This window comes from Typopeltis vanoorti, chromosome 2 (assembly GCF_054136105.1).
Source record: "Typopeltis vanoorti isolate ZY-2024b chromosome 2, IOZ_Tvanoo_1.0, whole genome shotgun sequence".
In the NCBI taxonomy this organism is placed as follows: domain Eukaryota; kingdom Metazoa; phylum Arthropoda; class Arachnida; order Uropygi; family Thelyphonidae; genus Typopeltis; species Typopeltis vanoorti.
Genome location: NC_143550.1, coordinates 122,013,432 through 122,301,789, shown reverse-complemented (window position 1 = coordinate 122,301,789; position 288,358 = coordinate 122,013,432). Strand labels below are relative to the sequence as shown.

Sequence of the window (288,358 nt, the reverse complement as noted above, 5' to 3'; positions counted from 1 at the left end):
ATACAGTAATCATCTTTATAACAACAATTCCTTAAGAGAACAAATTAATCAGAACAGTCACATTTTAAAGAAAAATTTTTCAATTTCGCAAGAAAATAAGTAAAGAAATTAAACTCCAACTTTACCGATTAATTTCTATGTGCTCCTCTGTTCATAATAAGTTAATTAATTCGCTTAGGCACGGACTCGACCAACGTAGAACACATTTTTCTTATTTCTGCAGCTCGAAATATACTTTTGTAATTAACTGCATTAAGTTACTCTTTGTATCACAATTTCATTTACCAAGTCTAGTCTCTTTTTCACTATGGTCCACATTTTGTTTTCTTCTTTATTATGGATCCATCGATATTTTATAGGCAAATATAGAAAGAAACTTGAAATATACTTTGCTATTTCGCTTTAGGCCTAAATCCGCTGATCCACCATTACTGCATATCAGTATTCTTTTGAATTTTTCTTACAGCTTTACTAATAAAACTCTCGATTACTCGGATATTGAGCGTTCCTTCTGTTTACTGCTAATAATGAAACCCGAAAAATGAATCTGCGAGAAAAATGCTGTTTCATCAGGAGAGTAGTCTAAATTTGAAAATAAATCCCATCGACCCAACACGATGATTTTGCACACACTAATTTAATGGCAACTGCAATTTGCAATACGATGGAATGAGAGGCACTTGGCCATTGAAATGCACACAGACTGAAAATATAAAACTCAGTTTTAGTTGTATTTTAAAATCAGAACGTAAAAGGAATGATTGGATTCTATTTCTATTCAGTTTTAAGAGTTTGAATGTTTTTTTAAATATTAAGGTGCTTTTTTTCTAATATGCAAATTGTAATTTTGTATTTATTTTATTTTTATTTATTTATTTTTAAGAAAACGGGTTCGACTTCTTTGTGGATGACGCGATTTTTGTGTTGCATTTTCCCAAACTTCCATTCCTTTAAAAGTGACGTCATCAAATGACCAAAAGGCAATACAAAAAAATTATAAAATAACAGAATGAGTGAAACTGTCTTCTTAATAAAAAATAAATTAATTAAAAATCATCTCGTGGAATTTCGTTTACTCTATATTCGGAAAAACATGGCAGAGCGAAATATAATAAAACGCAAATCATCATAAATAAAGTAAAAAAAAATACTCTGCAATTTAAAAAAAATACTCGTACTTGTAAAGCACTCATAAAAGTTACACGAAGTTTTGACTTCATTCCTGGGTCTTAGTAATGGTGCAAGCATGGAGTCCTATGAGCCCGAGTGCTCTTTGGTACTGTGATGTTCGCCTATCAAAGTATGCAAAATATGTATATTCTTTGGAAAGTTTATATAACAGAGAGCGGCGAGTTCTATTTACAGAAAAACGAACGATGAACTAAACCATCATTAAGGTTTCATGACGTCATCTACTTAGTTCCAGACACAGTAGCAAATTTTCAATCGCTTGTGCAATATATATAAATATTTAAAAATAAATAAAGCAGAAATGTATACTTGATTTTGTATTGGTGCTATATAGTCTGTGTATAATACTTGTTGAAAGCTATGTAAGAATTCTGAGCATAAATAAAATCTTAAAGATCGTTAATACAAACCGCATGTTTCTTTACTCTAACACTGAAAAAAACGACAAATTATTAACAATATTAAAATGTTCGGAATTTAATCTTACTATCGAACGATGAATTGGATTATCTGAAGTTCCCTGTAATCAAATATAAATCATCATTATTTGAAGTGAACACAAGAACTCGAATTATTAAATATTGCCAGAGGGGCACCTCTCGATGAGTTTTACTATGTATCCTTTATTTTGCTATGTATCCATTCACAAATGCATTTACTTGTAGTGTCAAATAAACATAAATGTATAATAAATAAATACAAATAAAAAAGGCCTGTGTAGCTCAGTGGAAATGACGTTTGCATCCTCAGCGCTAGGCTCCACGAAGATAGACTTAAGTTCAAATTTCGTCGCCGAGTGGAGGAACTTTTTCTAAGTCTTTCTTCGACCGGCTTCCGAGTTAGTCGATCTCTAACTGGAACGAGCAAGAGGGATTTAAACCCAAGAAAATACCGAAGAACCCATATTATTTCAGACAGTGACATAATCCTGTTAGGGTTTGGTACCATGAGATGGCAGCACTTGTTTGCTTCTCTTCATCAATTCCCTCATATAATTAGCGATTCATAGACCAGCTAATTCTGATTGGCCACAGGTGGAGATTGAACTGTTCACTCAGTCTTCAAAAGCTAGATAGGATTAATGGTCTCGTTTACTCCCTATAAGGTAATTAAAAGGGATTAGCTGATTATTATTATTATTATTATTATTATTATTATTATTATTATTATTATTATTATTATTATTATTATTACTGTATTTATAAAAATAAATTCGAGAACGTCTTTTATTCCCCAAGGGAAGTAAACGAGTCTGTTTAGTATTACTCAGTTTTGGAAACAGGGTAGCTAGCTCTACCCTTAACCAGACAAATAGCTGGCATGAGAATATCGGTGATTTAAATTACTTTTGAGGAAGAGAGAGTACGGTAGACAACTGTCGCCATCTTTTTGTCCCTAATCCTAACACTATTATAATCCGAAACTGTGAATGCTATCGATTTGTTTTGAGTTGTGAGATTAAAACCCAAAATTTTGGGGTGAAGAAACCCCTAACTGCTCATCCGATCAACTAACTCGGGAACCAGCCAAAGAAAGGCATAGAAAAAGTTATAGTCGCCGACTAGAATCGAACGTAGAACGAAATTAATAATTCATAGTAATGGATCCATTGGCATCTTGTTCTTTCTTAGCTAATCTGGTGTCAGAATAAAAGGCATAAATAACTTCAGAATTTTAACACCAGTTGAATTGGCCTTTCTTTACATATCAAGTTTACAATATGGAAGAGTGTTTTGACCACACACTGTACTTAGTAGCTACACCCTATCGCTATTCTTATCGCTAAATTTGAAATGCTTGGCAAATTTTCTTTTATGACTTTCATTTAATTAAAATGATGCTTCTTGGATATCACAATTAACCAAATTATTGATAAACAGTCGTTTTCATTTTTATCAAACATTTAACTAAATACTGAAGAAATTCAAGGAAGATGTCTTTCTCTTCATGTTGAACACTTTATGAGTGTTCCAATACTAGAGAAATACCAATAATAAAAGCGTATTGATATTTCCGTGAAACTTCAGAAGTCTCGACACTCTGGGACATCAATTCAGCAAAGTTCCAGGAACAACGCTCCACATTGTTTCTGTAATCATTCCTGTACGTTATATGTCTTGTCACACGATGTGTCATCCATTTGGAAAGAACTCATCACCTATAGGGTAAGTGGTCAACGTAAACAGGCATACTTAGTCAGCAATGATATTTAAAGGGTCTAAGAAGCGCAGAAAACATGTCCAAGACCATCAACTGCCAGTGCCTTGCATTTTTATGACCAAGCTTATTTTCGATTTGTTGGTTCGTGTTGTTGTCGTCTCTTGTTCTTCCCATTCCAGTCTTTTGGGATTCAATGCTAATTCTTCTTAGATCACCTTAGCGGTGCTTTCTTGTTTTTGATGGATTGGCGTGGCGACCTCAGCGGTTGTCTGATGTTATGTCCGGAATTTATTGCTACTTTATTCGGGAAAGAGACATTGGTTATATGCCACGCACTCATTCGATTAAATATATTACATCCGTTGGACTTTTATTATCCTTTCAATTCTTCGTCCGTCTCTTGCAGTGATCCATTGTTTCCTGGTATATGGCCATTTTTATCACACTTGCTTGATATATCTGAGACACAGTTGCGAGGGGATATCGTAGCAGGGTAAGTTTTCCACGATATTCGTATCAGCCTGTCACATTCGTTCTGACGTTTTCAATCATGATCGTTGCTCAGTTTCACATAAATCCCCGGAATGTAAACATTTTCTCTCGGAAGCAAGTTATTGTCTATGAATAGCCAGCGTTTGCTATGTATTATTATTATTAAGAGACCTCCAGGGAGTCAGAGACTCATCGAGGGAGGCCACATACTACACACAGCAACTATCATACTTATTCTTGAATTCATTCACGCTGCTTGCACTCACAACATCCAATGGCAATCCATTCCAATCACGCACCACCCTCTGAGAGAAAAATCTAGCTCTCACACCCTTTTTGGCAGCATTCATTCTCAGCTTCTAAGAATGTCCTCTCGTCCTTTCGCCCTCCATAAATTGAAAATTTCCATCAACTGAAATCCTAATTGACCGTTTTAGAAGTTTGTAAGTCTCAATCATATCACCCCTCTTTCTTCTGTTTGCTAGTGTCTGCAGTCTACAAATTCTCAATCTGTCTTCATAATGAATATCCCACAATCCTGATATCATTTTTAACACTCTCCTTTGAACCCTCTCCGATATATCAGAATCACAACGGAAACCAGGACACCAGACCTGTGCACAATAGTCCAAGTGAGAGCTTATCAAGGCCTTGTAAAGAGGCAAAATAAGATGCTTATCTTTAATTGTGAAAGTTCGTTTCATCGTTGCAATTATCTTTTGAGTGGTATTTGCAATCTTGGCCACATGGCCACTAAACTACAACTTCCTATCTACTAACACTCCAAGATCCTTGGCCTGATCCGTTTCTTCTAGCATAATTTCATAAATATAATACGACATTGGATATCTAGTCATGCCGAAGTGAATGACTTTACATTTACTGACTTTGAACTCACACCCATTTTTCATGCCCACAATTGCAGCTTATTCAAATCATTCTGCAAGGACTGCATATCAGCAGCATTCCTGATTACCCTACATATCTTTGCATCATCAACCAATAACTGCATGTCGCTTGCCAAATTCTTCCCAATATTGTTCCCAGTATTGTTAGTAGCATGTCGCTGGATTCCATTTAATAGAAGAGTGCCTTTAATATTTTCACCACTTAGTGTAGCATTCAATTTACTTACTATGTAATTCTCACAGTTCATTTTTCTCGTTCTTTTTATATTATCACATTGGTCTAAGTTGACCAAATTTTGACAGAACGTTCCTCATTGTGTTTATGCTTAATCACGCACTTTTAGAATCTCTTATTTAAACCGATTGTAATTGAAATTATAACACTAAATGACACTGAGCGCATTTTACTCAGTGAATTTTTGTTCTTAATGGCTGACATTGCACAGAACGGCTTGTGAAATGACAACCTGTCTGGTATCTGTTACGATTAGTCCATTTTTGTTGTTGCTTCATTGCAGTTCTTTAACATATCAAAATTGACGATTTACTTTATTAATGAAGTCATCAATAAAGCTAGCGTAGCGTGTTGTGTTGTTAATCCCCGGACTAAACTTTATGGCTCCTAAGTAGTTCATTAACCTTTTTTGTAATTATCATAAAAAAATTCGCGCAGTTATCGTTTGGACAATGCTTCATCAAATTGATTTGAGAATTTCATAAATATTTGCAAAGCATTCTGGATTCTGTCAGTTTTCTACTTTAACTGTGCATTTCATTCTCATAAAGCTTGATGCGTTGCTTGCGAGCTAAATTAATATTCGCAACAACTTCCCAAAGAATTATTGCTATAATAAACATACTCTCGTTCCTGTGTGCTTAAAAAGCTGATAGCTTGCAGTTCATTTGCAATGAATTAAAGCAGCTTGCAGATTAAAAAAAAAAAGGACATTTTAATTTGTTCTGAACAATAAACGACACCGTCAGACAATATTAGTGCTTTTATTACTAAGAATTGCCCTTTTTCTCGGTCGTAAAACTTAAAAATAATTGAATTTCTTCATGGACTGCATTCAAAATAGTGTGGGATAACAGAAAACAATATTCAGTTATCGTTTCAGAGCTGGTATGGAAAAAAGGCTTTGCAGAAGTAATGGTTTTCGACTTAAAAAAAACATTTGCATCATACTGAAAGAAAAAGAAAAGAATAGGCACTGATGCAAGGAAATCGTTCCTTAAATGCGGAGTTGAATAGCCCATTAATCCTTGAACTATCTTATAGAAGTACATTTCGCTGAAAGATCTCTGCAATTTATGAATACAACAGGATATTGTGTTGCAGTTTTTTTTTTCTGAGTTGTCAAAATGGTTATAAGACAAAATGTCTATTAATCGTAACCATACGTATTGTCTTATCATGTATATATATTACAGTTGATAGAATAATTGGTTAATAAGGTAAAGTTACATCTTATTGTCCGTAAGCGCTAGCTATGTTAGTGTAGGAATACCTAGAATTCTGCTTTAGCGGAGAAAGAGAAAGGACCTTAGAATCATGATGAGAGCATGATATAATTTATGTAGAAATTTGTGTTTCAATGTAAGGATATATTCCTATATCCTAGCTTGGTCCATGGGGAAAAAAATGCTGGTCCCAAAAAAATATAAAAGATCAAATATGGCACGTGAGCTGTATTGGAGAAAATCAAGGTATAAATGATTTTATAAAATAACATTAGACAACAGAAAATTCAGCAAACTACATACATAAATACGTATTATATGTTATCTCATGGGGAAAAACCGGTCTCATCTACGCAAAATTTAAGAAACCCTGCTTTGGACCAAGACTTAACGTTTTTCAATGACCTAAGATTCTGTTGGGCTGAGTGGTTAACGCATCCGTTCTCCTAAAAGCTACGGGTTCGAATCCCGCCGTGGGCATGGATGTTTGTGATTGTCTGTGAAAATACTGGTGGTTGGCGATAGATGGCGTTGGTGTAGATGATGATGGCAGTTGCGGTTCGTTGTGATTGAGTGGTGGAGAGGGAGTGTTGTAGAGTAGGTGTCCTTCCTCGATGAGTCTTTGGACTCCCTGGAGGTGTCACGTAATAATAATAATAATAATTAGAGGGTGCTAAAATTATTCCCCTACTGATGCGAGACCCTTCGACAGTTGCGTATGTCAGAAGAAGGAGAATCCATTCCGATAATAGGGTAATCAATGCGTTTTGTGGTATGAGGGTTATTATTACATGTTGGAAAATCAACTTCTCTTTTATGATCATTGCAGTTTTTAAAGTGATAATTATTTTGCTTGTATAACAGTTGGAAATTCTTACATATAAAGCACGTGATTTCGCGTGTTGGTGACCAATTCGTACATCAGCTTATTTCTTTCTCCCCTTCAGCATGAATTGACTCTTCTTGGAACGTTCCCAGACTAGGATCTAGGATCTGTGGTCGGACAGTACTTCATCATTTGTGCGTGTGTACCGTAAAATAAGTTGTTATAAATATCATATTTATTTTGTCCATGTGGTGTCGTGTGTAATACCGCCAAACCTAACATGAATAGTAATTTGCATTGTTTCCGACTGATGCGCGTGTCAGTTATCTATCCTGTGTTTTCATGCTGAATTTACGTAATTATGATTATTCTTTTTGAAGAGCAAACGGAGTTGTAATGCAATTTCGGAAAATCCTATTTAAAATTCATTCCATTTCGTTGCTTTAACACACACACACACACACACACACACACACACACACACACACACACACACACACACACACACACACACACACACACACACACACACACACACACACACACACACACACACACACACACAGAGAGAGAGAGAGAGAGAGGTTTGCTGTATAGCTCAACGCCTATTATTCACAATTAGACAAAGCAATCCAATTAGGTAGCTTAGGTGTTAGTTATTATTCACATCGTAATGAAACTAATCGATATTAATTTAAAATATCATATAAGAACAAAATAAATTATCTAATTTATTACGCTACTGATATTTCAATAATCCTAATTTTAGCAAGTATCTACACTGGAATCATCTTTTAGTCCAACAGCTTACCTAATCTAGTTCTCTCCTCATTTCCGTTGCAATTTACAACTGCTTCCATTAATCATTTGATTGTAGTACCTTGTTCTGAAGTTGTTTCGTTCCCCAAAGACGTTAGTTTGAATTCTAGAGAAATATCAGCAGCTTCATCAATTACATAATTTATGTTGATCTAATGCGGTGTTGTAAGTTAATACCATTAATGGAAACGAGTATTATACTTAATTCTAGTTATAATAGAACTTGACTTCTTGACAACTCTGCTCTGCTCTGTGCATTGCAACTCGTTTGTCTGTATAAAGAAGAAGAAACAAAACAACTTTAGTTTTTAAGTGATTAACGAACTCAGAACGGTAACTTTTATCCAGAATACAATAACAACGAAGTGAAATTCGCCTTGTCAATCCCGCACATCTTGTCGATTTATTTATTTATTCGTGTGGGGTTCCTCCGTTTCTCGACCGTCCCTTAGGACTGGTTGAGCCCTCCTAGTGAGGGATTAAGTATGTATTTCATGACTGTAGATCCGTGTGTGTGTGTGTTCATGGGTCGGTTTGCCTGTTCTGAGGAAAGAAAAACCCGGGTTTCCGGAGAAAAAATCCTCCGCCGCCGTATGAGACCGGCTAACTCACCTTTAGTCGAAAGAGACCAGATAAAGGTTCCTCACGTCATGGACAGGAATCGAGCCAGGTCTTTCTTACCAGAGGACTTCGTCAATACCGACTGAGCTACGGAGGCTCATCTTGTCGATCACACACTGGTATACGATAGTAGCAGGGATGGAGAGAATAGCGAGGAGAAAGGGTAAAACAAATCATTCGATTGTTCCTTGAAATTCCGATAATAATAATAATAATAATAATAATAATAATAATAATATTTTTAATTTCATTTTATTTATTTTTTATTACATATGATACAACATTACATGCATTTGATTACATATGATATATACCTGATTACATATTTTTCTTTTAAAAAAATTCAATCTTTTTTTTAATTAAAATTATGATTAATATTGTGATTACATATTTACAATATAAGATTAATTCTGTTTTGTTTTGTTTTTGTTTTTTTGTAACAATTAAATTCGTACAGTTTTTTTCTTTCTTTTCTTTTTTTCCCCTGTATAAAGTAATAATAATGATAATAATTTTTTTTTCACATTTAAACGTTTTATTATGTCTCAGATAAATTACATACATAGATACATAGTTTTGCGATTGGGGAAATATTTCTGTGCAGTTCTTGGATGAAGACTGCAAAGTATTGGTTAAAGTCATTTGCTAGTTGTTGGAAAGGTCTTGCGTCTTTCACGAAGCTGTGTTTTATGGTTTCGGAGGAGGTGGTGTTGGGAGCACAATCTAGCATCTCGTTGATCAGGTGCCAGGTTTGTTTCATGTTGTTTTGTGCAAAGGTTATTTTGTCTCTGTAGTTTTTTCTTCTTGCATTTCTTATTTTTGTTGTAAGGCGATTCCTTGTTATCTTATATTCAGTTTTTAAAGCTGTGTTATTTGGATATCGCTTTAATTCTTTCCATAAAGCGTCCTTTCTGTGTATTTCTAGGATTAAGTTTTGTGTTATCCAAGGATTTTGGGTTGTTCTTGAACGAATTCTGACTTTCGTTGCGGCTTTCTTATATATTTCCTTCAGTGTGAGTTTAATGTTGTTGTTGTATAAGATATCTGCTGAATCTGATGCGATGTGTTCCCAGTCGGTTTTTCTTATTTCGTAGTTGACTATTTCTTCGTCTATTATTGTTTTGTGTTGCTTTTCTTCTGTGGGGCATTGCATGGATATTGTCTTAGTATGCAGGTTTAGAGCGGTGAAGTAATGGTCTGCTACTTTGAACTTTATGACTGATGCAGTGTAACTGTTTGGTGGTGCTCGGATGTTTATATGATCTAGGCAGGAAGCAGGGACAGTATTTCCGAATATTTCTTCTCTAGTACATGATGTTATTGTTGATATTAGGTTATACATGGGTAGTGTGTCTAGGTATTGTACAGTGTTGTTCTGGTTTGCGTTTGCAATATTTATGTTTATGTCGAAGATTATCATTAGGTATTTGGTTGAGCATATTTCTTGACATGAAAGCCAGCAATTGAATTCGTGCAAAAATTTTATCATGTTTAAGTTTGGTGGCCTGTAAATAGCATTTAGTATTACGGGATGCTGTCTATTGGTGCTATTAGTGATTTCCATGCAAAGGGTTTCAGCGTGCTCAAACTGATAGGCAGTTTCTTTTGCTATTAATTTATGTTCGATAAATATTAATATTCCACACCCTCTTTTTGTTTGGCGGCATGATCTGTGTTTTTGTTCGAAGCCTGGAATTTGGAAAGCAGTCGCTTCGTCATTAGTTATGGATACTTCTGTTAGTACCAATATATCAATAACCGGTGTAATTCCTCAGACAAGCCTGTAACAATAACCAATGTTTTCGGATGCTTCTGATGTTAATATGCAACATTGAGAGTTCTCTCGCTTGTACTGTGTGTTGTTTCCATGCATCAAGCGAGTCGAAAGTACAATTGCTGTTGTATTCTGGTGTAATTACATCTATCTGATGGTTCACAGTCATTTTTGTTGTGTTGAGATCTTCTTTTTGAACAAATTTGTAGTCTTTTGTTTCACTCTGGCAGCCTATCTATGTCTTCTGAGCTTTTTATTTGTATCGACTTTGAAGTTTGTGACTTTCCCAAGAATATCTTGCCGTCTTTGATTCACAAAAATGGATATTTTTTTCTGTTTTTGTTTTTCTTGCTTGGTATACCAGATTCTGATTGAATGGTGTTAAATACTGAGATAAAAAGATTGGCGTGTTGTCTCGCGATGCATTTAAATCCTTGACTACTAGTTTTTTCAGTCTGCTAGCTTTTATGAGATTGTCTCTTGTAACCTTGCTTGTCAGACGAACTCTGACTGGTACGGGTTGTGGCAAGCCTTGTTTTTTGTTTTTTCTGGGAATCCGATTTATGGTCTGAATATCATTATGCTGTAGGTAGTGCCGGTGCGAGGGTATCGGACGCCAATTGGCAAAGAAAATTTAGGCGACCCTATACAATGTCTCTATGCAGTAATTAGTGCGTCATTTTTTTCGATACCCAAATTCGATTAGTGCGCCTATAAACATCTTAAATATAAATGTTACAGATTTTAAAAATTTTCTATCTATAGATTTTTATGGCTAACTATTTTAAAAAATCACTCACCAGAATGAAATAATTTAGTTACCGATTTAAAACATTTTACGAAGTTATTTTTAATGGCATACTACACTACTTCCATGTACACTATGCATACCAGGGTTTTCCAAACTGTATCCCGCGAGAAATTCCTGAAATTTGTCATTTTAGTTTTCTAAGCATTTTTTTATGAATAAATATTTTATAGTGGAAATATTCTGAGGAGAATAATATTCGAGAATATGTCGAAAAACTCGGACCCAGAACATTTATAAATAATAATAAACATTGATATATAAATGTTCATAATGATATTAAAAACATTACATGTGTATACATATATGATTACTCCTAATATCTGTATAAGAAGAAAATTATTACATCTTAAATACAAAAATTATGAAAAATTAATCTTTCGGGCTTTTGCTTTGGCAAAGTTTTGAATTAATTCATCTATTAAATAGATGCAATTTTATGCTCTATAGATATTATTGCTAGGCCAGTGAGTCGTTCCTGAGCCATCGTAGAGCGAGTGTAAGTTTTTCTAAGTTTTAATTTCGAGAAACTCCTTTCTGAACTTGATACAAATGCTGGCAATGTCGAAGAAATTCTCAGAGCAATAAACACATTTGGAACACTATTTTCTAAATTATTTTTGCATATGCATGAGAGGCCATCTAATGAGGAAGTTTTTTCTGAAATCCGCCTTGTTATTATTTGTAATTCACTACATAAATCTGTTCCATCAATATCTCTAGAATTATCATGTGTTAAATAATTTTCCAATATCAAACATTTTTTAAGCAGTTCTGCTGAAGTAATTTTTTGAAATTCATATATATTTAAAGGAAAACCAAACTTTTCGTTAATTGTAGACATGTGCTTGAATTTTTCATCAACAGATGCAATTGCGGTATCAATAATTGAAAAATAAAAATCTACCTTAAATTTTTGTTTAAAGTCTGTTATGAATTCATCCTCTGCTTCATACGCAAATTGTTTTTTTTTTCTAAGTCTAACTGTTTCTTGTTCAAAATTAGGGGTTACACCTAAGACCTCAGTGATTTTTTCCGCATCTGTTAACATCTTTTCAAATTCATCCTCATTTCGGATTTTCATTAAGAAATTCTTTGTATCATTAATACAATTCTTGGCACCATTTATATCAAGGCTTGTATTCTGAAGTTGTTTACTTGTAAAGTTTCTTTCAAAAAGTATATTATACCACATTACTAAGGATGAGATAAATTTGAACTTCCTTAAAGTTTTAAGAAGAATACTTGCGTCTAATTTCATGGTATTTCCACTTAATCCAAATAAACTATCATCTTGAGATATTTCTTGCAAACATCGGACAAATTATATCTTAGGGGCTTTAATGAGTCAATTCGACTCTCCCCATCTTTGTTCAGCGTTTCTTGCAAACATCGGACAAATTATATCTTATGGGTTTTAATGAGTCAATTCGACTCTCCCATCGTGTATCACAGACTGGTTTGAGTGTAAAATTACTTACGTGTCTTTTGAGGTATTCCCATCGACGAGTCGAACCGGGAAAAAATACATATAGACGATGTACCGCGTCAAAAAACTGTGGCACCTAAAGTATTAGCAGTGCAATTCACTACTAAATTTAATGGAGTTTTGAAATTTCGGGTTAATATTTGAAATTTGTCGCTGCACACCTTTTACATCACCTTTCATATTACTGGCGTTATCGTATCCTTGATCTCGTAAATCTTGTATTGGTAATGAAAATTTGCCTAGAGTTCCTAGTATTTCATTTGATAAAAATTCTCCAGTGGTATTTTTTATTTCTATAAATCCCAAAAAGTGTTATTTTATAGAAACCGTGCTATTTCTAGTATCTAAATCGAAGTACTATGCTCATTTGTTCCGTGTGACCAATGTCGGACGTACAGTCAATAATTATGGAAAAATATTTTGCGGCAACAACAGATTCTAAAATTTTCTTTTTTATCGCATTGGCGAAGAAATGTTTATTATTTCATTTTGAATATCTTTTCCAAGATAATGCCCATATGTATCTTTATCTTTTATTCTTCGAAGATGTTCATTCATTATTGGATCAAGCCTGGCTAGAAATTCGACAAATTTCAAAAAAATTCCGTTTCCATGCAAAAAATAATGTCACATTTGTTCCTCGAAATGATAAATTTTGAATAGCTAACGTCTTAACTAAAGCAAAGAGTCGTTCTAATACTTGCACCCAATGCTTCTCCTCTCTTCTCATAACTAGCAAGTTCTCTTCATCAATGGTTTTCTTTTCTTTTATTCGAATTTCTAATTCTTTCCACTTATGGTAATTTTCAACGTGTCTTTGACTTTTTTCATGCGCAGCTAAAATAGAAGCATTTTTCTAGTCCCTCAATCCAGAATCAGCAAGGTTAATTTCGCCATTGATCAAATAATAAACCGCAGAAGCAAAATGCAGAATCCGTGGATTTTGAATACAATAACCACAAACGCTGCACATTGTCTTGCGGTTAAATAGTCTTTGAGTATAATGAGTCATTGAAAATCTTCTATTATTGTTATCTTTCGGAAAATCAAAATTATGAATCTGTTCGGGTCCATGTTCAACTAATAGTTGACATAATTGATTGATATTGGAAAATTTTACAGGACACCAAGTTGCTGGATCATTATAATTTAAATTTGTAAAATCGAATCCTTTTATGATTGGATCTGTAGAACGACCAGCTTCAGAATCAACAATACTCATATGATCTGTAGATTTCTCCTTCGATGTTTTAATCGAATTTTTGGTATCTGTAGAATTCTCTTCCAATTCATTAATCGAAACTATAGACGAATTATCCAACGAATAATCTTGAAGATTTTCTTCTTGTATGCGATTACGATCTTCTCGGTAAAGATATTTTAAAAATGCACCTTCTTGTTTTTTCAATCTTTCTTCTTTTTCCGCTTTACGTTTGCGATATTGAAAACCCGATTTCTTTTTTTTTTTCATTTTTAAAATCCAGTAACTGAAATATTTATAAATAAAAATAAACTTAATTATAAAAAATATGGACTTTAAACTATTCAGTAATTCACAAATAAATTTTTATTCATTTACTTCATGAAGTATTTATCAATTATATATATACCTTATAAGTTATAACTATATAACTTATCTATCATACATTTATAAACTAATAATTCACAATATCGTTTTCTCTGAACATAATTGACAAATTTCTCAAATGCATCTGACTTAACGAATTGTGTAAATATTTTTAATGCGTGTAAGTACAGAAAATGAGCGTTCACCGCTAGCATTACAAACAGGCAGTGTCCAGGGCCGCATTTATACTTTTGGAGACCCGAGGCACAACATCATTATGAGGCCTCAAAAATAAGCACTTTATTTTAGTTTATTGAAAATAAAAGTCAACATTTCCATGATAACTAATTTTAATAACACAATACAACATCGGTATACATATATTTGCATTTTAAAAAAGTATTAAAATAAATCAGTTCAAGTTTAAATGAAAAAAATCAATAACTAATTTTTTTTTCTTTCTGGCTTTGGTTTTATCAAATATATCTATAATGTCATCATAATTGATCGAGTCCATTACATCTGATTCAATGCATAATAACGACAGGTAACTTGTTTTATTTTGGTGCAAGTTGCTTCTTAAATAATTGTATAAGGATAAAAGTATTTTTTTTAAAAAAAAAAGAAAAGAAAAGAATTTAAATGCAATCAAATTAAGCTTGCTAATCAAGGTAAAAATAGGAGCTTCATCAACTGTAAAGTTCAGATATTCTCACTAAAAATAAAAATTTTGAATTTACGATAATAAAAATTGTTGCAAAAATCATTATATTTATGGAATTACAACATGGATCTAAATATAAATATAAAACGTTTCAGGTTGCAGTAACATGCACAGTATGCCTCCATGGTTGACAGAATGGTTAACGTATCTGTTTTCCAACCACCCAACTTTAGGTGAAAGGTAAATTTTATCGCCTAGTGCGAGACCATCTTACTTACTGAAGGCCTGGGATTCACATAAATAAAAAGCATATAATATTTATTTATTTATTAACTCAACATTTTACCCTAAAATAACTAGCATCTTGATGCACAAAAAATGAACTGAAAAATCAATTTAATTTATTCAGCGGGAAGGATTATTGCCCCTTCTAATGGACATGACTGTCAAACTACACTTCTTATCCATGTTCTTTCAGCAGGTGGACAGAATATTATCCAGGTTTGTTGGACGTGTATATACGTCCAGCAAAGAAATGGTACGCTTACATACATGAATTTTATGGAATACAGGAGTTCCTGATAGTTTTATATGTAGCAAAATCTGGCGCCCCAAAGTCTTGGCGCCCATAGGCGATTGCCCAGGTTCGCCTAATGATAAAATCGGCCCTGGCTGTAGGGGGATGTCGATTTCATGGCATAACTTTAAAACTACATCTCTGAGGTTTTCTGTGGATGCAGTTTCTGGAAGGTCGCTTATGACAAGATCTTCTTTATGTTGTTGTTGATTTAAAAGTTCGTATTGTAGTTTTAGGAAATTAAGGTCTTGACGAAGTTCGAATGTGTCTTTCATCAATTTGGTTGCCTGCCAGTTAGTACGTTAATGCTGATTTTAATGTCTTTTGTAAGACTTCTTCGACTGTTGAATTATTATATTTAACTAACTCTTCATATTCGCTAATATTTTTTATTATTTGTTTATCTTGTTCATCAAAGAGTTGTTGGACAAGATCTAATAAGCTGGCTTTTATATTCTCTAAACCTTTTTCTAGTAATAAATTTACGGAACTCAAATTATAAGACTCATCGGTTTTTTTTTTTTTTTTGTCTGTTCAGTTCATCGTCCGATTCTGCCTCTGGCGTAATCGGTTGCGCCGTGGATGGCAGCGTTTCGTTGTTCTCTCTGCAGTATGTGCCCTTCCATTCCTCTCGTTTGGCATTGGATTTGCGTTGCCATGTTGTTTCTGAGACTCCGGAACATGTAAAAATGAAGATGCCTAAGGCATTTCATGCAGGTTTATTATGCGGACGGTAATTCCTTCAGGCACTTGTTGCACTTCATGACTTACCTTTTTTCCCTCGAGCAACTGTAAAGATGGCGACGTCCTTTGTTCCATGTTCGTTAGTGACCGCGGTGAACTCTGTTAAATTTTCAGCACACTCAAAATTTGGATTCCAGTTGGCCGATTTCGATGAATTATATATCACTGTCTTCAGCGTGGCATGCAGAATTACTTTACGACAATTTTAAATTAAAAACAGGAGTTATAACCAAAAATTTAGAACTATAAAAAACGGGAGCGACGATACCACCATGCAACCGTTCATATGCCTACACAGCGCCCCAGAGGACGTACTGTAGGCATAATAAACCGACATCGCAGTACCCAGTGATAAGAACATTAACAACAAAGAACTGGAAAAAATTACTAAATATCGAGATCTGGCAATCGAAGTTGGCCGACTGTGACTTAAACACACCAAAGTCATCCCAATAGTTATCGGTGCACCTGGTGCAACTACAAAGAAGCTATCCAACTATTTATAAGAATTGAACATCAAAAAAGTAACCACATATGATGTACAAAAAACGACATTAATTGGAACAGTCCATGTTTTACGACGCTACCTGACGGGCCGTTCTAAGACTCTTGGGTAGAATCTGAATTGTTCTAAATCACCAGTCAAATTGTTGTTTGTAAAATATCTTGTTTTGACTGTGTATCAGGTGTGCGTGAATAAAGCAACAACAACAACAACAACAACAACAATAATAATAATAATAATAATAATAATATTTATTATTATTATGTATTTTATTTGTTTATTTTTGGTAAACATCTAATTTAGTAGGTAATTGTGAAAGATATAATATTTGTACAAAAATATAAAAACTCATTCAAGAATATTATTATTTTATAACAGCAGTGTAATTTGAAAGTGCATAGCAGAAACATCCCTTATAAATCATACAACTTTAGAATTAAGCTGTTAAATAATAATTGACAAATTATTATTTATTGTTCAAGAATCTCAAGTGACAAATAACAGACCTGAAATTCATTAAAGGGGTTTAAAAGTCCATCATAAATTTGAATTATATTGCTACTAACTCACCTGTTTCTGTACAGTAAGCTTACAAAATCCCCTCTCCGCTATAGAGAGCACAGACTTGATTATTTTGTACAAAATCCTTTTTTATACAAGTGCACGGCACACTTTCTCAATACAACCAATGATAACCTAGTATTTCTTTAGTGCCATTTAAGCACACTCTTCCTTGAACATTTTCTTGATAGCAGAGTTCAATAAGTCATCTTCATCATGATTTATATCAAGTGAAACATTGCCATCATCATCTTTGCTTTTTGAATCTTTTGAAGACACTTTAATCAAGGAATCAAAAAGCAATTAAATGGAGGAAGCTCCGGAATTTATGTCAGAAGCTTTGATCTTTTCCAGAAACCTGTTCTATGGCAGATTGAGGATTATTTTCCAATATTTCCAATACAGATTTTAGCTCAGAATTGACAGAAACCCAAAAATCAGTCATATCTCCATTGTGTTTGTAAGTAATGTACTTAGACTGATGTGAGGGAGTAAGTAAAATCTAAAGAATAAATTCTCGACATATTTTGTGCTTTTTTTTAATATTTCTCCAGGTTACTGGAATTCTAATCTTTGACGTTCTTTCCAGTTTGCTCATAAAATCCGCATTTTCTCATGGAAAGAATTTGTATAATTTCTCAAATATACTCTCTCTATTCTGTTCTTCTGATATCAAAGTAAGCGGCTACATCAGTTTTAGTTTAACATTCAAGCTAGAAAACAACTTCACAGGGGCACAGTTGTATCATGCTTGTAAAGCTCTCCTGTTAATTATGCAAGAATACCCAAAAATTCTGCATTTAAAAACACATTCACGGGCATGTTTTGTATTCTAGAGCAATCTGAATGTCCAAACTTCATATTCAGAGTCCGGGAAATTCTTTTATTAAAGGTATGAAGAGGAAAGTTGGGTTCACATGGTAACTTAACTCAACTGAAGCAGGGAAAGTTTAATTAACAGTAGCTTTGTATAGGGAGAATCTTTATCTACTAATAAGATTTTTCCATATAATATATTTGCAGACATGTTCTAAAACCCAAAGTTTTATTTGCAAATTTGAATCGTTTTCTTCAATTTGGCACATTTAGCATTTCAATCCGAAATTTTGAGTTATCAACCACTTTTAGCTACAGTCCTTATGAAATCATGACAATTCATGAAAAGAATAAATATCAATCGACATATATCCAACAACACACGATCAAAAATGAAAAAGAATTCCAAAATTTCTATTTTTACAACATACAGATGACACGTTAAAAATAACGATTATTATTATTATTTATATTTGTTGTTGTTGTGATGTTGATATGCACGTTCTATGGAAGTTGTCAAAAGCGTAGTCTGGTCGCATTCTGCATATTCTTATCCTGTTTTGAGAATATTAACATATCTTCTTTGGTCTTTTCAGGGCTTTTAAGGCCCTTGATCTGCGAAGTATCCTTGGTTTTGGTAATCTTAAAATGATTTAGTTCCATGCTTTAGATTATGTTGTCTGTAAACTGCATTTTTTGGCCGCTTTCTTCGTTTGCGGGGATGAAAAATTCAATTTTTAGAGAGCAAAAATCCAGCATAGGAGGCTAGTAACTCACCTCTAGTTCAAAGGTTAGAAGAGATTCGAACCTATATCTTTCTAAACAAAGGACAGTGTCTTTATTAACTGAGCTGTGAAAGCTCATATACAAGTAATAGTTTTATTCATACAGGGAATATTTGGAGACTCGTCGACGATCATTTTATTGGTCCTTTTTTAGTTTTATTGACTTGCAGAGATGAAATCAATAAAACTTGGGGTCTCTCATAAAATTGGGTTGAAACATTTCAATTTAGGTTTATCGAACTTTTTAGTGGTGAAAGTAGCTAAACACCATTCGAAACGATAAAATATACACTGTGTCGGAATAGGTCACCAATCCAGGACACACCTCCTGTTTTAAAATGAAAGATACCGATATAAACATTGCAGTCAACACACGTTGCCTCCAATGCTATATAAGATAAGCAGATACACACACTTAGCGTCGACACGTACTGTATATATTTTGAAAATGGCAGGCAGAGACGAACTTACAGACGCGAAAGAGGTATTATTATTATTATTATTATTATTATTATTATTATTATTATTATTATTATTATTATTAAACGATGTCAAATTGGGTCTGTTTATTCCTGACATTGAAAAAAAGACGAAATCGTCCAAAATTTATTGGTCCATTGGCAAGATTATCAGCCAATGGAAATACGAACGAGGTGATCACTGTGGCAAAGAAATGCAAGGAAAATCTCCCAGAAACTAACATCAAGGGAGCAAAGAATGCTCAGCAGAATAAGGAAATTTCAATAGTCCATTGTAAAAATGATCAACCAAGAGTTAAGGAATATACTTTAGTTTAGTAGTAAGATACTATACAAACGATTGGACAGTCGAAGTTTGTACGAAGAGGCATCTGCACATAAGTCAAACACTGAACATACAACCAACAGGGCATATTTGCAATGATGTAAAGAACCTCGTGATTGGTCCTCAGAATGTTGAAAATCCGGATATGGAACGAATAATCATGTTAATCCTTTTCCTTTCACGATCTTTACAGAATCTGATCTGAACTTAATCATTTGGGATGAAGTGGTAGCCAAGTTGACGGACGATTGATCCACCATACTTGACTTTATCACAAACTCGCAGTGAGTTTTCATTGCAAGGGCGGCAATATGATTAGGGTTAAAGAGGGCCTTGCACGTTAAATTAAGTTTCTTTTAGTGCTGCGCAATGTTTATTTTAGGCCAGTGTAATATTATTAATAACAATAAATAAATCACACACGCGTGCTAAAAACGGCTGTGTTCAATTGCTGTGTTAATGAAGTACATCGAAAATGCAATGTTATTGCTAACGTTATTAACGCCAATGTTAATTTTAAGAATGCCTGGTCATGTCTATGCTTGTTTTATTTCTGAAGTTTTGCCCGAAATGTCTTATAATTAATATCGTCCTTGTACAGTTACTTGACTGATGCGCTAATAGCTTAATCTGAATCTGTTTCTAAACCCTGGATCTTGGACATGTGCCAATTCTTCACCTCCCTACACACACACACGCTGGTATGCGTTTCCATTGAATTTCAGCTGAATAACTGTCTTCCATCCTTTATCTTATGGACGGACAGTTATTATCATTTGAACGTCTCGTCCGTGCTTCACAGTCGTGAATTTCGTTCCTGTTCTCACTTTACGCGGCATTGGTATCTCGTGACCGCGGTAAGTCACTTGCAGTAAGGAATACAATGGGAGAAATTTCGTGTGATGTTTCAAGCCATTCACGCTGTGTCCATTAAGCAGTGACAGATAGAATACAGAGAAGCTTGTCAGCTGTCAAGAAGCTGCAAGTGCCAGATAATGTGAGACAAACTGAAAGGATGGGGGGGGGCAGGAAAATGTTTCCTACAAACTGAATGGAAAGAATTTATTCACTACATACGCTTTCCTTGACACTTTCACGCAAACGGTTGCCAAGTGAAGTTTTCATTGTCGCGCAGTGTTGCTAACACAAAGACAAAATTTATCGTCTGCTGCTCAAATCAACATCTTTTCCCAAATGACCTTCAGATGTCATGTAGAGTGAGTGTATCAAAAAATACACTTTTTTGATGCACTCAAAAATACACGTTTTTGATACTTCTACGAAGTATAAAAAAAGTTCGTAGACGGTTTTTTTTCTTGCAAGAACCATTAAACTAATAACGCATTTGTTTGCATTTATTATGGCAGTTAATTAAATTTCAGTAAAACAATTACGTGACGTTAAACACTACTTTGTGCCCATTTTATACTTTCCTTTACTTTTTTTTTAATTGTTTCGACCAACTTTTCAGACAAACAATCCTTAAAATCACGTGATCTGCCCATAGTAATCGCTTATTTATTTAATACAGGCTTAAAGAGAGATCCTTATTTCTAGTAACTATTTTTATTTAATATAAGAAGGTAAATTAACGGGAGAGTCTTTTCTCATAATAGATGTTTTCTAAAGGCCTGTGCTGTGGCAATGGGGGGAGGAAACGAAGAAAGACCTTGCTAAGTTCGATTCTAATCGCCGACTAAAGAAACTTATTGTAAGCCTTTCATAGACCAGTCCCGAGTAATTCAATCTCTTTAGAAAAGTAAGGTTTATCTCCCGACTCGAGGTTTTTAATCTCGCAAGTGAAGAAGATATTTGACCGTAGAACTCGTACTATTTCAGACGATAATATACAGTCTTAGGAACCAAGAGTAGCAGCAGTTTAGCACCCTTTTCCCCTAATACCAATTAAAATAAATGAAAGTCTTGAACCCGCTGTCTATGACTGGCTAAGGGTGGAACTTGCCTGTTCCCCCCTCCTCCAGTTTCCAAAAGCTATTTAGGACTAAACGGCATCGGATTTATTTTATTTAATACTTTCTAATAGACTGGAGAGAGAGAGAGAGAGAGAGAGAGAGAGAGAGAGAGAGAGAGAGAGAGAGAGAGAGAGAGAGAGAGAGAGATGACACTCAAAACTGACTACGATATTAACAGAAAACTTAAAATACTCGCCTTGTCGTGAACATATTGTATTGTAATAATTTACTGATGAAGAACCACTGCTGGCTAAGAAATAACGTTATGACGATCATCAGAACTGCCAGATGGTCCTAAATTAAATATCACAGATGTTTATTCTCTCAAGTCAAATATGACGTCAAACGATCACGAAAACGAATGAAATAACAAACGAATGAAATAACAGAACAGAAAACTGATTCTCTTGGAATTTTTTTTTCTTAAAATCTATTCCTATATAACACTTCTCGTGTCTCAGAGAATTGGATATGCATGTTAGGTCATTCTACGTTTATTCTAAGCAGACACAGTTTTTATGAAGTTTGAATATTTTAGAAGGAAAAACTATTCCAGTCCTGGTAGAAGTTATTTTCGTATTCACAATAAAAAAACAATAGTATAATGCATCAAGATATAATTATCTCCTAATCGCTTATCATTCTATATGAGAAATAAGATAGTAGTGATAATATATGTAGGTGTAGCTGTTATAGAGTCGCCAAGCTACCTGCTAAACTGATATTTTGGAGTGCCCAGTAAGTAATTTGTAACACAAACGTCTGAATAAAAAGAAGGATTTAAAAGTGTGTCTCACTAGCGTTGTATTTCTTTATTCATGAAGGTTCAAATAATAAAAAATCGTAATTACAGCACTGCATATGTTGAGGTTTCAGAGTTACACGTACGATCTTCCAAATGGTGTATCAATAATACGTTTGACTGATTCTGAAAATTATCATGGAGATAAATTATTTTGAAAGAAAAATGTGGTACCAAGAAGATGTATAAATTAATGAATTACATAGTTTTGAATCAAGAGAGAGAGAGAGAGAGAGAGAGAGAATATCCGTTTTCAGAACGCCCTTCACAACAATTTAAAAAGATACAAAAATAGTATTTGGGAGGACAGGTAGAAATAACGCACAAAGTGCTTGAGGAAATATTTCATTACCATTTCTTCTTTTAATTTACTTATCCGAATGAATATATCTGGTAAAAACGTACAAACACAAGTACTTCTGGTTGAAAAAAAAATTATCATTTACAGCCTGAATCTGAACTATCTCACTGTTACAATATTGATTTTTAAGAACGCCATTTAAAAAAATAATAATTTTTTTAATCTCTTGAAGCTTCTAAGTGCATTATAAGGTTTATGAATTGACGAAGAAGAATGGAGTTTACTCTCATCTGCCAAACTGTGTATATATACTTACTTATATATCGATATATATATATATCGATATATATATATTTCTAGACTCATATATTACAGAGAAAGAAAGATTTTCCTTTCAGGAATACAATAGAGAATGCAATAAATGAATTCAAAATTTATAGTTTAGTTTCAGTCTGAATTATTTTTCAGACGAAGCGTATTGTCGTCGTCAATCCAGAAGAGGGTACCAGTTGGATTCCACTCCTCTATGAATTTCGCGACAGTTCTTGTTTCTTTGAAGTATTCAAGTTCCAATAAAAGCCTGCTTTTTAGTTTCCGACGGAGGATATACATGAGGGTTTGTGCAGTTTCAGTGATGGAAGGGTGCTGATTATTTCTTGTCTGTTTTAGGTAGAAGCTGTAGATGACGGCCTTAGCGCAGATGAAGAGGAAATTGCATGTTCTGTGTCTGTTTTCTTCTGTGTGAATTAAATTCCAGTAGTCTTCTTGGCTGTGTGCGTAGTTACAGGTGTTAGAAGCAGTATTCAGGGAGTAGGTGATCATCGCTTTGTTTGTGGGACAGGTTAGATATGTGTGTTCCAAGGTACCTGAAACGTCACAGAATAGACACATAATCGTTCCTCTAAGTTGAAATTGGTAGAACGTAGAAGTGGGTTGGCAAGATGATATGACATAGTCTCCACTGTATGTCGGAATCTGGTTTGGCACACTTCGATTCATATGGCAGATCCCACTGAAAACTGAGTGGCATATGAAGCCTTGTAGATGAGAGGGTTAAGGATGAATATAAGAAGGGCGAGGTTGGAGACACTGACATGAGAAAGTGTTATATTTTCTTGTAGTTGGAGGGAAGAATTGGAAGTGAGACTTCAGAATGTACAAGATGAAATATCGGCCCCGAGCAGTTTCTAGAAGGAATACGGATTTCCTGAGGTGTAGCGATATCTGGATAGGCTTTTGTAATAGAGGCTTGCTGGTAGGCTTGTGAATACTTTCCACTTTAGGGTCTGGGTTAGGAGGTCCCCTATGACTCTTATTCCTGCCCAGTTCCATGTAGGGAAAAGAAAGGGCTTCCCAGTTGTGAGACTTGTTATGTTCCTGTTCGAAAATAGTGGTTCTGTAAGTACTGCTGACTTGATCCTGTAAGTGTGTGATGAAGTCCTGTGTTTTTCCACCGCTGTAGAGCATCTTTGTAAAAATGAAGTAGTTTAGGAGGAGATGGTGCAGGACTGGCCATTCGGAGGATTGTGGAAAGTGTAAATCCTGTGGTGGATAATTGCGTGATGTAATCGAAGGTGGTTACATAAGTGTGATTGCATTGAAGTGTCTTTAGGAGGAGAATTATCCTGAAGGATCTAATCTTGTTTTCAAGGGAAATCAGGCCTTGACCTCCCTTGCTGAGTGGCTTGCAGAGTTGAGGGTATGTTGTCCAGTGAATTTTGTTCCAGAGGAAACGTTTGATTTCCTTTTGAATATGGTAGAGAAATTCTTCAGGAGGTGGGAGTACTTTGAGGGTATGCCATAAGACACTCGCAGCCATCTGGTTAACTATTAGTACTCTTCCTCTAAGTGAAGACATGGAACGAAAGCTGTTCCGTTTACCTAGCACCTGTTTAAAATGGTTGTGCAGCTGTGTCCAGTTCAGTGTGTTATATATTTTGGTGTTCCCAAGGTGCACACCTAAGTATCTATGTCCTTCGCTTGACCAGGTACATTTGATCGGAGAATCATTTCTAGACTTCCATCTGCCTGACCACAAGCCCGTGGTTTTTGCAGAATTTAATTTGGCCCCTGAGCCTTGTGCATATAGTCCATATGCTTCCTCGGTTACTGTCATTTCCTCTTCATTTCGGACTATTACAGTGACGTCATCGGCATATGCTGATAGGGTAATCAGCATATGAAAAATAGAGATGTGGCTCTATTATGCTGATTTGCTTAGAGATGATGCTGTCGTGTACTTTTTTTAAGAAGGGTTCTATGGCCAGTGTGTATAATTGTCCGGAGAGGGGACATCACTGCTTGATCCCTCGAGAGTATGACAAGGTGCGAGTGAGCCTGTTGTTGATTTTTAAACAGACTTGTGCATCTCTGTAAATCAATTGCACTGTTTCAATGATGAGAGGACCATAGTCAAATGCCTTTAGAACTTCATAAAGGTACTCGTGCTCTACCCTGTCGAAAGCCTTCTCCTGATCAAGGCTGACGAGTGCTAGGTTTTCATGTTGGCTGTTTGCGATGTGGATGAGATCTCTTATTAAATGGAGGTTATCCTGTATTGATCTTCCTGCGACAGAGTACGTTTGATGTTGGCCAATAACTTCAGGCAGTGTTGGCTTTATTCGGTTTGCTATAAATTTTGAAATGATTTTGCAATCGGTATTAATTAGGGAGATTGGGCGCCAGTTTCGGATATCCATGTGGTCTCCCTTCTTTGGTATCAATCGTGCTACTGAGGTCGTGACGGATTGTGGGAGGCCATTGATGTAGGCTTCTTGCAGTGTTTTGAGGAGAAGTGGTCCGAGTTGATTTCAGAAGACTTGGAAAAACTCTGACGTGAGACCATCGAGGCCAGGAGATTTGTTCTTTGGCAAAGATGTGTATGCGGTTTTCAGTTCATCTAACGTGATTTTGTTTTCTAAGTGGTTCCGATCTGTTGCAGAGATTTTTTTTTGTTTCTTTCAGTATTTCGTGAATGGCATGATGGGATGTTCCTGCATTGCTGTATGCATTCTTGTAGTATTGTAGGATTTCAGAGGTGATTTTACTTGGATCTTCTGTGATGCTGTCATCTTGAAGTCTGATAGCAGAGATGGAGTTTGTTGCCTGGCATTTTGGTTCCAAAGAGAAAAAAAAAATTGTGGGGGCATCTGAAAGATTTATTTGTGTATGGTGCGATCTAAGTAGGGCACCTTTTGCCGGTAATTCTGCCTGTGTATTCTTTTTGGTTAGAGAGAGAAAGAGAGAGAGAGAGAGAGAGAGAGACAGGAGGAGGAGGAGGAGGAGGTTTCATAAACGTGTGTTGTGTGTAAAAGTACAGAGCCCTAGGATACTCCAGCATTGATGGAGAAATCTGAAGAGTGAAGACTGTCTACCATGACACTTAGCGAGTGACCAGCAGGAAACTGGCGCTCCATCTGCAAGAGGCGTAGGATGGTACCTTTTTGAGTAGGCCTTTATGTCAGACCAATCAAATGCCCTGGAAATGTTAAGAGCAACCACACGAGTTTCTTCAAATCTTATGGCAATTAAAACCTTTATCAATGCCTTGAACTTTTAAACAGTTCATATTTATTTTATCTTCAGTCTATTAATGAAAGACTTGGGAAAAAAATGAAAACAATTGCAAAATGGGATTTTAGGAGCATATCAATTACGTCTACTTTTGTGAGTTGTTCGCCTTCGATTTTCTATAATAAACAGATTCAAAGCAGAGGAAACACAACACAGATGCGGGCTCTACATCATCGGGATCGTCATACATTCTTCATCCTTAAACCAGATGAGATGAGAAACGAGGTCATACACGAAAATATTAATTGGATTAAAATAAATCTATACACACTTTTTTCATTGTCTCACTTTATCCTTGACGTTTGGCAAAACTATAAAATTTGAAATAAAAGAATACTTTGAATAAATTAACAAAGTATACAAAATACACCTGCGAGAATGGAAGTAATACTTTCCTTCTGCCGATATGTATATATATATATATATATAAGATTAAAATATTTTTCCCTTCTAAGAAGTGTGATAAACGTAGTATCATTGACGATAACTGACCTTCTTTTCAAATCCTGTCCTGATTTTTTCACAGTGATTTACTGTATACTATTAACGCGTAACTAAAAGCATGTACAGCTCGCGAGTCCCTAGAAAGACAAGACTGTATTTCCTATTCTTTCCCGGTAAATAGGATTCTTGTCACTAACTTAGATGCCTGAAAGACAGAAATCTCTATGAACGAAAGAAGCGCTCTTAAATTTGTGAAATATACTGAAGATATTTGGACGTTTGGCTAGACAACCTCTCTTGCCTCTGTCTCGCATACTATTGTTTATGTTCGGTCATTACGTCCGAAATGTAATGTTTTCACATAAATTATACATTCGATTTTCGAGTGCATTTCATAAAAATGTGCTGGTTATAAATATGGATGTTTTTAATGGCATAGTAAAGAGCTTTGCACATCTTATCGGGAATACAACTGAGAGCAGAAAACATGGAAACAGTTTGGGACACAAGCCGTATAATTTATACAGTACCTAAGAAAGAACAGTACTAATTAATTGTCGTAAAAAATAGCTCAATTACTTAATGATGAGCCAGCATAACCGCAACAGATCTTTCTCTCACAGTGCATAATTAAAATGTTCAAACTCGCTGGTGAGTTTAATCTATGTCGGAACTTAATCAGCACATGCATCAGAGATATTCACTTGTTTCAAATGTGATATCAGTCTGGGAAAAGTAAAACAAGGAAACATATCCAATTCACTAGCAATAACGGGGGGATGAGCATGAGTGTGGTCTAAGAACATCGACAAAACCAGAGCTTAAGAGCACATAAACTGTAATGAAAGTCACCGTCATCATCATCATCAGCTGTGACATTTAATTTTAAACAATTAATTTATGGCTATTGTCAACCCAAAGTAAATTATAAAAATTTCCATTGACTTAAAGGACTTCCTAATATTAGAGGAATGTCGTGTGACTTGATAAATCTTCGGACTCGAAATTCACTACTCGTGGACAAGATGGTCTCTTTATATTCCGTAATAGATTTCATACAATCTTTTGTATTTTTAAGGAAGTACTTATTTATTTAAAATTTTCATATACGAAACAACAACATTGATATGTTTAAAACTAGCAGCAGTAGCATGATGAAAAAACATACTAGGTGGACACAATTCATGTTAATGAGATGAAGATTAAAACAGAAAAAAAATTTATATGGAGAGAAGACACAAGATAAAAAGAAGAGTCTTAGTGACTATATTACATTGTTGATAGCGATATCTTTACACTGGTTAAGAAACAATATTATACACGGGGGATTTGAAACGGGAAGTGATCATCATTGAGTTTTAAGCAAGATAAAAATGAATATCATACTGAACATAGAAAATATAAGAAAGGTTTGAAGATAATTGAAGTCCAGCAGATTTTAAAGACTCGACTGTATATCAAAAACAAGAATCAAACCGTGGAATCTCTGTGGCAAACGCTAAAGAAACCATTGATTGATTTAGCTTGGAGGCATGTGATGAAGTCGTTTGCAAGGAGAGAAAAATCTGGAATTCATGCTGGACACGAAGTTAAAGAGGCAGTCACGGAAAAAGAAGAAAATATGGCGAAAGTTCCTAGCAAGCAAACGAGCATAAACGTAGGTAAATATTCGTGATAGGTAGAAAAATGGTCTCAAAGCTATTGAAAGAATGTTCGAAATGGGGTAAAAAGCGCAGTTAGAAATTACAACGATGTTATAAAAACTGAAGTTTATTCTGGTTGTCCAGAATAATTACCTTGAAAGATTATTTAATGAGATAAGCAGCGACAGAACTACGGTTGGAAATATTCGAGAGTGGAATCAAGAGTGCAAATCAAATATTTGAAATAAAAAAATCCATCAAAAATGTGGAAAGGCAGCTAAAGTAGAATACATTCGACGAGAAATTCTTAAATGCGGGGTATAAAAATTTTACAGTAGCTTCATTGCATAATTCAGAAGGCCTTTTTTTTGGGGGGGGGGGGAATTGAATTGCAGATTATTGGAAAAGAGCTCTCGTGGTACCCACCTATAAAAGGGAAATAAAACTAAATGTGAGAATTACAGAGGAATTTTTCTACTAAGTGTTCCAAGTAAGATTTATGCAAGCATACTTGAAAAATTATGAAAAGAAACTTAGTAAAGAAAAAGCCAATCTTGGGCTAAATACGGGTTGTCAGAATCGGATTTTCACTTTAAGACAAACAATTAAGAAATCATGGGAATATAACAAGAATCTGTTTAAATTTTATAGATTTTGAAAGAAAAAAAAATAGAAAGAAAATGATAGAGCGGTGTAAATAAACAGCAATATATCGCCATATTTAAGAAGTACGTAAACAGAATTGTAGGAAGTAACGAAAGATGGTTCGATGTAAAACCAAGGTGTAAGAGAGTGCAAACGAACTCTCTTATAGTGATGAGCCAATTGAAATATATATGTATACTAGGCGGGGCTCCTCCCCCCTGACACCTGCGGCGCCCCCCCGAGTTCCGGACTGGTAGGCCGGTTCTCCTTGAATTCTGATGTCTCCTCGAATTTTGAAGACTCGAAAGGGGCCTGCAGCGCCAAACTCCCCCATTTCCGGACTGGTAGGCCAGTTCTCCTTGAATTTTGACGACTCGAATTTTGAAGAATCGAAAGGGGGGGGTTCCACCCTCCTGGCGCCTACACACCCCCTCCCCCGAGTTCCAGACTGGTAGGCCGGTTCTCCTTGAATTCTGATAACTCGACACTCAGGGTAGCTCCCTGAGATTCAAAACGTTTCAAATAACTTGACAAAAAACGTGACACAAAAACGTTACATAAAAAGGCTTATCATTTTATATCTATAGGATATATATATATATATGTAATAAGAAAGAAATTATCCAGAACGCTAAACTAGCAGAGTATACAAGACAGTTTACAAACCAGTTTTAAGTTATGGATCTGAGAGTTGGGTTGGAAATAAAACAGCCAATCAAAGGGTCATAGACATAAGAGCTTTGACAAAATTATGGAATGATCGGAGGGCATCAGTGGAAGAATAAATATATTAAGTACGAATCTGATGGTGTTAGCATTTTAGATGATTGCGTAAGCATAGTTCATCTGCCATAATGGGAAAGGAAAGACTAACAAAACAGATGTTTGGTGCTAAGATGGCAGGAAAAAGATATCAGAAGTCTTGAGAAGTGCTCTAGAAGACAAATATTGAAATATAAGGTGTGATAACATTGATATGCTGACAAGTGGCAGAATCATTTGGAGGCAAATTATTGACTTGTTTATAATTGTTTACATATTTTCGTTATTTATTTAAGGAACTGTGTACATTTTTTGTTTAAGAAATCTGTATTTTGTTTAAGAAATCAATAATAATATAAACTTAATTTTATGTACTGCCATCCTCTTCCTTCCTGAAAAATCATTTGCATCCACATTAATCGAACCGGTTTGTTTCAAGAGGCCAGTATATTCTTTATAACATAAAGACTAACTTGATCACATGTTTATGGCTATCTCAATCGATAGATCTCTATCCGCATTATGGTATCGACTAACAAGGTCAGCGACAGTGATTTCGCATGGGTGCACCGACGTTCAAGTCTTCAAGGCACTGCCAATTCATGAAGAATCAACAATTCAATACGTGCCATTACACTGGGTTATTTATTGATTGATTTATGTCTAGCACTGGGCAAAAAGAAACTATTTAAAAAGACAGCGTAACTCAGATAGTTCGAAAAAAGATAAACAATTGTGTTTGCATATCCGCATTACATATTTTGAGAGTAGCTACAACCTAGACACAATCACGCAAAATTTCTTTAATTAAAATCTTTTATATATACCGTTTCTCGTGTTTTTTTGTGAAATACACAGACAGAGAGATGTATAGATACAAAATCTCTCTATTTTATATTTTCATAGTAGTGTTATCCTCAGTTGGCTAACCTCTACCGACGGCATCGCTAATAAACCTCAACAGGGACATTCGTGTTAAAGTAAACCAAAGTATAACTAGTCTAACAACCATATTTCAGCATACACTTGAAACCAAATATTTATCGGAAATAAAAGTGAACTTAATAATCCCATGTATTTACAGTTTATATGGGTTACTTTACTGCGTTGAATGAATGGAGAGGAGGGGATAGTAGTTATTTGAATGAAGATGAATGCCGTAAAAGACAACAAAACTGGAGAAAAAAAAGAAGAAATGTCTTGATAAAGTTTCTGCGAAAATAGCAACTAAACCTATTGTAGCTGGTATAACAAATATACCAGCTACAGTAGATTTGTGAATGTTCGAGACACGCCACCCACTAGAGAATTAAAGATTGATGAGGAACAGCGAGACGAAATGGAGCCGTCTTACTTCTATATAATTATAATTGCATTTGATGTTTAGTATTTCCTGTATAACATCGAATAGAGTGAGTACTGGTGTTAGACAGTTGAATAGCCATTGTGGTACTAATACTATTCAACAGAGGAAAATTAACACTCGAAAAAAGAACTGAAATAATGCAAAGAAACAAAAGTGATCATATTTAGAATAAAAGTTGGAGCAATTTAAATTAGAATCAAGACAACGAATTGCCAGTGTGTTTGAAATAATAAACCTCACAACACCACCACCAATGCTGGATTTGACGTGACAGATCCGGATGCTTCTCCGACTATTTGTTTTATAACCAGTTCTGCACGCTACATCTAATCTTCCCCCTTCACCCTCCCTCCCTAGCCTGTAGAGTTTGAACGGTTTAAGGATCGCAAATGTCTGGTGTGGCGAAATGGATTGCAGAATGGAATGTTTTGAAACCTGCTCTTGAGTCTGGAGATCGGAAATTTTGGCCGTCTGAGAAGGAAAACTCGACAAACTTATGAATAAGAAGAATTTATAAGTTATATTTCATTTCTTATTAAAAGTGTGGCTTTGAATTTAGCATTTCAGGTGATATCGATCCTAACTAGAAATAAGTGAAAGAATTACCATTACGAGAGACTTGTTCTAAACTGAAGGATGCATTTTTTTTTCTCCGTCTTTTGGAACTTTACAACTATCGAGAAGCAGTCACTCGACATCGCCTTCTGTTTCTAGTATTGATTTCGGAATTCCTTTACAACAAAGGAGACGTTACCAAGTGATGCTCATCTTGTCAAGATGTTGAACTTCTAGAGAAGTTCACTTTTGAAGTGTCTCAAGAAACTTGAGAGATCTGACAACCCATGTCGAGAGCGTATTCTGTTTCAGTAGATATGTTAAGATTCTCCAATCAATTTTATGAGACTAAAGAAGAAGAAGAAGAGAAAAAAAAAGAAAGTTATTCTTCCCGATTTTTTTTCTCAGCTTGATAGGCCACTTACAAGATGTGGTTGCATGTCATGATATATTTTTCTTCATTCTTGTCAATAAAAAAGAGCTGTGCTATTGGTTATTATCCTTTGTCCATGCAAGTGATGAATGACACCTTTGGGAATATCTGTTTTCAGAAAAGCTGCGAATTCTGATTATAAAAAGAAAGCCTAAATAGGTTCGACCTGGCGAATAAGCTGATTAGAGCATGACTGAATAAAATCCTTTGGTTTTACACGTACTTCAAGGCAAATAAATATTTGTATTTTGACAGCGACAGGTTAATCTGAATTAATTTTCTTGTATATTCATAAGTGTATACAAGTCAGGAAATTCCCTGAAGAGTTAATCTCACGTTGTTTGTACATCAAAAGTTCCAGACCTAATTGACCTAAAAAAAAAAAAAAAAAGGAAATAAGAGTGTGAACAGACAGGTGTTCACTGAATAAACGATACGAAATATCATGTTACATATCGTTTGTGAAGATTACGAAAGAAAAATTAGGACCTTAAAAGGACCTTTTAAATATTTATTTTAAATTGCAATAATTTGATTAAGAACAAATCCAATTGTTGATTTTTTCGTAATTGTTGATTCTAAAATGTGGTTGTGTGAATATCCACAAAATCATACGTGTATGATTTGCAATTCCAATAATTACGATTACTGAGATTGCACAAAAAAATTAATAAATAATAAATACAATTATTTCGAAATGTTAAAAGCAAAATCTATTAAAAGTAAAGAAATTTCTTTCTTTCTTCGTTTATTTTTTTTAATTTGTGATTGTCACGTGGATCTCTGTATAACTAATGAAAACGGGGAGACTCAAATCTTAAAAACGGGGCACTCTTGAGGGTCAATGTTAACTGCATTGAATCGATCGTCGATCTCCTAGTAATGAAATAATTTAACTCAAGGTTAATACCTTTTTTAATAATTAAGAAAACAGAATTAATTTAATAATTAAGAAAACAGATTGCTGAATTATTAAATAATTCTGCAGTCTATCGTATCCTCCTTAATTCTTTCTTAATATCCGCGGCTGTTGAGCACAATAAGTGATTTCATGTTGTTTAGTCTAAAAGGTTACTTAAGGAGTTTGATGTTAGGCAATACTCGTTCATTGTCAGTGTACTATCAAGTGCGTAGAAAGACAAGTCTGGCCTCTAGAAAAACAGTTTTTTTTTTTTTTGGGGGGGGGGAGGTGTATCTACCTTAATTTCCATGTTTGTGAAAAACAAAGCATGTTCGAACACATGTCAAAACATGTGCTTGAACCCTTTGGAAACCCAGAGATGTTCCCTCCTCACTCAAACTCTCTTTACTCAAAACTTTCTTTATTTTTGATCAGGATGCCTTTACTGTGTAGATCACGAGACATAATTGACATTCATTACTATTCAAATTCAGTACTATAAAACTATTCTAAACATTTCGAACCTCGAATCGAGTTTTTTTTTTTTTTTCAATAGTGGAATGTTGGATAAGTTGAAACTCTTAATTCAAACGATACCTCTTTGCACAAACATCATTTTCATTTTTCCTCTTACTTATTTAGACCTGAAGGCCTGTTACAACCAAGCAACTTGAATTCATTTAGACAGAATTTTTCAATGGTAGAGTTAATATTATCCGCACTTTTTTGCTTTTTCTGTCCATGGAATGTTTTCCTGGGGCAGTTTATCTATTTTTCAGGAATCGGAAAGGGACAAAACTCAAGTTTACAAAGGGAGACAGAATCTACTACTTTCATATGAGAGGGGTCAAATCGTTAGTTGAAAGACCTATAAATGTTTCGCTTCCTACATAAGCACTATATTCTTAAATTACTTGTTAATTTAAATTAGTGCAGAATGAATATAATTTTGCTAACTTCTGGTGCGAATATGCACTGTAAACCTGGCAGACTGCATATTTTCTTACTGACGGTGACAAGAGTTGTAGGCTGCAGTTATTGTAGTAGCTTAGTAAAAGACTCGATAAAAGCCAGTAAATGATAGATACTATATTCGTTTTCCTTTTTCGTTATTAAAAAATTCAAAAATAAAAATAAACAAAAATCAAATAAAATAAAAACCGTAAGCAGATCATACCGTTTCGTCACAAACTGAGTCTTGAGATAAATCAGAATGCTGAGAATGTGTCGCGAATTTTACGACATGCTTTATTAAAATGTCTTAGGTATATAATTGAGCAGATTCATTTTTTTATTGATCTGAATGCACTTACAATAACCGAACTGACATGTAGTCTTTGAATAGTTTATGATCGTGTTTCCTTATGTACTCATGAAAGTTTAAATTAAAATACGCAGACGACGCAAATATATTTTCAACAAATAATTCTAAATAAATAAATAAGCACGCGTTGAAAACATAAAGCGTAAGAGGGCGCTGTTCAAATGCGGCAGAAATATTATTTCTTTGTATGTTTTAATATAATTTGAATATATTTGAAAACGTCAGAAAAACAGGACAGTAACACTAAAATATGCGTTTAAAAGCAGAAAAAGTATTATATTACAGCACCAGTGAAGTTTGGTTTTGTTAGAATAGTATTACGGCTAAAACAACCAAGACTATATGCAGCAGTGCTGAAAGCCTGATTTGCTTTTTCCCAACGTAAAAAAAAAAATAATAAATAATTAAATAAATAAATAAAAATAAATAAATGAAAAACTAAGTAAACCAGAGTGAAAATCGACAGTGGAGACTTCTTTGTAAATTGAGAAATTATGTAATTTCTTTAAAATATTTTATACTTCAGTAATGTACATATTTTAAATTTAAGTAGTGTTGGTTTCATATTCTACTATGCTCGTGCTTAAATGCTATCCGCTGTTTGGACTCCACACGAAGTAAAGCACGCAGGATTGCAAAGAAGTGAGTTCATCTCATAAGATAATTTATATTTCTAAGAGCTGGACTGATGGAATTATCTCCAAAGCTTATCAAAAGTCATAAGACGAGTGTGATGTTTTTCGATTCATCTCCAGATTTGTGTGTTCACGAGGGAAAAAAACTTTGCATCTGCAACAATAAATAACTTTAGCCGAAAACGACCTAAAAATATTATGTTCTGGATAGGGTTCGAACCTGTGTACATTTACAAGAGCTCGGAACTTGGTCTATATTTCTCTGTACACGATGTACCTTTAAGCATTCTAAGTTCATTCTTGTTTGCCAAGAAAAAGTATAGAAATTATCCGAGATAATCGTAATCTGGTATGTTTCTTATCTAGCGATGTCATTCAGCAATATGTTTATGGGAATCCCGACGAATGAAAGCTGTAAACTTATAGTACACTTAGTTCAAACGTAATCCATTTGGAGACTCCAAAAAAATAATTCATTCGCTAGAACTTTGCCGCTAAAAGATTGTCCAAATATGTAGAAATTTCGGGTAATACGAAATACCGTTTTGTTTTTGCAAGATCAAATGAAAACTGCTAAAAGAGAACTAAATCTCTCTCTGCTAAGATTTAAACCCCAAAGGTTTTTACCTGAACTGCTGTTTACAAATTTCCTTTATCTCTTTTATGAGGGGGATACTACGAGATTTTTTCCCCATCCAAAACAATGGGCAATACGCGTTTTTATGAATTAAAACTGACAAAAAAGTAATCCTAGAAAGAAAAAAAAAACTAAAGCCTGTAGCCTGTATGACTTTTGCAAGCCATACACATAAGGTTTTGAACACCACTTCAAATCTACCAACTGTTCTATATTAAATATTCTATATAATATGCCAATTATTCCATAACACCCGATATACTTCCTTTTTGAATTACTCGTGACGTGGCCATGAAATGAGAGACAAAAGGAACGTGAAAACTAGGCTGAAATGAAGTTCGGTCTTTGTTGTATAGATAGCCAAGACGATAAGGATATGTGGAATATACTAGTGGATATCAAAGTTGAAAAACTTACCAGTAAAATGTTTCAAAATACGGATGACGAGGAAAAGAATGTCTATTCAAAGCGGGAGTTCGAATAAAAGTAATTCCTTGGAAGCAAGAGAAGGCGAAAGGAGTTACTATTTCCACTCTAGTCCAGTAAGCTTCGGTACTTTATATGCAAGACACCTTCCTTATCACCCGAAGTTCCTATAACCAAAATTGCGACAGTTCCACTCATTTTAACAGAAATATTTAATAATACCAGATTTCATTAAATGTGCAGTCAAAGTGTCGATATTATTTTTGTGCAAACTTTTTTGAATAAAACTGATTCACTAGATACGGAGAGCTGTTCTTCCGCTTACGATAACTAATAATGATTGAAAGAGTGTTGAATACATTATTCTCTCTATAGTTTTAGCGAAAAGACAAATGTTTAGCAACATTGTTTTATTATTTCATTGCATTGTTTTATTCATTTGTTAATTACAAGAGCTCCTTCATGTAACGTACCCTTAGCGGGTGTTTCTTGTGTTATTTATTGGTAAATGTGACATAATTTTACTTCCTTATATGCGGAAATATTTCAACTAAAAAATGCAGGCTCAGATGACAAGTAAATGACAAATAAATGAAATATTGCACAACACTGATATCGTCCAGCAACTGGAACAAAGCCTTGAAAAGTAGCCCACAAATGCAAAGACGATCATCCCTGGACTTGACCGTGTACTTTTTTATTTTCATTACTAGTCTGCATCGATGCTTTTCCATTCCTGGCGCTTCCACTGAGTTACCAGATTCGAAACAACTGTGAGTTAACCATAAAATTAATGAGGCATCCTTACTATGGATGCCTCATTAATCTCTAGTCTGGTAATGAATAAATAATTGTGGTTATCACAGCAATTTTAGCACAACTATAATTACACCCCTCTTTTTCTCCTATTTTTGAGATGATCACGACTTCCAAAAAACATTCGGCAATTAATAGCGTTGATAACTGCTCTCTAAAGTTTCCAAACACACTTATTGTATTGAATAATAATTAATTTCTATATTCAGTAATGTAATTATTAGGTAAATGATTTTTCGATTGCAACATCAGGTGATGTTAAATAGCTAATCTCACTAGGGACAATAGAAAAGTTACCTTTGTGAATAGGAAACGAGTTGCCGTCAGAACTCTCTCTCTCTCTCTCTCTCTCTATCTCTATCTCTTAGCAACCATATGTCAGAGTGAAATGGAGGTTGTGTGCGAGATGGATTTAAAGAGACTGAACACCGATCGGGATCACCTTTCCTTTTCTTTTTTTACTTTTTCTTTTCGTATATCTCTTTAGTACTTATCAATATATGCAGTAAGCTGATCTCAGAAAAAGATGGGAGTGATTTTCTCTAGAAAACTACGGTTTCTTGGAATAAGAAAACAAAACACTAGCAAATTTGATGGTTTGTGATTGCAATTGAAAAAAATAATTTACCTAATAATTGAGAAACAAATGCTCTTAATATAAACTAGTATTTATTTGCATGTACTTTGTGTATGTATGGTCGTTTTTTTTTTTTTTTTTTTTTTTTTTTGCGGGATAAGAAATCCAAGTTTCTTCCTCAAAAGATTATTATTATCAAAGATCTGCCCCCTTAAAAAGACGTGAAACACTTAACTCTATTGAGTTAAAGAACACAACGAAAAACAGCGTGAAATATTAAAATTTCATCTTCATCCGTATTCGGGTAGATAAACTTTTCTAATGATCTCTGATATCCACAAAGTTCAAAAGCATTTTATAAGTCTGTTTGTGTAATAAATCCACTCAACAGGTATTTTAAACCAAAATCTTGACAACGACTCACTTCGTACGATTCTTGTGCACAAATGCAAAGAAATTTCACTCTGAAACAGGATTAGAATGGAACTTGTAATAATAAGGTTAGTTTGTCAGGTCAACAAACTAAACTAAACAAACTAAAAATTCAACGAGATTCAATTTCGGGATCTCTTTTCTGAACAGATGACGAGCATACTAATTATTTAATAATAATTAGTTAACATGACCTTCATCTGTTCAGAAAGGTCAGTCCGAAAATCGATTGTCTACACCAACTTTTTTCTGTGCGGGGTTTAGTTTGTTGATCTCATTAGAAAACTGAAAAACCAACCTTCGATTCCCATTTAGTTTCCACACACAAATGCATTGTTAGTCTTAAGGGCATTTTTAATATCACATTTAACCGCACTTGACAAACAATAAATTACCCAAGTTAGGAGATGTACGGGTATGTTGTACTGTATTTGTATTTAATGTATTTGCGGATATTCTAATCAAAACATATCTAATCCGTAAACAACAATTACATCCTTAATTTTGTTTGGTAAACGCAGTTTTCTTATAATTAGCACCTCGATTTTATAAGATTGCCATTATTGATGTGTATTTAATCTTACTGTCTGTTTTATTTCTTCATTTAACTTTGGTTAAATCAGGCTTTAGTCGTCGTAGCTCAGGCATAAATGAAACTATTTAATCGCAGTTTGTTAAAATAATAATGTTTTGAAGAATAACAATACTTTCAGTCTTCGCAAATATGTGCACGTGTTAATACGATCCCTCCAAAATTAATGGTCATCAGAAGAAACTGAGAATATATTTTAGTAAACTTTGTTTACTAAACAATATCAATGAATAATTTATATGAATAATACGAAAAAATATTTATATGAATAATACGAAAAAATATTTATATGAATAATACGAAATAAAAATGAATAACCACTTAAAAAAGGACTTTGGACTGGAAAATATTGCAGGTAAGTTTAGTCAGATCAGATAAATTATATTATGTTATGCAAGCAAAACATAATTTGATTGTATCGACTCATTCATTTGGTTTATTGTACACCAAACTGCAATTAGTATATTCAGGCTTTATTCCTATCATTAATGACATCATATTTAAATGTGAGACCATTTATTTACAGAATGCAATTTACATAGTCCTCCAATGATTGACATGAGTTACGCATAAACTAGAGCACGCCAATTAAAAAAGGATGTTATTATCCTTTTGTCCACCTGAGGGGCTCACTTTAGTGAGTACGGGCATGGCAAACCCGAGGTATCTGATGCTGGACCATACCTTACTTCATGTAATATACATCTGTTATATTATCTGTAGACTGGTCCCTCCTCTTCTTTCCTTGCTTCTTTCTTCTCTTCTTACTCCTTACCCCCAAAATGCTATTAGAGTATTCGAGGGCTAGGGGTGAATCTTTCCTATTTTGCTGTGTCATTTTATCTTATGCACTATTGTGAGGCACCAACCCGTCTGGCCAGCGTGGTGCTATAAGGCCAAATACCTCCCCATAAAGATAATGGGAATGATGAATAAAATAGGAAAATTACATACTGGCTCGTCCGTCGCCCAGCATAAAAAGGGACGCGTCCTGGACTTAGGCAGAGGGTCTAGGTCGAAAAATATGCTACAGTCTCCACTAGCTACAATGAGTCCACCTAGAGTGCACAATGATAAAAGGATATTAGTAGGAATATATAATTGCAGATCTCTACGGGATGATGATAGATTGGAAGAACTGTTGAAGGAATTGGACCATATAGAATGGGACATTGTGGGCCTTTCAGAGATAAGAAGGAAAGAAGAAACTCTCATTCGATTAAAAGAGGGACATCTACTTTACCACTGTGAATGTGACAGAAACTCAATTGGTGGTGTAGGATTCCTAATAAATAAAACAACCAAGGACAATGTCCTGTTTGTTAATAAAATAACATCAAGATTAGCTGAACTAAGTCTCTTCATAAATAAAAGATACCAACTGAAAATTATACAAGTATATGCCCCAACTACGGACCATCCAGATGAAGAGATAGAAGATTTCTGTGAAACATTAGAATCCACATTAAATAATTCTAAAGAATTCTACATAATTATAATGGGTGACTTTAATGCCAAGATTGGAAGCAAAGATGACCATCTGAACTTCAACGGTAAATTTGTATTTGGACAGAGGGATGAAAGAGGAGAATGACTTATTGAATTCACGGAAGAAAATAACCTCTTTATTATGAACAGCTTTTTAAAGAAGAAAATCAACCGAAAATGGACTTGGAGAAGCCCAAATGGACAAACCACAATGAAATAGACTTCATCCTCTCCAACAGAAGATATATAATAAATAATACCGAAGTGCTTAATAGATTTAATACACGAAGTGACCACAGACTAGTAAGGGCAAAAGTATGGATCAACAAAAAATGGGAACGGAATAAGCTCGTAAGTGAAAAGTTCAATTTAGTGAATCTACAAAACCTCTATCACAATAAAAGCTATAAAGATAATAAAAGCTGTTATAGAGAATCACTCAAAAATTAACTAAAAAAGTTGAACACACCTACCACCATCGATGATGTTAATATTTCATTAGCATCATAGAAACAGGAGGTGTAAAAGGCACCAAAGAGAGGAAAAACTAAGACAGGAAACCTTAAATCTGATGAAGCAAAGAAGAGATATGAAAAGAGATTTGAATGACACTTTTGAATGAATAAAACTATATGTAAAAGGATGAAACATGAACTTAAATCATATTTAGATCATATAATACTAGGAAAATTAAAGAAACAATAGAAAACAATAGTAATATGACGGTCCTAAGACGAACATTATCAGTTGGAACAAAGAAATAGCTGCTGCAAGAGGAAAAAATGGCGAACTTATAAAAAAATAGAGATGCAATAATCAAAAGAATTCAGGAATTTTATACTGAACTCTATGAAGACAAAGACCGTGAATCATCTATGGATAACTCAAGTGAGGAACATGATGCCCCTGAGATCTTACAAGGCGAAGTGGAAATGGCACTGCGAGAAATGAAGAATGGAAAGGCTCCACGAGAAGATGGAATTATGGTAGACTTCTTAAAACTGGGAGGAAGCCCTGTCATCAAACAGCTGACTCTTTAATAAATGCCTAAAACAGAGAAAAATTCCAAAAAATTGGAAGAATTCACTTTTAATATTAATTTTTTAAAAAGGCAATAAGGAAGAAATTAAAAACTATAGACCTATAAGCCTACTCCCCACCATATATAAAGTTTTCAAAAATTATAAATAATAAAATAAAATCTAAACTAGAGGGAATGCAATCCTGTGAACAAGCTGGATTTAGAAAGAATTACAATACTTTGGACCATATTCACACATTAAGACAGCTCACTGAAAAATCAATTGAATACAATAAATCCTTATGTTTCTGGCCTATATAGACCACGAAAAAGCATTTGATTCAGTTAAAACATCTGCAACACTAAAAGTATTTGAAACCCAGAGAACTGAGAAACCAAATATTGAAACACTAAAACATATTTACAATAATGCAATTTCTGTAATTAAATTATATAAAAACAGTGAAAGTTCCTAATACAAAAAGGCATCCGGCAAGGCGACACCATATCTCCCAAATTATTTACAGCTGCACTAGAGGAAGTCTTTAGAAGCCTTGATTGGGAAACAAAAGGAATAAACATAAATGGAGAAGGGCTGCACATCTGAAATTCGCAGATGATATTGTCCTAATAGCAGATAATCTTGAAGATCTGGAAGAAGGGCTAAATCAGCTAAATGAAGCCTCCAGATTAATTGGATTAAAAATAAATAGAGAAAAAACAAGAATAATGATGAATAAATATATCAACTATAGAACTGTCAAAGTTGAAAACCATGAAATAGAAACAAGTTACTTCATATGTGTATTTGGGTCAATTATTATTCTTTGAGGAGTGCCAAAGAAAAGAGATTGAACGAAGAATTCACCTTGGATGGATGGCTTATGAAAAAATGAGAGACATATTCAGAAGTGACATCCCTATGAGTCTAAAACGGAAAGCTTTTGACCAGTGCATACTTCTTGTCCTAACATATGGAGGAGAAACATGGACTTTAACAGAAGCCCTAAACAAAAAGCTGAGAACAACACAACATCACATGGAAAGAAGTATGCTAAAAATAACATTAAGAGATAGGAAGACAAATACCTGGATAAAATCTCAAACAGGTGTCATGGATATTATAAAATACATTAAACAGGCTAAGTGGAGATGAGCTGGCCATATTACCAGATGTAATGATGGGAGATGGACTAGAAAAACAACAGAGTGGAGATCAATGGATGGAGGAAGACAAAGAGGAAGACCGAGAAGAAGGTAGAGAGATGAACTGGAACAAATTGCAGGAGTAAAATGGATGGGAGAGGCAGAAAACCGAGTGATCTGGAAAATCATGGGGGGGGGGGAGACCTTCGTCCAGCAGTGGACAGAACCAAAAGGTTGAAGAAGAAGAAGAGAAGATCCTTTTGTCAGTCTTTGATCCTAGAAGAAGACTAAAATTATACGATATAACATACAAACGAATATGACAGAACTAGTTTAAGAAACTCATTTGGTCCATTATGCATCGATATCATATAGAGCCTTTATTAAGTGTTCTACACCAACAAAGCTGAGAGAAAACGTCTTATTTTGTAACAGAAATTGATAGATGTAATAGAAGGATTGTCATTGATACGTTTCAGTTAGCAAGTACAAATGGAACAGCAGCATGGGAATCGCACAGTACTGCGATAAGTAGCAGATTACTCACAGATGTATATTTATTACAATTGGATGTTGCGCTAGTTAGAAGCCAATTTACGTTTAGTTTCGATTTCAGTTTAGATAACAACTATTTATGCGAGCTACGAGTAGACAATACTGGCTTCGGATGGATTAGGTTCAATCAGTTGGAATCATGACCGAAACAACTAAAGCTATGAGATTAGTGTATTGAGTTTAGGTTTCTCAAGTCAATCGAATTGCTGGCAGCAACTTTCATCATCTTTCTCCAAGTAGTTCTATAAGCTACCAAGTTTGATCTCTGAAAAGTTTCCATTGTGTCTTTCTTTTTCAATTCTGGATAAATGTTCTTTTTGAGTGTCCTTTTAGTCTTCCTTTAGTTTTCCACAGAGTATCACCACGAGCAGACAATCATATCTTAGGTTATCATCATCATACGTATCAAGGATTTAGGCCTAGTATGGCCAGTTCCGGCCTTAGAAGTCATCGTTGAATCGTTTAAGAGGACGTCGTGGTTTTCTTTTTCCTAATGGCTTGTACTTTAAGGCTATTAATCTTAGGTTATGTCTCAACTATTTCAGTCCTCACCTGAATGATGCTGAGAATTTTGCTCTTCGGGCCTACATTTTTCTAAAACTTCTCTATTTTTTTTTTCCTCAAAATAACCTTTTTGATTCAACATCTCGAAAGCTTCAAATTTGTCTTTCTCATGTTTTGTGAGTGTCCAAATACCAGACGTATAGAACAGTATTATATAGAATACAACAGAACAGAATAGTATTCATTTTGAAATACTGGTATATTTTTTATCAGTTTGATGCTCTTAATATCATATCGAAACGTACTGAAAAGATAAATATCGTAATTAATGTTCTATTTAATGACGTGTCGTTTTTTGGTATTTCACAAGCGATGACTGAAAAAGCTTCTTAAAAAATCAAAACAGAAATATATTGGGTTCAAATATCGGATTAAAAGGAAATTATGGGTCAGGGAGAGTCTCCGTAGCTCAATCGGTATAGACGAAGCCTTTTGGTCGAAAAGATCTGGGTTCGATTCTCGTCCGTGACGCGAGGAACCTTTATGTGGTCTCTTTCAACTAAAGGTGAGTTTAGCCGGTCTCACACGGAGGTAGGGTTTTTTTTCACCCGGAAACTCGAGTTTTTCGTTCCCTAGAACAGGGAAACCGGCCCCGTGAACACGCATGGATTACATGTCCCAGCAATATGCCGGTCCTGAGCTAGGAAAAATTGGCGGGGGGGGGGGTCGATAATGAACTATCTTGTAAAAATCTCACCAGGAATACTTTGTGGGCAATGCCCATAGAGTCACCTACGGTCGGAAACGACTGAAAGGGAAAATCAGATCAGAATCGGTCAGAGAAAGCCTGGCATGAGCGGTATTGTACACTGATGCGCAACATGTGGATAATATCAGTGCACGAATAGAGGGAAGAGAAGTCAGTGTATTCGATAAGTAGAATGTATTTTTCACTGGCATGTCAAAAGACATTTTGAATAATGTGTAAACCCTGCTCTAGAATTTAGAGATTATTTAATTATCATCACAAATATATGACATGTTCAAACCGTTTCAGATCTCCAATGAGACAAGTGGTGAAATTCATCTACCACCTAACGGCTTCACAAACAACAAAGTTTCAGTGGGATTTGATCTCAAAGCTTACTAGCGGAGAGAGAAAATGTTATCTACTGATTGGGAAATTGAAAACAAAAGTGGTCTTTACTATAACGTAATCATTTATTTTTCCAAATATCGATATCCACTTGCATACTTAATGCAACTAGAAAAATCCCAAATTCAATAAACAAATTATGCAGTTTTAAGCATACAGAAATTACCACTTGATGTTTAGAACGTAATTTGTGAATCTAGCCTTGAATATTTCACTCTAGGTTTAATACCACCAGAAAGAATAATAATACAGGTTATGTAGTAAACTGATTATTTCGCATAAAGTAGCTATGTAGAATGTCATTCCAACAGTTGTAGTTTATATAAGTGCAGATAAAATGTTTTCTGTGTTAATTCACAGAAATTAATAATCTGTTGTCCCGCCTATGGCTGTAACTGAGTGGTGGAAGACTTTCCCAATTTATGTAAGAATGATGATTATTAAGTTTTGCTAGGAAGAGGACCATCTTGTCAGCGTCCTTTTCGACTGCACTCTGGTTCGGGTTAGATTTTGTGCTGGCTGTTGGTTCATTCTGAGGTTATTCTTTTCAAACCATATGTTCCCAAGGACTACATTGTGAAATTGACAGTCATCATGTTGAAAGGGTAAGACGGTGTACATTGTGTCATAAGAATTTTTATGTTAGAATGTAAGACACTGTTCAGAACATCAATGTAGGATCTAGGTCTGTCGTCAATCTAAGAGTACTATAACCAGCGGACCTAATCCATATCACGTGAATCAAACTCACATCATTAAATTACTATCGTCTCCAGACTTTGTCGATAGGGCAACACACTCAGGTGAAAAACTTCTCCAGACACATTTATCCATCAGACTCGAGGAGCATCTATAGCGGCTTATCGCTCCAGAGTACTGATTTCCTTTTCTCACGTTCCAAGGTCTATGTGTCTTGGTCCATGCAAATCGACGATGTGTACTCATTGGTGTTAACAGAGGCTCAATGACTGCAAATTATCCCGTGAAAGTTCATGACATCAGTCAGATCTTAATATAGGTTCTACTTCGACTAATCCCTTAAATATAAGTCTATGCTCCTCCTACTGAATACATGCCATTTTTACAGATCCCCTGCTACCCGATATTTATGACTTTTTCTACTGCTTATTTCCAAGCTGGATTGTCGGCAACATGAACATCCGAATTCCTGATAGGAAAACTAATGAACTCTCCATATGAGACCACCAACTGATACTTTCCGTTGAAAAAATCATTTTCTATACAATTATTTTTCTTTTCTTAACTTACTGAGATGGATGCGACATTGTGCTTCAGTATTGACAAGATGAGAACAACATATTCTGGTTGCTTTTACTGCTGATAGCTGAGCTTTGCACTGTCAAGAATGCAAATGACGACAATCCGTGGCGGAATGGTAAGATGTTCGCCACTACTCTGCATGTCAGTCTAAGTGAGATAATTCGGGAAGTTAGCCAGCTCTAGAAACTAAACATAGAACTCTTTCAAGCTACTTAGCCTCCAGTAAGCAGAGTGGTGGTCTATCACCGTGTAATGAAACTCATCCACCGCTTACAAACTTCATGAACGTTCATGCCACAGTCGAAGAATTCACAACGTTATGTCAGAAAGCGGAGACCCCATCTATTCGGCTAAATCACTCCTCTGAAAAACCCAGGCATGTGTTTTTTTCTCCCATCCCCCAGGCTATTGATACAGGTCTTTTCCATCGAAAGGGGACAAGCATGCTGGCATTTCATAGGAAAAAAGGTTAATAATTAATTATTTTTATTACAGGTGTGATAAATCCAGTGGCAGTTCAATTTTTGTTGAATTGTAATAATTTTTAAAATATTAAAGTAAGTTAGATAATTCTGAAAAGAAAGTTAAATTCTTTTATAGCAATGTTTCCCAACGTTTTTTGGATCATGCCCCGCCTCAACGCTTCAAAGATTTTGATGCCTCCTCTAGCATAAGAGTCAACCAAGTTCTGAAAAAGTATAATATAAATATGTACTTTAAATAAAAAAAGAAACATACGTAAAACTGTTTTTAATTTGACTTTCTTCATGAATATAAATTTTATATTACACTTTGTATAATATAAAACATAAATCGAACTCAACTCGGGAAAATAAAATCCAAGTTAATGTGATCCTTGAGCTTGATGTTTGCTGCAAAGACTTTTTGAGATACTAATTTAGTCAATTTCAATCTCAAATCCACACGATTTGTGATATCTAGACGATTTCTTTTTTTTCAGTAGCAAGTCATTTACAGCACGAAAGCCACATTCAACTAAATATGACGACGGGAAGGGCAACAGTAATTTTTTTATTTTTTTTCAAAACTAATTGAATTTCGGTATTTCGTTTCTGCCTCGTCAGAAAGTCATGCCGTTGTTCCTTTTATGTTGAATAAAGTTCTAATAGACTCATCATTTTGCTTTTCTGAGAGTTCTTCTTGATACTATATTTATGTTGACTGATGTACTAGTTATGTCAGTTTTTTTCCCTCGAAAAGTCAGGATTGCAACATCGACAATTTATCGCCGACAATGGGGATTTTTTTTGAGTATATCGGTGATGAGGTGACAAATGCAACATCACTTCTAATCCCCCCCCCCAAATATTCAAATTGGCCCCCTGTGGGGGGGTACGCCCCACGTCGGGAAACACTGTTTTATAGGGAAAAAATATATATTTGGTCTAATATAAATATATAAGATTCTCCGTAGCTCAGTTAGTAACGAAGATAATCTTTGGTTGGAAAGAGCTGTGTTCGAATCCTATATAGGATGTAAGAAAGTTTTATACGCTCTTTTCAGCAGAAGATGTATAAGCTGTCACACGGATGAAGCAGGGTTTTACATGCTAGAAAACATAAACTATTGGCCAAAGAATAGCAACCGAAAGACACAGATGACTATGCAAATAGGATTAACCTATCTGATTCGTATTAATTAGGTTTCTGTGAAGCGAAGTTACTCGCCATGATGGATTATTGAACCTAGCATGTAAGGAGAAGATGGTTACAATATATATTAAAGTATTGAAAAAGAACTCATGATTTTTATTATGGTTCTGTATATAACACCGGAGCTGTAAAATGGAATTTTAGCGGTAGGGAAAAACTCTAAAATCAGTACTTCATCTCATCCTCCCCAATACAAAAACATAAGAAAAATCATTTATTGAATTTAATTAAGATAAATTCGAATTACAATTGTTCATTAATATTTTATCCAATGAAATGTGCAACTTCCAGTCAACTTATCAAAAGTGAAAGCAACAAAAAATTCAGTAATTAATGAGTAATTAGTAAAGGAACAAGAATAATTACAACTAATCTAGTATGGCAAGAGATGCGTGCTTTAATCTTCGTCAGCATGTCAAACAATCGCAAGTGTTCTGTTTCGGTGTGCTTTTAAAACTTGTACGAAATATTTAATTAAGCGGGAAATTAAATGTAAAGAAAAACAGCGTCATTAATTGCTAACGTTATGGTTAAAAAATGTGAAGAGCTGTGTTCACTTGGCCGTGGACTTGGAAATTTAATTCTGAAAAATTGCCAAATGAGAATTTTCGATGTTTTGACAGCAACTTTGGTTGAATTAGAATCGTTAATGTCTCTCCAGTAAACTGCATTTTTAATGAGGATTAAGTATCTTAATACACGTTCATTATTTATAGAGGAAAATGATATGCCAATCCCTCACCTCTTTGAATATGATTTTAAAGTTTTTATGTGGTGCTCAAGAATCAGGTCGGCTAAAATCGACATGATTTCCCTTGACCATCCTGTCAAACTGTCGAACTTTATTTTTTGTTTTCGGGCAGTGCATTATACTCGTCAGCCTCATGTGTTTTTCGGTTTGTCGAATGACACTAAAAAGTCCTTATAAACGTTCCTTACTAAGATGAGATCCTAACATTTTATCAAGCAAATGTTTTTACCAGCTAATATTACAGAGGATATAAGTAAGGCATGCATTAAACCTGCACACACACACGCGCGCGCGCGCGCCAACTGGCGGCCCGCGGGCCAGATACGGCCCACGAAGGCTTTGTATCCGGCCCTCGACATCAATGATTTCTTTTCTGAAAATCAATGTTTCTAACATCCTGCGGGGATTAAAACAGAAAAAAAAAATTCAAACGTCTAAATGTTTTTGACAGCTTTAAACAAAAGTAAAACATATTACTATAATTCTTTGTACCATGTTTCTATCATCATATGTTGGCAACACTCTATGGAAGTTACTTGTCACGCACCCATTTTTAATCCACTTGATACAATGTCAATAACTTACAGGTTACCACTTAATATGATAGTGTGTTAATTAAAAGTGACCTCAATAACTTATATGTTTTTTTGCCCGTAACAATGTCTGAATTTAAAGTAAAACATACATCTTTAAGGCCCACCTTTCCTAATTGGGTTGTGGGGGCAATAGCTGCAAGAGGAACTTCCAATGGTCACGATCCTCTGCCACCAAGCTCAGGTGTTCTGATGGGATTCCTAAACGTGTCCACCCAAGGTTTTGGATATAATCTATCCAGCGAGTCCTTGGCCTTCCACGTGGCCTCCCTTGGCTTGGCAAAGAGGGCCTGCTGAGGAAGCCTCACTTGTGGCATTCTGACCAGGTGCCCGTACCAACGTGACTGTGATCTCTCAACACGGAGAAGCAGCGGTTGAGTATTGATGGTTTCCCGAATTGGGACTCACAACACTCGACAGAGCTTCTGACTCTGTCGAGTGTTGTGAGCCCCGCAATCCCTCGAAGGAACCTTATTTCAGCGCTTAGATTCGTGTCCGCATTCTTTCGGTCATCACCCAACTCTCATGACCATAGGTGAGGATGGGGACATGGACTGTATTGAAGACAGACAGCTTTGCCTTCTGGCTCCCGCTTCAATACTACCGAACGGCCAAGCTCCCGCAATATTGAGCTTGCTAAGCCAATTCGAGTATCCAGCTCTACATCCCATTTTCCATCATTCATGAATACGGACCCAAGGTATTTAAACTTCTCCACCTGCCTCATTGGGACTCCACTTACATGTACACTGCACTGGGATGGTTGTCTTGAGACCACAAATGTTTCAGTTTTGGCCACACTGATCTTCATTCCAGCGTCTGCACAAACAGCTACAAACCTATCCAAGGTCCGCTGGAGGTCATCTGTGGAAGAGCTAAGCAGAACTAAGTCATCTGCAAAAAGCAGATGTCCAATGCTACATCTTCCAATTCTGACACACTCACTGCCTCGGCTGTGCCTATCAACCCAGTCCATAAATATTATGAAAAGGAGGGGTGACAGAACACACCCTTGGCAGAGGCCAACGGAGACTGTGAAAGGGTTCAGACTTTGTGCTGTTTACCTTGACACAAAACTCTGGGTATTCATACAGGGACTTGATGGCAGCTAATAGTTGGCCATCCACTCCATACTCCTGTACTACTTGCCAAAGCTTATCCCGAGGAACCCGGTCATATGCCTTCTCCAAGTCCACAAAACATGTGTAGACATTCTTGGCATATTCCCAAGATTTCTCAAAGACTTGCCTTAAAGTGAAGATTTGGTCAGTTGTGATTCTACCAGGACGAAAGCCACATTGTTCTTCCTGAAACTTTGACTCAACCATGCTCCTGCACCGTCTTTCCAAACACTTAGCATACACTTTCCCAGGCCGGCTGAGCAGAGAGATACCACGATAGTTACTGCAATCTTTCTGGTCTCCCTTCTTTAAGACTGGTATTATTATGCCTGTCTGCCATTGCTTTGGTGCTCGTCCAGATATCCAAGCAGCCTAACACATTGGAGTCAGCCAGAGAACACCGTCTCGATTTAAAGCTTTCAGCATTTCGGGCCGAATTTCATCATTGCCAGCAGCCTTGCCTGATTTTAGCGATTTTATTGCTAGATGGAACTATTCTGCTGTGAGACTAGTCATTGCCCCGATCTGCACCTCTCGGATGTCCACCACTGCTGGGCCACCCGGGTTAAGAAGGCTCTCAAAGTATTCCTTCCATCTGTGGAGGATATCCTTCTCGGTTGTTAAAAGTGCGCCTTAATTGCCCTTGCACGATTTCCTCCCTCGAAAAAGGAAGGAAGATCAAAAAAAGCAGAACTTTTCAAGAAAAATGGGAGAAGGCATATTTCTTTGCGGAAGTAAAAAAATATTCCAACATGTTTGATATGTAGACAAAGTTTCGCCGTGGTGAAAGAATATAACCTAAAACGCTATTATGAAACAAACCATAAGAACTGTGATAAATGTACAGAAAAGATGCGTGATGACAAACTTAAAGATTCAAAGAACCAACTGAAGTTTCAACAGAGGATATTTTCGAATGTCATCACAACAAGTGATGCTGCTGTTAAATGTAGTTACGTCATAAGTGAAAAAATTGCGCTGGCTTCGAAACCTTTTACTGATGGAGAATTTATTAAAAATTGTATTTTAAGTGCAGTCGAAATCATATGTCTGGAAAAAAAGCGAGCATTTCAAAGTATAAGCCTATCAGGAAATACAGTTTCGGAGCGCGTTAAAGATATAGCAGAGAACTTCCAAGATATATTGCGTGCAAAAATAAAAGTTTTGTAGCGTTTTCCATTGCAGTTGACGAATGTATAGGCATTATTAATACTTCCCAGTTAAGTTAGCAATATTTATTCATGGCGTTGGTGACGATATGAATGTGACTGAAGAACTATTGGATGTGCCTATTGAAGAACTATTGGATATAGTGTCAGGAACAACGACAGGAAATGACTTATTTTCGTGTATTGAGAAAAGTCTTGAAAATGTGCTCACGCGGACTGGTCAAAATTAGTAACTGTGACTACAGATGGAGCTCTTGTTATAGTTGGTGTTAACGTCGGACTTGTTACAAAACTTCAAATGAAAAAGGAAATGTTGTGCAAGGACAAACCGAAATCGTTTCATTGCATAATACACCAGTAGTCACTTTGTGCTAAACAAAAAATTAAAGATGGAACACGTCATGAGTGTAGTAATTAAAACAGTAAACTGGATACGCTCTCACGCCTTGAATCATCGACAATTCAATGCTTTGTTGGATGAATTGGATTCACAATACAGCAGTTTGCTATATTATACGGAAGTTAGGTGGCTTAGTCGTGGCGTCGTTTTAAAAAGAAATTCACATGTTTACTTCATCCAAAGGAAAATTGATTCCTCAACTCACCGATGAAGATTGGTGCAAAGACTTGGCCTTTTTAGTTGACATAACAAGCCACTTAAACACGTTGAATGCTGCTCTGCAAGGACGTGAACAATTGATAAGTCGTTTCTGGCAAAACTCTATCTTTGGCGAACCCAGTTGGCAAAGAATAATTTAGCCCACTTTTCTACACTTAAATCGATTTCTCGAAATAATAATGATGCTGAAAAGTACATTCCTCAAATTGAAGAATTGAAAATTGAAATTGAAAAAAGATTTTATGATTTCAACCAGTTTGAAAATGAATTATTATTATTCAGTTCACCTTTTTTAATTAATATTGAAAATGTTGACGAAGAATTACAAATGGAAGTAATTGAACTCCAGTGCAATACTGAAATAAAAAATAAATATAACGAAGTTGGCATACCAAATTTTTATAAATACCTCGGCAGTAAATATCCCAAATATAAAATTTATTGTGCAAAAATGTTGTCAATCTTTGGAAGCATCTATGTATGTGAGCAATTATTTTCAATTATGAAACTTAAAAAGTTAACTTAATAAGTCAACGCTCACGGAAAAAAGATTCTAGATTAAATGTAATACTTCATATTGCAATGCGAAACGTAAAAGCAGATATTGACATGTTAGTACAGAGGAAAAGATGTCAGGTTTCAGGATCAAAATCAAATTAAAAAAAAAAGACTCGTAGATAAAAATCTTTATTTTTTTAAGTCAAAATTATGTATTTAAATAATTTTCTTAAAGTATGAATAAAATGTAATTGAACTTATATTTTCTAAACTTGTTATATTTTTAAAATTAAAAAATAAAAATGGTTATAAATTTAAATGGTGATGTAACTGTTTACGTAAGTCGTAAGGACGACAACAAAAAGGCCTCTGTTAGAGCCTTTCTTTTTTTTAAGTTTTTCTTTTGGTTCACAGAATAATATTGAATACGGCCAGCGTCTGATATACATCTAATTGACTGGCTCTTTGCTGCGTTTGAGTTTGAGACCCCGCACTAAGAAAATAGGTATGCAACCTTTAGCGTCCTTATAGCGAATAATGTTAATAAAACTACGCGTTTAACAAGAAATTATTTCCAAATGCAGCACCAGTAACCATTCAAATCATTTCCCACGGTGCTATTATCATTAACTGAAGTCGTGTAATTAATAAAAGCTTTTTATCGACTTCAGATAGAGACAACTGGATAGCCAAATTCGCTACTCAAGCGGTCGTAATTGACTTCTGTGTACAGTGCTTTGAGTAGGATCGATGGAATATCAGCAAGTGATTTATGGAAAAGTTTCAAGCCACTAATGTCCGGCTGAGTGATTTTAATCGCAAAGTAGGACACGGAAACTATTTCACAGGCCATTTAGTCAACACAGCATCAGAGGAAAAACAGATTAACTGCCGAAGTCCGGTGAACTGCATTCATGAGGAGTATTTTTAGAATCGACACACACACACACACACACACACACACACACACACACAAGCAAAATCAGTAAAAGAAATGAGTTTTTTTCTTACACGATTTTTATTAATTTTATATCGCCATTTGTTTCTTGTTCAGTACTACATTAAGCTGTAGTTCATTCGGATCTCTCTCTTCCATTAACTTTTATTTTAAATTTCGTAATCAGTTGCAGCTTAGATTAAACTAAGCTGCATAAAAATTCGCATGAGTAAAGTCTGAAATTTGTTTTTCACTCCGAAGAGTTCCTCTTATTATGAAAAGTGTTTTTTATTTTTTTTTAATCGCCGCTGAACTCATAACACATTCAATCAGTAAAAAAACGAAACTAATACGGTCTTTTTACGTTTAATTATATAAGATTAGTGGTTAATTTAAGAGCGTAAGATATTTTAAAGTGGGATTATACATACCATTTATAAATATGAATAAAAATGATAAAATGACAGTTTTTTTTTACTTAGTCACTGAAAAAAATAGTAGGTATTCATCTATTCTATGATTGTCCTTGGATCATCAAAATTTATGATTGCAGTGCTAAAATACTCTAATGAACCATTTTGGCTATTTTTGAATGAATGGCACTTCTGTTCCATTGATGATAATTCCTTCTGACAAGTGTAAAACGAAACACAGCTGCTGGCACATTTTAGGATAACGTTAAAATGTAATAAAATAAAATATTTAGAAAATAATGCATAAATAACTTATTTCAGCGGCGACGTGTTATTTTGTATTGAGAAAATAATAATAATAATAATAAATTAAAAAGACAAATAATACCAAAAACTTTTAGATTCTAGCATTTATTGATTTTGAAAAGGCATTTTACTCAATCTCAACATTAGCAATTTTAGAAGCTCTTGAAAATCAAGGAATTAAAAAAAAAAAGAACTTATATCGATATACTTAGTCACATATAAATTTAATTCAACTGCATCTTTAAAATCAGGAACAGATATGATATTTCCTGGAGTTAGGGAGATGATATTTCACCTAAATTATTTACAACAGCCCTAGAAGAAATTTTTAATACCTGGATTTAAAAAATGAAGAAATTATGGTAAATGGAAAAGAACTAAATCATCTACGATTTGCTGATGACATTGTTCTTTTAGGAAACTCTACAGAAGAACTTCGGCAAATGATCACTGAATTGAATGGATAAAGTTAGAAAAAAAGGGATTAAACATAAACAAGGACAAAACAAAAATAATGCATAATAAATACATTACCAAAAAGCCAGTACAAGTAGAACACCAGGAAAATGATATAGTGACCTTCTATATTTGTCTAGGGCAAAAGATCACAGTAGAGGGGTAACTGTAAAAAAGAAATTATATGTAGAATTCAACTTTGTTGGAGAACACCATAAAAATACTAAAAGGAAACATCCCAATCTGCCTTAAAAGAAAACTATTCGACAGTTATATACTTCTGGTCATGACATATGATAGTGAAACATGGACTTTGACTAAAAAATTGGTCAACAAATTGAGGATTAATCAGAGGAAAATGGAAAGATTCTCGCTGTATTACCATTCTAGACAAAACAAATCTCAGTCATCAGTATATCATTCCTTCCCCAAAAGAAAGCACAATACTTGAATCAGAGCTCAGACTAGGGTGGGAGACATAACAGCCATTAAAAGATCCAAATGGCAATGGGCAGGTCATATTACAAGAAGTAACACTCAAAAATGGACAAAGATGATATCAGAATGGTATTCTAGAGATGGAAAGAGAGCGATAGGAAGACCAAAGTTATGGTGGGAGGATGAGATTCAACAGATAGTAGGAACCCAGTGGCATAGAAAAGATTAAGACAGGAATGAATTGAAGACTTGTGGGGAATCAACCATTTTCTGTCCATTGCTGTACAATATCTGTCAAGTTTTGCCTTGAAATCATTCACTGACAAATACACACAACTGATTCTGGCAATCTGTTCCACTCATTCACCATTCTCAAAGCAAAAAAATCTAGTCATCACTCCCTTACTAACCACACTCAGACTCAATTTCTATGGATGACCTCTAGTTTTCCTCACATTATTCATTTACTAAAATATTTGCAAAGGTGTCCACATCAATTCTTTAACCCCCCCCCATCCCAACTTATATATTTCTATCTTATTACCCCCTTATCTGCTGATCAACCGTCTTCTGCAACACAAATCTTCAATCTCTCCTGGTCATATACTCCTGCCACCATCTTAGTTACTCACCTCTGAATCCGCTCCACCTCATTTACATCTCCAAGAAACCCAGGGGACCAGATCTGTGCATAAGAATCCAGATACCTTATCAAAGCTTTATAAAGTGGTATAATAGCCTTATCTCTGCATGCAAGGGTGTTCTTCAATAACCAGAAACCCTATGAGCTGTTTTACTTTTGCAATGTGCCCTCTGAATTTCAACTCCTACCAATATCCCCAATCCTTTGCGTCATCAAGTTTCTGGAGTACAGTCCAATCAATATGGTACACAGATGGTAATCCTTTTACTACAAAATACATAAACTTACTGTATACTTTTCCACATTAAATTGGCAACTCTTCTTCTTTGCCCATACTGCCAGTCTATTTAAATCATCTAGTAAGATAACATCATCCTTATTAACTATTGCTTTACCTCTTTTTGAATCATTTGAAGCAACTAAATATTTCCCCTCAGTCATTTCCTATATATTTTTAATAAACAAATTATATACACTGAGCATAGAGCCCTGTGGCACGTCACTAGTCACAGGCCTTCTATAGGAATGTGCACCTGGTATTTCTCCATCAATTATCCACATCACCTATCCACACTGATTACTTATCCACATCACCAGCTTCACGTTCATACCTACTGGATGTAATTTATGTATTAGGATTCCAAGTGGTTTCCTAGCAAATGCCTTTACAAAGTCCAACAGTATGACTGTGTAGCCGTTATCTTTATCCAACACAACTGTAACCCTATTATAGAAAGTAAGTTACTGAAGCATGACCTACCCTTCAGAAATCCATGCTGCTCATCCCATAGAATATTTCATTCCTATCAACCCATTCTGGGATTTTGTCTTTATCCAACTTCTTCAATACTTTGACCACCACTACTGAAAATGCTAATGGTCTATAATTAGTTACATTGGAATCACCTTTATGCAATGGAACTCTTTTCACCTCCTTCCATTCCCTTTGGACTCTACCAGAGCTGAGATTCAGATTAAACAAATTAGTCATAGGGACTACCAGTTTCCTAGTAAGTTCTCGTAATACACGAGTTGATATGCCATCCAAACCCATAGCTGTATTGACATCCAGAGTTTGTAATATGCTATGTACCTCGAATTCCTCTATTATTACTTCCACATTAATCCCTGTTGCAAATTGGTGTCCAAAACCTAAGACGAACACTGTCTGATGATTAGAACCACAAATTCAGAAAAATCAGTTGGTGGCAATTTGTATAACTGACGATCTCGAGTAGAAAGCGGGTACTCAGTGAAATTTTCGCACACAAAGGGGTCACGTGGTAGCACTTAACAGGATAGAAGGCAAAAGGCTGCATTAAGTGAATTGTCTTTGAAGGAAGCTCTTTTTGCGAAGGAATCAATTTGCCAACTTGGATGTCCTATCACTAATGTCTCAAACACATCATCTAGACAGGGAAGAATTATTGGAAAGCTTGAGGCCACAGAATTACTGATATTGCCAGAGAGTTTAGAATGTCACATAGCGTTGCATCCAGGCTCTGGGCAGCGTTTCTAACCAATGGAATGTGTTCTGTTCCAGACGTTTGCTGAGGTCATACTCACTCTACCATGAATCATGAAGACATATTTTTGGTTATAACAGTAAAACGTAATCAACGCACCACAGCAGATCACCTTGCAAGTCGGCTCCATTAAAACACAGGTATGCCGATATCTCAACAAATTGTGGCAAGATGTCTGCAACAAGTAGGACAAGTAGGGTTTTTCATCCCGCAAACAGACAAACCGGCCCCATGCACATACGCTTCTACAGTAAAAAAAAAAAAAAAAAAAAATATATATATATATATATATATATATATATATATATATTCCCCCCACACCAGTGGCAGACTAGGCGACAGGTCAGTTGAGAGTATTACTAACAAGTAGTCGCATCTAAGTAACACGCGGACCCTGCATAGGAAGCGGGAATAACGCATAGTGAAAGAAGAAAGAAAGAAGAAGAATTTAACGATTATAAAAGTACGTTTAAATTAGTTATCAATTGCTGGACAAATGAAATCTTGTAGCATGTTGTAGTTTCCTGAGGCCAACATCATTAAATTAATTTGTGCTAATTTTCATCTGATCACCAAAAATTTACAAGATTATTCATTGTAAAATTGATTACTATATTACTGATTGATTTTAATAATGTTGGTTTGAAAAAATAAAAAAACGGTAGAGAGAAAAATATTTATGCATTGTAACTCAACATACAAGTCAGCTGAGCAGGAGGAGCAGCAGAAGGATGTCAACTTGTCAGCAAAACGCTTACCATATTTACTCGAATATAACTTGCTCTCGCGTATAACTCGCACTCGCGATTTTACTTTAAGAAAAAAGACATTAAAAAGTTTTGCATATACCTTGCACACCAAAAATGTTTAAACATGTTCACGCGAGGCGATAGTAACTCGTTCCCCATGGTTAACAACATGCCTTCCCCAACAGCCACTATCCTGTTGATGCAAGAAAAACAAGTAGTTTTATTGTATCCCTGAACAAAGTACAGAGGCATTTGCAGTCTGTGTAATATATTTCTCAAGAAATAGTGCATTAGAGACAGCTGGAATAAAAACGGCGCTAACTAATGAATCACATGTCCCCTCTCACATATTCTGTAGACTCATACAAAACCATATGTTGCACCAGAAACACAGTATCTAACTAAAAACTATTGTTCAATTACATTAAGTGTTTATTTTATTGCATTTGAAATTCTCAATGTCATTATGACAGATCACAAAAGCTAACTTCAAATATGTTGAAAGTTTATTTTTCACTTGGTCAGACTATAATAAATTTAGTTTAATCCTTTATCCAAGTGGACCTTGCTAATGCTTCTGCCTTGGTATCTCCACTTGGGCCTGGCTCCCACTGAAGAGACCTCAATAAAGGTCGAAACTAGTCTGGGTAGTGGCCCTTCCCTTAATGCATAACATTATACATATCTGCAAGATGTGTTTTGCATTATGGGAGATACTGAGATAGGAGTGTTGGGAGCTTGCTCCACCTTTGTAAGGAGTTGCCTGGTGTTGTACCACTTTACCCCAGTCCTGAAGTTACTAACTTCAAATAAAATTCTACCACGAATTAAAACACGCCATACATATGAGTGTGTGAGTTCGCCTGCCAGCTTGAACGCAAACAAGCAGCAATAAAATTCAACCAATAATTGAAACTTTGTGTGAGTTGAGCCTGCCAGTAATGAAAAGTTATGTTGGAACAATAAATGACATCCCGTCGTGAATGTGTTAAAACTAAGAAATATATAGTGAATGTTGTTATGACGGTTTCAGATGTTATGGAATTCGGTAGAAGAGAATTAGCATTTCAATTCAAAAATTGTCGGTTGTCCTTGTCTTTGGGTTGCACGATCTTTTGTTAATACTGCACTAATGATATGCACACGTCTTCATAGCTGCTCTCTCGTGTAAAACAAAATTTAACTTGTACGTATTGTAACAATTAAAAAAAGTTGAATAATTTATAAGTGTATAAAAGGATATCACCTGTAAATCGTTGACGTGTCATCTCTGGCATGCATGCCATAAGTTCACCATCTAGGCTCTAAGGCATGTAGTCTGCATCTCTTTATCCACAGCTCATCATAGAGTAAGTTTTCAGTGATGATGCATCCATAAAAACTGGACAAGACAAATTGGCTAATATACTCCTTACAGAGTCGTTTTCATTTTTCCTCCGATTCTAGATGACACTTGATCTGGCGTAAAAGTGGTACTGCTTACCATCGCAAGAATGTTCTCGAAAGGGATCATAGTGGGATGGGAAGGTATTATGCTTAATGGACGCACCAAGCTACAAGTGCCGGAAAAAGGAACTATGAATGCCGAACAATACTGCAACGAATTAATCGTTAATTTCGATTGTTCCGTGATGCTTTAGGTGAAAGACTCATTTCTATGGATGACAATGCCACACCACATTGTACAAGAGCAGTGGAGATATTAATCGAATCGAGTAGCCAGAACACTCCCTAGATCTCAACCCCATGAAACACATTTCGGACACAATAGGAGACAGATTGCTGCTTGAAATTCCCCTGCAGAAAATAAACAAGGTCTTATCCTTGTTTGAGGAGTGGGCCAGTTTCCATCAAGAACTCCTGAATCTCTTGGTGCTAAGCATGGTACGACGTCGTGAGAGCTGCATCGCAGTTCGGGAGTGGACATATTACATACTAAAATGTCTCTCCGCATACTTTTCTTAAGCATTATACATTAATTACTTAACTACGTCCTTAGAAAATGTGTAACTTTGGCCCAAAACAAATTGCAATTTAATTTGTACAAAATTTATAAAATTTTTATACATACATCTTCAAGGCCCACCTTTCCTAATGGGTTGTGGGGGCAACAGTTGCAAGAGGAACTTCCAATGGTCACGATCCTCTGCCACCAAGCTCAGGTGTTCTGGTGGGATTCCCAAACGTGTCCACCCAAGGTTTTAGATATAATCTATCCAGCGAGTCCTTGGCCTTCCACCCTATTACACAAAAAATAAAATTTTTTGTGTAATATAATTTATTAGTATGCTGGCAATAAATTTATGAAATCTCCACATTTGGCTGTAGTAATGAAATTTATTTACAGGTAAAAATGTAGTTCGTCCTTAACTTTCAGACACCAGTATATCTATTGATGCACTCTTGCAAACTGGTTACTCAATAATTAAACTTCAATTTAATTCTTAGTTTATTAATTTTTGGTATTTAATTAGTTATTTAGTTAGCTATTTGATCCTTCAAACATCCCTTTACTACCTCCCATGTACTCTTTTCCCTGAAGTATATCCTCCCATGATACTGCGCCAAGCAATTTTCCAAGTTTCTAGTTGTTTTCAGCTTTGTAATTCCACATGAAACTATTCTTTATTGAAAATTCCACATTTTTAAGCCACCTCCCAAGATCAAAACTGAATGATTGCTTTCACCGATCATTGACGAAGATGAAGTCATATTCTTTTGTGGGCATAAGAGTTTTGGATTTATGTAGCATTACTGGAATTGGAAGGAAACGGGCTCTTTAATATGAACCAAAACTCTGAATTGTGTCAGTGTTATATATCAGTGACGTAAATGTTTTTCCCCCTCCCAAACATAAGATTTCACTGCGTATTCTTATCATTATCATTTAGCAATATGGTAGTTTACGCCATTGATTAAAAACTTCGATTCAATATGACTTTTTTTCTATGCATTTTTCAAGCGAGACCCTTAACTTTTAGTCTCCAATTTTAATTCTCACAAAGTATTCTGTGAACACATTTCAATTCAATGCCTTTTTTTTTTTACTTTTGTTCAACCAGCTTCTTATCGGTAGCATTTTTCTGCAGCGCATAACACCGAGCACGCACGCGTGTTTTTAATGGAGAATTATGCACGTTATTAGTCAGAAATTTTTCATTTTTGTGTTATTTCTTGCATATCACTTTAATTTTCAACTTTGAATTATTTTATGCACTGTCATACGAAGCTCAAAAAAACAACCACAATTAAGTCGATGATGGTACAAACTTCAACGTGTTAATTAAAACTTATAATTGTTTCGAGATTGTTAACAGTTAAACAAACAGTACTGAAGTCCACATTCAGTATGCATGTTTCAGATACTTTGCTAACGCGCTCATGGAAAAGATAAGATTGCTCAACAGTGTTTCACACATGAAAATTAGAAATTTAGGTTTATGATTTATGTGGCAAACGAAAATGTTTCTAAAGTGTGAATAAACAACTCATTAGCAGAAAGATGCCCTCTGTGAAAGTTAAGATATTATATTTGAATTTTTTCAATAGTAAATTTATAATATAATCTGCTTCATAAAGAATATTTATTGCGTTTTCAGTAACAAGACTCATACACATGCATATAAGGACATTTATACTTGATTACTATTTTCATAAATGTATATTTGGATTGCCAAAATAAACGCAATCTGCCGAACATTTCGTTCGCATATCTTATCGTTCTCAGTATATACATATATGTGTGTGTGTGTGTGTGAAGTTCCAGAAGACGAAACCTTGTCTCCGTTCAGTATCTAAATTGTACGTCGATGTATCATACAAGTCAAGCTAAAACCTGTCATGTGGTGGAGTTACGTAGATTTTTAATATGGCTTCAAGAATATAAGAGCACATCAAATGCTTGATATACTCCAGCCGAATATCATGAAGACAGAAATAACTTTCAGTTCCTCAATATGCTCATAAAAGACCGCCGATAAGTGATTATCATTTAAACACATACAGGAAGTATACACATTCTGGTACTTAGCAATAAATCCAACCACTACCATAATCAGAAAAAATCGAAATCGAGGAGGTGAGATATCAAATAAGGCTTAATTGAAATGTCGAGCAAACTACATACAGGCGGTCGCCAGGTTAGAGGACCCGACCTACGCCGTTCCGTACTTACGGACTCACCATAAGGAAATAATTAAATATAATTAAATTCATAATTCGGGAACTAGTTTCTTTCGCTCATGTAAATAAACCCGCACTTTGCCACATTATTAAAGCAGCTCTTCCCATTATTTAGAAGTCAAATTTAAGGGCCTGGGTCATATTTGCCGTGCTTGAAGATTGGTTCTTGAACTATAATAAATTGTTTAACCCTTTATTCAAGTGTAAATGTGCCTGAAGTATCTTCAGGACTGGGGAAACTCATGGTAAAGGTGGTGTAAGTTCTCATCACTTACCTTAATATCTCCCATAATGCAAAGCACTTCTCCTTGCGGACATGTATAATGCTATGCATTAAGGGAAAGGCCCCTACCATGTCTACAAGATGTGCTTGGATAAAGGATTAAACTAAATTTATTATAGTCTAATCAAGTGGGGAAAAAAAACTTCCAACAAGTTCTTGAACTGTTTTATCCTGCTGTGGAATGTTATTGTTCAGAAACGAAAATTCAACTTAAAACTCTACTTGTGCTGGACAATGCTCCTGAACATCCAACATCTTTAAATGACCTTCACCTTAATGTAAAGGTATTTTTACCACCCAACACTACACTGTTACTACAGTCAATGGATCAGGGAGTCATTTCTGCATTCAAGGCTTATTACTTATGGCATACATTCCCGCAAGCAGTCGGGGCTACAGAAGACAATGTGATGTCCTTGAGAGAGTTCTGAAAGAATTATAACATCCATGATTCCATCAAAAACATTATGATTCTTGGAAGTGAAGCAATCAACAACTGTGTCCTCAATTCTGTGATGATTTATGTCACTTCACAGAAGAAGACATTGCCGAAGCCAGAAAAGCTGTGGTGGATAGTGGCAATGCATTGCAACTGAACATCAATGAAAATGATGTCATTGACTTACTAGTCCCATTCAAAAGAATTAACCAATGAAGACCTTATGGAGATAGAGAAGCAGCTGATAGAAACAAGAACACAAAGAATCAGATCCGGAGCCAAGAAAGTTTACAACAAAAGAATTAGCTGAAGCCTTTCGTCTCATTGAAGTAGTATTTGCTAAGCTTGAGAGCAATATCCTAACAGTTATCAGCTTACAAAGGTTTACCATGCAGTTAGTGCATTAACAGCTACAAGGCCATTTATGATTAAAAAAAAAAAAAGAAAGAAAAAGGCTGTGCAAACACCTCTAGATACCTTTTTCAAGAAATCGACTTCAGTGGTAAGCTCTCCTCCTCCAGCAACAGAATCAAATTCTGATTCGCCAGCACCATCTCCATCATCTTCTGATCAATGTGAGCCTACCTTCTTGCCTCAAAAATGTCCCATGCAGTAAGCAAGACACTGATGCAACATTAGGTGAGTGTTAACCTTTAATATTCATTTCTGAAATTTCTCCTATTTAAACTTTTTGTATGAGTTTGTTTTTATGTTGTTTGTGTGAATTAAAAAAAGAGCACAATAGTTTCTGTAACTTATTACAATTATTATTACCGTATACGCACTGTTCATCAGGGATCCGAGTTACACACAAATCCGACTTAAAGACGTTCTCAGGAACGTATCTCATTCGTAACCCGCCTGCCTGTATTTAGAAATCAATGACTTGTCAATGTCAATGACAAATGTTCGAAAGACAATGTTAGAGATCTATGCTCGATATTTGTTATTCGTCATGAAATTATATTTATTTAATGCTAAATAGAATTATTCGTGCCTCTGTAGCTCAGGGTGCAAACAATTGTTCTAATCCTAACGATGTACGCAATTTGGGCTCACAGGTGCGACCAAGCATATGGAAGGGAAGACAGTCCCGGATCCATATCAAAATTACATCACTACATCCAGGAGGAGATTACCAATTCAGTCCAGTCTAGAAGAATGACTACAGAAGAATGGACACACTTAACCTCCACCCTTACATCAGATGAATCCTCCAACCAACAACAGAACGACACCTTCATCACTCCTAGTGGAAATGGGGCAAATCGGAAATAAATTCGGAAGGATACTAACTCTCCACCTCCATCAGAGGAAACAGCACCTGAGTCACTTGGAACAGATCTCCTACTGCAGGAAAAAAGAGTGCTCTCCTACTTCATTGCATGTGAATGTTATTTCGCTGTACAGATGTATATATGATTTATCTTGTAGAATATATAGATTGTTAAATATATAATGTGTGATATATAATTATATATGTGGTATGTAAATATAATTAACTGTATATTCTTTAAAAAAGCTAACAAAGCTGAATTATACCTTAATTGATGTAAGAGAAAGTAATGTGTATGTAACTACTAGTTATGAGATTCCCTGTTTATAAGTAAAGGAAGTCAAAGCATTTTAAGAGAACAGAAATGTAACAACTACATTATAACATGATGATATGATATAAAATGAAACTTCGATTGAAATAATAGTATAACAATTGTATGTATTGTATATATAATTCATTATGATGTAAATAATTGCAGAAGTTGATAATAAAGTTGTTAATAAAAAAAAAAAAGCTCAGTCAGTATAGACTAAGCCCCCTGGGTTCGATTCCCATCAGTGATGTGAGGAACCTTTTTCTGGTCTCTTTCGAAGTGAGTTAGCCAGTCTCATACAGAATTAGGTTTTTTTTATCCACCAGAACAGGAAAACTGGCCTGTGAACATACACATCTACAGACAGGGCACACCGGGAGGTATAGGACTAACCACCTTATCCTCAAGATACAGTAGCGGTTAAATGTAGAAAATCCTCGACACTGCAAGGTAAAAGAGAAGGGAAGGAATAAGAATTATTCCATTTACAATTTTTATGGGGTAAATAATAATTCATTTACACGTAGTCAGATTGAAGACAAAGCTATTGTTTCAGTGAAATAACCTAATACTGTCAACTGACCCACCTCCTAGAATAAGGTTGTTTGCTCTATGATTCTGCAATGGAATAACCAAATTCGATTATTCCAACGTCAGTTTGAAGGTAGGAGCATTCGCTTCACTTATTAGTTTTCTGTTGGTTCATACATTTGTCACTCCTAGAGCTGTTCTTGTATTATTCAGGTGACATGGCAATAAATGTTATCTGAAAACTTTCACCAGTGTGATGGAAGTGAAATGCTTTGGAATTTTAGTAAGCATAATATCTTATTTTCACATTATAGAAATTGAATATATAATAAAAAATTTATCTTTGATTATATTTGTCATAACTTATTTTTGTTTTGAGGTAATTTGGCTAGTGATTTTCCCCAGCTGAAGTTACATCATTTAAATAGGTTTCGACTTCATGAAAAATTTCTTCAAGTTCCTCTGATGATGATCCTGATGAAGTGCCATTAGAATCCAATAAGTCAGTCAAACTTTTCTTACTTAGAATTCAACAAATGCAAATAATCCTGCCAGTTTATAAAAGTTTAACCCAGAGGAATATGCAGTCAGTGATTTTGTGATTGTTATATTTAATAGAGAGACAAAATTATAAGAAGTCACCAAGGAGAATCACTTAATCTTGGAATGTTACACATGATAGTGTCCAATTTAGCATAGAATTATTTTGAGCCATCATCAGCAACAAAGGTTTGGATATAGGCAGTGATAATTGCAGCTTGGCAATTCCTGGTCAGACATAATCATGTAAGTGCTCGATGATTCCAAATGGTACTTGAAGATAGTTGCAAGTTCATTTCTAAATTAGCAAAATCAATCCAATATTTTTCTTTCAGTTCTACCTTTCCAAAAAAAAAAAAGAAGTACATAGTAAGAAGCATGGTCAGATGATCATACTTCTTACTGACCCAAAAGATGGACTGCTTTTGTCACCTATTAACTGAAGAGACTGAACATTAATATAGTCAGTATAGCTGCCTTCCATAAACAGCCTGAACATTCCAGATTATAAATCAAACACATTTGGAATGCTGAATGGTGATCTCACCAAACGTAGTCATCCAGTAAGGAGTAAATGAGGTAGACTATTTTTAGGAAACGTTTTCTAGTCGCACAACCCCCCCCCACCCCCATTTGGAGATCCAGAAAGGAGTGTTTAGTCACAGTGAACCTTTTGAAACACTTGACTTAATCCTCAAACAGCTGAATCAAATGCACATTGGATATATGTGCCGATTTGTAAAAACTCCAAACTTCTAAATAGATAATCTTGGTCTCACTGCTACTTATCAACTGCCAGAGCACTTGGTAGATATTATGTGAACATGACAGTGGTCCCTATAATAACTATAATAACGAAATCGAGTGACAACACTTTTCTTTTGTGTGTTCCACAATCTAAGCATATTTTTATGTTAAAACATGGAATTAATAATGATTAGTTCCATGTCCTTAGAAATCTAGCAGGTAGCTGTCATTACATTATACTGGTCAACAAATGAAAATCTTTCTTTATTTTTGTAAGTGAAACATAGTTCTAATGTATATTGAAATGTGAACCCAAATGAGCCATCCAGAAAATTCAACACAGATTTTTTTCCCCTCTTTTCATAGGTTTTAGAATGGTTTATCATAAATTAAAGAATAATTATATAAAAATTTTAAATTGTCACTTAATCTCTCCTCTTGAAGCTGTTATGACTCTCAATACATGTAATTGTAATAGCAGTAATTTGAAAATGAAGGGATGCAGAGTTTAAACGTGTATGACCTAACTGAACACACCATCTTAAATCAAGGAAATTGCAATACAAACTTGGTCAGTCAAATTTCTCAACTGTGCTCATGTCTTTGAACTCTTGATTCTGAGTATCTCTTGCATCTAAGAACAGAGTGGAGCTCTTTGCTATCCAACAACCTAGAAATGCCTTGCCTTGTAATGCAGAAACATAATGAGAAAAGGTGCTGTTCCATCTAACAGAAAAACCGTTTCTTCAGGGGATATGGCATAAAGCAGCATTTTCCATTAATAGAAATGTGCCAATAATTCCCACAGATTCTTAAAAAATAATACTAATAACTGTTTTTCATCAAAGCATCCCATACATTGACTTTCAGTGAAGCATGCTAATATTCAATGACATCATGAGGATTTTCACTTTCCAATGTAGCAGATGGTGGCTAACTTACTGACCATTCCAAGAGAGTTTGTCCTTATTACTGCAAGAAAGACTTCCTAAAGATATCTCTCTCAAATCTCATGCTATTATTTTAATGTGTTATTTTTTGGACTACTTCCCAAGTAGAAAGTTTTCCTCCACACACACAGCTGAAAGTTGGAGAGTAGAGATGCTTTTCCCTCAAGGCAGTTAAACAGAACTTTGAGAGTTGCAATATCTTTATTTTATGAATTCTGTCACCTTCAGTCATTAAGGTAAACATTTATATAAATACAGCAATGATGCCAACTATTTCATCATCAGTATCAATTTTATAAATATGAAGTATTATGGATATAGTCAATGGAAAAGCACTGAAAATATAACTTTTTGAGAAAGTAGTTTTTAAATTTGACCCTCACAAAATACATCCAGATATGCAAAAAAAAAAAAAAAAAAAGTATGTATCCTCCTGCTATGAAAACAATAATCATGATGTGGTAGATTTCAGCTGTCAAACCCACATGCATATAGTTTGATTCAATATGCTCAGAGAAGAACTAGGCATTGGTTGGTTGGCTGGTCTATTACTGTATTGGGAAGGAAGGGAGAGAGAGAGGTTGGTCTCCTGAAGTTGTCCTCAGGTGGCTCCCAAATCACATATTTAAAAGTCATTCTTTCTTAAGCTCCTATTTACAGTCTTTAATCCAAGTATTCAATTTTTCTCTCTCTTAATCAGACTTATGTTGTTCTGTGAAAATGCATTGGCAGGCTCTGCAGCTGTTTCATCAAACAATGAAGGCACTTATTTTTTTTGGTAAAACATTATTTTATTTTACATGAATCCCCCCACAAAACATGGTGAACCAAGAAGATCTTAGCACCATGGATAGCTAAATAGCAGATAATCTGAAAAACATTGCTCTGGAGATCAAGCAGGAAATTCTTTGAAACCACTTCAGAGTCTCCAATAAGCAAGAATTCATCTACTATCAAAAATTCATATTCAGGTATTTTCCATTAGGCAAATTCAACAGAGATTTATATCTCTAATCCCTTAGACCAATGGGCCACGGCTGGTACAGGTTCCTGGCATCAATTATACCGGGCTGCGAGAAGTTCTCCTAGAATTTAGCATTTTAGTTTTCTAAGCATTTTTCACGAATAAATATTTTATAGTGGAAATATTCTGGGGACAATAATATTCATGAGTGTGTCGAAAAGCTCAGACCCAGAACATCTAAATAGTATCTGTGTAGCAAATGTCAGTGACCAAGCCGCATATTTTTAAACATGGGAGTATTCATGAATTATCATTAATTTTCACATATCGAAATCTTTCAACATGTGGGAAAGGGAATAATGCTGTTTATGGCCGGTCATAAAAATTGCTTGCAAGCTAATTATTACAACAATGGGCAGTGTATCCTCTGTTCTCAAAACTGAACGAAATACCATCTGTGTAGCAAATGTCGGTGACCAAGCCGTGTATTTTTAAACATGGAAGTATTCATGAATTATTGTTAATTTTCAGACATAGAAATCTTTTAACATTCGGGAAAAGGAATACCGCTGTTTATGAACGGTCATAAAAATTTCCTGCAAGCCAATTACAACAATGGGCAGCATATCCTCTTTCTCAAAACTGAATTAAATAACATCTGTGTTGCAAATGTTGGTGACCAATCAGCAAGGAAGTATAAAGAAAACTTTTCCACTAAAATTGTAGATCAAGGTAGTCTTATATCCAGTTCTCAAATCTAATAATGCTGAATACTTTCTTCGAAGTTTGTATTGCAGTGTGTAAGTGCTTGTTTCAAAACCAGAGTGCCGTGATTTTTTTTAAAAAAGTAATAGGCCTAAAGATTTAAATTTTAATATGAATAAGAGACAAGGGACTTTGTTTAATTTTGGTATTAAGAAATCTTGTACTGAAGGTGTTTGTGACACAACAAATAGTGATTCATCTGCCTCAAGCCTACAGAGTGATCTCCAGAATGTACAAAAGGAGGGGAAAACTACCAACACACAGGAGAAAAAGTCTGCATTCACTCGTAAGTACTTATAATAATATTATAAATTTTTAGTGATCAGAATGGGATGTCAATGAAAATCAGCACAAATTAATTTAATGATGCTGGCCTAAGGAAACAACATGTTACAAGATTTCATTAGTCCAGTGAATGATAACTAATTTAAATGTAATTTTATATTTGTCAACATGCCACACCGCATACATAAGTGTACTAATACTCTTTATGATTATGCAATAATTAATTACTCCTCAGGGGCTCACTTTAGTGAGTACAGGTGTGGCAAACCCGAGGTACCTGATGCTGGACCATGCCTTACTTCATGTAATATACATCTGTTATATTATCTGTAGACTGGTCCCTCCTCTTCCTCCCTTGCTTCTTTCTTTCTTCTCTCTTCTTGCTCCCCCCCCCCGAGTGCTATTAGAGTATTCGAGGGGAATCTTTCCTATCTTTCTATGTCATTTTGTCTTGTGCTAACAGGACATTATCAAACACTGTAACATGATCAGGCCATCAAAAAATGTTCATACCGCATCGTCAGTCGTGCGGGTTACCAAGGGACGTGTTCAGGTTTTAGGCAGAGGAGACCCGTTTGAAAAATGTTACAGTCTCCCTTAGACACCACTCCTCAGCACTCTGCTAGAGTAAACTTCATTAATGGGCCCGCTACCTGTTTGGGGAGGTGTTTAGGGGGAACGCAAAGAAATGGTTCTGCAAAAGGACGGAAATGGCAAAGATAATGGCACCAGACTATGGCTTTAGGCAACTGGAACGTCTTCTCTCTGACAGGGAAGGAGTTGGAACTAGTTGAGGAAGCCAAGCGCTACCGGCTAGACTTAGTCGAGCTTTCTTCAACCAAGAGGAGAGGCGATGGAACTGTCGACCTGGATAAGAGGTGGAAGCTCTACTACTCTGGTGTGAGCACGACAATGTCTGCTCATGCGGGTGTGGGGATACTCACAAGCCCCCAGCAGTCAGACTGTGTTGCTGAGTGGATCCCATTGGAGGGACGGGTATGTGTGTTAAGGCTTGAGATGAAAAACTGTGATTTGGCTGTGGTGCAAGCCTATGCACCTAATCTGGAGTCAGAATACTCTGCCTTCCTAGAGGAAGTGGATGCTGCTTTTGACAGGGTGGCAGACATGGAATCAGTCCTGCTAATGGGTGACTTCAATACACATGTTGGAACAGATAACCAGACATGGAGGGGTGTGGTTGGGAGGAACAGTGCCCCTGACCTTAACACGAATGGGTTGAAATTATTGGACTTCTGCTGTACTAACAGCTTGTCCATAATGAATACCTTCTTCCAACACTGAGAAGTCCATAAGTATACCTGGTACAGGGATACACTAGAACAAAGGTCTCTGATTGACTTCTTTATAGTCTCAGCAAACCTATTTTCCTCAGTGTTGGACATTCATGTGAGAAGAGGGGCAGAACTGTCAACTGACCACCACCTTGTTGTGTGCACTCTACGGCTTCAGACAGATGCTACCATCAACGCTGGTAGGCCTAAGCAGCTATACTGCGTGAAATGGGAGACATTGGAAATTGAGGCTGTGAGGAAGAATTTTGCAGATGACATTTCCTCCAGGTTCAGAGAGATTCCCAAGCATACTGCAGATGTTGAACAGGAATGGAAGCTGTTCAGAACAGCTGTCACTGCCTCTGCACTCTCATGGTGTGGCAGAAAGCAGCTCGGCGTGGCAACGAGCAGTGAGAAAAGGACACCTTGGTGGAACCAAGAAGTCTAAAAAATTGTCCGGGCAAAAAAGGAGTCCTACCTAACATGGCTTAGAGTCAGGTCACCTGAGATGCGTTTGCGGTATGCTGAGGCACAAAAAAGCTGTTGCTGCTAAGGCAGTAAAGACAGCAAAGCAGAAGGCTTGGGAATCCTTTGGAGAAAGATTAGACTCATCCTAAGCAAATGCAAACAAAGTATTCTGGCAGACCATCCGCCGCCTTCGAGGGAGGAAATTGTGCACAGCAAGGGCAATTAAGGCCTCTGATGGTGCACTTTTAACAACCGAGAAGGATATCCTCTACAGATGGAAGGAATACTTTGAGAACCTTCTTAACCCGGGTGGCCCAGCAGTTGTGGACATCCAAGAGGTGCAGATCGGGGCAATGACTAGTCTCACAGCAGAAGAGGTCCATTTAGCAATAAAATCGCTAAAATCGGACAAGGCTGCTGGCGATGATGAAATTCAGCGCGAAATGCTAAAAGCGTTAAATCGAGACAGTGTTCTTTGGCTGACTCGAGTGTGTCAGGCTGCTTGGTTATCTGGGCGAGCACCAAAGCAATGGCAGAGAGGAATAATACCCGTCTTTAAGAGGGGAGACCAGAAGGATTGCAGTAACTATCGTGGCATCTCTCTGCTTAGCCGGCCTGGGAAAGTGTATGCTAAGTGTTTGGAAAGACGGTGCAGGAGCATAGTTGAGTCAAAGTTTCAGGAAGAACAATGTGGCTTTCATCCTGGTAGAAGCACGACTGACCAAATCTTCACTTTGAAAAATCTTCACCTGGGAAAGTGTATACTAAGTGCTTTGAGGTGCAGGAGCATAGTTGAGTCAAAGTTTCAGGAAGAACAATGTGGCTTTCATCCTGGTAGAAGCACGACTGACCAAATCTTCACTTTAAGGCAAGTCTTTGAGAAATCTTGGGAATATGCCAAGAATGCCGACACATGTTTTGTGGACTTGAAGAAGGCATATGACCGGGTTCCTCGGGATACGCTTTGGCAAATAGTACAGGAGTATGGAGTGGATGGTCAACTATTAGCTGCCATCAAGTCCCTGTATGAATGCCCAGAGTTTTGTGTCAGGGTAAACAGCACAAAGTCTGAACCTTTCACAGTCTCCGCTGGCCTCCGCCAAGGGTGTGTTCTGTCACTCCTCCTTTTCATAATATTTATGGACTGGATTGATAGGCACAGCTGAGGCAGTGAGTGTGTCAGAATTGGAAAATGTAGCATTGGACGTCTGCTTTTTGCAGATGACCTAGTTCTGCTTAGCTCTTCCACAGATGACCTCCAGCAGACCTTGGATAAGTTTGTAGCTGTTTGTGCAGATGCCGGAATGAAGATCAGTGTGGCCAAAACTGAAACATTTGTGGTTTCAAGACAACCATCCCAGTGCACTCTAAATGTAAGTGGAGTCCCAATGAGGCAGGTGGAGAAGTTTAAATACCTTGGGTCCGTATTCATGAATGATGGAAAATGGGATGTAGAGCTGGATACTCGAATTGGCTTAGCAAGCTCAATATTGCGGGAGCTTGGCCATTCGGTAGTATTGAAGCGAGAGTTAAGCCAGAAGGCAAAGCTGTCTGTCTTCAATACAGTCTATGTCCCCATCCTCACCTATGGTCATGAGAGTTGGGTAATGACCGAAGGAATGCAGACACGAATCCAAGCAGCTGAAATGAGGTTCCTTTGAGGGATTGCGGGGCTGACAAAACTCGACAGAGTCGGAAGCTCTGCAATTCGGGAAACCCTCAATATTCAACCGCTGCTTCTCCATGTTGAGAGATCACAGTCACGTTGGTACGGGCACCTGGTCAGAATGCCACAACAGAGGCTCCCTCAGCAGGCCCTCTTTGCCAAGCCAGAGGGTGGGAGGCCACGTGGAAGGCCAAGGACTCTCTGGATAGATTATATCCAAAACCTTGGGTGGACACATTTGGGAATCCCACCAGAACACACCTGAGCTTGTTGGCAGAGGATCGTGACCACTGGAAGTTCCTCTTGCAGCTGTTGCCCCCCACAACCCAATTAGGAAGAGTGGGCCTTGAAGATATATGTATGTATGTATGTAATTATTAATACTTATGTTAATTTAATGTATGAACTTTAAAAAAAAATTGGAAAGGGTATTTATTATAGAAGTATTATGAGTAAATTTGTTGGGACCAGACCCTCGTCTTATAAAAAAAGAATTTACGGGGCCACTGCCTTGGACTACTCCTAACCAAATTCTTGTGGATCATCTGCAAAGGACCAACTATGTCTTGATATTCATGTTTGATTTCACTATATGCTCTTAGGCTGATTATTAGGTTTAACTTTTTATCCACTGATTGTTTTGAGCGTTTTTGTGTGTGCTTTTACAATTTTAAAATCGTATCCCTGATGATGTCTCTGTGATAGAGATGAAATACAGGATCCATTAAACATGTGTTTAATTGTTTCTCTGTGCTATGGCCCATTTCTAACTATTCATAAAATTCTATACTCATCACCTTCTAGTGAAAAAAGTGCATTGATTCAATATGGTAAGAGCTACAAATATCAAATTTTTTTTTTGTTCATGTTGTTTACACAGTTAAAAAGGCAGAATACTTCAATATAAAGAAATTACATATCTGATTCTCTGCACATCTATATTAAAAAAGTATTTCAGCTTTATTTACTTAACTACTCATATAAATGCAGATAATTTTAAAACGCAACATTTACAAAGCATTCTGAAATATCTTTGCTCTAGTATGCATTAACAGACTTTACACCCACATGATCAGTTGACAAACTAGACAATATTAGGTGGATAGTAAAAAAGTTACTGCCCATCTCAAACTTGAAATTTAGGATGTAAGAATGCAAAAACACATATTATCCTTGCCTATCAAAGCCAACAAATCTTGATATGGATGCCACTTTAGGGTTTGAATTTGAAAAGGCTCTGAAATCGAAAGAAAATAATCATTAGGTCTTTTTATTAACTTTTATGCTGTTTAAACATTTATTTATTTCTATTGTCAATCTGCATTAAACCAACTTAACTCCATAATATAGCTAAACTGTTAACAAATTTTTATAAACTTTGGAAGCACCTGTTTGAGGAAGGAGGAAAGAGCAGTTGAATTTTTAAAAAAAGTTGGTTTGTTTGGTCTGGTTTATTTAAATTACTTTATCTTGATTCTAAGCAGATACAGATTGTCTTAAAAAGGGAACCAGGGTGAACAGCAAAAAGTCAGCTACTGGAACAAATCTGAAAACAAATCCCAACTCAACATCACCAGAGTTAAAGATCAGTACTATCAACATAAGAATCTTGAATGGCAAAGAAATGGAGCTAGCTGAGAAATTAGATAAGTACCAGATCGACATAATTGGGGTGACTGAAACAAAACAGACAAAAACTGGTGAGATCTTTCTGAGCAATAAATACAAAATATTATATTCAGGCAATGACAATCAAGGAAAAGAAGGAGTAGCCATAGTATTCAACACAAAATACGAGGCTAATCTTCTTGAATAGCAGTCAGTCTCAAGTAGAGTAATGTGGGCAAATATGAGAATGGGGAACTGGACAATGAGACTTATTTGTGCCTATGGTCCCACAGAAGGTCTAGGGTAGAAGTGGAGGAATTTTTTGATGCTTTAGTAAAAGCAACTGACACAATGAAAAAGGAAAAGTTGGTCCTTGTTGGGGATCTAAATAGCAGAGTAGGAAATGATTGTGAGACATACTAAAATATTTTGGGAAAATTTGGAGAAAAGAGCAAAGCTAATAATAATGGCAAATATCTTTGGATTTCTGCTCAGGACATGGACTGGTTATTACTAACACCATGTTCCAACATAAAAATGTGCACAAATTCACATGGAGAGAAGAGGCTAGGAATAAGAAAAGTCTCATTGACTATGTTATTGTTTATAGAGATGTTTTCTCCCTAGTGCAGGACACCAGAGTGTACAGAGGATTTGAAATTGGAAGTGATTACTATTTAGTCTTGAGCAGGTTAAAATTGAATTTCATATTGAAAAGAATAACATGTAAGAAAGTTTTAAAGCGAATAAAAGTTGAGCAGCTCTCAGATGTGAACTGTAGACTAAAATACATAAAAATTATTGAAGAAAAAATGAAAGAGTTTCAGAACAGGAATCAAACCTTGGAGATTCAGTGGCAAACTCTGAAGAAAACATTGATTGATTCTGCCAGAGAGGCATGTGGTGAGGTTGTGTGCAAGGATAAAAAAATCAGAACTCCCTGGTGGACACAGGAAGTTAAAGAGGCAGTGAAGGAAAAGAAGAAAGCATATCAAAAGTTCCTGGCAAATAAGTTTTTACTCTTACAGAATACAGAGACAAATGTAAGAAAGCAAAACAGTGTGTAAAACTAGCTAAACAAAAGTCATGGGAGGACTTCGGCAAGAATATAGAAAATAAATATCGAGAAGGTGGCAAAATATTCTGGAGGTTGTTGAAGAAGCTTAAGAATGGAGAAGAGAGTGCTATAAAAGGAATTAGAGATGATAAAGGTGACATGAAAACAGGAGAAAAAGATATCCTTGAAGTATGGAGTAATTACTTTGAAAAACTGCTAAATGAAACAAACAGTGATGACAGCACAGTGGTAAAAAACACTGACCAGGCATGTAGTCAGGAACACATATCCATACTTGAAGTAGAAAAAGCCATCAAAGGCTTGAAATGTGGAAAGGCAGCAAGAGTACTGCCTTTCCACATTTCAAGATGATATTCGATTTGAAATGCTGAAGTATGGTGGTATAAGAGTCTTACAGTGGCTGCACTGCATAGTTCAGAAAGCCTGGACAGAGGGACAAATTCCCGAACAATGTGAGAATTACAGAGGTATTTCCCTACTGAGTGTTCCTGGCAAGATCTATGCGAGTATACTTGAGAAACGGTTGAGAAGAATTGTGGAAGAAAAGCTTGGTGAAGAACAAGCTGGATTCAGGCCAAATAGAGGCTGTCAGGATCAGATCTTCACTTTATGACAAATAGTCAAGAAAGCATGGGAATATAACAGAGATCTGTATTTAAGTTTTGTCAATTTGGAAAAGGCATACGACACAAGGTGACAAGAGAGAAGCTATTCAATACGCTGCAGTTATATGGTGTCAATGGGGCATTATATCAAGCAATACTTAGTCTTTATTTGAGTTGTAAGTCAGCAGTTAGAATTGAAGGAAGTACAGGAAGATGGTTTAATGTTAAATCTGGTGTGAGACAAGGATGTACATTATTCCCTCTGTTATTCATTATCTATATAGATCACATTATGAAGGAAAGTGGTAAACATGATATCAAAATTGGAGATGTTAATGTCAGCTCTTTGCTTTATGCAGATGATGTTATACTTCTAAATAAATCCGCTACAAGTCTGCAAGATTCTCTGACTAAATTGAATAGCTGTTGTAATAAATATGGTATGAAGGTCAGCAATAAAAAGACAAAGACAATGAAAATAGACAGAATCATTGAAAATGTCAACTGTGTTGTGAATGGAGAACCTGTGGAACAAGTGAAACATTTCAGCTACTTAGGCACGATTTTTACTGAAGATGGTAAATTAAATATAGAAATAGGCAACAGAATCAGCAAAGCTGGTATGGCAGGAAGTCAATTGAATAAATTCATATGGAATAAGAGAGAAATTAGTCGGAACACTAAATTAGCTGTATACAAGACAGTATTCAAACCAGTTTTAACTTATTGATCTGAGAGCTGGGTCAGAAGTAAAACACTTGACCAAAGACTAGAGACTGCAGATATGAGAGTCCTGAGAAAGATTATAGGCGTGAACAGATGGCATCAATGGCAATATCATATTAAAAACGAGGATATTAGGAAAGACCTTCACATTGTCAACATCCAGGAATGCGTTAGCAGAGCTAATCTCAGGTGGTATGGTCACTTAAACAGAATGGGCGAAGAGAGATTAGCAAACCAAGTGTTCTCTGCCACGTTGGCAGCAAAACGACCCAGAGGAAGACCAAGATATAGGTGGATTGATACGGTACAAAGTGCCTTAGACGATAGAAATATAAGATCTGATAATGTTGGAGTCTTGACAATTAACAGACTGATTTGGAGAAAAATTATAGATAGGAAGTTAGTAATGATGTAATTTTTTTCATGTAGTACTATCATATCCTGTACACCCCTTGAGGGTACATGGCAGGAATTTGATGATGACGATGATGAGAAATTATATTTCTGGTTTCATCCTTTATCTAAGTGTAAGCAAACAAAGTGTAACCTTCATGCACAAACTTTGTTTGCTTACACTTGGATAAAGGATGAAACCAAGAATATAATTTCTTGGTATCTTCGATGTACAAAATAATCAATCAGAGATTTTTATTTTTTTGAGAGGGAGTGATGGGGAGGAAGTATATATGTCTGGTTTGTGAAATTAATAAAGTCCAGTGAAATGGCCCAAAAAAATAAAACCTTTATTTTAACTGAAAATGCATCAACACATTAACTGGAAAAAAAAATCTACTCCAGGAAAGTATATTTACATTAGTTAATATGAGTTTGTATTCTAATTATAATTTCTACAACAGGAAATTAACTTAATTTTCAAGAAAAGTGTACAATCTAAAAGATGATACCTGGAAAAGGCGTTTTAACAGAAAGGCAACCAGCTGGAGACCAAAGAAATACTTTATTTGTTCCAGTACATATTGCTAACCTGGTCTGATGACGATCCCATTCAATATCTAAAGCAAGAATTATATACAGTATAAATATCATATGACACAGTATAATATAATATAAAGCTATAGAATTCTCAATTATTAATATATAGTTCAGATATACATGACTAAAAGTCTTAAACATTTAACCAATTTTTTAAGTATGAAATTGACTTTTTTTTAAAATATACCTAAACCTCTTTTTACGCGATAGATACGTTCCTAAAAATTACGCATAAATAGAATGCGCGTAAAAAGAACTACTGACTTAATAGAAAAAGTGAAGATTGGTTCCAAACCTGAAATATAAGCAAAATAATGAAAAAACAAACAAACATTAAATTCGTTAGGATCATAAGATTTTTATTTACATTTCATGGAGAACACACATACATATAATGAATTTAATAACTTAAAAAAAACATATTCATTTCAATTGTTTGCTAAGGATTCTATAAAAAAATTATGTTATTCGCTATGAGTTTCTGACAATAAATGCGAAAGCTTTTGTTTTCGTGAGACTGTAATATCACTAGAACTACTGGATATGGTATTATCGTCATCGACTTCTGCCTCAACTTGTGGAATTCTTCTTGTCATGTCTTGAACAAAAGTACCACTGGTTGTTTCAGTAGTTTTAAGCATGAACTCAGTTATTAATCGCTGTGTTGATGCTTTAGATAAGTCGCGATATAATTCTCTGTATGAAGACATTATTAACAACTTAAACTCACGTGAAAACTTCCCAGCACGTTCTTCATTTGGATAATGTCAGGCAAAATAATTGCCTAAATTACTGGCCAGTTTAAGACCTTCTTTAATTATATCAGCAATGAAAGTAGGATTATCTTGATCATTATCATTAACTTCTTCACTTTCAGGAGTCTCAGAAACAATCTCCACTATTTCGTCTTCGCTAAGAGGTTTATCAATTAACAATTCTTCGATATCTGCCGACATAAAATCATCGAATCCTTTTCTGCCAATTTCACATGCCAAACTTATTATATTGAGGAATTCTGCAGTATGGTTGAGGGGAACATAAGCATTCTCTTTAACACATGTGGGCCAAATAGCAGCATGCATTCATAATTTCTGGTCTCAATTCAGATAATGATAACTGAACCTGATCAATACAATCCATCCATAACTGACAGTGTTTCATCATCATTTAGCTTGTTCAAAATGTACTGAAACGTTCATCTGACATAATATGTTTTAAAAGTCGCAATTATACCCTGATCTAGAGGTTGTAGCAATTATGTGGTATTGGGCAGCAGAAAAAAAAATTGCACATTTGGGTGTTCTATGGCAAGATGACCGGGTGCATTATCAAGAATCAAAAGCACTTTAAATGGGAGATCCTTATCATTCGAATAGCGTCTAACTTCTGGCACAAAATGTTTATGGAACCACTCAGTGAAAATATCAATGGTCATCACCCAAGCTTTTTTGTTGGCCATCCAATGAGCTGGCAATTTTTGAAAATCTATGCCTTTCATTGGTCGTGGTCTTAATGATCGATTTATGAGCAGTGGTTTTAACATCCAATCTCCTAAAGTGTTCGAACAAAATAGGAGTGTTATGCAATCTTTTTCTGCTTTGAACCCACCATCAGTTTTTTACATTTTTGATAAATAAGTTATGTTTGGCATTTTTTTTTTTTTTTTTTTTTTAGAAAAGGCCGGTTTCATCCATATTCCAAACTTCTTCATGAGTGTAACTCCATCTTTAATTGTTTTAGCAAGTTTTTGTGGAAATGATTTAGCAGCTGTTTCATCAGCAGAAACTGTTTCACCTTTAATTTTTATATTATGAAGAGCATGTCCTTTAATAAACTTAGCCAGCCAACCATTGCTTGCATGAAATTCATATTTTTTCCTCGATTGAGATGAAGTATCTGGCTGCAGTTTTTTAATCTGTTTGTAAAATGAATAGATTAAAAAAGATAATGTATAAAATTCTTTTTTTGTACATTATCTTCTATTCACATCACTAAAGCCTTTTATGACCTTTTCTAGAACATCTCTTGTTGATAATTTCGCACTCGATTTTGTACCAGAACAAACCGCTTTTCTAATAGTCTCTTCATTTTTCTTTATAGATCTGACAGTTGATTCACTCTAAAATGCTTACCCACAGCCGTCGCACCTTTCCCAGTTTGAAGACGATCTAAAATTTGAATTTTTATATCCAAGGAAACGGCTTTCCATTTTTTTTTTATTGGCAACATCATGTGAGGGCTGGATTAAAATCTTCGGTTAAAGAAATGAAAGTTTGAAAATTACATGTAGCTTACCATTTATTATTTCTTAATTTTATAATGCGATTTTTAATTTGATTTCACTTAAAAAATGCAAATACAAAAAAAAGCGGTAACTGTGTTGTCTACTCAAACACCAAATTCAAACTGCTAAGAACTGCTTTTTTATGCGCAGTCAGTTATCTATTGTAATTCGGGGAATTCCCAATAAATGAAATTCGCAAGAATTTAGAATTTTCTTAATTGAAACGAGAATGCAATTCTACAAAATTCTCAGAATTTTCTTGAATTACAGATTTTTTCCTAACTTAGACTTTAGGTTGGTCACGTAAAAGTGAATAAAAATCGCGTAAAAAAAATTATTTTTGATATCCCAATTCGCATTAACTTCAAATAGTGTAAAAAAATTCACGTAAAAAGAGGTTTAGGTGTACATATATTATTCTTCAGTTTACTTTTATAAAGTTGAACTAATATAGTTAAATCTAAGTTTCTGATAAATTCTTTGACAGCAGGTTTGTTTCCTGTAGTTGAATTGTACAATATGCTTGGCAATTTTTCATTGCATGTAGAAATGATTTAAATCACAAAACTATATATGCAAAAGAATTACACTGTGTTCTTGTCAGCTACAAAGAACTTAAATATATACATCAGAACTTTATGAAAAATATTTTAACAAGAACTCAAAAAAGTAAAAATGTTAAGCAAGCAATATAAACAAGGAGGATCATAATTTCCATATTGTGAATATTTATTGCATTACTTCCAATACATATTGTAATAGAAGTTGCTTAAGGGTCAAATCTGCAAAAATAGAGAAATATCCAATAGCTTATAATGAATATAGAGAACCAAATGGCACTTTCTGTCCCAATGCCCAATCCTTACTTTCCTGTGGATTGCTGCAGTATTAGATATTCACTTGGATGTAAAATAAATGATGATGTCACCAAACTGAACTCTGTATTGGCTTAAACCGCATATGGTACAACAATCAGATAGCATGCTTCACATAACAGTTATACAACAATCCATCATTGCTGTTGTATAACAAGGGCTGAAAAGTCAAACCTCAACAGAAATGAAGATATGCATTATCAGTGTAAAAAGTATTACTGAGAAAGAATTAAAAATAAGCAAAAATTTAAATAATATGTATAAGACAATTTATTTCAGTAAACAGGAATCAGGGAAAGGAGGAAGTAGCTACAGAGTTCAATACTATACTCAAACTCCATTTGAATTCAACTAGTGATGAGGGTAAATTTTCAAACTGAAAACTGAGCAATGGGACTTGAATTGTGCCTATGGTTTGATTGAAACTTTTAGGTTCCTAAAGAATTATGCTATTTTATAAGTGATATCTTCAAACTATTCCAATCACAAAAGTGTATAAACAATCTGAAACAGGAATTGAGAGTGGCAACTAATGCTTAGTTGCCACTCTCAAATTAGGCAAATAACACATTGAAAACAAAAATGTATATTAACCTCCCAAACGGTTAGGACGTCTATAGACGTCCAACTAAATCTGGATATGTTTCAGCCCACCTGTTTAAAGAACCTGGATAAGAAGTGCAATTTGACTGTCATGTCCATTAGAAAGTGTGATAAACCCTCACGCTGAAGAGAACGGTTAATCGGATTATCTCGCGTTCGTAGATGTCTCTCAGTTGCCTATAACAAGAAATGCACGTCCTTGTTCAATGCTGGTCAACTGGATTTTAGTTATATACGATAGACTAAAAATAGAGAAATTATTTATATTTTTGTTTTCTCTTTTTATTGTACAATACAATTTTAATGTCTGGACAAAATAAAGATCTTGTATAATTTGTTCACTTAAAAATATTTAAGTGAACAAAGCCTTACCTTGGAGAACCAATTTAATTTTTTATTTTTTTGCACTAATTTTTTTCTAATCGCTTACTAGACAAAAGATTTTTCTTTGTTCTCGAAGAAATTAATTCACGATAATTATTTGAAATATTCTTTTACCAGCTGCCGACGTTCCAGTTTATATTATTTTTATTTTTGTACAAAACCTTCGAAATCGAATAATACTTCACAGATTTCCATTAGGACACGTTTGAGCAACCTTGCTTTATAGAGAATAACATGAAATTCTTTAATCTTATTACTAAATTTTTTCTTCATGTTGTATAGTGATCTACTGTTCTTTGTACTTTTCACTTTCTTGGTTTCCTTGTATAATTGGTCATTACAAAATGAAATTAACAGTTATGATTTAAATTTATATTTTCTGCATAATTCAGATATTTTATTCTCCAATTTTTAAAGTAAGCGATACATTTGCTTATTTTTATCATTCAAAATATGTATATCAAAATTTCATTTCCTTTCACAATAGAATTGAACTTTATTTCACCTCTGATAGTTTAACCCCCCCCCCCCCCATGGCATTACTATCACACACCCGTAAACTGTTATGAAACATAGGTACAGTTTTTATTTAATTCATTATTTTTCTCTAGTAATTGTTCCACATAACTTTAATTTTTCGATACTGAAACTATGTGATGATTATTGTAAATTAGCAAATTATAAATCAGACAATATACATATTATTTATGTATATTGTCTGATATTGAGAGACCCTTTACTGGGGAAAGGTTACTGCATTACAATGGATAATTACTATATGTGTCCTGAACTCGCTGATTTGCTTTTACAGCATTGTACAGATAGTTATGGTACTGTAAATGCAAAAAGGCGAGATATGCCTCCAGATCTGGCTTCAGGAAAGCTATCGAAGGGGGAAATCTGAGCTTATCAGTGAGGGAAAGTCTTTGCACTACGTTTGAAAGCAAAAAAAGATGTTTTTCTGCTGTCTTCCCTGCACAATCCATCAATGGAATCCGTGGAGAAGTATGGTTTGAAGAAAGAAAAACCCATTGCTGTATGTGCATAGAACGACACTATGGATGGAGTCGACAGGTGCGATCAGCAGTTATCATTCTACTCTGTAATGAGGAAACAGCATAAAAAATATTACAAAAAAGTGTTTGGACATGTATTAGATTTTGTTATTTGGAACAGTTTCCTCCTGCACAAGAAAAAATGTTTGTCTACCATAACATATCTAGAATACAGAATAGAAATTGCGAAAGCATTGCTGCATGCACATGTGCCTTCTTCAGCAAGCAGAAAAACGGGAAATCCTGCCAGACATCTGAGGTTGAACGCTGCTAACTCCAACCATTTTTCCGAAAATCTACCACCAACGGCTAATAAAAAAAAAACCTGCACGCAAATGTTATGTATGTAATAAAAAAATATCAGAAAGGAAACAAAAATCTGGTGCCCTGAGTGTAAAACTGCTTTGTGCGTTTACCCTTGCTTCAAGGTGTTCCACACTGTTCAAGAATTTTAAATTCTGAACAGTATGAAATAAAAAATGTTTGTTTTCAAGGCCATCAAAACAGTCCTTTTCAGGACTACAAATATTGATAGAGGGATACCTGAATGAACCGTTTCCTTTTCATCTTGAAGGCGAATTTTTAAGTTCTTTTTATGACACAGAATGATATTTTCGAAGGAATAAAATATAAGAGGAACTGGAATACTCTTTCCAGTTCCTCTGGAACTGGAAAGAGTATTCCAGGTAAAGTATTTCACCAAAACAATAAAAAAATAATAAAATAAAATCTACCCTATATACATATAAAATGATAAGCCTTTTTATGTCATGTTTTTCGAAACGTTTTGAAACTCAGGGGCTACCCTGAGTGTCGAGTCTTCAAAATTAGAGTCATCAGAATTCAGGGGCGGAACCCCCTTTCGAGTTATCACAGTTGAAGGAGAACTGGCCTACCAGACCGGAACACGGGGGGGGGGGGGGGGGGGGGCATATCCCCCCTAGTTAATAAATGAAATATATAAATAATAACGGGAACATTTTCACCTTGCCAACACTCAACACTGATGTGATATGGGTTCCAAATTTCTTGTTTCGGAGATATATATTACAAAGTTTTGTAATAAAAAGTTCTGCTACAATGAAATTTGACATAATCAACAATATTATTGTTGTATACCTTATTTCTGTTTCTTGTGTGGAAGAAAATACGGTAAAATGTCACTCTTATAATTATATGAGATGTTATAATGGCAAAAATAGTAAGAAAAAAGTCATTTGCACTTTCTCTTTAAAACACAAAGAAAGAACATTGTAAATTCAGCCAGTGGAAAAGAAAATACCAGATTTTTCTTCTGTTATCTGATTTTTTTTTCTTGTAGTACAAAGAAGAAATCACTGCATATAACATGGAGTCTCTGCATGAGGGAAAAAATCTGGAAATTGGTAACATTATAACGAATAGAGAAATCATGTCAGAAAAATTATTCACGTAAGATTCTAATATCAGCAGACATAACATTTTCTTCTAGATTACATAGCTAAAGTAACTAAACCTTTGCTACTATTTTACACTAAAATGAATGGGTATGTTCCCCAAGTGATTTACGTTTGTAACAGCTGTCTTGCGAACGATTTATGAAATAAATTATCTGAAATATCCGCAGATTGATTAGGTCTATACCCTCCCTCCCCCAAAAAAAGATTATGAAACGCATATGCACCTTTTCTTTGAAAATAATTCAAATCCTCTTTTTCAAGATAATTGTATGATTTAATTTCTAATTTTTCGATAATAAAACTGAAACTGATTATTATAAATTAAGCAATTATTTTGGCATAAATAATGTATAAGCATGTAAACGAAATGTCAGTATTTCTGTTAGGATATAGGTAATCAACAATCGAAAAGGAAACAAGACATTCTTGACATATTCTGCACTACAGCCTGAGGCACTTTAGTATTCTCCCCTTTCTTTTCAATAGCACTGAGAGTAATAAGCCTTCAACTTTTCCTCCAGCTAAGAGGATATTACTAAGTATTTATAAGACGTAGATTATTTCAGAAATAGCTTCCAGCAGCAGAAGTAATATTTAGATTTTTTTTAAAGAAAAACAAACAAAAATAATACTACTGAACTTTCTTTTGTGTAGTATGCATATAAACAATTTTGCATGGTGAAAATATAGCATATTATTTCTAAAATTTCACATAATTTCAGCAGACAGTAGAACAGCTGGTTTTAGATTGCAAATAAATAGAACAGAATTAGAAGCTTCACGGTACAATCTGATTGCCGTATATCTTTTGTCAAAATGGTAAAATGAAGTAATTGATTTTGAATACTGTCTAGAAAAGCTTTCAAACCTGTATAGAAATTTAGAGTAGTTATGCAATTGAGTTCCAGGAGAGAATAAGGAGGTGTGTGTGGGGGGGGGGGGGAGCATTAGAAAATCTTCAAAATGAGCAAAAATTTTGAATCATTCCGTATATGATATTTTTCACATATTTTCAACATATCTACGAGGATATGCATAATACAAATAAATAAATAAATAAAAGACCAAGGCGAAGAATCACTGCTAAAATATCATTGGATATAAATTTTTGATACCAAAAAGACACAATCGGAAACCGAGTAATGCAATTTAGCATTTTAACATTTTTTTTTTTATTTTGTCTTTATGAATAACAAAAAATTGTTTCTAAAATTGAAATGTGATGATCCATATAATGCTATTTGGCTAGAAACGAAAGCAAAAGGACATATTTATTTCAATAAATATTATTTAAAAATATAAATATTTGACATAATATTTTCAAAGCAAACATTTGAAAATTCTGAAATTCGAAAAAAAATTATTCAATTATTATATGTAAAGTGAAAGAACAATCAGTGCAACTCTTCCGGTGCACTGATTTCTAGAATAAAATACACAAAATTTACTATCACTAAATAGATTCATTGCAAAAGCTGATCAGTGGTCATTTCAGGATCGATTTTTTTTCACATATGTGAAATTCGTTTCAGTTTTTGGGAAGAGACACAATAAATCATTTTAGAGGCAAGAAAGGTCAAATAACTTAGGACAGTAAATGAAATTCTAAGCAACACAATAGACGTAAAGACAGGGGGACACAAAGGTCACTCAGCAACAGTTAATCCACTAATGGCTATAGAATAGCCGTAACGAGATTACCGGCGGAGGAAGGTAATGGCATGATAAAGGCAGAATGCCGACAAAGTTTTGATCCATGAAAAAAGCTAGGGAGAGCTGACTGTATCATCCACACCAGCCGGTTGGGAGGTTAAAGTTAAGAAGAGAATTGCAGTCAAACAACTTTTAGATGTGTAACCTTGAATATACAATTATTGGGACAGAAAGTATGAAACAGTTTGAAAACAAGGGAAAATATATTGGAAAACAAGTGCAAAGCAAAATAAGAACTTAGCAATATGGTTGCGGTCACTGAAAAGAAGAAATCATACAGAAAGTTCCTCAACTAGTAAGTCAACATGTATATTATTCTTATCAACTATAGAGAAAAATGTTGGAAACTAAGTTATGTGAAATAGTTGTTTTACAATGGAAATGTGAGAAGACACTGAGCTAAGAATATAAATACCTTACATAGCCAATTAAGGATTTAATAGCATAAAATTTTTCCTGTTTCATAGGCATCCTCAGTGTGAAATAAATAGAACAGAATCACGAGCACACAGTGGAAAAATTCAACAATGTAAGATAATTGTTTCAGTAAAACAACAAAACATAAATAATAACAAGCAGAGTTTCTTTCTTTCTTTCTTAATCTTTCTCTCTTTTACCTTTACGCTGTTGAGGGTTTCTATTTCTTACAACCGCAACCATTATACGAGGATAAGGTGATTGGCCCTATGCCTCCCAGAGTATCCCATGTTTGGATAAGCGTTATGTTCTCAAGGCTAGTTTGCCTGCTTGCAGGAAGAAAAACCCCAGATAAACTGGCAGAAAAACCCTGCATTACACACCCAAGACCGGCTAACTTGGCCATGTTTGAGAAAGATCCTAAGCTCCTCATGTCAGTGATGGGAATTGAACCCAGGACACTCCTTTTCAGGCATATGGTTGCAAAAATACATAGCCACTTGACTAACTGTGCAGACGACAAGCAGAGTTAAGGAGCAATATTTCCCATAGTGGTGATAATGTAAACCATCAAATATGTTGAGGTTAGGTGATTTAATAATGTCTCACACTAGTTTTTGTAAAGCCTTTTCATCAGAAATCTGCTCTTGTGTTGGACTCTACTTTCTTTTTGTTTAAAAAAAAAAAAGATTTTGACTTTAGAGGAGATGGTATGTTCTGCAAGGCCAGACTGCTTAGGTTTATGATACTGGATGTAATTTTATGTTCTCTGCAATGAACAGCAGCAGATCTTCCAGACCAAAATTAGATACACCACAAGAGCATGGAATATCTGTGTGTTTGGGATTTGGCTTACGTACGTTAGAGAATGTGTTAGATACATTTGGATATTTCTTGACATAAGGACAGAAATATGGTTGATTTCTTCTTCAGAGGAAGAAGATGGAGGTAACTGCTGATTTCTTTGTTGATAAAAGTCTCATTGAAACCATTAGCTAAGAATGTTACCATTTATCTGACTTCCCGCTGTAGTCAGATAAATGGTAACAGAAGTGTGTTGCGTTTCCCAATGTAACGAAACCTCACTAAAATACAGGACATGTATGCAAGCTTTTTAATAGTATTTATTTATTTATTTATTTTTTGATGATGATAGTGAACTGTACATGGATGTAGAGCCCTTAGTGCATGTTCTGAAAAAAAGAAAAAGAAAATTGATATCCACAATTAGATTGACAAAGAATCAGATGAAGAGCATTAATCTGTTTAACAAAAGTATGGAGCTCTGAAATAAAAATAGTCCAAATAGTGAAGATATCATTAACATACTTATATCTCATGGTAAGTCTGAGAAAAATATCATTGAGGAAAGACTATTCGTAATGTTCAATAAAAAAATAATTAACAAGCATGTGGGAAAGGGGACTTTTCATAGCTGTGCCTTCTGTTTGTTAGTATAACTTATCTTGAACAGAAAAATATCCAACAAAATTGCATTTGGCTGATTAAGAGATTACCAGAACTAGGAAAATACAGCTGATTTCTTCTTAAGAGAGGAAGCAAATGGAGAAGCCTTATTTCAGAAGAGAGGAAGCTTTATTTCAAAGGAATATCTGAACATATCTCTAAAATTCTGAGGCCCCCTTAATATCTGAGTAGCATTCTATCCTGCTTGCAAAATTTCCTCATTTCTTTCATCAGCCAAAGAATTATTCCCCACCCCCCAGTTTTCTTCCAAACAGCTTTGTTTCAAGATATTCTCCCTGTCTCCATCAATTCTATGAAAATCTTATCCATGTTCCATGCTAATCTTTCAATAATCATTAACCAAATTATATGTTTCGATCATGTCCTTCCCTTCTCCTATTCATCAGACTCTGCATTTCTTCATACTCAACATTCCAAAAACCATTTTAATGAATCATCTCTAAATCCTTTCCAGCATCTCTTCATCCTTTTGAAAACTAGGTGATTAGACCATCCATTGATTAACATGCACAATAATCCATATGCAGTCTGATAAAAGCCTCATACAGTGGAATTGTAATATCCTTACCACTACATGTCAATGTTCTCTGCATAATCTGCTGTGCTCCCCCCTACAATTTTAGCAAAATGTCTCCAAAATTTCAGGTCCCTATCCACCATTACCTTGCTTCCTGAATTTTAAAACCTTACCTCTTTGTAACTCCATTTATTCACCCAGTCTGTTCAAGTCCTCTATCAAGGCTACAACATCCATTCTACTTCTCACAGTTCCTCCCAACTTCACATCATCTGGAAATAACTACATGCCACCATGAAAGACTTTTTCAATATTATTTATAAACAAATTAAACAGTAATGGCCCCAAACCAGACTCTTGAGGGCACACCACTAGTGATTTCCCTCTTCTAGGATACTGCTACAACATACACATATGTTGTCATTGGCTGTCTGATACATCAGACAGCTAATCTCCAATCCAGCACACTATTCTTCTTTCCAACTCCATCTGTTCCAGTTTAATTACCAACTTGTCATGTGACATGTTATCAAAGGCCTTTGCAAAATCTAAATATACCACTGTATATGTGTCCTCCCCCCCTTGTTATAATAATAATCATCAACCTAATCCTGAATCTCGGTCTTCATTAACCCCCTCTAACACTATGACCACAATCCAAACAAATAGATTGCCCTGTAATTCAAAGCTTTATTCTCATCACCTCCCTTTTGAAGGAAGAATTTTGTCCTCTTTCGAGCTTTGCACAATCAAAGATAGATGTTAAAAAGGTATGTTAAAGCTGTTGTTAATTCCCTGGAACATTCTCTTGAGACAGGTGGTGATATACTATGAAGTCCTACAATTTTATTGACATCAAGTTTATGCAATTTTTCATATACCTCCTGCTCACTCACAATCTGTGGCTCCTCCTCTCCTATTCCCATTGCTATCAAGTTCTGCATGATATTATATTAATGAAGATGAAACACCTTAGTGAATTGCTCATTTAGCATCTCAACTATACCCTCCACAGTGGTTATCACTTTCCATATGGATTATCATTTTTGCTAACAAATATTATCTTTCCAAAATCATCTTTGTTCTACTAGCCACATATCAAATAAACTCGGTAGGATTTTTTTTTTTTTTTTTTTTGCTTGATCTGACTGCTGCTCATACTGTGCTTTTACTACACTTACCAAGCAAGTTATCTCTCATCTTTTGCTTCCTTCATAATGCCTTCATTCAAAGTGCATGCTCTTCATACATTTCATACCTACCTTATTTGACCTCCTGACCTTTGAAATAAATTCAGACATTGCCTCTGCAAGGCTCCTATATTATTTCCTAAAAGGAATGATTTCCTGTAATATTTCCTAAAAGAAATGATTAACATAAACTGATAGCCTATGTTTGTTATCATTTGAGTAATCACTCTAATGATTTAATAATGTCTCACAACTTTCCTTGTAGAGCCTTTTCATCAGAAATTTGCTATTATGCAGGATTAAGTTTTCTTCCAAAGGGGTTTGTATTTAGAAGAGATGTTCTCCCCATCATCCTAGAAGCTGTAGTGAGCAAGGTAGTGAGAAGTAGGTTTTTGTGTGGAGAGTGGCAGGTGACTGGAATGTACTGCCCGAAAGTTAATGCAGAGACAGTGAATGCATTTAAAACTCATGTTATGATAACCTGTGTGTGCAGGAGTGGGATCCACTATGATGAGCCTCTTGATTTCATGGATATCTGATGATAATAATAACTGCAACACTGAATTTTCAATCGTAAAAAAAAAAAATAATAATAAAAAAAAATTTTTTAAAAATCCATTATGTCCTAATAATGCACATAGGTCCATTCAGGAAGTATTTCTGCTTCAATGTTTCTGTTCATTTTCATGGTCTGTCTTTTTATTGGTGATTTTCATCCTAAATTTATAACAGCAGTTATTCAATTTACTTAGAACTCTTGCACACTTGTAATGGATTTATTTAATCTGCATAAAGCAAAGAGCTGAGATCAACATCTCCTATGCCAAATAACAGCTATACTATTAAATTATAAGATGGAATACATTAGATTTATTTGGCCATATTAATGCAAATACAATTAATACAAATAAAAATATAAATACAAATTATACAAAGAATTTGATTTTACTGGTCAAAAATCTGCATATTCATCACAGCTATAGTATTACTAACATTGTATTACTATTCATATTAATAATAGTGTACAATAGTTACAGTAAAATGTTGACAGTACTTATAATATATTGTTGACAGTACTTATAGTATATTGTTGACAGTAGCTATAGTATTAAGTTAGTATTAAAGCTATAGCTATAATACTAACTAGAAAGCTGATCTTCTTGAATGGCAGGTAATATAAAGCAGAGTGATGTGGGCAAATACCAGAATGGAAAATTGGGGAAATTTATTTGTGTCTATGGTGCCACAGAAGGTTCTACTAAGGAAGAAGTGGAGGGATTTTTTGAGGCATCAGAGAAAGCAACTGACACAAAGAAAAATGAAAAGTTGGTCCTTGATGGAGATGTAAATAGAGTAGCAGAAAATGATTACCAGAGATTTAGAAAGATTTGGAGAACATTTGGAGAAAAGAGCAAAGCTAATCATAATGGTAACCTCTGGTGGATTTCTGAATGGAAATCCAGCAGAAGAAAGAACTCAGGCCTCATAGCTTGAGTTGCTTTGTCAACTCAGGCTATGACACTAATATATAATGTCTGTTAATTGCAGGTGTTCCACTGGCCAGTTTGCCTGCTCTGCCAGATGAAAAACCAGAGTTTCTGGGAGGGAAATCATATCGCCACCTTCATATGAGACTGGCTAACTCACCTTCTGTTGAGAAGCTCTGATAAAGGTTCTTCATACCTAGATGGGATTTGAACCCAGGTTTTTCAAACCAAAGGGTATCACTGAAACTGACAGATATGGAAGCTCCCTAGAGAAATGCAGAACAGTTTCAAAAAATAATTAAAGTTGATCAGCTTTTACATATGAACTATAGATTCAACTATACAAATTTATTCAGACAAAATGAAATGGTTCAAAAACAAGAAGCAAAATTAAGAGTCTCAGTGGTAAACTATGAAGAAAACATTGATTATTTCAGCTAGGGATGCATGTAGTGAGGTTGCCTGTAAGGATAGAAAAATAATAATCCCATAATGGACAAATTAAGTTAAAAAAATAGTCCTGGAAAAGATGAAAGCAAGACTTATTTGCCACAAAATTTTGTAGCAAATAAGTCAGTAGATGCCCTAAAAGAATACAGAGAAAAATGTAGGACAGCAAAGCTCATCAAGAATACAGAAGATAAATAATTCAGGTCATCCAGCTACAGATCACCTTATTAATTGTGAACATATCCAGGTGACTTATATGACAGATCCCTATATCTTAAGACAGAGCATTATAGTTCCATATGAGTCTCCCCACAGTACGTAATGGAAAATAAGTTTTCTAATATATATATATATATACACACACACTCACTTATATCAAAATTTGGCATTTCTAAGTCTCTTAACAATTTAGCAATTATATTTGCTTTTATTTTACTTAATGTTAAACTTGTGTTATGCAATGAATGTAGGTTATAGTTCTTGAGGATATTTGCTTTTATGTCCCATGTACTGACTGTTAAAACTCAACTAAAATCTAAATATATATCTGTGACATTCTGTTCAGCCACATTATTTAGTTGTACATATCTAATAACAGGATTTGATTAACATTTGTATTAGTTTTCAAAGTGGAACACTTCACCTAAGTTCAAATTAAAATAAGTTTCGTGGCTTACACATGTAACAAAAATTATATAGAACTGATTCAAAATCTCCAGTATATTTCATCCAATATTACATGGACATCATCAAAGAGATAGACCATTAACTACATCCAAAAGATTAATCAAAATAATGAGACATAAATCAAGGATAGAAAAATCAGAACTCCATGGTGGACAGTGAAAAAAAAGAAGAAAACATATTGAAAGTTCCTGGCAAATAAGTCAGCTTGTGCTCTTAGAGAATACAGAGACAAATATAAGAAAGCTAAACACTGTGTAAACACAAAGACTAAAGAACACAGATATGAGTCCTGAGAAAGATCAGGAGTATGAATAGGTGGCATCAATGTCAATATCATATTAAAAACTATATTGAGAAATCAGGAATTTCTTAATATCGTTTAGGATATTAGGAAAGAACTTGACATTGTTTGCATCCAGGAATGTGTTAGCAGAGCTAATCTCAGGTGGTATGGTCACTTAAACAGATTGTGAGAGGAAACATTAGCTTCCAGGTTGGCAGGAAAAAGATCCAGAGAAAGATCAAGCTATAAGTTGATTGATACAGTAAAAATTGCCTTAGAAGACAGAAATATAAGATCTGATAATTTTGGAGTCTTGACAGAGAACAGATTGATTTGGAGGAAAATTGTTGATAGGAAGTTAGTAATGACGTAAGTTCTACATGTAGTACTATCATAATATCCTATACATCCCTTGAGGGTACATTCAGGAATTTGATGATAATATCAGAAAAATAGTAAAATATTCTAGAGACTATTGAAAAAAAAAGATTAGAAATGGTTTACATGCAGTGGTGCGTTGGTAAATTTTTAACAACCGGCTCGCTTTATGAAAAATTTGATTCTTCACAAAGTTCTATTGTATCTTCAGATGTCTTTGTTTCTGCTTCTTCAAATTTTGTCCTTTTAATGTTTAAGAAGTTTTGTTCTATTTCATTTTTTCAACTAACGGCTATCCGCTTTTTCGACCGCAAAACTCTAACCCTGATTAAGATTATTTTAATTATTAAAAAAAAAAGAAAAAATCAGAATAAAAACATATATTAAAGAAAATTTTCCTATATTACCTACAACTTATCTATTATCAAATGAAATCCTGAACAAAAAAAATGTAACACTAACATTACCACTTGTAGTTGATCAAATGACCAGAGACTGTAGCCATCGTGACAAATTTTTGTATTTATCAATAGCGCAACAATGTTGCATTTCCAAGAACTTAATGTTGCAAGTTCAATGATATTCGCCAAAAAATAAGGCATTGTTTATTCAAATACCCAGTTCTGGAGTTTTGATAATGTGATTGTGTTTTAATTATTACAGACATTGTTTAGTAAATAAAATCGTTTCCAAATTCTCATTCGTAAATTGAGTTTGTGTTTTGTGAATTCTCCTTTATGCATTTATTTTTGATAATAATAATAATATATGTAAGTGTTTATTATACCATTTCAAAATATTTACGAGAAAAAGTATATACCAACATTCATCATCTATCCTTTCATAAAGAATTTTAATAACTGGCTCGCCCGACTTAAAAACATTAACAACCAGCTCGCACGAGCCGGTGCGAGTTGGTCCCAATACACCACTGTTTACATGTCACCTTTATCATCTTTGAAAAAAGAATCAAAGATGATAAAGGTGAAATTAGCCAAAACACAACACAAACATGTAAACTGAAGTAAAGATATTTTAGATGTTTGTAATAATTACTTTGAAACACTGTTAAATGTATTCTCTACTACTGTTCTGTAGTGACAGAACAGTAGTAGAGAATACATATCAATACTTGAGACAGAAAAAAAGTTACCATAAATCTGAAATGTGGAAAGGCAGCTGGAGTAATGATATTGGATGAGAAATGCACAAATATGGAATTACAGAAGTTTAATAGTGGCTACACTGCATAATTCAGAAGGGTGAATTTGAGATGATTAGAATAGAGCTCTCATAGTTCCCCATCTATAAAAAGAGGAATAAAACAAATGTGAGAATTACAGAGAATTTTTCTATTAATCACCTATCAACAATTTTCCTCCAAATCAATCTATTACTTGCGAGCACTCTAACATTGTAATATCTAGCATTTTGTGCTTCTACCAAATCAATCCACTTAATCTTCCTCTGGGTCTCTTGCTTACCATCCTAGCATCGAACACCTTTCTTCACCTATTCTATTTAAATGGCCATACCACCTTAGATTAGCTCTGCTGATGCATTCTTGAATGCTAATAATATTAAGTTCCTTTCTAATATCTTCATTTTTAATATGATTCTGCAATTGATGCCATCAGTTCACTCCCCAATTTTTCTCAGAACCCTCATATATGTGGTCTGTAGTCTTTGATCAAGTGCTTTATTTCTAACCCACCTCTCAGATCCATAACTTAAAACTTGTTTAAACACTGTCTTGCATGCTGCTAGTTTGGTGTTTTGGCTAATTTCTCTCTTATTCCATATAAATTTATTCAGCTGGCTACCCACCGTACCAGCTTTGCTTATTCTGTTGTCTATTTCCAGATTTAATCTGCTATCTTCACTAAAGTGTCATCTACTTCAAGTAATGATATATATTTCTGATTACATTCCTGTTGTGTGTACTCCTCTACCATCACGATGTCATCACTGCTTGTCTCATTCAGCAGTGTTTCAAAGTAACTACTCTGACCATCTGGAATATTTTTATCTTCAGTTTTCAGGCCACCTCTATCATCTCAGATTCCTTTTACAATGCTCTTTCCTCCATTTCTAAGCTTTTTTAATAGCTTCCAGAATATTTTGCCATCTTTCTGATATTTATTTTCTATGTTCTTACCAAAGTCTTCCTGTGACTTTTGTTTAGCTAGTTTAACTAAAAGTGTAAAAGTTGACTTACATATCAGGAACTTTTCATATGCTTTTTTCTTGTCCTTGACTGCCTCATTAATTTCCTGAGTCTATCATGGAGTTCTGATTTTTCTATCCTTGCAGACAACCTCAACACATTGCTCTGGCTGAATCGATCAATTCTTCAGGGTTTGCACAGAATCTTCAAAGTTTGGTTATTGCTTTCAATATCTTTCATTTTTTCTTAAATAACAGTTTGTATCTGAGTTACAGTTCACCTCTGAATACTGCTCCACTTTTAATTGGTTTTAAAACTTTCTTACATGCTGTTCTTTTCAATATGAAATTCAATTTTATCTGTTTTTTAATCCAATTTTAAATCCTGTCAACAAAAATAGTTAATGAGACTTTTCTTATATCTTCTCTCCATGTGAATGTATACGCATTTTTATGGAGGAACACAGCATTAGTAATAACAAGTCTATGTCCTAACAGAAATCCAGCAAGTACTTATCATTATTATTAATTTTGCTCTTGTCTCCAAATTTTTCCAAAACAATTCTTGTCTGGCAATCATTTCCTACTCTGCAGTTTATATCTCCAACATGGATCAACTTTTCCTTTTTTGTTGTATCAGCTGCCTTCTATAATGCCTCCAAAAATTCCTCCACTTCTTCTTTAGATCACCTGTTATGGGATCACAGGCACAAATAAAGTCATTGTCCTGTTCCCCATTCTAATATTTGCCACATAATTCTACATGATATTGCCTAACCATTCAAGAAGATTATCCTCATATTTAGCGCTGAATACTATAGCTATTACTACATTTTCTTGATTGTTATTGCCTGAATATTGATACTGACTGAAACACCTTGTTGCTTAGAAAGATCTTACCTGTTTTTTTTTTTTTTTTTTTTTTTTTTTTTTTTTTTTGTGTTCTTTGTTTTGGTAACACCTATTATGTCAATCAGGTACTTATCCAGTTCTTCTGCTAGTTGCATTTTTTTTCTCCCATTGAGAAACATCAATGAAATTCTTGTGTTAATAGTGACTATGTTGAACTCTGCAAAAGTTTAGTTGGGATGGGTTTCATAGATGACTTTTTTGCTGTTCACCCTGGTTCCCTGACAAAAACAACTGGGACCTTGGTTTAACTGGGCAACACCCCGGCTGGCATGAAATTCTATCATGTTGGTAGGCTAAATCACAAATTGTCAGTCGATCCTCATTCATTCAGTATTCAGGAAGATAACTAACAGGGTGTAGTGTATCATGAGAAGGTGAGGACTGGATATTAGGTCAGAAGTTCTGGTTGGTTCTCTGCATTCCTTAAAAGGCAACAAGGAGGTCTTCTCCTAGTTATCAAGCTTTGACCCTTAAGAACCACATACTAGAATACTAATATTAAAAACTATTTTTGTTTTGTAAATTTGTAACTAATGAAAATACCGATTTAAATAATGAATATTCAACTCATACTACAAACCAGTCATTGGATGCCAACTGATCAGATTGGTGAGTAACCAGTAGCTGAACCAACTAGCTCATCATCAGTGTTAAGTTGCAAATGACCAGGTTGTAGTGCATGATAAATTTTAAGTAGCTAATGAGCAAATGGATTCTATTTTTTCTGTAACATAGTCAACAAGATGGCTATAGCTATAATTTCTCATTCAAAGACACCAACAGCTAAAAATGTTTCCAATTTGAAAAATATAAAATTAATCACTCCCTCTGAATGTACTATCTGTAAAATAGTTCAGAGCTAATAGGCATCAAAAAATCTCTAATGGAACCTGTGAAATTTATACCATTGGATACGATTGAAAGCTTGTAGAGAAAATCTATTCCTATGTTTTAAGAAAACTGATATTCTGGTAAATGTTAAGGAAGAACTCGCCAAATATGAAAAATGTAGTGAACATGAACCCGATTTGCATGGTTGTGTCAATATGAACCATAAATTATACACTAAGGATGGAAACAATGGAGAGTTTGATTTTCATTGAAATTATTCATTAGAAAAATAAAAGAAGTATAAATACAAAATACAGCATTATTTTATTCATTAATGCTTATTACATATGTATATATTTCCATAATTTTAGCATTGCATTACATGAGGCAAGTTATGTAAATTTATATTTCTACAGCACTACCTAAGGTATGTCAAACAATTTTTTTAAAGATGACAACACTTCTTTTGTTCTGTGGATTCTGCTTCAGATTTCATTAATTCCCTGCCCCTTTCAGAAAACAACTGGAATGTGCATGCATTTAGTTATAAATAATTATATATATATATATATATATATATATATATATATAATTAACAACTCACATTTCACTGGCTGCAAATGTATCAGCACATCTGACAAGGCCAGTTTCTTGAGATCCCATATCCACACAGTTGTTGGCATGTTATCTGAATACAAGCAAGCAAAAATTACTTTACTTTTAATGACAACAGAATTTACAACAATATATTTTTGATATGGTTTTAAATTAGGAGTAAAATGTAATAAGATTTTGAAGAAAATTATCTATGCTATAATAATTAACTTTTAATTAAACCCACAAGTAACAACACAAATCCATTTCAATACTCTTAACATACAGTTGATTTGCTGAATATATTTTAATTTTGAAATTTTATCACCTATTTTATCACCATGACATTTGTCTCCATCATACCTTAACACTTGAGGATATGATGTATCTCTCAAAAAGAATGATAACATTGTTGATATTTTAAGTGGAAAGTGTAAGCTAATCATTTTCATCAGCAGGTGTGAAACATCTAGTGCACTTAAATGAATAACTCATAATCAAAGTAATTCCTTGATGAGTAATTAAAGTAAGCAATTTAAACTTACACAGAATTGCCTGTTATTTCTAGTTAAACAAAACTAGAGGAACACAGCCAAATTTTATTATATCATATATATAAATGATATTTTAACATTGTCAGCATCCAGGAATGCGTTAGCAGAGCTAATATCAGGTGGTATGGTCACTTAAATAGATAGGGGTGTTTAAGGGTCAAAGCTGTATAACTGAGAGGAGACCTCCATATAGCCCTTAAAGGAATGCGGAGAACCAACCAGGGCTTCTGACCTAATGTCCAATCCTCACCTTCTCGTGGTGCACCCTGTTGGGTATCTACTTTGATACTGAAGGAACGAGGATGGGTTGGCAATTTGGGATTTAGCCGATCAAATTGTATTCTTATTCATTAAACCAAAATAAAAAATGATGGTACAACATGAAAAAATTTCATGCCAGCTGGGGCGTCGCCTGGTTAAACAAGGCCCCCGTTGTTTTCGCCAGGGAACCAGGGTGAACAGTGAAAAGTCAGCTACTGGAACAAATCTGAAAACACACCCCAACTCAACATCACCAGAGTTAAAGATCGGTACTATCAACTTAAGAAACCTGAATGGCAAAGAAATGGAGCTAGCTGAGGAATTAGATAAGTACCAGATCGACATAATAGGGGTGACTGAAACAAAAAAGACAAAAACTGGTGAGATCTTTCTGAGCAATAAATACAAAATGTTATATTCAGGCAATGACAATCAAGGAAAAGAAGGAGTAGCCATAGTATTCAACACAAAATATGAGGCTAATCTTCTTGAATGGCAGTCAGTCTCAAGTAGAGTAATGTGGGCAAATATGAGAATGGGGAACTGGACAATGAGACTTATTTGTGCCTATGGTCCCACAGAAGGTTCTACTAAGATAGAAGTGGAGGAATTTTTTGAGGCTTTAGAAAAAGCAACTGACACAATGAAATAGGAAAAGTTGGTCCTTGTTGGGGATCTAAATAGCAGAGTAGGAAATGATTGTGAGACATACTAAAATATTTTGGGAAAATTTGGAGAAAAGAGCAAAGCTAATAATAATGGCAAATATCTGTTGGATTTCTGCTCAGGACATGGACTGGTTATTACTAACACCATGTTCCAACATAAAAATGTGCACAAATTCACATGGAGAGAAGAGGCTAGGAATAAGAAAAGTCTCATTGACTATGTTATTGTTGATAGCGATGTTTTCTCCCTGGTGCAGGACACCAGAGTGTATAGAGGATTTGAAATTGGAAGTGATCACTATTTAGTCTTGAGCAGGATAAAATTGAATTTCATATTGAAAAGAAGAACATGTAAGAAAGTTTTAAAGCGAATAAAAGTTGAGCAGCTCTCAGATGTGAACTGTAGACTAAAATACAGAAAGATTATTGAAAAGAAAATGAAAGAGTTTGAGAACAGGAATCAAACCTTGGAGATTCAGTGGTGAGCCTTGAAGAAAGCCCTGATTGATTCAGCTAGAGAGGCATGTGGTGAGGTTGTGTGCAAGGATAAAAAAATCAGAACTCCCTGGTGGACACAGGAAGTTAAAGAGACAGTGAAGGAAAAGAAGAAAGCATATCAAAAGTTCCTGGCAAATAAGTCAGCTTTTATTCTTACAGAATACAGAGACAAATGTAAGAAAGCTAAACAGTGTGTAAAACTAGCTAAACAAAAGTCATGGGAGGACTTTGGCAAGAATATAGAAAATAAATATCAAGAAGGTGGCAAAATATTCTGGAGGTTGTTGAAGAAGCTTAGGAATGGAGGAAAGAGTGCTGTAAAAGGAGTTAGAGATGATAAAGGTGACATGAAAACAGGAGAAAAAGATATCCTTGAGGTATGGAGTAATTACTTTGAAAAACTGCTAAATGAAACAAGCAGTGATGACAGCACAGTGATAAAAAACACTTACCAGGCATGCAGTCAGGAATACATATCCATACTAGAAGTAGAAAAAGCCATCAAAGGCTTGAAATGTGGAAAGGCAGCAGGAGTAGATGATATTCGACCAGAAATGCTGAAGTATGGTGGTATAAAAGTCTTAGAGTGGCTGCACTGCGTAGTTCAGAAAGCCTGGACAGAGGGACGAATTCCCGATGATTGGAGTAGAGCTCTCATAGTACCGATATATAAAAAGGGAAATGAAACTGAATGTGAGAATTACAGAGATATTTCCCTACTGAGTGTTTTCCTGGCAAGATCTATGCAAGTATACTTGAGAAACGGTTGAGAAGAATTGTGGAAGAAAAGCTTGGTGAAGAACAAGCTGGATTCAGGCCAAATAGAGGCTGTCAGGATCAGATCTTCACTTTAAGACAAATAGTCGAGAAAGCATGGGAATATAACAAAGATCTTATTTAAGTTTTGTCGATTTGGAAAAGGCATATGACAAGGTGCCAAGAGAGAAGCTATTCAATACGCTGCAGTTATATGGTGTCAATGGGGCATTATATCAAGCAATACTTAGTCTTTATTTGAGTTGTAAGTCAGCAGTTAGAATTGAAGGAAGTACAGGAAGATGGTTTAATGTTAAATCTGGTGTGAGACAAGGATGTACATTATCCCCTCTGTTATTCATTATCTATATGGATCACATTATGAAGGAATGTGGTATTAAACCTGATATCAAAATTGCAGATGATAATGTCAGCTCTTTGCTTTATGCGGATGATGTTATACTTCTAAATAAATCCGCTACAAGTCTGCAAAATTCTCTGACTAAATTGAATAGCTGTTGTAATAGATATGGTATGAAGGTCAGCAATAAAAAGACAAAGACAATGAAAATAGGCAGAATCATTGAAAATGTCAACTGTGTCGTGAATGGAGAACCTGTGGAACAAGTAAAACATTTCAGCTACTTAGGCACAATTTTTACTGAAGATGGTAAATTAAATATAGAAATAGACAACAGAATCAGCAAAGCTGGTATGGTGGGAAGTCAATTGAATAAATTCATATGGAATAAGAAAGAAATTAGTCGAAACACTAAATTAGCTGTATACAAGACAGTGTTCAAACCAGTTTTAACTTATGGATCTGAGAGCTGGGTCAGAAGTACAACACTTGACCAAAGACTAGAGACTGCAGATATGAGAGTCCTGAGAAACATTAGAGGCATGAACAGATGGCATCAATGGCAATATCATATTAAAAATGAGGATATTAGGAAAGAACTTGACATTGTCAGCATCCAGGAATGCGTTAGCAGAGCTAATCTCAGGTGGTATGGTCACTTAAATAGAATGGGAGAGGAAAGATTAGCAAAACAAGTGTTCTCTGCCAGGTTGGCAGCAAAACAACCTAGAGGAAGACCAAGATATAGGTGGATTGATACGGTACAAAGTGCCTTAGACGATAAAAATATAAGATCTGATAATGTTGGAGTCTTGACAAGTAACAGACTGATTTGGAGGAAAATTGTAGATAGGAAGTTAGTAATGATGTAATTTTTTCATGTAGTAGTGTCATATCCTGTACACCCCTTGAGGGTACATGGCAGGAATTTGATGATGATGATGATATAAATGATAATATCACATGCAGGAAAAATGAAAATGCACATCAATATATGAATATTTTTTTAGCAATAATAATAATAAAAAAAAATTGAAAACTGATGGAAAAGTCTAAGGCCCATGAGTTAACTGTAGATAACATATAAGGAACAGGAAAAGTTTTGAGATGTAGTAATGATAGGAACAGCAGAAAAGGAGCATGCTGGTGGAATAAGAGAGTTAAAAAAAAAAGCAGTTAAGTCAGAAAAAAAAAATTTCAGAAGTTCATAAGACTAGATCAAATGATGACAAGCATATATAATCAGAGTAAAAGCCATGCAAAAAATGTAAATAAAAATAATAATAATTATTAAAGAAGAGATAAAAAGCTAGGTTGAATTTACACATAAGTTGAAATTATGGGAACAAGAAAAAATTATATGGATTAATGAAGAATTTAATAAGAACAGAGCAACCAGGTTTTTTAATAAAATGGAAATTTCTTGACTACTGGGGAGGGGATGAGATTACAATGATGTGGAAACTATTTCAGAGGCCTGTTAAGCAAAGATGAAAGCCATACTGAAATAAACTGGAATGAATATATAGGGAGGCCTCAGTTTACGAAGAGATTAGGTTCCCAGCCTGCTGTTCATAAAGTGAATCTGTTGTAAATTGAGGTAAAATTATGGTGATGTATTTAAAAAACTTACCATCTTACAGCAAGAACTAAAACATTAAATGGGACATCATAGGTTTAAGTGAAGTTCGCAGGCAAGATGAACATTTAATAAAATTAAAAAATGGAGACTACTTATACGATTATGGGAAAACTAAAGGACAATACAGAGTTGGATTTCTAATTAAGAAAACAACTGCAGACCTTATAGAAGAATTTAATTATACAGACGAAAGAATAATAGAAATCACACTTAAAATCAGGATCATCCAAATATATGCTCCCACCTCATCCCACACTGATGAAAAAATAGAAGCATTTTATGACTCACTGCAGCACATGCTAGACAAACAAAGAAATAGCAATCAAAACTTTACTATAGTAATGGGCGATTTTAACGCCAAAGTAGGTCATCCCATTCATCAAAGACACAATAGGACTACATGTATATGGTACAAGCAGAAACTCAGGAATGGTTCTTACAGAATTCTCTATTAATAACAAGCTTTACATTATGAATACATTTTTTAAGAAAGCCCTCAAAAGAGAATGGACATGGAAAAGTTCAAATGGAGAAATAAAAAATGAAATAGATTATATACTGTGTAATAATAAAGAAATAAGAAGTGACAACTGACTGTGAGAGCCAAAATTAAAATAATCCTCAAATTGGAAAGAATAAAATGTCTAAACAACAAAAAATCAAGAAGTTTTGACTTAAAACCTATTGAAAACAAGGATTACGAAGAAAAACTCAATCAAAAACTAGACTTAATAATTTGAAGAAGACATAAATAAAATAAGCAGAAACCTAATGGAAGTAATAATCTCAGCAGCCAATGAATTCAAAAGTAACAAACAACAAAAAGACCATAAACTTTCAGAGGAAACCTTACAACTCCTAAAAAAGAGATGCAATATGAAACAAGACAAAAACTTAATTTCTAAAACAGAATATGCATAACTATGCAAAACAATAAGGAAAAAGATAAGAAACGAAATAAGATCTTATAACACTAAAAAAATAAAAGAAACAATTGAAAACAATAAAAATATGAAAATACTAAGAAAACATTTATCAGTTGGCAAAAGTCAAATAACTGCAATAAAAGATAAGAATGGAACTACCATAAGGAACCAAGAACAAATCCTAAGCAGGCTAGAAGAATTTTATAAAGAACTCTATAATGATCCTTCAATAGATAAATCAAATATAAATAACTGTTCTCTATCGCATATAGAATTCATCCCCCCATTCACTTCAGATGAAATAAAACAAGCATTAAAACAAATGAAAAATGTCCTGGTGAAGACCTAATTCACGTAGAATTAATTAAATGGGAAGGAAACAATATAATTCACCATTTCACAAACTTACTAAATCATGCCTAAAAGAGGGGAAGATACCAGAAAAATGCTACTCTGATACTGTCATTTAAAAAAGGGGACAAAAGTCAAATAACTGCAATAAGAAGTTGAAATAGAAAAAAATGAAATAGATTATTTTATTTTATAGAACATATAAAGAATATGTTCTATATATAGAACATATAGAACATTTTATTAAATAGAACATATAAAGGACTATAGACCAATTAGTATTCTCTCCAATCTGTACAAAATTCTCACAAAAGTAATAACAAACAGGTTAACCCCTCTTCTAGACTCAAATCAACCAGTAGAACAAGCAGGAGGATTCCGTAGTGGCTTTAACACAATTGATCATATTTATGCAGTAAAACAAATAATAGAAAAAGCAGAAGAAAACCAATTGCCTCTCTGTTTAGCCTTTATTGATTATGAAAAAGCATTTGATTCCATGAAAACTAATGTAATAATCAAAGCACTCCAGAATCAGGGAGTTCCTGGAGAATATATGGACCTCCTCCAGGAAATATACCACACTGTAACGGCAACAATCCAACTTCACACAAGTAGCAATAAAATATCAATTGAAAAAGGTGTCTGACAATGAGACTCTCTATCACCCTAAATCTTTACAGCTGTCCTTCAAAAAATATTTAATAATATAAACTGGACAAACCTTGGTATAAAAATTAATAACAGAAACTTAACACACCTAAGATATACAGATGGTATCATAATTTTTGCAAACACTCCAGAATACTAATATAATGATAGAAGACTATATCATGAAAACAGAAAAGTCGGTCTAAAAATAAAAAGAAAAAACTAAAATCATGTTTAATCATTTTGTAACACTAAAAAACATAATAATAGAAAACGATTTCTTGTTTTCTATTATTATGTTTTTTGAAAAATGTCTTCATATGCATACTTAGGTCATCTCATTGATCTAAACTGTGAACTCTCCAAAAGGAAATAAATAGGAGAATTCAACTTGCCTAGGGTGTATTCAGAAAATTGAAAAGCATTTTTCAAAACAATGATGTCCCACTCTGTTTAAAAAGGAAGACATTTAACCAGTGTATACTTCCAGTCATCACATATGGTTGTGAAACTTGGTTGCTAACAAAAGTACTGGCAAATAAACTAACAACAACTCAAAGAAAAATGGAGAGGTTGATGCTAGACATCACATTAAAAGATAAGAAGCAAAATGGCTGGATAAGAAGCCAGACTCACATCGCTGACATCATTCTTCACCATAAGCGACTAAAATGAAAATGGGCCAGACATCTATTCAGAAGAGAAGATGAGCGATGGACCACCATACTAACGAACTGGATTCCAAAAGAAGGGAAACGAGGCCTAGGACGTCCTAAAAGAAGGTGGAGTGATGAACTGTCAAATTTTGTTGGGAAAAATTGGTCAACCATTGCCAAGAACAGAGAACACTAGAAAGAATTGGAGGAGGCCTTTGTCCAGCAGTGGACAGAAAGTGGCTGAAAAAGAAGAAGATTTAAATGATATTAGTTCCTTCAATACAGAAACTGACGTCTACAAATTAATAATTTTGCAATTTTTTATAAAGAATTGTGATTGTTTTATAATTATTCTATATAAATAATGTATAATGGCATGATGGAGAAGCCTTAATGTGATAGACCTAGTTATGGATCATCTGGATTAACCAGCTTCTTCATTTCATTAAACAAAGACTTTGCCTTGTCCATGACTGTTTTGATTCATATTGTTAACTCACATCACCAATAATTTTTCCATTTTTTCTATTACTTCACACCTTGAATATATGTTTTGACACTTATGCATTAACAATTCCTGAATAATTGCACTGGTTACAACTGTTGAAACTAGAATGTTACCTTCAATGCTTTACAAACATCAGAACGATGCTCGCCTAATTCAATGCAATGAATCATTTCCATTTTTTCTCCTCAATGTTAAGTGATTTTCTGCTTTATTTAGCTGAGGAAGATGTTGAATTGACTATGTTTAGCTGACATTTTTAATTTGTTTAAATACTAATATTAGTAAAATTTCCACATTTTAAGCATTCTTTACAATGTGGTTCAGTGTGGACCAAAATACAAATAAACTGTTTTGTAATCTCTACCCACAATGTCATAGAATATAAAACAAACAATTGTGAATGCTGCCAACATGATGTGTTTAAGATTTTGTTTGGCAATTCAATTTCTGGCAGTTCAGGACTAAATTGGTTGCACATCTTTAGACTAATATAGAAAAGAAGGTAATATCTGTGGAAAGATATTACCTTCTGTGGAAAGAATGTATGATGAATGTAATCTTCCCTGTTCTGAAACTCAAATTATATAGCCTAGTAGGAAACAGCCAGTTCAGCTGAACAAGTCTTTTAGCATCCATGCTGATATCCCATAAGTTTCCATTGCTGAATTCTTATTCAGTCTGTGCAACAGCTCTAATACCTCCTCCTCATACACTTGAGTTTCTTAATTCAATAAAGAGGTAGCAGTGAGTGAGCAATGTTGAATACACCAGGTTGATAGCTTTTAGCAAAATGGGCACTTGTTTGTTGAACAACCTCTTCTGCATCTGTGACCCTTGCACCATCTGCATTTAGTAGTTATTCTTTCATATTCATTCTTTCTTTTACTTACAGCATAATGATAGAGCTCTTTGGAACTGTCCCTTTAACTTGCAGAGCAAGTTTCTTTTCATACTCAGATTTAGCTTTCCATACAACAATTTCAACTCTTCTGGCATGATGCTTATAATTTTCATAATGGGCATCCTTATGCACATGGTATTATTCCTTCCACCTCATCCTTTTCTTACAAATTTCTTGCTTGATAAGATTACAAATCCATTTCATTCCCAATCTATTTATTCTTCTAACTCTAGAGACACATTCTGATATTGCATCATTTAAATAATTTTTAAACACTTTTCATGCACTGTCAATATCCTTCTGATTCAACAACTGATACCATGGTGCAGAATCAAACATACTCCTGAGGTGGTTACAATTTGTAGCCAGCTCAGCAAATATCCTTTTCTGAGTGGAACATTCATTCACCTCCCAAGTGAGTACTGCATGTTCACTGTCACCAACCAGAGGCAGAATAGTCACACTTTAAATGAAATTCCCTCTGACACTATAATCAAATTTAACACTCTTTGACATAGAGTTCCTTCTGTTACATGCTGATTGAGAAAGTTGTCTCACAACAGCTCAATAAATTCAGTTTCATTCTTCTCTAAGACTTTACTGTTACCCAATCAATATTTAGATAATTCAAATCTCCCATTATGATTACTTTTTATATCCATCATCTTTATTTGGTGATGCATTTCTTCTTCACTAGTAACCAATCGACCACCAGGTCTGTAACAACAACAACCTACTATGTATTTGATCTTGTTAATTTCCATCTCACACCAGATTGGCTTCAAACTCGCTACCAGATGAAAAAATGTTACTAGTATTGCAGTCATAGGTCTCAACACTAACTGGATTCAAGTCATCCTATATCATTAGTGGCATATCCCACCCTCCTCTCCTGTCTGTCCTTCCTAAAAATACTGTACCTTTACACTCAATACCAGTTAGTACTTCTACTTCTATCACTCCTGGCATCCGTGTACATACATAAGCTACCCAAATTTTTTTTGTATTCTTTTATCTGTAGTTTGTGTGACACAGTTGGACAACTTGTAGATGTCTGTTTTTATCTATTTTGTCTGCATATTTATGCGGATAAAAACGGACATCTTTGTACATGCTTGATGGATACCAACCAAATGAACAAAAAATCGAAATTGTTCTCTCCTCATAATCATTTCCATGATAATGCCCATTCTCATTATTAACTTGGAAAAACTAATAATACCAAATATTAGTTTCTAGGCTGTCCCGCTTGTACAAATCTATTCTTCCCTCAAACTCACTTCCACACATCCAAAAACTCCAATATGCAATGCAGCTTTTATAGACTTGTTCAACTTTCAACTATTTAGTCCGTTTAAGAACTTATATAAGGGACAAATTCCAGAAGCATGCTCAATCACCGTCATCATGGCAGAAAGCGCTGACAAACAAATTACATGACATTAAGTGACATTAAGAATTGGCATTCCAGTCAAAGTACAAAGAGAAGAGAAGTTGTTGCCGCTAAGCTCCACAAGTTTGTAGTCATCTTACACATTCTTATTTACTGAGGGCTGATGATCCACCTAGGTGTGAAAAATGCAACATGTGTCTTAATAATTGTCATCTTTTGGTGGAGTACCACCACTTTACACGAGAAAGGAATGAACTTTTTACCTATCTCTAGCCAAGCTGTGTACCCTCAGGCAATGTTATCAGACTCAGATAGGTTGCATGATGTTTTTAGCCTTTTACATAGAATTAATTTGTACAAACACATTTGACTCTAATTTTATTTATATGTAGATACTGCATTGCTTAACTTAATTTTTGTACATACATATTATTTACTAATTTCTCTTTGACTGTTTATGTTATGCTGTAGCTTGTGACCTAATGTACTGCTGTGACCTTTGCTATACTTTTTTTTATATGTAGAAACTGCACTGCTTGTCTTGGTTTTTGTACATGCATATTGTTTACTAGTTTGTCTTTTTGACTATTTATGAATTGCTGTAACCTTTTGACCTTGTGTACTGGTAACCTTTGCTATTCCTATAAACCAACCTGATTAAAACAGCAGGGGCCTTGATTAACTGGGTGATGTCCCAACCAGCATGAGATATCATTTATGTTGTACCATCATATGCATTTGTCGTTTAAGCTAATAGAGTACAATTTGGTAGGCTAAGTTTCAAATTGCCAGCCAATCATTGTTCATTCAGTACCTAGTAGATACTAACTAACAGGGTGCACCACGAGAAGGTGAGGACATTAGGTCAGAAGCCCCCACTCAGTTCTCCACATTCCTGAAAGGTGATGTGGCAGTCTCCTCCCAGTTATTTGGCTTTGACCCTTAAGTGACTTCTTAAGTATGCAAGTCAATGGCAAAACAATATTTATTTTTTGCTGTATATACACACAACAAAAATTAAATATCATTTGAACTATACATATGTAGTTTACTAAATATTTGTAAAACAGAAAATTAATCTTCAAATAAGCAAGGAGAAAAACTATCATTTGTAGTTCATTCTTCTACAGAAATCTGCAAATTTAGTTTGTTCCTTTATTTGTAAAGAAGAACATATTTTCATCTTTGCACAACAATTTAAAAGCTAAAAGTTGCCTTAAAAGTGAGGGGAAAAAAAAAAAACTGCAGCTTTACTTTAAACATTTTAAAATTACTTATTTCCAATACTTTTAATGTTTCAGTTTCAGACAATTTAGGGTGGTCTGAAAAGTTCTCAGCCAAACAATGAAAAAACGAATTTAGAATTTCAAAATTATTTTTATTTTTCAACATAATCTCCCTTAAGACTAATACATTTATTCCAGCGGAGCTCTAGCACTATTATCCCATCTCTGTAGCTCTACAGCTGCAATCACCTCTTGATTCGAAGAAAAACGTTGACCAACGAGGAAGAGGTTTAGTTTTGGGAAGAGATAGAAGTCAGAGGGAGCCAAATCTGGGGAATAGGGTGAAAGTTCCAACAATTCATAGTGCCGATCCCTTAATTTTCATATAGCCAAAATACCCTTTGTGGGCAGGTGCATTGTCCTAATGAAAAATAATTTTTTTCTTCTGCAAATTGGATTTTTTCTCACAATTTTTTTTGTCTAGTCTGGTTAAAAGATTGGAATAATATTCCCCACTTATTGTTTTACCCTTTTCAAGATAATTAATAAAAAAAATGCTTTTAGCATCCTAAAACACCAATACCATGACCTTTCCTGCTGATGGAACTGACTTTGTCTTCTTTGGTGCTGAACAACCGGCTTCTGTCCACTGTTTTGACTGCTGTTTGGATTCTGATGTGCAATTGTGAATCCGAGTCTCATCCATACTAATAAATCGATGCACAAAATCACTTCTATTCTTGTTAAAATGCTCCAAGCACTGTTCAGAGATTTTCATGCAAGTGCGTCTTTGATCTGCTGTGAGCAAGTGTGGCACCCATCTTGTGTAAAGCTTTTTCATATGCAATTCTTCTTGCAAAATATATCCTACATGTTCTTTTGAAATGCCTCTAGTCTCAGCAATTTCACACACTTGGATTCGCCCATCATCCAATACCATATCGTGCAACTGATCAATGATTTCTGGTGTTGTTATACTTTTTGGACATCCTTCACATGGATCATCTTCAAAGCTGGTAGGTACAGCCACGTTTAAACTTGGCAGCCCATTTCTTAATTGTCAAAAACGAAGGAGAAGAGTGCCCATAAACTTTTATGAACTTCGAATGAATTTCTTTTGGCATTAAACCTTCTTTTACAAAGAATTTTATAACTGCACGATACTCAATTTTATCAATTTCAAGGGATACAAGACAATACTTTTACTTCAGACAGCTGCATAAAACAAACTGCTTGATAGAATGATTTGCAATTTCACATGGATGCTTATGATAGATGTACCAACTTAGGGAAAAAAAAAAAAATCTTGCCAATAGTGTTGCCATGTATGGTCAAGGCCGAGAACTTTACAGACCACCCTCATATATATATATATATTAAATTAAAGTACAAATACTAATTACATGTTTTGTATATTAATTTCTTTCAGAAACATTATAGATATAACAATACATATACTAAAAGTGAACTAGAAATAAAATACATCACTCACCATTGACTGAAGCTAAATACCTGGCATCAGAGCTAAATACTAAAATGCCAACACCATGTCTAGGAAATGGTTTGGAAGGATCCAGAGAAATAGAAGGCACCGATACAGGTCTACTTCCTATCACTTCATCTATTTAAATTCAAAATAATTAATAATAAACTAAATATCGTGAATATACTAACATATAATACAACAAACACACACATACAACTGGCTATTTTACCCTACCAGGTGGCACTCATATCATCATAAAATATTCTTTCCTTGTAGCATCAGATAATAATCAGACATTATCAGATAATTCTGATAATAACATCAGAAGATGTATCCATAACCTTGGTTATGGATACATAAACTTTGCCTCCAACTGGGGAAAGTGACAATGCAGTCTATGCTCTGAGAAGTTGGCAAACATGTAGAGCTCTCTGTCAAAATGGGGTTTATGTTCAACTATTAAGGCTGGTGATTATGAGAGACTCAGGTATCATCTTGGAACAGTGCATGGCTTGAGAAGCTACAAGGAAAGAATGTCAGTAGTGCATGGCAAGTGGTCAGGGATTGCTTGAGAGTAGTAGTATTGTACCACATACCCAAGGTTAGGAGGTTAAACCAAGTTGGAATTCAGTGGATGAGTAGGGATCTAAAGCAAGAGTTGCAAAAAAAGAAAACATTGTAGAGGAAATATAAAGAAAAGTGATCACCATACACATGAGCAGTACAAAGTGTCACAAAATCAGACTATGGGAGAGAATTAGCCAAACAGGCCAAAGTAAACCCAAAAGAGTTTTTTTGTTATGTAGCAAAGAAGAGGAAATATGACTATGATAGAATAACTTTAACAATGCCCATGGTAGGAAGGTGACTGAACCAAAATAAATAGTTGAGTTGCTGAGTGACCATTACAGTTGTTGATGTTAGAAAAATATATATTGACAATGAGGAAGATGAACGGGAGGTGTTCAGCATATTAAAAAATATGAATGTGAACATCTGTAGGAGTGGATGGCATATCAACCTATGGACTATGTGAATGTTCAAGAGAATTGGCATTGCCACTGATGAAGTTATTCAATCTAAAACTCAGCTCTGGCAGGGTTCCGAGGGAGCGGAAAGAAGGCAAGATAGTACCACTGCGTAAAGTGGCTCCAAGACAGAGGTATCAAACTACAGACCAATTAATATATCAAGAAATACTGTTAAAGTATTGGAAAGGTTGGTGAAAGGTAAAACAACAGTGGGTGAAGATAGGGATGCAATACACTATAAGGGGCAGCATGGCTTTGTAAAGGATAGGTCCTGTCTTAGTAACTTATTCACATTTTATAATGAAGTGACAGCAGAAATGGATAAAGGTAATAGATACACCATGATACTACTCAATTCTGTCAAGGCATTTGACAGAATACCACATGGAAAATTATTATAAAAACTGGAGAGGGTGGAAATGGATATGAGGCTAGTAGCATGGATAGGGGGTAGCTGATAGACACTGGACAGTAGCATATGGTGGAGTCTATGAGAATAATAGTGACTAGTAGAGTACCTGAAGATTTGGTACTAGGGCCACAACTCTTAAATTTGTATATCAACGACATAGGGAAAGATTTAAAAAGGGATATTCAGTTGTTTGCTGATGATGCAAAACTGGGGAGAGCAATACTTGATAAAGATCATATCGATATCCTGCAGGATGATTTAGATAAATGGGTGTTGTGGGAAAGGATAATGATTAATGATTGCACATTGGGTTGAAAAGGTGCATATGGCATATCATAATGATGGCATTGGTTTGCAGGAAATTGATGAGGCTAGAGACTTGAGGATAATGGTGGATAAAGAGTTGAAACTCAGAAGGCATATTGCAAAAGTTGGTAAAATAGCTCAACGAACTAATTGGATGTTGAAAAACAGCTAACAAGTAAAGATAAGAACATTATTATTTCCCTCTTTATAAGGCTATGATTCAGCCACATCTTGACTACTGCACACAGATTTGGTCATCTGGGTTAATTGGGGACCATGAGGTGGTAGAAAGAATTCAGAGAAGAGTGACCAAGATGGTAAGAAGTCTATGGAATACTCCTTAGAAGGATAGGTTGAAGGTTTGTTGGTTTGAAAAGTTTAGTTGATAGGCGGAAAAGAGGGGACATTATAGAAACTTTTAAGATATTCAAGGAGGTTTTATAAAATTGATACAAGTGAAATTTTTCAAAACATGACAAACAGAGAACTAGGGGCCATCCGTGGAAGTTGTGTAAGAGAGTAGTTAGTAGGGGTGTGCAGACCAGATTTTTTGAGTGGAATGGATTAAAGGAGAGATATGACAGGATTTGTGCGTATGATAGTTGATTTGGGTCTCCCACAATGAGTCTCCGAGACTAAATGGAGATGCCGTAAAATAATCATCATCATCAAATTCCTGCCATGTACCCTCAAGGGGTGTACAGAATATGATAGTACTACACGAAAAAATTACATCATTACTAACTTCCTATCTACAATTTTCCTCCAAATCAGTCTGTTACTTGTCAAGACACCAACATTATCAGATCTTATATTTCTATTGTCTAAGGCACTTTGTACTGTATCAATCCACCTATATCTTGGTCTTCCTCTAGGTCGTTTTCCTACCAACCTGGCAGAGAACACTAGTTTTGCTAATCTTTCCTCTCCCATTCTATTTAAGTGACCATACCACCTTAGATTAGTTCTGCTAACGCATTCCTGGATGCTGACAATGTCAATTTCTTTCCTAATATCCTCGTTTTTAATATCGTATTGCCATTGATGCCATCTGTTCACGCCTCTAACTGCAGATATCAGAGTCCTGAGTTCTTTCTCAGGACTCATATCTGCAGTCTCTAGTCTTTGGTCAAGTGTTTTACTTCTGACCCAGCTCTCAGATCCATAAGTTAAAACTGGTTTGAACACTGTCTTATATACAGCTAATTTAGTGTTCCGACTAATTTCTCTCTTATAACATATGAATTTATTCAATTGACTTCCCACCATACCAGCTTTGCTGATTCTGTTGTCTATTTCTATATTGAATTTACAATCTTCACTAAAAATCATGCCTAAGTAGCTGAAATGTTTTACTTGTTCCACAGGTTCTCCATTGACAATACAGCTGACATTTTCAACGATTCTGCCTATTTTCATTGTCTTTTTATTGCTGACCTTCATACCATATCTATTACACCATTATTCAATTTAGTCACAGAATCTTGCAGATTGTAGTGGATTTAGAAGTAATAACATCATCTGCATAAAGCAAAGAGCTGACATTAACATCTCCAATTTTGATAACATGTTTAATACCACTTTCCTTCATAATGTGATACATATAGATAATGAATAACAGAGGGGATAATGTACATCCTTGTCTCACACCAGATTTAACATTAAACCATCTTCCTGTACTTCCTTCAATTCTAACTGCTGACTTGCAACTCAAATAAAGACTAAGTATTGCTTGATATAATGCCCCATTGACACCATACAACTGTAGTGTATTGTATAACTTCTCTCTTGGCACCTTGTCATATGCCTTTTCCAAATTGACAAAACTTAAATACAGATCTTTGTTATATTCCCATGATTTCTCGACTATTTGTCGTAAAGTGAAGATCTGATTCTGACAGCCTCTATTTGGCCTGAATCCAGCTTGTTCTTCACCCAGTTTTTCTTCCACAATTCTTCTCAATCATTTCTCAAGTATACTTGCATAGATCGTGCCGGGAACACTTAGTAGGGAAATACCTCTGTAATTCTCACATTCAGTTTTATTTCCCTTTTTATATATGGGTACTATTACAGCTCTGCTCCAATCATCGGGAATTCGTCCCTCTGTCCAGTCTTTCTGAACTAAGCAGTGCAGCCACTGTAAGACTCTTATACCACCATACTTCAGCATTTCTGGTCGAATATCATCTACTCCAGCTGCTTTTCCACATTTCAAGCCTTTGATGGCTTTTTCTACTTCAAGTATGGATATGTATTCCTGACTGCATGCCTGGTCAGTGTTTTTTACCACTGTGCTGTCATCACTGCTTGTTTCATTTAGCAGTTTTTCAAAGTAATTACTCCCTACTTCAAGGATATCTTTTTCTTCTATTTTCATGTCACTTTATCATCTCTAACTCCTTTTACAGCACTCTTTCCTCCATTCCTAAGCTTCTTCAACAACCTCCAGAATATTTTCCCACCTTCTTGATATGTATTTTCTATATTCTTGCCAAAGTCCTCCCATGACTTTTGTTTAGCAAGTTTCACACAGTGTTTAGCATTCTTGCATTTGTCTCGGTATTCTCTAAGAGCACAAGCTGACTTATTTGCCAGGAACTTTTGATATGCTTTCTTCTTTTCCTTCACTGCCTCTTTAACTTCCTGTGTCCACCATGGAGTTCTAATTTTTCTATCCTTGCAGACAACTTCACCACATGCCTCTCTAGCTGAATCAATCAGGGCTTTCTTCAAGGCTCACCACTGAATCTCCAAGGTTTGATTCCTGTTCTCAAACTCTTTCATTTTCTTTTCAATAATCTTTCTGTATTTTAGTCTACAGTTCACATCTGAGAGCTGCTCAACTTTTATTCGCTTTAAAACTTTCTTACATGTTCTTCTTTTCAATATGAAATTCAATTTTATCCTGCTCAAGACTAAATAGTGATCACTTCCAATTTCAAATCCTCTATACACTCTGGTGTCCTGCACCAGGGAGAAAACATCGCTATCAACAATAACATAGTCAATGAGACTTTTCTTATTCCTAGCCTCTTCTCTCCATGTGAATTTGTGCACATTTTTATGTTGGAACATGGTGTTAGTAATAACCAGTCCATGTCCTGAGCAGAAATCCAACAGATATTTGCCATTATTATTAGCTTTGCTCTTTTCTCCAAATTTTCCCAAAATATTTTAGTATGTCTCACAATCATTTCCTACTCTGCTATTTAGATCCCCAACAAGGACCAACTTTTCCTTTTTCATTGTGTCAGTTGCTTTTTCTAAAGCATCAAAAAATTCCTCCACTTCTACCATAGTAGAACCTTCTGTGGGACTATAGGCACAAATAAGTCTCATTGTCCAGTTCGCCATTCTCATATTTGCCCACATTACTCTACTTGAGACTGACTGCCATTCAAGAAGATTAGCCTCGTATTTTGTGTTGAATACTATGGCTACTCCTTCCTTTCCTTGATTGTCATTGCCTGAATATAACATTTTGTATTTACTGCTCAGAAAGATCTCACCAGTTTTTGTCTTTTTTGTTTCAGTCACCCCTATTATGTCGATCTGGTACTTTTCTAATTCCTCAGCTAGCTCCATTTCTTTGCCATTTGGGCTTCTTATGTTGACAGTACCGATCTTTAACTCTGGTGATGTTGAGTTGGGGTGTGTTTTCAGATTTGTTCCAGTAGCTGACTTTTTGCTGTTCGCCCTGGTTTCCTGGCGAAAACAACGGGGGGTCTTGTTTAACCTGGCGACGCCCCAGCTGGCATGAAATTTTGTCATGTTGTACCATCATTTTTTATTTTGGTTTAACCAATAAGAATACAATTTGGTCGGCTAAATCCCAAATTGCCAGCCCATCCTCATTCGTTCAGTATCCAAGTAGATACCCAACAGGGTGTACCACGAGAAGGTGAGGATTGGACATTAGGTCAGTTCTCCGCATACCTTTAAAGGCTATGTGGAGGTCTCCTCTCAGTTGTACAGCTTTGATCCTTAAGCATCCCACCGTAAAATAATAACACTATATATAATAAAGTGTGTAATGTACCATTCATTGAAACTGCTGTCAACATGGTCACAGGACATGATCTGAACTTTGAAAAGGCACAACTGCAGGGATTCCAGATGAAGGGTGACGGTATCCAGCAGTGTTCTTGTAATCAAGGTGCTCCAAGAGTGGAAGAATACTGGGAAGAATAGCAGTCACCAAGCCAATGGTGAGTGCCCATATTGCAGGATGTCCCACTAGACAAAAATAGGAATGGCCAATCATGGAATTCAATTGGTGAACAAATGACGCTGTTTCTCAGACTACAATCCAATTTACCTTCCTCTGTATGGGCCTCTGAAATAGGTGCTCAAACCACCTAAGCTTACATGTAAAAGTGATGACTTAGATGACTACATCTCTAGTTTGCATCTGAGAGACATCACTGGACCAATGAAGACTGAATAAAAGGTTACCTTTTTTGGATGAATCTCATATCAGCTATATACGATTCTTTTGAAATGAATCTTGTATAGCTTGAATCTGAAATAAATCTGATATAATTGAGATTTATTTCAGATTTCTGCAAGAGGTTCATCTTGATGTCAATGTCCTACAGAAACAGGCAGAAGGTGGCAGCATTATGGTTAGGGTATGTTTTCCTTGGAATCTTTTAGCATCCTAATACCCACAGACTAATATGAATGCTGCAAATTACCTATCCATTGCCGTTGATCAAATACATCCATTCATAGTGACTGTCTCCCCAGATGATTGATGTATTCTAGCAGGATAATGCAAAATGCCATGCTCCTGCTGTCATATTCGGCTAAGCACACTTAAATGAAAGTGATCTGCCAAAAATGACAACTTTCAAGTGTTCCCATGGCAGCCAAATTTGCTGGATCTGAATCTAGCAAACTGGTCATAATATTTTGACTGGACTGTGTATATATATGCATGCATCTATAAATATATGTTAATTTCAACCACAAAAAAGTTGTAAACCTATAGTACATTCATACAGTGGGTGGTACTTTTCAAGTTATTTAAAGTTTAAGAAGTGAGGAAGGTCTCAAACTTGGTGATGAAAATCACTCTTCTGCTACCTATAGTTATTCACAAAATACATGCCACATGGGGAGGGGTTGAACTCACAGCATCTTTATCCCTCTGGTGGACAGAGAGAGAGAGAGAAAAAGATGTTATATGCTCAGCCAAGCAGTAATGCAATATATAATAATCAGTATTTACTAAAATAAAGAGCCCAAAGGCTTCAGTTCAGCAATGCAAAATTTATAAAAATCAAGTGGATATTAAATCCAGCATTATTTCAAAGCCAAATACAGAAACTATAAAAGTTTCTTATTAAATTTGACCAGAGAGCTCATGGGAATACACTTGCCGGCATTTATGAGTTGCCCTAGTTTATGAGACCTTAGAGGTGACACGAGCCTTTAGCTCACACTAGCCCAAGCCTCTGTATATTCATCTCCTATTGGTCCATTTTGATAAGGTTTCACTGGCCTAAAGCTGTTTCCAACTGGTTGGTTTTCGTCAGAGACCACACAGAAACCTTAAGAGAGCAAAAACTCTCTTTCAATACTAAGGAACTTGAAACATCGGAGAGTTATATTTTTCGTAAGCAAACTCTCAGTCGGTGATTAAAAGTATTTACTAAAATAAAGAGCCTTTTAGTAAAATTTAAAAAAAAATCAAGTGGAGACGAATATAGGCATGCCTATGCTAGTGATCTTGTATCGTGTCACCTAATAAGATCTGGCTAGGGCAACTCGTAAATGCCAGCGAGTGTATTCCTGTAAGCTCTTTGGTCATATTTCATATGAAACGTTTATAATTTTCTGTATTTGGCTTTGAAATAATGCTGGATTTAATATCCACTTGATTTTTATAAATTTTGCATCACCAAACTGAAGCCTTTTGGCTCTTTTTTTTTTTTTTTATATAATAATTAGTAATATGTACAATGCAATAAAAATAAATAATAATAATGGTGACACTTGAAAGGAATTTTTTTTTTTTTTAAATCAAATACACCAATAATTAAGTGAAATAGTTTCAGGAACATAAAAATAAAATTATAGTGAGATGTAGTCAGGACTAGTATACAAAGTTCAAAAAATGATATTTAATAATTTAGATGGCCAAAACATAAAACACTTGTAATGCTTGTGTTTACTATAAAAACTCTTGCTTGAGAGATACCTGTATCATAATGGTAAATATCACTAGATTGGACATATACACAAGAAACATACAAAATAATTATTGTGTGCATTTAATACTTGGACTATATCTGTCAAGCAAATGAAGATTATTCCATCTGTCAAAACAAATTTGACAAATAGAACAGATTTGATGGGAAGCCAACTCTTTCTCCTGCTCTTGCAATTTTTTATCTGAAACATTTAGAAGAAATCCTTTTCTCCTCTATACAGCCTCAGCCCTTAATGCTGCATGCCTTTTGGGTGTGCTACAGCACAGGAAAGTGAAAATAATTGAATTATGTAAACTCTACTGCATTCTGCTCACAATGTATGCTCTAATCCACAAGTCAATCAAGAAATTTCAACATCCAACATATTATGCAATTGAATGGCTTCTCGAAATGGACTTTACAACGCATTTTTCATTCTTACAATCCTCCTCCCCTCCAACAACCTGAAAACAGTTTGGTACAAAAAAAATGCCATATATTTCTGGCACTTTCAAACTAATTTCAAGAATCCTCAAGGCACCTAGTGCCTACATTTATTCCATCAGTTTCCTTCTTCTAAAGATAACAGTCTTCACTCCCTCTGTTTGGCATTTACCAAGTTCATTGTGACTGCCATCTTTCCTATTTCAGGCAAACTGGATGTTCTGTGGAAAAAATAATTACAACACTAATCTTACATCATTGATAAGAAATCTGACCTAGTGCAGCATGGAAATGACACCAACAACAGAATCATCTGGTCTAAAACATGCTTACACAATTGATGTTGCTTCAAGTTCAAATGTTTAAGGAGAGCACCAAAACTCTTCTTCATTGTCCTAATCTGTATTAGAATGACTGCCTCTCATTAAAAATCTGGGAAATTCTCATTCTTATTTTATATATAATTATATATAAAATATATATTATATATTTTTTATAATTTTATAAAAAATTATAAAAAATATATAATTATATAATTATATATCAATACTATACATCACAACACACACACACACACACACACACACAGTGTGTGTGTGGTAATTACTACAGCTCACACTCACTGTGTTTGTTCCTTTTATACCCCCACCACATTGCTCATACTGTTTTTAAATAATCCATTGTTAATGTTCTACCTTGTACTTACTACTAGCTTTCCTGCCACTGATTACCTGTAAATTTCAGGTTAAAAATATTTGGCAATTAGAGTTATCACTTTAATCATTTCTTGTGTGTATGTAAAATCTAGTCTTATAAAGGCCTCTTACAGTTAACAAAGAAGCACCTGGAGCATATATGTTCCCAAATCCTTATATCATCCTAACCTAAGTTTTATACTGAAAGTAATTTGTAAAACTGAATTAACCTACATTTACTGGTATACAGCAAAACTCTGGCTTCACTCTCAGAAAATAATTCAGTCATTTGTTCTTCTATTTCTTTATAGACAACCTTGAAAGCATAAAATAACATTAATATAATCTCATATCTTCAAATAAGAAACAATATATAGCTGGGCTTTAAATTATATAGTTTCTTATTTTTACATAATCTATTATTTGTGTTCGTTTTTATATAAAAAAATAGTTTTAAATGGCTACTATTGTTTTGTTTTTTTGAAAAGAGAAAAAAATTATTCTCTAAATTCTGACATTTGAATTTATAAAAAAATATACATTATTAAGAGAATATAATGAAGCAATATTTAATTTCAAAAGCTCAAATACAGCAAATGTTATTATGCATATATTGTAAAATCTTGTATAGAAGAATTTCAGACAAAAAATCCTTACATACCGATTTTAGTGGAAAACAAAAATCCATACAAAATACTTGTGCTTAATTAGCAATTTTTTCGTGTTTATGTAATATGGAAATATTTTAGGGTGAACTGTTAAATCATGTAACTGCCAAATTATTGTATAATAACAAAGAACAAAGAAAGTTAAATAAAAATTAAATTGTAACAAAGGATTTTTAAAACAAGGACATATCCTAGACAGATTATTAAGATATGACCTAAGGCAATCAATATCGCGAAGGTCAAGTATGTACGGGGCTTCCCGCCTAAACGCAGCGACCAAAAAGGGTGCCGTGTGAAGACCCATGAAACACCCAAGGGAATAAAATGGTAGCAAGACCCAAGGTCGATGGAGAGATATAAAAGGGGAAGATTTCGAAGGCAAAAGGAGTTTTGATATTCTTTGTCAGAAGGTGGTTCTTTGGCGTCGTTGGATTTTTGTAAGCCGGAGTAGAGGTCAGTCATTTTCTGGTAGATGGCCACATAGAAAGAGAGGTCTTATCCAGGTTCGAGAATGTTGCGCCAATTCAAGGTCGGTGATCTACGTTCCAGAAAACAGACACCAGAAGTGTGAGATAACTCATTTGAGTTTTGAAGAAAGTCCTGGATTTACAGCCGCCAAGTTTCCTGACGTTCTCGAAAATAAGAAGTGACCTCATCGATCTCAGGGAAAAGGTGCTCGTATGTGTAGCCAAGATTGAAATGTAATGGAGGATAGTGATTTCAAGAATCTATTAGTGAGGACCAGACGACTATATACAAAGTAAGGTCTAATATATTGTATTTTACTAGAGGTGGAAATTGTGACAGAGATAATTCTAAGGTTTTTATGCTAATATTGTTCGAGGACTGAAGACATTTAGCTAATCATTGAATTAACTTGTTCAGTTGTAGAGACAGGATAGAATTAATGTAAGGTGAAAATTTAATATGCTAAGTGTAGTTTATTAGCTAAGCCTGTCTATTGTTTAGCATGTGTAAGTTTGCTCTGTGTAAATTAGTACCTTAGACACGTTGTGTAAGAGAGAATTGTTAAACTAGAAGGATTAATTTTAATTCCAAGCATATTTTGCTGTAGAAGTATAGAGTCTGAAATAATTGTGTGTTTAGTCTTAACTTTCAATTAGCATGAATAAATTGCTTTGTTTGTCAAATAATTTGCCTAATTCCTGAATATCAATGCACTGCTTATAAAATTTGAATCTGTGTGACCTAGAGAGTTAAGTAGCCATGACTGAAAATTAGTAAATTTTCATTTACACTCCATTCTTTCTTTTCGTTTGACAAACCCGTTAGTGCTCAAGTATTGGAACCCTCAAAGATCTACCACGACCAGGGACCTGAGCTCACATCTCCTAGCTATATCCCAGTGAGACAAGGACAACCTTGTAAACTTCAAATCCACCAAAACTCTCTCGCATCCCTCCCCTTACCTTCAGTAATACTGAGACATCCAAACATCAGATTTCTCTTCTTGGACTGACTTGCATCTTTGATCTTTTCTGGCACAAACATATTTTAACTATAGCTTCTGCAGCTGCCAAAAAACTTGGTGTACTTTTTCACACAAGACACACTACACCTTCACAGCTGCTAACTCTATACAATGCTCAAATCTGCCAGCCCAGGAATATTGCTCCCATATTTGGGGTGGTGCACCAAAATCCTCTCTAAGATTGCTCGATTCTATCCAGAAGAGGGCAAGCCAGCTAATTAATGATCCCTCTCTCATTATCAGGCCCACTTCAATCCCTCTCTCACAAACGTTCAGTTTCTGCCTTGTGTCTCTTCTACAGATACTTTCATGGACAGTGCTCTGCTGAATTGGCACTATTATTCCTTCACTCTCCTCCAAAATCATTAAAACAAGAGCCGTTGCTAACCAACATCCCTTTTACAGTCCATATTAAAACTCGTCAAATCAACTTCATTGCCTCCTCTTTTATTTCATCTACTTATGTCCTTTGGAACAGACTCCCCCAACTCTGCCTTCCCCCAAAGATTACAACCCTCAGCTGTTCAAGCAAAATGTGAACAGACTCCTCCTCCTCCTTTCTTCTATTCCTCTTGCCCACACATGGCACTAGTGTACTATAGGTCTTGTGGCCTTTCATGTATGAACCAGGACTGAAAATATTTCAGCCTGAAATTAACTAGCTATGAACAGTGCATCAGCATAATAAGATGAAGCAAGAACAAAGAATGCACAGGTTAGAAGCTTAATGAAGTGAAACAGCACTGAGTGAGAAAGAATTAAGAATAATATTTAATTCCTCCAATAATTCATTTCAGTCACAGAACATCTTCAAGGAGTACAATATGAGATCTGTAACACACATGGAAACACAAAACTAAATGAAATATGTGGATGAAAGACTAGAGTCCTAACTAGGTGGGGTGCCCTCTGTGGGTACCTGTTTGTAGTACCTACTTGTAAACTGGGATCTCAAAATATTAGTGTTTCCCATATTTTGGGAAGTTTTATGAAATCATATTTATTTAAATTAGGCTGATTTTTGAGAGCAGCTGCAGATTCTACAGGGTATCCCAAAATTCATGCAAGAAGTAATTTTGATAGAAAACACAGGTTTTTAATTAAAAATTGTAATTTCTTATTGATTCATAAAGTATACAGTATAGGGTTATGCATGGAATAGCATATCGGGTAAATGGCCTCCATGGCTTTGGAGGCACATACGCATTCTTTTGTCGAAATTTTCCATGACCGTTTTACATAAATGTGGCTGAATTTCGTTGATACAGCGCCTCAATTTCCTCCTTCAAGGCGTGGGTGGTCGTGGGCTTGTTGGCATAAACCTTAGACTTCAAAAAACCCCAAAGAAAAAAGTCCAATGGCATTAAGTCACATGATCTGGGCGGCCAATTCTGATCACCAAAACGGGAAATTACACGACCAGAAAATGACTCATGCAGTAATTGAATTGTTTCTCGGGCTGTATGGCATGTGGCACTGTCTTGTTGAAACCACATGTCGTCCACATCCATATCCTGCAATTTAGGCACAAAAAACTGGATTATCATGTCGCGATAGCGAGCACCATTAACTGTTATTGGCTTACCAGCCGCATTTTCAAAGAAGAATGGACCGATGATGCCTCCAGCCCAAAATCCGCACCAAACAGTGACACGTTGTGGACGCATTTGTTTCTCAACAATCACTCGTGGATTTTCTGAATCCCAAATGCGACAATTTTATCGATTAACGAAGCCATCAAGATGAAAATGAGCCTCATCACTGAAGATGATTTTGTTCGAAAAATAAGCATCCACTTGTTGTTCTTCCATAATTCATTCAACGAACTCTCTTCGCTGTGTGTGGTCATTTTTAATAACCCTGAACTGTCAGCTGTCATGCTGTCTTTTTTTTCTCGTTGGCAACACTTTACCGCACAAATGGCGCTAAATTTAAATCTTGTGTGAATTTTGGGACACCCTGTAAAAGCAGTCATTCTCCTTCTGAATTTACTGCAATGGAACATGATTGTCTTTTTCCAACTGATTTTATGCTGTGTCCAAAGCATGGGCTGAGGCCCAACCGACTATAGTCATGACTGCATATCATATTTGGACCATGGTTTGGACAGTGCTCAGTTTTGCGTTACCTTTGTATGTTAAGTTTCATATTGTACTTCATGAAGATGTCTCTGCGACTGAGAAGAAATATTTGAAGAATTAAATATTAATCCTTTCTCAGTGCTGTTTAACTCCATTAAACCTCTAACAGTTTCTCCCAGCACCTAAGTCTTAACACACAAGCAAAGAACATTCTTTGTTCTAGCTGTACCTTGAAGGCATTTGATGGTTGATGGTGCAACAGAGTTAATATTTAACTCTGTTACACAAACTGAAACAAATATGGATGGATATGCAGTTGGCGATAATGGATATTATGTACATGGAGGGGCATAATCCAGGTGATGACTAGTAGTGCCAATTTCTCTGCGTGGACCACTGTTGTTTAATTTGTACATAAATAATATAAATAACATGGTTTGCTGATGATGCAAAATTGGGTAGTGTAATAGTTAATCAATGTGGTAAGACTTGCAGGATTTAAATAGGATGACAGTATAGGCAAAAGATAATAGGTCTCAGTTTTAGGTAAAAAAAAGTGTACAGATATTTTAAAATGCAAACCCTACAAGCTATGTATGCAATGTACAACACTGATGGGACTGTACTTCACAAAGCATATGAAGCTAGGATTTTGGGGTATTGGTGTATAGGGAGTTGAAGTTTAGATGGCATACTGCAGAGATGAGATGAGATGGCCAAGGTAGTTCATAGAAGTGCTTCATTACTAAAGAACACATTAACAAAAAGAGATAAGGAAGTTATCAAAATTTTAGAAGTTATCTTCTAAATTTATAATACCTTGATATGGCAACATCTGGATTATTGTGCTCAGGGTTACCTGAGTTTCTTGAGGTTGAGGAAGTGGTGGCAAGGATCAAGAAGTGGACCAAGATGGTGAATGGTCCATGGAATGCTAAAATTGGTTTTATAGGTAGAAAAGAGGGGATATGATAAAAAATATTTAGGTTACTAAAAGGATTGGTGTAGAGGAAATATTTCATATTTCCTCTACACCAATTCATAGAAAGTGAATAAGAGCATGGTTAGCAATGGTATGAAGCTGCATTTTTTGCTTGGAAAGTGGTGAATGTGAATGAGTAGAATGGGCTGTCAAGGTCTATGAGTGCTTTGTTGGTCAATGCATTCTAGGAGCAGTATAATAGATACTGTGTTGATAATGTGAGCCTCCAACAATAGGTCTTCAGCCTCCATGGAAGTTCCCATGGATTAATAAAATACTATTTATATTTTCATTACAAGAATGCCAAGAGGGTTAATCTTCATGATTCTGTACCTTGTTTACTTGGCAGATTAATATTTTTAGTTTTCTGATCTAAACATTTGCACGAATGCATCATTGAAATAATTCTTATTAGTATATAAACATTCAATCCCATTCCACTTTAAACTGCTGTCTCTTATAAGCCAGTTTTTTTAAGAAACATGCCAAGATTGTACAAGAGAAGAATCAAGCATATCACAATTGGCTCTTATTTTTCCTTTATGGATTAACCTAAAATTTGATTTTGACTCCCACACACACACAAAATGTTATAAACATTATAATACATTAGTACCATGGGGTGGGAGAGTTTCTTTCAAACCCATAGATTGTTGTTCAAGAGCAGATACACTAACCATTCCTAACCATTCAGCCAACCAGGCTGGCAAATGATTGACACATCCAAAGCTGATTTTAATAGGGATTTATTAAATCAGGAAACATAACATCAAGTCCAAATGGCAGTCATACTTTGTTTCTTCTCAAAACTATTGGCTGTAACTTTTGACCACCCTGCTTTCAACACCAACTGTTCCACTGCATCAGAGAGAGAGAGAGAAAGCTAATCTTTTGTCTTCTTACTTTTCTTCTGATTCTGCACTGATGATTTTGGTAAATTATGAATTTCTGCCCATTCCAAAAATGTAATAATCAATGTCCCCCACTTCCTTCAATTTTTTGCCTGAAAGAGATCAGAAGAATCTTGTTCAAACTGGAAACCAAAAACAAAGTCACCAGGTATTAATGACATTTTTCTGAAGGTCCTGAAAACATGTTCCAGAGGTGACTCCTGCTATATGTTGCCTTTCTTTCCTTCCTGTTCTGTTGGTCTCTGTCCTGCAGCTTGGAAATTAGCAAATATTTGCCCATTCCTGAGAAAGATGACAAATCTTTACCATCAAAATTTCTCTCACCTCAATTATTTCTAAAGTAATTATTAACTTTTGCACTATCTAAAACATTCCAACTACTAAAGGATGACTGCCATGAATTCAACATGGACCAACAGAGTATCATGAAATTTATGGCTCCAACATGGAAAATCTTTAGGAATCTGAAATGGTTGCATTTGAAATCCCTATAGTATTTTATCATGTTGCATAAAGGCCTATAACACATTCAATCTGAGCAGCAACAAATCATCTCATGCTACACTTGCCTTGGTACAAGGCTATAAATTTGTCTTGTAATTCCTGTTCGTATATCACGTGGACACGTCACAAATCATGGGTGCTTCAACTGAAACAAAATTACTTATACAGGGAGGGGAAAGAATGTGTTTGCTTAGATTGTTAGAAAGCAATCACTAGTGGGAATCTCATATTTAGTTGGTATATTTAAGTAAATGAAAGGTATACATATGTGATATGGCATAAATGAGAATTAATGAGACATGAACCATGTCAGAATGAATGGGACAAGCAGTGATGACAGCACAGTGGCAAAAAACACTGATCAAGCATGCAGTCAGGAATACATATCCATACTTGAAGTAGAAAAAGCCATCAAAAGTCTGAAATGTGGAAAGGTAGCAGGAGCAGATGATATTCGACCAGAAATGCTTAAGTATGGAGGTATACAGTGGCCGCACTGAATAGTTCAGAAGGCCTGGACAGAGGGGGGCGAATTCCACATGATTGGAGTATAGCTCTCATAGTACCCATATAAAAAAGGGAAATAAAACTGAATGTGAAAATTACAGAAGTATTTCTCTACTGAGTGTTCCTGGTAAGATATATGCAAGTAAACTTGAGAAACAGTTGAGAAGGATTGTGGAAGAGAAGCTTGGTGAAGAACAAGCTGGATTAAGGCCAAATAGAGGCTGTCAAGATCAGATTTTCACTTTACGACAAATAGTTGAGAAATCATCGGAAAGGCATATGACAAGGTGCCAAGAGAGAAACCATTCAAAACACTACAGTCATATAGTGTCAATGGGGCATTATATCAAGCAATACCTTAGTCTTTATTTGAGTTGTAAGTCAGCAGTCAGTATTGAAGGAAGTACAGGAAGATGGTTTAATGTTAAATCTTGTGTCAGACAAGGATGTACATTATCCCCTCCGTTATTCATTATCTATATGGATCACATTATGAAGGAAAGTGGTATTAAACCTGATATCAAAATTGGAGAAGTTATACTTCTAAATAAATCTGCTACAAGTCAGCAAGATTCCCTGATTAAACTGAATAACTGTTGTAATAGATTTGGTATGAAGGTCAGCAGTAACAAGACAAAGAATGAAAATAAAAAGAATCATTGAAAATATCAACTGCATTCTGCATGGACAACTATAGAACAAATAAAACACTTCCACTACTTAGGCACGGTTTTTAGTGAATAGACAACAGAATCAACAAATCTGGTATGGTAGGAAGTCAACTGAATAAATTCATATGGAATAAGAAGCAAATTAGTCAAAACACTAAATTAGCTGTATACAAGACAGTGTGTTCAAACCAGTTTTAAATTATGGATCTAAGAGCTGGGTTAGAAATAAAACACTTCACCAAAGACTACAGACTGCAGATATGAGTCCTGAGAAAGATTAGGGGCATGAACAAATGGCAATATCATATTAAAAATGAGGATATTAGGAAAGAACTGGACATTGCCAGCATCCAGGAAAGCATTAGCAGAGCTAATCTCAGGTGGTATGGTCACTTAAACAGAATGGGAGAGGAAAGATTAGCAAAATAAGCGTTCTTTGCCAGGTTGGCAGGAAAATGCCGAGGAAGACCAAGATATAGTGGATCAATACAGTAAAAAGTGCCTTAGAAGATATAAGATCTGATAATGTTGGAGTCTTGATAGGTAACAGACAAAAGGAAATTCCAAAGACTTTTTTTTTTATGTGACAAGTAGAAAAAAGAATGGCTATGGAAAGATAACTTTAATGTGTGCAGATGATAGAGACAAAATTGTTGAGCTATTGTGGGATCATTTTGCAAGGATATATCATCCAAATAAAGATAGTGTTATGGAAGAGGTGACAAGGACTGATGTGTGAACAGAAGTTAATGAACTGGAGCTACTTAAGATATTGCAGAATCTGAATGCAAATACAGTTGTGGGATTGGATGGGATATTGGCTTGCGTTTTAAGAGAATGTGCAAGCTAAATAAGATGCCTTTGACTTTTTTTCTTTTTCTTTTATATCTAATCTACACACGAAAGGCCACAAGACCTATAAGCACATTAGTGCCATGTGTGGACAAGAGGAATAGAAGAAATGAACAGTACAAGGATCAGGCAAGAAAAGCAAAATTAGTTTATGAGAAGAAATTAGCTGAGTAGGCAAAAGGAAATTCCAAAGACTTTTTTCTTTATGTGGCAAATAAGAAGAAGAATGCCTATGTAAACAAAACAGCTAGACTGTTTAAGTCTCAGCTCTGGCAAAGTCCCAAGAGAGTGGAAGGAGGGCAAAATAATTCCTTTACATAAACAGGAGGATCTATGTCTGTGGTAGGAAATTATACACCAATCAGTATCTCAGGAATGGTGGTAAAAGTGCTGGAAATATGCTATGAGGGGCAGCATGGCTTTGTGAAGAGTCAGACATGCGTTAGTAATCTACTAAATTTTTATAAGAGAGTAACAGAAGAGTTGGATCAAGGGAATGGCTACATGATCATACTGCTAGATTTTGCAGAAGCACGTTCGACAGGATACCACATGGAACTGTTTTACAAACTGCAATGAATGGGGATGGATATGAAATGGTGATAACGGATAAAATGGTGGCTGATGGACAGATATCATAAATTAGTATATGGTGGGGGGGGGCACAATCCAGAAAAAGGCAGGTGACTAGTGGTGTGCTGCAGGACTATATGTTGGTACTACAGCTGTTTAATTTATAGGTAAATGATATAGGAAATAATTTGAAGAGTGATATTCAGTTGTTCACTGATGATGCAAAGTCAGGAAGGGTAACAGTTAATCAAGGTGATCGAGAGAGCTTGTAGAATGATTCAAATAGGCTGACAGTACAGACAAAACACAATAGATGTCAATTGGACGTGGAAAAGTGTAAAATTATGCATTTTGGGATACACAGTTGAAGTTCAGAGTGATAACTCCCTTATCTCTAACAAGAAGAGATAAGGGAGTTATCACTCTCTTTATAAAGCCTTAATACAATTGCATCTGGATTACTGTGCTCAAGTCTGGTCAATTGGGTTTATTGGGTATGAGGAAGTGGTGGAGAGGACTTAGAAGCAAGTGACCAAGAATATATATATATATATTCTTGGTCACTTGTAACTTTTAATGTAACTTTTTCATGTAGTACTATCATAACCTGTAGCCCCCCCCCCCCCAGCATACATGTCAGGAATTTGATGATGAAACCAGAACTGAACTTTGTGTACGTTCTAAATCCCATCATGCCAGACTATGTTATTGAAATATACATGTATATATATAATTTAAACATGTTTTACTTCTTTATGCCTCTGCAAATGGCACAGATATATACAAATCAAATTTGGATGAAATGATGAATTTTATTACAAAAATTGGGTTGCATTGATTACCTAGTTTCAAATTTTCACCGACCAGAGATGATCGCTTGCTCTGCCTGCACTAGTAAAGTGCAGAAACATTTCCCCTGCATCAATTCTATAAAATACTTTATTTTTTTTGCAGAGACAAAGAAGTAAAACATGTTTAAATTATATATATACATGTATATTACAATAACACATTCTGGCATGATGGAATTTAAAAAAATTTGGGATTTAGAACATACACAAAATTCAGTTCTGGTTTCATCATCAATTTCCTGACATGTATGCCGGGGGGGGGGGGGGGTATAGGATTTTATGATAGCACTACATGAAAAAGTTACATTATTACAAACTTCCTATTGACAATGTTTCTCTGAATTAATCTGTTATTTGTCATGGCTCCAATATTACCAGATCTTATATTTCTGTTATGTAAAAGGCACCTAACAGCATAAATCCACTTGGATCCTGATCCTCCTCTGAGTCTTTTTCCTGCCATCCTGCCAAATATTACCTGGTTTTGCTAATCTTCCTTCTCCCATTCCATTTGAGTGACCATATGGCCTAAGATTAGCTCTGTTAATACATTCCTGAATGCTAATAATTTCAAATTCTTTCCTAATATACTCATTTTTAATACGATACTGCCATTGAAATCATCTGTTCACCTTTAATCTTTCTCAGAACTCTCATATCAGAGGTTATCAGTCTTCAATCAAGTGTTTTATTTCTAACCCAGCTCTCAGATCCATAAATTTAAACTGCTTTGAATACTAATTTCTCTCTTATTCAATACAATTCATTCATTTGACTTTCTAGAATACCAACTTTGCTAATTCTGTTGTTTATTTCCATATTCAATTTGCCATCTTCACTAAAACTTGTGCCTAAATAGATCATCATCATCATCAAATTCCTGCCATGTACCCTCAAGGGGTGTACAGGATATGATAGTACTACATAAAAAAAATTACATCATTACTAACTTCCTATCTACAATTTTCCTCCAAATCAGTCTGTTACTTGTCAAAACTCCAACATTATCAGATCTTATATTTCTATCGTCTAAGGCACTTTGTACCTTATCAATCCACCTATATCTTGGTCTTCCTCTGGGTCGTTTTGCTGCCAACCTGGCGGAGAACACTTGGTTTGCTAATCTCTCTTCGCCCATTCTGTTTAAGTGACCGTATCACCTGAGATTAGCTCTGCTAACGCATTCCTGGATATTGACAATGTCAAGTTCTTTCCTAATATCCTCGTTTTTAATAATGATATTGCCATTGATGCCATCTGTTCATGCCTCTAATCTTTCTCAGGACTCTCATATCTGCAGTCTCTAGTCTTTGGTCAAGTGTTTTACCTCCAGAATATTTTGTCACCTTCTTGAAATTTATTTTCTATAGCCTAAATAGATTAAAAGTTTTTTTTTTTTTTTTAGTTTTTTTACTTGTTGTACAGGTTTTCCATTCAGGATGCAATTGATGTTTTCAACATTTTTTGAATATACCAACTGTCTTTTTATTGCAGAGCATCATTCCAAATTTATTACAACAGTTATTCAATTTATTCAGGAATCTTGCAGACTCCTACTGGATTTATTTAAGAGTATAATAACATCTGCAAAAAGTAAAGCGCTTATAATAAATTTAGTTTAATCCTTTATCCAAGTGTGAGCAAACAAAGTTTGTGCCTGAAAATATCTTCAGGACATAGGCAAGGTGGTGCATCTGTTGGCAACTTGGAGCAAAGGCAGACAGTAAAGAGCTTAGCTCAACATCTCCAAATATGATGTCAGTGAAGAAAATTTAGTTATTAAATCCTTGTCAAAAACTGCACCAATTTTAAAAATTTGGCTGCAAGTGGTGTCAGATTTCTATACTGAAATCCAATTATAGATATATGTAAACTGCTGATGATTCTCCTATTCTTAAAATTTAATCATCTTAACTTCAATAATAATTAAGTGAATTGAGCCTTGACACTTCTATATATAAAAACAAAAACTGAACAATGATAATTAAACAACAATCCTAACTGGGCACCAAAATATGCCAGCTAAAAATAACATTATCTTTTAAGAAAGATCTTAATTGTATCTGAATTTCTTATGAAAGAAACGGTTTCTTTATCTCTTAAGAAAAAAAAAATCCCTTATCCTGCAAACCACTTCCCTCTTATGAAAGCATTGACAAGAACTGTAGAATAACTATTCATAGTAAGAGATAAAAAAATTCGGACTTGGATGTTAAAATCCTCAATTTCAAAAAACATTCCTTTCCACTTTCTTCTTCTTCAAGATTCATAATCATTTCCCAAATAAAAATGATCAAACACTTAAAAATCAACTTGCTGCATCCATTCTGCTAAACAACCATTAAACCAATACTAAACATTCTGACGGAACTTTTAATATCTGATAAATATTTCTTCTTCTAATGAGAAACTTCATTTATCAACTTCCAAAGTGCCTTTAATTTCTTTCACAACTGTTATTTAGTAATCAAAATAACAGTTATTGTTATCTCCAAACTCCTACAACAACATATCCATAACTCAGATAGTTACATCAGAAACTCGGAACATTTTGTGGAAAAATTAAAAACATTACCATATCAGAAAATGATCTTCTTAGCTAGCTTAGATGTCACCTCTCTTGTTACAAACCGTGGTGGAGGTCATCAGCATCCTAGGTATCTTGTTCCCACAAGATATAACCTCACTATACGATCATTGCCTAAATTCAAACTATTTTTCTTGGAAGAATATGATTTACCAACAATTAACTGGCTTGGCAATGGGCAGTCCACTTTCACCTTCTTGTTTTGACCTATTTATGGAACACCTCAAAAATAAAATCCTATCTCAAATAATTCCCAAACCAACAATTTGGTGGAGATATGTGGATGACATCTTCATTGTATGGAACCACAACGAGGATGACCTACTTGACTTCCTCAATAAGATCAACTCCTTTCATCATTCTATTAAATTCACTCTGGAACTTGAAAGAGACAAACAACTGCCGTTCTTAGACATCTTAATTAAGAAGAAAATTAATGACCATATAAACCTATTAGTTTACAGGAAACCTACGAATACAGGTCGCTATCTACATTTCAGCTCCTCTCACCATTATTTCTCACAAATTCAGCATAATACACATATTAAAGAAAAGAGCTGTCCGCATCACAACAGATAACAAGGACCTTCAAGATGAGTTAACATTGACATCTAATAATCTGTACTTGAACGGCTACCTACGAAGACTTGTCAACAAAATCCTTTTCTCTGAACCACCACAAAGAGAGTGAGAGGATACTCAATATATCAAAACTATCGCAATTCCGTATGTGAGTGGCATCTCCAACAAGCTCACTAGTCTCCTCAAACCACACAAAATAAGAGTGACATTCAAACCTATAGAAACAATTCGTAAACTACTAAGATCTCCAAAAGATAACCATCCTTTCTATAAATATGCTGGAGTTTACAATATTCCATGCTCATGTGGTTCAAGTTACATCAGGCAGACATCAAGAAGCCTCGAAATTAGAAGGAGCACATTGGTTATGTCAAAAACAACAGACAAAACATATCAGGCCTGTCATCTCATTTTTCTATAACTAACCATGTCATTGAGTGGGATAAAGGCTGTTCCCCTTACATAGAACAAGACTACCACTCCCAAATGTTTAAAGAAGCAGCTACAGTTGCTCGCTCTGTTGATAACCTCAACAGGAACCAGGGTTTAATACTCCCAGAGAAATGGAAAACCCTAATTAGATCTCAGGAAATGAACTCCAATGCAAATTACAGAACGTTCCTTAGCAACAACTAGTTAATCATGTACACACGATACGTGTATCACTCACGTTCAATGCCATTTCAGTTTGTAACTATAATCGTTAGAATTTTACAGTTATTCATATTTGTGTAATGTTTTTTAACTTAAGTGTTTGTACCCTGAAGATGCCAACAGCTAAAGTTTGGTGAAACTAGTAGGTTTTAGTTAACACTTGATCAATTGTCCAAATAATTACTCTACAACAGTTATTTAAGTAAGACTGTTACTAGTGGAACTTTAATTTCTTCCAAAAATTCCTCTATATCTCTACATATCTGTATAGAGATATGGAGGAAAGACCTGTACATATTCTACATGTACAGCTCCTCAGATGTTTACTAGTTATCATATTCTTTTCACTTGTGCATGCTCCAGTTCACATAACATTTCTGGTTCAACTTCAGTCATGAAGTGAGGAAAGTCACCATTACATGTTATTTTCAATGTGCTTTCTTGAAAGCAGTAAAATCTCACACTTTCAGTGAACAAAGTTAAGTCTTTTTGACTTATGCATTTTAAACATAAACCAATATTAAATCGTAATTCTTATATTAGATATAGGAACTTACAATCACAACTTGTCTTCATTAAAATTTAATGCTACACATTAACATGATAACAATGCATATCTAAACAAAACAAACCATTCATTTTGTGCTTTTATCTCATAACATAAATTCACTAACAACAAAAACTAGTCATCTGAAACAGAAAACTCAAAAATACTGTGGAACATCTATGAACATATTCTGATGGTCTACGTCAGGAATAATGCCATTTTCTGTCATAATGCAATCCATATAGCTGATTAATAACAGTGCAGATAACATGCATTGTTATTCATATGCCTTTTCCAGATCTACAAAACTAAATACAGATCCTTGTTATATTCCCATGATTTCTGAACTATTTGTCTTAAAAGTGAAAATCTGATCCTGACAACCTCCATTTGGCCTGAACCTAGCTTCTTCATCTCCAAGTTTCCTCTCTAAAATTTTCTTAGTCTTTTTTTTTTTTCAAGTATGCTTGTATGTACCTTACCTGAAACATTCAGTAGGGCCATTCTCTGCAATTCTCACATTCAGTTTCATTTCTTTTTTTTATATATAAAGGAGTTACTATAACAGCTCTACTAGGCATTTTGAATTATGCAATGTTCCCACTGTTAAATTTTATATTCATATTTTATAATCTTCATATTTGAGCACTTATGGTCAAATAGCACCTTTTCAGGCTTCTTTTTTTTTTACATTTAAGACTTTCAATATGCTTTTTTCTTTTCCTTCACTGACTCTAACTTTCTGAGTTCACCATGGAATTCTGATATTCTATCCTTGTAGAACACTTCAAACATGCCTTTCTAGCTGAATGTTTTCTTTATGGTTTGCCACTGAATCTCCAAGGTCTGGTTCTTGTTTTCAAAATCTTTCATTTTTTCTTAAATAAGCATGGTTTTTTCCTCCCAGAAACTCGGGCTTTTCATCCTGAATACAGACAAAAAGGCCTTCAGAACACACACACACAATTTACAGACAAAAATAAAATACTGTTGTTGGTGATGATTAGGTAGCAGATAGTAAAGTGTTGTAGTAGGAGAATTAAGTAGTAGTGGAGAGGGTGATGTGTACTGAGTGAAGTAGAGTTAAGTGCACTCCCATGATGAGTCCTTGAATTCTCTGGAGGTGTCACGTAATAATGGTAATTGTAATAATAATGTTTGTGTATTTGAGTCTACAGTTCACCTCTGAAAACTGCTTGACTTTGATTCATTTTAAAATTTTCTTATACAACACTTCTTTTCAATGAGAAATGCACTTTTATCCTATTCAAAACTAAATGGTGATCACTTCCAATTTCAAATCCTCTGTATGTTCTTGTGTGCTGAACCAGTGTGAAAACATTGCTATCAAACAACAGCATCGTCTTATTTCTTGCATCTTCTCTCCATGTGAATTTGTGCATGTTTTTATGTTGAAACATGGTGTTAGTAATAACTAGTCCATGTGCTAGACAGAAATATAGCAGGTTCTTACCATTATTATAAGCCTTGCACTTTTTTCTCCAAAATTTCTCAAAATTTCTATGTCTGGTAATCATTTCCTACTCTGCTATTTAGATCTCCAAGGACTAACTTTTTATTTTTCTTCTGTCAATTGCCTCTCTAATTAACAAAAAAATTCCTCCACTTCTGTGGGACCACAGGGACAAATAAGTCTCATTGTCAAGATCCCCATTTTGGTATTTGTCCACATCACTAAAATTGAAGTTGCTTGCCATTCAAAGAGATTACCCTCATATTTAGTGTTGTATTTTTTTACTTAGAAAGCTTTTGCCTGTTTTTGTGTTCTTTGTTTCTGCAATGCCCATTATGTCAATCTGGTACTTATCCAATTCTTCTGCTAATTCCATTTCTTTTCCATTGATGTTGATGGCACCTATATTGAACTCTGTTGATGTTGAGTTGGGATTTGTTCCAGTAACTGACTTTTCACTGTTTGCATTGGTTTCCTAATATCTGCACGTGATTAGATCTCAACTACGTTAATTTCAACTCAGTTAATAGTGATAGATAAGGGTGAAACTGATGTACTGAAGTAAACAAACGAAAAAAAATAAAGGCATTCCTTGAGTGTTTCTAAAATTTTGTAATATTGTAAAAAGTATGTACATATTTAACTTTTTGTTAATTCATGGGATAAAAATATTTAATATTATTTACTTATTCGACAGGCAAAGCCTAACCGATAATGTCCATGCCAAGAAAGTATCCCTCTTGGTGTCAAAAAAGGAAATCAGCAGAAAAGAAAAGTAAAATCTCAAAAAGTCACAGTAGATTTGTTTTTCATGGCTACAAAATAAATCTGACAACGAAATTGCTACGACTTCAGCAGTTGCGATTCAAATTTCAACTGAAGAAGAAAACTCCAAACAAGCTACACAACTTTTCAACAAAAATGTAGAAACTGTGGGATTCATCAAAAAAGACTCATCTGATTATACAAATGTTTTGGATACAGCAAATAACGATGAAAACAATAATAATGATGGTGATCAAGTGAATATAAATGATCCAGGTTTGTGGCCAAATATTATAACTGATAAATTTAGATTATTTTGTGTTAAAACCGGACCTAAACAACATCATCAAGATGCATTCGTTAAGAATGTTGAAGGTAGATCATTTTCTACATCGTACTATTTAAAAAAATGCCAAACGGTGAAACTCAGCTTCGCAGCTGGTTAGTTTACTCAAAAGCTCAAGATTCGGTATTTTGTTTTTGTTGTGTATTATTTTCCAAAAGAAGAGGAAAAGATCAATCAACACGATTTATATATAGTTTTAATAAATGGAGAAAACTGTCATCTGTAATTCGAGATCATGAGCTTTCTGTTGGTCACTTTAATTCTTTTATTGCTTGGCAAGAATTATTAAAACGGTTTAATTCATTAATAAATTAAAGACTTAATTCTGTATGTTAGTCAAGTAAATAATTGTTTAATATCCGACATGTTTCACTGACTAATATCTGTCAGCATTTTCAGGGATACACTGATAAGCAATGGAAAGTAACAAAAACTAGGAAACTAACCGACAATTCTAAAAATTATATAAAGTTATCACTGTGCATGATACAATAAGCATGTCGCAAGTACAACGTTTTATTTGTTGAGATATTTAATGTAATTTTCATGAAAGTTCATTTCCTTTTGGTTAAATGATCTGATTAGAGTTTTCCATATATCTGGTAGGATTAGGCCTTGATTCTTATTTAAGTTACCTGTTGAACAGGTGACTGTAGCAGCTTCTTTGAACGTTCTGGAATGGTAGTTCTCTTCTATGTAGGGCATATGACTCATATCCCATTCAATATTATGGTTGGTATAGGCGAAGTGGGAAGAAAGGCATGACATATCTTGTCTGTTATTCCTTACATAGTCTATGTGTTCTTTCTTTCTTGTTTCAAAACTTCTTGATGTCTGTCCGATGTAATTGATACTGCATGAACAGGGTATCGTGTAAACAGAATTAAAAATATGAAAAAAAGAATTGTGCATCATTTGGCGCATAGATTTAAAGAGGAAATTATTGCTGCATTAGATAATGAAGTCCTTAATAAAATTAAAGACGATATAAAAGCAGCCATATATTACAGTATCCAAATGGATTGTACTCCTGATATTTCTCACAAGGAACAAGCTTCAATAATTATTAATTTTGTACACAAAAATTTAATTATAAATGAGTCATTTATAGGATTTATTTAAGTAAGCAATGTGACTGGTGAAGGACTAGCAAATTCGCTTTTAAAAAGAATAGATGAGCTTGATTTAGATATTATGAATTGTAGAGGGCAAGCATACGATAACGGTAGTAATATGAAGGGAATATATAAAGGTGTACAATCTAGAATAATTAGTTTAAACCAGGGGTCGCCAAACTTCTTTGACCGTCGACCCCCTTCAAGAGTTTCTTGATGATTTATCGACCCCCCCCTTATTTTACTATTACGTAATTATAATAGGACAAGCGAAAAAGGCGCTAATGCGAGTTTTTAGATTGTTTATTTTATAGTTAGAGTGTTTATTGTATGTATAATATAGTATATATTATTATATTACTATCACTAGTAATATCACTGGTATTACTACCAGCCCTTCTCAATTCTTCAACATAGAGAAGTTTAGTTCGTGAATGAATAACAATTGAATTATAACATGTATGTTGATGAATTTTAGAACATTAACGCTCACTTGTATGTCTATGGCAAAAATGAGACTGGGATCGAATATGTGTAAGTATAAGTAAATAAGCAACCGTGCACGTGTTGCCATCACGCTCCTGCCACGCGGGAACCACAGACATCCATTTACTGGTAAATATGTCATTTTGGCCTACTTGATTGGCCTCCGTAACTATTTTCATGACCTTGCTCCATCTTACAGGTCTTATTCATGTCAGTGTTCCTACGATTCACTCTTAATTGCTTTGTCATTCAGGATGGAGGTAATCCAAGTTAACCGAATTAAAAATTACCCATACAATAATGTCTTATATTTTTCTATCGACCCCCAATCAACCTCAAACAATGTTATATTGACCACTTTGGCGACCACTGGTTTAAATCCTCATGCAATTTATGTACCTTGTTTATCACATTCTTTTAATTTGATAATTTGTGATGCTGCTTCAGTAGTATATATTGTAAAAAATTTTTCGGAATATTGCAACGTTTATACTGCATATTTTCTGCGTCTACTAAAAGGTGGGAAATTATACAAAAGTATTTAAATATTATGCTTAAACCATTATGTGATTCATGATGGGAAGCCAAAATAGACGCAGTCAAAGCAGTGTATACACAGTTTGAACAAACTTATAATACCTTAGAAGAATTTATTGGTGCAATTAACGATAACACAGCAGTATCTGAAGCTAAAAGTCTACTAGATTCATTACAAGAAATGCCATTTATTTTAAGCTTATTGGTGTGGTTTACAATATTGTCAAAAATTAATAGTATCAACAAACTATTTCAAGCAAAAACAATTGTTCTCGACTCTGCTTTTAATTTAGTGAATAAAATTAAAAATGAAATCCAAAATTTAAAATCAAAATTTAACACATTTTTAGATGAAGCAAAAATGATAGCACAAAACTTGAATATTTCCGAAGACTTTCCTGAAAAAAGAATTCGAAAAAGAAAATGATTATTTTCCGAACTAGCAGAAGATGAAGTTTTACTAAACCTGGTAGAGGAATTGAAATGTCACTTTTTCAATGTTGAGATGGATACTGTTATTGTACAAATAGATGAGAGATTTAAAAATATACCCAATGTTATTTTTTATTTTAAATTAATCACTGATATAAAAACATTAGAAAAAAATGAACTAGAAAACCGCTCAAAGGATTTTGTAAAATATTATAGTAAAGATGCAAACGAAGACTTAATCCAGGAAATTGATTTGTTACGAGAATTGATCTTGGACCAAAAAAATGTAAATAACGCGCAAGACATATTGCAATATATATTAAATAATAGTTATAATGAACTATTTCCAAATGTGCTAACTGTATTGAAAATTTTCTTTACGTTACCAGTTAACTACTATAGCAAGTGCAGAGCGTTTTTAGCAAATTGAAATTGATAAAGAATTATCTTCGGTCAAGTATGTGGGAAGAACGCTTAAATGCACTTGCTATATTAAGCATCGAAAAGGAAATTGCCAAAAATTGTAATTTTTAGAAATGATTAATGACATAGCAAAAAAAAAAAAAAAAAAAAAAAATCGCATATTTAAATAAATATATATTAAGCAATATATGTGTTAGTAAAACTAGGCCCCTAAATAGTAAACCTATTTATTTTTTTATGTCAATCAATCAGCTAACGTCTTTTTATTCCTGTATATATAGGGAGTAAGCTAAGGAGCCTGTGTAGCTCAGTGGATGTGGTGTTTGTAACCACAGTGCTTGACTGCACGAAGGAAGACCTTGGTTTCGAATCTAGTCGACGACTAGAGGAAATTTTTCTATGCTTTTTTCGACCGGTTCTTGAGTTGGTCTCTGGCACGGGCAAGCAGGTTTTTTCTCCCGGAAACTCAGGTTATTTGTCCCATAAACTCAAGAAAATCGACCGTAGAACCCACGTTATTTCAGACATTAATTCACATTATTTCAGACAGATATGTTAGTAGAGAACTGAGGAGATGATCAATGCTCTTCTCCTCAGTTCTCTACTAACATATCTTGGCAAGACAATCAAAATTCTTTCTCTCACACTCTTCTGCTCCACTGTCTTTGCGATTCTTGTGGTACACCACTTGTAAATCCCGTGCTACCTCATTCACACTTCCTTACAAATCATTTGTTCTAACTAGCACAGTCAACTCCCATACATTTCTTCTCCTCTCCACAGTCTCAGTCACTCACCTATCATTGCTTCAGCACAAAACAGGATTATGGGCTTATTTAACACGTCCTATTTACAACATCAACTGTGTTACATAGGTTTCCAATGCTTTTGTAGTTTTATTATTATATTAATACCTCCAATAAGTAAAAGACTCATCACAGGAGACCCCCCCCCACACACACACACACTAACTTTATACACACAATACCAATCATACCTCTCTTTAACTCATTCACAACTACTTCTCACAATCCTTTCCAAGCATTCACCACTCTCCAAGAAAAAAATCTAGTCAGCATACCTTTACTTAACCTCACCTTTAGACAACTTCCAGGAGTGATCCTAGTTCTCTCCTTTCTCCCTATTTGTCCTTTGAACTATTTTACCACCTCTTGCAATATCATTATTATTATTATTAAGAGAGACCCTCAGGAACTCACTGATGGAACCCATACTATCTGTACCAGCTGTCATACCTGTTCTTGAATTCATTCACACTACTTGTGCGCACGCGCACACACACACACACCACATCCAATGGCAATCCATTCCAATCACACACCACTCTGAGATAAAAAAACAGCCCTCACACCCTTCTTGACAGCATTCATTCTCAACTTCCAAGGATGCCCTTGCATTCTTTCCCTACCCTCCATAAAATGAAAATTTTCTATCCTGTAATTTCCACCATATCATCCCTTCTTTCTCCTGTTTGCAAGTGTCTATAGTTAACGGATTGGTTTCCCACGATCCAGATATCATTTTTAACACTCTCCTTTATACTTTCTCCACTGTATCAGATTCAACACAGAAACCACAGGAGCAAACCTGTGCACAATAGTCCAAGTGAGGTCTTATCAAGGCCTTGTAAACAGGCAAAATGAGATCCTTATCTCCTTGTCGAGGATCATTTCGAGCATTGCAATTATCCTCTGAGTTATACTGCAATCTTTGCTTTATATGGCCCTTGAACTTTATTAAGTTCAAGGGCCATAGAGCTACTAAAAGTTTAAGATCTCTAGTCTAATCATTTTCTTCTAGCATAATTCCACCAATATCATACGATACTGGATATCTAATCACACCAAAGTGCATGGCTTTACATTTGCTAACATTGAACTGAGAGCCATTTTCATATGCCAATTCCAGCCTATTCAAATCGTTCTGCAAGTACTACATATCAGCAGCAATCTTGATGCCCCACCTATCTTTGCATTATCAGAAAATAACTGTATGTTGCATATCAAATCCTTCCCAATGTCGTTAATGTACAGACTGAATAACAATGGACTAAGGGATTAATTCTTGTGGTACATCACTGGTTACCTTAAATCTTGCAGACTTGCATCCCCACATATCACTTTTTGATATCTGCCAATCAGCCATCCTCTTATCCATGCCAATAATTTGCAATCCAATCCCATATTCTCTAATTTATACAAGTCTCTCATGCTGTATATTGTCTAAAGCCTCAGCAAAATTCAAAAGTATCATGGTGTATACTGCACCATCCCTCTTGTCTAACTCAACAGTATCATTATTATAGAATGTGAACAAGTTGCTCAAACATGAACTTTCCTTAGCAACCATACAGTTCATTGCAAAGTATAGTTTTTCTGTCAATTCATTTCCGAATGAGAGCCCTAATCAAGTTTTCCAAAATCTTCATCATTCCAGAGACTAATAGTTCGATAGCTGGATACATCAGTATTTGCACCATCACCACTCCCTCTTATATAATGGGGTAATCATGCATTCCCTGTTCTGAGACACAAATTATATAGTGTGGTCAAAGTAATAGTCACTTCAGCTGAACACTCTTAACATCCATGCTGATATCCCATCAATCAATACTGCAGAATTTTTATTCAGTTTGTGCAACTGCTCTAGTACTGTCTCCTCATACAGTGAGCTCAATGTTGCATACACCAGGTTGACAACTTTTAGCAAAATGACCTCTGATAAGTTCAACAATATCTACTACATACCATCTGCATTCAATAGAGTTATTCATTCATATTCATTCTTTCTTTTACTTACGACATAATAGAATTCTTTTGAATTGTCTTTAGCTTGTAGAGGCAGTTCCTTTTCATACTCAGATTTAGCTTGCTGTAAAAAGTTGTGACTCTTCTGGCCTGCTGCTTATCATTTTCATAACTGACATCATCATCATTGCACACAGAGTATTCCTTCCACATCATCTTTTCTTATGAATTTCTCACTTAATTAGATTACACATCCATTTCATACCTACCCTACTTATTCTTCTAACTCTACGGACACATTCTGATATTGCATCATTTAAGTATTTTTTAAACACTTTTCATGCAATGTCGACATCCTTGCCATCCAACAACAGATACTCTGGTGCAGAAGCCATGTCCCTGAAATTTTAACTCTGTCCACCATTACCCTCAAATTCTTAAACTTCAATTTCCTGCAATCCACTACCATCCTTGTGATACACAGTAAGTAATCTTTTCATCCATTAAGTGCATCTTTTGCCCATAAGGCCAATTTATTTAAATCATCATGCAGGATATCAACTATTGTCCTTTCTAGTTTTGCATCATCAGCAAACAACTGAATATCCATCTCCCCTCCCCCTTAAACCATTTCCTATATCATTACTATACAAATTAAAGAAACTAAATGATTAAAAATTTTATTAGAGGCAATGCTAATTTTCTTGTGCATTCTTGTAGCCCACAGAAGAACATGGCATCCAGTCCTAATGCAGTATTCACACTGATATTTTTCAATATGGTGAACACCTCCAGTTCATCTACCTTAATTCTCACATCAACAAATGCAAGATCTGTAATTACTTCTATTATTTTTCTCCCACTAAGCATTGATTAAAATTATCCTTCCATAATCATTCTTCCTCTTACTAAATAGTGAAAAACTCTTTTGGATTTACTTTGGCAGTTCTTGGCTAATTTTTGATTATTATTTTCTTCAAGATAGAGATCACCCTACTGTTCAAAAGAGATCTGAAGTGGCTTGAAAAATGTCCATTTTTGTTCTCAACAGGACTTCAGATTATCTAAATCTGAAGTCCAGTCCGTTCATGCACTAATTGGCTATAAATTTACAACCATTGTGGGTGGGTTGGAATGTCAAAAAAAGAAAGACCAGAAAATAAATATTTAAAGTTAGTATTACTTCCAAAAATACTTCTCTGATATATCAAAATGATGTGGAACCATCATCACATTTTTCTTTATGAAATTTCTGCTACAATAAGCTAAGGAAAACCCAAATTCAAATTCCACATATGATTGTGAGTTAATCAATTTCATATGGAGATAACAGGGTTTTTTCCCCCTCCAAGAACTGTTTCCTCACCTCCCCCAAGAAACAGACAAAGCAAACCACACACACAAACACAACTGGCAGATATAATGGAATACATACTGCTGCGGCACTTTTGGAAATTCTTATTTGCTGTGAAAAAAAAAAAAAAAATGAAAAAAAAAAAAAAAGAGAACACTGCATTATACATAAGAAAAGTACCTTTAAGAAAACTGAAATACAATCACAATATGAAAAAGAAAATAAAAAATATATGCATGCCATTACATACCATATCATTAGTGGTTATACTGACAGGATGGCCATATTCTATAACAGCTTTCCAGGTAATATGATTTAAAATTCGTACCTGTAAATATGACTATATCAAACACAACACATCACAGAGCCAAAAGATTCAGCTTTTAAAAAAGTGAATAGTAATAATAACGGGGGGGGGGGGGGGGGAGTAATAATAAGAAATGACACACACACAGAGAGAGACAAAAGTCAAACCATTTATTGTCCTTTGAATGAATACTATCATTAACTTCTTAAAGGAATACTCTATAACTCAAAGTATCAGAGTTAAAATTAGCTTTGCATATTTTCTTTGTCATTTTTCAGGTTCTATACTACTGTTTCATGATTTGTTTATATATATCCTTCTTTATAACAAAAGATATAGTAACCAATGGGTGGCCACTGTGGATTTATGAACATCGTGTTTGTAATGACATTGATAGTCGTTTAGTTTCAAAAATAAATAAATAAATAATATATATATATATATATATATATACACATATATATATATATATAACTTCTCACATATAGTGTATATATAAGCAAAACAATGCATTAAGGCAATGGCAAAAACCTTGAAGATATCAGATTTCCATGGTGTTAAAACACTCACTGTGGGAGGTCTTACTGTAAAATACATAGCTCAAGAAACTATGCTTTAAGGGCATAGTTTGATAGTTTAAACTCATCTACTATTTCTACAATATTTCACTATTAACTGTTTCACTCTTTATACAAAAAAAAAAAAAAAAAAAAACTCTTTCTTGCTCACACCTTTCTTATAGCTTCTTGTTCTATCTGTTTTCTGTCCACCACCACCTCTGTTCTATGAAAAAATAAATAAATAAATAAAAATAATAATAATAATAATAATCCTTACCAACTTATGTCTTAATCATATCTTCCCCTTCCTCTTTCTAATACATATAGGCTCTGCACATTTTCTCCTTTTATTTTTCATACCTAACATTCCAGAGACTGGGAAAACTTACTTAGTAAACTGTCCATGACCCATTCCAATGCATTCTCATCTTGAAAAACCAAGCAAGTAAATTTGCACACAGTAATCCACGTATAGCTTCATCAAGGCCTTAGCCTCCATAACAAGGGAACCATAACTCCTGTGGTTCAGGTATATGCTTTATAATGGAATAACACTGGTACATGGTGATGAATACCTCCATATTTTAACATTTCTGGTCAACTACTCCAGCTGCCTTTCTACATTTAAAGTTTCTGATGGCGTTTTCTAAATCAACTATTGATATGTGCTCATGTTTGCATTCCTCTTGAAAATTTTCTACCACTATAACTCCAAACATGGAATATCCCATCTTTAACGCCATCTTAAACTTTGATTCCTTTTACAACATACAATTAAAGATGCCAAGAAATTATATTCTTTATTCAAGGCAAACAAAGTTTGTGCATGAAGTATCTTCACAAGTAGGCTACTTATAAAAAGAAGCTAATAACCACATTAATTGCCTTAAATTCCTTTCAATAATGGACTGATGCCTAAGAGCATGCAAGCAAAAATTTTACAATTAAGTTTTATTAAGTTTTTATATGAGTTTTCACCCATTTTTTTATAGTTCTTATTATAACTACTTTAGAATCCCACAATGAAAAGCATACATCCTTTCAGGTGTGTATAATGCTGTTCATTATGGCTATAAGCCAGAACCAGAAGAGTTACCAAGGTTGAAGTAATGTAAAATTCATATTTCTCATATACAAGTAATGAAAATGTGAAAATTAAAATTAACATCTTATTGTTAAAATACTCTGGATTAGATATGGTTTTTATAAATTTTTTCACTTGGTTATAAATTAAATTAAAGATGTCAAGAAATCATATTCTTAGTTTATCCTTTAACCAAAGGAGAAAAATGGGAATGACGAGAGAACAGCAAATGTAAATACCAGAGGCAGTTTCACTCGAAGTTTTTCTTTTTGTCGCGGAGATCAACCGAAGCCAGTAGCCGCAGAGTTTGCACGTGAATGCTTTTAATGTTGACCCCACACACATGAAAGGTCGCAAGACTTAAAAAACTACAGTTTCGTGTGGGGGAAAGTGACTGAGGAGAAAAATGTTACCTGTTGATATGTTTCATGAAGAGTGGGAGGTTGTACTCAGTGAGAAAAATAGTATGGAGAAGATTGTTACAAAGAATACAGGTGGATAGAATGATGGAAGATAGAATGGTGAGATCATGTTCCTCCATGGCTGAATCAATAATGAGAAGTTAGGTATGTGTGTGTTTGAAGTATCTTCACAAATAGATATCTCAGTGAGTGACCCTAAAGGATCACTGCTAAACTCATCACTCCTGACCTGAATCACTCCAGGACAGGAAACTCAGTGGTGGCTCCACTCAGTGACAGGCAAAAACCAGCCATGATGCAGAAGCTCTCTACTTCCCTGGAAGCAAGCTACCATCAGTGGGAGCCAGAACAGGAAGAGATAACAAGGTTGAAGTAAATATGTATAAATGTAAAGATGTAAAAATGCATAGAAGTAAAGATGTTGAAGTTAAAGATGTATAGAAATTATATTCTTGTTTAATCCTTTATCCAAGTGTAAGCAAAAAGTTTGCATGTGAAGTATGTTCATAACTTTCTTTTACAGCACTCTTTCCCCTATTTGCAAGCTTTTTCAACAGGCCGCAAAACATTTTGCCACTTCTTCATATTATCTTCCATAGTCTTGCCATGACTTTTATTTAGCTACTTTTACACATAATTTAGCTTTCTTATATTTTTTCTGTATTCTTTTCGAGCACTTGCTGACTTATTTCTAGTAACTTTCAGTGTGCTTTCTTCTTTACCATGGTGGTCTTATTTTTCTATCCTTTCAGATGACTTAATCATGTGCCTCCATGGCTGAATCAATAATCTTTCTTCCAAGTTCACTGCAAGGACTCCAAAGTTTAGTTCTTGTTTTTGAAATGTTTAATTATTTCCTAAAAAATGTTTGTAGAGTAGATTCTTCTAATTTTATAGGAAATGACAATGTAAACTAAATTATTAATTATAAAAACTTTAATTAATAACTACCTATATTTTGGCAATGCCAACTTCAGAGATCACAAAATAATGATATGTGCATGCAGACATTCACATTAAGCAAATGAGGCTGAAGAAAGGCAACTGAAATCAGTCCTAGAATCCTAAAAGGTGTCCCATTGCAGGCTAAATTGGGTTGTCTTGGCAGTTGGGCTGACAATCTTAGAATGCATACTTCCCAAATTTGGGGAGTCTCATGAATAGTCAATAAGGCTGTTTCTCTCAATAAGAAGAGAAGCCACAGGAAATGTGTCTTCTCTCCACGTGAAGTTGACATCTTTATGTTGGAACATTGTGTTAGTAATGACCAGTCCATATTTTGAGCAGATACTTATCTTTATTATTAGACTTACCTTTTTCTCAAAATTTTTCTAGAACAATTCTATATACCTGGTAGGATTAATTTCCTACTCTGCTTAATTTAAAGATACCAAAAGCTTTACACTTGTTTAATTCTTTACTGAAGTGTAAGCAAACAAAGTTTGCGAGTGAAGTATCTTCATGACAAGGCACTTGGATATAGACTCTAATGACGCCTCAATATCCCATAATGCAAGGCACACATCCTTTTGGGTGTGTGTGTATGTGCAATGGTATGCATCATGGGAAGGGCCACTACCTAGAAGAGATACCAAAGGTGAGATAACGCAGTAGTCATATTTCCCATATACAAGTGATGGTTACCCAATTTCAAATCTTCTGCATGCTCTTGCATCTTTGTGCACTCTTGTGAAAAGGTATAACACCTTATTACTAAAATATTCTGGATTAGAGCAAGCTGTTGAAAGTTTTTTCACTTGGTTATAAATTAAATTAAAGATATCAAAAAATTATATTCTTGTTTAATCCTTTATCCAGGTGTAAGCAAATAAAGTTTGAGTGTGAAATATCTTCACCACTAGGCTACTTGTATACAAAGGCTAATGACTTCTTATAAATTGCCTTAGTATTCCATAATGCAAAGCACACATCCTTTAGGGTGTATATAATATTATGCATTATGGGAAGGGCTGCTACACAGACCAGTTTCAACCTTTGTGGACTCATCAGCAGGAGCTAGATCCAGAATAGAACTTCCCATATTGCAAAGCATTATACACACCCAAAAGGATGTGTGCTTTGAATCATATAAGGAACTAAGACAATTAATGAGAAGTCATTAGCCTCTATATACAACCAACCTAGTTGTGAAGATATTTCATGCACAAACTTTGCTTACTTGTGCTTGGATAAAGGATTAAACAATAATGTAATTTTTTGGCATCTTTAATTTAATGTATAACCAAGTGAAAAAACTTTCAATTCCTACTCTGTTGTTTAGGTCTACAACAAGGATTTTTTTTTTTTCATTTTCTTTATGTCAGCTTCAAGCTCTAATGACTCAAAACATTCTACTTCTTTCTCCTTAGGAAAACAATTGTGAGACAATAGACATAAATAAGTTTAAATGTCCACTTTGAAATTTGTACACATAATGCTACCTGAAATTGCCTTGCAATCAGGGATTTATTTTGATGTTTGGCTTTGAGGCTATTGCTACCTTTCCTTGGTTGTTACAATCCAAATATAACATCCTGTACTTATTATTTAATAAAATCTCACCTGCTTATGCATTTTCTGTTTCAATAATGCCAATTATGTCCACATTGTACTTTTCTATTTCTTCTGCAAGTTTGATTTCCTTTTCATTAATACTCTTTATGTTGATGGTTCCTGTCTTTAATTCCCATGACATTGAGTCGGTTCTTCTCTTAGATGTTGAGTTGGAGTTTGTTCTAGTAGCTGACTTTTGGCTGTTCACCCTGGTTCCCTGACGAAGACAGTGTGTGTGTATGTGGGGGGGGGGGGGGTTAACTGGGCTATGATCTAGCCAGCATGAAATCTATGTTGTACCATCATATGTCTTTGATGTGTGTTCATACCCAGTGGATACCTAATAAGTGCACCATGTGAAGATGGAAACTAGACATTAGGTCAGAAGCCCCAGTGAGTTCTCTGCATTCCTTAAAGGAGGTCTCCTCCCAGTTATTTGGGTTTGATCCTTAAGCAACCCTGTTTTAACAATCAAGAAATGTAAATGAAGTTTTGGAGAATATCATCATAACTTAACATCAGTATTCTAATTGTAGATTAAATCTGAAATTTTGACAAGATGCTCAAAGGATAAAATTAGCACTCAGTGGCTGAGTAATGCTATCAGTTATCATCTAGAGCAGTGGTTCTCAATCTTTTTTTCACTTACATACCCCTCGGCTGTCCATTTCCATAAATTGTATCCTTCATATTAGCAAAATGTTTATAATTAACATAGCTGATGTTATTTCAAATTTATATGTTGTAACTGTAAATAAATAACCCAAACTTTAAATATATTATTTCAAAACTATGTTTTGAAATAATATTTATGAAACACACAACAAATGTTCAATGTGATCCTTGAGCTTGTTTTGAGACACATAGTTTTTTGAAATCAGGTTCAACTGATGTAAGATACAGTCTTAAATCTGGAATTGCATTCAGCTTACTAGTTTTTTTTTAAACAAAGGTATAAGAAGAAAAAGCCCTCTCCACCAGCTCCATATTTGTAAATGGCAACAGAAACTTAAGAACCTTGTCAGAAAGCTGTTCATATTCTCTGCTTATGTCTGTCCAAAAGTTAATAAGGGATTTTTCTTCGAATTCAGCATTTAAAGTAGTATCAGTTAAAAGTTCGATCAACTTCTCTTTTTTCCTTGATTAATCTGGCAGCTCGGAAATATTCTTCTTCAAAGGAATATTTCCGAGTTGCAATCCAGTTGTTCTCTTCTACAGGTTTTAAGAAATACTCCTCAAGAGATAATTTTAGCCATTTCAAGTATTCAGTTATTTTCTTGCTCATTTCCTGGGAGAGTTGTAGCCTGTTCTCAGATAGGAAATTGTGTAAAGTTGCAAATACCTCAGGTTAGCCTTTATCAATACATGATTTTAGATTTCCAAAAATCTAATTTTTTACTCAATGATTCAATTTGTCTGAAACTTAGAAAATCATTATTGAACTATTCTGAAGTGCGAATTTTAGACTGTTTATTTGTAGAAAAATATCGAATAAGTATGGAAGAGCCTAAAGCCAATCAGTCATATAATTTGGAAGCAAGTTGGAAAGGATAGTCTTTAAAAAAAAAAACCTGGACTTCATGTCTACATTTGAACAGCTGGGTAAGGACTTTACCATGAGAGAGAGCCACCTTACTTCTGTATAAAAGAGCAGGGTAAGATGATGACTGATCTCTTCACAGTGCTTTAAAAATCCAAGAGTTTATGGACTTTGACTATATAAAATTAACCAGTTTAACAGCTTCATCAAGAATGACTTGGGGAGCTACCTTCATGACATGACTGTAAAGGACAGAGTAAAAGCCTGACATAGACTTGCCCCATCAGTGCATAGCCCGCAACAATTACGCCAATTAATGTCTTTTTTTTTGAAATAATAATCAATATCATTAAACATATCCTCACCTCTTGTACGCTCTGACAGAGGGATGACAAAGCAAAAGGTTTTCTTCAATTTCATTGCCTTTCAAATACCTTGCAATAACAAGCAAAACAGTGAAATAAGCAACACCTGTGCTTTCATCAACTTGAATAGCAAAGAATTTACTATTTTTAATTCTAATACTGTCGCCTCAACATCGTCAACATATTGAATTCTTCGAGATGTTGTATTGTTCGAAAGAAGGATAGTGTTCATTTTCTTCACTTGTTCTACTCCAAGCATACACGGAATGGCATCTTAACACAAGTAGAAATTAAATTCTTAGCTACGGATGATTCTTACCACATCTAGCAATACAATAACTAATATGATATGTGCCTAATATGTGCCTTCTCACTGTTTTGCACTAAAGTGTTAGATGTGTCCTGAGAAATTCTTGGTGATTGGTCACTATTTACATTATGTTTCACTTTTTTCAATGTGCCAGTTTTCAACCACTGATCCATATCTGATAATAAATGAAATGAAAAATTAATTTAAAACTTAAAACAATGACAAAGAGAAGAGACATAGAGAAGACCCAGAAGAACTCACCCATTTAACACTGAAGTGCCCACTTATATATATATATATATATATATATATATATATATATATACACACACCTGCTCCACCACTCGTCATAACACTCAATTAATTTCACAACTTTTGTGAAATTAATTGAGTGTTATGGGCACAAACAACTGTTGATGTTTGTGCCTTTTTCCAGGACCATTATTCAATTTTTTTTTATTTATTTATTTTTTTTCCATGTATCCCTAAATGTCCTGGTTCATGCTCCTGGGGGTATGTGTACCCCAGGTTGGGAATTGCTGATCTAGAGGATGCAATAGCATAGGTATTTGTAAAGCTTTTTCAGCTTTGGAAATTTATCAGCATCCAAAAGACAATTAGGTATATAATTCCATGCTTACTAGAGGCCTGAAGTAGCATAAAAATTATATATTACATAAAAATTACAGTTGCTGGCATCTGGGTTCATCTAATTCTTGCTTGCCTGAAGTGCTGCTGTTGTACTAGATATATTTAAATTTCCATGCACAGAACACACAAATAAAAATAAAGTACATTTTTTTTTAATTCAACAACTGTTAGAAATATTCAAGAATAAGAGAGAAACAATTTCAAGATAAAAAAAAAATGTTGTAATCTACAAAATTGAGTTATTATTATTATGTGACACCTCCAAGGAGTCCAAAGACTCATTGAGGGAGAGTGTGCCAACAGTATCAAATCCCTTCCAACTACTAACCACGCTCAAACTTGCTTAACTTTTTGCATGAGCCATTAGTAGCAGAGGCTCTACCAATCGACCAACCTTTGCTGGCGTTACAGCATTATCAAAGACAAACATATCTGAAAATATTTTCAGCATCTATTTACTTGATTTTCCTCTTTGTGCTCATGACACATAAGACTGTTGTTTCTTCCAGATACCTCTATGTTGTGCCACTAATTCAGCTTCTCTACAGCTCTTTCTTTCACTTTCTGTCATTCTCTGCCAAGTTAATTTACATTTCCCTTCTCCTTTTCCTTCTAGAGCAATGTCAAAGCTACTCTTGGGATTTCTCTGCTGTCCAATCCACTTCCATCTTTTTATTTCACTGGTGATATTTTTTTTTGCTCAGTCAGTATTACACATATATTTTTAATATATGTGTAATACTGTATGCAGAAATTTTGTTTGAAACTTTAATTTAGCCTCTGGTTTTTAAGTCAGTTTTCATGTCTCTGATACATATAATAATACAGCCTTAGCATTGCTATTGAAGATCTTTAATTTTGGTTTTATTATGTCCTAAGAAACAGTTGAGGAATGGGGGGACCCCACATGAATAAATAAATTTTGGTTTTATTATGATATTTGGATGATTTCCATGTATTAATACATTTTCTGAAAGCAGTATTTGCTTTTGTCAATCTTTGCATCATATCCCTGTCAGTTCCACCTTAATTATCTACATTTGCACCCAAGTACATAAAATTGTTAACTTTTTCTACTGCATGTTGATCAATTTTAATTTCTTTGTGACATCTGCTGTTCAATTTAAGAACTTTTGTTTCAATCATTTATTTTAAGACCAACCTTTTCAGCTGTTTTATACAATGCTTTCAATTTTGCTTGTATATCAGTGTATTTTGATAATATGAAGACTATCATTTGCATAATTTAGATCTTCCACCTGTGACATATGATTCAATTCAATTCCTCTTCTTATACATGTAACTTTTATTACCAGCCAATCAATGACTATGTTAAACAGTAAATCCAGACATAACACAACTATCTCACACACCAGTCCTTATCTCAAATCATTCTGATATTGCATGCTGCACAATAACATAACTTTTACTTCTTTTATACATTTCTTTAATTATTCTCACATATTTGTCTGAGATTCTATAGCTTCTAATAATTAATCATAATGCTTCACTATCAATACTGTGAAATCCTAAATCTTATAGCAAAATCTATACTATTTAGGTATGCTTTGACATTTTCATGCCTTAATATCTTTTCTATTTCACTTTAATTTTATTTATCACTATTTTACTGAAAATTTTTGCAAATACTGACAGACTAATTCCTCTCCAATTTTCACATGTAGTCCATTTCAAACTTCTTTATATTTGCATGTGAAACTTTAAATACAGCCAACTTCCAGTAGAGTAAACACTACTATGGTGAACCATAACAAATTACCAAAACTCCTGTTCAAAACCTCAGAGCATCAATATTATTCTAAAAGGAATTCATCATGACCAACTGTTTCTTTTTCCCTATAAGCACACTATACACTAAGAGCTAAATGTATATGAAAGTTAATTAAGTCCTTTTATATGTGAATATAATGAGTGAGAATATTTTAAATACACCTGGTAATCAACGAGCCTGTGTAGCTCAGTTGATGTGGCATTTGCACACCACGACGCTTGGCCGCACGAAGGAAGACTTGGTTTCGAGTCTAGTCGGTGACTAGAGGAAATTTTTCTAAGCCTTTTTTCGACCAGTTCCCGAGTTAGTCGATCTCTGGCACGGGCAAGCAGGTTTTTCCTCCCGGAAACTCGGGTTTTTCGTCCTGTAAACTCAAGAAAATCGACCGTAGAACCCACATTATTTTTCAGACATTAAATATATTGTGTTAGGGTAAGGGACCACGAGATGGCAGCTCATTTGAGCCATCTCTCTCTTCACTGTGTACCGCTTAATTAGTGATAGCCTTGGGCCATCTATCTCTGATTGGTACCAGTGGAGAATGAACTGCCCACTCAGTCTCCAAAGGTTAGATAGGGCTAAATGGCCTCGCCTACTCCCCGTATACGGGAATAAAAAGGCGTTAGCTGATTTTTTTTTTCTGGTAATCGACTTACGACCTATGCGACTTATGACCATAAAAAAATAAAATTAATGAATAAATTAATAATAAATCAGGCAGCTGCACGTATGATAACTATGGGATACGATAGTTATCGTATAATAACCTGCGTACGATAACTATCTCTCACATACACTCAGTCGCTTTCAAGCATTTGTTGTGTGTGGTGTATTAATTAAAATTCTACTGAAATACTACCCATAAAATGTCTAGTAAAAGGAAAATGCCTTCATCTACAGATACGCCAGCTAAGAAGTCAAGGAAAACTATTGATTTAGAGTGTAAAATGAAAGTTATCCAGAAGTATGAAGGCGGAAAGAAAGTGAATATGATAGCACGTGACTTCAAGTTACCACATTCCATGGTATTGATGATACTTAAGGACAAAGAAAGAATTCGGGAAGCTGTGAAAGGTTCCACACCTATGAAGTCTACAATTTTAACCAAACAATGACAGGAAACCATCCCTGAAATGGAGAAATTGTTGTTTGTGTGGACCTCAACCCAAGAGCATGACCCTGACGATCCACAACCCAGCACAAGCAAAGATTAAAAATTGATTTTGTAAATTTCATTTGTATTAATTTTTACATTAATTTTAGATTGTATTTTGCGTTTACAGTACAGTATGTACAGTATTATTTTTCACAATATGTACAATATACATAATTATAAATTTAAAAGATAAAAATAAATTATAAAGATGATAAAAAGATTAGAAAGATTAAAGAATACTGTTAATAAATATATGGCTGACATATGACCAGATCGACTTACGACCTGTCAGCCAGAACGGAAGTCAGTTGTAAGTCGACAACCAAGTGTACTGCTGCTGCTATAAGAATAGTATAACTTGAATAACTTTATTATCTTTTACCTTTTGATCATAACTCCCAATAGCAAGAAACTGTCCTGTTGAAGACCAAGAAACTGATTTTATTCCTAAAGATCCCAAATAAGCAGAATATGATCCTAAACATCTCTCATCCACTGAATAGATTACAATCCTATACTAAGAAAGAAAAAAACACACGATTATAATAATATTAGAACAAAAAAGAAATAACTTTGGCACAAACTATAAAATTGTAATATCTCAATTTATGTGAGTGATGTGTTTGTGGGAGATTTTTTCTCATCTGCAAAATTACTGTAATTTTGAAGTAAAGAGTGGTGTAGAAATGCAGAGTAGAGGCATGCAGTGTGGAAATGAAAGCTTGTGAACATCCAACCCAGTCTAATGTTCATGAGGTCTTGACAATGCTCTTGCCACAAAACTGTACTCTGAGGACAAGATTATTTGCAAGCTAACTGGAAAACCTTCTGATCTGTTATCATTAGGATGGATACCACTTATTATCTAGCAGAAAATCAACCTGCCAAACCACTTCTGTATTCTCAAACTTGAGCTGTTTTAGGTCCTTACCATGTTTGGGCATGCAAGAAGGGTGTCACTTGCACTGCACGAGAGAGAGAATTGCTATTTTAATGCCATCAACTATTCTGAACAAATTTCCTTTTTAAATTTATTTTCTTTAAATCTTTTATCTAATTTAACTTTCATAAAAGTCAAGCCACCCACTCAGAGATTTCAACATTTACACTCCAACTGGCATTCTTTTTCCAACTGCACAGATCCTGCACCCCTGCAACATTTGTGATCATAAGTTGCCTGGATAATTCCAGACAACTTATCTGGACAAATTATCCAGATTATCTAGATAATTTTTCTTGCCATCTTGGTATCAAACACTTGTTTTGCTAACCACATCTCTCTCATTCCTGCTTTTAAGTGACCACCTCCTCAAATTATATGTGCTCACAATTCCTAAAACTAACAAAGTCCATTTCCTTTATAAAATTTTCATTTCTAATATGATTCTGCCATTGATACCATCTATTCTCTCCTCCAAAAATTACACAGAAACTTACATATCTCATAATCCTTTGATCAGCTGCTTTATTTCTAACCCAATGCTCAGATCCATAAATTAAAATTGGTTTGAACACTATCTGGTATGCTGCTTTAGTGTTTTGGCTAATTCCTTTCTTATTCCAGATAAATTTATTCGACTGGCTAACTAATGTACCAGCTTTATTTATGTTATATACAGCTGGTTGAAACTAATGCAAGTTCAAATAATGTGATCTTCAATTTAGTGCAAATTGTACAATGATGCCAGGTCACGTTTAATGCGAACCAAAATTCAGTTAATGTGAGGTTATTGCATACGCAGTTCAGGTTACTGAGTTACCATTTGGGTTTTGCAGGTTAGTTTTCATGATTTGTTTTATTCATTTTTAAAAAGGACCCTTAACAACATGGAAAAAAGGAAGATTCCTTCAGCTAAAAACAGGATGTGCACAAAAAAAGAAGCTCATTATTACATTATCATCAAATTCCTGACATACCCACAAGGGGTGTACAGGATATTATGATAGTACTACATGAAAAACTTACGTTATTACTAACTTCCTATCAACAATTTTAAACCAAATCAATCTGTTATCTGTGAAGACTCCAACATTATCAGATCTTATAGTTCTGTCTTCTAAGGCACTTTTTACTGTATCAATCTACCAATCTTCCTCTGGATCTTTTTGCTGCCAACCTGGCAGAGAACACTTGTTTTGCTAATCTTTCCCCACCCTCCCATTCTGTTTAAGTGACCATACCACCTGAGATTAACTCTGCTAACACATTCCTGGATGCTAACAATGTCAAGTTCTTTCGTAATATCCTTGTTTTAAATATGATATTACCACTGATGCCACCTGTTCATGCACACAATATAAAATGATGATACAACATGATAGAATCTCATTATTACATTACAGAAAAAATTTGATATGACTGAAAGTGAACATGGTCAGAGCAACTCGAAAATAGGACGAGATATAAGAATGCCTGAATCTATAATACAAAATATTTTAATACACGCAGGAGAAATAAAAAGAAAAGGTAAAACTGCATCAGCCTATTGTGGTTTACAAACATCTACAAGGAATAGCAGTGTTGCAATGATAGAAAGTGTCTGTTAACTGTATGAATTGAGTATCGCAATAGAAACGCATTCCACTTTGCAAAACAGCCGTTCAGATAAAAGCTTTAAATTTGTTTAAGAGAGTGAAAGAAAAAAAAAAATAATGAAGCAGAAGAAACATTTAATGCAAGTATTGGTTGGTTTGATGAGTATAAAAATCAAGTTCAACTGCATAATGTTAAAACTACTATGAGGCAGTCAAAGCAAATGAGGACATAACACCTAAATATCTTGATGTTTTTAAAAGAAAAATAATCAAAGATGATTAAATAGACTGATCAAACCAGTCTCTACAACTACTCTATAACTTTGTTGACAATACATTTGAATTATAAGCATATTTTTTTTATCCCTTACTGGTATATATCATTAATAAACATATGTTTAAAAAAGATTGCCTATTTCCATTAAACTGGAATCAGTTGCCACATTTTACAAACAAGTTCGAATAGTGAGAATTCATATAATGCAACCACTTCATATGGGATTCATTATCCACACTAATCAAGACCTATCTGCATATGATATTCATATATTTACTTATATAAATAACTGAACACTGAAGAATTTTTTTTAAAAAAGACAAAAGACTGCAGAGGTAATAAATGAAATGAACATAAGAAGTATAATAATTTATATATTCATAATGCAATTATAATAGAAAAAACAATAAGAGATTTAATTATAACATACCTATTATAAGTGATTGTCTTTAGACAGGAGATGAATTTCACTGCCCGGTTAACCCACCACCTACTTATTGAAGGCCTGAAGTCATCATCATCAAATTCCTGACATGTACCCTCAAGAGGTGTACAGGACATGATAGTACTACATGAAAAATTTACATCATTACTAACTTCCGTTCTACAATTTTCCTCTAAATCAGTCTGTTACTTGTCAAGACTCCAACATTATCAGATCTCATATTTCTATCGTATAAGGCACTTTGTACTGTATCAATTCACCTATATCTTGGTCTTCCTCTAAGTCATTTTCCTGCCAACCTGGTAGAGAACACTTGTTTTGCTAATCTTTCTTCGTCCATTGTGTTTAAGTGACCATACCACCTGAGATTAGCTCTGCTAACGAATTCTTAGATGTTGACAATGTCAAGTTCTTTCCTAATATCCTCGTTTTTAATATGATATTGCCATTGATGATATCTGTTCAGGCCTATAATATTTCTCAGGACTTTCATATCTGCGGTCTCTAATCTTTGGTCAAGTGTTTTACTTCTGACCCAGCTCTCAGATCCATAAGTTAAAACTGGTTTGAACACTGTCGTGAATTAGCTGTATACACTGTCATGTATACAGCTAATTTAGCGTTCAGAGTAATTTCTCTCTTATTCCATATGAATTTATTCAATTGACTAGTTTGAGAACAGGAATCAAACCTTGGAGATTCAGTGGCAAACTCTGAAGAAAACATTGATTGATTCTGCCAGAGAGGCATGTGGTGAGGTTGTCTGCAAGGATAAAAAAATCAGAACTGCCTGGTGGACACAGAAGGTTAAAGAGACAGTGAAGGAAAAGAAGAAAGCATATCAAAAGTTCCTGTCATATAAGTCAGCTTGTGCTCTTAGAGAATACAGAGACAAATGCAAGAATGCTAAACACTGTGTAAAACTTGCTAAACAAAAGTCATGGGAGGACTTTGGCATGAATATAGAAAATAAATATGAAGAAGGTGGCAAAATATTCTGGAGGTTGTTGAAGAAGCTTAGGAATGGAGGAAAGAGTGCTGTAAAAGGAGTTAGAGATGATAAAGGTGACATGAAAACGGAAGAAAAAGATATTCTTGAAGTATGGAGTAATTACTTTGAAAAACTGCTAAATTAAACAAGCAGTGATGTCAGCACAGTGGTAAAAAGCACTGACCAGGCATGCAGTCAGGAATACATATCCATACTTGAAGTAGAAAAAGCCATCAAAGGCTTGAAATGTGGAAAAGCAGCTGGAGTAGATGATATTCGACCAGAAATGCTGAAGTATGGTGGTATAAGAGTCTTACAGTGGCTGCACTGCATAGTTCAGAAAGACTGGACAGAGGGACGAATTCCCGATGATTGGAGTAGAGCTCCCATAGTACACATACATTTACCATCTTCACTAAAAATAGTGCCTAGGTAGGTGAAATGTTTTACTTGTTGCACAGGTTCCCGTTCACAACACAGTTGACATTTTCAACAATTCTACCTATTTTCATTGTCTTTGTCTTTTTAATGCTCACCTTCATACCATATCTATAACAACAGTTATTCAATTTAGTCAGGGAATCTTGCAAACTTGTAGTGCATTTATTTAGAAGTATAACATCATCTACATAAAGCAAAGAGCTGACATTAACATTCTAAACTGATATCATGTTTAATACTACTTTTCTTCATAATGTGATCTATATAGATAATGAATAACAGAGGGGATAATGTACATCCTTGTCTCACAACAGTTTTAACATTAAACCATCTTCCTGTACTTCCTTCAATTAGAACTGCTGACTTACAACTCAAATAAAGACTAAATATTGTTTGATATAATGCCCCATTGACACCATATAACTGCAGCATATTGAATAGCTTTTCTCTTGACACCTTGTCATATGACTTTTCCAGATCGACAAAACTTAAATACAGATCTTTGTTATATTCCCATGCTTTCTCAACTATTTGTCATAAAGTGAAGATTTTATTTGGCCTGAATTCAGCTTGTCTTCAAGCTTTTCTTCCACAATTCTTCTCAACTGTTTCTCAATTATACTTGCATAGATCTTGCCAGGAACACTCAGCAGAGAAATACCTCTGTAATTCTCACATTCAGTTTAATTTTCCTTTTTATATATGGGTACTATTAGAGCTCTACTCGAATCATCGGGAATTCGTCCCTCTGTCCAGGCTTTCTGAACTATGCAGTGCAGCCACTGTAAGACTTTTATACCACCATACTTCAACATTTCTGGTCGAATATCATCTACTCCTGCTGCCTTTACACATTTCAAGCCTTTGATGGCTTTTTCTACTTCAAGTATGGATATGAATTCCTGACTGTATGCCTGTTGAGTGTTTTTTACAGTGTGCTATCACTGTTTGTTTCATTTAGAAATTTTTCAAAGTAATTACTCCATACTTCAAGGATATCTTTTTCTCTCGTTTTCATATCACCTTTATCATCTCTAACTCCTTTTACAGCACTCTTTCCTCCATTTCTAAGCTTCTTCAACAACCTCCAGAATATCTTACCACCTTCTCGATATTGATTTTCTATGTTCTTGCCAGCCGACCAAATTGTATTCTTATTGGTTAAACCAAAATATAGAATGATGGTACAACATGACAAAATTTCATGCAGGCTGGGGCATCGCCCGGTTAAACAAGGCCCCCGTTGTTTTCGCCAGCGAACCAGGGCGAACAGCGAAAAGTCAGCTACTGGAACAAATCTGAAAATAAACCCCAACTCAACATCACCAGAGTTAAAGATCGGTACTATCAACGTAAGAAGCCTGAATAGCAAAGAAATGGAGCTAGCTGAGGAATTAGATAAGTACCAGATCGATATAATAGGGGTGACTGAAACAAAAAAGACCAAAACTGGTGAGATCTTTCTGAGCAATAAATACAAAATGTTATATTCAGGCAATGACAATCAAGGAAAAGAAGGAGTAGCCATAGTATTCAACACAAAATACGAGGCTAATCTTCTTGAATGGCAGTCAGTCTCAAGTAAAGTAACGTGGGCAAATATGAGAATGGGGAACTGGACAATGAGACTTATTTGTGCCTATGATCCCACAGAAGGTTCTACTAAGGTAGAAGTGGAGGAATTTTTTGAGGCTTTAGAAAAAGCAACTGACTCAATGAAAAATGAAAAGTTGGTCCTTGTTGGGGATCTAAATAGCAGAGTAGGAAATGATTGTGAGACATACAAAAATATTTTGGGAAAATTTGGAGAAAAGAGCAAAGTTAATAATAATTGCAAATATCTGTTGGATTTCTGCTCAGGACATGGACTGGTTATTACTAACACCATGTTCCAACATAAAAATGTGCACAAATTCACATGGAGAGAAGAGGCTAGGAATAAGAAAAGTCTCATTGACTATGTTATTGTTGATAGTGATGTTTTACACCCTGGTGCAGGACACCAGAGTGTACAGAGGATTTGAAATTGGAAGTGATTACTATTTAGTCTTGAGCAAGATAAAATTGAATTTGATATATTAAAAAGAATAACATGTAAGAAAGTTATAAAGCGAATAAAAGTTGAGCAGCTCTCATATGTGAACTGTAGGCTAAAATACACAAAGATTATTGAAGAAAAAATGAAAGAGTTTGAGAATAGGAATCAAACCTTGGAGATTCAGTGGCAAACTCTGAAGAAAACATTGATTGATTCTGCCAGAGAGGCATGTGGTGAGGTTATCTGTAAGGATAAAAAAATCAGAACTCCCTGGTGGACACAGGAAGTTAAAGAGGCAGTGAAGGAAAAGAAGAAAGTATATCAAAAGTTCCTGTTAAATAAGTCAGCTTGTGCTCTTAGATAATATAGCGCCAAATGCAAGAATGCTAAACACTTTGTAAAATTAGCTAAACAAAAGTCATGGGAGGACTTCGGCAAGAATATAGAAAATAAATATCAAGAAGGTGGCAACATATTCTGGAGGTTGTTGAAGAAGCTTAAGAATGGAGGAAAGAGTGCTGTAAAATGAATTAGAGATGATATAGGTGACATGTAAACGGAAGAAAACGATATCCTTGAAGTATGGAGTAATTACTTTGAAAACCTGCTAAATAAAACAAGCAGTGATGACAGCACAGTGGTAAAAAACACTGACCAGGCATGCAGTCAGAAATACATATCCATACTAGAAGTAGAAAAAGCCATCAAAGGCTTGAAATGTGGAAAGGCAGCAGGAGTTGATGATATTCGACCAGAAATGCTGAAGTATGGTGGTATAAGAGTCTTACAGTGGCTGCACTGCATAGTTCAGAAAGCCTGGACAGAGGGACGAATTCCCGATGATTAGAGTAGAGCTCTCATAGTACCCATATATAAAAAGGGAAATAAAACTGCATGTGAGAATTACAGAGGTATTTCCCTACTGAGTGTTCCTGGCAAGATCTATGCAAGTATACTTGAGAAACGGTAGAGAACAATTGTGGAAGAAAAGCTTGGTGAAGAACAAGCTGGATTCAGGCCAAATAGAGGTTGTCAGGATCAGATCTTCACTTTGCGACAAATAGTCGAGAAAGCATGGGAATATAACAAAGATCTGTATTTAAGTTTTGTCGATCTGGAAAAGGCATATGACAAGGTGCCAAGAGAGAAGCTATTCAATACGCTGCAGTTATATGGTGTCAACGGGGCATTATATCAAGCAGTACTTAGTCTTTATTTGAGTTGTAAGTCAGCAGTTAGAATTGAAGGAAGTACATGAAGATGGTTTAATGTTAAATCTGGTGTGAGACAAGGATGTACATTATCCCCTCAGTTATTCATTATCTATATGGATCACATTATGAAAGAAAGTGGTATTAAACATGATATCAAAATTGGAGATGTTAATGTCAGCTCTTTGCTTTATGCAGATGATGTTATACTTCTAAATAAATCTGGTACAAGTCTGCAAGATTCTCTGACTAAATTGAATAGCTGTTGTAATAGATATGGTATGAAGGACAGCAATAAAAAGACAAAGACAATGAAAATAGTCAGAATCATTGAAAATGTCAACTGTGTTGTGAATGGAGAACCTGTGGAACAAGTTAAACATTTCAGCTATTTAGGCACGATTTTTACTGAAGATGGTAAATTAAATATAGAAATAGACAACAGAATCAGCAAAGCTGGTATGGTGGGAAGTCAATTCAATAAATTCATATAGAATAAGAGAGAAATTAGTCGGAACCCTAAATTAGCTGTGTACAAGACAGTGTTCAAACCAGTTTTAACTTATGGATCTGAGAGCTGGGTCAGAAGTAAAACACTTGACCAAAGACTAGAGACTGCAGATATGAGAGTCCTGAGAAAGATTATAGGCGTGAACAGATGGCATCTATGGCAATATCATATTAAAAATGAGGATATTAGGAAAGAACTTGACATTGTCAGCATCCAGGAATGTGTTATCAGAGCTAATCTCAGGTGGTATGGTCACTTAAACAGAATGGGCGAGGAAAGATTAGCAAAACAAGTGTTCTCTGCCAGGTTGGCAGCAAAACAACCTAGAGGAAGACCAAGATATAGGTGGATTGATACAGTACAAAGTGCCTTAGACAATAGAAATATAAGATCTGATAATGTTGGTGTCTTGACAAGTAACAGACTGATTTGGAGGAAAATTGTAGATAGGAAGTTAGTAATGATGTAATTTTTTCGTGTAGTACTATCATAATCTGTACACCCCTTGAGGGTACATGGCAGAAATTTGATGATGTTCTTGCCAAAGTCCTCTCATGACTTTTGTTTAGCTAGTTTTACAGTGTTTCCCTTTCTTACATTTGTCTCTGTATTCTCTAAGAGCAAAAGCTGACTTATTTGCCAGGAACTTTTGATATGATTTCTACTTTTCCGTCACTGCCTCTTTAACTTCCTGTGTCCACCATGGAGTTCTCATTTTTCTATCCTTTCTATAGACAACCTCACCATATGCCTCTCTCAATGTTTTCTTCAGAGCTTGCCACTGAGTCTGCAACATTTGATTCATGTTCTCGAACTCTTTCATTTTTTCTTGAATAACGTTTGTGTATTTAATATACAGTTCACATCTGAGAGCTGCTCAACTTTTATTCACTTTAAAACTTTCTTACATGTTATTCTTTTCAATATGAAATTAAATTTTATCCTGCTCAAGACTTAATAGTGATCACTTCCAATTTCAAATCCTCTGTACACTCTGGTGTCCTGCACCAGGGAGAAAACATCACTATCAACAATAACATAGTCAATGAGACTTTTCTTATTCCTAGCCTCTTCTCTCCATGTGAATTTGTGCACATTTTTATGTTGGAACATGGTGTTAGTAATATCCAGTCCATGTCCTGAGCAGAAATTCAACAGGTATTTGCCATTATTATTAGCTTTGCTCTCTTTTCTCCAAATTTTTCCAAAATACTTTTGTATGTCTGACAATCATTTCCTACTCTGCTATTTAGATCCCCAACAAGGACCAACTTTTCCTTTTGCATTGTGTGAGTTGCTTTCTCTAAAGACTCAAAAAAACTCCTCCATTTCTACCCTAGTAGAGCCTTCTGTGGGACCATAGGCACAAATAAGTCTCAATGTCCAATTCCCCATTCTCATATTTGCCCACATCATTCTACTTGAAATTTCATGCCATTCAAGAAGATTAGCCTTGTATTTTGTGTTGAATACTATGGCTACTCCTTCTTTTCCTTGATTGTCATTGCCTGAATATAACATTCTGTATTTATTGCTCAGAAAGATCTCACCAGTTTTTGTCTTTTTTGTTTTAGCACCCCTATTATGTTGATCTGGTACTTCTCCAATTCCTTAGCTAGCTCCATTTCTTTGTCACTCAGGCTTCTTATGTTGATAGTATCGATCTTGAACTCTGGTGATATTGAGTTGGGGTATGTTTTAGGGTTTTTTCCAGTAGCTGACTTTTCACTGTCTGTCCTGGTTCCCTGGCAAAAACACCAGGAGCCTTGTTTAACTGGGCAACGCACAAGCCGGCATGAAATTCTGTCATGTTGTACCATCATTGAATATTGTAGTTTAAGCCAATAAGAATACAATGTGGTTGGCTAAATCCCAAATTGTCAGCCCATTCTCATTCATTCAGTATCCAGGTAGATACCTAACAGGGTGCACCACGAGGTGAGGATTGGACATTAGGTCAAAAGCCCTGGTCGGTTGTCCGCATTCCTTTATAGGCTATGTGGAGGTCTCCTCTCAGTTATACAGCTTTGACCCTTAAGCACCATATATATATATATATATATATATAGAAATAACTAATAAAAATAGAAAAATAAATCCTTGGCCCACTCATAATACTAATGTACTATAGGCTCACAACCTTTTGTGAGTGGGAATCACAAAAAATTCCACTAAAAACACCCACTTTCCAAAACTTAAAAATTGCTAAGTTAAAATTAGCTATAAAAATGACAGTAATTTGAAAATTGTTATAAATACTTACATCTTCTACCATAGAGTCCCAGGCACATATCACCTGACCATTGGGTGACCAAGCTATGCCATCCAGATCCTTAGTATCCACTTCAAAATGCTATGAATAAGCAAAACAGCCATTATACAACATTTAAAAAAACTAAAAATTACTTTTTAGTCAAGATTAAAAGAAAAATTTGTAAGAATCTTACCCTTAAAAGTTCCCACTGAGAGCAGACGAATATGCTAATATGATCACGACATTCCCTTCTTTCAGCTACAGCGAGATATTTACCATCAGGACTAAAAGCAAGACCTGGATTACCTGGTTTTGCAAATTTGATATATGATACAGATTTGTTTAGGAGAGACCATATGGTAATTCTCAACTAAAAATAAAAGTAATTCCTAATTAAAACTATGAATGAATGTTCTATACATTTTTAGGTATAATGTAAGCATACTCTGCAAAGCACACAAAAAAGAAACCATACACAGCATTTTATAAACATTACCCAAGTTCTCAAAATCAAAATGTATAGTACTAAGTAGCAAATATAATAATTATATGGATTATAATAAAAATATAATAATTATATGGATTTAGCTATAAAATATACTCCAGATTTGAAGCGTTTTAAGCTCTATGTACCTACTAGCAAATTGTTCACTTATGAATTTAATTTTCTGATATACGACTGCTATGGTACTGAGCAGAGAGGGTTTTTGCCCTCTTAATTTTTTTTCTCTCTCTCTCTCTCTCTAACAAAAACAGCAGGGCTGTAGATGCTGGCAGACTTTGCTGTTTGGCAGGGCTGTTGTTTAGTGTGTGTGTGTGTGTGTGTGTGTGTAGGGTTTTTGTCATTGCACAGAGTTGTAGCATGAGTTGGTGGCAGATTTTGCTTGTGGCTGTGCCAAGCTGAGTTTTGACACAATATTTCTAAGCAGAGCCAAAAGATTAATAAAAAGTGGTCCAGTCAGGGGTCTGGTCTCCTCTCTGGATCTTTTTCCTAACATCCTGGCACCAATCACCTGTTTGGCTAACCTATCCTCTCACATTCACACTGGGTAGTATATCACAAATGTTTTGCTTTAAGTGAGAATTCATTCTGCATTTTTATATTATGTCCCCTCAACATTCTGAGGATTCATTCTTCAAATTTCCACACACACACACACACACACAGAGCATGTTAGCTGTAATTCTTACAGTAGAATGTTATTTGTAAAACTGGTATCTGTGAACTGTCTTAATGATATAAAAAATCTCAAATGTAGTACGAACTGATTTCAAGTTTTTACACACACACACACACACACACACACACACACACACACACACACACACACACACACACACACGCGTTTTTGAAAATCTGCTTTACATAAATTATACATACATAATAATGCTTTTATAACTGAGAAATTCAAAGTAAGTCGAGACTGGTTTCACAAATTCCAAGGTAGAAAGGCATCCATAGTGTTCTCAGACAGGGGAAGCTGCTAGTGCAGATAAAGAGGCTGCAGAAAAGTTTGTGAAAAAATTTGAAGATTTAATCAGGAAGAAATGCTACCTGCTACAGCAAATTTTTAACAGGTATGAAACTGAGTTATTTTGGAAGCACTTGCCAAATCGAACTTACATCACGCAAGAAGAAGTGAAATTCCCAGGACATAAGCCTATGAAAGATAGGCTTACCTTGTTATTGGCAGCAAATGCAAGCAGAGACTGTAAACTAAAGCCACTTCTGGTCTACAACTCAGAAAATCCTCGGTGCTTTGGGAAGAAAATCATTAAGTCCAAACTGCCAGTGATGTGGAAATCCAATGCAAAAGCCAGGGTAGACCACCAAGTTTTCAAAGATTGGATTTTCGAGGTGTTTGCCCTGAGCATGAAGAAGTTCCTCACTGACAACAATTTGCCTTTGAAATCACTGCTGATCCTTGACAATGCTAGTGCCCAACCTCAAGACTTAGAGGACATTCTTGAAATTGACTTTGACTTCATCAAAGTCCAGTTCTTGCATCCAAACACGATGTCACTGATCCGACCTATGGATCAAGAAGTGACCGTGTGTTTTAAAAAACTTTACACCAAGGCTTTGTTCTCACAGCTTTTTGACGTGGCTCACTCTTCTGACAAGACACTGAAGGACTTCTGGAAGACCAAGTTCAACATTCTCCATGCAATTTCCTTTATTAAAACTGCCTGGGATGGAATGATACAAAGAACCCTTCGTGCATCGTGGAAGAAACTCGTTCCTAATTTTTCTCAGGATGACAACAGTGCAGACCAAGCAGCTGGAGAATCAGAAGCAGCTGCATCATTTCGACGACAGAGAATCTCGACATAGAAGAGCTTGTGGAGGATCATGATGATGAACTGACCGTGGAAGAACTCAGAGGACTCAGCGAACAGCAAACAAAGGAGAGAGAAAGAGGAATTTCATCTGAAGAGGATGGCAGGGAAAAAGTGCCAATGCCAACAGCTGCCATTAAAGAAGTTTTATTCCATTGGGAGAAGGTGCAGTCTATTTGTTTGGAATGGCACCCCAACACTGCTGATGTGAGTAGAATGACAGGCTTCTTCAACAACAACACCATGCATCACTTCAAAACCATCTTGAAAAAGAGGGAGAGACAGTCCACCCTTGATCAGTTTCTCATCCCTGTTCAAGCAAAAAAGAGACGAGAAGAGGTAGAACAGGATAAAGAAGATTCTCTTCCAAAATCTAAGGCGCAACAGATTGTATGTATTGTGTATACAATAGTGTATAATTCATTGTGTTATACAATAGTAAAATCTGTACAGTAAATAATATGGTGTATTTCGTATGACATACAGAGATTTCTGTATGACTTTCGTAAGAATACAAAAGATAAACATCAGGAAGGCGACAAAATGTTCCAGGGATAATCAAAAAAGCCTAGAAATGGAAGAAAGATTACTGTAAAAGGAATTAATGATAAAAGTGACATGAGCACTAAACATAAGGACATTCTAGATATCTGGAGTAATTACTTTGAAAGACCGTTAAACGAAACACACAGTAACAGAACAGTAGTAGTAAATATTCAAGAAGAATGCAACAAGGAGTACACAACAATACTTGAGATAGAAAAAGCTACTGAAAGCCTGAATTGTGAAAAAAAAAAAAAAAATTGAAGTAAATGAAATTTATTATTATTATTATATGGTATTATCTCCATGGAGTCCAGAGACTCATTGTGGGAGACCCACACTAACATTTATACACACAAAACCCATTATACTTCTTAAACTCATTTGCTGCCAGGGCACTCTTAACTAATTCTGGCAATTTATTCCACTTGTTCACTACTTTCCACACAAAAAACTAATAATGCACACCCTTAGTAGCCACACTCTTACACACTTTCCATGGATGATCCCTAGTTGCCTGATTATTTATCATACGAGGTGTGGCTATCAAATAATGAGACTGGTTGCAAAAATGTGGTTTATTATTACGATTGTATAACTTAATTGTTATCCCCTTCAACATGCTCCCCCTCCTCTATCTATACACCGTTGCATACGAATTTTCCATTGTTGGAAATAGTGCTGCAAGTCATCAGGTGTTATCTGCTTCACTAGCACTGCCATTTTCTCCTTTACCTCATCCACTGACTGAAAATGGTGTCCTTCAATGCAGAAAAACAATTTTGGAAAAAAGGTAAAAGTCGCATGGAGCTAAAGTCTGGGATCTTCTTAGCAAGTCAAAACTGAAGGTAATGATGATTGTTTTTTTTATATCAATGGCATGGTAATGGTTGAATGGGTACCAGAGGGTCAGACAGTTAACCAACATTATTACCTTGAGGTTCTGGCCAAGCTAAGAGAACAAGTGAGGAAGAAGAGACCTGATCTCTGGAAAAACAACGCTTGGATTCTCCAAAAGGAGAATCCAAGCATTGTTCAGACTTCTTATCAGCCAGATACTGCTTTAGAGACAGTGCACTGTGAGCTCCAGTCCACTGTCTGTAAAGCAGTATCTGGCTGATAAGAAGATCCCAGTGTTGGACCATCCACCTTACTCACCGGACTAAGCTCCATGCGACTTTCACCTTTTTCCAAAGTTGAAATCCGCATTGAAGGGCACCCATTTTCAGTCAGTGGATGAGGTAAAGGAGAAAACGACAATGCTACTGAAGCAGATAACACCTGATGACTTGCAGCACTATTTCCAACAATGGAAAATTCGTATGCAACGGTGTATAGCTAGAGGAGGGGAGCATGTTGAAGGGGATAATAATTAAGTTGTACAATTGTAATAATAAACCACATTTTTGCAACCAGTCTCGTTATTTAACAGCCACACCTCGTATATTGAAAATTCCTTTGCATCAATTTTATAAAACCCTTTAATATCTTACAAGTTTCTATCATGTCCCCTTCTTCCACCCAACAACTAAACTTTGTAATCCACACAAGTTCAACCTATCCTCATAAGGAGCATTTCACACTCCTATGGAACGGTTGAATGGTATGTGTAACCAGCTTGGTCACTCGTCTCTGAATCCTCTCTACCACCTCCTCATCCCCCCAAGAAACCAAGGTGACTAAATCTGTGCATAGAGTAGAGATGTGGCCAAATCATAGTCTTATAAAGAGGGATAGTAACTTCCCTAATATTTACTTGTTAGCATGTTTTTCAACATCCCAGTAATCCTTTGAGCTATTTTACCAACTTTTGCAATATGCCCTCGGAGCTTCAACTCTGTCCACTGTTATCCCAAGTCCATAGTCTCATCAGTTTTCTGCAAATCCAGTACCGTCAATGTGATACACAATATGCAATCTTTTCGACCCAAAGTCGATATAAATTAAATAATAGTGGTTCTAGTAGAGAACTCTGAGGTAATGAGACTGATTCTGCCAGTCACCCTCATTCTCCAAAAAAAACTACTCTCTGAAATCTGTCTGTCAGCTATCCCAATCCCATTTGCTCCAACTTTTGTAATAGTTTTCCATGTGGTATTCTGCCAAATGCCTTGACAAAGTCCAGTAGAATCATGGTGTGTGGACATTTCCTTTATCCATTTCTGCTATAATATTTGAATAAATTACTAAGCCAGGACCTACCCTTTACAGAGCCATGCTGCCTACTATAGAGTATCATATCCCTATCCACCCGGTGTTGGATTTTTACCTTTAACCAACTTTCCAATACTTTAACAATCACTCTTGATACATTAATTGGTCTGTAGTTTGCCACTTCTGTCTTGGAGCCACCTTTATGTAAAGGAATTATCTTACCCTCTTTCCACTTCCTTGGAACCTTGCCAGAGCTGAGACTTAATTGAACAACTTCATCAGAGGCGATACCATTCTCTAGCACATTCACATAGGGCTGACATGCCATCCAGTCCCAATGCTGATATTCACACTGGTATTTTTCAATATACTGAACACCACCAGTTGATCCACCTCAATTTTCACATGCATCTCTGTCACATCAGCAACTGCAAAATCTACACCTGGATGATATACTTGAGCAAAATGATCATTCAGAAACTCAACTATTTCTTTTGCCTCTGTCACCTTCCTACCATCAGCACTGATTAAAATCATTCTATCATAGTCATTTTTTTCTTACTTCCTACATAACAAAAAAACAATCTTTTGAGTTTACTTTGGCCACTCAGCTAATTTTCTCTCATAATCTGATTTGGCCTTTCTTACTGTACTAGTCATCCTTCTTGGTTACACTTTGTACTGCTCATAAGCATGCTAATCACATTTTTCTTTATATTCCTTCCAAAGTGTTTATTTGTTTTTGTTTTGTAGCTCTGGCTTTATATCTCTACTCATCCACTTAATCCCCACTTGGTTTATCCTTCTGAACTTGGGTAAGCAATCTGCTATGCTTCTCTCAAATAATCTTTGACCACTTCCCCCTTTCACTACTGACATTCTTTCCTTAAAGCTTCTCAAGCCAAGGCCTGTTCCAAGATGCCTCTTAAGTCTATCATAATTTCCAGCCTTATAGTTCAGCATAAACCATCCTTTTTTGACTGAGAATTCCACGTGTTAAGCAACTTCCCAGAACAAGGCTGCATGCTCACTCTCCCAGTGAAGGAAGAGCGTCTACCTTGGTTATGGATATATCTTCTGATGCTATTACCAGATCCAGCATTCTCAAATCCCTGGTCTCATCCATAACATGTTGTTCCAGGTAATTATTATTATTATTAATAGAGACCTCCAGGGAGTCAGGGACTCATCAAGAACCCACTTCCATCTTACATTGTCCCCCCCATTTCCTCCCTACAATCTATGTCCCCATAGCTGGTCTCCCATAACTATTCAGCCTGCAAACTGATGCATCTTCCTGTGGACCTCCTGGTCTAAAGCAGCAACCAATAATATATTTATTATTAATTACATCACATGAACGTCGTATGAGTGCAAATTTAAGGATGCCTGTGAAATGCAAATCACTCACCCTAATTTTAAAAATAATGATTTAAAAATTCCAAAAATATGGATGACACATATTCTACCCAAATAACCTTTTATTCTAAGGGTTCATTATAAATTATAATTAGGACTGTAGTACTCCAGGATCTTAGCCTTAATATAACAAACATTTATGCTAACTTATTGATAAGCCACCACTATTGTTGTATTAAAAGATAATATGAATTTGTTCTCTGACCATGTTATAAAAAAAAGGATATAGCTTTCATGTAGTAGTAGGATCAAATCACTGTCATTTTGGTATACTGTTAGAATTGCAACGTAGCCTGTCTCTGTATATCCAGGTAATGACCTTAATATGAAAGTCGAAACATCAAGAAATTAAAGTAATTATTCTTAACACAGCAGTAGTCCCAATATCAGTTCTCTGCATTCCTTATAAGGCTATGTGGAGCTCTTGGTTATCTAGTTTTGAACCCTTAAGTGACTCCATATTTTTACATATGTACTTGAAACCGAAACATGTATATTTTTGCAAAATGTACCTACATGAAATTTAGCTGTAGTAAGAATATGTCTAGCATCTGGGCTCCAGCAAACATCTATTAAGCCAAAAGATCCTTCATCTATTTTACAAGTCCATTCTGGTTGTTCCAAGGACCATACCTACTGAACAAGATAGTATTTACTATAAAATTAATAAAAACATTTTCTACACTGCAACAGAAATATTAGGTAATTTATTTTTCTTATATGGTGTTGTGAATTATCATCTTTTAAAAAAGCATGACAATGATATTAACTATATGCTTGCTTACCATAAATGGAGAGAAAGTGGAGCATATCATTGGCAAAATCATCAAACAGAAGAAATAATTGTTTTAAAAACAATTATTTCTATCTAATCCATATCATCTAATCTATTTAATGGTACTGGTTTGTACAAGAACAGAATAAATGTAATAATTTCAACAGTCACTAATACTTCACTGAGTTTCAAGCCAGCATCCTCAGAGCAAAAAATTGAACTATCAGTCCTTATCCATTCGAATAAGGCAAACAAACTATCCCCTAACATCTCTGCAGGTGTATAAAATGTTTTGACTTCAAATGTAGCTTACTGCAAACATATAGAAAGAACTGTTAATATCTCCCACAAAGAACACATAATTACATATTATCATGCAAGCCAAAGTTATCAAACCACATATTGGACACATCTTTGCATACGATTCACCGGAATAAAACTACAATACTACTATTTATTTATTTTTTTTTTTTATGTGGATCCCACTCATGAAAGATTGTAACCCTACTGTACATTAGTAATGTGGATGAACCAAGGAACAGTAATGAAGAAACTCTTCTGTAGAGATCAAATATGGAACTTTTTGAAGCAATTTCAAGCTTCTAATAAGAACTCGCAAGCTGAGGCCTCATCTCAACCAGGTAATAAAAAAAATTCATCTATCACGTGAAGATATTCACAAACTTTCATGTTGGATTCAAACCTATGGCCTATTACAGTGATGGTGAACCTATGACACACGTGTAAGCACTGACACACTTGAGGGTTTCAGGTGACACACGTTGGATGTCGAAAAATATTGGTATTCTGATGAAAAACTGCGATAAATCGTGTAAGATCACTCTCAGTTAAGGCGAAGGTAGGTTTCGGTTCATTGAAAGAACTATATTTTATAGTTAGCCTATTTTATTTTGTAGTTAGCTTATTTCTATTTTATTTTGTAACTAGCAATGTAATTGTTTTATCAAACAATTTACAAAATATGTTGGTCATCCCCTGATTTGTTTCCATTGTATTATACATCAGGAGACAAAGTGTGCGAAATCAGGCTTAAAGGATTTGGATGATGTGATGAGAATAGTGACAATGGTAACTAATTTTATTGCTGCCAGGGCTTTAAACAAACGAGAATTTAATTCACTTTTAAGCGAAGTTGAATCAGTGTACAATGGTCTATTAATGTACAATAATATTCGATGGTTGAGTCGTGGCCAAGTACTTGAACGGTTTGTTGAATGTTTAAATTAAATTAAATTATATTTAAATACGAAAGGCATGGAGCACGAATTTTCTCAGTTGAACGATTCTGCTTGGCTGAGTAAGCTGATGTTTTTCACAGATTTTTCATTGCACCTGAATGAACTTAATATACAATTGCAAGGTTTCGGAAAATCTGTCGATGTTATTATGTTTGGCACGATCAAGAGCTTTGAGAATAAACTCAAAATATTTTAACGTGATTTAGATAGTAACAATTTTAAGTATTTCCCAAGAGTGGAAATTTTTTTTAACAAAACCAGTCAGTAACTGAGCAGAGTTCTTCTAGATTTGAGCAATTTCGAATGTTGGAACAAACAATCCAATTCATAAAGTATCCTGATGAAACAGAATTCATGGATCTTAAATTAGATGGCTTTGAGTGGTTGGATTTAAAAGATCTAGAAATGCAACTAGCCGACTTCCAGTGTAATCCTATCTAGAAAAGAAAGTTTATTGCTCTTAGAAATGAATTAGAAGTACTTCAGCGGGAACGTCTGCATGATGCCGCGTGTAAAAATTCAGCCTGTGAAATTCTAAGCGTGTGGAATAGCCTTCCCAAAAAATTTCATGCTCTTAAAATCTTTGCTAAAGCTCTTTAATAATTTTCTCTTCTACATACTCTTGTGAAACTCTATTTTCTGCCTTAAATAATATCAAATCGAGAAGGAGAAATAGAGTGAGCAATGATTTGAGCGCTGCTTGTGTAGCATTAAAATGTACACACTATAGCCCTTCTAAAAAGCAACTTTCTACCACTACTCAGCAACAGAAAAGTCATTAAATGTAATGTAAGTTTGTAATTTCAGTTTATTAAATTAATTGTATAATATGAATTCACAGATTTTATATCAATGTCCTATTAAACAAATAGCCTAATATGATATGTATAAGTCACCATCTATGATTATGTAGTTAAATTTATAATGCATGTATGCAAGTGGCACATCAACAACGTCAATATTTTTAAAAAAAAAGATGTTTGACACACCTAGGTAAAAAAGTTAGCCATCACTGGCCTATTAGATGGGTGGGGGGAATGGAAGCATTATTCACTCAGAAGCCATGCTGGCAACATAAATTCACACCTTACAGACTAATTGTGGGAACAGCATTAGCAATGAAACACTCCCTAAAATTGCTCCACTTTCTTCATTTTCTCTCCACCGCCAGACAAAGGCTTCTTACTTACCTACTCCATTCTGTCCTTTCTTCAGTTATTCTGAACCACTGAGTTCTAGTCATCTCTTTAATCTCATCATAGAAACATTTCTTTCATTTTTCTGTAGCTCTCTTTTCATCTCTAGGGTAACATTTAGATATCATCTTTGTCCGTTTTAGAGTGCTACTTCATCCTGTATAAACTGGCCATGCCACTCAGATATTTTAATGGCTGTTACAAGTTTTCTCTCTCTCTCTCATGCTCATCCTTAGACTGAGTTCTAACCCAAATATTGTGCTTTCCATCTTTAATGGTAACACTAAAAATTTAAAACATTTGTTTATAAAACTAGACTATTAAATGACACAAATATACAGTGGCTATATGAACAAAGAATTAACCAATATCTAGATAAAATAAAACAAAATGAACAAATAGAAATAGAATGGCTTAATACAAAAACGATACTAAATACAGCAGCAAATGAAAGCTTAGGAAAGACCAAAAAATTCAATAAAAGGAAAAAACTGAAGATATGGGATGATACAATCAAAGAAATAATCAAAATGAAAAAAGAAGCCTATCATAAATGGTTAAGCAGTAAAAGATTAGAAGATGAAATAGAATATAAAAGAATAAGACTTTCACAATAGCTAAAAGAGAAATCAGAAAAAGACAGAGAAATCATGGGACAAATTTGTTTTTAATTTAGAACATGATTTATATAAAATAAGATCTAATGTATATAAGATTTTGAAACACTTAAATACAGATATTAAAGAAAACATAAAATTAAATACCAAATTGAAATTAGAGGCATTTCTACACAGAATTGTGGACAGATAAATATTTTAAAAAAGACAACTGGCAAACATTTAATGAAAATGAAAAGGAAATAACTGAAGAATTAGAAATCAGCCTGAAAGAAACAAGAAATGGAAAATCACCTGGAGAAGATAAGCTAGGTTCAGAACTATATAAATATGCAGGGACAAGATTCAAAGAAAGACTCCTATTATTTTTAAATAAAATTTATTCAACTGGTAAACTCCCCAATAAAATGGAAAAAAGCAATTGTGGTTCCTATCTTTAAAAAAGGAGATGATCCTAAAAACTATAGAGGAATAAGTGTACTAAATTCCTGTTACAAAATATATAGCAGAATTTTAAATAGCAAACTAATGAAATACTGTGAAAACTTTATGTTAGAAGTACAGAACGGATTTAGAAAAGGACGATCATTATAGACCAGGCCTTTTGCCTAAAATTAATAATAGAGAAAAGAAGAGAATACAATTTAGAAACACATATTGCATTTATTGACTTTGAAAAAGCATTTGACAAAGTTAAAAGAAGCATTTTATTTAACATATTAAAAGAAAGACAAATACCAAATAATATCCTAAAAGCTATAAGTATATATGAAAATAATTAAATACAAATAAGATTAAATCATGAGCTATCGTATACAAGAAAGATAAACCAAGGGATTCGACAGGGATGTCCCCTCTCAGCAACTCTTTTTAATATTTACCTAAATGAAATAATAATAAAATGGAATAAATATTCCCATCAAGGTATTCAACTTTCTCCTACTGTAAACTTAAACACTCTCCTTTTTTCCGACGACTAAATAATAATTACAAATTCTGAAGATAACTTACATCTAAATGAGATAAACAAAGATTACTGTATGATAATATTAACAGAAAAATCAAAAACTAGGCCTTTAAAGGACAAGATCCAGCAAGAACTAAGATGGTAATAGATAACAAGATCTTAGAAAAGGTGAATTCATTTAACTACCTAGGATGTATGATCACATATGAAAATTAAAAAGATATAAACGTAAAAATTGCAAAATATTTAAAAATAACAGGTGTAATTAACCCTATATTTAAACCAAACCTAGTTCAAAAACAAACCAAACTAAACGTATACAATACATTAGCCCTACCAGTCTTATTGTATGGAAGTGAAATCTGGACAATAAAACAAAGATTAATAACAGCAGAAATGAAGTTTATGAGAAAAACTGCAAAGTATACTCTATTTGATCACAAAAGAAACGAAGAAATTATGAAAGAATTAAACCAAGAATCAGTAATAGAAAAAATTAAAAAATATAAACATAAATGGATGGAACACGTTCAAAAAATGAAAATAGAAAGATTACCAAAATAAGCCTTAAAGTGCAAGCCATTAGGAAAAAGAAAACTGGGACGTCCTCTTAAATGATGACTTTTAAGGCCGGAACATGATGATGACTAAGCAATGATCTCTCCATTTTTCTCTATATTTTCCATAACTTGTTAATCACTTTTGTGGTCGAAGTCCGCGCTTCATTTTCATATGCCTTGATCGAAAGTACACAATTGTTGAATATTTTTTCTGTTAAGGAAGAAAGAGATATCCTCTTTTGAATATGAATGAATATATACAGGCTTAGGTGTCAGATGTTACTATATATAATGATTATATATGTATATATAATCATATCATATATGACAATTATAGCTATTTTTCTAGCTATAACTATCAGATCACAAATTACAACTGTGTGCAAGCTTACAGCACTGAACCAGACAGCAGTAGAAACAATTCAAATTCTAACTGAAATGAACTAATATCTAAAAAAGGCATCCTCTTGGGATCAAATAAATAACCATAAAGTTCCTTTGGAGAGGTCAGGCTATATCTGTAATCAGAATGACTATCTCCAAGATCTTTGAAAAATTAATGCGGCCATACTTGTTGAGATTAGGGGAATGCTTCATGGCTAATGTAGATTCTAAAAATTGCTATCAGATCTATAGCGACTTCTATGCAGCACAGGTTTTTTTCAATTTAATCAGTGTTTGTGGTGTTTTCTAAAGTTATGTGAATTCTTCATAACTTCTTCTTCGCATCTGACTATTGTAATCTTTAATAAATTTAGTTTAATCCTTTATCCAAGTGTGAGCAACCAAAGTTTGCACCTGAAAGTATCTTCAGGACTGGGGTAAGGGGGTACAACACCAGGCAACTCGTTGCAAAGGTGGAGCAAGCTAACATCACTCCTATCTCAGTATCTCCCATAATGCAAAACACATCTCCTTGTGGATATGTATAATGTTATGCATTAAGGGAAGGGCCACTACCCAGACTAGTTTCAATCTTTATTGAGGTCTCTTCAGTGGGAGCCAGGCCCAAGTGGATACCAGGCAGAAGCATTAGCAAGGTCATCTCTACCTATAGGAGTTGCCAAATGGTGTGCCACCTTTTTATTAAATTACTCTGGATTTAGAGAAAGGTGTTGTACCACCTTACCCCAGTCCTGAAGATACTTTTAGGCACAAACTTTGTTTGCTCACATTTGGATAAAGGATTAAACTAAATTTATTATAGTCTAACCAAGTGAAAAATAAACTTTCAACATCTTTCTCTAAATCCAGAGTAATTTAATAAAAAGGTGGCACACCATTTGGCAACTCCTATAGGTAGAGATGACCTTGCTAATGCTTCTGCCTGGTATCTCCAATTGGGTCTGGCCCCCACTGAAGAGACCTCAATAAACGTTGAAACTAGTCTGGGTAGTGGCCCTTCCCTTAATGCATAACATTATACATATCCACAAGGAGATGTGTTTTGCATTATGGGAGATACTGAGACAGGAATAGGAGTGATGTTAGCTTGCTCCACCTTTGCAATGAGTTGCCTGGTGTTGTACCACCTTACCCCATTCCTGATGATACTTTCAGGCACAAACTTTGTTTGCTCACACTTGGATAAAGGATTAAACTAAATTCATTATAGTCTAACCAAGTGAAAAATAAACTTTCAACATCTTTATTGTGATCTTCTTTCTTGAGTAATAAAATCGGAAGTGATAATATTGATATTCTGGTTTTCTACCTGTGCTGGTTTTACTATTGCATATTTATCATATTGTTTTTGTTTTGGCTATATTTAATCCTTTCTTTTAGCATTCTGCATTCAATTCATTGATTATTTCTTGGATTCTACTGAGTTGCCTAAAGGAACAATGTTATCAACAAATCTTAGGTGATTTAGCTTTTCTTTCATTCATTATAATTCCTTTACTTTCGGCACCCAAAAATTTTGAAAATTTTCAAAAATTTTTATGTAACTTCCACCTAAGAAAGATTGTAAACCTACGGCATGTTAGTGAATTTATTTTTTACTGTATTTTATTTATTGATTTCTTTCTATCTCTAGCCACTTCTCGGGTTGCCATAAATAGTTTAGGCAATATAATATTGCTTTATCTAAACACCCTTGTTTAATTGAAATTTCATATCTATTCTTGATTTTATAGATACAGTTGAATTTTATATATGCAAATATATTCATACATGGCAATGCTTCATGTAAACAACACAAAAGGAAAAAAATATTATATAATTTGATTATGCACACTAATATTTTGCTAGTTTTCTAGCTAGCATTGTCAGATCACAAATTACAAATGTGGCAGCCATACTCCTCAAGAACAAATAACATCCTATACTCTCTGAGGCATTGACTCCACAAGATACCAGAGGGTTTCCAAACATAATTCCAGCAATGCCTGTTGCAGCATTGTCCACAACTTTGCCTTAGGTGTCAGAATACATGGATCTGATGTCTCACTCTACAGCGCCCCAAGAGAGAGAGAGAGAGAGAGATTCGATCAGATTTAAATCTGGTGATCTTGAGGATCACTGGATAGTCCCAAATTCAGATGAGTGTTCCTTGAGCCATGCCTAGGTCATTGCATCCCGGTGGAGTGGCGCACTGTCCTGCTGAAACAGACAATTGGCTGCAGGATGCATAAAGGCCATGAAAGCATGTAGGTAATCATTCAGCATATTCTGGTGGCTTGCAGTCTCCACCTGGCACAACTGGGCCATGGCCTCATGCTGTTGATGCCACACTCGCATACTCCCATCAGCTTGGTACAACTGATAACGAGATTCATCTAACCAACATGGTTCTGCTCCACTCTACAGAGGTCCAGTTTTGATTGTCATGACACCAAGCAAGATGCAATATCTGACAACGAGCTGTCAACAGTACGGTACGATTATGGCATCGGATCCTGTAGCCTCCAACATTGAAAGTGGATATGATTTGTGCCACCGTTGCCCTGCAATTGATCTGTATGAACCTGGACGGTCTACATACACCCTGGTCATCAAAGTGTGTGTGGTTGTCCACCGCTTGCTCACTGATATATCCATTGATGATATAATCACGGATATTAATGTATTAATACCAAGACTGTGTGTGTGTGTGTGTGTGTGTGTGTGTGTGTGTGTGTGTGTGTGTGTGTGTGTGTGTGTGTGTGTGTGTGTGTGTGTGTGTGTGTGTGTTGAACACATACACAGTCTTGGCATTAATACAGTTACAACTTCTGCACTGCCAAACAGAATTGCACAAACCTGGTTCTGTTAGTGGTGCAGTGCCCAGCCAATATTCTTGTGTTTATCAGGAGAGAGAGAGAGAGCGTTATCTGGATGTACCAGTTACCATGCATGGGTGAAATTATAAGAACCACATAACCTGAATAACACTTCAAAAGGTTGGAATGCAGCCACCTGTTATTTTCAATGTGCTAAAAACACTTGGGATCAGTAGGATGTTTGTGTATTGGACTATTAATCATTAAAACAATAAAGAAGATGTATCTGACTGCCAAAGAACTACACATCATCAGAATGCAACAGTTTGTGAGAACTGTGAAGGCTCCATTGTAACCCTGTGAGAACACAGAAAGCAATGTCAAGAGATATGAACATTTCACAGAACAATGTCACATATACTAACTGATGACCTGGGGGTGAGAATCTATTATCATTCTGCTGGACGCTTCCTAATACCACAAACTTATGGAGCAAAAGATAATAAAACCAAAGGCACTTCTTCAGCAGTACATGAACAACAGACACAGAGATATCCTCTTCAAAGATGAGAAGATGTGCACCATTGAAGAGTTGTTTAACAACCAAAATAATATCATGTATAAGTCCCCTCAGATGGTCACACAGTGTGTTCCATAGCACCCAGATTAAGAGAGGCTATCATCGAGAGACAGTGATGGTTTCATAGAGGGTGATATATCAGGGGACATACAAGTTACATTTCTGTGAGAAAGGGTTCAACACCTCTGAAAAAGTGTATCAAGGAACCTGTGGTACGGCCTGAACAACTTGTTTCAGGACTTCAAACAGGACTCAGCTCCTGCACACAAGGCAAGGACCACACAACAGTTGTTGGAGGCAAATGTACCTGAATGTGGCCATCTGGAAGTCATGATCTGAATCTGTTGGACTTCAATTTGTAGTTGGAGCTTGAGAGAGTAGTCTGTAAAAAACAACACCCCAGTATTGCCAACCTGAATATGGATTTGGAGCGAGCAGTGGCAGCATTTCTGATGGATAGATGTGTGTGAAGGCAAAAGGCTCACATTTAGAACATTAAATGCTGCTGTATGCACATTATCACATTATATAAGTGGTTTGTACATGCCAAAAGCTGTAAATGATTTACTGATAGATTAGTGGTTTATGCACTGTTCAAGTTATAACAGTATTTATGGTCAGACTAGGTATATACATAAACACACACATATATGAGGAGGGGGAAGCTGAAAAGTTCTGATAAACACCTAGAACAAAAATGATATTAAAGCAACTGATATAAAAACAAGAAAGAACGTATTGTAAAACCTTTTAACCCATGTTTCATCAAATTGTAATAATTTGTTCTTTTTTTCTTTTAGGATATATAAGAAGACATGTCAGAGGTTTGAAGAAATTCAAAGACTGCAACTGTGATTCAATAAAATCTGTGAGAGACTTTAGGGGACTGTGTCCCAGCTCATCCAACAGTTGCCAAATGGGTGGCAAAGTTTAAAATAGGGTATCCTGAGACAACAGATGCCCCATCATGTCAGGAAGACATTCCACAATGATAACACCTGAAAACATTAATGCAGTGAATGCCATGATCCTTGATAATAAACAAATACCAGCCAAAAACATTGCAAAGACTCTGGGGATATTCATTATCCATCTGGACATGCAGAAGATCTCAGTGAAAGGGGGGGGGGGCACCAAATGTTTTAATTACATACCGAAAGAGAGAACGTGTGCTGTCATCTCAAGGGATTTTGGGTCATTTTGAGAAATCAAGTGCAAATTTTTTTGGCTCGCATTGTGACTGTTGATGAAACATGGCTTCATCACTGACCCAGAGACCACACAGCAGTCAATGGAGTGGATACACAAAGGTTCTCCAATGCCAAAGAAGTTTCGAACCCAGAAGTCAGCAGGGAAAGTTCTTGCCATTGTCTTTTGGGATATCGATGGTGTAATCCTTACCAAGTACTCCAAAAAGGTGAAATAGTTACAGCAGCAGTTTATTCAACAGCTCTGAAGGAAATATGCCATGAGAAACTGAGCATAGGTGTGTTGCTTTTGCAAGACAATGCACCTGCTCATGAAACCCAACAGACAATATACAACTTGGGCTTTCAATGTCCGCTTCACCCACCCTATTTGCCAGACCTGGTCCCATCTGACCATATCCTATTCCCAAATTTAAAGAAACACCTGAAAGGAACCAAATTTACCACAGATGAAGTCATATCTGCAGCTGAGGACTGGTTTGTGCAACACATACACACACACACACACACACACACACACAGGATGAACATTATTTCTGCAGATTACAACTGCAAATTGAGATGAATCAATTTCGAGTAGAAAACAGGTACTCACAGGAAATTTCTGAATCACACACAAAGGGTGTCATGTGGTAGCACTAAACAGGACAAAAGGCAAAATGCTGTACTAAGCATATTGCATTTGAAGGAAGCTCTTTTCATCAAGGAATAAACCTACAAACTTTGGATGTCTTGTAATTGCTCAAAGATATCACTAAAAAATTTCATGTGGGGAAGAATTACTGGAAAACTTGAAGACCACAGAATTACTGATATTGCCAAAGAATTCAAAATCCCACATGGTATGGCATCCAGGCTCTGGCAGCATTTCAAATCAATGGAATATGTTCCGGACATTTGCTAAGAGGTCGCCCTCACTCTACCATGGAGCACGAAAACAAATTTTATACAGCAAAAAGTAATCAACAAACTAAGGCAGGTTAGCTTGCAAGATGTCTCCATTCAAGCACAGTTATGTGGATATGTCAATAAACTGTAGTCTGCATCCCATTACACACAGTTCATCATAGAGGATGTTTTCAGTAGTGTTGTATCCATACAAATTAGATAAGACACCAGTGGGCTGATGTACTCTTTAAAGATGAGAGCTGGTTACGTCTTTCTTTCGATTCTAGACAACACATCTGGCATGAAAGTGGCACTGCTAACTATCATGAGAATGTTCTTGAAAGAGACAGATATGCCTGTGCTAGGATCATGGTGTGGGAAGGTATTATGCTTAATGGATTCCCCAAGGCTACAAGTGCTGGAAAAAGAAACTATGACTGGTGAACGATAATGCAAACATCATGTTTGATTCTTCTGTAGTGCTGTAGGCAAAGAATTCGATTTTATTATTATTATGTGACATCTCCAGGGAGTCTAAAGACTCATAGAGAGAGAGTGTGCCAACAGCATCAAACGATTGAATCCTTCCAAACTACTACCCGTGCTCAAACTTGCTTAAGTTTTTGTGAGCCATTAGTAGCAGAGGTCGATTGATAGAGTATCAATCGACCAACCTTTGCTGGCTGAATGACAATGCCACACCACATCATACACAAGCAGTGTAGATACTTCTGGAGACAAAGGATATTAATCAAATTGATTAGCCAGCTCGCTTTCCAGATCTCAACCCCCATAGATCATGTTTGGGACACAATAGGCAGATGCACTGCTGCTCAAAATTCCTCTCCAGAAAACAAACAAGGCCTTATCCTTGCTCTGAAAGAGGAATGGGCTAGTTTACATCAAGAACTCCTGAATTACTCAGTGATAAGCATGGTACGACATTGTGAGAGTTGCATCACAGTTCAGGGTGGACATATTTCATACTGAAATGTCTCTCCACATAGTTTTCTGTAAGCATTGTACATTAATTATGTTCTTAGGAAATTTGCACTTTTGCCAAAACATATTCAATTTAATTTGTAAGAAATGTATAACACATTTTTTGTGTAACATAAAATATTAGTATGCCGGCAATAAATTTATGCTCACAATTAGCTTTAGTCATGAAAATTTTTTCATATACAGGTAAAAACGTAGGTAGTCCTTCACATTTGAATACCAGTGTATATACATGCACATGCACATATATACATATGCACATACACTCATATATATATATATATATATATATATATATATATATACGAGAGGGTACCCAAAAATAACTGGAATTATGTTTTGAAAAAAATTTTATTAAAGTTTATAATACCATATTCTACTCTCCTTCAAAGTACTCTCCATGTGAGTCAGTGCATTTCTCCCAATGTTTTTTCCACTGTTGGAAATAGTTCTGGAACTGTTTAACTGGAATACTGTTTATGGCCTCCAGCAACTTTTCTTTCACTTCATCCACATCAACAAATTGTTGCCTTTTCATGATTTTCTTTATCTGTGGGAATAAAAAAAGTCACATGGAGAGAGAGATCAGACAAGTAGGAAGGTTGGATAACAACCACCATGTTTTTTGTCAAGAACTGTTGGACAGACAAGGCCATGTGGGTTGAAAGGGGGTGCTACAACCAATATATGCTACTCCAGATTTCTAGCCATTATCAACACACACACACACACACACACACACACACACACACACACACACACACACACAGTCTTCTTAAAACATCGAGATAAAAATGTTGGTTCACTGTCTGTCCAGGAGGAGCAAGTTCTCTGTGTACAATTCCAGTCACATGAAAAAAACAAATTAACACTGTCTTGACTTTTGATCATCAGACTTGACATGCCTTCTTGGGTCTTAGTCAATTTACATGTTTATATTGTCATGATTCTTGTTTTGTTTCCAGATCATAACAGTAGCACCAAGACTCATCCCCGTTCACAACTTTTGAAAGAAAGTTCTGGTCATTAAGAACTTGCTCCCTAAAATTTTGGCAAATATTCACACAATTTTTTTTTATCCTCTGTGAGCAAATAAGACATACATTTAGCAGACTCATTTCATTTGCAAATCTTAAAATTTGCTTGCATGAGCTCCGTGATAAATTCATCTCTTCTGAAACTTGCTCAATGGCCTTTCCACAATCTTCATTGACTGCCTGGCAAACCTTTTCAATGTTTTCATAATTTCTGCTTCTCAAAGGTCAGCCAGATTGTAGTTGGTCTTCAACTGACATGTCCTCATTTTTGAAATGGGAAAACCACTTGCAGACCTGTATTTTACCTAAAGTGTCATTCTTAAGGGTTTGCTGAAGCATAACAATAGTTTCAGCTGCAGTTTTCCCCAATAGGGAAAAAATTTCATGCACACTCTGTTCCTTGTGGTCAGCCACCAAAAAATTGTCAAAATGTGCTTGTAACTAACCAAAAAGCAACCAGAACAATGACCAGTTCACACAGGATGAAGCCACTTGCCAAACTGGTGTGAAAAACTGCACACTCACGATGCCTAGCAACATCACCCATAACTAGAAAATGTGCATGTGCCAAGTTCAGATTCTGGTTATTTTTGGGTACCTCTACATCCCCCCCCCCCACACACACACCCTACCTCCCTTCCTGTGAGGCACCTGTTCGTAGCGGAGGGGATATCCCGGTGAAGGTACTGGCCATTTTCATTCTTCCTCTTTTTCTATACTTTTCTTCCTGCATTCATTGCTCTACTTCTCCTAGAGACTTTTTTTAGTATCCATTCTTCCAGAACACCCATCACTGGGATCTACTACCCTGCCGCTATGTGGTGGTGGTGTGCAGCCCATGGACATCCAGTAAGGGTATCCCAGTAAGTAGTCTTGCACTATGGCGAGACAGGTTGTCCTGAATGGCCTGGCCAGGATCAATTAGTTAATAGGCTTGCCTGCAAAGGTCAACAGTGTTACAGTAAGTCTTTCACCCTATGGATGGAATCCAAGGCTTGCTGTGGTGCTGATATAGCATCTAAGGTAGAATTGTCATTCCAATATCCCAAACACAGTCATTACTGGCTAGTAAGTGGATGTTCATATGTGGCTCCATGGTGCATGGGGAGCTCTGGTGCCAAAGCAAAAACCCCTTGAGGATGAAGAATTCTTTCAGGGGCCCTAACAAACTGACAACCAAGTACTGATATTGTAGATATACCATTTGGTAACAGAAGTAAGAAACAAAAGATATATGATACCAGTATAGCTGGTGTTTTTGATCATCCATGCAACAAGTGAAAAGGGAAAATGTCACTCTTCTTTATTCAAAAAGATTTAGAGGGTCTGACAGGATCTCCCAAACCTGTTAAGAAATTACATTCTGATGATATCTTTGTGGACACATCATGTTACCAACATTCCGAGAAACTGCTGGGAGCAAATCAGTGGAATACCAATCACAGTAACACCTCATAAAACCTTCAATTCTTGTATTGGAGCGATAACAGAAAGGGATCTTAGTGATGTTCCTGATGAGGAGATATGTTCAAAGCTTAATGATCAGGAAGTGACATGTGTAAAGTGCATTCTGATAAGTAAGGTTGGTCAGCTGGTTCCAAACAGGACATCTCAACTCCCCTTTATACATATCTAATCTACTAAGATGCTTTAAATGCCAGTAATATGGGCATGCCCAAACTGTCTGTCATGGTTCTATCGCATGTGGTAGTAAAGAGCATGATAACAAATCTTGCTCTGCCAAAAAAGTCAAATGTGTCAGCTGTCAGGGAGATCATCCAGCCTACTCTTGTGCATGTGGAAAGATGAAAAAGAAATACCAGAAATTAAAATGGAACAAAATATATCATATTTTGTTCCATTTTGTTCCGAGTGGTTAGTGTATCTGCTCTCCAGCCAAAAGGCCAAGGGTTCGAATCCCGATGTCGGCATGGATGTTTGTGATTGTCTTTGAAAACACTAGTGGTGGTGGTGGGCAGTAGATGATGTGGTTCACTGTAGTTGTTGGATTGAATGATGGAGACGGAGAGTTGTGGAGCAGATGCCTTCTCTCGATGAGTCTTTGGACTCCTTGGAGGTGTGACGTAATAATATCAGGATGCAAAAATAAAAAATAAAAAAATAAAAAAAGAGAGAGAGGAAGTTAATTGCTGCTACATCTGTTCTGGGATCCTCTTATGCTGAGAAGGTGGCTAACAAGAAAATGTTAACAGCATCTCACACACACACACAGAATGTCTATTCCACTATCTGATAATTTCACCATATCTGAATTTTGTGATCTCGAGTGCTTCTCTGTTGAGTGTATCAATCACATGACCTATGACCTTACTAGAGAGACAACCTAAAAAATGTTCCATTCGACGAAAACCCACTTGTATCACTTGATACAAGTTTAAGTGATACAAGATTTAAATTTATATCACTTAACAATAAACCACCAGACACCCCTACAGAAAAAATGAGTACTTCAGTATCCAATGAAAGCATATCAAACTTGTCAACTGACCCTGACAGATCAGATGTATTGAATATTTTACCAGAGGAAGAGGGGGACACTGGCTGCCCATATTTTCCAAAAACAATTGAAAAATATAAACCTGACAAAAGTAAGCCCTCAACCTCTTGAAAATTGGACAAGTCTTTAACCACCTTACGGGCTAGGACGTATATATACGTCCAAGTTACCGTGGATGCAAAGTGCATATTAAAATTGTAATACCATTGATATTACATTGAAATATGTGATGGATACGAAGTGCAGAGGAGTGATGTATTTTATCCATATTGACGGCGATGTGGTTAAAGCCAAAAACAATAGGAAAATTTTTTTAATGGAATTGTCATTGATTTTGTTGCAGAAACACAAATCTTTCTGTTTCTGTCTACAAGAAACACATACTGGTGTCCAAAACTTAGGCTGAACTACATTTTTACCTGTATATGAAAACATTTTCATGACCACGGCCAAATGTGGACATAAATTTATTGACAGCATACTAATAAAATATGTTACACAAAAAATGTGTTATAAATTTTGTACAAATTAAATTTCAATACCTTTTTGACAAAAGTTACAAAGTTAAAAATTTCCTAAGGACATAGTTAAGGAATTAATGCATAGTGCTTATATAAAACTATGCTGAGAGACATTTCAGTATGAAATATGTTCACCATGAACTGCGATGCAGCTCACACGATGTCGTACCATGCTTAGTATGAAGTGATTCAGGAGTTCCTGTGGTGAACTGGGCCACTCCTCCTTCAGAGTAAGGATAAGGTCTTGTTTGTTTTCTGGAGGGAAATTTTGTGTAGAAATACATCTCCTTATTGCGTCCCAAATGCAATTTATGAGGATGAGATATGGGAAGCATGTTGGCCACTTGATTCGATTAATATTATTATTCAGGCCTCCAAGGAGTCAAAAGACTCATCGAGGGATGAGTCTGAGGATATCTGAGGTCTCCAGAGGTATCTCCACTGTTCGTGTGATATGGTGTAGCACTGTCATCCATAAAATTGAATTCTTTGCTTACAGCACCATGGAAGAATCAAACATGATGTCAAAGTACTTCATTGCAATATCGTTCACCAGTCATACTTCATTTTGCCAGCACTTATAGCTCAGTGCGCTTCCATTAAACATAATGCTTTCCCACACCATGATCCTAGTACTGCCATATCCATCAATTTCAAGAACATTCTCACGATGGTAAGCAGTACCATTTTCATGCCAGATCAAGTGTTGTCTTGAATTGGAAGAAAGACTTAACTCATCTGTGAAGAGTGCATTAGCCCACTGCTGCCTTATCTCATTTTTATGGATACAACACTACTGAAAACATGCTCTACGATGAGCTATAAGATAAATGGACACAGACTACAGGACTTCAGGCATATAAGCCTACTTGTCACTGACATCGTACCACAGTTTGTCGAGATATCCATGTAGCCATGCTTGAATGGAACCAACTTGCAAAATAACTTACTATGGTGATTCGATTACGTTTTGATGTTATAACCAAAAACCTGTCTTCATGCTCTGTAGAAAAAGGGCAACCCCCTTAAGCATTCCACTGATTTGAAATGATGCCCAGGGCTTGAACAGAATGCTATGTGAGATTTTGAACTCCCTGGCAACATCAGTAATTTTGTGGCCTTCAAGCTTTCCAGTAATTCTTACCCACATGAAATCATCTAGTGATGTCTTTGAGAAATTACAAGACATTCAAAGTTTGCAACTTTATTCCTTGATGAAAAGAGCTTCCTTAAAATACAATTCACTGAGTGCAGCCTTTTGGCGAGTGCTAGCATGTGACTACTTATCGCTTGATTCCTAAATTTGAATGTGTACATACTTTCTACTAGAAATCGTCAGTTATACATATTACCACAAGCTGATTCATCTGAATTTGAGGTTGTAATCTTCAGAAATAATGTTCGTCCTTATGTTTTGGACACCAGCATACTTAAGATCCAATGAGGACCCTACCTGAATTAATTTCATTGTTGAATGCAACGAAAGAACTGAAGGTGGTTCTGTTCATGGTGGGGGGGGGGGGGTAGCTTTCCTTAGTGAGCAATCATACTCCTTTCCATCATGTCCAGCTTAATACTGCACTCAAAGCAGTAGCTATTCGCCTATCCATGGGATTTCTTATTACAGTATGCTCAATTCATTTACAACCAAATGCTGATCTAAATGAAATCAATCTTGATAAGACTCAGACCATAGTTCAGTGATTGCAAATATCAAGTTGAAATTAAAAAAGAAATATAAACCCTAACATCAGAATAGAAGAGATATAGCAAGAATAAGTGAAGCAGAAATAGGAAGAAGGTACAGAACAGTGTTAGAAGAGAAACTTAAAAGTGGAGAAAGAAAAAAACTCGAATCTAAGAGTGAAAAGAGTAATGAAGGCGATAGAAGACGCAGTTGAAGAAACAGTACCAGAAGAAGAGAAGATCAAGAAAAAATGGATTAGACAAGAAACACTGAAGTTAGTACAGGAGAAATGTTGAAAATAAGAAGGGATACATCAGAACAAATAGAGGAGCAATATAGAAGAAAGTGTAATGAGGTGAAAAAAGCAGTCAGAATGGATAAGATGAAATGGTTAGAAGCCCAATGCAATAATATAGAACAGTACTATGGAGAGCATAAAACAAGGGAGGCATACAAAATGATCAGACCATTAATAGAAAGTGGCAACCAAACAGACCACAATTAAAGATGAAAAAGGCAAAGCATTGATGAATAAAAAAAAATTGTACAGTGGCAGACAAGATACTGTAGTGACTTGTATGAAGAAAAACTAGATTTAGATAGCATTGGAAAACTGACTGAAGAATTGAAGCAGATATCACTACCAAGTAATGAGCATGATGTGGACATTTTAAGAGGAGAGGTAGAAAAAGCAATAAGATGGCTAAAACACAACAAGAGTCCTGGTAACGATAACATCACTGGAGAAATGATTAAATATGGTGGTGAAAGTATGGGTACAGAAATGCACCAACTATATAATATGGTATGGAAAGAAGGGAAAATGCCAGAAGAGTGGGTGAAATCAATATTAGTGACATTATACAAAAAAGGAAATAAGCTAGAATGTAAAAATTATAGAACAATTGCCTTGACAAGTCACCATGGTAAAGTGATGATGATGACATTGACAGAAAGATTAAGAACAAAATTGGAAGCATACCTTGCAGACGAGCAAGCAGGATTTAGGAAGGACAGAACTACAATTCAGCAGATTTTGACAATGAGGTTAATAACAGTTTTTCTCCTAGCTTTCTCCTGTCTAGGAGAAAAAACAAAAACATATATACTTGCTTTGTTGATTTTCAGAAAGCATTTGACGGTATTGACCAGAAAGTGACATTAGCAGTTCTGGAATCCTATGGAATTGATAAAAAAAAACAACTAATAGCTATATTAAAAGATGTTTATCAGAATGCAGTTGCAGCAGTTAGAATAGGTAATGATTTGGGGAAATGGTTTAGAACAAGCAAAGGTACTAGACGGGGGGGGGGACCCAATATCACCAAGCATTGTCATCGCACATTTAGAAAGAGCAATGGACAAACTGAAGGAAGATGCAAAAGAAATATCTGTACACGGAATGAGAATTCTGAGATTTGCAAATGACATTGTTATTATTGAAGAAGACGAAAGAGAACCACAAAAAATACTGAACCCATTAAATGAGGAAGGGAAGAGTTTGTGCTTGTTATGAACTTGGAAAAAACAATAGCATTATGTGAAAAGAACATGAAACAAAAGATACAAGTGGATGGAATTGATATAGAAAATGTAGAACAATTCACATATTTGGGAAGTAAAATGATGTGTGATTTGGACTGTAAAAAAGAAATAAAGATCAGGATTGCAAAGGGAAGAACAAATCTGAAGGCCATGGATAACATCTGGAAAAGTAAAGTAATCAGCCTGCAAAAAAAAAACAAAAAAACTAAAAGTACTGGAAACATGCATCTTTATCAGTGTACTGTATGGATCTGAAACGGGTAATACATAAGTAATCAAGAAAAATAATTTTTGGCATTTGAAAGAACTTGTTACAGGAAGATTCTAAGAATAGGATGGGTACAGAAAATCACAAATGAAGAGCTCTATCAGAAGATACAACCAAAAGAGAATCTAATGCAAAAGATTATAAAATGGAACCTGCAATTATTTGGACACATCTGCAGAAGTGAGGACCAGAAGATAAAGACATTTATGTTTAGTATCTTGGATGGTTTAAACAGAAGAGGTAGACCCAGTGGTGAGCTATAAGGGGCTCGCGTGAGCCCTTTGTTAAATTTTTCTGCCCCTTGTTCTTGTTTACTTTATTTTTTCAAAAAAAATATATATTTTTTTTGAAATATATATTTAAGCAACAAACTCATACGGTAACCTAACAAAAATTAGTCTATTTGGCAGTGAGTAGATTATTGTTTCACCTCCTCTATAACGAATGCACCCAAGTTTGAAAAATAAGTGCATACGCTATCTTTACCCTTCTCCCTTCTGGTAGCGAATCGTATGGTAAGACCAGTTTACGAATCAAATGTTCGTAAAACTGTCATCAACAAGTTGTTCCTCTGGACATTAGTTCTGTGTTCATCAGTACACTGATGTATAACAGTTGTGTTTAAAATTTAAAAACTATATATTCAGCAAATTTTATTTCTATAATTGTAAAAGTATTTTTACCAGTGAAACATGGAAAAGACAGTCATATTTATTATTTTTTTGGGGAAAAGAAAAATAATGAAAAGTGATTCTGCTGACTCTACTGCAGTTGAAAATGAAGTTGGAAATGAAGATAATACACTCACTGATTCAATGAATATGCAACAAGTTGGAGGAGAAAAAGAAAATCATTTACCTGATTGCTGAAATTGGAAGCAAGCATCGTATTTCAAAACACAATATAAGTGGTTAGAAGTTAAAAATCGAAATTAAAAAATGCCCCTTGATTGGTACCATTGATTATCACTTGAAGTATAAAAACAAAAGAGAAATATGTGTTTCAATATTATCGTGTTCAGATAATATTTTTTTTATTATTTATAGATTGTTTGTCCTAAACACTTCTATCGCAAACAAAAACAAATTTATTTGTTTATAAAAAATGCGGACTATTGCATATGTGCGATTATAAAAGAATTTATTCTTATTATATTTTGATAGTTAAAAAATGTTTTTCTTATGTAAGATAAATTAACACATGTGATTATGTGCAATTATTTCATGTTTAGATCATAAAATATTTGTTTAAAAATTATAGCCTTTACAGGTTGATTGTCCCCTCATACTTTTTGATTGGAATTTGTACACAAGCTGTATTAATAAATGTTTTTGTGTGAAATATGGCTTTTTTTTTTTTTTTTGCTCGATGATGCGAGCCCTTTGTTAAAATTCCCATAACTCACCACTGGGTAGACCATACAGAGAATGGATATGTGATATAAAGGACTGGTGTGGAATAGGTATACAGAAACTGCGACACTGTGCACTGGACAAAGAAAGGTGGATGAAGATAGTGAAGGAGGCATCGGACACCAACAGGCAGTGAGCCCATGGTTCGTGATGATGAATCTTGATAACCTTATCTTACAACTGCCTGTACTCATACTTCTTATGTGACTTTAATGGTCACAATACTCTGTGGGACATGTCAAGAGAAAAAGACAAAGATGTATCATTGAATGAATCGTCAACAATAACCTCTCCATTTGAATAATAGACTCAATACTTTCTTCCATATGCCTACCCACTCATATTCAGCAATCAATCATACAATCTGCCCTCTTTCCATTCTTCCACTGTTCACATGAGCTTCCCATCTTGCAAAATTTAATATTGATACAATTAGTCAAACACCTATCAATTAAGTATGTAACTCCTATCAGTAAAGTATGTAACAGACTGCATTGTCCAGGCAGCAACAGCCTCCATTCCAAGCACATCATCTTGATTTCCACTCTATTCAAAGCCTTGCTGGAAGCCAGAATGCCAAGCAGCCAAAAAAGAAGACAGAGCATGGGGTGTATTTTGTAGATATCTCACCACTGCTATGTTACTGCTGATCCTAAAGTTATTGCACTCTGGGAGAAAATTTTGCCATAATTCAGCAACAACTTCATACCCTCCTGAATTTTTAATATTTAAAGAGCACCAAGAGCCATACAATAGGCCATTTGTTAAGGAGGCACTAAAAAGAATTCTTTTTCTTTTCACCCTAGTGACGTATGGTCTGATGACATCCATTCTGAAATGATATCTTCTATGGATCTCCTCCTCTTACTATACAACTGAATATTTGTAGAAAAAGAGTTTCTGGATTCTTGGTATCAGTCAGTTGCCATTACTACCCCAAAAGCAGAAAAGGATCCAGCACAAGCAAATAATTATCGACCTATTGCTATGACCAGCTGCCTTTGTAAGATATCGGAGAAAATGGTTAATGCCAAACTTCTCTTGTATTAGAAAGCAACAACCTTCTCTTCAATGTGCAGTGTGGCTTTCACAGACATCGTTCGGCTTTGGACCATTTGGTCTGTTTAGAAATTTGTATAAGAGATACATTGCTGAAGCAACAGCATCTGGTTTCAGTGTTCTTTGTCATGAAAAAAAAAAAAAAAAAGCTTATGACACAGCCTGGAGATATGGCATATCAAAAGACCTCTATAACATAGGACTAAGAATACACTTTCGTGTATTTATTAAAAAATTTCTGTTCAGCTGAACTTTCCAAATTAGAGTGGGAAGTATGTTATTTCTGCCATATCAAGAACAGGGTGTTCCCAAAAGGCTCTGTCTTAAGTGTGACACACTTTGCTATTAAAATTAGCTTCCACCCACTGTATGCAATGTTCTATATGTTGAGTTCACTATTTAGTGTTATCCTTGCAACATGAGGGTAATCAAAAGACAACTTCAGCAAGCTATTGATCATGTTTCTCTATGGGCTCTTAGTAATGGGTTTGTTTTCAACAGAAAAAAAGTGTGTGTACACTTCTGTTGAAAGTGCACCCTTCCCCCTGAATTCTTGAATTAAGATTGGGATGAACTGTTATTCCAGTGGCAACAGAAGCAGAGTTCTTGAGACTCATCTCTGACAGAAAACTTATTCCTTGCACACATTCGTCAACTAAAAGAAAAGTGCAAGAGTGCATTGAATCTCCTTTGCATTCTGTCCTCTACTGAATGGGATGCATATTGATCTTCACTGCTTCATCTTTATCGTACACTTATATCAAAGCTGGATTATGGGTCTCAAGACTAGCTCTGCAAGGCAGAAAATTGATTGAAGGGATTAACCTGCAATGGTTTAATCCCGTCCATCATTAGGGTATATGGATAGCTACTGTTGCCTTTCGCACATCACCCACACAAAATCTTTATGTTGAAGCAAATGAACTGGCTTTAACACTTAGACAGAAACAGTTGTCTCTTAATCATACCCTAAATAAAGTTCCTGACATTACTATCCCCCAACCTGATCCCACCTGATTGTAGTAATTAGAGTTGCATGCCATTCAGCTTGCACTTGTGCACATAAAAGAAAACCACTTCCAAAAGTGTGTAATTTATACAAACTCATTGAGCTCTTTACTGGCCATCTCCTCCCCTCTGTATAATCCACATCCAGTGTTATGTAGGTGTTACACCTGTTGTATAGAATGAAAGCTCTTAATGGATGTTCAGTTATGCTGGATTTCCAGCCACTTGAGACTGCAGCTACTAGATCAGCCATATACCTAATCCACATACTGTTTGACAGTACCATATACATGCTACACAGTTTAAAAGATCAAAGTTAACTGCTCAATAGCAGTCATCATGACAGGAAGCATTGACAAACAAATTACATGACATTAAGTTTAATTATGCACTGGCATTCTAGTCGATGTAGAAAAGAGAAGAGAGGAAGTTGTTCTTGCTAGGCTTGGCATAGATCACAGTCATCTTACACATTCTTATTTACTGATTCTAGTAGTAAGACTTATACGTTGGTTAGACATAACTGGTAATTAATTTACGGAATTGACAACGCATATAAAGTAAATTAATTAAAGATAACTTTAATGAATCACTTCTATATTTCGGCAATGTCACATTGCCATCTTCGGGAACATAAAGATATGGTATGTGCACTAAGGAACTAACAAAGCAAATGAGGAAGAAAATAAGAACTAATTTTGTTCCTAAAGTCCTAATGGTGCCCTCTTGCGGGCTAATTTGGTAGTCTTGGCAGTTGGGCTGAAGTTCTCAAAATGAAAGTCTCCCAAATTTGGGGCAGTTTCATGCACCCAAATTTGTTGAGGTTAGGAACGTTTTTCAGAGCTGCTGAAGATTCTTTGAATAGTCTTTCGTATTTAAACTTGCAAGTTTAAATTCTTTCGTATTTAAACTTGCAAGTTTAAATACGAAAGACTATTCAAAGAATCTTCAGCAGCTCTGAAAAACGTTCCTAACCTCAACAAATTTGGGTGCATGAAACTGCCCCAAATTTGGGAGACTTTCATTTTGAGAACTTCAGCCCAACTGCCAAGACTACCAAATTAGCCCGCAAGAGGGCACCATTAGGACTTTAGGAACAAAATTAGTTCTTATTTTCTTCCTCATTTGCTTTGTTAGTTCCTGTTCCTTAGTGCACATACCATATCTTTATGTTCCCGAAGATGGCAATGTGACATCGCCGAAATATAGAAGTGATTCATTAAAGTTATCTTTAATTAATTTACTTTATATGCGTTGTCATCTTATTTACTGAGGGCTGATGATCCACCTATGTTTTACACATAGGTGGGTCACTAGCCCTCATGCAACACGTGTCCTACTATTTGTTATATTCTGATGGAGTGCCAGCAGTTTACATGAGAGAGGAATGAAATTTTTACCTATCTAGCCAAGCTGTATACACTAAGACAGATGTCATCACTCAGACTGATTGCATGATGTTTTTAACCTTTTACATAGAATTAATTTGTGCAAACACATTTGACTGTAATTTCATTTATATGTAGATACTGCATTACTTAATTTTTGTACATACATATTATTTACTAGTTTCTCTTTGACTATTTCTGTACTACTGTAACCTTTGCTGTAATTTTATTTATATGTAGATACTGCATTGCGTAACTTAATTTTTGTACATACATATTATTTACTAATCTATCTTTGACTATTTACATATTGCTGTAACCTTTGATCTTGTGTACTACTGTAACCTTTGCTATGGCACACAATGATCTTTGCTATTTTTGCACCATTAAACCATAACCAACTGACCAACCAACCAACCAACCAACACACACACTTCTTTTTATGATGACCCCACATGACAAAGGTCACAAGACCTATAATACTGATGTTGAATGTTTTGTACTACCTTACCCCAGTCCTGAAGATACTTTCAGGCACAAACTTTGTTTGCTCACACTTGTATAAAAGATTAAACTAAATTTATTATACCTATAATACGATGTGCAGGCAAGTGATTAAGGAGAAAATGTTACAAAATCTGCTGAATCACTGATAACTTTCTTACAAGTTTCTGGCTGTTGTGTAAGCTAAATGCGAAGCTACAGTTTTTAAATCAAACCACTGAACACAAGTTGAATTTTTATTATGGATGGGTACATATATATATATATATATATATATATGTACAAATTTGAACAAAAGAGGAATTTGAACAAAAGAGGAATTTGAACAAAAAGCAATCTCCTCTTTTACTTTAAAACCGAAAATTTGGCTTAGATACGTGGATGATATATTCCTCATATGGGAGCATGGTACTGAGAATCTTCACAAGTTTCTCGACCACTTAAACAACCGCCATCAAGATATAAAATTGACCATGGAGATTGAAGAAAATAGTTCCATCTGTTTCCTAGATGTTAAACTCACCAAGACACCTGAATCAATTAAAGTCTCTATATTTAGAAAGCCAACTCATACAGACAGATATTTGCATTCGTCATCCCATCACCATCCAGCGCAAAAGTTGGGTATTATATCAACTCTAGCGAATCGTGCAAGATCTGTACTGTCAGATGAAGAAGAACTGAAAAAGGAACTACAACATCTTAAATGGACCTTTAAAAACAATGGCTACTCTCTAAAAAATATTAACAACCAATTATCCCACCGTCAACGTAGCAACGTAGAGACACAGGACGACTCCAAAGGTCATATCGTCTTGCCATATATCAGCACACTATCCAAAAAGCTGAGTAGAATTCTAAAGAAGTTTAACATAAAAACGTGCTTCTCGACTATGCCAAAAATAAGATCACGCTTCAACAACTATAAACAACCTCACAACCTTCTACAATTCCCAGGTGTATACAAGGTCACTTGTGAATGCGGAAAGCCTTACTATGGGCAGACAGAGAAATCTATCTTACTACGTCTCGAAGAGCACCAGCGTGACATTGCTTATAAAAGAACCAGAGCAACTGCTCTGTCAAGCCATGTCCTGTTTTCAATAAACACGAACAACGAAAGCCACCAACATGAAATAAACTGGACATCAACTTCAAACCTACACATCTGCCATGATGAAGTAGAGCGCCGCATTGTCGAGTCAAAAGAAATCACCTTGGAACCTTTTCACATGAATAACAATCTTAGCTATAATTTGCCTGACTCTTTCAACTCTACTATCTACTACTGAGATACTGGAGATCGCGTGATTCCACACACACACACAGGTGTACAACAATAGAACTTTAACTCGGACTGTAGTTCAAGCTCATAATAACTGTAATTTACAGTCGAATATTATGGCTTTATAATTGTATAGCTTTAGAGTGTGTCAATGTTAATTTCGTGTCTTTTAATATCTTTCTATGTTCTTGTCGCCTGATGAAGTCGTTCTTGATGAAACATGTTGCATTTTTTCAAATAAATGTCATTGTGTTATAATTCTCGGGTTTTAAGTCAGTTAATTTAGAAAAATGAATATACAGGGTGTTCGGGATAAATTTGACAGTTTCGTAAGGAAAAAGAAAATCTTCTTTGTATCTATTAAATTTAATGAATTGACAAAAAAACATTACAGGCAGAGTTAATTACAATACTATCAACAAGATTTACTCAAAATAACCACCATTAGCATCGATCACAGCTTCAATTCTGCTTCGGAACCTCGAACAAGCTGATGCTACAGTCTCTCTGGGAAGGGCCGCAAAAACTGTTTTAATTTTATCCATTAACTGGGCTTTTGTATTACTAGAAGTGCGATTGGTGTCTTTTTCAACTGCGCCCCATACAAAATAATCCATGGGGTTAAGGTCTGGGGAGTTTGGAGGCCAAACATTTGGACTGGTGAAGTCGTAGAAATTTTCAGACAACCATTTTTGACTTTTCCCAGAGGTGTGGCAAGGGGCCGAATCCTGCTGCCATACATACGGCCTACCATTGGCTACCCTTGTTATCCAGGACTTGACTACAGTTAGCAACTCCACGAACAAAGCCCGAATTCCAATGCCAGGGGTTCTTCAACACCTGTTCCTGCAGATTTGCGAGGAATTCTGCTGTACGAATGCAATCAGATCGTCTGCTAGGGATTTTTCTTCTTGCTACATCCTCGTAGTCACCATTGCAAGTCTCTAGTTCATGCCTGATTGTTTTTACTGTATTCAGGGAGCATTGGGCAGCAGTCGTAATATCCTTATTTTGATGGCGGGCACGAATCATCATGATACAAGTTATTCTCTTCCATGATTCAGGTGGGTTCCAGCTATCCATCCTTTCTGACATCTTGTATATGAATGAAGAAGGGTCCAAACTTTTAAATGAAGAGAAGTGTGTGTTAATACATGTAACTTACGGAAAAATATAATTAATTATAAATATGTCAAATTTATCCCGAACACCCTGTGTATATATATATATATATATATATATATATATATATATCCAAAACCTACTCATCACAACCTTAAGTACCCTGGAGTATATAAATTGTGGTGTGATTGCAATATCCCATACTTTGGTCAAACTAACAAATCTATTGAACAACGCATAGAAGAGCATAAGAGAGACATCTCATACAAAAGATCTCATGCAACTGCGTTATCCAGTCATGTTCTTTTTTCAAATAATCCTAATGATGACCAACAAAGCCACTCTGTATGCTGGAATAGATCAGAAAATATTTTTCGCTGTGAAGATGAGTTTGAAAGAAAAATCGTAGAATCAAGGGAAATCCTACTGAACCCGGTCCACTTAAATAATAATTTAAGTTATAACATCCCAGATAGCCATGCTGCAGTTATTCAATATTGGCGTTCACGTGAACTTGCACGCACAATTGCAACAAACAATGGCACGCCAGTTGGAACAACTTGAAAAATACAACGTTTTTATGTATCGATTATGTGAGGCAATTTGTACCTGTAATTTCCAGTTTGTTTATTTAAATAATTCAATGTTTATTAGTATTCCTTTCCTTTATAAATACCTGAAGAAGGCTGCTATATGCCGAAACTAGTAGTATTTATCATTAAAATCTTTATATGTTATCTCGGTCTTGGAGTCATTAAATCTATTTTTTGAAATGTATAACAACCGAGTAAAAACTAATCGCCACATATATATATATATATATATATTTTTTTTTTTTTTTTTTTGAGAACTAGGGCTTGGATACATATCAGGGGTTTGCAGTGGAGTGAAGAATGAAGATCCCTCACTCCACTCTTTTGGTTATTAGTTCTGTGCAGATATGTTTAGATTGAGAGAGTGAAAGCAGTAATCTGACACCATGGAAAAGTGGCATAAAAATTCTGGAAGTCACCTCAGTTGGCACAGTTATAGTGCCATAGGGTACAAGACTGAGAATGCCTGAGAGGATGATAAGCAGAAATGCACAGTGTATTTGGAGGGAGAGCTGGTTAAGAAAAGGTCGAGAATATTAGTAGAACAATGAGGATTGTCTGGTATCTTGGTTGGTAGATTGATTATTTGTGTTAGATCATGACTGGTAGCAAATGATTCACCTTCCAGCTTTGTCTGTGAAGATGCAGTAGGGAAGCTAGTTTGTGTTATGGATGTTAAAGTCCCGAAGGAAGATAATCTTACAATCTGGGTAATTAGTTCGTAAGAAACCAATTTTAGTGATATGTAGTCAAAATGGCAGCAGGATCAAAGTTAGTGGAGCAATAATAATGGCAGCAAATGAAGGCTGTAAAGTGAGGTAAGGAAATCTTGAATCAGAGCAGATCAAATAGTGGGGCTTCTAAGTTGGTCTTTGACAGGGGATATAAGATTAGGATATAAGATAAAAGCACATGTTCTGCTCTTTTTGCAGAGTGCATCATGCAAGATGTAACTGGAATAGTTGAGGCAGATAGTGGTTGTAGAATTTGCCAATTGAGGCTCTGTTAGGAAAAAGATATCAGGTTTCGATGTCTGTAAGTGTATGTCACTAATATGTGTACTGTCTCAAATGTTTTTTAAATGAATATAGAAGTGTTTTTTTTTTATTGGAAAAAGTTTTGGTGCTATTTTGGGTGGGTTGGGGCATATTTTTATTATTTGTTTAAATTTTTTTGTTATATTTTTCATATTTTTAGATTTGTTTGTTGTATTTTATGGAAGATTTTTTTTTTTTTTTATCTACAGTTGCTGAATCAAATGCTTTGTCAAAATCAACAAAGGCCAGACCTAAAAGTTAGTGATATTCACTTGTCTTTTCAACAGTCAGTCTTATTACATAGCTATAATCAATAGTGCCATAGTAGTTTTTTCTGAATTATTTTCTTCTGGAGGTTGGCAAAAATCTGTTTTGTATTCTATTTGTAATGAGTTTTTGCAAAACATTTATATATTGCTGAAATTAATATGAAACTGTTGAAATGAATTTCATTGCATTAATTTACCACAAATCTGACTGATGGTCATTTTAATAAATTCAGACCAACAACTGTTGCCTCTTTTAAATCCAGCTTTAGCTGATGCTATGACAGAAGCTAGTTACTTTAAATTAAAGATGGCAAGAAATTATATTCTTGGTTTAATCCTTTATACAAGTGTAAGCAAAGTTTGCACATGAAGTAACTTCATGACTGGGAAACTCGTATATAGAGGCTAATGACTTCACATCACATGTCTTAGTATGACATAATGCAAAGCACATATTCTTACAGACATGTATAATGATATGCATTATGGGAAGGGTCACTATGCAGACTGGTTTCGACCTCTAATGAGATCTCATTAGTGGGAGCCTCCTGCATTACTTCAATCTTGGTATCACTTCAGGGTCTGGGTAGTGATCCTTCCCATGCATAGTATTATACAAGTCTGTAAGAATATGTGTTTTGCATTATGAGATACTAAGGCAAGTGATGTGAAGTCATATATACAAGTTGCCCAGTCTAATGAAGTTACTTCCTGCACAAAGTTTGTTTGCTTACACTTGGATAAAGGATTAAACCAAAAATATAATTACTTGGCATCTTTAATTTATAGTAAAACCAAGTGAAAAAACTTTCAGCAGTTAGTTCCTTTGTTTGTTACATTAGAACTGTTTATACAATTTCCTTTTCTACATATTTACTCCAGAAAATAAATATTCGAGAAATAAGCAATTTATTCCAGTGTATAAGTTAAACTGCACTGCTTTATTTATTTATGCAGTGTGCCCTTTTTTGAAAGGCAAACCTGGGTTCAAACTTTTCAATTCACATGATAACACAAGGAAAGGAGTGAATAATATTTATTCAAAGGCCACATATTTCAACCTGAAAATTACAGGCCATCATCAATGGCAAATGGTAGCTGAATACAAAGAATGGATTAATTTGAAACAGAGAAAGCCACATGATGTTATACCTTGTGTTATAGTGTAAATTGAAGAAACCATATGGCACAAGTATCTCTAAAAGAACAATCACAAATCCTTCATGGGTTCAAACTTGTCTGAGACTATGATAAACGTTTATTAGAACTTTCCGTGTGTGTGTGTGTGTTTTAAAAGTCTGCTGGATCCTCTCGTGAAGTTGTTCTATTGAATGATGCTATGGATGGGATCAAGTTCTAGTTTAAGCATAAGGGTTGGAGCAGATGATATGTGCTCTTATTATCCTCGGACAATAAGTTTGACGATGATGCCTATTTTCTGAGAGAGATGATGTACAGAATCTTGTTGTATCTAATGGCCTGTGAAGGTAGGTATAAATTATATCTTTCTGCAGCTTTTTTTAAATAAACACAGATGTGTCCTTGATCATAAGTTTGATTTCCTTTCTGTCAGAGCAACAAACTTGTTATTGTCAGCCCTGCTATAAACGAATGGTTGGTTAACAGATCTGGATGCTATTGTACTCCCATAGAAACAGCTCTTCTCTCCAAAAATACTATAAAAAAATTGAAAACTCATTTTGAGAGATTCCCACCTTTCTGGGGTCTACCAAAAATAAGGTGTTTCGACCCATCACTGACTGTATTGACTCACCTACCTGCTCTTAGCAAAGTTGCTATAACTCTAGTCATTCTCATTCTTTTATAAAAAAAAAAATTCTTTAGACTGTTTAGCAAAAATAAAAAACTTATCTTTACAACCTATGGATACCATGGTGAATTTCAACATTCAGTTTTTATTTAGTAATGTGTCACTTGCTGAAATTGTTCAATTTTTATTATAAGCATTTCCTCCAGACATAGTCAAATTATTTGATTCTGTCATGCATTTGGGTATTTCAAGTAAAAAACAAAACTTCACAAGCAAATCTGGTTGCCCGAGTGGTTAGTGTACCCAAGACTCTAACCAACCCAACAGGCCGCACATTCAAATCCCACTGTAGGCATGGATATTTGTGATTGTCTTTAGGTGGGAGATGAATTTCATCACCTGATGTAAGACCACTGCCCTGCTTATTGGAGGACTGAAGTGGCTTTAAAAAGTTCAATGTTTGATCTCTACAGCATGGTTTCCAAATTATGTAAAAAGTAAATACAAAAGAAAGGCATAAAATTGATTTTAAAAAATGAGAAAGAAAATGCCTAGCCCACTCATGGTACAAATTTACTATAGGTAAATTTGTACCATGAGTGGAAAGGTTTGTGAATAACCTTTCTGGGTAGGAACCACATAAAAAAGATTGAAGGCACTGGGGAGTCATATGAGAAGTCTAATCTCCCCACAGCAAATTACTGTCAGGGGGAGATTAGACTATTTCTTTCCATATAACCACAACCTTCATTCTGGGTTCACTATGTGTGATATCTTCACTATCTGGCCACATCCTGTTCTTTTTCCAATCAAAATTAACTGCCTATACCCTTGTATAGTTTTAGCCATGGAAAAAGAAAAGGATGGACAATGAGCTTTCCTAAACATCCTCCTCTTTTACTCTCCATCTGGAATACTGACAATTTCAGTTTATTGCAAAGCTACCTATGCAGAGGATTACATACAAGATTCAGCACACATATCTAAAAAAATAGATATCATCAAAACTCTTAACACAACACACACATATTATCTGCTCCAAACCTTCAAATCTTCAACTAGAATAATACATCATCCGAAGCATTACACGACATAATGGCTTCATTCCGAGGATGATCCAGAACATCTTTGACACCTACAAGCCTGTTTCTAGATATGACCCTAGAGTTCCAGTGTTCTATACTGCTGAAATCTCTGAACTAATTTCAAGGATCTTTTTTTTTTAAAAAAAGTACAATTTAGTATCCACTTTTTTTTTTTTCCTGTTAATAAACTCTCCTCTATACCTTCTGTTAAGGATTAACAGTCTCCCCTTTCCCTTTCAGGTGTTTACCAGGTTCCTTGCAATTTTTTACCTTTTACTTTGGACAAACGTTACACAAAGAGCTTGTTTTAGTGAATTCACTTTAATTTATGGAGTTTGGGTCAAGACCTGTCAGCAGTTTATAGTAATTGAGAGTAATATAACAAGTGTTTGCTATAGTGAGAGGCAACTATAATTTATTATGTTTACCCATAAAAATCTTATAATCTAGCATATGAATAAACAGAACCTTATGCCACTCAGACAATGTCTATGTAAAAGGCAGCAACAGTGCATGTGACAAACAATAGTAGATAAGATTCGATTCCATCAATCAGAACATAGTGGATGCAGCTTTTACATCCCTTTCTCTATTTCTTTCAGCATATCCAAAATCTCTGATTCCTTTACTTTCCTAACTGTTGTTCTTTGACAGTGTTTAATCTGAACATTAATAGAATCTGAACAATAGTTCAGATTCTATTTTGAATCAATTTCAATTTTATCGTCAGTTCTTTAAAACTAGTGAAACTTTACAACACTGTCTGAATATTAACTACTCTGACTGAATGCCCATCTCAAAATATGGGAAGTAATTAATAATCATGATTAACTGTTCATAATCTTTTCCCCTATATCTTAATCACTAAATTCACATTTGTTTCCCTTTAACTAAAACCGTATATTCTCCTGTTTATTCAACTGTGACTAAGACACAAGTAAGTAAGTGTGTTTTGAATATTGTTGACTGATCAATTCTTCTTTGCAACAAGGAGCTAATAAATTCTATTAATCTCTACATAGCTAATCATGATTAAATACATAATGTCTACTACACTTCCTTTGGAAAGATCTAGTTCTGATGTGACCTTATCAAAACTTTATAAAGAGGGATAATAACCAGTGTAAGGATTCTGGTATAACTACATTATAAGTATGAAAATAAAAACACATTTATTCAATCAACTACTTGCTTACAAACTAAGGCATACTTCATCAGAATAAGTAAGAACTAAGAGTAAGTAAGAAAGAGTGTAGTGTAGTAGGAAAAATTCAGTAAAAAGTGTAGTTAGCAAGGGTGTTAAAACTAGGTTTTTCACTTGAAAAGTAATGAATGAGTGGAATAGGTTGCCAGTCTGTTGTGAGTGCCATGACTATGAATGAGTTTAAAGCAAAGTATGACAGATACTGTGCAAATAGTGTTTGACATGATATTTAGGGCCTCTCTTGATGAGTCTAAGGACTCCTTGGAGTAGCCCATAATAATAATAATAATAATAATAAAGTTAAATTTCAACTGAAAGCATATAATAGCAGAATGATTTTTAACACAACACTGTTAATGTATTAGATCAGCATTACTCAACCTTTCTAAGCCCAAGGACCAGTAAAATGCCATAAAACAATTCTGCGGACCACTTAGTTACAGAGGCGTAGCTGGGGGGGGGGGAGATCCTCCCCTGGCAGCACCTTTTTTGGAGTTTATGAAATCTTGCCTGTCTATAAAACAGCAACTGAGTGATGAAATAGACTTTGACAATGTGATCGATGATTTTGCGAACAGAAAAGCAAGAAAAACAACATTTTAGAATGTTGGAATTAAAGTTTTACTTCAAAAATAAACATAGTGTTTTTAATTTATTTCCCTATACGTCATCTTGACTTTTGTAATTTTTTTAAAAAAAACCTATGTAGGAATTACCAACATTTCGGAAAAACTGTGCCATTTATAACATAATAAATCTAAAAGCATGTTTTGAAAGATATGGCAACATAATTAAATTGGAAGTAAACGATTAAAAGTGTATCATCATTGAACAAAGTTTTAATTTTTATTAAACAAATAAATAAGATGATATAATTATATTACTACTTACTTTTAATGAGATGGTTGAGCTTCTCAGCCCTTGCAGAGTTGCTGGATATCTGGCTCAATATTGGTCAACTTCAGTCGAAGATCGGCACACACACTAAGACGATTTCTGTATTTGGTTTTTATTTGAAGGAGTGATAAAAATCCTTTCTCACAAAGATAGATTGTAGAAAACTGCAGGACAATTTTCAATGCTTCTTCAGATAATTCCAGAAATTCACTTCTCACTGAAGACGAGATCCAAAATCGAGCAAAACCAAGATCACACGGAATTGCATTTTAAGCCCATTGTCACTTGAAAGCTTCTTCTACTTGCTTCTTCTACTTTAATAGTATCAGATTTACTGGCCGTTACAACACGTGTATTACAATTAGGGTTAGCATTACCTGTTTCACTTGCTCTTCTTTTCCTCTTTTAACTGTTCCTTTTTCGATAACGAAAGGTCATTCTCATGACTGCAAGCCTGAAGTGGATCGCGAACCCACAGAAATTTCTTATAAAAGTTATTCGGAAAATGTTTCAAAATTCAGTTTCAGATTTTTGTGGTGGTCACAAACCCTTTCCACAAACTCAGAATGAACAAAAATATCATTTAATAGTATCAGATTTACTAGATTTATCAGATTCATTACTAGATTTATCAGATTCTACTTTAATAGTATCAGATTTACTGGCCGTTACAACACGTGTATTACAATTAGGGTTAGCATTACCTGTTTCACTTGCTCTTCTTTTCCTTTTTCTTTTAACTGTTCCTTTTTCGATAACGAAAGGTCATTCTCATGACTGCAAGCCTGAAGTGGATCGCGAACCCACAGAAATTTCTTATAAAAGTTATTCGGAAAATGTTTCAAAATTCAGTTTCAGATTTTTGTGGTGGTCACAAACCCTTTCCACAAACTCAGAATGAACAAAAATATCATTTTCCACTAAAAAGGATTCCAATGTTGGAAAAGGTGCAAACTGTCTGTCTCTTACATAATTAATCCATAAAACCAATTTTTTCTTGAATGCCTTTATTTTGTCGTAGGCATCAAGAATAGTTAAAAAATTTCCCTGAAGGGAGAGATTTAGTTCATTTAATTTCAAAAAAATGTCTGAAAGATAGGATAGTGTTGATAACCACGCTTCATCAACAAGGAGTAATGCAAAATCAGAATTACTTTCATTTACAAATAATAAAACTTCAGGCCTTAAATGAAATAACCTTGTTAGTACTTTGCCCCTGGAAAGCCATGGAATTTCAGAATGAAGCAAAAGTTGTGTATATTCAATGCCCATTTCATCGCAGAGTACTGAAAATAACCCATTATTTAACAGTCGAGCTTTAATAAAATTAACTAGCTTGACAGCGTTGTATAGCACAGTTTTAAATTCTGGTGGCATTCCTCTGGAAGCTAATGTTCACCTATGCACCCAATTCACATCCGGAGCTACTTCTTTGACCTTAGAAACAACTCTACCATGCCTGCTTGTAAGAGCGTGAGTTCCATCTGAACAGAAGTCCATACATTTTTCCCACTGGATCCCTTTGCGTATTATATAATTATTGACAGCGTGAAATATTTCTTCTCCAGTTGTTCAGGATGACAAAGTTCTACAAAACAGAATATCATCATGAATGTTGTTATCATGCGCATATCTTACATATCATATTAACTGCGTATCATTTGTAACATCAGTAGTCTCGTCTATTTGTAACGCATAATAAGGGCTCTTAACTCTTTCGATTAACTGAGATTCTATGTCACCTGCCATATCATTAATTCTACGACTGACAGTGTCATTTGAAAGAGGAATCAAATCACCATCGTTTAGTAACTTGTTGCCAAACATGGTTTTTACCACATCTTTTATAGCTGGAAGTAGTAAATTTTCCCTGATACGATGAGGTTTCCCTGTTTTCACTCTGCGCAAACTTAAGAGATAGGATGCTTCCAGTGCTTTGCTATTAATGGAATCCATGGCTGAAATTATATCTTTCCCATGATTTAATGTCCCTAAGCGTTGCTGAAAAAATTCAATTGGCTTATTTTTCACATCACAATGTTTAGTTTCTAAATGTCGGAGTTTTGCAGGTTTCATGCACTCATTTGACAACACTTCATAACACAAAACACATTGAGGTTTCTGTTCACTTTCATCTCCACACCAAGTAAACCCAAATTCCAAATATAAACTGTTATATTTCCTACTGTATTTTTTCTTTGAACTGCTTGCTTCTTCTACTTTAATAGAATCAGATTTACTGGCCGTTACAACACGTGTATTACAATTAGGGTTAGCATTACCTGTTTCACTTGCTCTTCTTTTCAAAGTCCTATTTCTAAGCCACTTTTTCATTATTAAAAAAACGTTTCCGAAAAATATATAAATATATAAATACTGGGTTAACTCATGACACACCTTGTTCAAGTATCACTTAGCACTTCTGAAGATATACTGAGCCTTAGTTGAAGGAAACCTTCACTAATAAAAATCAATACACAACAAGCAATTGGTTGAAATGTGGATAACACATGTTCACTTCAAATCTGACAAAACAGCAAGGGAAGGCAGAAGCAATAAAACTATATTGTTTTTCACTTGACCCCCTCTTTTATTATTCGTCATTCTGCAGCTACAAATTTAGCGGCAGAATAATGAATAATAAAAGAGGTGTGAAGTGAAAAACAATATAATTTTATTGCTTCCGCCTTTGAACATTCTGATGCTTTTTGTTGGTTTTTTTAAGGCTCCATTTGATTTCAATAATTTTTACTTACTTATTCAATTTTAATTTGTTTTGTTTGGATAATTAAAAAAAATATATTTATTTAATTAATTTAAGTCTCCCTGCAGACCACCTGTCCCATCGTCACGGACCACAGGTTGAGAAACACTGTATTAGATTATATGTTATGTATCAGTTTATACACAAATCAAAAAATTAGAATAATCAAAGAAAATTTGCTGAATGCTTTGCAATTCTAATTTATCACATAGAAAATAATGATTACCAAATATGAGTTAGCATCATCTAAATCTATATACTGTGTAGATTATATAACCATGTAAACAAATAAAAATGTAATATAAATTGGAATCATTTTTAACATGGTTCAAAATAATAGAATATTCCAAAATTTTCTGATTAGTTTTGAGGAGACAATAGAAATAGCACGTTTCAGTAGCTGAGTGAGTGACTCATGTGCGAGGAATCGTTTCCATGTGGATTATTTGCTAAACATGAGTCGAACGAGTAACATATCAGAAGCTAAGAAATTTTGTATGGTGTCTCCACACAAAGACGGTTCGAATAAACTCTACTCAACAGTTTATAGCTAAGGAATTGAAATGTTCTCAAGCAAGTGTGAGTAGAATATTAAGACAGTATTCTAATAACTGGAGTTTTCAAAATAATCACTGCAATAGCTAGAAAGAAAAATATCATGAAGAAAAACCGATTCTGAAATGTAAGTGTCTGAAATGTCTAAATCAGATGTTGACATGACTTCACAAATTGGGTTTTAAATAGCATGTTCCTAAGATGAAGCTGCTTATGACTTCTAAGTAAAAGGCAGCTAGAGTGCGATAGTACAAGCAAAGACTGTTGTGGGGTCAAGAGGACTGAAAAATGCTACTTTTTAGCAATGAAAGTATGTTTTGTGTGTCCCATGGTCATCAAGGAATATAAGTTTGCCATCTTAAGCAAGAAGCATTTGATAAAGGATGCATGAAATATATACGAAATTTGCATCCTCTGTCATGGTATGGGCTTGTATGACTGCAGAGGGTCCAGATAGGGGTCACGGACAATTCATCGCATGAAAATTCATCGAAAGGAAAAATCATTATGGGATAAAATTCGACAGGAAAATTTATCGCAGGGAAAATTCATTGCAGGAAAAATCATCGCAGAAAAAATTCGCTAGAAAATTGAAGTCAGTTTGGTTTAACACGTGTTATGTAAAGGTGTGTGATATTTGATAATAAACTGTATCTGAGAGATACCGCAAACTCCGATGTCAGTATAGTATTGGTTTAGTTTTTTTTTATTTAATTCTTTTTTTTTCAATAATTTCTAGATTGTATCTGAAAATAAACTATCATGTAATATATTTGTAGTGTTTTTTTTTTTTTTTAAATTTTATCGCATTTCAGCACATACTAGTAATGAATGTATCTCTCGGATACATGCAACTGCAATTTTTTCGATCACGACTTCCGCAGGGTTAAAGAAGGTACAGATGTACTGATTATAGTTGAAATAACATACTTACTCGAATATAACTAGCCCTCGCATATAACTCACACCATGCCTGATTTTATTTTTCTAAAAAAGAAATTAAAAAGTTTCACATATACCTTGCACATGAAAAAAAGCTTAAACATGTGTACATTGGGGCGATGGCAACTGCTCCTGTGGTAATCAACACGCCCTCCCAATAGCCACTATATTGCAGAGGCAAGAAAAACAATTACTTTATAGTTCGCCCACCATTTGTAGATCTCTCCTTGGCATTTTGTTAAGAATAGTCGATTCATGCTGAAGGGGAGAAAGAAATGAAGGATGTACGAATTGGTCACCACCATGCGAAATCACGTGCTTTCTTGTCTGTCGCTGTACTAGTACTAGCTTGATTTTTCTTGTCGCTTTCTTGCATTTTTTTTATTATTAATTTGTATGATGGATCCAGTACAGTCAACAAGTTCTGTTGTTAAACGTTTCAGTAACTCTTGCAAATTTGGTAGAGCAATTGTGAGTGCACAGGATGTCAAAATTTTACGGGATGATTTGGATAGTTTAAAGGACTGGGCTAGGGAAAATGGATGTCAATTTAATGTGGCAAGGTGTAAGGTTATGCATTTTGGGGTGAAAAGAATAGCAGCAGTACATCACATTGGTGGAACTGTACTCCAGGAGACTGATGAGGCCAGTGATTTGGGAGTGTTGGTGGATAGGGAATTGAAGTTTAGGGGGTACACTGCAAAAGTGGCTAAATCAGCTCATCAAATCACTTGGCTTCTGAAAAATACTTTAACAAGCAGAGACAAACAAGTTATTGTTCCTCTGTATCGAGCCTTGATAACACCCCATCTAGACTACTGTGCCCAGATATGGGCACCATGGTTTCTTCTTGATGGGGAGGAGGTGGAGAGGATCCAGAGACGAGTGACCAAGATGATAGCAGGTCTGTGGAATGAACCTTATGAGGACAGGTTGAAGATTTGTGGGTCCCAAAAATTGGTCGATAGGTGGAAAAGGGGTGATATGATTGAGACATTCAAATTACTGAAGAGTTTCTATAAGATTAATCCGGAAGATATTTTTGAGAATAGGACTGGTCGTGGGAGGACTAGGGGCCATACATGGAAGCTGGGCAAGATTGTGGTTAGCAGGGATGTTAGAGCTAGGTTTTTACTTGGAGAGTGGTGAATGAGTGGAATAAGCTGCCAGAGTCTGTTGTGGGTGCTACGACCGTGAATGAGTTCAAGACGAGGTATGATAGATACTGTGTGAATGTCGAATAGTTGTTCTTGACATGATGTTAGGGCCTCCCTCGGTGAGTCTGTAGACTCCTTGGAGTTGCCCGGAATAATAATAATAATAATAAAAAAAGAATATTGAATAATGTGTTGACATTCTGCGAAAAAGAATCGTCTCCTTGTTCCCCTTTCTCAAGTAATAAAACGTGCAAGTGCAATTGCAGGCATATAGGGGTCGACTGTTAAAAGAATTCGTAGGGAATCAAAAGATGACGGTAAGCAAAAATTTAAATCTCCTAAAAAAGAGCGCCAGAGTAAAGAAAACCATCGATACCGTAACTTTGAATGATTTTGATGTAGACGTTATAAGAAGAACTATTTACGAATTTTACGTGGTCGAGAAAAGACTGCCAACTGTTCCGAAATTGATTCCTGTGCTTAAAGAAAAAAAATTAATTTTCCTTGGAAAACAGAAACTTTAAGGAAAATACTTCATGAAATCGGATTTTGTTTTAAAAAGTCCCAGAATAAAAGGAAACTTATCATGGAGCGAAGTGGCATTGTTTTATCTAGAACGCAGTATTTGAGAGCAATAAGTCGTTTCAGGGAGGAGAAAAGACCGATTCTGTATCTAGATGAAACTTGGATTGATAGTAATTTAACTTATGGAAAATGTTGGCAGTCTAAAGAAGAATATGGAGTGCTACAAACCGGAAATGCCTCGTGGCGCATAATAATTTGGTGTGCGGGTGGAGAAATGGATTTTTTACCTAATTCAAACTTACTATACAAAGCCAATTACCATAGGCAAATGAATTCTACGATCTTCGAAAATTGGGCAGAAGAAAAACTGATTCCAAACCTTCCTAAAACTGCTGTTGTTATAATTGATAATGCTTCATATCACTCTATTTGATCAAACAAAGTTCCAAATTGGTCTAATAAGAAGCAAGTTCTTATGGATTGGCTCTCTGCAAATAACATTTCTCATTGCCCAGATACGCAAAAAATTGAATTGCTTAATTTGGTCAAAAGAAACTTGCCCACAACTAAACTATTTAAATTCAACACGATGCTCAAAGAGCATGGATTTCTAGCTTTGAGGCTACCACCATATCATTGCGATATTAATACTATTGAGTATGGTTGGGCAGAAGTGAAAAGTTTCATTCGCCATCGCAACGTAACTGGAGATATTGACGTCGAAATTTAAGCCTTCAGAACAGGCAATTGAAAGTATTACAGTTCAAAACTGGGGAAAATATTGCTTTCATGTCACCTCATTGTGAAAATATGTATTAGTACAGAGACAGAATTATCGAAGAATTATGCGAACCTTTGGTGATCAGTTTAAGTGAAAATGATGGCGATTCGGACACAGCTTCAGATGACTATGAAGATTAAAAGGATTTGATAATGGCATTTTTTTTCCAACTTTTTTTGCATGGGTTTGTTAAAAGAGTCACAACAAGTCATAAATAATTAATCGGATTAGGACATTAAAGTGTGTCAGTTTTCTCAACTGTAAGTTTAGAATATCTAAGTTCATTTGAAAAAATTTCTGTTTTTCTGTATAATTATTTTTATTTTAAGAAAACTTTTTTAAAAATAAACTTAGTTAAATTTTTGTTTTATGGTATACCTTTTTTAATTTTTTTAATACTCTACGTACATTTTTCCAACTGTTATACAAGCAAAATAGTTACACTTTAACACAGCAATGTTCGTAAAAGAAAAGCAAAAATTTCTGACCTGTAATAATAAACAAACACATCCCAGAAGACAGACAGATTGATTACCCTATTATCGGAATGGATTGTCCTTTTTCTGACATGCACAGAAGTGTCGAGGGACCTCTAATCGGTGGGCGAACTATATTATGTCAGTGAATAAGGTATGAGCAGTCTGTGTAATATATTTCTCAACAAATAGTATAATTAGAGACAACTTGGATAAAAACGACACTAATGAATAAATCACATGTCCCTCTCATACAAAAACTATGCTGTATAGACTCAAGCAAAACCATATGGCAAACACAGTATCTAACTAAAAACTACTGTTATTAATTAGATGTGTGCGAGTTCGCAAAACAGCAATGAAATTCAACCGAACGTGTTAAAATTCGTAAATGTGTTAAAACTAAGAAATATATATATATAGTGAATGTTGTTATGGCAGTTTCACATATGGAATTCGATTGAAGAGGGTTAGCATTTCAACTCAACTGGCGGCTTGCTTTTATCTTTCGATCGTGCAATCTCTTGTTAATACCGCACCAATCATATGCACTTCTTAATAACCTGTGACTGATGTCTGTTTCACATTAGGCTTAATTACCGTAAAGGGAGAAAAGTCACAAAACAGAAAAATGTTCCAGGTCCGGTGCATAAAAAATTCCGGGGCGGGATCCAGAGAGCCCCAACTGAATTTAACCACTGATTCCCAGAGTATAAAAGCTGCTGTTTCACTACTATATTGGAGCTGCTACTGTGAATATATTCCTGCTTAGATATTTGAAAGTGAAGTTCTGCAGTTAAAATTTCAAATTAAACAGTTTTATGTGATGTGTTCTCAGAAGTCTCCGATCCCCAACATTTTTTTCTTTTGGTAAGTGTTTAAAATTCTGAAGTTTAAGAATCAATTTATAAATTAATTACAATTATTGCACGATGCCACTGGAATTTATTTTAAGCGAGAAGATGAAGCATAAATTGAGCGATAATGGTCATTTATTTATAAAAGACCAAGAAAATGAAGAAAAGATTTTTTTGGAAGAAATGTGATCAGTTTCAAAAAATGCATTGCCATGCACGTATTCATACAGCTGGCGACAACATTATCAAACGAATTAACCCAACATAATCATGCTGGTAACATGGCACAGGTTGAAGTAGTGAAGCTACTTAATGAGATTAAAGACTGAGCCCGTACAACTAACGATGGGACTCAACGAATTATCACGGAAGCATACACAAAAATATCTCCTGCTGTCATCGGCCTAATGCCGAGCAATGCCTCTGTAAAGAAATCTATTTGAAAAACCCGAAATCAAGCAGGACAGGTACCACCAAATCCAAATTCGTTAAGTAATTTAATTATTCTGCCTATACATAAAATCACCCATGGAAATGGAAAGTTCCTTTTGCATGACAGCAATGATGGCCGCAACAGACTGCTGATATTTTTATACAAAACGAAATCTACAGTTATTGTCGCAATCGACAACATGGTATGCATATGCCACTTTTAAAACTACTCCACCTCTTTTTGAGCAGCTGTACGCAATTCATTGCATTATTAACAATAGCGTGATTCCTGCTGTTTATGCATTGATGCCTCGAAGAAATGAAGATACGTACCGTAGAGTTATAAACATGTTAAAAAATTTGTCACCAAATTTAATCATGACAGATTTTGAAGTGGCTTCAATAAATGCGTTCCTTGAAGCATTTTCAAATAGTCAGCAAAAAGGTTGCTTTTTTCACTTTGCCCAGTGTATATTTCACAACATTCAAGAAAATAGTCTTCAACAATGATACGAAACTGATTCCGTTGCAATAAAAATGCGCATGATATCGGCAATTGCTTTTGTGCCATCTTCAGATGCTGTACGTGCTTTTGATGGGTTGTGAAAATAATGACTATCCTGCTGAAGCTCAGTCTGTTCTACACTGCGTAGAAGACACCTGGATTGGCAAACCTGATCGTCGATTACTTCGATGTCCACCTCGTTTTCGCCATGCCTTATGGAATTGTTACCATGCTGCTCTGGAAGGGTTACCAAAGACAAACAACTCATGCGAAGGGTGGCATCGTGCGTTCAGCGAACTAATTGGTGCTTCTCATCCGACAATATGGAAGTTTAAAAACTTTGAAGGATGAGCAACATTTCAATGAGGTGAAAATAGAGCAATATATATAGCTGGCACCCAACCTCCTCCTGGTAAGAAACGCTATCGAGATACTGCAAAAAGACTTCAGCTCATCGTTAGTGATTATCGTGAAATGATTATGAAAATAATTAGTGATTATGAAAATCGTGATACTCTTGATTACTTTAAGAGGAGTTGCCCATAATTTTTTATTTTGAAAACTTTGTGGCCATGCATTCACCTCTTTTGTTTCATATTTTTTTCCATACTGCTCAATTTTGAATAGTATGAAATAAAAAGTGTTCTTTTTCATGATCATCAAAACAGTCCTTTTCAGGACTATAAATATTGATAGAGAGATGCCTGATTGTACTGATTCCAGTTCCTCTTGAAGATAAATTTTTAATTTATCTTCAACAGAATAGTAATTGCTCCTTCAAAGTGGCTAATAGTACAATTTTGAAGGAACAAAATAAAAACAGAACATCGTGACATTCATGCCTTCTAGGTGCACAACACTTGTTTTAACGTGTTTTAGCAGATAACAAACAGTTCAAATAATTTTAATTTTCACTAATAGATTTCATGTAGAACATCATTTAAGGTGTTCTTTTAACCCCTAAAAATAAGTCTCGATTATTACAACTGCTGATTGTTGTCAGATTTCTGACAACAATCAGCAGTTAGTTGGATATAACTATTCTCCCTAAATATTCTTAAATATGGTGCTCTTTCTCCCTCACCATCCTATCCCAGTTCTGTAACAATTAATATTCCATCTACAGAGCCTAGTAAGAAAAAATATGAATAACTTTATATGCAAATTTAAAAAAAAAAAAAATTTTTTTTTCACATATATCCACGATGAATATTCCTCACGATTAAATTTCCAGCGATGAATAGTCTTTGCAAAGAATTTTCTCCATGATGAATTGTCGCCGATCAATTTTCCCATGATAAACTGTCCGGACGCGTCAAGATAGGATGTGTATTGTGTAAGAAAATCAATTCCAAAGTATACCAAGAAATTCTTGAGAACTTCATGTTACTGGCATCGAAAGACTTATGTGATGGTGATTTCCTTTTTCAACAAGATTCAGCTTCTTGTCACACTTCCAAGACCACTACTAGATGGCTCAAAGAAAGGCAAATCAATGTAATTTCCTTGGCCAGCAAACTCATCAGATTTAAGTTCCATTGAGAATTTGTGGGGAATTATGAAGAAATGTCTTCAAGAAGTTCTACAAAGTACACAGACTTAGATGATGCAAATTCATATTTGATAATAATTATTTTCTATGCAATAAATTAGAATTGCAAATCATTCAACACATTTTCTTTGATTATTCTAATTTTTTGAATTTGGAGGTGTATATGTTAGTATAGGTTTTCAAATTAATATTTTTAATTTTATTCCTGATGAAGTATGCCATAATGCATGTGAAACTAATTATTATTATTATTAACATCTGACCTCCATGGAGTCAGACTCATCATGGGAGGTACACACTATTGCACACAATGCTCATCCAACCATGCCTTAAACTAATTCAATGTGTCTAATGCAACAACACGCTCAGGCAATGCATTCCGCTCACCAACCACCCTCCATGCAAAGAACCTTCTCCTCACTCCTCTGTTCACACGCTCCTTATATAGCTTATATATAGAAGCAATGGCTTCTTGTTCTGCACCCATCCTCCATTCTATGAAAAAATCTCTTCCATGCCAACATGATAACAACCCCTGACTAGCTTATATGTCTCAATCATATCCCTCTCTCACTCCTTCCCCTCCCATTACTACTCACAAGACTGCAAATTAATTCTCTCAATCTGTCCTCGAACTCCACATTCAAAAAACCACTGACCACCTTTTTTGTGAATCTTCTCTGGACTCTGAAAATCCAGCCACCATATCTGTGCACAATAATCCATATGAGGCCTGATCAAGGCCTTATACAAAGGCATCATGACCTCTTTATTTCTGCATGAGGGTCCTCCATATCATTGCCATTACCCAATGTGATGTCTTCACATTGTGTGTAATGTGGCACCTAAATTTCAGGTCCTTGTCCACTACCACAACTCCCAGATCTCTCATCTTCTCTACTTCCTTTAAAATTTCCCCACCAAGCGTATACTTTGCATTCCATCATTGCTTACCAAAGTTTAAAACCTTACACTTTGTAACATTTGCATATATTTGAATAGATTTGCAACATGCAATCTATTCAAGTCTTCCTATAAGGCCTATTATAGGAAGGCCTACTATACTGCTCTATCCAATTTTGCATCATCTGCATATCACCAGTTAAACCCATCCCAATATCATTAATATACAAACTGAACAACAATGGTCCCAAAACTGACTCCTGTGGCATACCACTAATGACCTTCCTCTTTTGGAATATTGCACCCCATATACAATTTTCTGATACCTATCTGACAGCCAGTCACTGATCCAACTCAGAAATCTGTTATCTAATCCCATCTGTGTGTTTGAATGAATAAATAAGTTTATAGTTTTACTTATATGGTTATATTAGAATCATTATAATGAATAATAGAACCCACAGTAGATTGATGTCAGGGATAAGTTGTTTTCAACAACAACATTCAGGTGACCTTATAAGTTACTTTGACCACTTTTACAATATGCTCTCTAAATTTCAATTCCCTGTCCACACTTATCACCAAATCACTAGCCTTATCAATTTCCTGCAGTTCAGCGCCATCAAAGCCTTGTAATCTTTTTCTTCCAAAGTGTAATGTTTTCATTCTCTTGCACTTTGCCACATTAAAACTGGCAACTGCTGTTCTTTGTTCTTACTGCCAGTCTAAATTATCCACCAGGATCTACAAATTACCTCTATTAACTATTCTTCTCCAGTGTTTTCATTACATGCAAACTTTACCTTAAATCATTTCCTATCTCATAATATACAAAGCGTAGCTGAAGTACAGTCCTGTAGTATGGTGCCATTCACTTGTCGTCTTCTACTTTTTTTTAACTACCCCATATACTACTCTTTGATGTCTGTCAATATCACTAACTTCAGAAGACCCCATAAAACTGTGTTGTCCCTCTGCATATTCCCATCCATTCATTCTTGAATTCTGCTTCTGAGCAACTTTATGTACCAGAATAATTTTCTTTCATTATCAGAAGGTGTACCATGTGAATTTATATAGAAATAACTGATAATTAAGCATTAGACATTGTTTTGCCATTGTCATTTTTATACTGTGCATAAATTTTTTTTTTTTTTTCACTTCTACATAATAATAATAAGGTAAGCATACTACTATTAGCTGTTAACTTATTTCAGTATATGAGCTAATATTAAGATGCTGTTTTCATTAAACCAAATGAATTTATATTTAGCATTATTCTAGCCACTATTAGACAATCAAGATCACATGATCAAAATTTATTGCGAGACAATCACTACTTGGGTAGTCTATGGTGTGCGTGGACTATCCATTATTAATCAGTGATTTTAAAATTAACTTATTGTTTTCTTTATAATATTCAATAATTCATCCCTAAAGGCACATTTAAAGATGATAATAATAAATTAAATGCATTTTAGTTGCCAATTTAGTTGTTATGCACTGAACATATCACCGAAGTAATCCTTACTGGCACAGAAACATACATTCCCCACATTACTCTGAACTGCCATCCCCTAACTAAACCCTGGTTCTCTAAAAGATGTGCCAAGGCTAGACAAATAAAAAATCAAGCATACCACACTGGCTTAAATCAAAGTGCTTATACTTAAGCATGAAATAGCTGCAAGAAAACTATCAATGCTTCCAAAACAGTTTGAAAGAGCAAAAAAGCAGGAAACTTGCAGCCTGTCCAAACGACAGCCCGAGCCTTTTTGATCTCTTGCCAAAGCAATCAGTCATAACTTTTCCCCAATACTAATCCCATCCCTATCATACCCAGATTGGTCTATTGCATCCACCCAAAAAATGCTAATCTCCTGGCTTCACGCGTTGTCTCCAATGCATGCATAACTGACCAGTAAATGCCCCCAACCATTTCAGATGTCCAATATACAATGCTCCCCATATCCTTTTGCCAGAAAGAGATCAAAAAAGCATTGTCCAAATTAGACACAAAGTCTCCTGGTCCTGATGGCATTCCTCCAACTGTCCTGAAGGTTTGTGCACTGCACCAGAACTGAGTCCTATCCTATGTTGCCTGTATATACTCTCTTATTCCACTGATATTCATCCCACAGCCTAGTAATTGGCCTATGTTCAACCCATTCCCAAGAAGGATGATAAATCACTGTCATCAAACTACTGCCCTATCTCATTCACCTCAGTCCTATCTAAAGTAATGGAGAGAACTATCAACTCCTACACTACCTCAAAGGCACCCAGCTAATGAACAACCACTGATATGAATTCCATCGCTGCCGATCAACAAGAGATCTCTCATATATCATCCATCTGTGGACAAACACCATGGAGAAGTTTGGTGAATCCCAAGTGGTTGCACTTCATATCTCCAAAGCTGGGTGTGGCACAAAGGCTTACTAAACAAAGTCCCATCATTTGGTCTGCTGTTGGATTGCCAGCTTTCTGTCTGGATCTACACTATGTGATGGTGGATAGTTCCTTATCCTCTCATTATTGAACTAATGCCAGGGTTCCACAAAGTTTTGTTCTCTCACCAACCCTCTTCCTTCTATATATCAATGATCTACTTCAATTGACCTCTAACTCAATACACAGTTATTCTCCCTTTCATTTGATAAACTTTACTGTATGCAATATCACGTCAACCTACAGAACATCAACCACTAATGACCTCGATTCATATCTCCAAGCCATCTTCCAATGGGGGGGGGGGGGTTCAGATAATCTCGTCAGTTTCAATACTAGTAAAATCCAGTTCTGTCTTATTTTTCACAAAAAAAAGAACCATTTTTTTTACAGTATTATCTTTGACAACACTCAAATTTTCAGACAAGATGAGATTTATCTTCTTGGAATCACCCTGACATCAAGCCTCTCCAGGCATAAACACATCACAACATTGCATCCTCAGCTTCTAAAATATTAAGATTTCTCTTTTGCTCAAGACGATACTTTGCTACTGAACAGCTGTTAACCTTATACAAATCAAATCTGCAAGAAATTGAATAATGCTCTCACATTTGGAGTGGGGGCCCTAAGAGTTCCCTTAAAATGCTAGACTCAATACAGAGGAGGGCAATTAAACTGATTAATAACCCAACTCTTATCAACTCACTCCTTCCACTTTCACACAGGTATTTGGTTTCTGCAATATGTGTATTCTATAAATATTTAGATGGCATATGTTCATCTGAAATAGCATCAATAATTCCCCACTCAGTACTAAATCTGATAAAACATGTGCAACTGCCAATATCCCTTTCCGAACAGTATAACCTTGAAATCCACAGTTTTCCCCTTCATTCTTGCTGCTGCTGCTGCATTGTGTAACAGTTCCCCCTCCCCTTAGTGTTTCCAAGGAATACAATAAACAGGCTTTCAAATCAAATGTACACAAGTTTCTCCTTAAACAACCTACTATCCATACATGGTACCAACTTACTTAGGTTGATTAACCAAACTCTTGTATACGGCCTCAACATATATATCTTCTTCTTCTGCAGTTTTTCCCACTTAAATAGGGTTGCTATTTGTAGTGAGTCTCCTCCACAACCTCCTGTCTTGGGCTGTAGGCACACACAAGTTCTTCATCCTCAAGTCCTCCTCCACCATCTCTTCTTTGGCTGCCCGCGCTTCCTTCTCCCTTGCACATCCATCTGCATGACCTTTCTTCACATATACTCTTCCTCCCTCCTCATCACATGACCATACCATCTCAACCTTGCCTCCTGTATCTTTGCTCCTAAGTTCATAACTTTCACCATTCCCCTTACATAGTCATTTCTCAGATGACCCTTTCTGGTTACACTGCACATCCACCTAAGCATTCTCATCTCCGCTATCCCCATCCTGCTGATGTTATTTTTCCTCAGTTCCTCCATCCTGCTTGTATCCTGCATTCCACTTCCTTCTCAGCCTCACCATCCTCTTTCACTGTTGAACCCAAGTATGTAAAGTCACACAGCACGATGTCATCTGCATACAACATAGTCTAAGGTGCATCTTCTCTCACCTCCTCCTCCGTCACTACCTCCATCACAATATTAAACAGGAACGGACTTAATGCTGACCCTTGATGCAAGTCAACTGTCACTGGAAAACTTTCTGTATCTCCCAGGCAGGTCCAAACTCTTGTCTTCACATTTCTGTACATCTCCTGCACTAGCCTGACATATTTCTCCAGTACCTTCTTCTCCCTCAGACACCTCCAGACTTCTTGTCTTGGCACTCTATCATACTCTTTCTCCAGATCAATAAATACCAGATGTAGCTTCTGTTGCTTCTCTCGAAACTTTTTCTGTCATCTGTCGTTACCCAAAGATAGCATCTGTCATCGATCGACAAGGCATGAAGCCAAATTGCTCCTTTGTAATCTCCACCAACTTCCTCAGTCTTCCATCAAGAACCCTCTCAAGGATTTTCATTGTGTGGGACATCAACTTTATCCCTATGTGATTCTTACGGTCTTAAGCATCTCCTTTACTCTTGTAGATGGGGACAAGAGTATTTTTCCTCCATTCCTTGGGGATATTTTCCTGTTGACAAACTTTTATTAACAGGTCCCACAGCAGGGCAATTCCCTCTTCCCCCCAGTGCCTTCCATGCCTCCAATGGGATCCTGTCAGGGCCCAACGATTTTTCATTCTTCATCCTCTTTATGGCCTCCTTCACTTCCACTCTACTAATGTTCTGCACCATCCCCTCATAAGGCTCCCCATCTTCTTTGTGAGTCCTTGCATTTTCTTCATTCAAAATCCCTTCAAAGTAAATTCTCCATCTGTTTCTTATATCCACATCCCTCCTTAATACCCTTGCTCCAGAGTCTTTGATCTGCCTCACATGCATGATGTCCTTTAAGCCTTATTTCTACATTTTGCCAATCGATAAATCTTTCTTTGTAGCCTTTGATTCTAACTGATCATAAGGGTCTTCATATGCCATGGCCTTCGCCTGTGCAACAACTCTCTTGGCTTCTCACTTTTTCTCTCTGTACTCCTCTCTGTCCTCTTTCACTCTTAACTCATCCCACTTCTGCTTTGCCTTCCTATTAGCCGTCACTGCTTCTTGTACATTATTATTCCACCACCAACCCTCCTTCTGCTGTCTAATCTTCCTTGATATTTCAAGTACCTCAATTGCACAGCTTAGAATTGCTTTTGAATTATGTCTCCACCAATCTTGTACACTTTCTAGTCCATCCGAAATCCTCTCTAACACCTTCTCCCTAAAACAGTTCCTCACACTTTCTTCTTTCAAGCGAAACCACTTAATTGTCTTCCTCCCATGGCTTCCAAAGGTTCCCATCTTCGACTTTATTTTAAGGTCTGCACACAGCAGCCAGTGTTGCTGCACCACTTGATCTGTTGGGATTACCTTACAATTTGTTACTGCCTTAAGATGTTTTCTTCTAGTCAAAATGTAGTCAATCTGTAAACTTGTTGCCACTTCTAAATGTTATCAAATGCTCTTCCCTCTTACAGAAAAAGGAGTTCAGAATTGCCAGATCAAACGCTACTGCAAAGTCCAAAATTCTCTCTCCTTCCTGGTTCATCATTCCCACTCCGTGGCCACCATGCAACCCTTCACAGTCCTTATTCTGTCTCCCTATGTGTCCGTTCAAGTCTTCTCCGACAATCACCATCTTGTTTTCTTCCAGTTCCCTCATTTCTTCATCTAGCATGTTCCAGAATTCACCTTTCTCTTCTGCTGTACAGCCAACTTGTGGACCGTATACACATAAAACGACCAGTTGCTCTTCTCGAAGACCAAGTTTCATTCGCATCATCCTGTCAATCCTCCTACCCACTTCCAGTACTTCGTCCTTCATTCTGCCACAGACCACAATTCCAACACCATTTCTTCCCTCTTTATTCGCTCCAGAGTAAAACAATTTATTCCCGTCTCCTAGTTCCTTCGCCTTTTCCCCCTTCCACCTTGTCTCCTGCACGCATAAAATGTGCAACTTCCTCTTCCTCATCATGTCTGCCAGCTCTCTTTCCCTTCCAGTCATGCTTTCAACATTCAATGTTCCCACTTGCAACATTCTCTCCACTTGCTGGGCTTGCTTCTTTAACTGCACCCACTCCTTGATGCAGTAGCCCTCGTCCACTTCTCACAGCTTTAGGGCGATGTGGCTGTGCGTCGCTTAAGGGGTATGCCCTAGCCCTTGTATCACTTTTTTTTGACACATTTGATCATAGCTAGAGCTGGCAGTGAAGTTTTACGACTGGATGCCCTTTCTGACGTCGACCCTCGCCATTTATCCGGACTTGGAACCGGCACCTATTGGGGCTAGCTTGCCCACCCCCCTTCGGTGGCTGCAATAGGCGAAATGGCATAGCAAGATAGGAAAGATTCACCCCATCCCTCGAATACTCTAATAGCATTGCAGGTAAGGAGCAAGAAGAGAAGAAAGAAGCAAAGAAAGAAGGGGAGGGACCAGTCTACAGATAATATAACAGATGTATATTACATGAAATAAGGCATGGTCCAGCATCAGGTACCTCGGGTTTTGCCATGCCCTTACTCACTAAAGTGAGCCCTCAATATATATATATATATATATATACACACACGGTGGTCTGAAGAGTTCTTGGCCTAACAATGAAAAAACTAATTTACAATTTCAAAATTATTTTTATTTTTCAACATAATTTCCCTTAAGACTAATACATTTATTTCAGCGATGCTCCAGCACTGGTATCCTGTCCCTGTAGTGGTTCTCAGTAAGATCTGCAAAATACCCCTCTACAGCTGCATTCACTCTTGATTCGAAGAAAAACGCTGACCAGCGATGAAGAGTTTCAGTTTTGGGAAGGGACAGAAGTCAGAGGGAGCCAAATCTGGGGAACAGGGTGGATGTTCCAACAATTCATAGTGCAGATCTATTAATTTTCCCATTGCCAAAACACTTTTGTGGACGGGTGCACTGTCCTGATGAAAGATGATTTTTTTCCTTCTGCAAACCAGGTCTTTTCTCACGAATTTTTTTGTCTAGTCTGGTTAGAAAATCAGAATAATATTCCCCGGTTATTGTTTTACCCTTTTCAAGATAATTAATAAACAAAATGCCTTTAGCATCCCAAAACACTGATGTCATGACCTTTCCTGCTGATGGAACGTACTTTGTCTTCTTTGGCTCTGAACAATCGGCTTCTGTCCACTGTTTTGACTGCTGTTTGGATTGTGGTGTGTAATGGTGAATCCAAGTCTCATCCATAGTAATAAATCGACACATAAAATCAGTTTTATTCTTCTTAAAATGCTCCAAGCATTGTTCAGAGATTTTAATGCGAGTGCACTTTTGATCTGCTGTGAGCAAGCATGGCGCCCATCTTGTGCAAAGCTTTTTCATTTGCAATTCTTCATGTGAAATATATCCTACACTTTCTTTTGAAATGCCTGTAGTCTCAACAATTTCACACACTTTGACTCGCCGGTAATCCAATACCATATTGTGCACTTGATCAATGATTTCTGGTATTGTTACACTTTTTGGACGTCCTTCACGTGGATCATCTTCAATGCTGGTACGGCCACGTTTAAACTCAGCAGCCCATTTCTTAATTGTTGAAAATGAAGGAGAAAAGTGCCCATAAACTTTTATGAACTTTGAATGAATTTCTTTTGGTGTTAAACCTTCTTTTACAAAGAATTTTATAACCGCATGATACTCAATTTTATCCATTTCAAAGGATACAGACAACACTTTTGCTTCAGACAGCTGTATAAAACAAACTACTTAATAGAATGACTTGCAATTTCACATGGATGCTTATGACAGATGTACCAACTTAGAAAAAAAAAAAAAAAATCTCTTGCTAATAGTGTTGCCATCTATGGTCGAAGCCGAGAAAACTTTTCAGACAACCCTTGTGTTACGCAAGTATTTCACCTTGGTCACTAAGGCATCTTCATGCGGACAACAATTCCTAATGCATGCACATGTAGTGGTTAACTTTTTGTCGATGAAGATGCCTTGGTAACAAAGGTAAAATATTGGCCTAATAATTTAACAACTAACTAAATTTATTTAGTTTATTATTATCCCTAGACATGTGTATTCCTCTATAAACAATCGTATGAGTGATAATTAATGTCTAAGCATTCATCCCAAAATAATAAATAGGAAATTATGACATCAGAAATACTCATGTTAATTTATTTAGACAAAATACCAAGATTCACTGCATTTTTTTTTACAATCTAACATTGTGATGGATTTGTATATCAACTAGAAAGTACAAAATGTAAAATTGCTTAGAACTCACAGAAAAGAATAACAGCAGATTATATTTGTGAACGAAGCAACAATTCAGAGCTTAAAAGCAGTTTACAAATGCGATGCAATTATCATGCCGTACACAATTTTGAACAACTCAAAGTATTGGCATAGTATAGATCAGACAAGTGATTTCCAAGCTTCATGCAAAATGAGGTAATGGTTTCTTTTCAGATATGAGAGCAAACTATATTGTTAGATACCCTGAAGTATAAAAACAGGAAGTCATTGTCAAGATAGGGTACAGAAGGCAATCAATTCAGAGGACCAAACATCACTAGAAATCATGCTTCAGAATTTTTCAACTTATGTATATCTCATTACGAGTATAGTACTCTATACAGATATAAGGATATTTCTGGAAAGAACTACCGTTTGGCAAAGATCTTAAAACACTTTGAATATTCTGAACACTGGATTATAAGAGACACTAATGTTTACATCTTGTAACATAAGTGATGTGTTTGAGGTAACACTTAACTATAGTAGAGAAAACAGAATTCTGGTATCTTATTAATTCTGATAAGACATGGCTTTTTCTGTGTATAATAATTTATGGATATTTCGTTTTATTTTCATCTTCACTTAAAAATACAAAGTAGTAGGTGTGCTAAAAAAAAACAGCGCTTTGTAACTATTGTAAGAGACCAAATAAAGAGCACTTCACATTTTAGAAGATAAAAATTGATGTTCTCTACAACTAATTCATTCATAACAGTTCTCTACAACCAATTCATTCATAATAGGTATCCAAAAATTACTGTCTATAAATAATGCACATAAAAGCTGCCATGCACTATCACAAAGTTAATTATATTTATTAATATTTATCTCTTGTAAACCAATTAGAAACTTCAAAGTCTTTGAATATATCTCAAACACTGATTTTCTTTCCAGATGCATCCTAGTGTCTATAAAATTTATTGCCCTTATGGAAAAGGCTTATATAAGCCAAACCAGGAGAAGCTACAAAATTTGGGAGAACAAACACCATAGTATGTTCATCACCATAATCATCAAATCCCTGACATGTACCCTCAAGGGGTGTACAGGATATTATTATTACTATTATTACGGGCAACTCCAGGGAGTCATTAGACTCATCGAGGGAGCCCCCAAATCATATTCATCACAACTATTTGACATTCATACAGTATCTATCATACCTCGCCTTAAACTCATTCACTGTCACAGCATCCACTACAGACTCAGGGAGCGCATTCCACTCATTCACTACTCTAAAAGTAAAGAACCCAGCTCTAACACCTTTACTAACCACACTTTTGCCCAGTTTCCATGGATGTCCCCTAGTCCTCCCACAACCAGCCCTGTTCTCAAAAATATCTTCTGAATTAATTTTATAGAAACCCTTCAGTAATTTGAATGTCTCAATCATATCTCCCCTCCATCGCCTATCAACCAATTTTTGCAACCCACAAATCCTCAACCTGTTCTCATACGGTTCATTCCACAGACCTGCTATCATCTTGGTCACTCGCCTCTGGATCCTCTCCACCTCCTCCCCATCAAGAAGAAACCTAGGTGACCAAATCTGAGCACAGTAGTCTAGATGGGGTCTTATCAAGGCTCGATAGAGAGGAACAATAACCTGTTTGTCTCTGCTTGTCAACGTATTCTTCAGCAACCAAGTGATTCGATGAGCTGTTTTGGTAACTTTTGCAATGTGTCCCCTAAATTTCAATTCCTTATCCACCAACACTCCTAAATCTCGTGCCTCATCAATTTCCTGGAGCAGGGTTCCACCCATGCAGTAACCTGCCGCCAATCTTTTCACCCAAAAATGCATAACCTTACATTTTGCCACATTAAACTGACATCCATTCTCCTTAGCCCAGAGCTCCAATCTATCCAAATCATCCTGCAAAATTTTGATGTCATCTGCATTCACTATTGCCCTACCCAACTTCGCATCATCCGCAAACAAATGAACTGTTCCTCTCAGATCATTTCCTATATCATTTATGAACAAATTAAACAGCAGTGGTCCAAGAACAGATCCTTGTGGCACACCACTAGTCACAGGCCGTCTTGTGGACTCTACTCCTGAGTAAACCACTCTCTGATATCTCTCCGTCAACCACCCTCCTATCCATCTCACCAACCCTATGTCCATTCCCATATGCTGCAATTTACTAATTAGAATTCCATGTGGTATCCTGTCAAAGGCCTTGGCAAGGTCCAGTAGAATCACCGTAAACCCATTACCCTTATCCAGTTCAGCCGTCACTGTGTTATAATACGTGAGCAAGTTACTGAGGCATGACCTACCCTTCACAAAACCATGCTGTCCCCGATACAGTATCCCATTTTCTTCTATCCAATCTTGTATTTTCCTCTTGACTATTTTCTCTAAGACCTTGACAATGATTCCTGATATGCTAATCGGTCGGTAATTTACAACAGCTGTCTTGGAACCACCTTTATGCAGTGGAACTATTTTCCCCTCTTTCCACCCACTCGGGACTAACCCAGACCCGAGACTCAAATTAAACAAAATGGTCAAGGGTACTGACAATTCTTTAGCTGCTTCTCGTACAACACGAGCTGGTATACCATCCAATCCCACAGATGTATTGACATTGAGGTTATGCAATAGACTACTCACCTCCACTTCATTAACCACAATTCCCGTATAATCTACTGGTTTATTCGTTTCTGCAATGTCACCACCTGGATGATATACTTTTGCAAAGTGCTCACTCAGTAACTCAACTATCTCAACTGATTCAGTTACCTCCCTACCATCGGCATTCTTTAAAATCAATCTGCCATGTACATTTTTCCTTTTACTTGCTACATATCTAAAAAACTGTTTAGGATTCTCTTTAACCAATGTTCTTTCGTAATCCTTTTTTGCTTTTCTTACCACACTTGTCACCCTTCTGGCCTGCGCTTTATACCATTCATGTGCCTGCCGGTCACCCTTCTCCTTAAATTCTCTCCATAGTTGTTTCTTTTTTTGCAACTCAAGCTTAATGGTGTTATTCATCCATTTAACCCCTACTTGATTTATTATTCGGACTCTAGGTATACAGTCAGCCATTGCTTCATGCAAGCACTTCTTAACTACCTCCCATGCACTATCAACTTCTAGTCCTTGCAGTTGTACATGCCATGGCACTGAACCAATCAAACTCCTAAGCTTGTCATACTTTCCCGCCCGATAATTCCACATGTACCCTGTCTTAATTGAAAATTCTACACCTTTAACCACCTCCCAAGTTAAGACCCTATGATCACTCTCACCGATTGGTGGCAATGTGGTCATATTTGTTACAGCCAAATCCTCAGATGTAATTACTAGGTCAAGCACTCTCTGACCCCTAGTATTTTCCATTACATGCTGTCGCAGATAGTTATCCCTTAATAACCGCATAAAATCCAGTTCCTTCCTCCCGTGTGTCCTCTCCTCACTCCAATCAATGCGACCATAGTTGAAATCTCCCATAATAATCACCCTCCTTCCACTCATTTCTTCTATTTGCTTGTGCATACTGTCACCACCATCTTTTCCATCACCTGGTCTATAGCAGCACCCAATTGTATATTTAGTTCTGCTAGCCACAATCTCACACCAAATGGCCTCAAATGTGCTCTTTTCTCTATCCTGCAATTCAACTTCTATTCTCCTTGGCTGGAGCTCATCAGCTATCATCAACAATACTCCTCCCCCCATTTTATTCTCTCTGTCATTCCTGAACACACTATACCCATCACATTCAATCCCACTAGTTATATCATCTACAGTCAGCCATGTTTCACTAATACCTATAACCTGTGGTCTGGAAGTGCCAACCATGGCCAAAAACTCTTCCTTCTTGTTCCTAATACTCCTAGTATTAGTGTACATGAATTTAAGACCCCCATTAGCCCCAACCCTACCTTGATGCCTTATATTAACTATCCCACTCTGATTTTTTGTCCTTATTTGCTCTGGCATATTATATTCATTCTTACATTCAACTGCCTCCATAAGGACTGTATCTCTACCCCCCCCTCCCTAACAAATCTAGTTTCCCTGAATTTGCACATCCACTACATTCAGCAACACTTTCTCAAGTCTTCTTACACCCTAACCATTCAAATGCAAGCCATCCATCTTATATAGATCCTTTCGCCCATCAAACTCACTCCACACATCCACAAATTCCACACCACTCGTCATACATAACCCATGCATAAAGTCATTTGCAATTATAGCCCTCCTTTTAAACATTTCACTGTCATACCGTGGCAAAAGACTAATCATTCTACCTCTCTCACTCTTTTCTTTTGCTACCTCAAACAATTCATTCAGGTCTTCTATCATTTCCATTTTATCTCCTTTCAAATCATTCGTACCTGCCACAACAATCATTTCTTTCACCCTTTCCTTTTGCTCTCTAATAGACGCAGTTACGTCCTTTATGGTCGCACCAGGTTGGTACGATTTTGTCAAATCCTCTACTAACACACCTCGTACTAACGAGTCTCCATACAGCACTCTATCCATCATTTTGTTCATGTTCACATTCATACGTCTATTTTTCCTGTCATACCTTTTATTATTGGTTGGTTCATTCAGTCTACTTTTGTTCATGCACTCTAGCTGCTGTTTTGCTCTTTCTATCGCACTATTCAACAACGCGATCTCACTCAATGCATCTATCTCATCTTTTTTGTTCTCTGAGAAACCATTTATACTATCATTCACACTTTCTACATTCACACTCTCACAATTTTCATGTACAACCTTTCCGTTTCTTGTCATATCCCTATTTCCTTCATTTTGAAGGTTGACAAAAATATCACACTCACGATCCGAAATACACTTCAATTCCGCATTCTCCCTACATTTTCTACACACATTCAATCCTTTATCATCATCTAACCACACTAACCACATTATGATAGTACTACATGAAAAACTTACGTTATTACTAACTTCCTATCAACAATTTTCCACCAAATCAATCTGTTAACTGTGAAGACTCCAATACTATCAGATCTTATATTTCTATTTTCTAAGACACTTTTCACTGTATCAATCCACCTAGATCTTGGTGTTCCTCTGGGTCTTTTCCCTACCATCCTGGCAAAGAACACTGGTTTTGATAATCTTTTCTCTTCAATTCCCACACTGTCACTGATGCCATCTGTTCACTTCCCAATCTTTCTCAGAACTCTCATATCTGTGGTCTCCAGTCTTTGGTCAAGTGTTTTATTTCTAACCCAGCTCTCAAATCCATAAGTTAAAATTGGTTTGAACACTGTCTTGTATAAAGCTATTTTAGTGTTTGGACTAATTTCTCTTATTCCATATAAATTTATTCATTTCACTTCCTACTTTGCTAATTCTGTTGTCCATTTCCACATGTAATTTGCCATATTCTTAAAACTTGTGCCTAGATAGTTGAAATGTTTTACCTGTTCTATGGGCAACCCATTCAAGATGTAGTTAATATTTTCAATGTATCTGCCTATTTTCATTATCTTTGTCTTTTTATTGCTGATTTTTATACCAAATTCAGGGTGTTCTTCTAGGATGCTCAATTTTTTGAAATAATTGGTACTCAATTTTAATGCTTTATCCTAAAAGTGACTTATCATATAATAACAGTTTTCTTGCATAGCAGTTTGAAGAGATATCAGTGTCTCATTTTGCATGTTTGGAAATCACTTATTCAGCAAGTCAAAGAAATACAATTTTTCAGTAAGTCGAGATTTTTTATTTTATTTTTTAAACAGTTTGTGCTTTTTTAGGCGCTGTATCTCAATAATAATTATGTCAGATAAAGAAGAATGAAACATATAGGAGTTCAAATAAATTAACAAAAGTATTTCCAGTATCATAATTAATATTGAGTGTCTGTGATATAATTACTTCATGAACTAGGTGTCAAAATATTAAAAGAACAGGAAGTTGCTTAAATTGCATAACTAATTATTCTATAGGTATTTTAAAAATACTCTAAATATTTACACAAAAAGTCACTAAGGGTATTTCAAAATCCATGCTTTTGAAGGCAAAGAATTTGTACTGAAAGATTTCCAGATAAATTTTTTGTGTTACAACAACAAAACTTGAGTACTTTGCATATAGTTTTAATAAGAATTTTCATTTTCATAGCACCATTTATAAAATTATTCAAAAGGAGATATTTCAATTCTGACAATGTGTGAATATAATTTTTTTTAGAAAACAATCAGCTTCTGTAAATATTGTTCATTTTATCTGTCTTAAGGCCAAATATTTAAATTTTAATCTACTTTTGCTTTTCCAGCTTCTATTACTTTGCCAGTTACTGCTTTCATGCATACCACACTTCAAGAAATTTAGTACATCCAAATGTTAATTAAGCAACCATGTAGCCTGCACAAGTTTTTGAATGTTTGCATGCTTTCCATTTGATTCCTTTGTTTCCTCACACAACAAAATGCATTTTAGAACTATTTACATGAAACTATTTTGCCATAACAGTTCAGATATACTCTTACAAAACTGCAATGATTAAAAAAAATATAATTATGAAATTAAAAAAAGAAAGAATATATTCATGATTATCATTCATGTATGATTTCTTCTGTGGAAAATTAATTCATTAGGAAATACAAAAGCTCCAATCCTTATTTATAAGTGCAAATAGTTTCATTTTTAATATTTGGATTCCAATTTTTCAGTATCACTTTATTCTGACATTGTTTCTTGAAATGTAAGTGAATGTAATTAAAAAGAGATAACAAGGGAAAACATATGTGAAGGGGTGCTTAAGGGTCAAAGCTGTATAACTGAGAGGAAACCTCCACACAGCCTTTAAAGGAATGCGGAGAACCGACCAGGGCTTCTGACCTAATGTCCAATCCTCACCTTCTCGTGGTGCACCCTGTTGGGTATCTACTTTGATACTGAACGAACGAGGATGGGCTGGCAATTTGGGATTTAGCCGACCAAATTGTATTCTTACTGGTCAAACCAAAATAAAAAATGATGGTACAACATGACAAAATTTCATGCCGGCTGGGTCGTTACCCGGTTAAACAAGGATCCCTTGTTTTCGTCAGGGAACCAGGGTGAACAGCGAAAAGTCACCTACTGGAACAAATCTGAAAACAAACCCCAACTCAACATCACCAGAGTTAAAGATCGGTACTATCAACGTAAGAAGCCTGAATGGCAAAGAAATGGAGCTAGCTGAGGAATTAGATAATTACCAGATCGACATAATAGGGGTGACTGAAACAAAAAAGACCAACACTGGTGAGATCTTTCTGAGCAATAAATACAAAATGTTATATTCAGGCAATGACAATCAAGAAAAACAAGGAGTAGCCATAGTATTCAACACAAAATACGAGGCTAATCTTCTTGAATGGCAGTCAGTCTCAAGTAGAGTAATGTGGGCAAATATGAGAATGGGGAACTGGACAATGAGACGTATTTGTGCCTATGGTCCCACAGAAGGTTCTACTAAGGTAGAAGTGGAGGAATTTTTTGACGCTCTAGAAAGAGCAACTGACACAATGAAAAAGGAAAAATTGGTCCTTGTTGGGGATCTAAATAGCAGAATAAGAAATGATTGTGAGACATACAAAAATATTTTGGGAAAATTTGGAGAAAAGAGCAAAGCTAATAATAATGGCAAATGTCTGTTGGATTTCTGCTCAGGACATGGACGGTTATTATTAACACCATGTTCCAACATAAAAATGTGCACAAATTCACATGAAGAGAAGAGGCTAGGAATAAGAAAGGTCTCATTGACTATATTATTGTTGACAGTGATGTTTTCTCCCTGGTGCAGGACACCAGAGTGTATAGAGGATTTGAAATTGGAAGTGATCACTATTTAGTCTTGAGCAAGATAAAATTGAATTTCATATTGAGAAGAATAACATGTAAGAAAGTTTTAAAGCGAATAAAAGTTGAGCAGCTCTCAGATGTGAACTGTAGACTAAAATACAGAAAGATTATTGAAAAGAAAATGAAAGAATTTGAGAACAGGAATCAAACCTTGGAGATTCAGTGGCAAACTCTGAAGAAAACATTGATTGATTCTGCCAGAGAGGCATGTGGTGAGGTTGTGTGCAAGGATAAAAAAATCAGAACTCCCTGGTGGACACAGGAAGTTAAAGAGGCAGTGAAGGAAAAGAAGAAAGCATATCAAAAGTTCCTGGCAAATAAGTTTTTACTCTTACAGAATACAGAGACAAATGTAAGCAAGCAAAACAGTGTGTAAAACTAGCTAAACAAAAGTCATGGGAGGACTTCGGCAAGAATATAGAAAATAAATATCGAGAAGGTGGCAAAATATTCTGGAGGTTGTTGAAGAAGCTTAAGAATGGAGGAAAGAGTGCTGTAAAAGGAGTTAGAGATGATAAAGGTGACATGAAAACAGGAGAAAAAGATATCCTTGAAGTATGGAGTAATTACTTTGAAAAACTGCTAAATGAAACAAGCAGTGATGACAGCACAGTGATAAAAAACATTGACCAGGCATGCAGTCAGGAATACATATCCATACTTGAAGTAGAAAAAGCCATCAAAGGCTTGAAATGTGGAAAGGCAGCAGGAGTAGATGATATTCGACCAGAAATGTTGAAGTATGTTGGTGTAAAAGTCTTACAGTGGCTGCACTGCATAGTTCAGAAAGCTTGGACAGAGGGACGAATTCCCGATGATTGAAGTTGAGCTCTAATAGTACCCATATATAAAAAGGGAAATAAAACTGAATGTGAGAATTACAGAGGTATTTCCCTACTGAGTGTTCCTGGCAAGATCTATGCAAGTATACTTGAGAAACGGTTGAGAATAAAAGCTTGGTGAAGAACAAGCTGGATTCAGGCCAAATAGAGGCTGTCAGGATCAGATCTTCACTTTACGAGAAATAGTGGAGAAGGTATGGGAATATAACAAAGATCTGTATTTAAGTTTTGTCGATTTGGAAAAGGCATATGACAAGGTGCCAAGAGAGAAGCTATTCAATACGCTGCAGTTATATGGTGTCAATGGCGCATTATATCAAGCAATACTTAGTCTTTATTTGAGTTGTAAGTCAGCAGTTAGAATTGAAGGAAGTACAGGAAGATGGTTTAATGTTAAATCTAGTGTGAGACAAGGATGTACATTATTCCCTCTGTTATTCATTATCTATATGGATCACATTATGAAGGAAAGTGGTATTAAACCTGATATCAAAATTGGGGATGTTAATGTCAGCTCTATGCTTTATGCGGATGATGTTATACTTCTAAATAAATCCGCTACAAGCCTGCAAGATTCTCTGACTAAATTGAATACCTGTTGTAATAGATATGGTATGAAGGCCAGCAATAAAAAGACAAAAGACAATGAAAATAGGCAGAATCATTGAAAATGACAAATGTGTTGTGAATGGAGAACCTGTGGAACAAGTAAAACATTTCAGCTATTTAGGCACGATTTTTACTGAAGATGGTAAATTAAATACAGAAATAGACAACAGAATCAGCAAAGCTGGTATGGTGGGAAGTCAATTGAATAAATTCATATGGAATAAGAGATAAATTAGTCAGAACACTAAATTAGCAGTATACAAGACAGTGTTCAAACCAGTTTTAACTTATGGATCTGAGAGCTGGGTCAGAAGTAAAACATTTGACCAAAGACTAGAGACCGCAGATATGAGAGTCCTGAGAAAGATTATAGGCATGAACAGATGGCATCAATGGCAATATCATATTAAAAATGAGGATATTAGGAAAGAACTTGACATTGTCAGCATCCAGGAATGCATTAGCAGAGCTAATCTAAGGTGGTATGGTCACTTAAATAGAATGGGAGAGGAAAGATTTGCAAAACAAGTGTTCTCTGCCAGGTTGGCAGGAAAACGACCCAGAGGAAGACCAAGATATAGGAGGATTGATACGGTACAAAGTGCCTTAGACGATAGAAATATAAGATCTGATAATGTTGGATTCTTGACAAGTAACAGACTGATTTGGAGGAAAATTGTAGATAGGAAGTTAGTAATGATGTAATTTTTTCATATAGTACTGTCATATCCTGTACACCCCTTGAGGGTACACGGCAGGAATTTGATGATGATGATGAACATATGTGATATGATTCAGTATAATTCACTTATGTCTACTTGACTTTTCAACTTTTTAATTTTTGTAAATATCAGAGTTAACAAAAAGTTTTTTTAGTTTTGATATGATTGATATTTTATTTGAAAAAATTTTCCATGGAGTGCTTAAGGGTCAAAGCTATATAACTGAGAGGAGACCTCCACTTAGCCTTTAAAGGAATGCAGAGAACCAACTAGGGCTTCTGACTTAATGTCCAATCCTCACCTTCTCGTGGTGTACCCTGTTGGGTATCTGCCTGGATACTGAACGAACGAGGATAAGCTGCCAATTTGGAATTTAGCCGGCCAAATTGTATTCTTATTGGCTTAAACCAAAATACAAAATGATGGTACAACATGACAAAATTTCACACCGGCTGGGGCGTCGCCCGGTTACCATTGTTTTCGCCAGGAAACCAGGGTGAAGAGTCAGCTGCTGGAACAAATCTGAAAACACATCCCAACTCAATATCACCAGAGTTAAAGATCGGTACTATCAACATAAGAAGCTTGAATGGCACAGAAATGGAGTTAGCTGAGAAATTGGATAAGTACCAGATCGGCATAATAGGGGTGACCGAAACAAAAAAGGCAAAAACTGGTGAGATCATTCTGAGCAATAAATACAAAATGTTATATTCAGGCAATGACAATCAAGGAAAAGAAGGAGTAGCCATAGTGTTCAACACTAAATATGAAGCTAATCTTCTTGAATGGCATGCAGTCTCAAGTAGAGTGATGTTGGCAAATATGAGAATGGGGAACTGGATAATAAGACTTATTTGTGCCTATGGTCCCACAGAAGGTTCTACTAAGGTAGAAGTGGAGGAATTTTTTAATGCTTTAGAGAAAGCAACTCACACAATGAAAAAGGAAAAGTTGGTCCTTGTTGGGGATCTAAATAGCAGAGTAGGAAATGATTCTTCTTTTCCAAAATTTTCTTTTTCAGACATACAAAAATATTTTGTGAAAATTTGGAGAAAAGAGCGAAGTTAATAATATTAGCAAATACCTGTTGGATTTCTGCTCAGGACATGGACGGGTTATTACTAACACCATATTCCAACATAAAAATGTGCACAAATTCACATGGAGAGAAAAGGCAAGGAAAGAAAAGTCTGATGAACTATGTTATTGTTGATAGTGATGTTTTCTCCCTGGTGCAGGACATCAGAGTGTACAGAGGATTTGAAATTGGAAGTGATCACTATTTAGTCTTGAGCAGGATAAAATTGAATTTCATATTGAAAAGAATAACATGTAAGAAAGTTTTAAAGCGAATAAAAGTTGAGCAGCTCTCAGATGTGAACTGTAGACTAAAATACACAAAAATTATTGAAGAAAAAATGAAAGAGTTGAGAACAGCAACCAAACCTTGGAGATTCAGTGGCAAACCTTGAAGATAACACTGATTGATTCAGCCAGAGAGGCATATGGTGAGGTTGTCTGCAAGGATAGAAAAATCAGAACTCCATGGTGGACACAGGAAGTTAAAGAGACAGTGAAGGAAAAGAAGAAAGCATATCAAAAGTTTCTGGCAAATAAGTCAGCTTGTGCTCTTAGAGAATACAGAAACAAATGTAAGAAAGCTAAACACTGTGTAAAACTAGCTAAATAAAAGTCATGGGAGGACTTTGGCAAGAATATAGAAAATAAATATCAAGAAGGTGGTAAGATATTCTGGAGGTTGTTGAAGAAGCTTAGAAATGGAGGAAAGAGGGCTGTAAAAGGAATTAGAGATGATAAAGGTTACATGAAAACAGGAGAAAAATATATCCTTGAAGTATGAAGTAATTACTTCGAAAAATTGCTAAATGAAACAAGCAGTGATAGTGCAGTGGTAAAAAACACTGACCAGGCATACAGTCAGCAATACATATCCATACTTGAAGTAGAAAAAGCCATCAAAGGCCTGAAATGTGGAAAGGCAGCAGGCATAGATAATATTCGACCAGAAATGCTGAAGTATGGTGGTATAAAAGCCTTAAAGTGGCTGCACTGCATAGTTCAGAAAGCCTGGACAGAGGGACGAATTCCCGATGATTGGAGTAGAGCTCTAATAGTACCCATATATAAAAAGGGAAATAAAACTGAATCTGAGAATTACAGAGGCATTTCATTACTGAGTGTTCTTGGTAAGATATATGCACGTATACTTGAGAAATAGTTGAGAAGAATTGTGGAAGAAAAGCTGGATTCAGGCCAAATAGAGGCTGTCAGGATCACATCTTCACTTTATGACAAATAGTTGAGAAAGCATGGGAATATTACAAAGATCAATACTTAAGTTGTCGATCTGGAATAGGCATATGACAAGGTGCCAAGAGAGAAGCTATTCAATATGCTACAGTTATATGGTGTCAATGGCGCATTATATCAAGCAATACTTAGTCTTTATTTGAGTTGTAAGTCAGCAGTTAGAATTGAAGGAAGTACAGGAAGATGGTTTAATGTTAAATCTGGTGTGAGACAAGGATGTACATTATCCCCTCTGTTATTCATTATCTATATGGATCACATTATGAAGGAAAGTGGTATTAAACATGATATCAAAATTGGAGATGTTAATGTCAGCTCTTTGCTTTATGCGAACGATGTTATACTTCTAAATAAATCCGCTACAAGTCTGCAAGATTCCCTGACTAAATTGAATAACTGTTGTAATAGATATGGTATGAAGGGCAGCAATAAAAAGACAAAGACAATGAAAATAGGCAGAATCGTTGAAAATGTCAACTGTGTTGTGAATGGAGAACCTGTGGAACAAGTAACACATTTCAGCTACTTAGGCACGATTTTTAGTGAAGATGGTAAATTAAATATGGAAATAGACAAAGAATTAACAAAGCTGGTATGGTAGGAAGTCAATTGAATAAATTCATATGAAATAAAAGAGAAATTAGTCGGAACACTAAATTAGTTGTATTCAAGACAGTGTTGAAACCAGTCTTAACTTATCAATCTGAGAGCTGGGTCAGAAGCAAAACACTTGACCAAAGACTAGAGACTGCAGATATGAGAGTCCTGAGAAAGATTATAGGCGTGAACAGATGGCATCTATGGCAATATCATATTAAAAATGAGGATATTAGGAAAGAACTTGACATTGTCAGCATCCAGGAATGTGTTAGCAGAGCTAATCTCAGGTGGTATGGTCACGTAAACAGAATGGACGAGGGAAGATTAGCAAAACAAGTGTTCTCTGCCATATTGGCAGGAAAACGACCCAGAGGAAGATCAAGATATAGGTGTATTGATACTGTGTAAAATGCCTTAGACAACAGAAATATAAGATCTAATAATGTTGGAGTCCTGGCAAGTAACAGACTGATTTGGAGGAAAATTGTAGATAGGAAGTTAGTAATGATGTAAATTTTTCATGTAGTACTATCATATCTTGTACACCCCTTGAGGGTACAAGATATGATATGGCAGGAATTTGATGATGATGATGATAATTTTCCATGTATAAAATCTAATCAGATTTTCTGATTATATCACAGGATAACAAGCATTTGTGTACATAATAACTGCATCATTATACATTGCTTCGAAAGAAGTCAATGGGCACCACAAAGTGAGGAACAAATAGCGATGGTACCCACCTTAATAGGATGTAGGACCTCCTTTCTCTACAATGACTGCAAAAGTATGATAGTGATCAATGGGAATTTTGGACCATTCTTTTTGCAGGCATGTAATGAGATCATGGACTATTGGGGGGGGGGACCTTGATCTCACCCATCACTCCAGTTCATCTCACAGATGTTCAACAGAATTGAGATCAGCATCCTGTGGAGGCCAGTCAAGCATGGTGACATTCTTGCCCACAAACCACACAGTTACAGTACAGGCCTTATGACATAGTGTATTGTCTTGCTGAAAGAGATAATGGTCCTTTCCATAGAAACACGAGAAAGCAGGAAGCATTGCATTGTCCAGAATGTTCAATGTTCGTGGCATTATATGTGTGCGTGAATGGCTGTTCGTAAGTCTTTACAACTGCATTTACAGTCCATATATAGTTGACTCTCATTATAAAAAACTCAGAAACCACAGGAAGTTTGTTATGGTACTAATTTGCTGTAGTGAATTTTTTTTAAAAATGGTATTGTACAGATAAGGCTTCTGGTGAGACTTTCTGGCAATTTGTTACAGTAAGTTAATTTGTAATAATGGTGTCTGCTGTAGTGAGAGTCAACTGTATATACCATTAAAATCATCTTATATATTATTAAATCATCTTCATAACAATCTATACAATCATCCTTATATACCATTAAAATCATCTTACAACAGGGATGGGGAGAGAGATCAGCCAATTCCATAAAATGTTAACTGCTGCAAGACAGAGCACTGATAAATAAAAATGCCTTAACTTCTCTAACAGTTATGAAAGATGGTTTAATAAATAATAGAGAAATACCATGAAACTACTTTATAAATAGTCTTATTCTGAGAAGCTAAAAAGCATTTGTTTCTCATACAGTATTTAAAACAAATGAAGGTCATAAACACATTATAAAATATAATTACAATTATCATTTGTATCAGTCTAGTTTCAAGAAATTTCTTATTCTGTTAGCCCAACTAATGTAAACCATACCTGTATACTCCTCCTTTTCAGCATGCCACATAAAACATATCGGGAGTCTGATGACCACTGAGGAAGAGAGAGAGGGAGAGAGAAATGTTTAATTAACAAAATTAGTATTCATCTGTATTGTGTTATATAAATTTTTATCAAAATATATTTTATGTTTTAAATTGTTATTCCATTATTTAATTTATGATTTGTTAATTGTTTAAGTATCTGTCATGTGAATATAGACATTCCTTATGATCTTGACAGTGTGTGTCAAAATACTGCTGAAAAATACAGATTTATTCCTAAATCAAACAATACACACCTGATATATAATAGGCCAATTTGGAAAGAACTGCTGATAGGATACTAGTAATGAAATACTGATATATTGAACTATCATAGCATCTAGTACATTCTTTGAAGGTATTCACCATAAAATGGTGATGATTATGATATCATCACATGCATTGTGTGCTTTTAAAATTTGGAAAGCAAAGATGGGATGTGGCATATACAACTGGTATGGGTTACCTTAGAGGGCATGCTGAAAATAAAGGACTGACAGAAATAATGGGTCATAATCATCAGTGCCCATGAGTCCAATGCACTCTATTGCCTGGTGATTCAAATCCTGTAAATTCTTTCTACACCACTCCTTCACATTATCTACCTGCTCTTGCCTTGGCTGTCCTCTTCTATTTATACCAACCACTGTACCAAGCATCGAGGTTTTGATCTTTCTATTGTTATCCATTTCTGCAGATATGTCCAAAAAGCTTAAGTTTCCTTTCGATTATTTTCTGCATTAGTCTTTGCATATCTTTGCTTTACAGTTCTCCATTTGTTACCTTTTTGCACCCATCCAATTCATAAAATCTTTCTATAGCATGTTCTTTTGAAGCCAATATTCATCTCACAAAGCCTTTGATGATTATCCATGTCTTATAACAACAGAGTGCTTGTGAATAAGCATGTTTCCAGCTGTCTCAGCTTTATGGTGAGGTTCACTGATTTACTTTTCCATATCTTATCCTTTGCCCATAGATTTACTTTCACTTGTTATCCAAGATCTTATCTCTTTCTTATAGTCTAAGTCCTGTGTCACGTTGCAGCATAGGTACATTAAATTTCTAATCTCTTCCAGTTTATGTCCATTGATCTTTATTTGCTTCTTCATCCTCTTCTCTCTGAATATCACAACATTGTGTTTTCTCAATGTTCATTATCACTCATACCTCTTTCATTCTTCACTTAACTTTAGCACTATTTCTTCTAGTTCCTCTTCATCATCTTCAATAATGACTGTCTCGTCTGTGTAAATTATTTCTTTTTGTGCCTTGAACTGAAATTTCACTTATATTAGCCTTTATGACATCAACTGTTCTTGCCAAAAGCAAGATAAAGATACTTGGGGATATTGGGTCTCCTTGTCTTGTGCCACTTGTTGTCCAGAACCATCTTCCTATTTCTCCACAAATTTAATTTCTCACAGCAACCTCTGCATTGTCACTGATGTTCTGCAACAGGCATATGAGGTTCCTGTCTACTCCATCAGATTCAAGTGCAGCCAATGCAACTTTCTGATCTATAGTGTCAAATGCTTTCTGAAAGTCAACAAAACAGGTATCATAATAATAATATGCTAATGCCTTTTATTCCCTTATGAGTAAGCAAGACTGTTTTATCCTTGTCTAATTTTGGAAGACTGAGTGGGCAGTTCAATCTTCACCAGTAGCCAGAGATAACTGGCCCAAGACTATCATCAATTTAAGTGGCATCTAGTGAAGAGAAGACTGGCAAAATAAGTATAAACATTTTTATGTTTACACAGAGCATTCTCCAAAATTAATCTTAATATTTGGTGTACAGCATTTCTCTATCTTCTAAATTATGCTTACTCAATCTTCCAGATTTTCTTCAGTCTCCTTGTTCTTTCTGCTAATATCATCAGTAAGTACCACATGATCAGCAATTGTTCTGTTTTTTGTTTATAAATGGATATTAGAAATGATCTTGTCAATTCTTCTTTCTTTTTGTCCCATGCGATATTACATGACTAGTATAGTTTTTCTATGATTACCTCACCACCATGTTTCAGCATCTCCTTAGTGATCTCATCATTCCCAGGGTTTTATGGTTCATCAGATATTTCACTGCCTTTACAATTTCATCTCTCAGTATATCTGTTTCTCCCTCTGCGTTTGGTGGTAATATTTCCCTCAATTCATCAATTAACCTGCACTGTGCCTCAACATTTCCTTGTCTTATACAGCAGGAAATAGTGAAACAGTGTACTTACAGGGCATCCTTCACAGGACAAAACGGCTGGAGAAACAACTGTTGTGTGGTATAGCAAATGGGAGAATGGGAAATGTACCTGGCAAAAGTATGAAACTGCAAGAAACTGGAAATAAGGAGAAGGTACTGTATGAAGATTCAATGATAAGAGCTATACTTAGCTATACTTAAGCAAACAAAGTTAGGCATGAAGTAACTTCATGACTGGCAACTTGTATATAGAGGCTAATGACTTCACATCAATTCCCTTAGTATTCCATAATGCAATTCAGATATCCTTATAGACATGTATAATGCTATGAATTATATGAAGGGCCACTACCCAGACCAGTTTCAACCTTTACTGAGGTATGTTTAAGTGCAGGGATACTTCTCCAAAAACTCTGAGTGATCTTGTAGATCACTCTTATCTCACTGAGTGGCCCTAAAGGATTACTACTAAACTCATTACTCCTGACCTAACCCAGCCCAGGTCATCAGGAAGCTCAGCTGTGGTTCCAGCCAGTGACAGGCAAAATCCTGCCACAAAGTAGAACCTCTCTATTCCCCAGGAAGTAAGCAAAACCAATGATGAGCATTAATAAATATCATCGGTGAGAGCCAGACCCAGAAGTGATACCAAGAATTTCCCAGTCATGAAGTTATTATTTCATGCGCAAACTTTGTTTGCTTACACTTTGATAAAGAATTAAACCAAGAATATAATTTCTAGGCATGTTTAATTTAATAATATAACTAAGTGGAAAATTTTTCAACATCTAACACTAATCCAGAGTATTTTAGTAATAAGGTGTGACACTTTTGGCCACTTGTATATGGAAATATGCCCTCTGCATTACTTCAATCTTGGTATGATTTCTGGGTCTGGATACCACTGATGAGACCTCAATAAAGGTTGAAACTAGTCAGGGTAGTGGCCCTTCCCATAATGAATAGTCATTATACATGTCTAAGGATATATGCATTGCATTATGGGATACTAAAGCAATTGATATGAAGTCATTAGCCTCTATATACAAGTTATCCAGTCATGAAGTTACTTCATGTGCAAACTTTGTTTGCTTACACTTGGATAAAGGATGAAACCAAGAATATAATTTCTTGACATCTTTAATTCATAATACATTAAGGATATTAGTGAAACTGTTAGTCTGCAGAAGGAAAAAGTGAAAGAGTGGTTATTTTGGCAGGAACAAATGATCTGAGAGGGGAGAAATATGCAATGAGATAGGACATTATTATTTGTCACCTCCAGGGAGTCCAAAGACTCATCAAGGGAGGGCATCTACCAGATCTGTCTCCACCACTCATAATCCACCAACTGACTGCAACTACACCAACACCATCTATTGCTGACCACCACTACTAGTATTTCCACAGACAATTACAAACATCCATGCCCACGGTGGGATTCGAACCCACAGGCTTTTGGCTGGGGAGCAGATACACTAACCACTTGGCCAGCGCCAGGCTGGTATATGAAAGAGTTGTTCAAAGAAGATTCAAATGTGTTGGTAATGATATTATGCAAGGGTAGCTGTGGGTCCATGATGTTAAAATGTATGCACACAAAAGCCAGAAGTATCAGTAATAAGGGAAAGGAGTTTTTTTTTTTTTTTTTTTTTTTTTTTTGATTAGCTTGACTTGGCCAAAGATTATAGACATCAGTGAAACCTGGTTGACAGAAAATGATACAGTTACAGGGACAGAAAGTATTTTCAGGACAAATGGAATTGCAGAGGAGGTCAGGCACTGCTGATGATAGGTGAAGAACTACAACGAACAAAATTAGAAGTTAAACAGGATTTTAGGTTTGGGGATGATGATGATGATTCATTTTAGACTATCTGGCATAAGATAGAGGCCAACAGGACAAAATATGTCGTTGGTTGCTGTTACAGATCAGGACATCCGCAGAAAGATGTTGATGCAATGCACTGGCACTAGCACAATGAGTGCTCACTGAAAAATTATTATGGTAGACTTCAACTATGGGAATATAGATTGGAAGGCAGAAAAGGGACAATGCAAGATGGAAGTGGAATTTATACAGGTTGCTAAGGGATGATTACTTGAAAAAACACATTATAGAGGTGACCAGAGATTTAAAAATGATGGATATGGTAATAGTATCAGAAGATATATCCATAGCCAACAGACACATTCTGTCTACAACTGGATAGAGTGACAATGCAGTCTTGTTCTGAGAAGTTGCTAAACGTAAAATTCTCTGTCAAGAAAGGTTTTATGTTGAACTATAAAGTTGGTTTTTATGACAGACTTAGAAAGCATCTTTGAGCAGTACCATGGCTTGAGAAGCTACAAGGAAAGAATGAATGCGGAAGTGGCCAGAGATTGTTTGAGGGAAGCAGCATCAAAGGATGACTTTAATCAATGCTGATGGTAGGAAGGCAACAGATGCAAAATAAATAGTTCTGATGCTGATTGATCATTTTACAGAGGTGTATCATCCAAGTGGAGATTTTGCTGTTGCAGATGTGACAGAGATGCATGTCAAGATTGAGGTAGATGAAAAGATGATGTTCAGCATATTGAAAAATATCAATGTGAATATACTGATATTCATCATGGTGAATATATTGATAATTATACTTAATCTATTCCTGTCTCTTTCAATCTCGATTATCATTATCTTTCTTTACCTCTATGCTCTATACAGTCTGCAGTGCCTTTTGTAATATTGTTCTATTCCATTGCATATATGTTTTCCCTTAATGCATAAATTCCCTTTCTACTAACTGCCTTTCGCATTTCACTTCTTATTCCTCAAACACCGGAAAATTTATTTGATAAGCTGCACCACCAATGTTTGTTTCCTAGCAATAAGATATGGTAAGTGCGTCCAATAGTTTTCCCTTTAAACACAAATTACCTCCGATTAATTATAGTTTACAGTCATGGTCCACTAATTGTTCTCTATTTTTCTCCTGGGTTCCTGCAAATTAGGCTCTAATTTTTTTTTTGGAACAGTGCATCGTATAATTAAAATTCAGGCGACACTCTATTGACAATTGAAAAGCACGTTTATTTACAACTAAACAATTTACACTATAATTTTGTTAAAGAGACATTCTCAGTTTAACTCTTAATAAAAACTATCATGCTAGAATACACTTTCAATTCAAGATTATCATGACACATAAATATTCATTCCTTTCAAATACTAAATTAATATCCTAGGCAATAGTACTATTAACATCCAATTAATATCCTAGGCAATTATATTATTAACAAACTGTTACTATCCTAGGATTGTAATTGTACTGTTATCAAACTGCTAACCTTCAACTAGTGTATACCTGATCTTCAATCACTTATCAACCATTAAAATTCATTCATTAACTCTGCCCAAATTCAACACGTTAAACTTAACAGTCCACTATTAAAGTTCTCCTATAATTCACAAAACAGAATAAAAGGATCAAACTCACTTCAGGGCTGCTACCCACTGTGCATACTTATTCCCTGGCTTTGAATTGGAGTTATGAATGTTCCTTCCGTGTCAGGTTTTGACTCCCTTCATACACCGGCTTTAGATTTATCGACGCTGTCGGCTTCTGGGACACTGTCTCTCTGGCACTTAAGGTGAAAGGGTTCGGCATGAGGAGTGCGTGCACGTAACAGAGCAGTTCCTCCCAGCTCAAAATTTCCTCTCCTCAGAAAATAGCTCCCAGCGAAGATTGTCATCAGGTTTAATCTCTGCCTGGTGGATCGGCTTCTCTCATCGTCCCTTCAGACTTCTATGGCATGGCTTCTTCAGAAGGTCACGTCCTCGATGGCTGACATTCGAAGGATCTCCGATAGACGACCAATGGAAACCCGTAGAAAACCGATATCCGTTCTTCTGGTCAATGCCTTTTATTCATCCTCTTTTGGATCCCTGCATGAAGATATTGGATCCCAAACATTTCGGCGTGATCTCTTGATCTTTCATTTGCACTTACCGTTTCTTTGTTCTTCTACTGCACTCTTTTAATCCTATTTCATTGGGCAGCGGAAGCTCATCTGAAGTTGTCGGTCCGTTTGACACTGACCTTGAAGGTGTTTACAAGTGGAGCTCGCAACCAACTTTCACATGTCCTTAATTAGGAGCTATCACACAACGTTTCTGGTGGCAAGGTATTGCCTTTGTTCATCTAGAAATTTCCTTCTTAGAGAAGTAAGCACAATCAATTCCCGTAGGATTATTTACGTTAATATTTAGATTTAATTATATACAGACAAGACATACAAGGTCATTTTTGTAACAATCTTACAGGACTTACTCCGTAAAAATTGATGTAAATGCTTTGTCATTTTGCAGCTATATTGAATTTTTACAATGGCATATCAGCCTGGGTACTATGCGAATGTGCAAGAAAATTGACAATGCCTCTGATGGGGTTGTTCAATCTAAGTTTAAACTCTAGCATTACTTACTCCAAGGTTGTGCAAAGAGGGCAAAATAGTTCTATTATATGAAGATGACTCCAAGACAGATGTAGTAAACTACAGAAAAATTTATTATTATTATTATGGGTGACTCCAAGGAGTCCTTAGACTCATTGAGAGAGAGGCCCTAAACATCATGTCCATCACAACTATTCGACATTCACACAGTGTCTATCATACTTTGCCTTGAACTCATTCACTGTCATAGCACCCATAACAGACTCTGGCAGCTTATTCCACTCATTCATCACTCTAAAAGTAAAAAACCCAGCTCTAACATCCTTACTAACCACACTCTTGCCCAGCTACCATGGATGTCCCCTAGTCCTCCCACCACCAGTCCTGTTCTCAAAAATATCCTCTGATTTAATCCTATAGAAACCCTTTGGCAATTTGAATGTCTCAATCATATCTCCCCTTTTCCACCTATCAACCAATTTCTTCAACCTACAAATCTTCAACCTGTTTTCATAAGGTTCATTCCATAGACCTGCTATCGTCTTGGTCCCTCGCCTCTGGATCCTCTCAACCTCCTCCTCCCCATCAACAAGAAACCTAGGTGACCAGATCTGGGCACAGTAATCAAGATGGGGTCTTATCAAGGCTCGATACAGAGGAACAATAACTTGCTTATCTCTGCTCATCAAAGTATTCTTCAGCAATCAAGTGATTTGATGAGCTGATTTAGCGACTTTTGTGATGTGCCCCGAAACTGCAACTCCCTATCCACCAACACTCCCAAGTCCCTGGCCTCATCAATCTCCTGGAGTACAGTTCCACCAATGTGATATACTGCTGCTAATCTTTTCACCTTAAAATGCATACATTGACATCCATTCTACTTAGCCCATACTTCCAATCTATCCAAATCATCCTGCAAAATTTTGACATCTTCTGCATTCATTATTGCCCTATTCAATTTAGAATCATCAGTGAAAAAATGAACCGTTCCTTTCAGATCCTTCCCTACATCATTAATGAACAAATTAAACAGCAGTGGTCCAAGAACAGAACCCTGCGGCACACCACTAGTCACAGGCCGTCTTTGGGACTCTACTCCTGAGTAAACTACTCTCTGGTATCTCTCCATCAACCACCCTCCTATCCATCTCACCAATCCTATATCCATTCCCATATGTTGCAGGTTACGGATTAAACTTCCATGTGGTATCCTGTCAAAGGCCTTAGCCAGGTCCAGCAGTATCACTGTAAACCCATTACCCTTATCCAGTTCAGCCGTCACTGTGTTATAAAACCTAAGCAAGTTACTGAGGCATGATCTACCCTTCACAAAACCATGCTGTCCCCCACACAGTATCTCATTTTCATCAATCCATTCCTGTATTTTATCTCATCTCATCTTCCTTATGCCCTCTTTTACTTTGCGGTGTCGAGGGTCCATTGATCATCGGACCTCACTCCGTTTACAGGATAAGGTGGTCAGCCTTATGCCCCTGTGTATCCTATGGCCTGTAGTGTTGAGTTCTCGAGGCCAGTTTGCCTGCTTTGCGGGATGAAAAACCCCAGAATAAACTGGGGAAAAAACCCTGCTGTCCACGCCCAAGACTGGCTAACTTGGCTATGGATGAGGAAGATCCTTCAGCTCCTCACGTCACCGACGGGAATCAAACCTAGGACACTCCTTCCCCAGGCATATGGTTGCGAAGTGCATTGCCACTAGGCTAACCACGCAGAGTATTCCTGTATTTTATCCTTGATAAAATACAGGAATGAATTGATGTAATTTGCAACAGCAGTCTTGGATCCTCCTTTACGCAGTGGAATTATTTTCCCCTCTTTGCACCTATTCGGGACTAAATCAGACCCGAGACTCAGATTAAACAATTAAGGTCAAGGGCACTGACAATTCTTTAGTCGCGTCACATAAGACCCATGCTGATATACCATCCAATTCCACAGATGTATTCACATTAAGGTTCTATATTAGACTATTCATCTCCGCTTCATTCACAATTCCCATATAAACTAATGGTTCCTTCATTCCTTCCACGTCATCTGGATGATATACTCTTGCAAAGTGCTCACTCAGTAATTTCACTATATGATTGATTCAGTGACCTCCCTACCATCAGCGTTCCTTAAAATCATTCTGCCGTGTACAGTTTTTCTTTTACTAGCAGCATAATGAAAGAACTGTTTGGGATTCTCTTTAGCTTGCATGGCTAATTTCCATTCATAATCCGTTTTGCCTTTCTCACCACACTCATTACCCTTCTGGCCTGTGCTTTATACCATTCGTGTGCCTGGAGGTCACTTTTCTCCTTAAATTCCTTCCACAGTTGTTTCTTTTTTTGCAACTCAAGTTTAATGGTGTTATTCATCCATTTAACCCTTACTCGATTTACTATTCAGACTCTAGGTATACAGTCTGCCATAACCTCCTGCAAATGTCCTTGACCACTTCCCATGCCTTATCAACATCCAGCCCTTGCAGTTTTACATGCCATGGCACTGAACCAAGCAATCTCCTAAGCTTGTCATACTTGCCAGCAAGGTAATTCCACATGTAACCTATCTTAATCGAAAATCTTCCAGGTCTAGACCCTGTGATCACTCTCACCAATAGGTGGCAACGTGGTCATATTCATTACAGTCAAATTCTCAGATGCTATTACTTGGTCAAGCACCCTCGAATCCCTAGTATTTTCCATTACATGCTGTCTCAGATAGTTATCCCTCAGTAACTGAATAAAATCCAGTTCTTTCCTCACATATGTCCTCTCCTCCTTCCAATCAATGTTACTATAGTTGAACTCCCCCATAATAATTACCCTCCTTCCACTCATTTCATCAATTTGCCTATGCATACTATCTCCACCATCTATTCCATCACCTGGTCTATAGCCACACCCAACTGTAGATTTTTTTCCGTTAGTCTCAATCTGACACCAAACAGCCTCAAATCAGCTCCTTTCACTATCCTGCAATACTTCTATTCTCCTTGGTTGCAGTTCATCAGCTATCATCAATAACACTCCTCCCCCCATTTTATTCTCTATGTCCCTCCTGAATATATTATACCCTACACATTCTATCCCGCTAACTATACATCTTCTGTGAGCCATGTTTCACCAATGCCAATAACCTGTGGCCAGGAAGAGCCAACCAAGGCCAAAAATTCTTCCTTCTTGTTCCTAATACTCCTGGCATTAGTATACATGAAATGCAGAGGTCCATTTGTCACACCCCTATCTTGATGCGTTATACTAACTATCCCATTCTGATTTCTTGTCCTTCGTACTGGCACGGGCACATATAAACATTCTTACACTCAACTGCTTCACTGATATCTGCATATCCACTTCCTCCCCTCCTTAATAGTTCTAGTTTCCCTGATTTTGCACATCCACTCTCACTTAACTCAGCAGCACTTTTTCCAGTCTTCGTACACCAAATCCATTCAAATGTAAGCCATCTATCTTGTACAAATCCTTTCGCCCATCAAACTCACTCCACACCACATCGTCTGCATGACTTGCGCATAAAGTTATTTGCGATTATGGCCCGCCCAAACTCTTCTCTCATACCACAGCAACAGACTTACTATCCTAACTCTGTCACTCTTTTCTTTTGCTACCGCTAATAATTCCGTCATGTCCTGTCACATATCCAATTTATCTCCTTTCAAATCATTCGTTCCGGCTATCATTTCTTTCACCCTCAGCTTCTGCGCACTAATACTCTCACTTGCATCCTTAATTTTCGCACCTGGTAAGTACGATTTAGTCAAATTCTATCTATCGCACCTCTTACTAACTAGTCACCGTACAACACTCTTTCCTTCATTTCTGAAACACTCCCAATCATACGCTTATTATTCCTTTCGTACACTTGCTTATTTCCGTTTGCTGAGGCACTCGGGAAAAAGTTTTGACTCGGGAAAGCGTCTCTCCAACTGCCGCTTCGCCCTATGCATTATTTCACGTAACCGTGCAATCTCACTCATTACAGCTAAATTCTCATTTTTTTTCATCATTCAAACCATTTTCTCTCTCTGTATAATTACTTCCACTCTCTCTTTCATCACCGCTCTCACTGCTATCTTGTACAACATCACAATTTACTGTCAAATCACTATTTTCTCTCTCATTCTGGCTTTTTTCTACAACAACTATCTCATGACCTGACCCACACTTCAATTCCTCACTTTCCTTACACTTTCGGCACAGTCTCCCACCACTATCATTATCTATCCAAACTCCAGCCTCTTTCAGGAATGCATACATACCACACGTCACACTGGACGAATTCCCTTACATTAAAGTTTTTGAACAAAGATGGCAAAGTCTCGGTCACTTATTTTTCGTCTCATTAGTGCCATGTGCTATCAATCGTAACTTTAAACTACTAGTTTAATTAAAGCGGAAATCACATCAAAAATCATACACAAACACCAAGCTACCAAAAACAAACAATACTACATCAAGATTAAATCAATACTGCCAATTTATTCTCAAAATAATACTTATCTTTTCGGGAGCTCTCTGCAAACACTACACACCGTGTAGCCATCTAGCGGACACGAATTATATCTCAGGAATAGTTGTTAAGGTATAGGAAAAGTTGGTTAAGGGTAATAAACAACAGTGAGTGGATAGGGATGCGATACTCTATAATGGACAAAACAGCTTTGTAAAGGGTAGATCCTGTCTAAGTAATTTATGCATGTTTTATAAAAATGTGACAGCAGATTTGGATAAAGGAAATGGCTAACAATGATACTAATGGACTTTGCAAAGACATTTGATAGAATACCACATGGAAAACTATTACAAAAGTTGAAGCAAATGGAAATGGATATCAAGCATGTAGATTAAGATGGCTAAAAGACAGACACTAGAGAGCATTATAGGTAGAGTAGAATAAAGGAAAATGAGGGTGATTAGTGGAGTACCTCAGGTATTCTGTACTAGGGCGACTTGTATATCAATGATACAGAGAAAGATTTAAAAGGGGATATTTAGTTCTTTGCTGATGATGCAAAACTGAGGGAGGACAATGTTGATAATGGTGATGTAAATAACCTGTGATATGATTTAAATAAATTGGCACTGTGGGTAACAGATAATAATCTGTTAATTTAATGTTGCAAAATGTAGGATTATGCACTTTTGGTGAAAAGGTTACATACTATGTATCAGGTTGATGGTACTGAATTGTAAAAATTGATGACACTAGGAGTGCTTAAGGGTCAGGGGTACTTTAGAGTCAAAGCTATATAACTGAGAGGAGACCTCCATACAGCCTTTAAAGGAATAAGGAGAACAGACCAAGGCTTCTGACTTAATATCCAATCCTCACTTCTTGTGGTTCATTCAGTATCTACCTGGATACTGAATGAACGAGGAAGTGCTGGCAATTTAGGATTTAGCTGATCAAATTGTATTCTTATTGTCTTAAACCACAAATAAAATTATGGCACAACATAACAGAATTTCATGCCAGCTGGGGCATCGCCTGGTTAAACAAGGCACATGTCGTTTTTGCTAGGATACCAGGGCAAACAAAAGCAAAAAAGTCAGCTACTGGAACAAATCCTGAAACACACCCCAACTCAACATCACCAGAGTTCAAGATTGGTACTATCAACATAAGAAGCCTGAATGGCAAAGAAATGGAGGAAGCTGAGAAAGAACTGGATAAGTAAAAGATCGACATAATAGGGATGACTGAAACAAAAAAAGGCAAAAATTGGTGAGATCTTTCTGAGCAATAATTACAAAATGTTATATTCAGGCAAAGACAATCAAGGAAAAGAAGGAATAGCTATATAATTCAACACTAATCTTCTTGAATGGCAAGCAATATCAAGTAGAGTGATGTGGGCAAATATCAGAATGGGAAACTGGACAATGAGACTTATTTGTGTCTATGGTACCACAGAAGGTTCTACTAAGGTAGAAGAGGAGAATTTTTTTCAGGCTTTAGAGAAAATAACTGACACAATAAAAAATGAAAAGTTCATCCTTGTTGGAGATCTAAATAGCAGAGTAGAAAATGATTGTCAGACATACAAAAATACTTTGGGAAAATTTTTTTTCCCCAAAATATTTCCCAAATACCAAACAGGTATTTGACAATCATTATTATTAGCTTTGCTCTTTTGGGAAGACCAAAGCTAATAATAATGGCAAATACCCGTTAGATTTCTGCTCAGGACATGGACTAGTCATTACTAACACCATGTTACAACATAAAAAAATGCACAAATTCACATGGTGAGAAGATGCAAGGAATAAGAAAAGTCTCATTGATTATGTTATTGTTGATAGTGATGTTTTCTCAATGGAAGGATACTAGAGTGTACAGAGGATTTGAAATTGGAACTGATCACCATTTATTCTTGAGCAGGATAAAATTGAATTTCATATTGAAAAGAAGAACATGTAAGAAAGTTTTAAAGTGAATAAAAGTTCAAAGCTGTATAACTAAGAGGAGACCTCCACATAGCCTTTAAAGGAATGCGGAGAACCGACCAGGGCTTCTGACCTAATGTCCAATCCTCACCTTCTCGTGGTGCACCCTGTTGGGTATCTACTTTGATACTGAACGAACGAGGATGGGCTGGCAATTTGGATTTAGCCGACCAAATTGTATTCTTATTGGTTAAACCAAAATAAAAAATGATGGTACAACATGACAAAATTTCATGCCGGCTGGGGCGTCGCCCGGTTAAACAAAGCCCCCGTTGTTTTCGCCAGGGAACCAAGGCGAACAGCGAAAAGTCAGCTACTGGAACAAATCTGAAAACAAACCCTAACTCAACATCACCAGAGTTAAAGATGGGTACTATCAATGTAAGAAGCCTGAATGGCAAAGAAATGGAGCTAGCTGAGGAATTAGATAAGTACCAGATCGACATAATAGGGGTGACTGAAACAAAAAAGACCAAAACTGGTGAGATCTTTCTAAGCAATAAATACAAAATGTTATATTCAGGCAATGACAATCAAGGAAAAGAAGGAGTAGCCATAGTATTCAACACAAAATACGAGGCTAATCTTCTTGAATGGCAGTCAGTCTCAAATAGAGTAATGTGGGCAAATACGAGAATGGGGAACTGGACAATGAGACTTATTTGTGCCTATGGTCCCACAGAAGGTTCTCCTAAAGTAGAAGTGGAGGAATTTTTTGACGCTCTAGAAAAAGCAACTGACACAATGAAAAAGGAAAAGTTGGTCCTCGTTGGGGATCTAAATAGCAGAGTAGGAAATGATTGCGAGACATACTAAAATATTTTGGGAAAATTTGGAAAAAAGAGCAAAGCTAATATTAATGGCAAATATCTGTTGGATTTCTCAGATATTTGCCATTAATATTAGGATGGACTGGTTATTACCAGTCCATCCTAATATTAATGGATTAATATTAGGATGACTGAAACATGGACATGGACTGGTTATTACTAACACCATGTTCCAACATAAAAATGTGCACAAATTCACATGAAGAGAAGAGGCTAGGAATAAGAAAGGTCTCATTGACTATGTTATTGTTGATAGTGATGTTTTCCCCCTGGTGCAGGACACCAGAGTGTATAGAGGATTTGAAATTGCAAGTGATCACTATTTAGTCTTGAGCAGGATAAAATTGAATTTCATATTGAAAAGAATAACATGTAAGAAAGTTTTAAAGCGAATAAAAGTTGAGCAGCTCTCAGATGTGAACTGTAGACTAAAATACAGAAAGATTATTGAAAAGAAAATGAAAGAATTTGAGAACAGGAATCAAACCTTGGAGATTCAGTGGCAAACTCTGAAGAAAACATTGATTGATTCTGCCAGACAGGCATGTGGTGAGGTTGTGTGCAAGGATAAAAATATCAGAACTCCCTGGTGGACACAGGACGTTAAAGAGGCAGTGAAGGAAAAGAAGAAAGCATATCAAAAATTCCTGTCAAATAAGTCAGCTTGTGCTCTTAGAGATTACAGAGACAAATGCAAGAATGCTAAACACTGTGTCAAACTAGCTAAACAAAAGTCATGGGAGGACTTTGGCAAGAATATAGAAAATAAATATCAAGAAGGTGGCAAAACATTCTGGAGGTTGTTGAAGAAGCTTAGGAATGGAGGAAAGAGTGCTGTAAAAGAAGTTAGAGATGATAAAGGTGACATGAAAACAGGAGAAAAAGATATCCTTGAAGTATGGAGTAATTACTTTGAAAAACTGATAAATGAAACAAGCAATGATGACAGCACAGTGGTAAAAAACACTGACCAGGCATGCAATCAGGAATACATATCCATACTTGAAGTAGAAAAAGCCATCAAAAGCTTGAAATGTGGAAAGGCAGCAGGAGTAGATGATATTTGACCAAAAATGCTGAAGTATGGTGGTGTAAAAGTCCTACAGTGGCTGCACTGCATAGTTCAGAAAGCCTGGACAGAGGGACGAATTCCCGATGATTGGAGTAGAGCTCTCATAGTACCGAAATATAAAAAGGGAAATAAAACTGAATGTGAGAATTACAGAGATATTTCCCTACTGAGTGTTCCTGGCAAGATCTATGCAAGTATACTTGAGAAACGGTTGAGAAGAAGTGTGGAAGAAAAGCTGGATTCAGGCCAAACAGAGGCTGTCAGGATCAGATCTTCGCCTTACGACAAATAGTGGAGAAAGCATGGGAATATAACAAAGATCTGTATTTAAGTTTTGTCGATTTGGAAAAGGCATATGACAAGGTGCCAAGAGAGAAGTTATTTAATACGCTGCAGTTAAATGGTGTCAATGGGGCATTATATTAAGCAATATTTAGTCTTTATTTGAGTTGTAAGTCAGCAGGAAAACGACCCAGTTAGAATTGAAGGAAGTTCAGGAAGATGGTTTAATGTTAAATCTGGTGTGAGACAAGGATGTACATTATCCCCTCTGTTATTCATTATATATATGGATCACATTATGAAGGAAAGCGGTATTAAACATGATATCAAAATTGGAGATGTTAATGTCAGCTCTTTACTTTATGCAGATGATCTTATACTTCTAAATAAATCCGCTACAAGTCTGCAAGATTCTCTGACTAAATTGAATAGCTGTTGTAATAGATATGGTATGAAGGTCAGCAATAAAATGACAAAGACAATGAAAATAGGCAGAATCATTGAAAATGTCAACTGTGTTGTGAATGGAGAACTTGTCGAACAAGTAAAACATTTCAGCTACTTAGGCACGATTTTTACTGAAGATGGTGAATTAAATATAGAAATAGACAACAGAATCAGCAAAGCTGGTATGGTGGGAAGTCAATTCAATAAATTCATATGGAATAAGCGAGAAATTAGTCAGAACACTAAATTAGCTGTATACAAGGCAGTGTTCAAACCAGTTTTAACTTATGGATCCGAGAGCTGGGTCAGAAGTAAAACATTTGACCAAAGACTAGAGACCGCAGATATGAGAGTCCTGCGAAAGATTATAGGCATGAACAGATGGCATCAATGGCAATATCATATTAAAAATGAGGATATTAGGAAAGAACTTGACATTGTCAGCATCCAGGAATGCGTTAGCAGAGCTAATCTCAGGTGGTATGGTCACTTAAATAGGATGGGAGAGAAAAGATTAGCAAAACAAGTGTTCTCTGCCAGGTTGGCAGGAAAACGACCCAGAGGAAGACCAAGATATAGGAGGATTGATACGGTACAAAGTGCCTTAGACGATAGAAATATAAGATCTGATAATGTTGGATTCTTGACAAGTAACAGACTGATTTGGAGGAAAATTGTAGATAAGAAGTTAGTAATGATGTAATTTTTTCATGTAGTACTATCATATCCTGTACACCCCTTGAGGGTACATGGCAGGAATTTGATGATGATGATGATGATGATAAAAGTTGAGCAGCTCTCAGATGTGAACTATAGACTAAAATACATAAACATCATTCATGAAAAAAATGAAGGAGTTTGAGAACAGGAACCAAACCTTTGAGATTCAGTGGCAAATCCTGAAGAAAACATTGATTGATTTAGTCAGAGAGGCATGTGGTGAGGTTGTGAGCAAGGACAGAAAAATCAGAACTCCATGGTGGACATAGGAAGTTAATGAGGCAGTGAAGGAAAAGAAAAAAGCATATCAAAAAGTCCTTTCAAATAAGTCAGCTTGTGCTCTTAGAGAATACAGAGACAAATGTAAGAAAGCTAAACTAGCTAAGCAAAAGTCATGGAAAGACTTTTGCAAGAACATAGAAAAATAAATATCAAGATGGTGACAAGATATTCTGGGATTGTTGAAAAAGCTCAGAAATGAAGGAAAGAGTGCTCTAAAGGGAATTAGAGCTGATAAAAGTGAAGAAAACTGGAGAAAAAGATTTCCTTGATGTATGGAGTAATTACTTCGAAAAATTGCTAAATGAAACAATAAGTGACAGCACAGTGGTAAAAAAAAAAAAAAAAAAAAAAAATGCATCCTTTATCACTCAAGACATTCACCTCTCTAGCTATTAACTGTGTATAAATTCCAAACATTTCCAACCTTAAAATACTTTCTTTCACATTTGAGATGATGCACCAAATACTCTGCTAAAAATTCTTGATGCTTGTGTCTTTTCTACAGATATTTCCATTGGCATTATTCAGTAGAAATGACATCCAGTATTCTCTCATTTCTAACATGCATTTACAGTTTGACTGCTAACCCACCAAACCCTTTACTCCCACTTATCTCTCATTCAATCTATCTGTGTTCGGTGAAAAGCTCTCACCATGAAGTATTACCCAAAGACTACAATCTCAAACTCCCAGAATCATTTTTGGCAATTGACAAAAATGGTTCTGGGTTTAAACATGTGCAATAGTGAATATTATTACTCATAATGAAGTATTATTATACAAGAATGTCAACAAGAAAATCTCTTTTTATAGTTGTCTGTAATAACTTTATTATGAATTTTTTAACTTTTTTTTTTTTTGATAAGTTTCTGGGGTTCTGAATACTACCTTCATACTAGAAAAATGGTACTTACTTGCAGAATTTCAATGGTATCCATACAGGTAAACACATGATATACTTGTAGAGTTTTCACATCACGTATCAGAAGCCGAGCACTTATTGATGATCCCTGAAAGTTTAAAAGATTTTTGTTTTTAATTATAAGTATTTGATGATAATTACTGTTCATTAATAATAAAATAATGATGAATTAAATCATTAATCATTTAATTATTGATTAATGGAAGCCTGAAGTGACTTGAAAAAGTTCCATGTTTGGTCTCTAGAGCAGACTTTCTGAACTATGTACAAAATAAATTTTAAATTTTAAAAATAAAAAAAATTAAAAATTAGTAAAAACAGAAAAATATCCTTAGGAGATATATGGGGTATGTGGTAATAAAGATGATTGGGCCAGGGTAATTGTGATGAGGAAATCACAACCAACAGATAACTGGGGTAGGACTAGTGTTTATTATTATTATTATTATTTCGGGCGACTCCAGGAGTCCTTAGACTCATCGAGGGAGGCCCTAAACATCATGTCCACACAACTATGCAATTACATTCTCACAGTATCTATCATACCTTATCTTGAACTCGTTCACCGTCATAGCACCCATAACAGACTCTGGCAGCTTATTCCACTCATTTACCACTCTAAAAGTAAAGAACCCAGCTCTAACACCCCTGCTAACCACATTCTTGCCCAGCTTCCATAGGTGTCCCCTAGTTCTCCCGTCACCAGTCCTGATCTCAAAAATATCCTCTGAATTAATCCTATAGAATCCCTTTAGCAATTTGAATGTCTCAATCATATCTCCCCTCCTCCGCCTATCAACTAGTTTCTGCAACCCACAAATCTTCAACCTTAGTTATAGACCTAAAAGTGTTCACTAGAATACCAAGAATACATAACTAATAATTTGAGTCTGTATGTCCAGATGATGTCATTGCATGACAAAATTCAACTGAACAAAAACCATGTGAACAAAGAACAAGTGAAGTGCTGTTCACTTTTACAAATGCTAAGAGCATCAGAAATAAGGGAGATGAAATTGTTTCACTAACTATTTACCCAAAAAATGTCAGAATAAGTGAAATATAGTTAAATGAGCACATCTTGATGGAAATAGAAGGGAATAATGTTTTTCATAAGGATAGAAAAAATAAGGAAAGGGGGGAGGAATGCCACTGATGATAGCAGGGAGAGAGATATAAGAGGGGAAACAGTTGCAGTGGTTTTGAGGCATTGTGATGTAATGTGGAAGTTGACAAGAAAAGATATTTAGTTGGATGTTGCTATAGGCCAGGGAATGTAGAGGGAGGTTATGAAAAAATGTATAAGCAACTTGGGTTAGTGAACAAGGGAAGGATGATCATTGTGGGTGATTTTAATTATGATAACATAGATTGGAATGAAGAGAGTAAATTTGAGAGTAAAATGAATTTGAGTATGTGAGAGACAACAGAGGATGTGACCGAGTGGGGTTTCACATTTCTCTTCAGCTGGTGAGTGATCATGAAATGATCACCTTTGGATACTTTTACAAATAGAAGTTAATTCTAATGCTTATGACATCCATTCTGAGAGAAAAAGCTATAACCTTCATCCTCTACCTCTGTAGGATTTGTTCTTACATGCAGCATCTCAGAAAAGTCGACAAAACTTCTACAGTCTGAAATTTAAAGCAAGTCTCCTTTCACTCTATTTGCAAGATATCTTCCTCCTTGTGATTTCCTAAAAATCAGGTACACTGCCAGCATGGGTTCTATTACTTGAGTCAAACAGGAAGGCTTATGGTTGTTCACTAGAATACCAAGAATACAAGAATACTTAAATGATATATTGAGTCTGTATGTCCAGATGTCATTGCCTGACAAAATTCAACTGAACAAAAACCAAGCCTTCAAACATAAGCCAAATTTTGATCTAGTACTTTAAGTCTCCCCAATGTTGCAAAATACTCATCACATTTTCATTGTTTTTTTTTTAATATGCATATAATTTTATTTAACTGTTCACTACTTACTGAACTCTAATGACATGTTAGAGCTGGCAGTATAGTTACATGAAGCACGCATTTTATTATGCTTAAATCGAAATATCGTTTTCCATTCTGCCTGCCTTTCATACTGTAACCCATCATTGCACTGCAACAACCTTGCTACTAAAGCGAAATTTTTAAAAGAAATAATGAAACTGTAAATATTTGATTCTTGTTGGGAGAAATATTAATATGACTTGTGACTTGCTTTTTCGATTGCAGATGAGTTAGCCAGTCATATACGAATGTAGCAGTTTCATCTCCCAGGAACTTGAATTTCCTCCCATAAAACTGGAAACCAACCAAACAATTACACATAAATTTAACAAAATTGGTGTGTAGTGCAGTCCGTGGATAGCGTGGTGTAAACTGGAGCACCGCGATGATTTCTGGGACTCCATGGAGATGCCATGTAATAATTAATAACCGCTAATTATTTACATGAAATTACACATTATGTTTCATTTCTCGCAATCAGATATTTTCTTGTTCGTGGAAGTGGCATGAGAGCAAACCGAGATCCGCCTTCCCTACAAATTGAATATTTCTAGCATCCAACATTATGGTTCTTTAAAACACCAGTGCAAGAAAAATCTCTTATTTCATTTGTTTTCACTACATACCAAAAACTGTCCATTGGGCGAAAAGCAACACAATTGGTTTGACTGCTTCAGCAGTTCAGTGAAGTTCATGTTTCCATACCAAAAATCGCATTACCTAGAAAATAGTTTAAAATCAAACTTAATCAGTTTAAGCATTTCGAATTTTCGCAGAACAGAGCACGCTGAAAAATGAAGTCACAAAATCCACGTGAGGAAACGATACACAATTAACAAAACAAACCAACCGCCAAGTATTTGGAAAATTCAAAATAGCACGAGGCAACGTAAATGATATTCAACGTTAAATAAATAAATAAAAACCTGGAATGAATTAATATGTGTATAAATTTATTCCGCTATCATATATGTAAGTTTATAGCGATTAATTAAGAATTTATCAAATATTTAATACTACTAATAATAATAATGTTATTATTATTTATTGTTTTTATTTATTATTAGTGGTAGAACTAGTAGATCTCAAGGAAGTCAAGGAATCATCGAGGAAGCAATACTTCACCTACACATACTCGGATTTTTCTACGGTACAAGTAAACTGGTCAGATGAATATCCATCCATTTACTCGTCCGTTCAAGGGCGAATTGATACGCCATTAATACGCCTATAAACCCCTCATTAGGGGTTTATAGGCATATTAATGCAGCCGGCTCGCCACTCATCTGTCGCATCCCGTAAGGGCGGTATTCTCGACTGTAATCCATCTGTGTTCAGGGAGTCGGTTTGCCTGCTTGCGGATGAAAAACCCAGATAAACTAGGGGAAAACCCTGCTGCCCACGCCCAAGACCGTCTAACTTGGCTATGGATGAGGAAGATCCTTAAGCTCCTCACGTCATCGACGGGAATCGAACCTTGAACAATCCTTCCCCAGGTATATGGTTGCGAAGCGCAAAGCCACTAGTCTAACCGCGCGGACCGGATGAATATACGAAACCAAAAAACATAATGCATTAACCTCTGCTTGCATTAGTCATAATCCCATGAATCTAAGCCTCGAATGGATACACTTTTCTGCAGATCCATTACGAATAAGATATAAAGATAAAGTAATTTGTAATCCTCAATCTTCGTGCAGAAATGGGTACGCATCGAAATTTAGACTCATGGAATTAGGACTAAAGCAAGTTGAGGCTAATGCATTCTATTTTTCAGTTTCGTATACTCTTCTGCCCAGTTTACTTGTACTGAAGAAAAAGCCGAATTTCCAGGAGAGAGAGAGATGTACCACATCCGTATGAGACAGAGTAACTTACCTTTATTTATATATCTCTTAAAACAATTCTCTCCGCTATAGGTGGGATTCGAATACTCTTCATATCATATCAAACAAAAGCTGCCAACATTATGAACTGTGCTATAGATGTTATTTGATAGGCAGTCCACCATTTCCTAATAGCTCTTTTCTTTTTTCGACCGGTTCCCGAGTTAGTCGATCTCTGGCACGGGCAAGCAGGTTTTTCCTCCCGGAAACTCGGGCTTTTCGTCCTGTAAACTCAAGAAAATCGACCGTAGAACCCACATTATTTCAGACATTAAATATATTGTGTTAGGGTTAGGGACCACGAGATGGCGGCACATTTGAGCCGTCTCTCTTCACTGCGTACCGCTTAATTAGTGATAGCCTTGGGCCATCTGTCTCTGATTGGGTACCAGTGGAGATTGCACTGCCCACTCAGTACTCCAAAAGTTAGATAGGGCTAAATGGCCTCGCCTACTCCCGTATACTGGAATAAAAAGGCGTTAGCTGATTTTTTTTTATCTGAGAGCTATCCACTCACACCAGGTGTGTATGAATAAGTGTAATGATAAGTGACTTGTGACAGTTTCCTTTTCCTGCTGTATGAGTTCCTATATAACTCCAACTTAGACGCTGTAATTCCTTCTTCGCCACTTGCACTAGCTAGATGCCTCACAACATGCGGCTATCGCCGGCGAAGGATTACTTGCCTGGCAACCGCACATTCCTATACTATAGTTCGTCCACCGTTTGTAGATCTCTCCTTGGCATTTTGCAAAGAATACTCGATTCATGCTGAAGGGGAGAAAGAAATGAAGGATGTACGAATTGGTTCAACATGCGAAATCACGTGCTTTCTTGTCTGTCGCTGTACTAGTACTAGCTTGATTTTTGTTGTCGCTTTTTTGCATTATTTTTTTATTATTAATTTGTATGATGGATCCAGTACAGTCAACAAGTTCTGTTGTTAAACGTTTCAGTATCTCTTGCAAAAGAATATTGAATAATGTGCTGACATTCTGCGAAAAAAGAATCGTCTCCTTGTTCCCCTTTCTCAAGTCAAAAAAATTGCAAGTGCAATTGCAGGCATATAAGGGTCGACTGTTAAAAGAATTCGTAGGAAATCAAAAGGTGACGGTAAGCAAAAATTTAAATCTCCTAAAAAAAGCGCAAGAGTAAAGAAAACCATCGATATCGTAACTTTGAATAATTTTGATGTAGACGTTATAAGAAGAACTATTCACGAATTTTACGTGGTCGAGAAAAGACTGCCAACTGTTCCGAAATTGATTACTGTGCTTAAAGAAAAATAATTAATTTTCCTTGGAAAACAGAAACTTTAAGGAAAATACTTCATGAAATCGGATTTTGTTTTAAGAAGTCCCAGAATAAAAGGAAACTTATCATGGAGCGAAGTGGCATTGTTTTATCTAGAACAATGACACTTCGCTCCATGATAAGTTTGGTGGAGCGAATGGGTGGAGAAATGGGTTTTTTACAGAATTCAAACTTACTATACAAAGCCAATTACCATAGGCAAATGAATTCTACGCTCTTCGAAAAGTGGGCAGAAGAAAAACTGATTTCAAACCTTCCTAAAAATGCTGTTGTTATAATTGATAACGCTTCATATCACTCTATTCGATTAAACAAAGTTCCAAATTGGTCTAATAAGAAGCAAGTTCTTATGGATTGGCTCTCTGCAAATAATATTTCTCATTCCCCAGATATGTGAAAAATTGAATTGCTTAATTTGGTCCAAAGAAATTCGCAGACAACTAAACTATTTAAATTCAACACGATGCTCAAAGAGCATGGATTTCTAGCTTTGAGGCTACCACCATATCATTACGATATTAATACTATTGAGTATGGTTGGGCAGAAGTGAAAAGTTTCATTCGCCATCGCAACGTAACTGGAGATATTGACATGTTGAAACTTTTTAAGCTTTCAGAAAAGGCGATTGAAAGTATTACAGTTCAAAACTGGGGAAAATATGGCCTTCATGTCACCTCATTGGAAAATATGTATTGGGACAGAGACGGAATTATCGAAGAATTATGCGAATCTTTGGTGATCAGTTTAAGTGAAAGTGATGGCGATTCGGACACCGATTCAAGTGATTATGAAGATTAAAAAGATTTGATAATAGTATTTTTTTTTCAACCTTTTTTTGCATGGGTTTGTTAAAAGGGTCACAGCAAGTCATAAATAATTAATCGGTTTAGGACATTAAAGTGTCTCAGTTCTCTCAACTGTAAGTTTAGAATATCTAAGTTCATTTGAAAATATTTCTGTTTTTCTGTTTAATTATTTTTATTTTATAGAAAACGTTCTTAAAAATAAACTTATTTAAATTTTTGTTTTATGCTATACCTTTTTTAATTTTGTTAATACTCTACGTACATTTTTCCAACTGTTATACAAGCAAAATAGTTACACTTTAAAACAGCAATGTTCGTAAAAGTAACGGAAATTTTCTGACCTGTAATAATAAACAAACACATCCCAGAAGACATATTGATTACCCTATTATCGGAATAGATTCTCCTTTTTCTGACATGAGCAGAAGTGTCGAGGGACCTCTAATCGGTGGGCGAACTATACCGCTGACTCAGAAAAGCAAGGACTCCCCCCCCCCACACACACACACGACTTCGTACCCTGAAGGAAGAGCAAAGTTCACGGGAGCAATGGATACGGAAAACAGGTCAGTCAATTCCAAATCTGACGCTAATGTTGTATCAAAGGGAAATATCCACTGATTTTACATACGAATGCCACATCAGCCAGCAGTAAACCGATTATCGCAAAAAACAAAAAAAAACTACCACTGTTAGCAACGTCATTTCTCGAGAAAATGGAATTGTTATTTTCGCAGCCAAAGAAAACATCCCATTAGAAGAGTATCTGACGGCGTTCGCCAAAATTGTTCCCGCAAAAAATATTACTGATGCATCCCTCTTAGGGTAGTGTGCAAATGTATTTCAGCCACATCTCATGGGCACAACGGTACTGCAAAAAGGCGTCGATATCGGCGATTATCACTTCGAAGTAGCTCCAATAGCACTGGCACAGACCAAAGTAACGGTATCAAACGTTCCCCCCTGAAAATCCCCATCATCTCATAAGATCCATGTCATCAACATACGGTTCTGTCACGGAAAAATGCGCACATTGTCGGCAGCCACGAAAAAGCCCAAATTCGCCCATGTGAAAAGCTTTCGAAGACAGGTATTAGTGCACTTTCTAAATAACGACGTAATACACCACTTCCAAAAATTAATCACCACGAACATAAATCGAATAGCCAACACTTTCTACTGATTATTCTCATCACAGTGCTTCTTCTGTCAGAAAAGGGTCACATTAGGAAACAATGTGCCTATATTACCAACAATTCATCAACAAATATCCCAGAATAGCAAACCAGTTGAACAGAACAGCATCGTATGCGAAGAAAATCCAATCACAGGAAAAAGTAAACGAAAAATTCTTTCCCCATCACGAAATTCAGAGCCAAGAAAATCCCGAACCAGAAAAGACAAGATTCTGTTGAGTAATGAGATCCAAAGCTCTGAGAACGAAGTCTCACAGCACTTAAAACTAAACAATCAGCATGAAAACACGGATCCTCCCAACAGAAATTACCAGGATGAAGTAATTAAAAGCAATCGCCGGACACAACAACAATAATCACCAACCTAATTCAAAACCTCATCTGATAGAAGAAACTATTCAAAATGGCCTTTGCTCACCTGCAACCAGCCAAGGAGAAATAGAGTTCCCAGACGATGAGGAAACTGTACTTCCACATGACGACTTAGAAGAGGAAGAAGCTGATGGGGGGGTGGATTCCCCACACTCAAGGCCCCCTGACCATGAAGCAGCTGTCATACTTCTTACAGAAAGTGTGAGGCGTCCTCACAAATTAACTATAGCCCTTAGGCTATAGTTAATTTGTGTTAATAGTTAATACACCACAAGGGTTCCGGAACTAATATCTCAACTTAAGGAACTAGAGTCAAATTTGAAATGTAAAAAGAGCAGAGCAGAGGTTAACAGGAGTAAGCGAATCTACTACCTGATTAATTGGCTACAAACTCAATACCAGGACCAATATTAGATTCAACTTACAATTAAACTTTCACAAACATAATAATCTCATTGAACCTTTTTTCTCTCAATGCAAGAGGATGTGCCTCTGCTTTACGCAAGAACAGTCCTTGATCCAAGTCCAAAAACATCATATAGACCCAATACTTCGGCAAGAAACAAATATCAACTCCTCATCCAATTTATCTAGAAGAGGGGCAGAGTGGCCTTATGACCTACATGACTCTGCAACCCACTAACATCATGGAGCATTAGTTAGCTTAGGTGTATATCATCAATCTCCCTACAAACAGATAGTGATTGCTGATATACCAGGATACGCCTTGTATGCTCACATAAAAGCACTCAGTCATAATACCCTGCATGCATTCAATATCTACATACCACAGCAGGATGCTAAAGCATCACAAATCTTGGATTTCATTCAAAACCATCTTTCCAGTATTGACCAATAACATATCATAATAGCTGGAGATTTTAATTGCACTCTTGATCAAGAAAAAGACAGACTTCAATGAACTGAACATCGTAGCTCATTAATAAACAAACTTCGAACACTGGTAAACGATAATGAACTCATTGACGTCTATTGGCATCAGCATTCAGATACGAAGTCCTACACATGGAGGAGAGCAATCACAGCAACTAATAGGCCACTCTACCAATCACGAATTTACAGATACTACATTTCCAAATACACTGTTTCTCTAGTTAGAAACATCTCACACACTCCTTCCTACATCTCAGATCATTGCTTCATCAAGCTGCTACTTTCATTATCGTTGGAAGCATCCAAATCAGGAAGGGCCTATTCGATCTTCAACAATACCCTCCTGAAAGATCCAGAATACATAACAAAAACTCAGGCTTTAATAACTAACCTCACTCACTTGAAATGGAATACAGAACCAATGATTTCATGATGAAAACATGTTTTCATCATGCAAACATGTTTTCATGGTGGGAGCAACCATGAAAACATGGTTACAACCACCTAAAATCACAAATAAAATCCTTCATGCAGATCTACATTCACCAGAAAATCAACAGAGGAACAGCAGCTTCCAACAACTTGAAGAACAGCTCAATTATCTCCCAGAAGAAAGCCCTGAATATCATTCCGTACTCCAAATCATGCAAAGACACTCAGAATTATTTGCAAAAGGCTGCATAGTTAGATCGCTGCACATACAAATAAGTGTTTCAGATGCCCATACAAAATATTTTTTCTCTTGAGAAAAAAAACACCAGTCAGAAAACTGCATCTCTGCTATTAGACTTCAAGATGGAAGCATCACAGAACCTCCAGCTAAAATCACTTCGGAAATCATACAACACTGCAAGAATGCATACAGATCTACAGGAACAACGCTTCACACCACTCACCAAATACTGAAAGAAACAAAAGAATCACTGCAACAAATCGGAACCATTAGAAAACCCAATCACTCTAGATGAACTAAAAACTGTATGCGCAACCTTGCCAAAGAATAAATCTCCCGGCCTTGATAGTCTCATAACAGAGTCTTTCCAAGATGTCTGGAATCAACTCGGACCACTTCTTCTTAAAACACTGCAAGAAGCCTACCTCAATGGGCTCCCACAAACCGTCACATCCGCAGTAGCATGACTGATACCAACGAAGGGAGATAACATGGTCATCCAAAACTGGCATCCTATTTCACTAATCGACATCGATTGCAAAATAATTTCCAAAGTTATAGCAAACCAATACTGCGTGAAGTTATTGGCCAACATCAAACCTATTCTATTACTATTATTATTATTACGGGCAACTCCAGGGAGTCATTAGACTCATCGAGGGAGGTCCCAAATCATACTAATCACAACTATTTGACATTCATACAGTATCTATCATACCTCACCTTAAACTCATTCACTGTCACAGCATCGACCACAGACTGAGGGAGCGCATTCCACTCATTCACTACTCTAAAAGTAAAGAACCCAGCTCTAACACCTTTACTAACCACACTTTTGCCCAGTTTCCATGGATGTTCCCTAGTCCTCCCACAACCAGCCCTGTTCTCAAAAATATCTTCTGAATTAATTTTATAGAAACCCTTCAGTAATTTGAATGTCTCAATCATATCTCCCCTTCTCCGCCTATCAACCAATTTTTGCAACCCACAAATCCTCAACCTGTTCTCATACGGTTCATTCCACAGACCTGCTATCATCTTGGTCACTCGCCTCTGGATCCTCTCCACCTCCTCCCCATCAAGAAGAAACCTAGGTGACCAAATCTGAGCACAGTAGCCTAGATGGGGTCTTATCAAGGGTCGATACAGAGGAACAATAACCTGCTTGTCTCTGCTTGTCAACGTATTCTTCAGCAACCAAGTGATTTGATGAGCTGTTTTGGTCACTTTTGCAATGTGTCCCCTAAATTTCAATTCCTTATCTACCAACACTCCTAAATCTCGTGCCTCATCAATTTCCTGGAGCACGGTTCCACCAATGCAGTAAACTGCCGCCAATCTTTTCACCCCAAAATGCATAACCTTACATTTTGCCACATTAAACTGACATCCATTCTCCTTAGCCCAGACCTCCAATCAATCCAAATCATCCTGCAAAATTTTGACGTCATCTGCATTCACTATTGCCCTACCCAACTTCGCATCATCCGCAAACAAATGAACTGTTCCTCTCAGATCATTTCCTATATCATTTATGAACAAATTAAACAGCAGTGGTCCAAGAACAGATCCTTGTGGCACACCACCAGTCACAGGCGGTCTTGTGGACTCTACTCCCGAGTAAACCACTCTCTGATATCTCTCCGTCAACCACCCTCCTATCCATCTCACCAACCCTATGTCCATTCCCATGTGCTGCAATTTACTGATTAGAATTCCATGTGGAATCCTGTCAAAGGCCTTGGCAAGGTCCAGTAGAATCACTGTAAACCCATTACCCTTATCCAGTTCAGCCGTCACTGTGTTATAATACGTGAGCAAGTTACTGAGGCATGACCTACCCTTCACAAAACCATGCTGTTCCCGATACAGTATCCCATTTTCTTCTATCCAATCTTGTATTTTCCTCTTGACTATTTTCTCTAAGACCTTGACAATGATTCTTGATATGCTAATCGGTCGGTAATTTACAACAGCAGTCTTGGAACCACCTTTATGCAGTGGAACTATTTTCCCCTCTTTCCACCCGCTCGGGACTAACCCAGACCCGAGACTCAAATCAAACAAAATGGTCAAGGGTACTGACAATTCTTTAGCTGCTTCTCGTACAACACGAGCTGGTATACCATCCAATCCCACAGATGTATTGACATTGAGGTTATGCAATAGACTACTCACCTCCACTTCATTAACCACAATTCCCGTATAATCTACTGGTTTATTCGTTTCTGCAATGTCACCACCTGGATGATATACTTTTGCAAAGTGCTCACTCAGTAACTCAACTATCTCAACTGATTCAGTTACCTCCCTACCATCGGCATTCTTTAAAATCAATCTGCCATGTACGTTTTTCCTTTTACTTGCTACATATCTAAAAAACTGTTTAGGATTCTCTTTAGCCTACATGGCCAATGTTCTTTCGTTATCCTTTTTTGCTTTTCTTACCACACTGGTCACCCTTCTGGCCTGCGCTTTATACCGTTCATGTGCCTGCGGTCACCCTTCTCCTTAAATTCCCTCCATAGCTGTTTCTTTTTTTGCAACTCAAGCTTAATGGTGTTATTCATCCATTTAACCCCTACTTGATTTATTATTCGGACTCTAGGTATACAGTCAGCCATTGCTTCATGCAAGCACCTCTTAACTACCTCCCATGCACTATCAACTTCTAGTCCTTGCAGTTGTACATGCCATGGCACTGAACCAATCAACCTCCTAAGCTTGTCATACTTTCCAGCCCGATAATTCCACATTTACCCTGTCTTAATTGAAAATTGAAAATTCTGTTACAGGAAGATCAATACATGATAATCTCCATTTAATAAGAGATCTCATCCTTATTGCAAACAGCCAAAATGAAAACCTAGCACTCGTCAGCCTTGATCAGGAGAAGGCTTTCGACAGAGTAGAGCACGATTACCTTTATGAAGTCCTAAAGGAATTCAGCTATAATCCTCTCATTATTGAAATAATGCAATTGCTATACAGAGATGCACTCTTCTGTTCAAAATTCAACAGCAGGCTCACCCACACTTTGTCATACTCTCGAGGGATGAAGCACGGATATCCCCTCTCTGGCCAATTATACACACTGGCCATTGAACTCTTTTAACATGTTCATTGCCAAACACGCGATATCGCGCGATGAGAGTTCTCACCAAACGGCCGATCACTCGTAATCGCGTGGACGTCGCTAACTAAATAAAAAAATAAAAAAAATTTGGCCACCACACGAAATTCCAATTTTCAGCTTGGCAATGAAAGTGTTAAAAAGAGTACACGACACCATCATCTCCAAACTAACCACCATAATAGAATGACATCTAAAAAGAACCTTGTCAGCATATGCCGATGACTTTAATAGTTCGAAATGGAGAAGAAATGACAGTAACCGAGGAAGCACATAGGCTATATGCACAAGCCTCAGGCCAAATTAAACTGTGCAAAAAACCACTGGCTTGTGGGCAGGCAGACGGAAGTCTAGAACTGATTCTCCGATCGAATGAACCTGGTCAAATGAAGGACAAACCTACTTAAGTGTACACCTCGGCAACACCAAAATATATAATAACCTGAACTTGATACAGCTGCACAACCATTTTAAACAGGTATTAGGAAAATGGAACAGCATTCGTTCAATGTCTTCACTTAGATGAAGGGTAGTAATAGTCAACCAGACCAGATGGCTACGAGTGTGCTATGGCATACCCTCAAAGTACTCAGCCCCCCCCCCCCCCCCGACGACTTTCTTCATCACATTCAAAAGGCAATTAACGTTTCATCCGGAACAATACTAAGAGGACAACGTACTCTGAACTCTGCAAGTCACTCAGTAAGAGAGGCCTGATTTCCCTTGAAAACAAGATTAGATCCTTCAGGATAATCTTTCTCCTAAAGATACTTCAGTCCCATCACACTTATGTATACCACCTTCGATTACACCATGTTATCACCCACCAGTGGACTCACGCTTTCCACAATCCTCCGAATAGCCAGATCTGCACCATCACCTCCTAAACTGTCTCATGTTTACCGAGATGCTTCACAGCAGTGGAAAAATACAGAACTTCGACACACATCGATAGGATCAACAGAGTCAGCTGTCCTTACAGAACCTCTATTTTCGAACAGAAACATAACAAGTCTCGCAACTGGCCAAGCCTTGCTTTTCCTTACATGGAAATGAGCAGGAATAAGAATCATTGGGGACCTGCTGACCCAGAACATAAAGTGAAAAGATTAATATTCCTACCACTGAAAAATCCAAAAACTGAAAAGCAATATCAGCAGATGCAAGCTGCTATTATAAAAGCCTATCCAGATATCGCTACACCTCAGGGAATCCGTATTCCTTCTAGAAACTGCGCGGGACAGATCTTTCATCTTGTATCTTCTGAAGTGAAGCCTCATTTCCAATTCTTCCCTCCAACTACAAGAAAATATACCACCTCCCCATGTCAGTGCCTCCAACTTCGCCCTTTGTATATTCATTCTTAACCCTCTCATCTACAAGGCTGCACATACTAACTCGGTTTTCAGTGGGCTCTTCCATATAAATCGAAGTGTGCCAAACCAGATTCCTACATACAGTGGAGACTATGCATAACATCTTGCCAACTCCTTCTAAGTCCTATTTCAGCTAAGAGAAACTGGTCTGTGTCTATTCTGCGAAGTTTCAGGTACCTTGGAACACACACACATATCAAACCTGTCCTGCTAACAAAGCGATGATAACCTATGTCTGAATACTGCCTCTAGCACCTGTAACTATGCACACAGCCAAGACCCCTAGAATTTAGTCCATACAGAAGAGAACAGACACAGATTATGCAATTTCCTCTTCAACTGTGCCAAGGCCGTCATTTACAGTTTTTAACTTAAACACACAAGAAATAACCAGCAGCCATCCATCCCTAAATTGGAACAAACCTTTATGTGTAGCCTACGTCGGAAACTACAAAGCAGGCTTTCACTAGAACTTGATTATTACAAAGAAACAAGAATTGTCGCAAAATTCACAGACTGGAATCCAACTGGTACCCTATTCTGGATTGCCGAGGATGATACACTTCATCTGAAAATAACTAAAAGTGATATTGAACTATAATATAATATTGACTATTGCTAAAATGACAAATCCTGTCTGCCACTGGTGTATCTTTTGCCTCCTTTCAATTGTATATCTAAAACGAAATCCTGTTTTTTTCTGTAATATATATTCTTATATAGTTAGATAGGGCTAAAAAAACAGCCTCGCCTACTCCCCATATTGGAATAAAAAGGCGTTAGCTGATTTTTTAACATATTTTTTATGAATAATAAATCTTGATCGATTGAAAAAATAAATTGTTGTTATTATTATAAAGAGTACCGAAGTTAACGTACCGAATGACACTGTCCACAATGCGGAAAAAAGTGAGTCCCTTCCTGATCTCCTTGTTATAATTTAGATTCCTTTAAAAACACATGGTGAAAGAAATATTTAATTCCTACATGGAGTAAATCAACCAAAAAATTAAGAGTACTACTTATAATACAACAATGACAGCGTAGAATGGACAAAAATGGACTCAATGAACAAAACATTAGAGGTAGGGGGTAATAGTAAGTTTACACTGGCATCCCCCCCATGCAGAGTGAATCGTACCCACACGAAACGCAGATGGTAAATAGGCAGACATCAGGGATTCTCAACAGTGTATCCCCATCGATGAATCTTAGCGACTTTGATCGTGGACGTAATATCGGTGCAAGACGGATTGAATCATCCTATTGCCTCGGTGGTAAGAACCCAAGAGTTCTCAAGGGCAACTTTATCAAGGGTCTACCGCGCGTATACCATCAACGGGTGTAGCAGCACCCAGCGAGCAAGTACTAGCCAACCGCTAGCTATTAATGACCAGGGGCGATGTAGGCTGCCCAAGCTTGTACAGACCAACCACAGGGCTACAGCGGCACAAAACTCACATTCAGTTTCAATCTTTCAGGTCCAAGCAGCGTCAGCTAGTTTATGTTACTGTTTACATTGCATACCACGGGATACGGATCCGCCCAATTCGTGTACGCCTGTTGACAGCTCGTCGTTAGGCATTGCATCTCGCCTAGTATCAGGACAATCAAAACCGGACCTCTGCAGAGTGGACCAGAGTCATGTGTTCTGATGAATCCCATAATCAGCTGACAAGAGGGTGCAGTGTGGCGTCAACTGCATGCTATCTTGGCCCGTCTTGCCAGTTCGACTTTGTTCAAGGACGTGATGGCTGTGCGATGATTTGGAGAACCTTGTCATGTGACATGTTATATCCCTTAGAATGTCTGGAGAGGTTCTTAAACGCGGCGAGCTTCCAGAATGTACTGGCTGATCACCTACATACTTTCATGATCTTCGCGCTTTCTGCAGCCAAAGATCTGTTTTAGCAGTACAGTTCTCCGGGCCGCAACCACCCGGTCATAGCTCGAGGAACACTCATCTGAGTTTGCAAGCACCCAGTGTTTCCCAAGGTCTCAAGATTTAAATCCGATCGAATCTCTCTCTCTCTCTCTCTCTCTCTCTCTCTCTCTCTCTCTCTCTCTCTCTCTTGGATGCCATAGAGCGAGACATGAAATCCATGTAGACTTACATCTGAAACGCAGTTGTGAACAATACTGCAACAGGCATAGCTGGAATTACCTCCAGCAGCCCTCTAGCATTTGCTGGAGCCAGTTGTTGAGTGTACTTGAACCTCTGTGCACTATAAAATTTAATCTGTTGGGAGAAATAGAGCAGCAAACTATTAAGCACGAAAACGAAGGACTGGGTAAAGAAATGAAAACTCTCAAATTTCAAATGGAAAATATCTTCCAGAAAGAACTAATGAAAGAACTGGAAATTGATGGGATACTCAAAGCAGAGTTAGAAGATTTCAACTCTCTAATACAATTGATCGGGACAGCAATCGGTGTACCAGTCACAACCACAGATATTGCCTCAGTAAATCGAGGACCACAACGAAATGAAGAAATTCCACCACCACCATTCATTGCAAGCTTCACAACTGAGAGTTGGCATCTAGCTGCAAGCAAGTAGGCAAAGCCAACAATATTCGGTCCATCCAATATGCAATCCTCAACTCCAATCTACGATGACACAACAGTTAATCTCATATTACAAGAACCTATTGTATCAATTACGGAAACCAAAAACAGAAAAAACTATAAATTTCATTGAAATAAGGTTTCCCGTGTATACATGCGAAAGGGCGATATATCCGCTTGCATGTAATCTCATGTGAAACCGATCTAACCGGTCTCCCAATGTAGTGCTTAACTCCTACCTCCCCTCCATTCTATAGAGAACAAATGATAACACCATTTCTTACCTAACATGTCTAAAATGAATACCACCGAACATATTCAGCAGGAAAATGTTAACTCGTTTTTCGAATCTTTAAATAACTTGATAGACAAATTGTATACAAATTCTGAATTCACCCTATCATACAGTAACATAAGAATCATCAAGAAATACTGGCTTACATTGTCAATATTGCTCACTAAGTCCTGGCAAATATTGCTTTTCTAATCTTAACCGAGGTTTCTATATGTGATACAGAAGCGACTGCGTGTAACATTAACAATTACCAGTTCAAGACCGTATGCAGACCACAGAAACGAGGCGGCAGCATTATCGTGTTTGTAAATGAAAAGTACAGTGTAACCAAAACTATAATCGCTTTCGAACATGCAGAAACGTTAATTTTGGATATTACAATTAAGGATAGATCCGACCACATCCGATGAACACGATATACAGGCTATCAGATAGAAAACTACTCAGCTCCCTTCAAGAATTAGAAACATGGCAAAATGACACAATCACACAACTGATAGACTTATCGTAATAGGCGACATTAATATAAATATCCTTGACCGTGACTCTTCACCCACTAACACATACATAATGACAGATTAAGTCAGTACAACATAAACCCTACAATAAATTTCCCAACAAGAGAAGAAATACTTGACGCTTGCAAAAACAATCCTACCTAGACTACATCAATACATGGGTTCCTGTCAACGCAAATTCATCAGGAATCGCCACTAAAATCGCTGACCACTACTTTATCGCAACTTCATTCCACAGTAACAAATTTACATTGCCCATATGCTTTGAAAACTTTATGGATAAACCGTATTCTATTGTCATAGTAAAAAGCATCACTGATAACATTAGAACAAACACAAACTGGAAGAGGCTACTTAATAAACTCGTAAATAATCCAATAACTTTATACGACAGCCTCAAATTCCTGATTCCAGAAATATACAGAAAAGCAAGAAAATACCCAAGAAACAGCAAAGTACTAAGTAATCCATGGACATCCTTAACGGTATTACAATAAAGTGTTATTTTTGCGCTACTAAAATTAGTAGCGCAAGAAGAACACTACAGCGTTCATAAATTCTCCGTGTGTATATGAAAAAAAAAAAAAAAAAACATGATATACATTGAATGAACTATTAAGCTGAAAAAAAAAAAAAAATTCTCCCCACAGCATATTATCACCAAAATTACTTCAGTCAAGAAGTTTTGGTGATAGGAACTTGCAGAATTATTTAAGTATACTTTCACAAACAATGAGACAAGATCAACAACAACAAGAAAAAGATTCTTTTTCCATTGCATTAGGCGAGTGTTTCTTAACGTGGAGGCGTACACCCCACAGGGGGGGCAATCTGAATATTCTGGGGGACAATTTGAAAATGTACATGCACATATTTATATTATACTTTTTCAGAATTTGGTTGACTATAATGCTAGAGGGGGGGGATCAAAATCTTTTAGACGTTGAGGTGGGGCATCAAGATCTTTGAGACGTTGAGGTGGGGCATGATTTAAAAAACGTTGAGAAACACTGTATTAGGCCCAACAAAAATCAATTATTAGGCCAAAGTTAGCTGCAAAGTATGTTTGCTGTTGACTTTGAATTGAGCAACTTTCAGTTCGAAATTGGAACACAAAAATGCTCTTTCACAATAAAAGTGAAATACTAGTCCAATAATTGAAAAAATCAGAATTACAGACTTCTTAACACATTTTAAATAACTAAATCCTACTTCTGAAACTTGTTAACATAATATCCGACACCAGTCCTATTCTTAAACAACAAAAGTCCGCGATAGTTACACGTATTTACAAAAAAGGAAAAAGAAATGACACTTAGAACTACAGACCTATAGTTAATTTGCCTGTCATCTCTAAACTTTTTGATAAAATAATACAAGACTATAGCGAGCCTGTATAGCTCAGTGGACATTTGAGCGTTTGACATCGTAGAGTGAAGACGTGTTTTCTTGTGCTCTGCTTGTCTAGACTATATTCCGATCGTGAGCGGATTAGTGTGGCTTAAGCCGATTACCAGTGTGATTGCCTGTGTTCCCGCAAGTAATTGCCGTAGGAATGCCGCCCATACTCGGTAAATCTGTAACTCAACCCTGCAATTCCACATGATCCAGTTCGAAATTTACCCACTTCTATTCGAAAAGTTGGACCACTTCTATTGAAAAAGGTAATAAAGTAAAGGATTCTACAATGAAATCTCCAGAAACGTCGCCAAGTACTTCTAAGGATATCGGAATGGACGTCTTGAATTCGCTAAACCTATCCAAAGAACTGGACTGGAGGAAATGCAATCCTGTATTGAAATGCGATCCTGTCAGTGCCCCATACACAGAGGAAGATGTAATACAAGGTTTAAAATCAAAGGTAAGAGGTTCTGATGTATGGCACCTCTCATCTCATCTCATCCACTTGATAATGGATTGAGTCCACTAAGAAGAAAGGTTCTCTACTTATCGCGATCTTTAGCCATCTCACTCAATGACTTTATAGCTGGGTAGATGGGAATGTTCTTTCAGCAACTTTATCCAAGTACTTCTTGGTCTGCCTCTAGGTCTTTTTCTTCCTATATATCCATTCAGAGCTAAATATGGGAGTCTATGAGGGGGCCATTCTCTGAATATGACCAAACCATCTCAGTTAATGCTTAATGATTGTGTCTATTATATTATCTGGGAAGTTTAAATCTGTTCTGACCTGATCATTAGTCTTGTGTTCCATCCAGTGGGTGTTATTAATTTTTCTGAGGCATTTCATTTCAAATGCTTGAAGTTTCTTGATTGGTTGTTGAGTTAATCTCCAAGCTTCTGAAGCATAAGTAGCCGTTGAGATAATAATTGTTTTATATAATTTTAATTTTAGACTAGTTGGGATTTTTTTATTTTTTCATATTTTGTTTAGTTTATTGGTCCGAGGCTAAACCTAGATTGGTCCAACCTAGGTTTAGCCTGTGTTTTACTGTTTCCATATTGTTGAGGTTACTAGATATAAGATTGCCAAGATAAACATATTTATTTACTTGTTCCAGCAGATGATTTTCGAGATTTATAGAAATATTTTCTTTTTCTCTACCTATCTTCATTATTTTTGTTTTATGATGATTTATTTTCATACCATAAATTTTACAAGAGTCATTTAAAATATTATTAGTTTTTTCTAGCTGTGGTTTAGAATCTGCTAAAATAATGATATCATCCGCGTATTTTGTGTGATTAATGTGGGTACCATTGATTTTTACACCTGGTTCATCAGCTATGGTTTTACAGACTTCTTCTAGGAAGATGATAAAGAGTTGAGGAAAGAGAGGGCATCCCTGCATTACACATTTCTCGACTCTGAAATCCTCGGTTTTAATGTTGTTCATTTTAACAAAAGCTTTGGTTTCTCCATAATAATTTGTAATAAATGTTAAAATATCTGAATCCATTTTTATGTTTTTTAGGATAGTGATCAGTTCGTTTCTATTAACTGATTCAAAGGCTTGCTTAAAATCTATAAAACAACAGTATATGGACAGGTTGTATTCCCAATATTTTTCTGCTATATTATTAATGGTGAAGATATGGTCTATGGTGGATCCATGTGGCCTGAATCCTGCTTGGTTTTCCTCTATGATTTTTTCTGTCAGCACCTGTGTTCTCTTTTGTATAACTCGAATGAATAGTTTATAACTACGACTTAAAAGTGTTATGGGTCTATAATTTTCACATATTCTTTTGTCTCTTTTTTGTGAATTGGTTCCTGTTTTCCAGTCAGTTGGGATTACTCCAGTATAAAGAATTTGATTAAATAAATTCATTAAGAAATTAATAGCTTCCTTGCCACCATCGATTGGTAGAGCCTCTGCTACTAATGGCTCAGTTAAGTAAGTTTGAGCGCGGTTAGTAGTTGGAAGGGTCCCAATCGTTCGATGCTGTTGGCACACTCTCCCTCGATGAGTCTTTGGACTCCCGGGAGGTGTCAAATAATAATAATAATAATAATATTTCCATAGTTCTATAGATATTCCATCTTTACCCGTAGGCTTTTGAAAGTTTCATTTGGTTTATTGCATTTAGAATTTCTGCTGGAGTTATGGGTGGTGCCTTTTCATATATCATCTTTTCTGTTATACTTTCATCCTCCTATTCTTTTTAAAATAATGTCTGATAATAGTCCTTCCAAATTATTTTAGTATTTTGTATTGACCCAATTTCTGGATTGTTTTTATCTTTCATTGTTAATGGTTTATCTTTATAGATCTTAGTTAATTCTTTGATAATTTTGTATACCGTTTTATTATCATTTCTTTTATTAGCTTCTTCGCAATGTTTTGATTTTTCCTCCAACCAGTTATTTTTGGCAGATATGCGCATATTATCAATTTTGTTTTTAAGATTCTTATAATGTTGTTTATTTTATTCTGTATTTTTTATATTTAATATATGTTTCGCTGTTCTTTTTTCTTCTAAAGTATTTAGAATTTCAGGCGTTATCCATTCATGATTTGGTCTTGATGTTGTACCAAGTATGTTTCTTGCAGTATTTGTAACATTTTTTTTACCTTGATTCCATCTATTTCCTATATTGTCATAGGAAAATTTTCTAAACTCATTTCCTATTAGTGTCTGATAGTTATCTTGCATCAATTTCTCTTTCAGTTTTGACAGGTCCACTTTGTTGATACTCGTGATTTACGATACTTGAATTTTAGTTTAATTTTTGCTGCAAGCAGTTCATAGTCAGTGTCGAAGTCTGAAGTTTTTAAAGTTTTAACATTCTGCACTGATGATTTCCAAATGTGTTTGATTAGAATGTAATCAATACAGTTCTTTATTGTACCGTCTGTTGAGGTCCATGTATATTTGTGGGAAGGTCTATGGAAAAAGGGTATTACAGATAAATAGATTATTTGCTTTACAAAATTCTAATATTCTTTCTCCTCTTTCATTTCTGTTATCAACTCCGAACCTGCCCATCACATCCTCCATGCCTTGGGTAAACTTCCCAATTTTGGCATTAAAATCACCCATCACTATTAATAAATCTTTCTTATTGGTCTTGTCTATTAATATCTTCCAACTTATCATAGAAGGTATCGATTTCTTCATCTTCATGTAACTGGTCAGGGGCGTAGATTTCTTTACATTATCAGATTTCATCTGATAGTGGTCATTCTTGGGCCCATGTGGTTCTATGGCCATGACTGCATTTTGTAGCCTATTGTTCACTAAAATGGCGACTCTTTCTTTATGTATATTGTCCTCTCTGCCCGAGTAGAATAGTTTTCCTGAATTTAGGTTTATAACTCCTTCTCCTGTCCAATGGGTTTCAGCCAAGTCTACAATGTCCCATGTAATCCAAGTTCTTTTTCCATCAAATTTATTTTCCCAGGTTTTAACAGTGTCCTTATATTTAAGGTTAAGAGATGCGAAACTCTATTGGCTGACCACATACTAAACTTCTCGGCTGCTCCCTATGATCTAGGATCAGTCTCAACGGTTTCCTCGGGCGTAGTAATATTCTCTTGATACAGTAGAGACTCCTGATTCATAGGGTTGAATGGCAGAATAATGCAGCCGGCTTAGGGCACCTAGGTGAGTTAAAATATAATTATGTGTTCCTAGTAACGTTTAAGCACCTATCTGTGAAAGATAGTTTTGTTAAATTGAGAGAAATTATTGTCCGCAATTTAAAATGCGAAATTATACCTATAAGTAAATGCTGTAAAATTGACATTATCATACACTGGTTTCTCCCCCCCCCCAAAAAAAAATATATATATATATATCAAACAGATTAGTAGCTATGCACTTTGAAATATTCGGGAAAATTGAAATTGCCGAAAATATCACCAGTAGTAAAGATAAAGAGTGGGCCCATGTTCTCTAAGAAAAGAATAAGATAAGAAAAAAATTAACTATAACTCTGAACGAAGATACAAAAGTAAAAGAAATACCGTACGTAATCAAGGTTCAAATAAGACTGGAATTGTCATAATTCCAGGACGAGCCCCGACATGTTTCCGATGCAGGAAAACTGAACATTTGCGAAAGCAGTGTACGGCACCTAAGTGTGATAAATGTAAAAGAATCGGACATGATACGAAAGACTTTAAGGGATAAACTTATGCATCAATGTTGGTTAAACATCCAGCATTAAACTTGCCTAACCAAGGCGAAGAGCTGGAGACCATAGTTTTGTTAAATTGAGTTCGACTGAGAAAGCGAAAGGGATAGTACTGGTTTGGAAAGAGATTAAGATCAGGTATCTATGAGAAAAGAGGAAGAAGAGATTATGAAACCTGACGAACAGGGAAAACATGAAGCAAACTGCAGTGCTTTTACCCCAATGAGACTTAAAAAAAATCAAGTTCGTACTTAACGGAAAAGCAAAAAGAGAAAAAGGAAAAACAGAAAGAGATAAGGCCTGCTAATATTAAAAAAAAATGATGAATAAGACAATTAAGATAATTTCCATGAATTGTAATGGAGTAAATAACCAGGTTTCACAAAAATTGCTAACAAATACAATATACCAGAACCACGTAGATATAACAATGCTACAAGACACTAGATTACAAACACACTCAGAAGCAGAACAAAAATTACTCAGAAATCTGCAGTGCCACTAATACACTTATTGGCGAACCATTCCAAAGTAATGGCATTGCAAGTTTAATGACTTTGATAAGTAAGAGAAGTAGCATACAAATATTATCACACTGCACTTTAATAGAACTCAGAGCACTAGAGGTTAAAATAGTCTGGAAGATCAAATAGTGTCGTTAATTAACATTTATGGCCCAGCTGAAAACACACACACACACACACACACACACACACACACACACACACACACACACACACACACACACACACACACACACACACACACACACACACACGCACGCACGCACGCACGCACGCACGCACGCACACACACGCACGCGCGCACACACACGCACACGCACGCACACACACACACACACACACACACACACACACACACACACACACACACACACACACACACACACACACACACACACACACACACACACACACACACACACACACACACACACACAACTTTTGGGAGATCCTAGAAACCAAAATGGCAAGCACAAGAAATATAACTGCGGCCGGAGACATGAATTTTATAGAAAACAATATATTAGACATAGACGTGAAAAATACTATATATATTAAAAAAAAAAAAAAAAAAAAAATTTTTCACCCATTATACAGCGATGTCAACTCAAAGATATGTTCCGCGTATTACATCCAACACATAAAGCTTATACTCATTATTCCCCACCAATGCCTCACGGTTAGACAGAATTTACAAAAGCAGATATATGGGATTAACCGTTAAGGAGGTTTGCCACTTGCCATTGACTTTTAGTCACCACTACATGGGGCTAACGACAAAAACACATACACCAACCGAAACTACCCACTCTGGAAGCTAAACAACTGTATAATCAACACAGATACATTTACAACAGAAATAAAAAGAATATTAGACAATATAACAGATAGAGAAAATCCAGTGTATGCCTGGAACCAATTCAAAATACAAGTAAAAAAGGCTGCTATACAAATAGGAAAATATAAGAAATACACAACAGACCAAGAAAAAAGAAGCATAATCAAAGAACTAACACGACAATACAACACAGACAGAACCTTCCCAGAAAATAAAATGCTATTATCGCTCTTAAAGCATATTTAAAACAAATAGAAATAAAAGAGATACGTGCAAAAATCAAAACAATGGAACATGATGAAGGGAAATTCAAAGCAGCTTGGCTCTTTGAAGAGCAGAGAAAAAAAAAAAAAAACACCATTAATAAAATATAACATGCGGGGGCAGAGATCGAGCGAGATGCAAACCGCCTCCGATCCAATCACAATACACAAATACCTAAGACTTACCGAGATTAACAAAGACAAAAGCTGAAAGTATAGATTCACCCATTACGAAAACTGAATGCAAAAGTACTATAAAGTCCCTGCCACTACGCAAATCTCCAGGACCCGACGGTCTCACTGCTGAATATTATAAAGCTTACTACCCCCTGTTTGAGACACTATTTGTGAAAATGCTGAACGAAATACAGAATTCGGAAAGCATCGCAGAATATTTCAACCTCGGTTACATAACACTCATACCAAAAAATAAAGACACCACGAACAACGCAAACACACAATGGAGAGGCATTACACTCCTCAACACAGACTATAAAATCTTATCCAAAATCATATCACAACGAATTCAAACATACATTCACAAAATAATATCAGAATCCCCAAACCTAGGGTGTAAAAAATAGAAAAATAGAAGATAATATTCTGATAGTTATATGTACGTAGGCTGTTCAATAAGTAATAAGACTATATTTATCCAGAAAACAGATTACCTTTAATCGTCAACATTTACATGGCATTTTTCGAAGTAACTACCGTGAGACGCGATGCATTTGTCCCAACGTTGCGTCCACTTCTTAAACACATGTAAAAGTCCGTTTTTTGAGAGTTCTTTCAAAACCGCCTCCGCAGCTTTTACACATGCTTTGTTGCTTTCGAAATGGCGGCCTCTTAGTGGTTTCTTGAGCTAAGGAAACAGCCAGAAATATCGCATGGTGCGAGATCAGGTATGGAGGGTGTGGTAGGATATCTGTGTTGTTCTTCTGCAAAACGTCCACTACACAACCAGCAATATGTGGCCTTGCATTATCGTGGTGCAATAAGAATCCATTCTTCAGCAATGGACGCTTCCTTTTGACGTGCTTGATGATAATCGCTGCTGTGTTGATCATTGTCTCTGTGATGGACGTTGAAGGTCTTCCATCACGTTCAAGATCTTCCACATTTTGCCTTCCTTCCTTAAAAGTTTTATGCCAGCGAAAAACACTTGCCCTCGTCATTGCTCCATCGTGGAAAGCTTCGCGTATCATGTTAAAAGTGTCCGATGCCGATTTTTTCAAACGCACACAAAATTTAATCGCATGACGCGGTTCCAAGGACGCTTCCATTTCGAAGATTGGTCACGCTCGTAGGCGCGCCGATGAGCACTTGCGTTTAGTCACGTGACACTCTGGCACATCAGCCCGTATACGCCATCTATCAACTTCTTTTGTTAATACAGACAGCAACATTTCTTTATTCCACAGAAATTAATATTGTGATGAGTGGTTTCGCCACAGTAAAATTAGTCTTATTAGTTGTTGAACAGCCCACGTATATACGAACACTACCAGGCAACACAATAACCATGCCTGTTGGTAAGTCTGGATATAGAAAAGGTCTTCGATTCGGGTTAGTCACCATTACCTGAAAGAAGTCATTAAAGCTGCAGGTTTCGGGAAGAAATTCCAAAATTTAATGTCAAACATATAGAACACAGCAAAATCACGATTAATAAGAAACTGTCTGCGCCGATAAAAATTGATTGCCCGGTAAGACAGGGAGACAGCTTATCAATTATCCTTTTCGCTCTTGCCTTAGAGCCGATGATATGAGCGATATCGGGACATCCCGGCATAGCGGGTACTCATATGGGAGATGAAGGTAAAACAAAAGTACTAACCTATGCCGACGATATTACGTTAACGCTAACCACAGCCGAGTCCTTCACGATTGCTTGTAATATATTTAAATGTTTTGAAAAGGCATCTGCACTAAAACTGAACTTTCATAAATGTCACGCGATGTTCTTCGGCAGTTGGGAAAATAAGCCAACCATGCCTAACGAAATTAAAATCAATGAAGACCTCCCACATTTAGGAATCACCATAGGAGACCAAACCCAACGTAACAAACAATGGGAAAAAGCACATAATAAAATTACAAAAAAAAATTCACACTGAGACCCAGACAATTATCAATTAGAAGCAGAGCAAAAATATGCAAAGAGTTCTTACTATCAAATATATGGTACTTCTAACCAGGGGCGGCTCATGCATTGGCACTGCAGAACTGCAGCATCCCTCAATTTTTCTGTATATAAATAGTCTTATTTATATACAGTCACGTCCTTCGCCCTCCTAATTGTAGCACTTAGGAGGGCGAAGGACGCTAGCACCACTGTGTTTACCACAGTGTCATATTGCTACGCGCGCAAGCATATGCACGTCATAGTTAGATGCGAGCTATTAGCTGAATGCGGCACTGTCCGTCGCGCAGTTCCACTGTTGTTCATATGCAGTTTGCGCCTGTAGTAGAGTGTTCGTAGTGCTTATCGTGTTTACTCCGTCTCTTTAAATATTTGGGCATTACAATTTAATCCTTTAATTTAATTGTAATGGACATTACAATCAAATCCTTTAATTGTAATGTCCAAAAATTATAAATCCATTCCTTTAATTACAATTAAAGAAATGGATTTTATTTTTAGTAATTTTGAATTATACTAAACTGATTAATTTTCTTGTTAATAAACAATATTTTTTCATGTTTAATTTTTTTAATTTTTACCATAATTTTCATATTTTATCCGAGCACGTTTACAATGTACTTACAGTGTGTATGTGTATTACGAAAGTGGCCGCAACCCCACGATTTCAAGATACAAGCCACCACTGCTTGTAACCAACATTAATTACAATGGAATGAAGTTGACAAAATTTACAGAGAATGTGCAAAATTTATTTGGAGTTCGAAATACGAATCCATACGAAGGTCAACAATATTTCATAATATAGAACCTAGGACTTGGTTTAATAAACGTACATTTAAAAACTCTAAGCGCAAGAGCAAAAATCATAGAAAGGGCATACTCAGAACACAAAGCATGGAGTGCATATATCATATGGTACATGCAAAGAATAATGCCCACCAAATAATTTATTCCATGCCGCAATCGAATGGCAAAATACCAACAATATTCAATGAAATTATGAAAGGGTACAACTTCCTTAATAACCGTATAGCAATAAAAGATTTCATCAACATGAAACCAAAAATAGCACATATCACTCTCACGAGAGCAGTGATACCACCACCGCAACACCGACAGATTGAAAGAGGTAAATTAAAATTATCCAATGTACTCAAAAAGGGATTTCAAGACAGATGGTCGAAGAATTTTTGTCCTTTTATAACTTTGTCCAAGGGAACATTCGTCCGGTCAGACATTTCCTCCAATTTCAATTTGTCCCATTGATGTCAAGGGACTATTATTGTCACCTGTGTCAACTGACTAATCTACCATTATGCCAACTGCCTAACCTGACTAACCAATGTGTCAACTAACTAACCTAACCAAACGTGTGAGGGTGGACCATACATATTGTCTTGAGCCCTTCTCTTTTGTGTCAACTGAACTATTATTGCCAGCTGTGTTAACTGATTACTGTGCCAACTAACTAACCTGACTAACCAATCTGCCAAATAACTAACCTAACCTAACCTAACCTAACGTGTGAGCGTGGACCATGCATATTGTCTTGCGCCCTTCTCTTTTGTGTCAACTGACTATTATTAATGATCAGAAGTTACTTATAACTCCTTGGACTAATATGAAGAATTGGACAAATAGCATTGGACGAAACGTCCTACTGGACGAGAAAAGTAATAGACCAAATCTAGGATTGGACGACGTTTGCATTGGACGAAATGCCCTGAAACCCAAAAAGCATTCAGTTTACCTATAAACCCGAAATTAAAAACATTTTACTACGAAATTCACCACTCTTGTCTACCAACCAGAATATGGTGCGCATTCAAAAGTATTCCACTTTAAGGCCCAAATGCTACTTCTGTCCTGAACCAGAAAAATTATATCATATAATGTTATACTGCTCCCATACCTCTCTAATATGGAACACTGTTCAGAAATTCATGAAACACAAAGAACCGGTCACAGAACGCACACTATTCTGGCTAACGGACGGAAACATTACAATAACCGCAGCAATTATAATTATAACAACAATGTATTCCATAATGGACATACAGATGTGACAAAATTTATGGAAGAGAAAGAGGCCCAGATATACTCAAAAAACTCAACAAAAAACTAAAACAGACACAATAAACAGAAAAACGATAACAAAGCGCTAATGGCGGAAGATAGGCCTTATCTCTGAAGAATATGAAGAAAACATACAAATCATGGAAATAAAAGACCAACAGTAAAAAAAAAAAAAAAAAAAAAAAAAAAAAAACCAATGCAAACAAGCCCATACAACTCACTCTGAAAGGCAAAAAAATCACGGAATAGAAAACTTAAAACTGGACATATAATATACATATGTATATATAAGAGTAGAAGTGTGTAGAAGTATTGAATATATATTTGTATAAGAGGAAGTATGTATCGTATGATATAGTGAAAAAATGTATCTATCTGTATATAAGGAAGAGAAAAATGTATATATGTAGTAATTCTCACTTAAGATATCTTAAAAATATACCTATAATTTAATATGTAAGATATGATATTTTGAAAATTACATATATATTTATTTGTATATATGAAAACAGTCAATTAATCTTTAAGATAAATTATTGATATAAGACTGAAACAAAATGTAAATTATGAAATTCTTCCAAATATATGTATATGTAAGTATAGATATGAAAAAGGTTGTATATATGTAAATAGCAACTTATCTCTTCAGATAAGGTAAAAACAGAATTAGTTCAAGATCTAACTTATGCTAAATGGCAAAATAACTGCTCAAAAGATTGTACAGGACTCTAGGTGAAAACAGACAGTGAGCATGAACAGACATGTTATCATGATGTAAATTAAAATGAAATGTCGAAGAAAAATGTTAACTGAAATAAGCATGCTATGTACTTATTGAATATATGTAAATATGTAAATGTCCGAATTTGCATAGATGCTTTTGAGAAAATAAAATATAAATTATTATTATTATTATTATTAGTAGTAGTAGTAGTAGTAGTACGGGCAACTCCAAGGAGTCGCTAGACTCATCGAGGGAGTCCCTAACATCATGTCAAGAACAACTATTCAACATTCGCACAGTATCTATCATACTTCGCCTTGAACTCATTTACAGCCATGGCACTCATAACAGACTCTGGCAGCTTATTCCACTCATTCACTACTCTCCAAGTAAAAACCTAGCTCTAACACCCTTGCTAACCACACTCTTCCCCAGTTTCCATGGATTGCCACTAGTTCTCCCACCACTAGTAATTTTCACAAAAATATCTTCTGAATTAATCTTATAGAAACACTAAATAAAGTACTTGAGAAAAACAAATAATCTGTCGTTATACTTCTTGATTTAACCAAAGCTTTTAACACACTTGACGGTGAAATACTGCTGACCAAACTATACTCAGTGGGAATAAAAGGGACACTATATAACTCGATTAGGAATTATCTCAAAAAACGTAAGTATCAAAAACACGCACACAGAGCTTGAGAATACAAAGCAAGGAGCCCCAGAACTTTTAATATTTGGCCATGCATAGTCACACATATCAGTACACAGATAATACAGTACTACTAACAGTCATCACAGACATTAACACTACTCTCTCCAAAGCACAGCATGACCTAAACAACATAACCACTTTTTTCTAACAGAATTCAATTATAACAAACAACACTAAATCGCAAATGTTAATAGTACTGAATCCAAGAATCATGCACCCTACACCGATAACGATATATGAGGGTGATCTAAAAAGTTCTCGGCCATAGATGACAACACTATCGGCAAGATTTTTTTCTAAGTCATAAGTATTCATGTGAAATTGCAAGTCTTTCTATCAAGTAGTTTGTTTTATACAGCTGTCTGAAGCAAACGTATTGTCTGTATCCCTTGAAATGGATAAAATAGAGTATCGTGTGGTTATAAAATACTTTGTAAAGTATTTTATAACCACATTTTATAAAGTATTTTATAAAATACTTTGTTCAACGCAAAAAGAAATTCATTCGAAGCTCATAAAAGTTTATGGGCACTCTTCTCCATCGTTTTCGAAAAATAAGAAATGGGCTGTCGAGTTTAAACATGGCGGAACAAGCCTTGAAGATGATCCACGTGAAGGACGTCCAGAAAGTGCAGCAACACAAAAAATCATTGATCATGTGCACGATCAATGATTAAATGGCATTGGATGACCGGGGAGTCAAAGTGCGTGAAATTGCTGAGACTTTAGGCATTTCAAACGAACGTGAAGGATATATTTTGAATGAAGAATTGCAAATGAAATAGCTTTACACAAGATGGGTACCGCGTTTGCTCACAGCAGATCAAAAACACACTCGCATGA

At 35.7% G+C, this 288,358-nt stretch overlaps 1 protein-coding gene across 1 annotated transcript; it reads right to left on the bottom strand.

Annotated features, from left to right (window-relative positions):
* Positions 1-73,094: 73,094 nt before the first annotated feature.
* LOC150109397 (WD repeat-containing protein WRAP73-like) lies at positions 73,095-260,433 on the bottom strand. Its single transcript, XM_090407895.1, has 13 exons — positions 260,216-260,433; positions 257,579-257,674; positions 239,863-239,919; positions 171,424-171,540; positions 164,645-164,821; positions 164,461-164,550; positions 154,131-154,265; positions 143,259-143,336; positions 119,081-119,162; positions 109,765-109,893; positions 96,931-97,014; positions 77,080-77,187; positions 73,095-73,394 (listed from the first exon to the last, which is right to left on the bottom strand). The coding sequence occupies exons 1-13, from the start codon at positions 260,282-260,284 to the stop codon at positions 73,297-73,299; spliced, it is 1,320 nt and encodes a 439-aa protein (XP_090264021.1). The 5' UTR covers positions 260,285-260,433; the 3' UTR covers positions 73,095-73,296.
* Between the last annotated feature and the right edge of the window lie 27,925 nt (positions 260,434-288,358).

Bases quoted from the DNA above. Each gene is read 5' to 3' on its own strand.
- LOC150109397 (XM_090407895.1), bottom strand. From the start codon at position 260,284: ATGAACTTCACTGAACTGCTGAAGCAGTCAAACCAATTGTGTTGCTTT. The intron at 97,015-109,764 runs GTGAGTGATGTA...GCTTGTATTCAG, and splicing joins GTATTTAGCTTCAGTCAATG to ATAACATGCCAACAACTGTG. The intron at 77,188-96,930 runs GTGAGTTGTTAA...TTCTTGCTTTAG, and splicing joins ACATTTGCAGCCAGTGAAAT to ATATTGAATGGGATCGTCAT.